Here is a 282,877-nt window from a genome sequence, read left to right as displayed (position 1 = left end):
TAACTTAACTAACCTAACTTACTAACTCAATTAACTTAACTAACTTAACTGTATAACTTAGTTAACTAACTAAACTTATATAACTTAACTAACCTAACTAACTTACTAACTCAATTAACTTAACTTAACTGTCTAACTTAGTTAACTCAACTAACTAAACTAACTTATATAACTTAACTAACCTAACTAACTTACTAACTCAACTAACTTAACTATCTAACTTAACCAACGTAACTGAACTAACTTAACTATCTAACTTCACTAACTAGCTCTGCCGAGACAGTGCAGGCGACACACTCACCTGCTCTCTCTGTCCGCATACATCTCTATGCACAGGGGGTTGATGGTGGTGTCAAGAACAACCCAGGAACCCCCACGGAGCTCAGCATAAGGAGGGATGTAGATGAGAATCGGCTGCTTGAACAGCCGGAGACCATCGACGATGTAGGCGCCAAACTTCAGCATCTGCTCATACATGTCTACAAAGCGAGGCCTGCTTAGGAGACTCAGGTCCCCATGGAACACCCACAAAGCCTGCTACTGCCCTGGGCTCCTGGGGGACGCAAGGAGATCTGGGGGCTGGTTCAGGTCTGGCTCCCTCCCTCAGTGCCCATGTGACCTTGGGCAGGTTGCTCTGCAGGGGTGTGTCCTCCTCTGTGACCTCAAGCACAGGGACTGCCATCGTCTGAGATGCACAAACTCATCCACCCATAGGTCCCTCTGCTCTGCCTTACCAGGAGATCCCTCCAAGTCCTGCCTCCCCCACACCCTGTGCTGATGCTGCTTTGCTGTGACAACGGCTTAGATGTGGGACCAGTGCATGGGACCCTCACTGGGGTCCTCTCCACTCACAAAGGAGGGGTTCGGGGACGCAGAGAGGACACTCAGATACCAAAGACACAATATGCCTCTCTCCCGCCTCAGCAGCTGGGAAGCAAATCTCTCTGGACACTCTGGGTGAGTTAGAGAGACTGAAACTGTAAGGTCAGGTCTGAGGAAGGTGGATGGACCTTCCTCATCCACACATAAGAGACCACCCAGCTTACCCAGGAGCCTGCAGAACAGACCTCCCTGCCCCGCCCTTCACAGGGCCCCAGAAGTCACTGTCTCCCAGCTCGGCTCCTCAACTATAAACTGGGTGGTTACTTTTGGGTGTCTTCCCTGGGCTATTGAGAGATGTCGCTGAGGTGACAGGGGGGTGACACACACGGAAGGGCTGACTCACCCTTCATACCACCGGAGAAGCCTCTCCAGTTGGCGAAGATCATGAGGGGCAGGCGCTCCTGGTTGAAGTCCCTGATGACCTGCGCTGTCTTGTAGGCCGAGTCCGGGAACCACACCTGGCCTGCCTGCTGGATGATCTGTGCACAGAGTCATTTAGGTCAGACACTGACCCTGGGACATAGGGACCACAGGGCCAGTGGCCACAGCTTTGTCCTGTACTGTTTTATGTCAACTTCACACAAGCTGGAGCCGTAAGAGGCGGGAACGTCAACTGAGAAAATGCCTCCATGAGATGGGGCTGTAGGCAAGCCGTGGAGCATTTTCTTAGTGATTGATGGGGGAGGGTCCCCATCACGCCCATTATGGGTGGAACCAGATCATTGTGGGTGGAGCCATCCCTGGGCTGGTGGCCCTGGGTTCTATAAGAAAGCAGGCTGAGCAAGCCATGGGGAGCAAGCCAGTAAGCAGCATCCCTCCATGGCCTCTGCATCAGTTCCTGCCTCCAGTTCCTGTCCTGTGGGACCTCCTGCCCTGACTTTCTTCCTGATGGACAGTGATGTGGAAGTGTCAGCTGAATTAACCCTTTCTTCCCCAAGTTGCTTTGGTCCTGGTGTTTTATCACAACTTTAACTCTTATTAGGACATGTACCAGAGCCAGGGCTCCCTAGAAGCCCAAAGCCCATGCCCTTAGGACCTCAACGGGCCCCTTATTTTTATGCTCAGCCTGACAACACAGGAGCTGAGGCCTCACTGCAGCTCCCAGGAGCAGAGGTGGAGTGGAGGTGGGACTGGAGACCTTTACCATCCCGGAAGAGGCCTGGAATATTGGAAGTGTATGTGCCCCATGGACATATGGTAGGGAGATAGGCAGAGCCCCTAGGCCAACCCCTACTTGCGGCCTCTGCTTTCTGAAGCTTCTCCGAGTGGGGCAAAAGGATCTACTCCTGTCCTCAGTGGTCACAGCTCCGGGCCCCTCACCTTGGCCTCAGAATCCAAGTTGGCCGGGTCAGCAGGGACAGCGACCTCCACAGAGCGGGTCTCCACGGCAATCACTCCCACTGGGATGCCCCCCAACCTGCAAGACGCGCACACGGGCTCAGCACTGGGCTGCCTGCAGGGCCTATCACCACCCACCTTTGTGCCAGCCTTGGGGACTGAACTGCGGGACAAACCGACTGTGCTGTTTACTTCCCGTGAGATAAACAAGACCCGGTACCACGTAGGGAGCATGTGACAAACGCGAATGCCTAGCGTGGCGCCGCTCCTGTGGCTGCATTAATCCTTTGGACGGCATTATTATCTCCGTTAAACAGAGGTACCTTTTTGGGGGGAGACCTGTGGCTGTGGGACTGATCTAGGGGCAAAGGTCACGGGCCCCATAGGAGTGGCAGAGGCTCTAAGGCCCATGCGGGCCCACACGGCACAGGGGACTTTGTGGTCCATGAGGCATTTCCCCAAACTGGCTTTTTCCCCTTTATGGTTGAGATCGAAATTTAATTACAATGTTTCTCTCTTCCCTTTCCTCCCTCCCTCCTACCCCTCCATGAGCCCCTCCCTCCTCTCCTTCAAATTCATGGCTTTTTTATGGCTAATGCACGCATACATGCCTTCGTATGTGGGATATATATTCCTAAATATAACCTGCTCGGGCTGTGTGAGGTTACGTGTGTTTTCAGGGATGATCGTTTGGCACTGGACGGGGAGGACCGACCGCCTCGCCCGCTCCCAGCTTTCCCCAGTTGCCTGGAGTTCTCTGTGTAGAGCTGAGGTGGCGGTCGTGGGCTTTTCCAGGTCTAGGTGGACATACGTGTTGGTGTCATCCTTGGTTAGTTCCCACTTTTATTTTTACTTTTTAATTTTTGGAGTCTGTGTGTGGTGTATAGGCACACATTGTGTGTGTGTGCGTGCATGTGCATGCATGTGTGCATACATATGTGTATGTGTGTATTCATGTATGTGCATGTGTTCATGTGTTCGTTTGTGTACATGTGTAGTCTGTAGGTATGTGTGGGCAGGTGTGAGCACATGTATGTGCATATGTACACACATGTGAGTGTGTGCACATATTGCATGGACATGCATGTGTGTGTATGTGTGTGTATTCCTGTGCACACATGTGCATGTGTGTGGCATATAGGTGTGTGAGCAAGTGTGCACACCTGTGAGTGTGCGTGTATGTGTGCACATGTATGTACCTGCACATAGGGTTGACTGACAGCTGTCTTCCTCATCATTTTCTCCCTCATATTATGGTGCAGGGTCAGTCAGGACCTGGAGCTCTGCACCTCAGGGTGGCTGACCAGGGTGGCGCTGATACACCGCAGTGCCCGGCTTTTCACTTGGGTGCCAGGGATCTGAACTCGGGTCCTCCTGCTGACCCAGCAGAGCACTGCGCCTTCTTAGCCATCTCCCCATTCCCGGATTTTACCCTTCTCATTCAGAAAAACGTAAGGACCAAGAAGAGTGGGCCCTGGCAGCCTGGCCTAGTGCCTGAGAGCCCCAGCGCCTGGTGGGAAGATGTGTGCAGCCCAGCCCTGCCTCGACTTACCTCGCTCGTCCGGTCACCACGGTCTGGGCCCAGGGTGCCATAATTTCCTTGAAACTGCCGTGGTCAAAGAATCCGCTCTGCCAGGTCCCCTTCAGAGCTGTGGGCAGCAGGAGGGAAGCCCTGAGGTCTCCGGGCAGGGACACTGCCGTGGCCTTTACCTTCCAGGCCTGAAGACCACACAGTCTAAACCTTTACACCGAAAACCAAAACAAAACTAACCCCCCAACAAAACCATGGTTGCAAAAGCTCCGTCAAGACGGAAACTCATTTCTGAGGGTGCCAGACACGCTGACATCCCAAACACAGCCCCAGACTGCCCCTCCCCAGAAGTGGCAGGGTTAGACGATGCCTTCTTCCCAGAAGGTGAGATTCCAGGAAGGGACACCAACCCTGGAACCTTATTCTGACGGCTCAGTATCCATGAGAGGAAGCAGGCCACGATATGTCCCAGAGAGACACACGGGTGACATCGGTACTGCAGCCACTGGGTGGAGGGGTGGGGGGAGGGGGTAAGGCAAACGCCTGTCACTCCAACAGCTGTGCAGCTGTGGCTGGGGTTGGGGATCAGGGTTGGGGAAAATGGCTGCCATCCGGGCAAGAGCTGAAAGGCCTGGAAGCAGGTGACCCAAAGGACACAGCAGAGGCTGAATGCCTGGGGATAAAACCCACAGGATAGAGCACAGGAGCACACAGCGGGAGATACTGCCGAGGGGGAGCTTTGCAAAACAGAGAGGCCACAGGGACCCTTCTGCTGCCCAGAGGTCCTGTCTACACAGCTGCAGGCAACCACACATGAACTTCCAGACATGGGTTGGGGTGACAAGATAACCCAGCCTTCCCGTCTGGGCAGTTCTCAAAACATAACATGCCTCCAAGAGACAAAGGCATTCCTCAGAGAGGGAGGAAACATGCGTGCGTGCGTGCGTGTGTGTGTGTGTGTGTGTGTGTGTGTGTGTGCACACCCATGAGTATGTGTGAAAGAAACCATTCATGAAGTCTAGCCAGAGGGAAAAGGGGGCAGGAGGGAGGTAAAGTCACACTTTAGGGAGGGAAGACCTGGCCGCTGAACTCTAAGCCTTGGCTCCAGAGACTGAGCTGTTTCCAACCCACATTGGTCCACGGCCCAGGAAAAGCACAGTCCAGTCTCCATCCCTGCCTTGGAGCTCACACGCACCACCCCGTGATGGAAAATGGGAAATACATAAACACGTCCACCAAAATGGCCCTTTCCAGTAGACCCAGGAAAGAACCCAGGTCTGGGGTCCCCCCTCCCCCGCCCCGCCCCGGAAAACACTTTGGGACTTACTTGGGTGAGGCCTCCCCGCAAGCAGCCACCTGGGGTCGTAGGGAGCTTTGGTTGGGGTGAATTCAATTTCCCTGTCGATGGGGTCGGAGGGAGTGATGATGGGAACTGGGCTGCGATTGTCCTAGAAAAGAAGGCCAGAGCCATCCGGGTGGGTCCCCGTGGCACCCGAGTGCTTCCCCCTCTGTGCACATCCCTAGCTGGGCAGCAGCACCCCCTACTGGGGCTCCTAAGCAGCTGCTCCGGTTAGAGCAACTATGAGAGGTGTCCTGTCCACATGCCTCTGACACTTCAGAGACCCGCGTTCCAGTTCACACACTTGAGTGTTAGCGTCTGGGAGCCACTCATTCTTCCAGCAGGGCAACTGAGGAAACCGAGGCCCAAACACCTACCTAGTGAAGAGCAGTTAGAGCAGCCCTGTGGGACGACTGATAACCAATCAGCACAGGCCCTGTGGAGACTAGTAATAACTAACCGGAATAGTCCTGGGTAGCCTTTGGGGAGGCCCTCTCATCACCATGGAAACACACTTCACAGATGAGGAAAAGACTGAGAGGCTGCCCCAGGATTGCTGCTCCCAAAGAGGAAGCCGGGAGAGGGTGGGGACTGACTGTGAGGTCTGAGGTTCGCTGTGGTCCAGCATCACCTTTTTCAAAGGACCAGCAGGCAGCATCCCTGTGTCCTTACAACACTTCAGAGCCTCCCCAATAGCAAAGGACAAAGCAGGGTATCAGAGAGGGAGGGTGGGAGGAGCCGGGTGCCCCCTACCACCATGAGCCTACCCCCACCAGCACCCAGGCTTCAGGCAGCCGGGGGGGGGGGCGTACCGCACCTTCGGTATATACGACAGCCACTCCAGAATGGTGCAGACCCCCTCGAAGTCGTCTGGCACAGTGACGTGGGAGACCCCATTGGTGTACATGATCTGCACACCACCCAGCTGGTTGTTGGACGTGTAGACCTCTCTTCCCAGGACCTGCTTTGACACAGCACAGTTAGCAAGACCACCCCATCTTGCCGGGTCCTCTGCTCTGGCAGCCTGTCCGAGCGGTCTGAAGCTTCTGAAACACCTGCCATGCATTGGCGGTCTCTGTCTTTAAGAACTCTAGGCAATCCTAAAATGCAATCTAATATGGGAGCCACCAATGTCCCTGAGATCGGGGCAGCTAAAGGGTTCTGGCTTCAGCAGCAGGTCTGCAGCGGGTCTACCCAGGTGCCGCTTCAAGAACCACTGCTGAGTGGACATTAACATGAAGAGTCCACAGCCACACCAAAACCTCCTGCAGGCAAACGCTGCAGGAAACAAAACAAGCAGGTGATGAAATGTATTCTCAAGGGGAACTGACTTCAGGGAGCCAGAGCACAGGCGTTCTACCCCAAAGCAGGGAAGACACAGTCGCTTGTGGGGCCTTTCCTGGTTTCCTGCAAAATGCAATGGCACTTTAATAATATTTTTAATGTAAGCTGGATAGTTAGTTCCAGGAGGGTGGGTCACCAGGGGACTGGAAAATTGCAAACTGAAAAAATAGGGCTCTGGAAGGAAACTGGTACCGGGAATCCAAAATGGTGGCAACTGTGGTAGCTTGAATGAAAGCAGCTAAATAGGGAGTGGCCTTGTTGGAGGAGTGGCCTTATTGGAGGTGTGGCCTTGTTGGAGGCTGTGGCCTTGGAGGAGTGGCCTTATTGGAGGTGTGGCCTTACTGGAGGTGTGGCCTTGTTGGAGGCTGTGGCCTTGTTGGAGGAACTTTGTTACTAAGGGTAGGCTTTGAAGTTTCAGACACTCAAGCCAGGCCTACTGTCTCTTCCTGTTGCCTGCCAATCCCAATGTAGAACTCTCAGCTACCTCCTCCAATATCAGGCCTGTCTGTGTGCCACCATGTTTCCCGCCATGACAGTAAAGAACTGAACCTCTAAACCTGTAAGCCAGCCCCAATTACATGGGGGTTTTTTGGTTTTGTTTTTTTTTTTTTTTGGGGGGGGGGTTGTAAGACTTTCCGTGGTCATGGTGTCTCTTCATGGCAGTGGAACTCTGGCTAAGACAGCTGCCAAGTGAGATGTGACCGGGTCCCCACGCCACCCCTCCCCCGGCCTCGCCTGCAGGACCTTGTTGAGTGCACTGGCTCCTGTGAGGATGATGTGGGAGTTCTCCACCTGGATCACCCTCTGGCCGAGCCTCACCAGGTAAGCCCCGATTCCGAGGGCGCGGCAGGTCACCTACGGAGACACGCAAACACACGGAGGTGCGTCTCACTGGACAGCCACAGCTGGCAGAACTCTCTAAACGACCCTCCTGCCTCTGCCTCCCAGGTGCTGGGTTACAGGTGTGCACCACAGCTGGCTGGAGTCTTGTTTTCTTCTGGCACCTGCTCCACCTTGGCTTCGCTATTATCTGCGCACCAAATGCTCCTCAGAGGCCCAGTTAGAGGTCATAAAAACATGGGTGGGCCCAGTGAGGGTCCCAGGAGACCCATGAGAGCCCAGCACCCTCTCCACCCCGGCTGCCTGACCCGAGCTGAGCAACCACACTGTACCTTACATCCACGTACATACACACATGGGGTCTTGGCTGTCCTAGGACTGGTCATAGACCAGGCTGACTCAAAGGGATTCTCTTGCCTCTTCCTTGACAAGCCAGAGAAACAGACTTGAGACAGCTGTTAGAGCTGAGTCCTAACTGGGCTCTGTAAAGCCACGGTTCCAGGTACTGCTGTATTGACAAACTAGTTACACCCAAAAGCGGAACAGGTGTGGCTGGTCCCAGCGCTCAAGAAGCTTCCGGAAGCATGGATGGAAAAGTCTGAGGCCAGGATAGCAAGACTGGGCCTCAAAGGAGAAAGGGGCGGGCTTGTGGGGGTGGCTCGGAAAGTGCTGCCGGACAACCATAAAGATTGACTTCATCTTCTCAATGGGGAGGCAGAGGATCCTGGGGTTCACTGGCCAGTTGCAGCTGCGTGGGCTCAGTGAGACTCTGTCCCCCCCAAAATCAGGTGAAAGGCAACTGAAGAGGATACCTGATGTTGACCTCTGACCTCTACATGGTCGTGCATTCACGTGTACACCTGTGTGCGCCCGCTCACACAAAAGGGAAGCAAAGGAAGGAGGCCGGGAAGGCACTCACCATGCTGATGGTGACAGTTTTTTCATAAGCCAGGGAAGCCTCCCCTGCGATCATGCCTGAGCCTCTCAGGTTCTCCACACCCAGGCTGCTGTCCTTCCCGATGACATCCACGATGACATACCTGCAGGGTTCCCACACGACTGGTCAAGGCTCCTCTCAAAACACAAACAACAGGAGGTGCACATTTCCCACAGGCAGAAGGGGTGAGCAAAGACAGACGCTGGGACCCAAGACAGTCAGAGGCAAAGTGAGGTGGGCTCAGGGCCCTGGGGATTGTGCTTCCGAAAGATCCGGGTGGACACACATATGTAGACAATGGCCGTTCCCTGCTCAGACAGAGGCTCTGAGTGAGACACACCCCACCCCACAGGAAACTAGCTTAGCCTTTGGTCTGCAGAGAGAATGACCTTAGCTCATGACCCCAAGGGATGAGACACACTGGCCGGCTCTCCTTAGAAATTGGAGAATGTTCGTGTGTTGGGGGCTCGGCAGGTCTGTAGAAAGATGTTTTGTTGGCTGCATTTAACTGAGTTTCCCAAACTATGGATTTAAAAATGTTTCACTGTCATTTACATTCCAGAAAGAAAGTCGCCTAGAGAGTCCTGGCTTTGTCTGAGTCCCCTTGTTTAACTGCATCAGGGAAGACAGTGGGGAGTCTCTGACATTCTCAAAGAACAGACCCCCTGTGACCTCTGTATCCTTTTGGATGACTGGGTCATAAGATGTGAATCTTTTGCTGGGGGCGGTGGTGCACACCTTTAGTCCCAGCACTCGGGAGGCAGAGGCAGGCGTAGCTCTGAGTTAGAGGCCAGCCTGGTCTATGAGTTTTAAGACAGCCAGGGCTACACAGAAAAACCGAATCTCAAGAAAGACAGAAAGTGCAAGCAAAGCAGAGACGCAGAGACAGATGGGGGGGGAGGTGCAAGAAGGAAGGGAAGGGAAAAGAAGGGAAGAAGGAAGGAGGAGAGGGAAAAGGGGAATGAAGAGGGAGGGGAGACGAGGAGGGAGGAGGGGAGCGAGAGAAGGAAGAAGGGAGAAAGAGAGGGAGGGATGGAAACGAGGGAGAGAAGAAGTGAACCTTTAAAACCAAATCTTTCTGGCTGGAGAGATTGCTCAGTGGTTAGAGCACTGACTGCTCTTCCAGAGGTCCTGAGTTCAAATCCCAGCAACCACATGGTTGCTTACAACCACCTGTAATGGGATCTGATGCCCTCTTCTGGTGTGTCTGAAGACAGCTACAGTGTACTTACATATAATAAATAAATCTTTAAAAAAAGAAAAAAAAAAGAATCTTTTCCCGCATGAGCTGCTATTCCGAGTTCAGGACGCACACTGACGTGTAGCACAGTGGTAGAGCCCCTGCCCAGTGTGTGTGAGGCTCAACAGAGAAACGGGGAGGGAGGGAAGGAGAGAGGGAGGAGCGAATCATTTGGCAGTAACCAGAAAATTGTCCCAAGTGGTTATTAGTACTGCACACGGAGGCACCCCTGCGGGCAGCTTAGATGACCTATGACTATGCCAGGGCTTGCACCTCGGTGCCTCAGTTACCTGGACTCGGTGCCTCAGTTACCTGGACTCGGTGCCTCAGTTACCTGGACTCGCCTTCATCCTCGATGTGTTTGCAGTGCACAGAGTTCTGGGAGCTGATCTGGGTATAGTCTTGGGGCGTCAGGTACAGGTATCTAAATCCCTTAAAAACACACTTCAGTGAGCTGTGGATCTGTCCCGTGGACTCCACACATCACACACCGTCCAGGGCGGCTGTGGACAGCATCAGTTGCGGACACACACCTCAGGCTCACACCACCTGCCAATCACGGGGCTGCTCTGAGCTTCTCTCTTCCTCACACACGGCCTCACGCTCTGTCTGGTTATGCACTGTGTAGGGAATGTGTGTGCTCACATGTGCACACGCATGTCTGTGTGTGCAGGTTGGACAGCCCAAATGCTAGAGACCGGAAGTGCTTTAGATGTAGTATGTCTGAGTTTTGGAACGCCTGCTTCTGTTTACTGAGCTATCTTGGGGATGGGTCTCATTCATGTCTCGTAGGCACTTACAGGGTACAGCAGCCGTTCCCAACCTGTGCGACATGACCGTCAGGAAACGTGTCTGACGTTAGGGACTGAGCAGTGGTTCCGTAGCAAAAATTACAGGTATGAAGTAGCAAACCTTCATACCTGTGGTTGAGGGTTCCTGAGACCATCGGAAGTGTGTGCTTTCCAGTGGCTGTGACCCACAGGTTGAGAACTGCTGGGCTAGAGGCATAACCTATGTATACCCTATAGATAGCCTATAGATAATTCTATAGCACACTGTCAAGATTCTGTGTGTTTTCACTGTGACCCATCCATGAGATCGGGTGTGGGTAAACTTTGCTACTTTGGGGATGAGATTAGTGACCAAAAGTTTTCCGATTATAGAACACTTTGGATTTCAGATACTGTTTAGACTAAGAATGGACTAAAGATACTGTTTTTTTTTTTTAAAAAAAAGAATAGAAAATTAATTTTCCACTCCCAAGGTGGTTTTTGTGTGTGTGTGTGTGTGTGTGTCCTTTAGGGAAACAGTGTCACTGTCTGGAGAACATGGTCTGTGTGAGAGACCGCCCTGCTGTCTCACGTCAGGGCTGCATGCCTGCAGCTACAGGAGAGGGGGAAGAGGACGCGCCTGGAAGCTCACTTGCCAGCTAGCCCAGAAGCCTCGACAGATCCCAAGCCAAGGAGGACCAACAAAAGGTGAAGGGAACCTGAGGAACCACACCTGAGGTTGTCCTATGACCTGTACTTACATGTACACACACGCACACAGAGTGTGAGGACACACATGTACGTACACAAACATGCACACAGTGTGCCCTCACACGTGTACACATGTGCACCCTCATACACACACACATGATCTAAGGCCTGGGTGTGTGACATTACTCACTTTGCATTCTGGGTACATGGGATTTAGAAGCCAGCAAATGTCACCTGCATATCTATATGTTTCTCACTGTCATGCCCCTAAGGGGTGTTTCTTAGTTACGCTTGTTTTGAGACAGGTCTTACTACACAGACCAGGCTGACCTTGAACTCTATCCTCCTGCCTCAGCCTCCCGAGTGCTTGGCCATGCGTGTGGCACTGTGCCTGGCTCAGTAAATCTGAGTTGTGCATATGAACCCTTTCCCACTGTCTCGCAGGAACTCTGACACCGTGTTGATTCGATGTGGGGCCTGTGTCTCTTACCCGAGAGGGGTCAGAAGCAGTTTAGAGTTTGAATTTTTTTTCAGACTGGGATATTTGCATACAATGAGATATCCTGGGAGTGAGGTACCGAGTCTAAACACAACATCCATCCACGTTGCTCAGACACCTCACACCTTCGGGTACCTATGTTCTGACTGAAACTCAGCGGATAAGGAGGGTGGGACTTCCTGTTTCCGACATCACACTGACACTTAAGCTTTGGATCTGAAGGCATTTCCGATGAGGGGCTTTTGGGTTAGGGGTGCTCCATCCAGGTAAGCATTGTGCCGCCACCCGCACATCTGACGTACTTTGTGGGGATCCTCTGGGTCCACCCAAGCCACTTGGAATATCTGTTTGATCTCCTCGGCCAGGCCCATGCGGGCCCCGCTGTTGGCTGCCAGGTAGATTTGGGGGATGCCCTCTCCCCGGGCCATCTCAGATGCCCGCAGATACAGGAAGTCCTCCCCTATGCCGAAAGAGCCAATTTGGAAGGTGATGTCGTTGCCAATGACAATGGCGTCCCGGCCTTCTGGATACTCCGGGGTCTTGAACCTCATTTTGAAAGCCACCATGCCCACCTGGGAATGAGACGAAGGCTAAATGAAATGACTTTGGTTCTTCCAGGTGACATCTGAAAGCAAGCTGGCCCCAGTTGGGTTCTGCCAGGTCCCGCCTCACGCCACCTCCTACCTCATTACAACCAGGAAGCCGGTTCATCTCCACCAGCTGGCCCTGGGAGTCCAACACCAGCTCTGTGTACGTCAGGATATCTTTGGGGTACTTCTCTGGGGAGCCCCACAGTTTAAAGAGAGCCTTGGGGAGAGGAAAAGCTTGGAGTCATGGGTAGGAAAGCACTGCCCTACCCGAATGGAGGTGGTATGTCAAAGCACTGGGGTCTTCCATCACATTCCCTGCACCCCCTTTTTGAGACAGAGAGACAGGGAGTCTCTCCCCCACACCCGACCTTTCACTGAATACAGAGCTCACTTATTATCTATACCGACTGCCAGCAAGTCAGCAAGAGCTCAGGATTACATATGCACACTACCATGCCTGGCTTTTTTAAAGGTGGGTGTGTGGATGACTGAACTCTGGGTGTCACACCCATGTGACAAGCTTGTTACCCACTGGGCCACTTCTCCAGCCAGGACACATTTTTTTGAAGTTTTAACTCAGCTTGGTACCAGACTAGCTCAGTGGTTAAGGGAGATGTACGGTTCTTCCAGAGGTCCCAGGACCCACATTAGGCAGCTCACGATTACCCATAACTCCAGTTTCAGGGGATCCAATACCTTCTGGGCCTGAATGTCCCTAACATGATGTGAACAAACTTGGCATGCACACATGCACATGAAGAAGAACAGGGATATCCTGTGTGTTCCCATTTATGTGCCTGTGTGCACCAGAGGAATCAGATGCTGGGTCAGACGGGTAATACTGTATCTCCCTTATCCCTGCCTCTCTGCATGATATAAATCAGTGGTTCCCAATCTCTCTAATGCTGTGACCCTTTAACACAGTTCCTCATGTTGTTGTGACTCTCAACCATAAAATTATTTTTGTTGCTACTGCTTAATTCTGCTACGGTTGTAAGTCATAATGTGAATACCCGAATCCTGACATTTGAAACCCGTGAAAGGGTTAACCAAAAGGAGTCTTAAACCACAGACTGAGACCCACTGGTCTAAATGAATAATCAGAAAAACCTAATATTATTTTCTCCCAAGACGGAGTCTCAATATACTGCACAGGCAGGCCGCCAACTCCTGTCAAGCTATGCCCCTGTCTCAGCCTTCAGAACAGCAGAGACTGCAGGCATGACTCCCAGACATTGTTTAAGGGTAGGGCTAAGATTCCTCAAAGCCATTGTCAACTGCACCAGTACCGATTTCCTGTGTCGGAACACACTGTGACTAGCCAGAATGTGTCCCTGGGGAAATGGCTCCTTTTTTCCCTGTACTGTTTTTGAGACTTCTTGATTGTCAAGAGACTAGTTACTTTACAGCAAAATGTACGTTGCAAACACACACACACACACACACACACACACACTGCTTTCTATCCAGGCCTGGCCTGGCCTCAGAAGGGGGTCTGTCAAACAGCAGTTAACATGTAAACAAGCAAACAGATCAGAAGTAGAGGCCAGAGGTTATGGCAGAGGCAGCAAAGTGGGGTCCTCACAAGCATGAGGGCCAGGGTTCAGTCCCACAGAGCTGAGGAGATGGAGACCAGAGGAACCTGGGGCTTGCAGGCTGGCCGCTCTGGCCACATAGACAGTCCCCAGGTTAACTGAGAGACTGTCTCAACAAATAGGATGAAGAATAAAGAAAATACCTGCTGGTGACCTCTGGCCCCTACACACACACACACACACACACACACACACACACACACACACGACAAATACATAAACAAGCAAGAAGCAAAGATCGAAATGATCAACCATCCATTTGTCATTGGTCATTGGTCATGAGATGCTTTCCTTCTCCCCTACCCAATTCCCTTTGTTTCCTAAGCTTCTGTAACAAGATGAAGTTACATCTGGGGAGAAAGTACCATGCAGTCAGCCATCACTGCATGAATTAACTCTTCCTAGAAAAAAACAAGCTCATCTAGAATGGGTCTCAGAAGCATGACTTAGGACAAAGAATGGGTTCCTATGGGAGGGCGGCTGTCCACACCTGAGCCGGCAGGACTTACCTGCCTGAACATCTCTGGGAAGTCGTACACATAGGTGGTCCCCAGGGACTGAGCCTGGAACCGCTTGGCCTGGAGCAGATCCTTGGTGACATAGGGTGTGTTGATCAGCATCCCGTGTAGCCTCCCTTGCTTGTTGCCGAAAGAGTGAAACATGATCTGGGTGGGAGACAGAAATGGGGAGGGCGCTGGAGAGGTGACTCCGAAGTCGAGAGCCCTGGCTTCTCCTCTCCAAGTCCCACCCCAACCTGGGTCCTCATGACAAAAGTTCTCCAGAGGCAGATCCACACTGCAGAGTTTGGGCCCTTTGCCCATGTAGCAACCAGAGCAGGCTGGGCCTGTGGGAGACAGAGCCCCATCCCTGAGGTATGCAGACAAGAACCATGGGGATCCACGTGGGGTCTGCCCGAGTGATCAGCACGACACCCGTCACTTTACAGTTTAGGTAGCACGCTACGGTCAACTGAGTCATGTCTTTAGGAGAAGCTGGGTCAGGGGTAGACCTCGCCCAATATTTTGTCCTGTGCTATCTTTGCAACTTAAGGCTTTTGATTCTCACAATTTCAAGCATTAAGAAGTACATGTGTGCACTTATATGCGGGGACACACGTGTATGTATACATTCGCGCGTGTGAAATAGTCTGGGGTTCATTTACAAAAGTTGTCTCTCTGGCAGACCAGCGGCAGTGAGCTCTGCATAGTGACTGCCACACACTCCGCCTCCCACTGGCAACACGGCCACAGGATGGGCTCTGCCGTGGGGGCTGCATGGAGGATGAACAGACGGAAAAAATACCACATCCACCACACCCTGAAGCTATCTACTGGAGGCCAACGTGAGCAGGCAACTGTAGCTTTCATCCTCAGCCTGGAGCCCAGAATGTTTGGGCTCAAGACCCTGGCTAGCACACCCTAGCTAGCACACCCAGGCTAGCACGCCCTGGCTAGCACGCCCTGGCTAGCACGCCCTTACATTTCCGGATCTGGAGTCCGTCACTTCTTTGTAGAGGCTGATGTCCAGGTAGTAGCCGGACTCATTGGTGATGAAGAGGCGGATGGGGGTGGCACTGTCCGAGGTTGTCTGACGGATGTTGATCTTAACTTCTGCCTGCAGCACGCGGAGCTTCCACAGCCGGCTGCCGTAACGCATGACCATGGCACGCACCGACTCCTCGATCTGTGGAGAAGCGCAGCCCCGTCACAGCCACACACACACAGGCAAGGGGACAGTGAAGTATGCAGGAGGCAAGGAGCCTGGAGCTAGAGAGGGCATGAGCTCTGCCAGGCATTCTAGGTACAGATGTTGTCTGAGCCCAAACATCTGGACTGAAGGTCTGTTCTCCTAATTCTCAATTAACAACATGTATTCATCCTTGTGATGGTTTGTATATGCTCGGCCCAGGGCGTGGCACTATTAGAGGGTGTGGCCTTGTTGGATGGGTGTGGTCTTGCTGGAGTGGGTGTGGCCTTGTTGGAGTGGGTGTGGCCTTGCTGGAGGAGGTGTGGCCGTAGGCTTTAAGACCCTCACCTTAGCTGCCTGGAAGCCAGTACTCTGCTAGCAGCCTTCTGATAAAGATGTAGAACTCTGGATACTGCCATGTTCCCACCTTGATGATAATGGACTGAACCTCTGACCCTGTGAGTCATTCCCAATTACATGTCATCCTTATGAGTTGCCTTGGTCATGGTGTCTGTTCACAGCAGTACAACCCTAACTAAGACAATCCTAGAAACCCGACCTGGGGGTTGGGGGGATGACACCCTGGAGCGATGTGTCATGAAGAACCACGGGAAACCACACCACAGTGGTACAACCTTGAGTGGGTCCATGATAACCGTGGGCACGAAGTTGAGGAAGATGTGGTTGCAGTCGGTGCGCACGCTGGTGTTGTTGAACGCCACCTCCAGCTCGTCCATGGCTTCCAGCAGCAGCCGCTCCCCTTCATTCTGCAGGTACTCGAAGGAGGCTTCCTACCAAAGGGTAAGGAGTCTGCCTCAGCCAGAGGCCTTGCACCTAGCTCATGCGCCCCTCTTCCCGGTGTGTCTGGTGAGACGGCAGAACCTTGCTGAGGGCAGGAAGCTGCTGAGGCTGTGCGCCATGTTCTACACCCTGATGCTCGGACATCTACACTGTGGCATCAGGGCATTCTTGGGAGTAGGAGGCTTGCTGCCAAGCCTGATGACCTGAGATCCCACACAGTGGGAGTGAGAGAACGGACCACAGAGTCTCCTGAGTTCACACACATGCTGTGGTGTGCCATCTCGCCCCACATACATACATACATACATACATACATACATACATGTAATTTTATTTATTTATTTTTAAATTCATCAGTGGCCGATTTGATCTTTTGAAAATCAATGCTCCTCCCCCAACATACCCAGTATGTCTACAGGCATGTAAATAAACGGGATGCCTCGTGAATGGGTCTTTGTTCATGTAGCACATGGTCCACAAGTGAAAACACGACTGGTCTGAGTGTCTTGTCCACACTGGTTCTGACCTTCCATTCCACACCGGGATGAATTCACTGTTAGGCCTGGCTCCTCCACAAGAATTCTCAGTCTCCTTGTTTGTTTTCAAGACAGGGTTTCTCTGTGTATCCCTGGTTATCCTGAGACTCACTCTGTAGACCCGGGCTGGCCTTGAACTTGGAGCTCTGCCTGCCTCCTGAGTGCTGGGATTAAAGGCACCACCACTTCTGGCATACATGTGTGTGGTATATTTATATGATGTATATATGTGCTATATTTTCATGTGTGCGCAATGGTGCTCAGGAACATGTGAACACGTGTGCGTTAAGGCCTGAGGCTGATGATATCCTCTACAAATTTCTCTCTGCTTTCTTTTTCAAATCTTTACATTGTGCATGTGGGGGGGTGCTTTATGGTGTGTTGAGTGCAGGAGCCCGTGGGGTCCATGGGTGACAGATCCCCTGTAGCTGGAGTTACAAACAGCTATGGGCCGTGGCTCCAGCCTTCCACTCTATTTCTAGGCACAGGGTGTCTCACTGGACCTACAGTTTGCTCACTCCTACGAGCCTGTCTCTGCTGGGATCATTCAGAGCCACACCTGGTGGTCTTCAGTGAGCTCTGGGCCCAACCCCTCTGGCTCGCAGCCTGCAGCGGGTGCTTCCTCTCCTGAGCCACGTCCTACCCTCAACTTGACTTTAAAATACTTTACAATAATATTTAAATTTTCACAATGTGATTAGCGGTCAGTCAGCAAACACAAGAAATTTCCTGAACAAGCCAGCATCTTTCCATCCCTTCGGCTCTCTTCTACCCAGAAAAATGTCACAAAATATAAGCCTCTGACGGGGAAACCTGCAAGGGCGGCGCACTCCCAGAATGCACCCAGATGGGAACATGGGGAAGAGAAGGTCAGCGCAGAGGGACAAGCTGCGGGGGGGTGAGGGGAAGCCACCCTGTGACACCTTACCTTGGTGATCAGGTCTGAGTGCCGGATGATGGCTCGGATGAAGAACCTGTGATCAGTAACCTCCAGCCCTTCCTTCACCTTGGCGGCTCCCAGGTAAAGATGCATCTTGTGGTTGGCACAGGGCACAGCGGTCAGGTCAAAGTTGCGCATCCGGCTCAGCTCCAGCTGGAAGGCCAGGGCAGGCTCCAAGTGGCGATAGATCCGGTCTTCTGCGAACTGTGGGCCAGCCAGAGAGAGGACAGTCCGTTTGTCACTGTGACAGGCCCCCTGCTGCTGAGCCTGGTGCTCAGAAACAAGCCCCTTACTGCGGCACCTCATCGTGACAATCTCCGAGGCTCGAGAGGTTTGCAGGTCACAGGCATTGCGAGAGCAGCTCCTGAGTGTGCCCTGCACGCCTCGGGACATGCCAGAGCCACAAGGCTGCTGTCCGTCTCTTATTCCTCAGCTCTGAACCTGGTTTCTTAAAGGGAATAAGTCCCTCAAAGGAATCAACTGACAGTTTTGGAAACTGAACTAGAGAGAAAATAACAAGTCCCCATGTCCCCTCCCCATAAATAAGGACAGCGTTTACCGGGGTAAACCAGGCGTGAGAACCATGGAAATACAGAGCACTGAGCTCTGGCAGGCTCTTGAGGTGACCTGCTCTAGAACAGGAGCCAGCAAAGGGCTGGGTATTAAATGTTTTGGGGCGATGAGCCATTCAGGTTCAGTGACTGAAAATCACAGCTAATCAAACAGCTGTAACTGTGCTCCAGTGACGATCTGTATGTAAGCCAGGCAGACGGCTTACTGGGCACAGCAGCAAATTCACACTGCATCAGGTGGGCGGGAGCCCTGTGTGTCTGTGCTCGCTGCAGGATACGTGGGGGTGTGGTTCTGGGGAAAAGTGAGGGCCCACACCTCAGGCTCTGAGCATGCCCGTAGGGGAGCGTGAAGGGTACTCGGAAATAATAATGTCAACACCTTCACCCTTACCTCGTCTCTTGCTCTGAACGTGAAGAACTTGGGAAATTCTCTCTGCCAAAAGAAATCCATGCAAGAGGCAGGTCAGTGAGGTGAGACTCAGCCCTTCCCCGTGTGCGTTTTCTGATCTCTGCTTCCAGAATGAGTCATCTGGGAAGATTGTCCTAGTAACTGCCTGCTTCTATCTCACCCCAGGGAATAATTATCAACTACCCGGCCCGAGGTTCGGAATAGAAAAGATGAATGAGTAAGTAAGGATTGGGACTAACCTCCTGGGCAATAAGGAATGTGATTCTTCGGAGTCCGTAATCCACAAGGATGTGTTTCTGCATTTAAAAGCACAGACGCGGTGAGGTTACTTGGTTAGTAGAGGCCTGGCGTGATGCCGCATGTTGCTGCGTGGATGACCTACACGAGCACACTAAATGCCCGAAGCCAGGCGAAGACCCCAGCAGACAACATTCCGAATGAGCCGTCCACGGAGCCGGGGAGTAGGCTGGTGGCTGCCTCTGCTGTGCTGGGGAGAAGGCTTGAGAGAACTCGGGGTTTTCTCATGTTCTCAAGCTGACAGCAGTGTAAAGACCATGTGACGGTGCACGTACTTAAAAAGCATCAAATTGTGCATTTTGTTGGGTTGGTGTTTTTTTTTTTTTTTTTTGGTAGTAATGGGATTTGAACCTAGGACCCATAGCATGCCAGGCAAGAGCTCTACCAGTGAGCTATATCCTTGGTCTAAACTCAATGATGACCGTGTAATACACTGATGCTGTGTACACTGAAAACTATGAGACACTCATCTACAGGTTCAGACTCTGATGCTATGTACAGAAAGTGCAAGAGCAGATGGAACTGAGTCAGGACACAGTCACACTCTCTTGTGGGGGGACTAGGGGTGTCCACTTCTGACCTGAACGTTGATCAGCATGGTACAAGCCTGTCATGGTTTGGATATGCTTGGCCCAGGAAATGGCACTACTAGGATGTATGGCCTTGTTGAAGTAGGTGTGGCCTTGTTGGGTGGGTGCGGCCTTGTTGGGGTAGGTGTGGTCTTTTGGAGTGGGTGTGGCCTTGTTGGAGTACTATACTGTGGGCGTGGCTTTAAGACCCTCCTCCTAGCTGCCTGGAAGTCAGTCTTCTGCTAGCAGCCTTCAGATGAAGATGTAGAACTCTCAGCTCCTCCTGCACCATGCCTGTGTGGATGATGCTGCCATGCTCCCGCCTTGGTGATAATGGACTGAACCTCTGACACTGTAAGCCAGCCCCAGTTAAATGTTGTCCTTATAAGAGATGCCTTGGTCATGGTGTCTGCTCACAGCAGTACAACCCTGACTGAGACAACATCCATCAAGCTATATCTACGCTTGATTTCTTTTATGGGTGCTGGGAACTGAACCTGAGTCCTCTGCAAGGGCAGTAAGAGCTCTTAACCACTGAGCCATCTCTCCTGCCCTCCCCGTAGGCTTTTTACTTTATTCCCACCCTTGGGATATTTTGTGTCAGCAATGCAAAGGTCAAGACAGCCCATCCTCTGACCCCAGAGGCATGACGGGAATACCTTGGACTGTACGAAGGCCCGGAAAACTGGCACCAGCGCCTCATCCTCCATATGGTCGGCACACTGGATGGCCACGTTCAGGATGTGGATGGGCTCCTCTCGAAGGCTCTGAAAGAGAAAAATAAGGGCTGGGGGAAGAGGGCAGGGCCATAGCCCGCCCCTCCCCCAACACTGCAGACTGTCCATCGGGCTGACCTTGCTGTTCTCCTCCTCTGAGTACAGGGAGGTGCAGGCCTTACTGAAGAGAGGAATGTCTGTAGGCACGTTGGCAAAGCAGGAGATGACTTCATCAAAGTTCCTGTGGGATGGGACAGAGAAAAGCTGAGGGCCCTCTGCCTCTAAAGGACGTGGCCAGTCCCTGTGGCATGCCAGAACTTTGGCCTCCTGTCTAGCGGAGTCCCTTAGGACTATGGGCCAGCCTTTCCCATCACTCCCAGAGGAATCTGTAAGTTTTAACTGCAGTGCCTGTGTCGGGGTCTCCTGAAGCCCAAGTGTTAATGAATGGCTAGCGGTTAGAGAAGTCCATACAGCTCCTACCTGGTGAATTCCTCAAATCTCCTGAAGGCCACCATGGCCCCCATTCGCTGGCACAGTGGGGAGAAGCCGCTGTCCATGAAGAGTTCCGTACTGTGCCTCAGCAGGTCCGGGTTAGAGACGCTGATGGGCATGGCCATCCTATGGCGAGGAGAAAGGGAGGGTGCTCTGGAAAGCTGCATCAGGATAAGATCCCTAGGTGGGGTCTGAAATGGGGACAAGGAGAGACTTGCAGTTGGGGGCAGTTGCTGAGGGGGGTCTCATCAGACTCCTCAGGATGAGCTGTAGAAGAGGAGCCAGGAAGTGAGTGGATGAATGAATGATGAAGGAGTGAATGAATGATGCATACATAAACAAGTTCAGTCCCATCATAGTCCTGAGAAATCCAAAGAGGCGGACATAGACACATAGAGGAGGTGTGCTCCCAGCCTCAGTTTACCCTGGAGAGCTCACAGCTCTAAGTAGTTGGTATGGAGGCAAATTCGGTCAAGGATTGCTCTAGGCCCCCAATCCCTTCATCCTTTTCCCTGTCTTGGGATGAAATCAGTGGGTTTAGAGGGCCACTGTTCCCAGGAACCAAGCCAGTCATGTGAAGACTCTGATATCAGGTATGGGAGGGGTGATTCCATGACGTGTCAAACAAAATGTTCACAGAAGCCGGAATGGTCCTGCCCTTCCTCGGAAGCAGGGCTGCTGCAAGGGTGGCCCTTGGCTGGTGTGTGGGAACTTGGACTTGGGAAAGGTTCCCTTTTTCTACATAAGTGTGGCTTGCTGAGCCTGTGTTGCTGTAACCATGGTATAGTTGGCGCCAAGCTTCTTCATCGATTGACCTGGGAGTCTGGGAATATTCCTTTGCAAAATGAACAAGCCAACCAACCCAGGGTCTTATGTGTTGGCCTAGCTGGTCTTGAACTTGAGGTCATCCTCTGCTTGTCTCCTGAAAACTGCTGTTTCTGCCTTACCAGGCCCGGATTAGAGCCTGTGTGAGCAGTAGCCAATAGGAAGCCTGGGTGCTAACCACAAACTCATGGTGATGATTAATCTTCCCTCCCAACTTCACTGGGGTTAGAATCACCCTGTAGAATGGTGAAGTGCATTTCCAGGTGTCTCTGGGAAGGCTTTTACAGAGAAGACTAACTGGAGTGGTTAATTTCCCAGGACATGGGCGGCATCATCCCCTAGGCTGGAAGCTTCAGAGGAGTAAGATGGGGAAAGGAGAGAGCCAACCAGTGAGCCTCTCTTTCCACCTTCTCCACCGGGATGCACTCCAGAGCCTCTGACATCAAGAGCCCTTGCGAAGCCTTCCTCAATATGCTCTGCTGGGTAACTTGGTCAGAACAATGGGACAGCTAACGCAGATCACAACCCGTGGCTGGAGGAGTCCACAGTGAAGGACTCTGAACACAGCTTTGTCTGTGCTGGGCCCTGGCTGTGTTGCCTTACCTCGTTTACCGTGGGGCAGCACTGTCCTCTGCAGTGACAGAACGTTCTAGAACCCTGTGTAATATGCAGCCAAGACCCACACATGATGACTGAGCACTTTAAAACTTTGTTTGCATCATGGGGGATGGTGGGGAGAGGGAGGAAGAGAGAGAGAGAGTAAGAGAGAAAGACAGGGAGAAAGAACGGATGTGTGAGAGAGAGGGAGGGAGGGAAGGAGGGAGGGAGAGGGAGAGAAATAGTGCACATGTGGAGATCAGAGGACAACTTTTCCAAGAGTCCATTTTCTTCTATCATGTGACTCTCAAGGACCGAAAGCTCAGGTCTTTGGACTTGCAGGCAAGGGCTGACCATCTCACTGGCCTACATTTGAATGCTACCATGTGACTGACTGGTTACATTGTTACTTCCGGTCCCTTGATGGGCTTGGGTGGTTATCCTCGCTCCACAAGGCTGCAGGAGACCTACAGCGTGGAAGCCAGCCAGACATACTGGCTGGATCCTTCCAGAGACAAGACAGTGAGGAGAGAAACAAGGAGAAACCAAGTCCCTACCGGTTGGGGTGGGAAGACGGCAGCATGAACTGGAACTCCACCACGCAGGTGCCGTCTGGGAGTTCCCTGTGCTGCAGGCTGTTTAACTCGTAGGCGATGTAGCCTCTCCGCACGTAAACCTGACAGGCAGAGGGAGGACCGTGAATGCTCACAGAGATCGCTGGATTTCAAAGGGGGAAAGCGCTGTGCACAGGAACAGGCTCTCTAAGCTGCAAGAAAGGGATTTCCCAAGAGACTAGGAGTAAACATTTCAAACTTTGGGAGACCTTGGTCCTGATGAAGCACCTAGATTCTGCCATTGTAGCATGGTGCCTTTGGGGGGAAAAATGAGTCTATGTATCTGTGTTCTAATAAAACTTTATTTAAAAAAACAAAAGCTATGACATCGTTGGCCAGGGGGCTGTAGTCTGTCAGCTCCACTCTGACCAGTTGGAATGTAACACCACAAACCACATAAATTAAATTCTTAGTAGCTACTTGGGGGGGGGGGATTATATTTTCTGTGAAGACCTAGGCAAAGCTGGCGTGGCATGGGTGACCCACAAGGTCTAAAAGATGCAGGAAAAGGTAGCGGCTCACAAGGAGCAGAGACACTGAGCTTGAATGTCCAGGCTGATACAAGACTGTCAGCGACCCAGCTCAGGCCAGGGTAAGGAAAGTCCTGAGACCGGGAGACACTGCCTCCTATTTCCAGGACCTGAAGCGATCTGCAGTGCCTGGCAGACACCCCACCAGGAAAGCTATCCCCTGCTCAAGGGAGGTGGCCTGTGACCTCTGCTCCAGACAGAAAGTCTTTGAGATACTCAATACTCATGAAGTTTGGACAAGGTGTGTGTTGGGATTCGGTAAACCCCACCCCACAGTTACCTGGCAACCGCCAAGTATGCTCCGCCCCAGCTACCTGGCACTATAAAGGATGCTGCATGTCTCTCTGTCTGTCTTGCTCTCTTATCCTCTTGTTCTCTTGGTCTATACCCCCCTTGCCCCTCCTCTTCCCATTCCCTCCCCCGCTCCACGTGCTCATGGCCGGCCTCTGTTTCTCAACTCCTCCTCTCTCTCTGCCTCTACTACCCCCTTAACTCCCCTCCCCATACCCTGAATAAACTCTATTCTATACGAAACCTGGGATATCATCTTTTCTTTTTTATATACACATCAGTGTCTGGCTTGGCACCAGGGTGTGACCCGGCTGAGCCCCATGTTCCCAAGATGTCACAGGCCCTGGTGGTGCTGCTGGCATGGACTTTGTAAGAAAACCAAAGTGTGAATCCTGGCTCTGCCCTGTCCCTGTGGCCCTGAGAAGGTCGCCCCACGTCTCTGAGCTCGGCTTATCCTCTGTGAGAGGGAAATGGAAACCCCTTCCTTAGAGAAAAGAGGTCACGTTTGCAAGGCACACAACTTAGGGTCTGGGCACGCAGGCGGGTGGGTAGCAAAGGCTCGGTGTTTCTCTACTCACCTCCAGGGACGCCATACAGACAACCTTGTTAGCGTGGTAGAAGAAAGTAGGCAGGACGTCGAATATGGTCGTTTCCGAAAGTATTAATTTCTATGGGAAACAGGAGGGGCCAAAAGGCAAAGGGAACATGAGCAGGTGCCACCCAGAAGCTAGAGAGGGAGGCGAGGGGGCACAGACACAGACAACTTCACAGTCACTGTTGAAGTTGGTGTCCCTGATTCAGGGACTCCTTTGCACAGAGCCTTGGGAGATCAGACAAGAAAGGAGTGTGGGGTCACTGTGCCTAGGGCAGCGTCCCAGTTTCAGATGCTGGTGTGTGTGTGCCTAGAAATTTATGATAAGCTAGGGTCCTGGCAGAAGCCTGGAAAGAGAGTCAGAGCCAGTCCACAGCCCTATCCCAGTCCCCCTATTCCAAATCCCCCACCCCATTACAAAGGGCTCCTGGCATGTTCCAGAAACATACACACATACACACACACACACCACACACACACACATACACACCACACACACACACACACACACACACACACACACACACACACACACACACACACACGTCAACATTAACCCTGTACTGGCCAGGAAAGCCTCAATCCTGCTGCCCTGTGCACCCTGCAAACATTTCTGTGCTGCAACTCTCAGATGCTCCCTGGGACCGTCCTAGCCGCTCTGAACTGGATTCAACTGGAGGCTCCTTGAGGGTAAGAAAACCCACCACCCCCAAGGCTCACCTTAAGGTTTTCTGGGCAGAACTGGTGGCCGTACATGTCAATGGCGGACAGGAAGATGGACTCCACCTGGTTGTGCCGCAGCTCGTAGGAGGGGAGGTGAGAGGCGATCAGGACCTGCAAACAGGAGGGAGGGCAGAGGTGACAGGAGCTGGTGAGAGGGGCAGCCACAGACATGGGGGGCTCTGCGCTCGAGACCAACCTGCCTGGCTCTGAGGGCCACTTTGCAGTGTTCGCTCCTGTTCAGCTGCGTGAGCTCGGTGAGGATGGAGGTCAGCTCCTCTGACAGGGTGGGGTCTGGGCCACACAGTTCATCCTTCGGGGACAGCGACACAACCCAAGTTGACTTTGCTCTGCCCAAGGAGCCAGCACTTGGCTGGGCAGGGAGGTGAGGGGAAGGGTATCAGATGGAGAGGGGAGGGGAGGGAAGGGGTGAAGGGGGAGGTGTAGCCTCAACTCTCCAAACACACCCAGACAGTTTTTAAAAGGCCCTTAGCTGGGCAGTGGTGGCACACGCCTTTAGTCCCGGTACTCAGAAGGTTGAGGCAGGTTGATCTCTGTGAGTTCGAGGCTAGCCTGGTCTACAGAGTACCAGGACAGCCAGGGCTACACAGAAAAGCCCTCTCTTAAAGAAAATTTTTTAAAAAGCCCTTGCCTCTTTTTACCGTACTGACTTATGCACCCCAAACATGCCCTCACACCCAATGGGCTGTGCCGGGGAGTACACGCGTGTGGATGAGCATGCACACGTGCACACGTGCGTATCTCACCACTTGAGACAGATCTGCGATGGGAAGAAGGGGCGGCTGCTGAGATGAGCTCGCACCGTCCTCTCAGACACCCTGCCACCCACAGAGTGGAGGCTGGGTCACCCCCCACCTACACACATGCACTGCCCCAATCATTAAAGCCCTCGATGTCCTCAATCCCGAGAACGGCCACCACTCTGTCCCTCTCAAGTCCCAACAGGACCAGACAGCTGCAGCACAGTTCTTTCTCATCGACCCATCCCTGTGTCTGGCCATCGCACAGAGCCCAGGCGCTGTCCAGCAACTAGGCTAAGAGGATCACATTCAGAGTACTCAGTACGGGGCTGGAGAGACGGCTCAGGAGTAAAGAATGTTTAATGTCCTTGCAGAGTTAGGTCCCTAGCATCCGTGTCAGTGAGCTCACAGCCACCTGTGGCTCCAACCCCGGGCGTCCGATGCTCTCCTTCTGGACTCTGTGGATATGTGCATTCAAGTGTGTGTGCACACACATGTGCACAAGCATACCAGGTTAGCACCCTCGCATACACAAGCTCACACTGTTTTTTCCCCGTGTCCTGTTCACGTCTAGGAAGCAGCTGGTCTCACACAGCCCTGCTAACAGCGTCGTGTTCTGTTTCCACCGTCACTGACGCACCGCGACAGCTAAAGAACCCCAAGAAATGAGAGCAGGAAAGAAGTTCCCAGGACCACTGCTCCATTGGAAAGTCAACCACTGCAAGCATCGGTGATGCCTAAGGGAATCCTGATCGTCATCTTGACAGGATCTAGAATCAACCAGGAGACAGAGCCTTGCGCATGTCTGATATCATCTTCAGATTAGGGTAACTGCGGTGGGGAGCACCACACTGAGTGTGGGCGGCACCATTCCCTATGCTGCGGCCCTGTACTGAGTAGAAAGGAGAAAGAAGGCTGAGCGGCAGCATTCATCTGTGTCTGCTTCCTGACTGTGGATGCCACGTGATCAGCCGCCACATGCGCCTGCAGCTACGGCCTCTCACTATGATGAACTGTACCGTCAAACCAAGAGCCAAAGTAAACCCTTTCCTTCTCAGGTGGCCATGGGAATCACTGATCTAGCCTCCTGGGTACCAAACTGCACAAGGTATGAAGTAGTTTGTATTTCTAATAGGATCAAAAGCTGTGAGAAACCATGAGTCTCATCTGTGTTACCCCTGTGACCATGGCTGGGGAAACACTCAGCCTTCTAGGTAATGGTCCCAGGTGCCTGGGCTAGGCCAGTGCCAGTATTACTGTCTCCAGCCTGGGTTATAGGGCATAGAGAAAATTCATGCCCAGGAGAGTTCATACATACATACATACACACACACACACACACACACAGACACACACACACACACACACACAGAGAGAGAGAGAGAGAGAAAGAGAGAGAGAAAGGAGGGAATAGCATCAGGATAACCCACAGACTAGGTCTATCATCTATCTCACCCAGTAGACCAGGCTGGCCAGAAGCTCACTATTTAGACCAGGCTGGCTTCACAGACTGCAATTCCAAGTGCTGGAGCTAAAGGCGTGCCCACCACACCCAGCTCTAGTCCTGTGCCCAGCTAAACAGAAAGACTACCTTTCTGCCAAATGAGATCTCCACCCTTGGGTAGGTTTTCTTAGGGGAGGGGCCCCCCAAAGACAGGAATCTCTTTGGGCTTAAACTTCTCATCCCAGCTGCACACCACAGTCATTGGGAAAACCCCTTGCCTCAAAATAAATTCTGAAAAACTTCAAACCCACGTAATAAGGACCCCAGTAGGGGAGACCCCTGGCAGACCACCGAGGAGTTGGAACAATGGAAGGGTACACCTTAGTGCTGACTTCTCTCCACTCCGAGATGCCGACTGTTGTCACTGTCCTTTGGCAGAAAGCAGAGAGGTGAGGCCACCTGCCTTGGGGTGCTCAGCAGCTAGCGTGGAGTCAGGGTTTGTCAACACAGCATGCTTCCATGTCCCCATGGAGCTCAGGCTGGTCATGAACTCCTGGTCTAAAGAGCCCTAACATCAAAACTAATAATGATGATAACAATAAACAAATCCAGTATATAACCTTTAAAACTAATTCATATATTTTAAAAGTAACTAAGGAAGTCTGGTGCAGGGCAGGTGCTTTGTTTCCGCTGCCTATTGTAACGAATAAAGTTTTATTGTACAGTCACATCATAAACAATGACAGAGTCAAGCCTTAGGTCAGAGACCTAAACACCTGGGAGGTCTTTACTTTCTGGCCCTTCCTAGAAAACAGTTGGGGACTCTGGGCTGGGGGTGTGGCTTAGTGACAGAGAACCTGCCTGACATGCATAGGACCTGGGTTCCATGACAGAACCAAAAGGGGCGTGGGGAGAGGAGAGATAATGAGGAGGAAAGAGAGAGGAGGAGGAGGGAGACATGACCCTGCCCCTCCCCCACCTAGGGGCCCCCATCTTACTATCAACATGGTCACCAGCTGGTTCTTCTTGGCCACCTGTGAGTGTGAGAAGATGCAGTCCAGCACCTGGGTCATGTCCGGCTTGAACTGCTCCCTCAGGTTGATCACACACTTGTCATAGTGGGCTGTGGGGGAGACAGGACACCCAGAAGGGTGAAGCCAAAACACCTCCCCCCTCGCCCCGCCCAGAGTTTGTGGCACCTCCCCCAGCCTCGCCCAGAGCTTGTGGCACCTCCCCAGCCCCGCCCAGAGCTTGTGGCACCTCCCCCAGCCCCGCCCAGAGCTTGTGGCACCTCCCCCAGCCCCGCCCAGAGTTTGTGGCTGACACCAGTCTTGCCTTGCTGGAAATGATGCTCCACGTTCAAATATCTCCTCAGGAGGTCCAGCACCACAGCCTTCATGTAGCCACGGGTCCCGCTGCGGTATCTGAGGAACCAAAAGCCGCTCTGTCACCATGCCTACTGTCACCTGAACAACTCAGGGAAAGGAACCACAGGCACGGAGGTCCCCGCTTGCAGGAGCACTCTTCCTATAAGGGCTATGAGTTGGAGTGTGATCTGAACTGTACAGGGAGACCCTTCCTCAGAGGCCTGGGATGTAGCTCAGAGGTGGAGCACTACCCTAGCGTGTACAAAACCCTGGTTGCAAGCAACATTGCAGGGGGAGGGGGGAGGAGGAAGGGGAAGATAGAGGGTAGAAAAGAGAGAAACAAAGAAAAGCAAAGGAGGAGGGGAAGAGGGGCAGAAAGGAGGAAGGGAGCAGGAGGGGGAGGGGGGAGAAAGGAAGGAAGACGCAGGAAGGGGAGGAGGGGAGGGGAGGAGGAATTGTAAAGCAACTGGAGTACAATCCAGATCCACCCGTCAAAGGAGCTACGACTTGTTCATCAAACCATGGTCCAGCCTGGGCTGGCACCCAGAACAGCACCTGCTCATCCCAGAGAGAAGGAAAAACCTTAAGAGTTGAGCTACTTAAAGAAGGAGGTTGATTTTTAACAGATTTTTAGCCACAAAACAAAACCTTCCAATAAGCTATGCAACACACAAAGCTGTCTTCAAAAGTCAAACCTGAGAACATTTGCCAGGACACTTTTTGGAGATTTCCCTTCCTTCTGAAACAAGTGCCGCGTGTTAGCCTTCCACAGTTTTCCTTCTGTAATATTTCTAAACGCGGGGGTTGCATTCCCTTTCTGCCTCCCGTTCCTTGGGCTTCCTCCCTGCTGCCCAGGCTCCCTGGGGTCTCGGATGCACTTGCCTCTGGACCAGCTGCACGATGCTCTGTGTGTTCATAAAGAACACTTCTCGGTCCGCCTTACGCTGCAGTGTGGCCGCGTGACAGTCCAAGATAGTGGCTATCTGCATGAGAACACGAAACAGGTCGGGCCACCGCCAGCCTCATGATCCGGCCGCTACCGGGCAGTATCCTGAGGGGACCCACCATGGGGAGGTCCCAGACTGGTTGCACTCGAAGACCCAAGTCACCTGGCCTCTGCGTAACAGCCCTGTTCAGCCTTTCAATGTCTCCCTGGGGACCCACAGTCTCACAAAGATGTGATCAAACTGTGTGACTGCCAGGCCTCATACAGGACCCAGAAGAGGAAGGAGTATCCAGTGCAGGAGGGGAAGGGTCAGAGTTCATGTGATCTGCATGCCTGCTTGTTTAAATTACTGTGGTGTGTGCGTGTATATGTGTGTGTGTGTGGTACATATGAGGACATATACACCACGGTACGTGTGTAGGTCAGAGAATAACTTCCTGGAATCTGTTCTCTCCTACCCTTATGCAGGTTCTGAGGATCCAACTCAGGCCACTGCACTTACTTGGCAAGCATCTCTACCTGCTGAGCCATCTCACGGCCTCCCCCCAAAGAAGGATTGTTTTTTTTCTTTTTAAAGAAAACTAAAACTAAAATCTGAGTTAATGAGAAATTCCAGAAAAGTTCCAAGCGCACCCTTCTCTCGGTGGGGCCTCGGCACCTCTGGTTGGGATACAACTGCCTTCGGGCTCCAGCCGTGACGCATCTGCTGAGCCAGGAGCCTGTCACACAGCTGTGCCAGCCTCCTTCAAGCAGCTGGGCCTCACCTCCCCCCACCCCTCCCCTGGCAGCCACTGATAGACTTCCTTTCTACACTGATTGCATCGTGTGGTCTTTCGACCGGCTCCTTGCCCTTAGCATAAGGCTCATCCTTGTGGGAGCATGAATCAGAACTTCATTCCTCTACATGGCTGAACAATATTCCAACCTTCAGGAGCTCAGGATGTAACTCAGTGGTAGAGTGCTTGCCTAGCGTGTCTGAGGCCCAGCACTGCAAAAAACAGAACAGACAGTTTCAGCCTTTAGAATTGTGAACCTCCGGGAACCGGCCTGACTCAGTTTCTCCAGTGGCGGAGATGTGTGGGATGTGATGGGTGAGGAGAAGGCAACAGTGGAGGCAGAGGGGACCTGACTATGGGAGATATATAATGAGTTAAGTTATCTGCACCCTTCGGTGTGAGGCCTGGGGGCTGGGGTGTACATCGAATATCTGACCCTTGGGAGGAAATGCTGAAGTTCTGCAGGAAAGGTTAAAAAGAAACCACGGGTCCACAGCACTTGGTGCTAGCCCAGCTTCCGAGAGGCCTGACATAGGAACGGGCGTAGGTGTGGCTGGTGGGGCTGGCCGGGGCAGGCACCTGCTGGCTGGGGAACTGGCAGAGCACGGAAGTGATGTTGCTGGCATACTGGGCCATCACCCTGCGGACCGCTTTCTCCACGGGGGCTGGGATGCGGCCCGCCACGCTGGTCATGATCTCCTGCAGCTCCAGCAGAGGTAGGGAGGGATGCCGGAGCGTCATCATGAGCTTCTGGACCCAGCCCTTCAGCTGCGGAGAGACAACCACATCAGCCACCTCTCATAGGCATGCGCACCACCGTTCCGTGCGCACCACCGTTCCGTGCGCACCCAACTCCACCTACTCATGCTACACCCTCGCGTGGTGAAAGGCTACGCAGACAGTCGCTGCTTAAGCCCAGCAGCCTCTGAGGTAACCTAGAGTAGGGTTGCCCCAGTCTCCCCCATAGGGAGGGGTCGGACCCTCGCTGGGTAACTAGAAAGCCAGTATGGTGTGGAGGGACAGATAAGATCACTCGACAAGCTTATGCTGTGGGCCACTTGCTAAGCGCCAGGTAAAATCCAAAGATCTGTCTTGACCCGTTTCCCCTTTTTAGTTTATTCTTATTATTTTTAAATTCTATGCATGTGTCTGTGTCTGCGTGTAGGCTGTGAACATGAATGCTGGTGCCCTCCCGGGACAGAAAAGGGTATTGGATCCCTGGAGCTGGAGTTACAGACACTCGTGAGCTGCACACCGCGGTTGCTGGGCGTGGCTCTCAAGCCGCTGAGCAAGCTCCGAACTCTGTAGCTGTTTTCCGTTTGTTTTTTAGAGACAGCCACAGCAAACAGGTAGAATGATCACTCTCAGCGTTCGAGATTGAAATGAAAACAGAGAGTCAAACAGAGAGGCCGTTTGAGTCACCCAAAGCTCCTCAGCTGGTAAGAAGCCTTCCAGGGACAACGGTGCTCCACCCAGGGCCCCGTGCACACCTGGGTCACGCAGGCCCTTACCTTCATGCTGAAGAAGGGCTCGGGCAGGCAGTAGCCACTCATGACATTGGTCAGATTTTCCAAGACGCCGTGGAACACCTGATGCAGCTTCTCCCCGAGGATGGGCAGAGTCTGCTGGGCAGGGAGCTCCCCTGTGAACAGCTGTGCCTGTGGGACAGGGGGACCTGTCAGGGACAGAAGAGGGAGCCTGGAAGACATAAGGAAGGATCACAGACAGACCAGACAGCCTGAGAGACACAAGGATGCTCACACACAGACTAGGGAGCCTCTATGTGAGCCACTAGCACAGGTCACAGATGAGCAAGCCCCTGAGACAGGACAGGTCAGAGATAGTCCAGGACCTGGAATGCTCAATGGAGAAGGCAGGGCTGGCTGGTGCAGAGACGCTCAATGGATGACACCTAACATGCATGACACCCTGGGTTCTGTCCTTAGCATGTGGACTCAGATGGACACACACACACATATCATGCATGCACACACAGAAACACAGTGCATGTAACACACACTCACAATGCACACACGCAGTACACATCACATACATACACAGTACACATAGCACACACAATGCACACACAGTACATATCACACACAGAGTGGGGAGAGAAGAAGGTTGTAAGTTATGTATATTTAATCACAAGATCACGGAAATCTGAGTCAAGCATTTTGTTAAGACACATTCAGTGGACGACTGTGACCAATATGATCACGACAGTTTCATTAGTAGTAATTAGAAATAAATATTGTTAAATTAGCAATAGGGAAACCCGGTGCATGTAACATAAGAACCTTTTATATGATCTCTAATTCTGCGAATCTAAAGCTGGTACAGTATAGTACAGTAATACAGCACATGCTAATTGAACAAAATATATTCAAAGGTGGTCTCAGATCACTCACAGAAGCTGGCATGAGTACACCTACAAATACACACACACACACACACACACACACACACATACATGGGGGTAGTGAGATAGCTCAGCAGAACCCATAGTAGGAGAAACTCCCCAAAGTTGCCCTTCAATCTCTACTCACAGAGGATGGCACACACACACACACACACACACACACACACACACACAAATACCACCAACAACAATAACAACACTAACAGTAAAATAAAATTTTAAATCCCATGTGAAGTGCTTGCCAAGCATGATCAAGACCTTGGATTTCTCCCCGGCACTGAAAGACAGCAAAAGGCAGCTTCGCAGGCAAGCTGAGGGCAGGCTGACCACGCCTGGGGCAGGTCCTTCCAGCCAGAGAGAACAGGCTCCAGGCAGGAGGTTTGCGTGGACTCCCGAAGCCGGGGAGAGGGACAGAGGGAAAACCACAGTTATCACGGGGGAGGGGCTCTGCTCCCATCTAGAGTCAGAGCTGGGAAGGGAATGGAGAAGATGGGCTTGGCTGCCATGTTACATCAGCACCTGAGCGGATGGCACAGACCAGTACAGGAACAGAAAGACTCTGGATTGCTCTCTCCGAACAGAACGACCCGGCGGGACCTTCTGGGCCAGCCAAGGCAGCTAGGACTACGTGCCACATACCGCGTGCACTTTTGAAGGGTCATCAAGTTCTAGCCTCGCCACCACGCAGCCAGCCTCCAGTATAACCCCCGGCCGCTTGACGTACTTCAGCCGGCCACTCTCCTGCACGGTCAGGGTCATGATCATCTTCATCACCTGTTTGGCAGAGAGGCTAGGTCAGAGTTCCCCGGGCCGGCACCCAGAGTGACTGACAAGGAACCTGTCATTTCTTCCAGCCTGCTGTGCACCAGGAATGGGCTCCAACTATTAGACCAAGGGGCCAGGTGTGTGTGCCGCCCCTTTCATGGACACAGAAGCCACTTTTCCCTTTTCAATTTGTAGGGCCGGGGGTGGATCCTGGGGTGTCACACATGCTAGACAAACACTCTACTGCTGAGCTGCCAACCATTTTCAAAGGAAGCTTGTCTCAGAGCACAGTTAAATCCTATCACACACGGTGGTTAGTATAAAGTCAGCTGCAGCGTAACAGATAGTGCAGATGGTGGCTGTGCCATGTGACTATAAGGATGCTGACCCGGTGCCCGAAGCTGTGTGTGTGTGTGTGTGTGTGTGTGCTGCCATGAACAAGCTGTCACACCACCTGTCTGGAAAATTGCAGCACACACTTAACACTGAGACATTGTAGGTCATGTCAACAACCCAAGTGACTGACACCTTCCAGGTCTGTGCAAATATGTTATGCAAGGTCCACATGACCAAGAAATTGTCCAGGACATATTTCTGTGATGGTTTGTATATACTTGTATATGTACACCCAGGGAGTGGCACTGTAGCTGTAGCCTTGTTGGAGTGGGTGTGGGCCTGGTGGAGTAGGCGTGTCACTGTGGGTGTGGCTTTAAGATTCTCCTCCTAGCTGCCTGGAAGCCAGTATTCTGGTAGCATCCTTCAGAGGAAGATGTAGAACTCTCAGCTCCTCCTGCACCACGCCTGCCTGGATGCTGCCATGTTCCTGCCTTGATGATAACGGACTGAACCTCTGAACCTGTAAGCCAGCAATTAAATGTTGTTCTTTATAAGACTTGCCTTGGTCACGGTATCTGTTCACAGCAGTAAAACCTTAACTAAGACAGTGTCCCACTGCCAAACAACACACTGCCCTAGAGCTACCCTACCCACCCCCAACTATAAAAAGCAGACATTCAGCCCCATGCACACGGTTGAGGGCATGCGCCAGCAAGTGCTTTGGAAAATGAAGCACCTGCCTGAAGTCTGTCCTGCAACTCATTAGCCTGACCCGGTGTCTGAAGATGCCTAAGACATGAGACTGTGATCACGGTGCCAACTGTGGAGCCACAGGACCATGCTGCTCCCTGCTCAGCTGTCCCCATGAGCCTTGGTGTCCCCTCCCTCACAGAGAATAGCAGGTGAGGAACCTGGCCTGCGCAGACGCTTGACTCTGGGTGCTCTCAAGCATGATCCTCAGCTCACCCTCCTGGGTCTGATTTCTTCATGCATACAGCAGATATCACAACCTTAGGAACTTGCGGACGTATATATACACATATCTATAAACACACATATACATATACACATATGTGTGTGGACATAAATACACACACATATACATATACACACATACACATATATATGTGTGTATACATATATACACATATACACATAATACATACACATATATACACATATACATATACATACCTATGTGTATATGCTTACGTACACACACACACACACACACACACACACACACACACACAGTGAGGGCACTTAGATCAGCAGCTGTTGGGTCCATGATGACCTGTGGTTTTAATCATTGCCGTCACCATTACTAAGCAATTTTTGTTTTCTTTTGTTTTTTTTGGTTTTTTTTTTTTTTTTTTTTTTTTTTTTTTTGAGACAAGCTTTCTCTGTGTAGTCCTGGCTGTCCCAAAACTCACTCCACAGAACTCAGAGATCCTCCTGCCTCTGCCTCATGAGTGCCCAGACTAAAGGCGTGTGCCACTGCTACCTGGCACCAAGCAGTTCTTGCTCCTTCCCGGATGTGTGCTACCTGAGCTCTTTTAAATGTATCCTTGGATAGCACACGGAGTTTGGCGTTTCTGGGCCTTGGCTGAGGGACGGGGTTTCAGAGCCGCAGTTCCGGGGCAGGCCCGCACTTACCTCCATCTCAGCGTAGCTGCTCCCGGCTTCCACGTGGTCTCCATCCTCCACCGTGTACTGCATCAGCTTCCCAGCCGAGGGAGATCTCAGGACGGTGGGGTCGTTTTCCTTTTCAAACACGCACGTCTTATTGCCGATAGTGATTCGGTAACTACGGGAAGGGGGGGAAGTGTGGGGGATGGAGGAGGCCCAGCAAGGGCGCCAGACTTTAGGGGAATCTCCCCTTCCCGGGACAGGCATTTCTGTCAACCTCTGTGGCTGAAAATCAGCTTCTACTACTGATGTAATCCCCCAGGCTCTGTCACAGGGAACTGATCCCTCAATAAATCAACCAATACTATTCAACAACTCTTAACTGATTTCCAAATTCTTCCTTTAACTAAACTGAGGAAGGCAGGCTTTGGGCACAGCCTAGAAGAATCTTGAATATTTTAAGCAGCTGGATTGTGGTTAGAAGACGGTGTAGGTGTACTAAGGTAAAACTCTAACCTGTCTTCCTCTAAAATACTGAGGGTTAAAATACTTAGCTCTCTTCGATGAAGGATGGGTGGTCTTCTCTGCCTGGCTCATCGCTGTACCACTGTGACTTCAGCATGGTCAGGCAGATGGGAGCTGGAGGTACCTGTTCCCATCATGCAATGCTCCATGCCTAGAGCTTGCAGCATCCAGCATCCTCCCACCTCATTTGCCATAGGCTGGAAGCCCAGGAGTGGTGACATCAGTGTCTTCATCCCTAGCTGAGCATGGTAGCTCACTGACCAACTGTGGATCCTGCATCTGTTCTACGCCCACCCTCCAGGGCTGTGAGCCCCCCGGGGCTGTGAGCCCTCCGGGGCTGTGAGCCCCCCCCCCCCCGGGGCTGTGAGCCCTCCGGGGCTGTGAGCCCCCCCCCCCCGGGGGCTGTGAGCCCTCCGGGGCTGTGAGCCCCCCAGGGGCTGTGAGCCCTCCGGGGCTGTGAGCCCTGCAGCTCAGACTCAAGCCAGCAGGCACCTCCTCACTCAACCCACAGATTATGGAGCTGGTTGTTATCCCGTTTGGCTCTAAATCCTCTGGTAACCATAAACGCGTTGCCTGGGGTCCCTTACCCTCTCATTCTTGCCAGGTGCATGGAGTTCCAGTCATGCACCCTCTCCAGATGCCCCACAATGAACCAGAGAACCCCAGGCCTTCACGGAAGCCTGCTTTACATTTCACCTCCCACCGAGAGAGCTGCGCATCCGTCACGGTGCCTGGGCCGCAGCCATGACCCTCACACACCTGTCCACCTCCTCCTTCATGTACGTGGTGTAACTGCTGCCATTGTAGGACAGGAGCAGCCCCCCATCGTTCAACCGGTGGGCATCGATCTCGATGTGGCAGCCGTTCATGATGAGGACAAACATAGTCAGGGACTGCCGGGCCACCTGTGGGGATGGGTTCACATCAGGATCCCCATGATGGTGTCCCGCGGGCTAGCAGTCTAGTCCTAGGTGTGGACAAAGGCTTCGGGATGCAGACACAGGGCCCATGCATCACTACGGCGGGGGCTACAGCTTGCACTCTGGGTGGAGCATTTTTGCGGAGGCTTCATCCTAGTCTGCTAAACTCTGTGTGCCTCCGGCATTCCTATGCCAAAAGCAAGCAACTCGTGTGAGCGCTTGTTCGGGCGCATGCGTTGTGAGGACGGGCCCTTCTTAGTAGTCTTATCAATGGGACCCCGGGAGATGGACTCCGTGCAAAGGTGATTGACAAGCTGAGTTTGATCCCTGGGACCCACATGGTGGGAAGAGAATCAACTCCTGAAGGCTGCTTTTGACTTACACACACACACACACACACACACACAAACACACACACACACACGCACACAGAGGAATAAATAAGTTCAATTTAAAACTTTTTTTTCATTTTTTTTTCAAGACAGGGTTTTTTTGTGTCTCCCTCTGTAGATCAGGCTGTCCTTTTGAACTCACAGTGATCCGCCTGCCTCTGCCTCCCAAGTGTTGTGATTAAAGGCGTGCGCTATCACTGCCTGGCTTCAATTTAAAATTAATAAAGGGACTCCAAAGAGCTCCCGTGCCCTCTTCTAACATATGGAGACTACAGCAAAGGAAGACACTGAGCTGACCCACTGCCGTGACCGTGGTTGCTCCAGCCTCTGGAACTGTGAGCAATGCCTCACGTTGTTTACAAGACCCTGCTCTATGGCATTTTGCTATAAAAACCTGAATAAAGACACCTGAACGTGGACTATGGCTTACTAGAGATCTGGGCATTGGAGAGAGGCATGCGCAGTGAGTGCTGCCCGGGAGGGAGGCGAGTCCAGTGAGCTCCGGCCCAGGCTCCACAATTCCATCCCAATAAAATGCCAGCCTGAGGCATACCCTCATGCATGAATCTTAATAACATACACATGTATTACATCACACATACACAAATAGTTTTTCTATACTCAGACTGTTCAGGATTCAAGGTCATAGACCACACGGCGAGTCCTGAGGGACACACTGCTCAGACCCCACTCCAACTCCAGGTTCACAGAAGAAACGAAACAAGCTCCCATCAGGCTCAGTATGTTGGGGAGACGCACGGGCCTTTACCTTGAGAACATATTTGACGCCTCCGTAAATCAACTCAACGTCCACAATGTTCAGCAGAGAATCAGCTGGGAGGACCTGACCCCTGAAGGAAAAGCCGTGCCGGCCGTCAGTCCAGGAAGGAGCAGAGAGTCCTATAGCACCCCCTTGGGCTCAGTGCCATCTTCCATGGCCCTCAGGAGGCGGGGTGGAACTCCGTGACACAGCAGGTGCCCCTGGGTGGGAAGCCCTGGGCTCCACCCCCAGCATCAATCAAGCTGTCCATCATCTCGCTCTGGCCCTTCCTGGGCATCAGCAAACCAGACGGAGCCGAGTCTTATTAAAAGTGTGGGACACAGGTTCCAGAGAGGGACAGGTACCCACTGCCATGACCCCACAGATGTCCCGCCTCCAGAACTGTGAGCAATGCCTTCTGTTGTTTACAAGCCCCTGCTCTGTGGCATTGTGCTATAAAAACCTGAATAGACAGAGAGGCCTGAACGTGGATTATGGCTTACTGAAGAATGGGTCAGGGGCTGGAGAGATGGCCCAGTGGTTAGAGTACCGGCTGCTCTTCCAGAAATCCTGAGTTCAATTCCCAGCACCCACATGGTGGCTCAGAACTAGTTCCAGGGGACCCAACACCCTCACACAGACATACATGCAGGTAAAACACCAATCAATGCATATAAAGTAAAAATAAGTACATCGTTGATATATGTATGTGTATCTATAAATGAGGTAGAAATGTCCAGTCTGTGGCCTCCAGTCTCCAGCATGCGAGTTGTCACTCAAAGGTGATTAAGTGACCACTGCTGTTTTATCTTCTGTGCTTTTTATGGAGACACTTTTATCTTTCCTCTGTCATGGCGCTTCTCAAGAGAGGGTGATTTGTTCCTATTGCTGGGACACTCAAGGAATGGCCTCCCTTGGCCTCTAGTAGTCACACTACAATGTCTAAGACAGTGCTACCAAAGAATGATCCAAACAGAAGCCACCTCACCAGCTTCACCCTCTCTCACGGGCCCTCCAGACCCACAAACCTCCCCACGCCCACCTGCAGTCCCTCCCAAGCAGTGCAGGTTTATCCTCTGAAAACTGAACACAGGCCACGGGAGAGGCATCCCAGCTGGGTGGTGACTGGCCCACCCTCAAAGCCCAGCACCTAGCCTGGTGACTCGTGCTGCCTCTGAAGCTGCTCACGCATCACGGGAGGGGAAGGAGAGAACGGTCTGCCCTACCTTTCCAGGGAGTGCAAGAATTCCGTCATGCAGGTTCTGAACATTGCATCTGCCACGTTCAAGGCTCCACACACCACCCCGAGCATGATGTCCGGCTTCTCAGCCTAGGAAAGACTCCGGGTGTCGGTACCTGCAGGAAGCGCGGATCTCCACCACGCACCCCCCCGGGAGTGGGAGGGAGGCAAAGCAGCCTCTTACCTGCACCCGCTGAGCAATGAGGTGGTCCAGCCACCCCGTGTCAATGTCATTGTTCTGGAAGCTCTCGGTCTCCAGAAGGTTAACGAGATATTCCACAGTGGTCCGGAAGTCACCCCGGATGGACAGTTCCTTCAAAGCCACCACCATGTTCCTGGAGAGACATGTGCCTGGTCTCCACATTTACCCACGGGTCCTGGGACGTTCGTGATGTGTCTCTCAGAGCATCGGAGAGCACGGGAGGCACATGGACTGGCTGAGTGACCTCACTAGAGTAACTTAACCACTCTGGCCCTCAGTTACCCTGTCTGAAAAATGGGGTGATAATCCTGCCACCTGCAGTTCTCAAAGGCTCCATCTAAAGCAGTTGCAGTCAACCGTAGACAGACTTTAGATCATTCCTAATATATAATGATCCCTAGAGAGGGGCGGGGCCTCTCTGACTGACAGCAAGTTCTGTCTCCCCTTGGTCTATCCAAACTCCTGCCTCATAAAAGCCACTCTGTCCCCTGGCTGCTCTGTCCAAGCGTGTCTGTTGCCCCTGGCTCAGTGGCCATGCAGGACAGGCATCAGGAGGAGGCACACTCCTGGAGAGGAAGCTCTGACCCCTGACAGCGTCCTCGTGAGCCATGAGCAGCTATGGGCAAAGGCAGTAACAGTTAAGTCTAAACAATGAGGACATTAAAACACACGGGGAGGTCATAGGGGAGGTCAAACGAAGGTGTCGACCGGCCACAGGTCAGTCCTGGGACCTAAATCTGTATGTGACTGGGAAGACTGTCGCAGATGGTTGTCGAAGATCAGGAAGCCAGTCACGAAGCAGAGCAAGTTCCCTCTGCTAGACGCTGTCGCTGCTGAGTCTGTAGCAGCTGCAGACAGCACCACAGTCTGAGCCTCCTCGGCTGGAGCACGCTGGGCCTACTCTCTCCCGTTCACTGGGTCTCATTTGCTGCGAGTCTCCCTCCACTGTCTCTGTGGACCTCAGTTTACCACAGAGCCAACCGAGGGCCACCACCATCAAAACTGTTTAACTCAGCTAAATTAGTTCACGGTTAGACAGCCAGACCAGAGTCTAAAGCTTTTTAAATGAAATTCCCCCGATGCCTTTGGACTCCTTAAGCCCTAGAGTGGGGTTACCTGCCTGCTGGGGACGTTTAATTACAACTCGAAGCATATCTCGCCCTCCTGGGCCTGTGTCAGGGCAGGGAGATGTTAAGAGGAGAGACACGGGAGTATGTGGGAAACAGAAATGTCTCAGTCTGCAGTACCGGTGACAGGAGTTGGCTAAGCAGGGATCACAGGCCACGACACAAGCCTGGGGTGGAGAGCAGGGAGCAGCAGGACCCCCAGCGGACACTGAGTCTTGGGGTGAAGATGGTCTAAAAACTACTTATGAGGTGTCAAAGGTGCCCCCACACTCTCCTGAGCCTCATACTTGGCACTCTTTAGACATCTTGGAATGGTTTGGGGTCTCTCTGAAGTTAGAACTCTTGCACACTTAAGACCCCATGGCCTTGGTGAACTCCCTATTCTACACAGCAGGTCCCCAACAGAGGAAGAGATTTGTTCTTGAACTTCAGTAATTAAAACAGTAAGTGATACACAGGGAAGGATTTGGTGTGTGAGTGTGTGTGTGTGTGTGTGTGTGTGTGTGTGTGTGCAGGATACGTGCACCTCCAGCTGCCTTGTGGAATCTGGGGTCAAACTCAGGTGATCAGGCCTGTTCACAGGTACTTGTGAATGTTTCTTTAAATTGGGAGACAGGGTTGGAGGGAAGGGAAGGGAAGGGAAGGGAACGGAGATACTGACGAAATGGCCTCTTCACGGTTCTCGCCCCAGGAGAAGCAGTGCCCAAATTGGGAATCGGCAAACTCGTGCAAGCCACCGGCAGCGGCGACGCTGAAGTAGCCCCACACGTTCTTGTTGCTGCGGAAGTTCAGCTCCTGCACTGTCCCTGAGCTTGGCTTAAAGCCCTGGAGCCCAGACAGAGGGGGAAAGTAACAGAAGTGATTTCTGTGAGCACTTCATTAGGGAAATAACCCAGACCGAGCACAGCACCAACTTCACAAGCACAAGGACCTGGGTGTGACCCCCCGTCACACCCACAGACTGGACATTTCCACTGAGAAAAACCTAAGTGAAGAGTAGAAAGGATGCTCAGTGGTTAGAGACACTGCCCACTCCTGCAGGGAACCTAGATTTGGTTCCCAGTGCCAACACGGTGGCTCATAAACATATGTGACTCTAGTTTAGGGGATCACACACCTCTTTTGGCCTCCTTGGGTACCAGACCCACATATGGTGCACACGTATGCAGGCACACAGTACACTCATACACATAAAATTAAACATATATATATATATATATATATATGTTTTTGAGGCTCCAGTAAGAAAGCCTCAAGGGGACCTCCCAGAGGCTCTCTAAAAGACAGGACTATAGCAAAAAGCACAGAAACCCCAGAACCCGGCCTTCTAATGCAAAAGATGGGAATGGTGTGGAGTCAGGAATGGCTTACCTGACCCCAAAGGCTGTAATATGAACAGCGCCCAGTGAGGTCATTGGAGAGAGGGCGGTGTAAAGGGTCTTACTGAAGCCCAAACCATGACAGAGAGCTTCCACCCCGAGCTCCTTGGGTATAGGCTGAGAACTCTGGGTGCTGGCATACCCACACCAAAGACCAGGGCCCGCCCTTCGTTGTGAGTCTGCAGTTGGTGGAAACATGGGGACCCACACTTGCCTCGTCTGGGTTTTCGCTGGTGATCCTGGCTGCGATGACGTGGCCTCGGGCAATGGGAGGGCTCAAAGGGGTCTCAAAAGGAATGGGGGTCACTCCCCAGGGGGACTCTCCATACAGAAGCCGTATGTCCTTCAGCCGGTGCAGGGGTACACCCATGGCGATCTGAGGGAGAAGCCATCCTACAGGTCAGTGAGCAACCGTGGCTGTGACGAGGCTCAGCACTTTCAGATCTCCTGAGCCGGTAACAGCTAAGCGGAGCTGTGCAGGGGAACAGGAGAGAGGCAGCTGGTCCTGCTGTCACGAAGTCCAGTACTGAGGCAGGAGGATCACAAGTTCCAGAACACACTGGGATAGCCTTGGGGCTGGGCACAAGGGAAGACGTGGCTCGTGCAGAGCAAACACTCGGGCTGTGTGTGGAGCATCCGCCATTAAGTCTGAGGCTAGCCTCTCGGAGCTAAGGAGAGAAGCCACAGAGCTGGCTGGCTGGTCACAGCGGCTTCGTGAAAGCAACTAGAAAAGCCCAGGCATGCCACGGCCTCCACTTAAGCACGTGGTGGAATTCAGCATCTCAAAAGGACACTGGAATGTTCTGCAAAAATACTTAGTGTGAATCAAACCAGAAGAGATAATTGAGCAAATCCAAACTGATGGGCATTCAGCCTGGCTTCGGGCCAGTGAGGGGGCTCAGCAGATATGGGTGACTGCTGCCAAGTCTGACAACCTGAGTTCAATTCTCAGGACCCATGTGAGGGAAGGAGAGAAGCTGACATGACAGGGCGTAGCATGGCATGCTCACAGTCACATATGACACATGCTCACATTCACACATGACATGCGCTCACATTCATACACAAGACGTGTGTTCACAGACACGTGATGCTTGCTCAGTCACACATGGCACGTGTTCAGTCGTACATGACACACATGCTCACACACATGACATGTGCTCAGTCACACAAGACATGCTCACATGCACATGACTCACATGCTTACAGTCACATGACGCACACGACATGGCATAACATACATTCACACATGACTCACATGCTTACAGTTATATGACACACATGACATGGCATGACATACATTCACACATGACTCACATGCTTACAGTCATATGACACACATGACATGGCATGACATACATTCACACATGCAAACATAAGTCAATGTCTTTTTAGAAAAGCATCACTAATGTCACATGTAGCCCTGGGCTCCATAACAAGAACCCCCCCAAAACACCAGTATTAAGACTAAAAAGACTGGGGAATGTTCCAGAAATGAGACTGCACGAGACAGTGTAGGGGAGTGGACACTGGGTTGGATCGGAATCCTTTAAGCTCCCATGGGCCACAATCCTGACATCAGGGTACACCTTGTTCCTCTACACAGCGCCACCCGCACTGGGGGAGGGGCGGTCACGAGGTTCAGCCCCATGTGTTGGTTCATAGCCCTCTCTGCCTCTCCCCCAGAGGAGGAACTGTGCTGAGCTAGGGCTTGCAGCCCCTCCCCATCAAAGCCTGTGATAAGTTCATGTTCCTACCCACACGTGGAGCCTTGGGTTGGCTAACCCGGCCGCACTGTGCTTCTGAGGTGAGAACATGCGTTCGAGGCAGTGTGGCCACAGACAAGCCATCTTTTCAAGGGAAAGTCCTTTCTCTCCCCTTTCCCCTCTTTCCCCCTTCTCCTTGCTCCCCCCCCCACCTCCCTCTCCCCTCCCCCACCTCCCCCTCCCCTCCCCCATCCCTCTCTCCCATCCCACATGGTCCCCTTGTGCTGCCCTCTCATCTCAAGGTTCAAACATGAGACTCAAGGTTCAAACCTGCTCCCCCCACCTCTCCCCCCACCATGGTCCTATGGTGTCTCTTAACAAAGCCAGTCTCCAAGGGTAATTTTACATCAGCTCCTTCCCCAAACCAGCCTCATCTGGCCAGACCCCTCTGTTGTCCCAGCACCCATCATCTCTCTGGAGGTGACCCCTGGAATAAAAATCTCACAAGCAAGCAGAGAAAGCAAATGTGACGGGTGGCAGGTGGAGTTGGGGCTCTGTGGGTGCTAATTAGAACATTCTGGCAGTTCTCCTGCGGCCCTTTAACTAAAAACATATCCCTGAGGAAGGGGCTGGAGAGATGGCTCGGTGGTGAGAATCGGGTACTCTTGAGGTGGTCTGAATGGGAGAAGTCTCTGCTTCAAGCCCCGCTTCAGGCTTAGGATATTTGAACCCTTGGTACCCGGAAGGTGGTGTGTTTGTGAAAGGGCATCCCTGGAGTGTGCTTAGAGTTTAATGGTCCACCAGACTCCCGGTCCACTCTGTGTCCTGTGTGTGACTGAGGACATGATCCCTGGTCTTCCTGACCCTGCTGTCCTGTCTCCCCCAAGGACAGACTAAATCCATCGGAAGCCATCAGGCCAAACGACCTCTTCGTCCCATAAGTTTTTGCTCATGGTACTTTATCACAGCAAGAGAAACGTAACACACAGGGCTGGAGCGATGGCTCAGTGGTTAGAGCACTGACTGCCCTTCCAGAGGACCTGAGTTCAATTCCCAACAACCACACGGTGGCTCACAACCATCTGTAATGGAATCCGATGCCCTCTTCTGCTGTGTCTGAAGACAGCTACGGTGTACTCAAAAAAGGAGGAAGAGGAGGAAGAAAGAGAGAGAGAACTGGTAACACACCGCTCTCCCAGAGGACCCAGGGTCCGTGCCCAGCATCCACATCAAATGGCTCATAATGTGTATAACTCCTACCCTACTCCGGGGGTGGGGGGAGGGAGGGTTCAATGCCCTCTGGCCTCCAAGGGCACCTGCACTCATGTAGTGTACAAAAACTCATGCACACAAAATAAATAACCCTTTGAAAAAATCTTTTAAAAAGAACATAGAAATCAGGAAGGAGGAAAGACCAGAGGGAAAGGAGCACTAATTTTTTAAATGTTAGAATTCTCATTAACAAAGGAATCCTTAGCGATGGGTCACGTGTCCTCCAAGTTTATGTGACGTGCATGACATTCATGAACTGTCCCACACCGAGCAGCCAGCCTCTGGAGGCTCGGTTGCCACTCCTGAAGTTCAAGCACCCCTGTCTTGACACTGTCCTCCCAAAACTTGTCCAGGAAAAGCTGACCCTATAAAAAGGGAACGGAAGACAGTGAAATAGCCCAAGAATGAGGTCTCGGCTTCCTTGAGAACAGGAGGAGGGTAAACAGTGGGCGCAAAACCAGTGTCTGTGAACCCGGTTGGGAGGTCAGTCATTCCCAGACACCTTCCCAAAGCAAGAGCCTACTGTTCACCCTGTAATATGGAAACGCACGGGTTGGGAATGGCTGCCTCGGGTCCCTCGCCAAGAACATGCTCTGCTCTGCCGGGGGACCCTCTTAGTAGTCAAACGCTCCCACAGACCGTCTGGTTCCTGGGATTCCCCACTAGGTCCTGCCTGACGGTGCATGCGTCTGATCTGACGTTCTCCCATCATTCCGCTCCTTGCTGCTCTAGCCTTTACCCCTGATTGCCACAGACTCAATAAAAACAAATTTTTGTAAAAAACTGAGTTGGGAAATCAATTCCTCCCCAGGGCTTAGAGTTGGGAAAGCCCCCCCCCCCCCCGGACTTAGAACTGGGGAAGCAGCGACCCAGGTCCTCACCTGCAACTGAGCAGCAGGTAGGTTGACATCTGCGATCATTTCAGTGCACGGATGCTCCACCTGCAGGCGTGGGTTCAGCTCCAAGAAGTGGAAGCTGCCGTCCTGGCTGTATAAGTACTCCACAGTCCCGGCGCTCACATAACCCACGGTCTTGGCCAGGAGGACAGCACACTGCAGGGACAGGGGCCAGTAGCTCTCTCAGGTCATTTTGAGTGTCAGCACCTGTTCCCTCCCCCGGGCACACCGAGGACCTGCCACGTGGCACCAGGCACATCTGTGGGATGCCAAGATCACCACCATGGGCTCTGTCCCGCCCACACCTTCCAGCCACCATGGCCGGGCTCTGCTGAGCTGCCCCAAGCCTGCTCTGCCAAAGGCACCTGTTCCATGAACTCAAACACAGCAGGAGCGGCGATGGTGGCCGGGGCCTCCTCAATGATCTTCTGGTGCCGCCTCTGGATGGAGCAGTCTCGTCCGAACAGTGACACAGCATTGCCATACTGATCCGCCAAGACCTGGACCTCTAGGTGCCTTGCATTCTGGGCCAGCTTCATGAGGAAGATGGGCGAGCCCGGGATCTCACTCTGCACCTGTGGGGGAGGCACAGGGGGTGATGGATCCGGGAGGATCCAGCTCTGGAAGCTTCTGGAAGTTAAACAATAGCTGTGATGTGGGCAGGAGGCGCCCCCCCCATGCTCCACTCCCCCCTCGCTTTCATTTTAATTCCAACAGACACGTGGCACACTTTCTCATCATTTTGAAGTCAAACGCTGTGGAAAGGGACACCGTGGCATGCATGTTTGTAGCATGTTTAGTCCCAGAAATCTCAGCACCCAAGAGGCTGAAGCAGGAAGACTGTTCTGAGTTTAGGGCCAGCCTGGGCTAAATGCAGAATACAAGACTATAAACCCAGCTTCTGCATATGTGGTCCTGGCTTTAGGGGATGTTGCCAATCAAAACCATCAGCCAAGAAGCAAGCTCAAAGACAGGGAAGGCAGGGCAGGAAGCACACACCTGCCGGAAAAGCATCGGGAAGTCCTCTGCGCTCTCAGCCTTGCGGATTCCTTTCCCTCCTCCACCTTCAGAGGCTTTGATCATCAAAGGAAATCCTACTTTTTCTGCTGCCTGAGGAAAAAGGGTGGACAGACCCCTTTAAAGGTGGAGGGAAGCTTGTGTTCCACTGGCCTGCGGTCACCACACAGCCTGCCCATCAGCTGCTACCTGCAGGGCTTCGTCCACATCTTTCACACAGCCCTGCTCGTAAACGTCTTCCGGGACGCTGATGCATTTGCCCTGTTGCCGGCTGTCCTCTGACCACTCCACTGTAAGACCTGAAGGGGACAAAGAGAATTGTGTCCTCCTCAGGACAGCAGGAACACAGCCTAGTGGCCACATGCAAGTGTCTTAGGACCCTGAACGGGAGTCAGTGCTTAAGAAACAAACAGGGTTATGAACATTTGCTGCTCCTCCAGGAGACCTGGGTTCCCATCTCAGCACCTAAGCCAGGCAGCTCCCAGCAGCCTCTAACTCCAGCTCCAAAGGGTCTGACAGCCTCTTGTGGCCTCTGCAGGCACTACACACATCACACAGACACACACAGACACACGCACACACACTCACATTCACACACATAGAAAACACTCACACACATAGGAAACACACACATAGACACATATACACACTCATACACGTGCACATTCTCATACATTTACTCACACAGATGTGTGCATATACACGTTCACACACAGATACACTAATAGCTTTAAAAATCCTTAAAATGAAACACACACAGCAAGATGAGCCTGGATCCAGTGTCCCCATCTACCCTAGGGGTCATGGTCAGGTCCCTGTTTCCCAAAACCATGGGAAAATCTAACTTTCTATTCTGGGAAATTTCTGCCTTTTAGAGGAAACATATCACACACTAAATAGCAAAACCTTGACCCTTTTTGCTTTCGTTTTTTTAATTCCTCCTTGGGGGTTCATCCAAAGGTGATTAAAATCACACGTATTTAGCCTGTACTTTAAATTACAGAACAAATTATGAAATATGGCCTAAGTCATAAAACCGCGGAGGGTAAATCACAGGATGTCCACGTGACAAACTCCAGCCCAGGCTCCAGGTGTGAGCCTTTGACCCAGCTATTCAGGAGGCTGAGGCAGGAGGATGCTGAGTTCTAAGCTAGCCTGAAAAACTAGAGCCCACCTCCAAACCAAATACAAAAGGAGGAAGCTGAGGGGTAGAGTGTGCCACACATGTGCAAGGGGCCGGGCTCCATGCCGAGGCCCACAAACACTCCAGGAGCGTATTTACCGTAACAGAACGAAAGCCCTTAGCACAGAGAAGTCATAAAGTACTTGGCTACATCTAGGGCTGGCCCTTGAGCTTCGGCACAACTCTCCTGTCTCCGTCCCGTCTCTCTACACAGGAGCGTGCACACTGCAGGCTGCTCTTTGTGGGTTCTGGAGACCTGACTCCTACTAGATAGCAAGTGCTTTACTGCTGAGCCAGCTCACCAGTTGGAGCGGGTTTTTAAAAGGATATGCCTAAAAACAATGGCTGAGAAAGACACATCCACAGTGCCAGGAAGTGTTCAACAGGGAGAATGTGGAACCCTTCTGTCTTCTTCTTCTATGTGTGTGTGTGTGTGTGCAGGTAGTGTGTGTTAGTGCAAGAGTTAGTGTGTGTGCGTGTGTGTGTGTGTGTGTGTGTGTATGAGGTGTTTGATCCAGGTTCTCACACTGTAGCCTTAGCTGACCTGAGTGAGCCCCACTGTGCCGCCCAAGCCTCCTGAATTCTGGGACTCCAGACATGAGCCACCACGACCAGGTGGTGCTCTAAGTCTGACACTAGGTAGTCACAGTCTGATTCGTCTAAAGTCTTTAAGCCACAGAATTTTTAAGAACACGTTCCCATCATCCCGAAGGTCTGGATGGATCCCTTACCGCTTCCGCTCCAAGGTAGGGTTGGGATCTGCAACGTCTGGGCTACGATGGTGGAGGCGATCTTGTCTCCCAGGGCCCACATGGCCTCACTCGGGGGACCTGGGGTGGCGGGAGGGGAGAATGGCATGGCGTCAGCCACTGAAGGGCAGAGTTTCAACCCAGGAGCAAGGAAATGGAGGGATGCTCTCCGGCCTGCTCTCCCTCGTTCAGGGGCCTTCTGCCTGCTACCCTGTAGGCCGGCTTCCAGCACCTAGACGTGGACTTTATACAAGTGAAAACCAAGCACCTGCAGGAAGGAAGTCCACCAGAGGTTCAAAGAGCCAGCCTGCCGCACCGTGAGCACTCCCTATGTGACAGGGCGGCCTGGGCAACCAGCTTCCCTCACAAGGTTCTCCATCTTTGACACCCAGCTCTGCTCCACCCTGATCCAGCATGGTGTATTCAGTGAGCACAGAGCAGGATTGTTAGTGCGTCTGTACGGGACTTATTCAGACTACTTCCCCTAGCGCTGACCTCCCGGCTGCTGTTATATAACCCAGCATGACCGCTGAACCGTGTTACAAGTGACTAGAAATGATTTAGGTACAAAAAACACTTGGGAAGACCGTGCTGTTTTGTAGCGGAGGGCCTCGATGTCTGTGGGTGCTCCCGGAACCCAAATCCTGAGGGCAATAACTCACAGGGACCGCCTGTGTACATGCAGAATTGTCTAACGTATCCACAAATGAAAATCCTGAGGCTGGAGAGACGGCTCAGTGGTTAGAGCACTGACTGCTCTTCCAGAGGTCCTGAGTTCAATTCCCAGCAACCACATGGTGGCTCACAACCATCTGTAATGGGACCCCATGCTTTAGCACAGGGAATGTCACTCTGAAATAACTTCAGCAGGGGTTCCCGTTGCACACTTGCACGGCCTCCCACCCCTGCTCACTAGCCTCTCCCACGAGCCAAACTGATCTCACTGTGAAGAACAGTCCGAGAATGACCCGCCCCAAGGGCACACGTCACCTAGGAACGCGATCTCGTGCTTGCAAAGCAGCTCTGGAAGTTTGGGGTTTTCCGAAGCGTGGCCCCAGCCAGCCCACACGGCCTGCAAACACAGAGAGGAGCGTGAACAAGGATCTTCCCACACCCACCTGCCATCGCGTTGCGCCCAATACTCTGCTGTGTCCCCCTCACCAGGCCACCCCTTATTGGAGGATGGGGCAGCCCGCCCCGCCCCCGCCCCGTCCCCGCCCCGCCCGCCCCGCGGTCATCCTTGGGAGCTGTGAACCATCACCTGCACAGGGATTCTCTTGGCAATGTCTATGATCAGCTCGACGTTGGCGTAGTTGTTGTTGTTGGGCCCTCCTGGGACAGGAACGTATTGATCGGCCATCTTGATGTACTCTGCGGTTAAAGCGGAAAAAGTGGGAAGAACTAGAGAGGGGCAAGAGCCCGTGAGGTGCAAAACATTCTGCCCTTGAGGACAGTCTTGAGGACTGTGCGGTGACAATGGGTATCGCCCACCACAAAATCGGAGGAAAATCAAGAGTTTTTAGTTACATGACGGTGGCTGTGCTTTAGGATAAAAGGTTAAGGTTGGGATGGGTATTTTCCTACTTAAGGTCTGTCTTAACGTTTTATCATTAAATAATACAGTGTCTGTTTGCTTGCTACTTTGGAAACTGCGTCTCTTGCAGCCCAGGCTAGCCTCTACGAAGCTGAGGATGAACCTTGAACGTCCCTGAGCTTCCCGCCTCTGCCTCCCAAGCACTAATACGCCACCTTCCTGTCTTTTTGTGATATGAGAATTCGAACCCAGGGCTTTATACATGTCAGGGTACCCCACCGACTGAGCTACATCCCCAGCCCCACAGTATTTTTTGTTGTATGTAAAAAGTGCATAAAAAGCATTTAGAAACAAGACCACTTTAGTATGTTGGCAGTGTCGAATCTGTCCAGTTCCTGGGGACATGGGGGGGTCCATCACACAAACAACTCCCCCATGGTTCTTCCTGTGGGCTCTGGAAGTTCAGGAAGCTCATTCTGATCCCCGTGAATCTCACCCCCTAATGAGCCCTCCTGCATGAAATTGTTCCCTGGTTATCTTGTTTGGTTGCTTTGCTTCAGGTGTGGAAATGGCACTTTGTATCCAGACTAGCCAGGAACGTGGGGTCCCCCTGCCTTGGCCTGATCATAAAGGTGGACAGATTAAAAACCCATCCACCATAAAGAGCAAAGAGTGACGAGGAGGGATAGTCCCCAAGCAGTGTTTGCACCAAAGATTCACACCCAATCCAAGGGCAAAGGTTGGTACATCAGACTGGGATTCCCCAAGATCCAGAAAAGCCGGCCCTGGGACCCCCAGACAGGAAGAAAGCCAGGCAAGGTGACGCCTTCCTGAGGCGCTTCCTTCCCGAGTCAGTCAAGTCCTGAGCATCAGGCACTGGGGAGGCTCTAGGAAACAGTCGACAGCCACCTGTCTTCTCTGCTCTTTTATGGCAGAGAAGAAGCTAAGCCAGGTTCTCCCTGAGAAACCCTGCAGGCTGCAGAGAGGAAGGAGGGGGAGGGGAGGCTCAGAGAACGCTTTGCGCAGCAGTACAGTGGTAACTGGGAGACAAAGTAAGGGTGGTCCAGAACCCAAGAGAGCAAAGTGTACGAATCGGAACCGGAAGCCAACAGGACCAAACCTTGTGGGGAATGTCATTGTGGTTTGACTGGAGACCCCGCGGTAGAGCGCCCCCTGCTGGCTATGGGCTGCTATGCCAGCGATGAACCTACATTTCTGTGCCTCTACTGCTGTATCCGTTAAATGGGACCAAGTAACAAGCTGGCAGTGTCTGCAGAGCTGAGCCTGTGTTCCTGAGGGATGGGGACAGAGCGGAGGCTGCTGGCACCAGGAAGAGCATCGTGGGCTCTGGGGATCCCACGCCCTGCTTTACAGGTCACTTTGGACACTGAGCAGAGGAGGGTCCACAAAAGCATTAAAAAGCAAATTGCTGACCGTGACGCTTACAGCATGTTCCATTTCAACCGGAGTGAGGGGAAGTAAACAATAGAGATTAACAAATGAAACAGCACTGTGACTGCAGGAAAGACAGCTAAAGAAACAGTTGTGGGGACGGAGGGGGCATCGTGGGGATGAGAGAGAAGTGGGTAAGGAGAACGAACAGAAATTAATTCTCTCTGAAGACGGCATAATGACACCTGCTATGCTGTGTGGTGATTAAATTAAAAACTGGGTGATACGCACACACAAACACACACAGGCACGCACGTATGTACACACGCAAAGGAGCACGTAAACGAGAGCCAGTGAGAGAGGGCCTACAGCTCGGGGGGGCCGTTGGACCTGCCTGGGCAGGGTGGAGGAGGTGAGGGCCGAGAGGGGACAGCGGTAGTTCAGGTACCTGCGTTGGCCTTAAGGTCCTCGGGCGTCACCATGACCACGAACCGGATGGCGCGCTCATTGCGGAACATCTCGTAGGCCCAGCGGCGGATGGAGCGCATGCACTTGACCGCGGCGATGCCGTTGTTGGCAATGAGCACCTGGGGGACACCGGGAAAGTCAAGTCACACAGCCATCGAGTGTCAGAGCCGGGGTTCAAATGCTGATTTCTCCAAACCCCGTACTTCCAAGTGCCCTTCGGCGTCTTCTGCATTGCCAACGCTCTGATTTGGTTTTTGTAAAAAGGATCATCAGGCACTTGGGAGGCAGAGGCAGAGGGATCTCTGTGAGTTCGAGGCCAGCCTGGTCTACTGAGCAAATTCCAGCATATATATATATACACATATGTATGTATGTGTATATATATGTATATATACACACAACACGCATGCACACACATACATATATGTATATATGTGTGTTGCCAATGGCTGCTGCGAGGACAGGTAAGAAGACTGTCCTTCCTGCATAATGTTCAGTCCCAAGTGGTCACTCTGGGGAGCCTGCACTTAGGAACAACAGTAAATGGACTCAGTAGTGTCTGTGTGTGTGTCTGTGTGTTTGTGTATGTGTTTATGTGTGTGTTTGTGTATGTGTGTATGTGTGTGTGTATATGTGTGTATGTGTATGTGTGTGTATGTGTGTTTGTGTGTGTGTTTGTGTATGTGTTTATGTGTGTGTTTGTGTATGTGTGTATGTGTGTGTGTATATGTGTGTATGTGTGTATATGTGTGTGTATGTGTGTTTGTGTGTGTGTTTGTGTATGTGTGTGTTTGTGTATGTGTGTGTTTGTGTATGTGTGTATGTGTGTGTATGTGTGTGTGTATGTGTATGTGTGTGTGATAATAATTAGGGAAGAGGTCATGAATTTGGAGAAGGACACAGATGAATTGGAGGCAGAGAGGAAGACAGATATAGCTCTGTGTAGAATGCTCTCACACAAAATACCTTTATCAATAACTATACATTTTTGTTTGTTTGGGTTTCTTAGAGACAGGTTTTCTCTGTGTAGCCTGTCCTGGAATTCTATCTCTCAGGTCTGGAGAGATGGCTCAGTGGTTAGGAGTCCTGGCTGCTCTTTCAGTTCCCAGGTTCAGTTCTCCGCACCTACACAGCAGATCTTTTATAAGCACTGTAACCCCAGGTCCAGAGGAGCTAACACCGTCTTCTGGCCTCTGAGCAAACTGCACATATACAAACACGCTGGCAAGACACTAATATTATAAAATACATAAATCTTTTGATCTGGGTATAATCCTAGCACTGGGAAGGCAGAGGCAGGCAGACCTCTGAGTTTGAGGCCAGCCTGGTCTACACAGAGAGTTCCGAGACAGCCAGGGCTACACGGGAACCAGGCTACCCAGTCTCGAAAAAAGAAAAAAGAAAGAGAATCCAGGCACAGTCTAGAAACTGAAGAAAAATTTCAAGATCAAGGGTAACCTTGGTACATAATGAAACCTTGTCTCAATTTAAATAATAGCAACCCTCCAAAGGTAATTAGGCCTCTGGTCTCAAGCTCTGACTCACAGAGCCGAGCTGGTCCTATGTTCGCTCGGCCACGCTGCTGAGGGCCAGCCTCCTTGGAAGTGTGGAATGCAACTGCCTTCGTTTAACAGATGCGGAAACTCAGGCCTGTGACCGCAGGTCTTAGCCAAGACTCCTGGCTCAGGTACATGTCCCTGCTAAGCCTTTAGGGAGCACCACGGGGGGAGCACCACTGGGGGAGCACCACTGGGGAGGAATGAAAACAGCCTAGTTGGCTTTCTCAGCACTAAAGCAAGGCTTGGTCTAGAGGAACGGGCTGAAGGTAGCAAGGGAGGACACACTCTTGGAGCTCCATTGGGGAGGAGCCAGCTCTGCACTCTCATCCCCAGGAGCTTTCTCATGAGACTCCAGCACTGAGGGCAAGCCTGTGAGAGCCCTGAGCAGAGGCTAGCCATGACATTCTGACGATGAAACACCAGCCACAGTGGAGCTAGCTACAAAACAGTCTCCTAATGAGCCCAAAATACAGGGTGTAGAAGTAAGGGGTGGAGAGGGTGCTCAGCGTGTAGCGTGCCCACTGCCCAGCACACACAGACCCTGGGTTCAGTGGCTGTCATGGCACACGCTTGGTGGGTGGAGGTGGGATTATCAGAAGGGCAAGTTCATCCTTGGGGTTTGAGGCCAACCTGGAATACACAAAACTCTGTCTCGGGGGGGGGGGGGAAGCAGGGGCTAGGGGGGATGGCTCAGTGGTTAGAGCACTGGCTGCTCTTCCAGAGGTCCTGAGTTCAATTCCCAGCAACCACATGATGGCTCACAACCATCTGTAATGGGATCTGATGCCCTCTTCTGGTGTGTCTGAAGATAGCAACAGTGTACTTACATAAAATAAATAAATAAATCTTTAAAAAAAATAAAAGCAACGTCTAGTTTTTACCCAGGAGACTCTAAATCTGAGTGTTTGGTGTAAGATGGAGGAGCCATCAGCCAGGTTCAAATCCCTCGAGGAATCTCTCCTCCCTGTAAAGTGATGAACTTTGGCCCCAGTTATTAAGCTCTGTCTGGGTCACCGCTTGTCACGAACACCGCAGGAATGGCCGTATGCTGGGGCCTTGCTCACTGCAGCTGTCCCCACGGACACTGGTCTCACGGGTCTCCTCTCCTCTGGCCACCCTAACCTCTGAGGGTGGTGTTGGCAGCTTCACTGCTCTCCGACCATCAGCCCAGGAAGCGGTTCCACTCCCCACAGCACCAGCAGCCTCTTGTCACCCAGAGGCTCAGTCTTCCTTTCTGAGGAATGGGCTAACGCTCCCATGCCGGGGGGGGGGGGGGGGGAGTGCTGCTCCCAAAGGCAAGCACTCATTCCCCAAACAGGTGTCCCAAAATGACACCTCCTTCTGAACGGCAAAGAAAAAGCCTGAAGCTGGGCCTCCAGCAAGAAAAGGACCCGTCCGTACCTTCTCTATCACCCTGTTGCCTCCAAAGCGGGTGACAAACTCGGCTGGGGAAGCTACAGTGAAATCTCTGTGCAGGTCCAGTTTCTTGTGTTCACGGCCTCTCTTCACCAGATGGAGTCCAGACATGCTGGGCCTGCGGAGGAAAGATGGCAGCCGTGAGGGAAGAAGCCTGGGGCCTCCAGGACAGAGCTGGAGCCTGGCGCTGTAAGGGTAAGTGCAGTGGCCAGAGTGTACACACCCTGAACATTTACACACACCCTACACATACCCTGAACACACACACATACCCTGTGAGCACACACATACTCACACACATACCCTTTGAACACACACATACTCACACACATACACATATTCACACACACCCTACACATACCCTGAACACACACACATACCCTGTGAGCACACACATACTCACACACATACATGTATTCACAATACCCTACACATATCCTGCACACACATATATACACACTCACACACACCCTGTGAGCACACACGTACATACACACACACCCTGTGTGCACACACATACATACACACACACACACACCCACACACCCTGTGTGCACACACATACATACACACACATACACACACACACATACACATACTCACACACTCACACACACACAAGAAATCTGGATGCACAAGGAGACTGGAGCCCAGACTGCGCTCCCCCAGGAGGCCTGTGCTGCCGTCCCTGCCCTGAGGTAACTCAGCCCTGACTTGGGAACTTAAGCAGGGACAGGCATTCTGTGGTCATGAAGGGGACTCACACACTTTGTTTTATTAAAAGCTGAAAACGACTTTTAAAGAACGCACGTGGTACAGAAGTTGTCCTTGTGACTTGGCTTTTCCTCCTGTATACCCCAACACCCCTCCTTCCCAACGGGGCCTGGAAGTGTGGCTCCCTCTTTCCGGGGCATTCACTTGTTTTGCTGGAGCACACCACCAGCAGCTGCTCGTAAGACATTGGGTATAAGGGCAGCGTGCAGTGATGCTGTCCTCGACCCCCTGCCCCGAGCCCTGACCGTCTGCTGGCCTCTTGGCTGTGTGTATGCTGTTCCTCTTCTTTGGTGTCCCTATGGAAATCTATGGGCATGGATAAGTGGAGGGTAAAGTTTTGGCCGCCCTGTATGTTTGGCAACTTTTTTTGTTGTTAAGTGGCTTTTTTTCCCTGCCCTGGGGCTCAGCCCAATTGTTTGATCCGTGCTGAGTTTCGGAAGCCTGTGTTGTTGTCCTGGCAGAGCCCGTAAGGGTTTTTATCTGGTTAGTTAGTTTTAATCTTTGATCCTTGTTGGCGGCCTCATTTTCCTCTATCTGGAAGCTTGCAGGTTTATACACACACACACACACACACACACACACACACACACACACTGTTGCTGTCTTCAGACACACCAGAAGAGGGCATCAGATCCCATTACAGATGGTTGTGAGCCACCATGTGGTTGCTGGGAATTGAACTCAGGACCTCCGGAAGAGCAGTCGGTGTTCTTAACCACTGAGCCATCTCTCCAGCCCAAAGCTTGCGTTTTCTTCTGCCCGCTGTATCTGTTGGTGTCACGGTGCACACGGACATGTCCGTTTCTGTCAGTGGGGCTATGCGCCTGTCAGGCCCTCTCTGACTGTCGTCCTGCTTCTTTATGGTGCTGGGAATGAAACCCAAGCTGCAACCCCAAACTCACACTCCAACTCACCCCTCTTTCTCCCTACCATATGCTGGATGTTGAAGTTCAGAGGCTAACCCACTATATTGTATGTTTTGTTGCGGTTCTGAGGCTAGCCCACTTAGGCCACTCATTTTCTTCTTCCCCTTTTCTGCCTTCTGGGCAGGTCCCTCGGCTCCTCTCTCCTAACCACCCACGCAGCGCAGCTCTTCCCCCGGCCCTGACACTGCCAGTGTCCGGGTATGTGGACGCTCCCTTTTCGTTTTCATACAGCAAACCTGTTTACGTGTGTCCTTGTATGTGCAGGGGCGTGTCTGCACATGTATGAACATGCATGTGAAGACCAGAAGACAACCTGGGGTGCCATCCACCTCTCAGAGAGAGACAGGCTCTCACTGGCCTGGGGCTCTCCGATTAGGCTGCACTGCCTAGTGGCGACTTACGGACATCCTCCCGCCTCCACCTCGAAGCCCCGACATTTATCTTTTCTATGGGTTTGGGAGACTCAGATCCCCGACTTGAAATACTGACTGAGCCGTGTTCCCAACCCAACTGCTCCCTCACACGAGCATCCTGTCTTTGGACACACAGTGTCCTGCCGGCCCCGTGAGGAGAGTTCTAACCCCGCCTCACATGTCCCCTCCTGAAGGATGCCTGTGGTTTCCAAAGCCACAGCCACACTCCACTGTCCCTAGAAGCACTCAACTCCCCCCCCCCCCCCGAATAAGGGGAGAACAGCACACACCTCATTCAACACACACTTCCTTGAGATTAAGTGAGGCCGGATCAGCAACAGACGGGAAGTAGAAGGGCTCAGTGTGGCACGTGTCACACCCTCAGTGAGCAGCTACGCCGGGAGGGCCAGGGGCCAAGGGAATCAACAAGCCACTTGCTGAGCCTACTCCACAAAACCCTGATCGGAACAGGCTCTCCTGTCTGTCATCTTTCCTGACCCCTCCCACTCTCAGACACACAAACCCTTCACATCGTGAGATCTGAAGGGGAAAAAATCCATCTGGAGGCCCAGAACCTCTGTGGTATCCGCCCTGGTGTTAGGTTGGTAACAGAACCCCTGCACTGGTTAGGCCATGAGTCTAGCCGACCAGGCAGAACACATCCGTGACTGTAGGGAAGGTCTGGCTTCAGGCCACATCTCCAGGCCGTGAGCTATTTTGATTCTTTTGGACAATGCTTGAGGCCAACCCACGTTGGCTCCAAACTGGCAACCTTCCCCCAGCACTAGAGCTAACAGAAGGCGAACCTTTCTGGAGTGTTGTGTCTTTGGCCCAAAGCTAAGCCCTGACCTTACACAGGAGGACAGGGTGAGGGCCAAAATGTTCCACAGTGGCTTTGGAAATGGCTTCGAATAGCAATCAACAGCAGAGGTGCCAAACACCAGACTCAGTCAGCTGCTGGGCACAAGACTAGGCATGGCTGTTCTGGGAGGGGAAAAAATCAATGTTTTCAAGGGCACACAACAGCACGGCCCTTCTACTGCTACAGATCTGAGTAAAAGGCTGTCATCGCCTGCTCAGTAACGAGACAGAGGTGCAGAGAGGCCGCCGACCTCAAGTCGTGCAGCTGACAACTGTCTCACAATTATCTAACTATCTCACCTCAGATTTCAATACTGAGGTAGAAAAGATTGATTAGGATACTGCAACATCGTCTCTGGAAATGAGCGTGGGTGTGGGAGTGCTGGAACAGGGGGCTTCTGCTCCCCAGAAGGATGTCCCAGAGATGTTGCTCAACCCTGTCCAAATGCACAGGGTGGCCCCCGGCACCAGCAGAGCTGCAGCTGGGAAAGCCGAGAGACCTGGAGCTCCCTCCAAGCTTCGGGTCTAGAATCGGCTGCCGGTGTGTGACCTTGGGATGGCCCTCCAGCCGCTGTGCCTTCGCTCCATGAACTATTCAGAGAATCTAAAGGGAAAATGGTAGTGCACACCTGAAATCCTAGTGCCAGGGAGGCAGAGGAGGGAGGATCATGAGTTCAAGGCCAGTCTGAGCAGCACAGACTCAACAAAACAAATCCAGGATGAGTCAGCCGAGCCAACCACATGAGTCCGAGCCCTTCAACCCTCAGGGTAGGAGAGAAGTGACTCATGAGAGTTGTCAGAACCTCCACAGGTGTGCACGCACATGCACACACACACACACACACACACACACACACACACACGCACCAATAAATGTTTTAAATTAAGTAAACTTAAAATTAAGTCTCTAGGGAAGTGGGTGTGTCACTCAGCGATATGACCCTTGCCTATGGTGCAGCTGACCTCGGGTATCATTGTCCTAGGATCAAAGAAATAAGAATCTGAGAAATGGGGCTGGAGAGATGGCTCAGTGGTTAGAGCACTGGCTGCTCTTCCAGAGGTCCTGAGTTCAATTCCCAGCAACCACATGATGGCTCACAACCATCTGTAATGAGATCTGATGTCCTCTTCTGGTATGTCTGACGTCAGCAACCGTGTACTTATATATAATAAATTAATAAATCTTTATTAAGACCTGAAAGATGATGAACAGGGTGGACACAGAAGGACACTTGCCCCTTGAGAATGTCCCAGCTGCGCTCGCTGTCCAGGGCCCCAGACTTCTCCAACACTCAAACCCCTTACCCTCTCTTGTCTTCATCAGAGGAGAATGGGAACCACCACCCTGCCCACCAGAGGATCTGGCGCCCTCTGCTGGCCTACAATGATATACGCACATGCACACGGACGCCCAGCATATATACACACACACACATACACACCAGCCCAACCCTTGGGACTTTCTCAGGCTCTCCAACCTCAGGATGCCTTCTGGAATGATACCAGATCAAGGGTGAGCACAAACGGGGTCCCCTGAGACAAACTAAATCTGCTGTGCATGGCTTAAACAGATTTAAGTGTTTCAGGGAGGGGGATCCAAAGAATTCTATATTACGATACACAACAGATTACACAAACATCCCATTTCAGGGTCCCTTAATGGAACATGCCAGACCCCATTTTAATGCATAGCTACTGCCACAGGAAACAGCAGGAAGCACTGTGTTGTCACTGAAAGTATTTACTATTTGTCCTTTTGGGAAAACAGCACACTGACTCTGAGCTAGGCTGACATGGGGGCTTGGTCAACAGGAGGGGTGTTTGTGTGTGTGTGTGTGTGTCACAGGAATATACACCCATAATCCCAGGCTCAGCACTCAGAAAACAGAGGCAGGAGGAGCAGGAATTGAATGTACCCTTGGTGTAAGGGAGAGTTCAAGGCCAGCCTGGGCTACGTGACATCATGGCAGTGCACCTTTATTGCCAGCACTCAGGAGGCAGAGAAGCTGGTGGTTGCAGTATGTGACGTTGCCATTGACACCTACAAAGCACCCATCCATGCACCACAAGAGCACCCCACAGGTGGCAGCAGGCATGATGACAGTGGACAGCCGTCTAGCCAGCCTCCTTGTAAAGCACATTGGTGCCATCAGCCCTGACCACCCAGAGAGCCGGGACCTTGAGTTAGAGCCATGGGAGCTTCCCAGGGAACCCGGTCATAGATGTGAGCTGCAAACCTGTAACTATGAGCAGTCTTGAGCCCCTTAGACACGGGTTCGCTTGTTTGCCTATATATGCATTCCTCTGATAAAGTGTAGCTTACCAGTGAGTCATGGGAAGAGACCCACAATAACATTAATAGATATATGAAGAAATACATCTGTCTTATTATTGATGTATAGATAAATATAAATATTAAACATTGATTATGTATCATTCGATAAATTAATAAATATAATAATAAGGTATTCTCGTATGATTTCTGGTATCTCCACACTCCTGCTTTGGGGGTCACTGTTAAGAAAAATAAGGGTTACCTGGGCAGAAGTAGCAAGGTAACATAATGGCAACATGGTAGCCAGGAGCAGCAGTGGGTAACTAAGGAGCAGGCAGCATATACAGAGTGGATACACTGCACAAGAGGATGCTTTGTGTCCCAGGTGGGACCCTAACACAAGATTCCATCACCTCTCTTGGGGTGTTCCACAACCTAAAGTAAGAATCCTGTCTAGGTTTGTCACTGTTGTTCCTGTTTTGTTTTTTGTTTTTTTGTGTTTTTTTTTTTTTTTTTAACTCGGGGTTTCTCTGTGTAGCCCTGGCTATCCTGGAACTCACTATGTAGACCAGGCTCTCTTCAACATCTCAAAGATCTGCCTGCCTCTGCCTCCCAAGTGCTGGGATTAAAGGCGTGCTCCACCGTCACCTGGCAATGTCTAGAATTTTTAACTCAGTATTTTCAGATTGTGACCGATAAGAAGAAAAGCCACAGGAAAGGGAGGTTGCTGAACTGACCAGACATTTGCTACCCACCGGACTGGGAGTTCCTGGAAGATACAAGTCGTTCTTCCCAAACACAACTACGGCCCGTCTTGTTCTCAGAGGTGAGCGTTATCCACGGCACGTGTGTGTGATCGTTAAGGACCAGGTAAATCTACCGGGAGGAAGTAACACAGAAGGAGGCAGTGACTCGGCGGCAGGATGCTGCACGTTTATGACAAACAGGAGACACAGCTTGGATGCCGGCTACAGTGACTGCTTGCACATTTTAAGGTGCATCCATTAACATGAACAATTGGACCCAGAAAAAGCATGGTGCCTAGAGCAAGGCTTGGCAAGTCACAGCTAGTTGACGCTTCAGGTGTTACAGTCTGACCTCTGTCCCACTACTCAGGATTCCTTTTATCGAGAGATGCCAGAAACCAGTGAGCAAAGCTGTGTGCTAATAAAACTTTATGTGTGCACTCTGACCTTTGAACTTTTAGCATTCACACAGTTTTTCTCTTGATTGTTTTCAATTAGTTAAAAACATAAAAACCACTGCTCTCAGGCAAGATAAACGCAGATAAACTCATAATTTGCTGAACCAGCTTGGGTCGGGGGATGGGCTGGAGAGATGGTTTAGCAGTTAAGAGCACTGGCTCAGAACCTGATCCTGAGTTCAAGTCCCAGCAAGCACATAGTGACTCACAACCATCCGTGATGAGATCTGATGCCCTCTTCTGGCGTGCAGGTGTAGGTGCAGACAGAGCACTCATACATAAAATAAATCATCTTTTAAAAAGACTAGAAGTAGGTTATGATACAGGGATTATATCTTTACTCCTCTTCGTGTTTATCTTTAATTTCCAGAATTTGTTCATTTGTGGGTTTTTGGGGGGAGGGGAGGCTTTATGTGTATGGGTTTTCCTATAAGCCCAAGCTGGCCTCAAACTCAATCCTCCTGCCTGAGCACTGTGCACTGCACCCTAGGATAAAGGGCTGAATTCTCAGCAACAAATACAGCATCCCTTCGGTGAGTGTTTTAAAGTATAACAAAATGAAGTGGGGGAAGAAAAGAAACAGTGGGGTACATGAAACTAGAAGCTCTGCCCAATCAGTACGCTCAGAAAGTGAAGTTAAATACAAAGCCTGCTCAGGGTGCCTGGGTTTTCCCAACTTCAGACTCAAAAAGTGTTGCCTCCCACAGACGTTATTTTCTCAAGGCCAAAGGGACAAAGACGGAGGGGAGGGCGGTGCGATCCAGGGATCAATCTTGAGGCACTTGTGTGCTGGGTAGCGTTCTCCAAACACTGTCACTGGGTGCCCACCTAGGCCTCAAGTTTGAGAAGTGGGCTCCTTCCTAGAGCGGCCAAGCTAAGTTCGCGTTTCTTTGAGCGGAAGAAGGGGAAAGGCGGGGTACCAATGGGCAGACAATAGACCTGGACGGGGAGGGGTGCGTAAGTTTGCAAAAGCAGTTATTAAAATCACGGGCTTACTTACTTTCCTGTGAGCTCAGGGAAACAGACCTTGCATTTGGCAGGGCTCATGTTGCCCAGCCCACCGGCCAATCCCAGCTGAGCGAGGGATGCGCAGTTTGCACCCCCTAACCACGGGAAACGAGCAAGCCCGGTTCCTAAGGCACAGCGGGGTCGCCAGCTCGCCACCAGGGGCGGAGGCGTCCTCGGGGAAGGGCTCTGGCCGCAGCTTGTGACAGCTGTGAGTCGCGGGACAGCGAGCCTCTCCAGCCATCCCGAACTGTTCCCTACTCTTGGAAACCCAAGCCAAGACCCTCCTGGCCACGCCCTGCCAGAGCCACAGCCCCGCCCAGGCCACGCCTCCAGTTTGGCTTCCGGTCACGCCTCTCACCCGGCACCCCGACTCCTCCCATGCACTGAAAATCTGGCCACGCCCTACATGTCCCGCTGACGTCACGCTCCATGAATATCAGGCCACGCCCCTTGGGACTTGCCCCGCCCGGGAACCGCCTCCTCCGGGGCCGTCCCTGTGCCATTCTTCTGCCCCTGACCTTGAGTTTAAGGCTCAAGGAGGTCTCTCATCTCCCTCCCCAGCGCCCCCGAGAGGTGGCGGCTGCGGGTACCACAGCCCTCTGCAATGCAGTCCAAATGTTGGACACTCATGGTAGGGATCCGATGAAAATACTGAAAACTTTCCAGAAGAGGGCAGTCGCTCTCTTAAGGCCCTTTCAACAAGCACTTGAAAGATTTTTTTAAGTTACATCTAATTATTTATTTATGGGCCTTCCTCAACAATTTGTGGCGATCGGTTGTCGCCTTCCACTACATGGGTCCTGGGGACTGAACTCTGGTTATCAGGATTGGCGGCGAGCCCTTTAACCCTCGGAGCCATCTCGTTGCCCACCAGGACCCCCACTAAGCAGCAACAGAACGTGGAAAAGCCCGGGAGCCCCCTGTCTCATCCCCACAGCTCCCTAGCAGCACTGGTGAGGAAGGCGCGGGCCAGTGATGGACATTACTCGTAGGGACAGCAATAAGTGGGATCTGGAGAACTTCGTTCGAGCCAGGCAACGAGCCATTGGGGGTGTGGCTACGGCGGGGCTTAGTGGTAGGGTACCTGTGCCCTTAGTTCTACGCCCTCTAGGGGGCACTAAGCACCCTGCCTCCACGACTGGGACCCTTACCCTGGGTATACAAGAGTCCGAGGTTAGATGTGTTAGACACTTGAAGAAAAGTAAGAAAGGGTGAGCAAAATTCTCAATTTAGATTTTCTAGAAAGTTTTCCCATGGTTTTAACCTCACCTCCTCAAAAGAGGAGGAGGAAAAGGATGGAAGGAGGGAAGACAGAGGGAGGGGAAGGAAGAGAGAGAGAAGAGAGGAGAGAGACACAGAGAGACCCTCTTTGGGTTTGATATGTCTTTCTTTTTGGAAGTTTCAAGCCAGTACCCAGAAGTATCCACCCTCCCCCTGACCAATTTAAAGTAACCACATCAAACAGGAAATGAAGATACCCTAAACAGCCCTCCCTGACCAGCTCAGGATCCTGCAGAAGGGCCCTTCTCTGCAGCTTCCTGGCAGCGAGGGAGGTTCTTATCTCCAGACTCCCAGCACTCCCTCAACGTTCTTCGGATAAAACGTCCCTGCTAACAGCGTGAAAGGCACCTCCAAACTTTCACGCGGGAGTCTAGGATAGTAGTTCACACTGCCAGACCACGAGAGTAGCAGCAGCAAGTTTGGTATGGGTTTGCCTGAATTCTTTTTGGCAGGAGAAAGCAGGTCACCGTACACAGATTTGATCACAGATTGGTATGGTATATTGACAGCCCAGGCTGTCGGAATAGGTGGTAGAGGTGCTTTACCAGTGCCATCTTCTTCCTGAGCCCCGTAACTCTAGCCTAGAGTGAGGAGGCAAGCAGCGCATCCCAGCGGTCCCCAGACTGCACTCCTCCACGCCACGAAGGTCATCAGAAACACACGGGTTTGAGAAGTCACTGGGGACAAATTGTTTTGTTTGTTTTGTTTTCTGCAGCTGCCCAGGCAAAGCCTTGGATCTGGGCTATCCTCTTGCCTCAACCATCCTATAGGTTGGACTTCAGGTGGGCGCCACCACACCCTGGTAGATTTTCCTCTATCCATATTTAATGTCCATATTTAATATTAAGGAATAAAAGATGGGAAGGAAGGAGTACGACACATTGTCCCGACCTGCCTCATGCAAACAACATGAACCCCCACCTCTATGCCCCCCTTAGCTTTTTCTTTTTTTTTTCTGAGACAGAATCTTCTGTAGCTGAGGCTGGCCACGACCTCCTGACCTTCCTGCCTCAGCCTCCCCAAGTGCTGAGATTACAGACATGAGTTCCCAAACTTTTGAATGAAGTCGCTCAAATGGAGCTGTGGTCCTGACTAATTCTTAAGCCTTCCTCTTGGCCTATGAGCCTCGAAATTTATCTTTTGGGTGTTACAGAGGGAAGATCTTGGTCAGTGACTCGACAGGACAGCAAGACCTCTCAGCGAGTGGCTAGCGGTGGATGGGAAGCTGTGCATTGACAAGCATGGCCGCTCCTTACTCTCCAATGTGACCTGGACCGAATCTCCTCTCCGCACTTCTGATCCATAAAACCATTGTATGATTTGCTCTCACCAAAAGAAAGCGAAGGGGCATCGCTGCAGCTCACGAGAGTGTTTGCCGGCCACAGGCCCCAGCGCTGTGTACACTGCTCACCAAGACAAGTGCCTGTGATTCCCAGCTCTTGGGAGACGGAAGCAGGATGGTCAGGAGTTCAAGGTCAGCCTTGGCCAGCCTGAGTTCAGTCCTCAGGACTCTCAAGGTAGAAAGAAGCAGAACTGACTCCAAAATGTACCTCTGACCTCTGCACACACTCTGACACACATGTACACACACAAACTCAACACATACATAAACTGCACATACCATATGCACACACATGACCAGACATACACATGACCACACACACATGACCACACATACACACATGACCACACATACACATGACCACACACACACATGACCACACACACACATGACCACACACACATGACCACACACACACACATGACCACACACACACACATGACCACACACACACATGACCACACACACATGACCACACACACATGTGTGTGGTTACAGTAACACATACTAGCACACATACCACCCATGCTGCACACAGAACCACACACGCCACCAAACACACACACACACACTCACACACACAGTACAACTGTGAAATCCCAGCATTTTCTGTGCCCATGTGTGCTGAGGACTGTTTCAGCACATGACACACAACACCTGATCCTTCGTGGGTTTGTGCAGCAGGATGGGCAGGCCTGCAGGAAGGGGGTCCACACTAGTGAAGAAAGCTCCGTGTCATAACGTCCCGCACAGCTCTGCGGTGTTGTGACCCTGAGCTTTTCCTGTCCACCCCACAGCATGCAGTCAATACCATGGTGTGCCCGTTAGGAGAACAGGGAGGCAGCAGCTTTGAGATGAGCATCTTACACCAGACCCACTACATGAGGCCCAAGGACGGGTCTTCCTGCATCCAGAGACTGTTTTACCACATCCTGTCATTTGCTTGTTGACTCATTTCTATGAGAATCTCAGTCCTCAAGGGACAACCAAGTCCAGGGAGGGGCCAAAGAGAATCAATATTCATCAACCTATTTATCTATTTCTCTACCCATTCATTCATCCATCCTTCCATCCATGCATCCATCCATCCACCTACTCTTGTATCTACCCTATTCACTGATCCACCAACCATCCATCCACCGATTTCTTGTCTAAAAATTGGCCATGGCCCCAGAATGCAGATTTTGTCTGTAGAGGGTACACATTGCTTGTTTCATCCATGCATTGGCAAATGCTCAAAGCCTACCCACCTTCACCCAGTGCAGAGCAAGCCCTGGGATAGCCAGGGCTACACAGAGAAACCCTATCTCAGAAAGGGAGAGGAGGAGGAAGAGGAAGAAGAGAAAGAGAACACACAAGTCACAAGTCTCATGGCAGGACAGCCAGCCCTGGTGAGAACAAAGAAACCTTTGGTGTGGAAGGAGCAAAGAGCCAGAAAGAGGAGGGTTCTGGGAAGGTCAGGACGGCAGGAGGGGAAGTCCACTGCCACTGAGCCAGCATCAGGAAGTGGAGCAGAGCTGTATCCAGGGACCTTGATCAGAAGCCACAAGGGGCAGCAGAGCCACAGGCAGAGTCATTTCTGCCACAGTTCTGTCATAAGGTCAGAGTCCTGGACAGACACCCAGGCCTTCTCCCCGGCCTTCACCATCTGCCTTTGAAATGGGAAAAGGCCCGAGTATTCAGCTAAACCTGATTTCTTTCTGGAGTTTAGGGGACTGGCTAACAGCTACTGTGGTGTGAGTACACCCCACCCACCACACCACACTGCGTGAAGTGCTGGAGATTTAGTCCCCAAATTCATATCTGGAGACCAGGCCTTGGGGAATTAGGATCAGATGAGGTCATGAGGATCTGACCCTCACCCCATAGTGGCCTTAAGAAGAGGAAGGGAGGCCTGAGTTGTCACTCTGGCTCAGCTCCCTGCGTGACGCCTCTGCCATATTAGGATTCTATGCCAGGCCCTCGTCAGATGGATGACAGGGTCTGCTCTGCTCTTGGACTGCCCAGAACCGAGGAAACCTGATGCTTTGCCCACACCATGGTTATATAAAATATCTAGAGGTGGCCAGTTTTGCCTGGTCTCCAGGCACCCCCAGACCAAACCCAAACGGAATCTCTCAGGCTGAGTGCCACACAATCATGTCAGAGATGAGACAATCTTCAAGAAATTTACAGTAACCAACCAGCTGGGACAGTGGGCTAAGGGTGCACTCTCTGGTTTTGTGGTTGTTTTAATACAGGACCTCACTCACTCACCCACTGTGTAGCCCAGGCTAGCCTCAAAACACACAGAGAAAGGCCTCCCTCCGCCTCAGAAATTACAAACGGCAAGAGAAGCACAGGGACAATAATTTCTGCCACAGTTCTGTCATAAACGACTAAACAGGTGCCAACATGCCCAGCTAGAAGACATCAGACGCTGGGAACCAAGCTCGGGTCTTCTATAAGAGCAGTACACAGACAGCTGCTGAACCCTCTCTACAGCCCAGCCAGTATTTTAAACAAAGCCTAACTCTGCAACCTTAGGTCTTCAAAACCACACCTGTCCCTTTCTTTTGTTCTCTTCCTTCCTCTCCTTCTTGCCCCCACTCTTCCCTTTGTCACTATCTCCCTCCCTGGAGCTCAGTAGATGGCTTTGAACTCCAAAATCCTTCAGCATCCAAGTGCTGGGATCACAGATGACCACCACACCCAGCTCCCTTTATTTTTAACTATTTAGTAAGTACTTCTTTTTTTCTTACTAAATACTTGGGAAATACTAAACGTTGAATATGAATTCTCACAACCTTTGAGAATCTAGGGCTCAGGAAATGACAGCAATGTTCCAGTTCGGTCAAGCCTGATGACTTGGTAACTAGTTCCCACAGTCAGATTCTCCTTGACCAGTAGGCTCAGACTCACACTGAAAGGATAACCACTGACTACTTGGGGCTGGTTACACTTTATAAACCTAGAATTTCTAACTGGTCAGGTGTGATGGCCCGTGCCTGAAATCCCAGCACTCAGAAGGCAGAGGTAAGAAGATCAGAAAATCAAAGACACCCTCTGTTACACAGGAGAAGAAAGGAAGGAGGGAAGGAAGGAAGGAAGGAAGGCTGGACAGTGGTTCTGTGGGAAATTGCATGCCGCAAAAGCAGAAGGACCTCAGTTTCCTCAAAGCCAGATGTGTCAATAAGCATCTATAACTCAGCTCAGCTCTGGGGACGCGGAGCAAGCAGGATCCCAGGGCTTCGCCGACCAGCCGTGTGCTGAGCAGGGAATAGGCTCCGTGACAACCAAACGGCTCAGCAAAGCACAGCGTCCTGAGTTCCACCCCCAGACTCAGAACGGACCGTAGAGTTGTTCTCTGACCTCCACAGTTGCTCTGTTCCAGGGCATACTTCCATGTGTGCAGGCAAACACCACACACACACACACACACACACACACACACACACGCACAGTGACTCTACAGGTTTTGGTTTTAACAACAATACAGCTGATAGTAGGTGACAGAAATTAAGATTCTGTTTGGGCACTAGAAGGGATAGTTTACTGCTAAATAAAAGAAAGGAAGAAGGAAGGAAGGAAGGAAGGAAGGAAGGAGGGAGGGAAGGAAGGAAGGAAGGAAGGAAGGAAGGAAGGAAGGAGGGAAGGAAGGAGGGAACTGCTGCCTCATTAGTTGGTGGGGAGAGCAGTCTCTCCCTCTAGACTCCAGTGATCACCTGGGTTTTTTAACTGGTAACTTGTCACCCACAAGATCATCATTCCCAGCTTGGCTGAGAGCTCTAGAAAGCCACTTTCCTGGCATGGGGCCCTGTGCACTCAGCAGATGCAAACAACAGGTGCACACAGCAGGTGCAAACAGCAGGTGCATGTAGCAGGTGCACAATCAGTAATTCTGAAAGGGGGAAACAGAAAGCAGTCAGGCTTTGCCTTCTGCTCTTCAACATAGCTTCTAACACAGGTGTTAGAAGATCGAAGGGAGGAGCCTAGGAAAGAAGCAAATCCCACTGCAAATCAGAGATACAAATCTCACTCTAACTCTCAGTATGAAGGTCCATTACCTCATAGTAGGTGCGTGAGACTCAGGATCACTTGTGTTCAATGCAGCCTCCTGGGACAGGGTTCCCAGGCTAGCCCTGCTGCCCTTCCGGGAGGAGTTCTGGAAAAAGCCAACACTGGGGTCCTCATCAGAAGAGTTGTCATCCAGGGAGCCCAGGATAAAGCTGGTCATCAGCTGCCTCTTGATGTGTGCCTGCTTCTTGTCCTCTCTGGTGGGGGATACAGTTCTCTGGCTCGGAGGCCTGGCTGGGATGGACGACCCACTGGCATCTGGAGCCTCTGAGCCAGGGGCTGCTGTCCGGTTGGTTTGGAGTTCTGGGGAGGGCCAGGTGTCACTGGAACATGGTGGGCTCTTCGGAGGCTTCTGGTGTGAGCATCGCAGGGAGTTCTTCCGCTGCCTGGCATCTCTGGGACCTCTGTGGGAGGCCAGCTCCTCCCGGTCGGGAGTGGGCGATGGACTGCTGCTGTCACCATGTTTCTGTAGCTGCTCCTCTGACTGCTCCGTGGCTGAGAAGGACCCGTCGCTGACCAGCTTCGAGTCTGTCATCTTTCCCCAGGCTTTTAGCCAGGAGAGGGTCAGGCAGGAGAAAACCAGGCAAGTCAGAAAGAGAAGCAAGAGCATTCAGACAACCTGTCAAGGAAAGAGGGTTCATAGTTATGATCAACAGAATTTTCTCCTAGCACAGCCTGTGGAGCAAGGGCATGGGGTCCCTGCACTGGAGGGAGTTCACTGCAGAGATGGGTTTCTCCTCCGACCTCAGCTCTTACCGTGCGCTGTGGCCCAGGGCATGTTGCTAACCTACATGTGGGTATGCGCTGTGGACTGAATGTGTGCTCCCAGAGTTCAACTGTGATCCTCAGGAAATGGTGCCAGGAAGCAAGCGGAAAAAACATGGCGGAGGGGGAGGGTCTGTTGTCACAAGGGTGGGTCTCTTGCTCTCCTGCCCGTCTGCCTCCACCACAGGACGAGGCAGAGAAGATTCTCATAAAACACATGCCTTTCGGCCTCGGCCTTCCCAGATGCAAACCAGGAACGAGGGATATACTCGTGGGACTGGAGAAACGGCTCAGCAGCTAAGAGCAATGGCTGTTCTCACAGAGGACCTGGCTCCAGTCCCCACATGGCAGCTCACAATCATCTCTAATCCGAGTTTCAGGGGATCCTGTGCCCCCCTCTGACCTCAGAAGGCATCGGGCATACACGTGGTACACATGTACACGTGCAGGCAAGACATGCATACAAGTAAAACAAAAATCAGCAGATCGGGGAGAGACACCAGGCCTCAACCCGACACAAGGAATTACAGGCAACTAAGGGATGCTGGGAGCTGAGGAAAGAGCAGACCCACTGGTCATCCAATCCAAACGGTTGGTCCTGAAACACGTGCAAGTAACAGAGACGGAGTAGGTTGTACTTATGTATTTAGGGATACACACACACACACACACACACACACACATACACACGTATGTATGTTTTAAACATACATATATATGTGCATGTGTGTATAAATACATTATATATACACACATACATGTGTATAAATACATTATATATACACACATACATGTGTATAAATACATTATATATACACACATGTGTATAAATACATTATATACACACACATGTGTGTATATATATATATATATATGTATGTATGTATATCCATGTACGTAACAACAACTAATGTAAAAAAGGCCATGAATTGGAAAGAGCAAGAAGGGGCTTAAGGGAGGTTTGGGGGAGGAAATGATATAATTATAATACAGTCTCAAGGAAAAAAAAAGGAATACAAAATAAAAACAAATCTTATTTAAAATAAAATTAAAATAAATAAATCTCTCTAAAAGGCATATCTGTTCTTTTTTTGAAATTTGTTTTCATTTTATGTATATCAGGTGTCCTGCATATATGTCTGTGTGAAGGTTTTGAACCCCTGGAACAGGAGCTACAGATGGTTGTGAGCTGTTATGTGGTTGTTGGGATTTGAACTCAGGACCTCTGGAAGAACAGCCTGTGCTCTTAACCGCTGAGCCATCTCTGCAGACCCCAAAATATCTGTTTTTTATAAATTGTAATCTCATGTTTTAAGATCACACACCAACGCATGCTCACTGTAAGCCACACATGAGATAGAACTAAAGGAGGTACCGAAAGAATTTTGTTCTAGACGTATGATTTAGGATATCAAAACCATGGAAGCAATTCAAGGATTCATTAAGGCCCAGCAATACTCAGGAGGCAGAAGAAGAAGATGGGTCCCAGTGAGTTCCAGGCCAGCCAGGAATACTTATTGAGACCCTGTTTAAAAAAGAAAGAGAGAGTGAGAGAGAGGGAGGGAGGGAGGAAGAAACAAAAGAAAAGAAAAAGCCTAGTATCTTTTAACTGATAAATAGACAAAATGTGGTACATCCACAAAATGGAACATTATTCAGCCATTAAAAGGAATGAAGTGTGATCCACACTACAGCATGGGATAAATTGGAAAACCTTGGCCAATCGTGAAAAAAAAAATCACAGATTGTAATTGTTTCTTCAAACTGTCCACACTAGGCCAGTCCATACAGACAGAAAGGTTAGTCATGGACTGGAGAGATGGTTCAGTGGTTAGAGCACTGACAGCTCTTCCACAGGTCCTGAGTTCAAATCCCAGCAACCACATGATAGCTCACAACCATCTGTAATGGGATCTGATGCCCTCTTCTGGTGTGTCTGAAGACAGCTATTGTATACTTATATAAATATAATAAATAAATCTTTAGAAAAGGAAAGATTAATCATTACTGAGGGACAGTGGGGTGGAGGTCACAGCTAACGTGTGCCATCTCTATCTGTGAGGATGAAAACGTCCTGCTCCTGACTCTGGTGGCCCCTGGTCTGAACATGTGAGCATCGGCACTGGGTTATTCTATTTTTTAAGGACTTATTGATTTTAGGTATATGAGTATTTTGCCTACTTGTATGCACGTGTACCTGTGTCCCTGGTACCCTCAGAGGTCAAAACTGAGCATCAGATCTCCTGGAGTAAGGGATGGTTCTGAGCCAGCATGTGGACGCTGGGAACTGAGACTCCATCCTCTGTAAGAGCAGCACATGCTCCTAACCTCTGAGCATCTCTCCAGCCCCTGCCAGCTGCTCGTTACAGGAGTGGATTACATTTATGTAAATGACCTGTATGCAGTGCGAATGACTTGCATTATGTAACTTGCATGCTATGTCAATGAGTTGTGCATTATGTAACTGACTTGTGGACTATGCAAATGACTCCCATAGTCTGAAAACGATCCATATGCTATGTAAAATTCGTGTGTGCTATTTAAATGAATTTAGTTACTTTGTTAGCTTCTCTGCTGAAAACATCTGGAAGAAACTGAATCTGCACTGCACACTGACTTTATACACACTGGCTTTTCTACCATTGTTCTATTGTTCTCTAAACAATGGAGCCAAATGGCTCTCTACATAGTGTCTACTTCCTCCAGGGACTATAAATCACCCAGAGATTAGAGTGTGTGTGTGTGTGTGTCTGTGTGTCTGTGTGTGTGTCTGTGTGTCTGTGTGTGTGTGTGTCTGTGTGTGTGTGTGTGTGTCTGTGTGTGTGTGTCTGTGTGTGTGTGTCTGTGTGTGTGTGTCTGTGTCTGTGTGTGTCTGTGTGTGTGTGTCTGTGTCTGTGTGTCTGTGTGTGTGTGTCTGTGTGTGTCTGTGTGTGTGTGTCTGTGTGTGTGTCTGTGTGTGTCTGTGTGTGTCTGTGTGTGTGTGTCTGTGTGTGTCTCTGTGTGTGTGTCTGTGTCTGTGTGTGTCTGTGTGTGTGTCTGTGTGTGTCTGTGTGTGTCTGTGTGTGTGTGTGTGTGTGTGTCTGTGTGTGTGTATATAGTGGACTCGGGTGTTCCTTCCACACTTCCTCTCACAGCTCTGCCCTCGGTGAGCAGATAATTGCTGTCTGAAGGAAGGTCCTAAGAAACTTGGCTCAGCAATTCAATACGATAAGTGAGCGGCAGACTGGTGCTCAATCCCTAGAATCCAAATGAAACGCTGGGTGCGGTGGCTCCGTCTAACCCCAGCCCTCCCACGGTGAGACGAGAGAGAGACAGGAGGGTCCTTCAGAAATGGGTGAGTGCAGCAGCCCAGCGGAAGGAAAAAGAGAGACCCCGCCTCAAAGAGCCACAGGTGATGGAAAGAGTCACCTGGAGAGCCAGCACCCGAGAGACCTGATCTCGTGGGTTCAGACTCCATCTTAGAGAACCTGACCTAAGGTTGAACTCCAGTTAACAGGCTGATGCCTAGAACCACCACCAATCAAGAGGAGAACTCATAGTGGCCCCCAATCAGACGAGTACCAGCCTAGAGACCCCCTCCCGTTCTCCTGCTTCGGAGAAGGCAAAGGCGGTGTGGCCCAAGCTCCAGCTGGAATAAAGAGACCTTAGCGTGATTGCATCAAATCGGCTCCTTGGTGGTCTTCTGGGGCTCACGAACGTTTCCTGGCACAATACTCGCAGGAAAGTTGTCCTCTGACCTCCACATACTATGCACATGTGTGAGTACGCACACATACCCCAGACGATTAAATCTTTATAAAACCATGACCTGAATGTGTTTCAACATCCTTAAACCAAATCTGCCTGCTAGGGCATTAACTGAGCGGCAGGGGCTTGCCTGGCACCCATGAGGCCCCGGGCTGTCCCAAGCTCTTGCAAAGAAGAAATAAATAAATGAACAAATGCCATCGGGTCAGGACGCAGGATCGGCCCCAGCAGATCCCGGAGGTGTGATCTCCCTTTGTGATTTCTACAGAAAAGGTCCTTAGGGAAACAGGAAGAGTTCTCAAGTGTTCCTGGAAATGTTGGGGCCATGTGCGGACCTCATGACCACTTGGCACTTAGATCCCTGAGCTGTTGGCAGGGGCCTAGTTCTGGGCATGGCGTAGACCCGTGTTTTGTTTTCTTCTTGAAGAAGAGCACATCAAGGGCAACTCAAGGTCAAGTGACAGGTCACCTTAATGGCACAAAAGAGAAATCATTAAAACACACACACACACACACACACACACACACACACACACGATAAAATACCGAACCTTTTCATGACTTAAAAAAAAAAAATGGACATTTAGGGAACCAAACACAGATGGGAACCTCAAAACCAATGATATGTCTCCTAAGCCAGAGACAAGACTGGAAGTCACCTGTACAAGAGCTCTACCCAGAGCGCGCATGGACGGGAGAAAGGAAAGACAGGCGGAATGCAGAAGAGTTGGCCCCATGAAGACTGTCCCACAGATCCAGTGCGACACAGAGAGAGACAGAGAGAAATGGAGATGCTACTATAGGCAATAAGTTTACATTTGTAGGATCAAAAAAATCAATAGGGTTCCTACACACACGTAACTAGCAAGTTGAAATTCAATTCACACACACACACACACACACACACACACACACACACAAAATGTACCCAAGAGTTGAAAACTTGTTCCTGCTGAGCTAGCCGCACCACCCAACGTGGTACAAAGATTGATTACAAGGAGTTTTCCAACAGACAAAACAATGTTAAAAAAGAAAAAAAGGCTGAGGCCAGGGCTCAGCGGACACTGTGTCTGGCCACCATGCACAGGGTCCTGGGTTCAGTCCCCAGGACTGCAGAAGACTCCGAAAGTCAGCACCGGTCTGGAACCGCAGTGTGTGGAGAGACGGCTGAGGAGAGAGAGTCAGAAGTTCCGGGTAACCGTTGCCCAGAGGATGGAGATTTTGGATGCCAACTTGGGCTGTATGAAACCCTGTCTCAATTTTTTCTCCAAATCAAAAACAATTCCGGGTCTCCTACAGGGCCAGGAGACAGTGTGTGGCATGCACGAGGCCCCGGGTGTGATCCCCAAATAAAACATGTGACCGTGGACTTACAGGGAACAGTGGTGCTGATGGGGGGACAGAGGGCAGAAGTCACGCCTATGACAAGGTCACAAAGAAGAGTCACCCGCACTGAACAACGTGTGTGTCACATGCAGATGGATGAGGCTGGACCCCTGCTCCATGTGACTTCATAATCTACTCAAAATGGGCCCAAGGCCTTAGTGTAGGAAATCTAGAAAACTCAAAAACCTTCGAGACATCAGTTTCATGATGAATTCTTAGATGTGGCTCGAAGCGTGAGCATCGCTTTAAAAATAAATCAATGTGGCTGACTTTGGGCTAGCGAGGCAGCTCAGAGGGATTTGATCACTATCCAGTTCCCACGGCCCGTCTGTCGGAGGGCGAGAACGTGAGAACGGACGTCACACATAATGCACGTACTGGGGAGGCTGAGAGTCAAGGACTGGTTTTTTGGTATATGTCTGTGCATGTGGTGTGTGCTGGGTGTATGCGCATTCATGTGCACACGTATGTGGAAGCCTGAGGTTGACGTGGCACATCCTCTCCAATGGCTCTCTACCTTATATACTGAGGCACAGATACCGTCCGTGCTCCCACCTGCTGGCTGCCATGGCAACCAGGCTTGCTTACGTGGGTACTGAGGTGCCAGTCATCACACTTGCGTGACAAATACTTTGCCCACCGTGCCATCTCCCCTGCCTCAAGGAATGGGAATTCAAGGCCAGTCTAAGCTACAGTGAAATGCTGTCCCCCAAAACCTTACAGATCAAACAAAATAAACCGCTAAACCTTGTTTTAAAAAAAAAAATCACAGTACACCATTGTATTGGTAACTTGGAAAGATAATCCTCAAAATGGGAAAAACATTTAACCATATTCTGATGAGGGTGATCCAGAATATATAAAGAGCTTCTACAACTCAATAAAAAAGATACTGCGTCTGAAAGTAGAACTTGAGAAATTTTCCAAAGGAGACATCGGATGGCCTATGAGCACATCAAAGACACCGGAGCTGGCCCAACAGTTAAGCTCCTTTTGTCTTAGTTAAGGTTCTATTGCCATGAGCAACAAGGCAGGTGGATCTCTGTGAGTTCGAGGCCAGCTTGGTCTACAAAGTGATTCCAGGGCTCTGCAACACAGTGAAACCCTATCTCAAAAAAAAAAAAAAAAAAAAAAAACAAACAAACAATTAACAAGCAAAAATAAAAGTACCGAATTGGGGGCCTGCTTACACTTTCAAAGAGGCTAGGCCACCACGGTGGGAAGTATGGGGGCAGGGAGGCAGGCATGGTGCTTCGGTGGTTTCGGAGAGCTTTTGGGGGCCAAGTGAGAACTAGACTGAGGCTGGATGGGCTTTTGAAACCCCTAAATCCATCTGCAGTGATGCAGGTCCTCCAAAAAGGACTCTTCCTAATCCTTCTTAAACCAGTCAAAACTGGGAACAGAATATTTGAATGAATCTATGCCCCCCCCCCCCGCACTTTCAAACCAACGTACTGTTCATAGAGGGAATCCAAGTTCAGGTCCTAGGACCCGTATCAGGCAAATCGGAACAGCCTGTAACTCCTGCCCCAAAGGACCCAATGCCTCCTTCTCTTATCCCTCTGGTCACCATAGCGTGGCACTTAGGCACAGGCATACGCGTGGCACACACACACACACAATTACATGCACACACATTCACATACTTAAACACTCACATACACACTCATACACATACTCACATACACTCACATACACACACACTCACACACACACTCACATACACTCACACACACACACACTCACATACACTCACACACACACTCACACACACACACTCACATACACACTCACATACTCACATACACACACACTCACACACACGCTCACATATACACATTTCAAATCTAATTCCTGGATGCTATCGTGATGGCTCTGAGGTTGGGGCCCAGACACAGGCACCTGCGCCCCCAGCAGCGCTCCAGGCTCTTCCTGATGCTGAGCCCATTCCCTACCCACTCCCTGGGCGTCTCAATCCCGGTGCCACTGGCATTTGAGCCCAGGGGACTCTGTGCCGGGCATTTTGCACAGGACCTTCCTGTGCTTTACAGTGTTCACCTCTGCTCTGCCCAACAGATGACATTATGACAACCAAAAATGTCCCCAGGGTCAACTAGATGGTTGCACAGCTAAGAGCGATTGCTGCCAAGCCTAAGCCCAGATGAGTTCGGTCCTCGGGCCCAGATGATCGAAGGAGAGAACTGGTTCCCACCACCTCCACACAAGCGCTGACATGCACAAGCTTTGCACATGTGAACGCATAAATCCATAGATGTCTCCAGAAATTACAACAAATGTCACAAGGGTTAAAAAACTGCCCTGGAGCGAGTTCTAGTCTAATGCCTACGCCACACCCTGTCCAGCTCCCTCTTGCCTCTGGAAACCGAATTAATTAAAAACTTCTGAGGCCAAACTCTGTGTGTGCATGTGTGTGTGTGCTTGAGACAGGCTCTCTTTATATTGCTCTGGCTGTTCTGGAACGCACTGTGTAGACCAGGCTGGCCTTGGACTCACAGAGATCCGCCTGCCTCCATCTCCCCGGTGCTGGGATTATAGGCGTGTGTCACCCGCCTGGCTGGAGTTCACTTGGAACATTACCTCTCTGGCCTTTGGTAAATTGTAAAATATCAGCAAGCAAGATCACCATCTTGAGAACGCTCTCTCACACAAGTCCTCAGGAAAAAAGACCCCTGAGCTCACCGACAGACGGCTCGGCCAGATTACATCATCAGAAGGTTGCAGAAGTGACCCTGGCATCCTCAGATGTCCCAGGTTCCTCAGGCAGGAGAATGTGACAGGGACCAGGGACCTTCCATCCCTGGCTTCTGCTGAGAGACCAGTCCCATCACACATACCCTACAGGCTGCACACTCAAGCACCTTCACAACCACATAGCCATGGTGTCCCCTTTTCTCTCAGGGCTCAGTCTGCCTTAACTGTGGACAGCAGGCACAGATTCCATCATGGTAACTTGGGGGTCCTCAGAGAGATGTAGGATGAAAGATGTCTCCATCTTCCCTGACAACGAGGTGACCCATGGGGACATTTGCTTATGAATCCTTGTGCCTGGCATGGTACTAAATATATAATAACATGTTTAATGATTTAATGATGCGACTGAATGAATGAATGAGCAAACAAATGAACCCATGCACAATGGCATGAACCAAGCCGGACTTTTGCATTTTAGATGTCTGGGTTCTGCAAATGCACTTGGAATCCATGGGTGACAACCTGATGTCACCCCACAGTTTTACAGGAAGGAGCCAGAGAGACAGAGACCCTGGCCCAGGGAAGGCCACTGTCTGGCAAGTTCCACATGTGTACATATGAAATAGTGCCAAGTTGGAAATAACCAGCATGTAAAACGTATTTAAATTGTTTCCCAGGAAGGAGCAGGGCGGCAGCGAAGACAGTGATCTGGAACAGACCTTCACTGATCTGATGCCCTTGTGCCCACTCTGGCTGGGAAGCCCAGGAGATGGCACAAGCTTTGCATTATGCAAGCTCCGTGGAACCTGCGTGGGAAATGCTGGCTGTCTAGAAGAATAGCTGTTGGCCTAGGACTGTGGCTATGCTGTGCCCCAGAGGTCACGACCTGGGAGCTTGTCCCCAGCTGGGATGATGCTGAGGAGACACAGCCTGCTCTGGAATGGATGGTGCTGGTCTCCGGGCGACTGAGGTCTTTGTGGGAATGAGTTGCCAGAGGAACGAGCCTGGCTCCTAAATCCTGCTGGCCTCAGTCTTACCGTCTTCATGTGTTCCCGTGAGGACGGCGTCTACCATCTTATGACGACACTAGAAGGCCCTTACTGGAGTCAAACAGAAACTAGGACCATGCTCTTAGATCTCCAAAACTTGGAGTTAAATAAATGTTTTTCTCACAAAGTATCTAGCATTGGGTACTTAGCTACAGCAGAAGGAAAACTAACCCAGATGAACTGGTGGTGAGGGAGGGTGGGGCTAAATAGACAGGCACATAGAAAAGGTGGCCGGCTTCTCAGTGAGGCTAAGTTGTCATGACCAACCTGGAGACTTTAAAGAATAGAGCAACCAGCCCTTCCCTGGGACTGCTCTAACACACTCCATACTATAAATCCTATCCCGACAGGAAGCAATGATTCTAATACCGAGTTTTACCAGGGTTACCCTGGTAGAAACCCTTATGGTCTTTTCCCTATTTCCTTACTTAAATAAGTATTTGTTTAGAGACAAGGTCTCACACTGGTGACCAGGTTGGGCTTTGAGCTCACTGAGATCTACCTGCCTCCCAAATGCTGGGATTGATGGTGTGGGGCTGGTTTCTTTCTTTGATTGTAGCATAGGACCCAGAGATTGCCAGGAAAGAAGTTTACCAAGTGTATGTATTTGGGGAACTGTTGGAAGAAGGCTGCCTACCTCCTCCTCTGGGCCTGCTTCCCCCTCTAAAGCACACAGAATCCCCTCCTTGCTCTTGAGTTGCTCTTAGAATGGAGTCTGTGCACCCTCAGTTTCTACACTCCTGTGCCTGTGGAGGGCCTTTGAGCCTCCTCGCCCATCCCTCCCATCCCGGAACATCACTGTGGAATTAGCCTGTCCTTACCTGATTCTTCCGGGTCATGGTTTGGGCACCTGTGGCTCAGAGACGCTCAGTCAGCTCAGATACTGGCCCAACCCCCTCTCCTCCCCGTCAATAGACACAGATCATCCCAGTCCAACCCAAGGCACCACAAGCTGTGCTGAAATAGCACATCCGGTTGTGTGCCTTTAGTGTCTTCTCTTTCTTTTTCCTCCTGGGCTATACTCAAACCCAGGACCTCGAACACGTGAGGCTAAGCTCAGCTAAGCCACACCCCCCAGGCTTATTTTTACTTCTTGCAATTCAAACCCAAGCAACAACTGTCTGCTGCTGGGTCCATCAAGCCTCCCATGAACGGTGCAGGAAGCTGCCGGGCTCCAGCCAGTGCTGGCCAGTAGCCAACACCACAGTGCAGCGCGTGGAGGGCTTGTCCCCCCGCCAAGATAACATTCACCCCGAATAGGAGAGGTCTTGGAGGGACAGAAGCAGCACGACAGCATCCTGCAGTCCCTGTCTCTACCTGGACTTTTCTCTCCCACCCAGTGTTTGGGGTCACTTACCGACACTGGGGACGTGGCCACCAGTTCCATTCTCAGCAGAGTCTCACAAGTGCCCACAGGGTGACTAAGGGAACCCAGCCTACTGAGTGTCACCTTTCAGCAGGAGGCTGTGGTGTGCTGTATCAGGCCACAGGGGAGGGGCTTGGCCAGTACTCCAGAGGCACAGGGGAGTTGGAATTCCCTGCAGCACACCCTTATCTGCCACCACAGTTCTGGCCCTGATTCAGCCTTCACCTGGCTCTCTCCGTGATCTGGCGCTTGCCAGCACAGAGGGCCACCTCCCCCTGGCTTGCTACATGTCCGTACTTAAGCCTACTTCACGCAACCATTCTCCTTGCCTAAGTCTGCTTCCCCGGAATGTATTTGAACCGTTCCCACCAACCGGTACAGGTGGCCTCTGGTGAGCAACAGTAAAAATTGTCCCCTGCCCTAGGGCACCTGTCTGGAGGAGAGAGTACAGCTTTTCTTGTGATGGGCCACACTGGACACAATGTAAAAAGAGGCGATAGTATCAGGATAGAGAGTATCAGAATAGTATCAGGATAGAGAGCAATGGCTCCCCAGATACCAGGGGAGCAACACATAGCCAACTTTAACCACTAGGGTAAACACTGCCCCTGGGGGTGGCTGAACCACACCCCTAGGGGAACAAGGGTATCGCAGGCCTTAGTATTTCTGCAAAGCCTTTCCCGTTTTACCACCTGATGCCGGGCGACCAGGTGTCCAATATGCTTCCTGTCCCAGTAAACAGAAGCCAGTGCCACACGCAGCCCGCATGCCGGCTCACTGAGAGCCTGGGGCGGATGTTCGATGTCCTGGGCAGATTTTGACCTCATTCTGAACCAGGTGTCCCTCACCTAGAAAAGAGACAATCCTCACCCTCACCGCCCCCCCCCCATGACTGTGAGAATCAGCAGGGCGTGTGGAGTCACTTTCAGTGACGATCTTAGTGGCTCTCCTAATCAGAAGTGGTTAGACAGCTAGCTCTAGCCGTGGGCACGGAAGGAGGAGGGAGAGAAATATCATCACAGGCTGCTGTTGTCTGACGATCCCATGCATGCAAGGGCGATCACACCACACATATGCACACAAACTAGATAAACCAACATAACATTAAAAATGAAACCTCCTGTCTCCAGAGGAGGCCATATTGGGTGTACTGTTGGTCTCCTACAACTGTGGCTCGCCTCTAAATCTATACTAAGGGATTGAACTCAAAGGGACAGGAGCAGACCCCACACTCTGGATTTTCCTGGAAAGGGCCCAGGGAGACAGGGGTGTTCTGTCCAAATAAAGAAAAGGCTTTTTTTCTTCATAGGGTTTCATCATATTGCCCCTGGCTAGCCTGGAACTTGCTATGTAGACCAGGTTAGTTTTGACCTCACAGAATCCGCCTGTCTCTGCCTCTGGGATTAAAAGCATGACTACTACATGTGGTCTTTTCTTTTTCTCCTCCCCCACCCACTTCTTTTTGAGACAGTGTCTGACAGTGTAGCCAGGCTGACTTTGAAATAACATTCAGCCTCTCAAGGTCTGAGATTAAAGGTGTATGCCATCACCCCTCGCTCAAAAAGTATTCTTTTAAAAAAAAATTTATCTTAATTATGTATATATGAGTAAATTTAAGCATGAGTGCATTTGCCTGCAGAGACCAGAAGAGGGCACCAGATCCTCCAGAAACGGGTTACAGCTGCCAGAAGTGGGCACTGAGAATTGAACTCCTCTGCAAGAGCAACGCGTGCGGAGCCCAGTCTCCAGCGCCCTGGAAAGTATTATCCTTAGTTATCTTAAAGATGAGCCCTGGTGGTCAGGGAGGAGAGAGGCTTGCCTGCAGTCACACGGCTGACACATGTAATAGGCAGAGGCAGCAGGCGCGCATCTCAGTTATTCAAGAGGCTGGAAGGAGCTTACTGTGGCAGGTCAAGCCTGTTCTCCCAGCACCCCAGAGGCCGAGGCAGGAGGATTGCAGCATGCTTGAAGACAGCCTTGAGCTTCAGGGTGGGGTCTTGTCCAGGCCTGGGAGATGAGGGCCCATGAGAGTCAGCGGGTCCCAGAGTTACTGCATGCTAGAGCACGGGACTCCAGAGAAGTTCAGCTCACAAGCCATGAGCAAGCCGAAAATGAGCCACCGTGTGGCTGGTGCCAAGTCCCCGGGGCACCGGAGCACCGTGCGTGGGTAGTGTTGGAGGTGTTGGGACATCAGAGATGAGAAAAGCCGATGCAGCTCAGATAGAGAAGGCGCAGGTATAGGGAGAATCGCTTTTAAGACCCGCCTGTCAATAAAAAAGCTGATGGCCAATGAGTTGAGGCAGGAAATAGGAGGTGGGACATTGGTAGGAATATAGAGGATTCTGGGAAATAGCGAAAGGCTAAAAGGACAGATTCGAATGGGACACAGAGATGTGAATGAAGAAGCGGCTGGGGCAGGAGAGTGGTAGAGGCGGATGTGGAACAGTTTAATCGGGTTGAATAAGTTATGAGCTAGCCGGGGAATGAGCCAAAGCTTATAGCCTAAGCGTTTATTAATAGATAATTAGTCTCAGAGTTGTCATTCTGGGAGCAGGGCTGGGAAAGGAAAAACGGTTCATTATTATTATTATTATTATTATTATTATTATCATTATCATTATTATTATCATTATTATTATTATTATCATTATCATTATTATTATCATTATTATTATTATTAAACACTCAGGTGACTTCACACCTCAGGGAACTCTGGGAATGTTGCCTCAGAAAGACACAACCACAATGTCCAGCACACATCAGACTCCCAATTAATGCCAGGAGGGCCCATCTCAATTTCAAGCTTAGACTACCGTTTGAGAGTGAACGTGAGCCTCAACTGCCCCGTGTGCAGAACCGGGACGGTGACAGCAGCAACCCCAGCAGGCTGTTGGCTGATGGAGCTCAGACTGCTAAGGCTGGCACTCGTGACCTCTCTCCCTGGCAGCCCCTGGGAAACCTCACCCTTTGCTTTACCTGGTATCTGTCAGCTGATGGGTGTGAACATCTCTTTTGTCAAGTGTGTAGAAGAGATGGCTTTTCTCCCATCTGGCTGAGGCCTCCCCCAGGCTGGTCCTGGGGCAGGACGATTGCAACATTTAGCCTGTGTACAGTGAAGTAACCCCAGAGGTCAGACCACGAAGAGCTAGGGCTTTCCGTCAGCCCCAGAAACCGAGGTGACAGTGTCGGGAGCTGGTGGGAACTGAGCTCTCAGGTGAAGGGCCTCTCAGATGAGGAAGAGCCTGTTCCCCCGTGTTCCCTTTCCAGACACAAATCTACAAGCAGCTCTAGATACAACCCCCCAGCCCCGGCCCCCAACCCTGTCAGATCCCTGGCACTAATTCTGTTTACACTTTTGTGTTGCGGCTTCCAGCTGCTGCCCTGGTTGCTGTGAGGTGTCAGCGAGGCTCGGAAGAGCCGGAAGGCTGTCGGTCAAGGACAATGAGAACGGCTCGAAGGCCACGTAAGCTTCCCAAGGTCAGGGGTGTGGACATCCGGGGTACAGACATGAGCTGTGACCCAAGACCGAGGACTCTAGCTGGACTCCGTCTTCCACCTCATCGAGTGGGAGCAGGGTGGCCTCGGGGAGCAGGGTTTGTGTCAAAGCCCGAAATCTGGGGCTGATGAAATGGGTTCAGAAGACAAAGGCGCACACTGCCAAGCCTGCTGACCTGAGGTCCGTCCCTGGGACCCACGTGGCATAAGGAGAGAACTGGCTCCCCAGGTTGTCTTCTGACTTCCACACACACTGTGGCACACACGCCTCCCCAGTATCATTTCATGGAAACGTTAAACAAGAGTCCAGATGGGCATGGTGGCGCACGCCTGTAGTCCCAGCATAGGCTGTGAAGGGAGGAAGAGGAGACAGCCTTTTCTACATCCGAGCCGGAGTCCAGCCTAGGTCACACCAGACTATCTCAAACAACCAACCAACCAACAACCCAAATACCCCCAAGAACCCTACACACAACACGTCGATTGGTGTGGATGTTTGGAGGGGTGGGTTCAAGTTCCCCTCACTGCTATGGAAACGGGAACTCTCGCCATGCTGCCGCTTGCCATGAATCCTGGCTTTCTCAAACACGGGAAGGCAGAGCTGGCTGACTGGGCTGGTGTTCCAGGGACTGTGCTGAGCATATTACCTAAGATCAAGTTCAAGCTGCTCAGAGCCCTTGGGCCTTTACACAAGTCTCCAGCCCATCTCCCTGGCCCCAGGTTGGTCCATTACCACACAGAGCCAAAAATATCTCCTAAGAAAGCCAGGGACACCTGGGTGTGGTGGTGATCCAAGCACTCCAGGGCCTGCGGCAGGAAGGTGACAAGTGAGGCCCTGCCTGAGAGCCACACTGTGATTCTAAGTACTTTCCCCACTGACATGAACCAGGACCCTTGAAGAAATGGCCAGGACAGGAACGTACTTGGTGAACAAATCCATCTTGTCCTGAGTAAAACCGGGGAGCGTCCTAGGGCTTGCCAAGGCGAAGAGAGGAAGGAGAGGCTGAGGACGGCGGTGGGTAGAAACACATGATGCGTCCTCTCGGAGGTCAGGATGCCTTACTGACTGTGTGTGTGTGTGTGTGTGTGTGTGAGAGAGAGAGAGAGAGAGAGAGAGAACCAAGCACGTGTGTGTTTGATGTGGTTATGTGTGTGAGGAGGTCAGAAATCAGGAGTCCTATCTCTCCTCCCACTTCAGGGAATTGATTTTTGTGGCTCATCCCATGTGGCAGCGGTGTGGTCCCCTGTCTTGTACACGGATCTCCCAGGCAGCTCCATGAGACCAGACAAAGCTTAAACCTGGGCCCCGGGCCTGCTTCTTCACTACAGAACTCCCAGCCGACTGAACTGCACAGCCCCTTCCCACAAAGATGCTTGAAACACAGCTTTGGAAACAGCTCCTTTTGCCATTGAAAATCCAGTTTGGACTCAGAAACCCCAGAGCAGGCACTTGAGATGCACAGAGGCCCACTGATGGCTCTGGGTGCTAACTGGGGGCATCCCTGACGTCCACAGAAACTCTGACCTCCGTGCTTTTGACCCCTGTTGCTCATGGACATGGGGTGAGGCACAGGAGGGGACAGGGGACAGCATCAGAGCAAAACCCTTCAAGCTCCTGTCAGCTTCGAGGCTGGCACCGGTCTGTGGGAAACCAGCTGCGTTCTTTCCCTAGTCTGGCCAAACTGTAAATATATCTACTTTCCTTTATCGGTTTCTACTTTCTCATTTCTTTTGGAACACAGAGAATCTAAGGTATCAGATCATTGACCTGCGTGTTGGTAGCAGTGTCCCCAGGAAATAGGAGAGGTGGGACCGAGCTGGGCTGAGTGCAGTAGCCTGCAGTCAACCTAATTCTAGTCTGTCCCCCACCCCACCCCCACCCTGATTCAACTGGAAGACTGGGGTACACCGAACTTTGAGCTCCGGCCCATACCACACCCGTCTGCCAGGACCCGGCGCAGAAAGGAGGAAAGCGTCCAGCACAGCCGTTCAGAGGTTCTCAGCCCCGTGAGGTGGTCCTCACCTCTGCCAAGCAGCATCACAGACAACCCCTCCCTCAGGGTGCTCCACAGTGAGAAGATTCTGAGAGGTCCTCCCACAAAGTCCCCGTGCTCTCCAGAGACACTGTGGGTCCCAGACTGGTCCACAGCCCAGCTCCACCTTGCTCGCTCACTGAGCCTACCCCGTGGTAGGGTAAAGCTGCAGCCATCTTCAGGGTAAGAATGGCCTCCCGTCAGGTGACGCAGTTCCCCAGACCTGACAATCCTAAGTACTGAAGTTGACTGTGCGGAGCTCAGGACTGTCCTTCAATACTGCTTTATTCACACATCACACTCACACCATAAGACTGAGTGAGCGCTTAGCTCTCATGAGACAGTGTGGCTCAGCAGGTAAACACAAGTGCTTCAAGCCTATGGTCCAGGTTGGATCTCTCTGACCTCCTCCTGTTGCTCTAGTAATTTATCCACCTGTTCATTTTCTCTGATGATTACTGCCTCCATCTTCGAACCTAGGCCTAGAGCAGAAGCCTCCAGCCTCTGTACAATCTAATCTCAGCCTAGTATGTTTTCAGCCTCTGAGACTTACTGTTGAATAAATTCACCGTTTCTAGCTCTTTCTGAACTCTAGCTGGCTGGTTCAACTCAGCTGTTCTGGCTCAAAGCTCCTCTCCAAGCTGACTGATTCAATCTGGCTCCTCTCTCTCTCGGCCTCTCCTGAATTGCTCTGCTTGGACTCAAACTAAAACTGGAAATCTGATCTGGCTCCTTCGAGTTCTCTGGCTCCTTCTGTCTTCACCTGAGTCTGGCTTGTGGCTTGTTCTCTCTTCAACCCGTCTCTGTATAACTGTCCCAGGAAAGTTGTCCCTTTTGCTTTCTCTCTTTTCTGAGCTTCTCTCTCTCTCTCTTAGATTTACTTATTTGTTATATATATGAGTACACTGTCACTGTCTTCAGACACACCAGAAGAGGCCATCAGATCCCATTACAGATGGTTGTGAGCCACCATGTGGTTGCTGGGATTTGAACTCAGGACCTCTAGAAGAGCAGTCAGTGCTCTTAACCACTGAGCCATCTCTCCAGCCCCTGAGCGTCTCTCTTACGTAGCCTCTTTTCCTGTCTGTTCTCTCGAAAGTTGGGGGTCCCCTGTGTCTGAGTTATTCCGTCAGATCTTTCTCTGATTCATAACTTTGTTCTACAAACTAACTTTACCATCACTGTTTGGGACTAAAGGTAAGGACCAGTCTGTATTCCAGCCAGAGGGATGACAGGTGTGTGTAAGGCTGAACCACACACAACCAGAAACAGGTATATTCAGTATATCACACAATCTTGGGAGTCACAGTGTGATCAAACACCCTGCAACATGTTCCACACCTGCACACATAATAAATGTAAAAAAGAAATGTTCAAGAAAGAAAAGGTGGTCTGACACTGAGCTGGGGCAAACTGAAGGGTCTTTCCTAGAGAGCAGCTGCTCCTGTGGGGTTGGCACAGGCATAGGGTGGCTAAGAGGCCTTACAGAAGGGCAGGAGTGGGCCGTACGGGGTGGGGCCTGCACCATCCACCCGTTGACTAGCCTGGGCGATCGGGAAATTCTCTGCAGCTTGGTGTTCTGACCCGGGGACGGAATATTCGCACCTGCTGCTTCTCTGCCCTCGGAATCTCAAGGTCATCTCAGTGAGCACCTGCCCAGACACACATCAGTCTCTTAGCACCGACTCTGTGACAGGAGCCCTGGATTCCTAGAATGAAGGTGCACAGCCTGCTGGGAGCACCCCACCCCCACAACACACACACACACACACGTGCACACACACACACACACACACACACACACACACACACACACACACACGTACACACAGAGGAAGTTTGCTGCAGCCAATGCAAAGACTGAATATGTGACTTTCTCAGGTTGCTGCGATTTTGGATTGCTCCCACACTCCATTAGGGACACACAAACCCACCCTGAAAGTGAAATTCCGGACTCAAGATTCAGAGGCCCCGATGGAACAGGGGATAGTCAAGTTCTATTGGAGGAATATCCAGAGGCCCCACGCCACCCCCACGCCACCCCATTTTAAAATACAAGCATGCCCACATCCTGCACAACTTAAGAACCAGGTTTGATGCCTCGATCATTTCTGTGTTAGACCAAAACATTATAAAACTCGCACGCGCACGTGTGCACACACACACACAAGCACATGTGGTTTGCACAGTTCTAATGCAGGCACAAGAACAACCTACAACACTCCCAGAGCTTTTGGAGGAAGTCATGGTCAAAGGAAGTCCCAGACCTGACCTCCAATCACGACTTGGGCCTCCACTGAAGAATGGAGCAGCCAATGCTGTTTTGTTTTAAGACAGGAGGGCAGCTGTGAGTTCAAGGCCAGCCTAGACTCTGCTCAAGTTCCAGGACATCCTGGGTAAATAAACACCAACCAAAGCCATAATAAAAGATAATTCTGTGTCCCCAGGAATCACCCTGTCCTGGGAAAGTTGAGATGGCCACCCACCCACCTGTGTGGAAGTCACGGCAGTCATAGGGAAAGTGGCAGATGCCACCTGAAACACAGAACCAGAGACTGGCTTTATAACAAACCCCTCAGCAGCTCCTTCACTGTCCCCTAAAACTCTCAAGTGGCTGCTTTCGTTTGGGCTGACACTGTGCTTACACACACTCTCTGTCTCTCTCTGTCTCTCACAAGCACACATACTCTCACATATACTCTCACACACACTCTCTCTCACACATACACACTCTCACACACACATTATTGCACACACACACACACACTCTCACACACACATTCATGCACGCACACACACACACACACACACACACACACACACATGCACACACCATTCCCCGGGACCTGGCTTTGAGGCTCATGACCCCGGGGAGGGGTGGGCTCACTTACCTCGCTCACACTTTGGCCTTGCTTTCCCCATGGCTTCCCAGCTGTGTGTCCAAGGGTTGACATTTTTCAAGCTCCTTGTTGGCTGAGGCCGGGATCTACGCGGCTGGCAGCTCGCTGCTGTGACTGTAAATGTCACTTTTAGATTAACCAGCCCCTGCTGTTTAAAAATATCCCCCAGAGCATTTAACCTTCAAGGCCCTGAGTGGCCAGTGACCCAGGCGAGAGGAAATGATCTTACAGTGGCCCAGTGGGGTTGCGCGGGGCCCTGGGAGCCCCTCCACCTTGATCCCACAGCTCCTTTATTTCAAAATTCCTAGAGACTTAAGTAAGAGCTATCCAAGGCCCAAGGTGTCATAAGCAATAGGGGGAAGGTCACTCTGGCCTCTGAGTCCACAGTGAGGGAGGAAGTCCCCCCAGAGATGGCCTGGCTCTTCTCCCCAGCAAGGTTTTAGGAGACCCTCTGGAATCACGCCCTCTAATGCCTTGGGACTTGGGGATTAAAAAACAAGGCTGTCTCGTCCAGGATTGGCTGCTCTGGACAGCTGAGAAGAGCAGAGGAAACTGGCCCTTGTTGCTGTCACAGGGTGTTCTGAAGCATGTGGGACAAAGGTCATCTCCAGGTCTCAACCCTGACTGGCAGCGCGCAGGGAAACGGAAAGCACACACCAGCACCCTTTTCTGTGACGACGGCTGGGTGAGGGGGCAACGCTGCAACGCCAGCACATGCCACCCTGTGTGGGGCACTTCACTTGGGGGCTTCTTTTCCAGGAAGGGAAAAAGAATCAGCAAACATTAGGTTTCTTTCCGGTGGACTTGAGAGCAGGAAGCGAACTTTGAGCCCGTAAGTGTCCGTTCGAGCTGCGGCATCACTGGCTACACACCTGATGTAGTGTCCAGGGCTAACTAAAGACGCCCGACACCGGACAAGAAGTAGTCTAGCATCCCTCTTAGACCGTTAGAGCTCGTGAACCCTGAGAGAGGTTCCCTGGAGAGTGCATCTCCTAGAAAGTCAGGTGCCACTGAAGGCATCTCCAATAACTCATCACACACACATTCCTTCCCAGAATGAGGGTGCAGCAGGCAAGAGAGCACTAGCTTAGTGTTTAAGGACCCTGATACCCCCCCCCAGTGACCTGTGCAAGGTGTTCAGTCAAAATATTACTGTACTGGCCTGTTTTGTGTCAACTTGACACAAGCTGGAGTTATCACAGAGAAAGGAGCCTCAGTTGAGGAAATGCCTCCATGAGATCCAGCTGTAAGGCATTTTCTCAACTAGTGATCAAGGGGGGAGGGCCCAGCCCATTGTGGGTGGAGCCATCCCTGGCCCCGCCCATTGTGGGTGGAGCAATCCCTGGGCTGGTGGTCCTGGGTTCTATAAGAAAGCAGGCTGAGCAAGCCAGGGGAGGCAAGCCAGTAAGTAACATCTCTCCATGTCCTCTGCATCAGCTCCTGCTTCCTGACCTGCTTGGGTTCCAGTTCTGACTTCCTTTGGTGATGAACAGCAATGTGGAAGTGTAAGCTGAATAAACCCTTTCCTCCCCAACTTGCTTCTTGATCATGATGTTTGTGAAGGAATAGACACCCTGACTAAGACAATTACTAAGCTCTGTCATCAGGCTGACGGGAGCCCTCCTTGCTCACATGGCCTTGAGGTTCCCGTTTCTCACCTGCCATTCACTACACTGTTGAGAAGTCGGGAACAGTAGGCTCTGAGCACTGCCTTGCTTCTAACCCCTCTTCTTACTGTGTTTTATACAGTTGCAAGTCCAAGCTTATGGTAACTCATACAGCTCCGGCTGTTCTAGAACCTGTGGAACACAGAACTCTGAGGTGCTGGATGACAGTCATGAACCACCAACCACCGCTCTTGGCTGATCCTTCTAATGACCCTCATTACCTCTTATCAGGTAATGGCAACCACACACCCATGATCCCACCAGGAGCCAGGCAGAGGCAGGACTGCTGAAGTCGCAGGCAGACCTGGTCCATACATTGAGTTCCAGGCTAGCCAGAGCTATCTCGTAAGACCTTATCTCAAAAAACAACAAACAAAAATCACCAAAAGAGATCCATGCTGTCACACAGACAAGAAGAGCTGCGAGGCTGTCAATCGTCTTTAGGGTGTAGACGGTTCTAGAGTATACTGTGCACATCCATGAAAGTTCCATGATGCTCTGGGTGAACTGCCTGCTATGAGGGTCATGTAGTAGGTTGGCCTAATGCTGCTTGTTTTCTGATGTTAATTTGCCCCCCACCATCCTGAGACTGGTTACCCTAAAGAAAAGAGAGTCCACACTAAAGACACTGAGTGACCCCGCCCCCAGTTTATTCTGATTGGTGAGTAAAGATGCCAACAGCCAATAGCTCGGCAAAAAAGACATAGGTGAGGTTGAGGTTTCACAGGCTTGGGTTTGAGAGGACCAGGAGGAGGGAGGAGAAAAAGAAGCCACCATGGATTAGAAGAACTTGCAGGAGAGGAGAGCCGCCTTGGGTTAGCTGAGACATAAAAAATGTGGTCTTCAGGGCTGCCCAACTGGAGCTAAGAGCAGCCAAGATGAAGCACAGTGAGTAAGAACTCGGGGGCCATGGAGAGGAAAGAGGACTCTAACAGCATGGAGGGAAGGCAGCTGCCCAGCTCTTATGCTGCTTATGGCTTTATTAAAAATATAAAGGCTGTGTGTGTGTGTGTGTGTGTGTGTGTTTTATCTTCGATCTCAGTAACCAATAGTGGGGTAGTAGCCAAGGCTAGGATTTAAATTTTTTTACTACAGGGCCCGAATCCAGATTCTCAGTACCCATGTAATGCTGGGTGCGATGGTGCATGTCTTTGTAGGATGATGTCATTATACCACAAAGCAGGTTGAGACTATCGTTGGTTAAGAGGGAAAGGTAAGCAGAGAAAAGTCCAGGAAAGTAGAAGAGGAAAAGGGAGGAAGGAAGTATTTCTAAGGGTTTCTGTGGATCTGTTTATCTTATCTAGGTGGGCAGTTTATATCTTTGTCAACTGGTTGTAAACTTATTGAGTAGAGGGACTGTGGGTTGAGAATTTAACATATAAACCTGTTTGATAAGTTAAAGATTGTAGAGTCAAGTTTTTGTGGAGGATAGTGTGTGAAAGCAACATGCTGGGGAGGTTGTGGACCACCCAGGACAGAAGCAGCTAGAGGGCAGAGTGAGCCACCTAAGAAGGGAGCCCATCAGAGGGGGGTCTGCGAAGTGAGGCCTTGGTGCCGATAACAACAGAACCATTTAATATTTACCAAAACATGTCTGTAATCCCTAGTGCAGGGCAGGGGTAGGGACTGAGAGAGACTATGTGGACACAGTGGCTTTCCAGAGCCCAGTTGGCTGGCTGGTGTAGCAATAATTTATGTTCAATGGCAGAGCCCAACTCAAAAGTCAAGATAAGGTGAAGGGCTAGAGCTAGCCCAGTGGAAGACACTTGACACACAAGCATGAAGACAAGAAATTCTGACTTAAACTGGGTGGCTCTGGTGGCTGCTAACTGTCTCACTGGCTGGGCTGTATTCAGCTGACACCTCATGACTCCTAATGGCCACCTCGGGCTTCCAAACACACATGTACATAGAAACACCCTTACACATGTAACCATGCACGCCTATGTACCACACACGCCCAAAGGAAAACAAAGGCAAAATCAAGCAATAAACTGCCCCCAGCATTTTGTGATTGGTGAATGAAGACACCAACAGATATTCCACACATCCAACAACGACCCCTGCCCCCCCCCACGTGCACACACAATACACACTGAAAAGGTCACACAAAGTTCATTATTTGTACAACTAATATGCTGTCTCAAAAGATGTATTTTCCGGAATAGGACCACAAAAGCTAGCACTACGAATGAATTCAAATTCTTTACACCAAACACAAAGATCTTAATAGGAACGTTTTCTCTTCAAACCTTACATTCAGAGCCACACATTCCAAACGGTCCAAGGACCAAGTGGTGCAGGGGGACGTGGCAGCTGCAGCCAGGCAGTGTGGCAGAGAACTCTAAGGATGCTGCAAGTCCTGAAGCCTGAATTAAAGTACCAGGTTCCGAGGAGACATGCACTGAAGTTACCAATCCCTCCTCAGCCTGAGCTGGGAGGTGGTACCTCAAGTCCACTTGGCCAACTTAACTGTCTCCCCGTTGGCCTCCCTGTCCAGCATAAAGGTTCAGAAAATCTGAAAAGCCACATCACATATGTCCCCCTAAATTTTGCTTCTCCACTCGAAACCCAAGACCTTATCCCAGGAGAGAACTGGAGAGAGCAAGGAATTGGGAGAATCAAGGACTCACCAACATAACCGCATCCGACTTGGCCCTGCTGGGCTCGGTAAAAATCAGGGAGTGAACTTTCACACAATTAGTTTACAACCTGAGGTTCCCAGGATGATATTTGCATAACTGACTTCCTTACTCCAGAGGGAGGTGTTAGGAACCATTTCTTTCAAGTCAGTCTCCACAGACTTCTGTATAATCAGGGTTCTCTAGAGTCACACAACTTATTTAAGGTCTCTTTGTATTGAGGGAATTTATTATGATGACTTACAGTCTATTGTCTAATTAACCTAAACAATGGTCAGGTGTGAATGGGAAGTCCAAGAACCTAGTAGTTGCTCAGTCCGTAGAGACTGGTTGTTTCGGCTGCTCTTCTGTAGTAGATTCCACAGATGTGCTGGCTTGTAAGAGCATGCAGGTGAAGAAGAGAGAGCCTTCTCTCAATGTCCTTATGGAGATCTCCAGTAGAAGGAAGGTGTGGCCCAGATTTAAAGGTGTGTGCCACCATGCCTGGATCTGGGACTTGCTTTGTTCCAGGCTGACTTTGAACTAGGAGACCTGTATGCCTCAGTCTCCTGGGATTAAAGGCGTATAATACCTTGCCTGGCCCAAGCTTTTCATGGCCACTATGCCTCAAGGTCTCCATGCCAAGATCCAGGTCTTCCAGCGTCAAGATCAAGATCACCGGTGAGCCTTCCAATTCTGGATTGTAGTTCATCCCAGATATGGTCAAACTGACAACCAGGAACAGCCATTGTAGCTACACACGGGGAGGTGGCCTCTGCTACCTGGCCGTGTAGACCATGCCTTGTTTTCCTGGTCTGGACAGGAAACCTTTTTACCTTTAGCTTGACCAGAATCAGGGACCATTTCCTGGGCATTTTACCCCCACCCACCGGCAGAGCAAATGAGGTCTTGTACTGTCCCAGGCAGGTGAGATCTGCACTTATTATGGGATGGGGTGGTGGAGGGAAGGCAACACATACAGATCAGATTAAATTTACACCACCAACCAAATGCCCTCAAGCTACAAGAACTCCCTTGCACACCGCTCTTGACCATTTCTCAGCTCCAAAGCTAGATGGCTACGGACCTAAGGTTTAAATCTACCAGGCCCACCCGGTTTGTTCATTTTGGGACAGTGATGAGCTACAAAACTGCAAAGTGGACCTACCCCCCTCCCCCAAACCTACTGCCACATACACCCAGGACATTTGCTGTATATAGTGGTTCATTTGTGTCTTTTCAGGGGGCAGAGTGGGGTTGGGACACACATCCTTTAAGATGCTCAATCAAATATGGCGGCCCACACCTGTAATTCCTGAACTCGGGAAGCGAGACCCGATTGTCAGTAAGTTCGAAGTCAGTGTGGTCTCCTAAAGCTTTATTTTCACATCTATCCTCCATCACGCTGATTTTTTCTTTTTCTTTTCAGTCCTGCTATGGAGCCCGGTCTCAGCTAAAAAGGTGAGTGACAGGTACGTGCCACACCAGCTTCAATGTGCTTGGTTTTGCTTTGCAAATGAGACAGGGTCTCCCTGTGCAGCCCCGACTGTCCTAGAACTCTGTACACCAGGCTAGGTGAACTGCCACACCGGGGTTCACCTTGCTTTTACTGAGACAGGGGCTATGTAGCCCTGGCTGTCCCAGAACTTGGTGTGTAGACCAGGCTGGCCATGGACACACAGCTGTCTGCATGCATCACTGCACCCTTATAAACTTAATGCGTTTTGTTCTGGTGTAGTTGTGTACATATGACACAGCATTACCAGATCTGAGGACAGTCTTGCTGGGCTGTTGCCTTCCTACTTTATGGGTCCACAGTCCAAAACTTGGGTGAGGGCAGGCAGAAGTGCTCTGCCAGTCTCCAGCCCTCAAAAGATGTCAATCTTCTCTTGGCACCTGCACTTGTGGCCTTGCCCCCCAACAAACCCATTTAACTTCAATTATGTTGTATGTAGGTACTTGTGGCCAGACGAGACAGGCGCTGCACAAGCTGGGGTGACAGCTGTGGGCTGCATGCTGAGTGCTGGGATCCACCTCAGGTCCTCTTCTGCCGAGCCCTCCAGCCACTTCGACGAGAACCTCTATTTTATGTGTACATTTGTTAAGGCAACATACTGGCTTTGCTTCCACTATGCAGACCCCTGGACCAGTTCAGGTCCTCAGCACTCCCACCCCCACTCTCCCATGAGCTATCCGTCCACCAGCCTTTCAGTAAAACTTATGCACTTGAGCGCAGGTGTGCAGATGTCATCTCCTGGAGCTCAAGTGTTAAGAGCTACCTGACTACTGGGATCTGAGTCCCCTGCAAAATCAGCAGGTGCTTTTAAACCACTGAGCCATCTGTGTGCTGACAAAGCTTTTATTTCGTATCAACTTGAAACCTTCGAGAACCTCAAGTGATAAAATGCTTCACTAAGACCAGGCTGCAGTAGTGTGTAGTACTATACTGGGCTGGTGGTCCCGGGTGCTGTAAGCAAGCAGGCTGAGCAAGTCATAAGCAGCAAGTTCCTGAGTATCAGACGGCAGCCCTTTCTCCCAAGTTGCTTTTGGCATGTATCACAGCACAGAAAGGCTGGGTGTTTTGCCTGCATAGGCACCTGTGCACATGTGCAGCTGATACCCAAGGAGGCCAGAAGCAGGCATTGGACCCCCTGCAACTGGAGCTGTAGATGATCAGTTCCTAAAAGCAAGTTGTAAGTTTGTTCCTTGCCTCTAGCGTAGCTCTCAAAGCCCTGCACAGGGAGCTTGTCTATCCCTAGCAGGCAGAGCCATGGCCCCTCACGTTGTCTCTGGGCAAGGGAGTTCATGGCATGGCTTCTGGGAGGACCTCTGAAGGGATCAGCAGGTAAACTCAGACTCCAAGAGTGGAATCTTAAAGCTCTTTCTGTAGAAGACAGGAAAGTTTCCTGGCTGAGCTGCAGTCCCTTGGTGCACCTTGCTTTCTCCCTCACCAAACACCAGGGGCTGCACAATGTTGAGGTTCCACCTTTTACTATTATGTTAAGTGCAGACCCCAAGACCCGGAGTCTGCTTGTGGCTCGTGACCCTGACAAGTTAATTTTCACTGGCGAATAAAGATGCTGCCAGCCAGTAGCTGGACAGAAGAAACTTTGGGGGAGAGGAGGGAGGAGAAGCCGCCAAGAGTCAAGAGAGCATTCCTAGATCTCAGGGCTGGCCAACTAGAGAGCAGCCCTGAAACATAGTAATAACTTGGTGTTATCACTAGAAAAGTGGATTCTAATAGCCCAACCCTTGTGTTGCTTAAGGCTTATTAAGAATATAAAGGCTGTGTGTTCTCTATCCGGGAACTTAGCAGTAGAGGTAGGAAAGAAACCGGGGCCTGGGTTAATTTCTCTAACACCCACTGTCAGCAAACCAATGGGTCACAGGTAAGGGCAGAAGCTGGTGTGGATGGATGGGCAAGCCAAGACCCCATTCTGTCCCACCTGCCCTTGGCAAGCGGCTCCTGGCTGTGTAGCAAGCAGGGCACAAGGACAGAGCCGCCCTTCCGGCAGTCTGTGGTAGCCATGGTGACAGCAGAAGCCTGGGCGCCTGAAATAAACACTGAAGAACAGTCGGCCCCACGCCAAGCTTCAACTGTCCTTTATTATCCTGCTCAGGCAGGGCGGTTCACCAGCTGAACACACGGAGTCCAGGATGGAAGTGTAAACGCAGTAAAGGTTCTCTCAAAATAGGACAAAAAAGTTAAAAAAGTACCTGTCTATCTTGTAAAAGAAACATTATCCAGTGTTGCAGAAAACAATCTGTGAAATTCAGTCCCCGTCAAAACAGCACCTTGGATCCCCAGCTCCACAGACCACATGTGGCAGTCTGCTGTGAGGAAAGTTAACTCCACAGGCACTAGAAAAACCAACCACCCTCCAGAGAAAAACAAACCAAACGCAGTCCCTGCTTTGCTCAAGGCAGAACCAGACAGGCAGCAGGATGGAGACGCCCACACGCGGTGATCAGGAAGCAGATGCTCAGTCACAAGCCAGACTTCCCGGGACTCAACACCCAAGGGTTCCTTTCCCTCTCAAGACAAAAGGGCCTTCTGAAGCACACACCTGGACACTGCCATCTAACTAAAGGACAGAGAGCCGCAGGCACTGACTGGTCAGACTTGCAGGTCTCTTCTCCAACCCCAGCGCAGCCCACAGGACTGAGGATGTGGCCGCCGGTCGGTCTCTGAGAAGTAGGTGTGTTGACAGCCGCCTTGCTGGGCCTGGAGTTCAAACCTAGTGCCAGTCAAGAGGTTCTGCTAAAGCTGCAGTTTCTGTGTCCTGGCGGCTCACGATGGTTCTAGAGATCTACCTATTTCTCTGCTCACACAGGACCTTAAGAACAGGGACATTTTCAGTGACTTCCTAATTGGCAAACACTTCATAGCAGACAAACACTGCCCACAGGGTCACAGCTCCTTCCAGTTGATGGGTTTCTTGCCAGACTTCTGGAGCAGTTCATTGGCTTTAGAAAAATGTCGACATCCAAAGAACCCTCTGTACACTGACAGCGGTGAGGGATGAGCTGTCTGCAGGACATGGTGACGCTTCTGAAAAAGGAGAGTGGGAAGTGACCCCTGCATGTCCATCCATGTCCACCCCTGCCCACCTCCTACAGTGTATTCGCCCCCAGCATTCACAAAACCCAGCACTAGATTATACTGGGGGACTGTTCTCAACTTCAAAGCCAGAGATGACACTTGCCAGGTTCAGTCTGGCTGCATGGTTCTCATAAGCCCGGTCCCCGGAGCCCTTCGCCTGGAGTCCTCAACGACCTTCCCACGCCCACTCTTCCCACCTCTGCCCTACCATCTACGCCTTCCCACAGCCATCACTACAGACGAATACTGGCGGCCAGCCCAGGAGCGAGGGCAGGACATCTGTACCAGCATTGGGACATCTTCAGCTACACAGGGAAGACAGGGTTTAAGGGGAGAAGGGGAGAAAGGCTCCCACTGGCCCGGGCCTTCGTCTCAGTGACGGCTGACACCATATGGCAGTGAGTGCCCCATCCTGAAGCAGACAGGGCGGAGAATGAAAGTTCTCTGCCTTCAGGGCTTGGGGGTAAATAAAATCTGATTCAGTGGAACTGGCTTCCCATAAACGTCCCAAGTTTCTCTGAAGCAGGAACACTTGACTCATTCATGAAACAGAAAAACATGCAAAAAAGGGGTGCCAGGGACTGCGGTGTCCTCATTGAGGGCCTCTCTTAACTGCCAACCTCACTGAGCACTCCCACGGTGTCTGAACTTGCTCATGTCAGTGGAAGCCCGACTGTAATTATAATGGATGGCACACACCGCTTCATTCCTCCCACCCTGACCTCCTAGGTTTCGGGGTCACAGGGACGCCTGGCCCTCTGTGAAGGACACACACCCTGTCGATAGCGCTGCCTTTCTTCTGAGCATAAGAGCCCCAGAGGAGGAAGACAAGGCCACTCAAGTTCTGATTTAGCCAGGACACGACTGCGTCTGTGAACTGCTCCCAGCCCCGCTCCTTGTGGGAATTGGCTTGGTGTGCGCGGACGGTGAGGACGGCGTTGAGGAGGAGGACACCTGTGAGCACGGTGGGGAGGAAGGTTAAAGACTGCTGGTTACATGTGAGCACACTACTCACAACACACACAGCAGGGAGAGACCTGTGAGCCACAAGTGTTGTTTCCTGTCTGTCCTTTTGGCATCTTCCAGTTTGAGGTAGTAAGCAAAAAACCCAAGTGTTCAAAAGTACAAACTCGACACTGAAGAAAGAAAACCAAGAACAAACTACCAAGAGCAAGCAAGCTGAAACAGGAGAGCTAAAGACAGGCCTCAAGGATCTCATCGGAATGTCCCACAGTGAGGCTGTGCAGCTGAGTGCACCAGCTCTCAGACGAACCAAGTTCAACCCCCACACCCATCCCTGTTGGATACAAACTGCCTGTAACTCCAGCTCCCAGGGATTTACTGTCTCTGCCTTCCACCAGCACTCTTGCGTGCACGCACACACGCACACGCACACACACACACAACGGCAGGGGGAGCGAGCAGGTACCATCTCTGCTCTCCAGTTAGCCTAGGCAGGCCTGGTTACCTTGTCGGGCCCACCCTGACAAATCCCCATGGCCAGGGTGAACAAAACCATCGATGTCTGTCGACAGCTCTTTAAAGATGTTTTCCAAACTAAAAACAAGACAGAGAAAAGCACAATCAACCAGTTTGTAATTTCCAGTTTCCAAGGTGGGCTTGAAAGGGTCAGAGACATACAGCCAGCCCGGGAGGGACCAGCAACAGTAGCACTGGCAGAAACCAACACTGAGTCCTGTCAGCTCACCCGTCACAGACCTCCACCTACGCTCAGACTGAAATCAGGGCAGCAGTGTGTAAGACTTGAGTGAGCACAGCAATCACACACACCCACTGTCCAAGTCTATGGACAAACCCAGAGCAGTACCAGTGCTCAGTGACCCAGACAACAGCTACAACGCCATCTAAACCTGCCAGTAGCAGCCTCTGACCGGAGCCATCTGCAGCGGGGGCGTACCTGGGCGGGGGCGGAACCGGTCTTTGTACGCTGAAGCAGAGCCCGTGAGCTTGATTAGGTCCGTGATAGGGATCCTGTCCCAGAATGACAACCTTCACCTGTGAATACGACCAGACAAAGCCACGTTCAGTCAAAGGAGCCATAGTGTCTGCTCAGCTCAGGATAGAACAGAGCAGGGTGTACACCAGCACCCCCAGTGACAACCCACCCCTCACCCAGCCTTGATGTACTGTGGTGTTTCTCTTCACCTCTCACAGGACAAAACCCGGAACAACTGTAACCACTAGGAAACACAAAAGGGACCATCCTAGCCCATGTCACCACACGGGAGTACAGCATGGAGGCTGTAAGCAACCGTTTCTCATTACCTATAATGGTGTCTGGAGCCTGTGGGCCACAACACAGCCCACCACCCTCACAGGTGACACCATCAAAGGCTGTACTCCTGCATCTACATTCTGTCTGCCCACCGCCACTTCTCATGCTTGTCACAGTAAGCCTGTCTAGGCAGCCCGCTTATGGGAAAACACTCCTGGGCACAGAAAGAATGTCACCCAAGCCTTCCGAGACCTGCACCTGGATCCCAGTACTCAATGAGGCCAGGTCATAGGCGTGGGAGCAGCTGAAAGTCCTGCAGGCAGGTGCCTTCCTCTGGTGTTGAAAGGTTCACTCTGGACATGGTCCCTGTTCTTTCTAGAATTTTCTGTGGCTGACACCCTGTTTCCTTCAACCTCAGCTGCAGGGCTTTTCCTCTCCTGTTCTAGAACTTGGGTGGCCTGGCTTCCCTGAGCCTGCGTGCTCCCCAACAGAGATGCCCATCACTCAGGAGGCATAGGTGTCTAAGGACTAAGAATGAGGTGGTCCACTTTCTGAGGTGTGAGCTGTGGGGTTTGCTGAGGGTCAGGTGTGGCTGGAGCATGCTGGCCTGCTCACCTGCGTCCCAGCTCCTACAGATAGATACTTGCTAACTCGGAGATCTCGGGACCATTAACAGTGACGTTAGGAAAAAGAAAACAACAAAAACAAAAGCAAGAGCCTCAAATGCTCTGGGCAAGCAGGATCACCTGTCCACAGTGTAAGAGGAGACGACGCCCGTGAGAGGCAGTAGACTCCCCTGGCCCCAGCAGCCAGTGAGGACACACAGGCAATCCTGCAGGACAGTGACAGGCAGGGCAAGGCTGGGGTGCAAGACAGCATCCTGCTAAAAAAAAAAAAAACACCGGACATGCTGCACTGTCATGGTTCACGTGGCCAAGACACATGCTGAAGCCACCAGTGGGTGACACACAGGGGAGCTGGCAGAGGCAGACAGGAGGTGAGAGCCTACAGGTGCCACGCAGGCCTCCTGAGCAGTGAAACGGCGGCAGGTCAGCCAGCACTGGCAGCACCTGGGAAGGACGGGCAGGGCCAGCGGGCAGGAGGAACAACCTGTAATGTTCCACACTCCCCTCAGTAGCCACAACTCAATACTCCAAAAGTAGTCAGGAGCCAGGAATGGAACCGTCCCAGTACGGGGTAAAGATAAGAAAGGATGCAGAGAAGGTGTGGCAGCTAGGAGCACAAGACCTGCGTTCATTTCCCAATACACACACACACACACACACACACACACACACACACACACACACACACACACACACCGCCCTCTTCTGGCCTTGGCGGGCACTGCATACATGTGCAGCAAAGACACATGCAGGCCAAAAAGCCCAATCATTATTAAAACATAACGAAGAACAAGGACAGGAACTGGAGAGATGGCTCAGCACTTAGGTGTCCTGGAAGTTCTTCCAGGGAACCTGGGTTCAATTCCCAGCATCCACGTGGGAACTCACAACTGTCTGTGACTCCTGTTGTAGGGATCTGACACCTTCACATACACACACACAATCAAACCAGCAATGCACATTAAAAATAAAAACCTAGGGCCTGGAGAGATGGCTCAGCGGTTAAGAGCACTGGCTGCTCTTCCCGAGGTCCTGAGTTCAATTCCCAGCAACCACATGGTGGCTCACAACCATCTGTAATGGGATCTGATGCCCTCTTCTGGTGTGACTGAAGACAGCTATAGTGCACTTATAAAATAAATAAATCTTAAAAAAAAAAAAAAAAAAAAATCTAGGACAGAGCAAAGATAAATGCCTGAGGTAACAGTGTGCCAAAGGCACCGAAATGTCACCACACCCTGTAAAACATGCACAACCAGTACGTGTTATTTACAAATATAAGTTCTGGAGTTGAGATGGTTCAGTGGGTAAAACTGCTTGACTCTCAGCCCCATGACCTGAGTTCAATCCCAATGGCAGATGGGAACTCCTTTAAGGTGTCCTCTGACTGCAAGTGTTCTGTGCACTGCTACACACAGAAAAAATAAATGTAAAGAAAGGAAAGGTAACCATCCAGTTGGACCAGGGTGACCACACACACACACACACACACACACACACACACACACACACACACACACACACCATTCACTCTGTACAGCGGAGCTCTAGGGCAGCCTAGGGAATAACTCCACCTGCACCATCTAAGATGAGCCGGGACTGAATGAACGTGGTACAATCCCAGCTACTAGTGGGCTGGGTGTGGGTCGTCAAAACCTCAAGACTACGGGCGTGGCTCAATGGTGAAGCACAGCAACCAAGACCATGAGTCTGAGACACATACACACACACACACACACACGCCCCTAAGTGCTAACCCCATATATATATCTATCTAGATATCTATATATCTATCTATATATATATATAGATATCTACATCTATCTAGATATATATATAAAGAACAACTAAACCAGAGGGTTTTGGTGGTGGTGGTTTTTTTTTTTTTTTTTTAAGATTGTATTTTAATGAGACAGGGTTTCTCTATATAGTTCTGATTATCCCGGAACTCACTCTGTAGACAAGGCTATCCTCAGACTCAGAGATCTCTTTGCCTCTGCCTCTCAAATGATGGGATTAAAGGTGTGTGTGCCACCACTGCCCAAGCAAGACCAGAAATTTAAGGTCAGCCTGAGTGTGTTCTGCACTGGCTTGGGTGACTTCGAGTTTTCTCCAAATAAAAAGGGCACAGCTCAGTGGTCCTGGCTCAGTCCTGAGAGCAAAGGTTGTGATAGATAACAGGGGAGGGCTACTGAGTAGGAAGGCTCTCTAAGCCTCCGGCGGCAGTCTCTGCCAGATCTACACGCCTAGGTGAAGGCTGTTGGAAGCCGACTTCAGCTTGTGAGAGATTTAGTCATCTGCTCTGACAGTTCTGAGAAAGACTGGAAGAGGAAGACAAAGAAGCCACGACAGGGAACAGTTAACCAAGGGACTCAGAATGGTCATTTGGTTAGATGGTCATTCCTGGATAGCTTGTCATACAAGCCTGGCAGGCAACCTGAACCTAGTACCACCAGGCCACCTGTCCTAGTCGGTGGAAGATACAACTATCCTTGTTTTTGCCCTGTTTTGTTGAATCAGGGTCTCAAGTAGCCCAGGCTGGCCTCCAACCCTCAAGTGCTGAGATTCTGGGTATATGCAACACAAGGCTTCTCTTTGCCTTTTCCCAACAATGTCCATCTTGTGAGCAGAATAACTTCACTTCTCCAGTTCCCTGGCTTAAGCTGAATAGACTGAAACAAACCATCCATAACATAGCAAAAGGAACACTTTTTCTTAAAGTGAGCACACAAGTAAATGTGCATTTTCCAAAACCTCACAGCCTCCATGGTGACCATCAAATATTCACCATCGAATAACCGGCGGCGTAACGCTATCGATTCCCCCCTAACCAGACCCCAGCTCTACTTACATCCCGGATGTCACACATCTGGGTCCATGTGAACACCTGCTCTGGGGGCGGGTAGACCTTGTGGTGCTTCCTTTCTTCAGCCACGAATCCCATTAGCTGGTTTAGAAGATAAAGGAGACTTAAAAGCACATTTGCACTGGAAACTGTTAAGAATTAGGTTTAAATCTTTTGTGAAAGGTGTTTGAAGCCTCATCTTTTTTTAAAAAACAGAAGCCAGCACCAGTTCCCCTCCAGTAGCTTTCTCTCTTTAGGCTGATGGGCTGGGCTATTTTCAATTCAAGGTAACCTAACCCAGGCCTTCTTTTTAAAAAGACAGGGTCTCTTATCTTACAGTACAGAGCCAGAGGCTGGCCCTCTCCAAATCCTCCTGCCCCCAGCTCTCAAGGGTTGGGATTACAGCCTGCAGCCTCAATGTCTTCTCTGACTTTTAAAAGGTCATTCCACTCCCTCTGGTTAATGGCTCACTACCCCAGGGTTTCCCGGCGGGGGAAAAACCAGGCGACTTACAAAAAGCCACGAAGGCACCAGGCGCCCAGCCCGCCAACCTGACGTCACCGCCCCCACCCCGACCCACGTGATAGTGAGATTCCTGTCGTACTGTGATCCCCCCCACAGCCCCGTCCTCCCGGTAAAACGAAGGCATGACGCCACCTTCCAGCCCTTACTGTAACCCAGACACCGCGGCGCCCTTAAGTGTTGCACCGAAAGGGAAGGGAACAGGAGGCTGGACCCGCGTCCACCGACCTTGATGAAGTACGGCTTCGCGAACTCCCCGCACAGCTGCTGCTTCCAGCTCTCGCCGAGGCCGGCGGGCACGTTGCGGGCGGCGAGCCTGAGCAGCGCCGCGGCCTTGTTCCTCTGGATGCGGTCGAGCTGCTCGGCGCTGAGCGGCGAAGAGGGCGGCGTGGCCTGCTCGTCCGGCTCCACCCGGGCCTTCTTGGCGGGGTTGGCCTGCCAGGAGTCGGGGTCGGGAGTAAGGCTCCGCAGCCTTGTTCCCCGCGGCGCGCGCAGGCTCCGAGCCACCCTCAAAGGTCGCGGCCCGAAGATGCCCATGGTCGAGCAGAGCCGAGGACGCGCCGCCCGCCTACGCGCTCACGGCCCTCCACGCGGGCTTTTCGCGGCAAAACAGCTCCCGCCCCCTTCCGCTTCTGATTGGCCCACACGAGGGGCGGGACGGGTACACTGCACACTAATTGGCTCTGCGGCGGCCGAGTTCCGTGCCCATTGGTAGATGTCTCGGCATGGCGGACGCCGACGCGCACCGTTGTTTTGAACCCCTGGTCTGGCTAATAAGCCGCGTGTACGGTTCTCTTGTCCCGGACCCCGCCGCCCCTCAGCCCCGCGCTGCCGGGTACTGCCCCGTGGGCCGGACCCAAGGCCCTCCATGCGGGTTTTTCGCGGCAAAACAGGTCCCGCCCCCTGCGATTGGACCACGCGAGAGGCACGCTGCACACCGATTGGCTCTGCGGAGACCGAGCCCTGTCCCTATTGGCGAGTAGCTCGGCATGGCGGCGGCCGACAGCGCGCGGCTGTTTTGAACCTCTAAGGTGTCCCAGTGTGAGCAGGGGCGTGCGCGGCGCTCCTGCCCGGGACCCCGCCGTGCCCCCAACCCCCAGTCCCGCTAGTCTCACCGCCGCATCGCCGCTGTCCTCGGCCGTCACTCTGCTCCCCGGGGCCGGCTCCGGGCTGCACGTGGTCCGCTTCCCGGTGGGGGTCGGGGAGAAGAAAGAGTAGAGGGTCTTCTGGCCGATCATGCCTGCACCGAGCTCGGAGCTCCGGGACTCTTGCAGCCGTGCTCACAGCTGGCGCGCAGCCACCAGTGCGGGCTGCCGCTGGGGGCGGAGAGAGCCTGGCAGGGTACGGGGTGGCGGGGCCCAGCGCGCATGTGTGGGAGGGGCCGCGGCACCGCCCCCAGGTGGGTGGGGCCTCGGAGGTAAGGCGAGGTGCTGCTTGTCCCCATCCTGGCTGGAAAGCAGGTCTTTCTCCAGGTCTTACTGATGTAAACATTGGAGGCCTTAAGAGTTTGAGCCCCCGAAATGTCCACCTCCCCAGATACACCTCCCGTCCTCCTCCTCCTTTTCAGTCCCCTTTGGGGATTGAACTCAGGACCTTTGTGCGTGCTGAGTAACTACTTGACCACTGATCTACACACCCCCTTGTACTTTACCTCTGGTACTTACCTCAGACGTGCATTCATTCAATTGTGCAGTTTTCAGTTATCTGCCCCCCCGCGCACAGCAATCCCAGCTATTCTTTTCTCCTGAGCGATCTTTTACCCCTGTCGATTAAACCTCGACTACTGCCCAGAAAAAAGCCTCCTATGCTGCCGAGTAGCAGCACACCCTGGAACCCCAGCATCTGGGAGGTGGAAGCAGGAGGAGCAGGAACACAAGGCCCACCTTGGCTACACAGGTTGTTATAGGCTAGCCTGGGCTACATCTTCCAAATCTTAATTGACTAGAATGGCAACTTCTTAGCAGTTCTCCGGGCTGCTTGCCTCTCCCCAGCTGTTCCTCTAAGATCGTCACATGTTTTTTATCCCTTACGTGGTGAGCTTCAATGCTGGCTTAGGACGCTTCCCTGTAAGGACCTCCGCCCCACCCTCCATCTCCCCAGACTGTTAACGTGCTCACAACTCCCATAGTGTACAAAGTAATCTCGTTTATTACGTCGCCTTTTTTTGTTTCCAGCACCAAAATACAATGTGGGCGAGGGAGGACCCGTGCCCTGCTGGCGTGTGACAGTGTGCAGTGCTCGTAGGTGAGAGGTGCTCACCATTGAGCAGTGTGCTCCAACAGGCAGCAGTTAGAGTCAACACTTCCCCGCTTGTCGAGACCCAAGGCATTTTCTCAAGTAAAGTAAAATTAGCATTCACAGAAACGTTTGAGCATGAAGATTCATATCGAGTTTTCTGTGCCACCGGGATCAAGAAGTGACTGTCACGGGTCTCTATGTCTAATACATACTGGACTGTCAAATGTCCTCTGTGTTTATACGTACTATATACGCCTAATGGCTGTACTTGAAACTAGAGATTAAAAAGCGCGGTTATAGCTAAACGCATTGTACTTACCAAAAGGAGTCAAACGCAAGACTATCCAGCATACGATTAGTCACATTTATTTGGAACTGTGGAGAAGAGCCAACAGGATTCGCTGACAGCAGGCAGGGCCATTAAGTCGGTACCTCAGGAAGGATTCTGTGGGATGGTGTAATTGTCCTCCATATCGACTGTAGTGGTCAGACAATGCTGTGGCTTTGTCAGAAGTGCAGGTTTTTACACTGCCTGGGACCCGGAGAGTATCCTAGGCCCGTGGACCTAGGACAGGTCTGCGGTGCGCAGGGAGGCCGGCAGGGGGCGCAGCTCCCGGAAGTCACGCGCAGGCCGGAGTGGCGGAGCGGGGGAGCCGGGGGCTGCGGGGCTGCCGAGCTGCGTGTCTGTGCAGAACCCTGACTCTCCCGTGGAGCGCGGCTGCGTCTCCGTGCCAGCCTCTACCCCGCGGGGCGCAGGACAGAGGCACCCGGCTTTTCTGGGTAACTGGGCGAGCTCCATGCCTCTCTGCGCCTGCGTCGTACCTTGTGTAACCTGAGGGTTTGGGTTTCTGATGGCAGCCAAAGCTCTCCAGTTCCGATGGGAGCGGGTCTTTAAAAGTACTGCATTCCAGGCGGGACCTGGGGATGCGCGCCCCGGATCTCTGCGGACGGTTGCCTGGGGCATGAGGGCGGCGTGGTTCGGGTCAGCTTGGAAGCCATAAGCTAAATAAAGAGCACTCCTGTGGGGTTCGCAAGCTCCCCGCCTGGCTGATGCCCGCCAGGAGTTTTAGTGCACCCTGTTTCCTTTGTAGGACGCGTCTGAGCTGTGCGGGGGACGACGGGATGGACAGGTTCCTGGCGAGACCCGACCAGGGCGACCTCCAAGAGGGAGGGGAGGAGCCCGCCCCGACGGGAGGAGCCTCGGGCAACCTGCAGAGCCCAGGCTGGCGACACCTTCGCGCGGAAGGTCTGAGCTGTGATTACACCATCCTGTTCCGCAAGGCCGAGGCAGACAAGATTTTCCAAGAATTGGAGCAAGAAGTGGAGTATTTTACCGGTAGGCGGACGTCTTACGTGTGGGGGGCTGGTGCAGTGGCCTAATGCGCCCCCATTGGGAGAAGCGTGAACTCAGGCTGTGACGGATTAGGTTGCAGTCTGGGCAACTGGTCAGGTTATGGTTTGGGACACGAACTGTCCACGAGGTCTAGAACGAAATTACCTACTGATTGGGATTACCTGGGAAGTTAAAAAAGACAAACAACAAAAAAGCAAAACAGACCCCAAACCAAACCATTCTGGGTTCTCCGTGATACTGAGTCAAAGTGTTTTTTACCAGTCTTTTGGGCCAGTAGTCTCCGTTACTTATACCATGCACACAACCCCAGGTTAGACCACCCCCCCAGCACCGTTAAAACAAAATGAGCAGCCACGTTGTGCTTGGCCTATAGAAGAAACTGCAGATAACCAGGTGGTTTCTCCCTTGAAGACTCTTTAGTTAACCTGACGACTGCTGCTGCTCAGGACTCTGGTGGCCAGGTCTGCAGAGTTGCAGGTGGTGCTGATGCTGTTGCCTGGAGACCTCATGTTGGGAAACTGTGATGAGCAGTCAGGGTCAGTACCAGCCTGAGCTGCAATAAGCTCATCTTTCAGGAATCCACACAGCTGACAAAACCATCCAGCCCCGAGGACGTCACTATGACGGGGCTGTCTCTGTACATCCTGACTTAAGCTATGAACAGACAGCTTTAAAACCTGAACCCCGGTGTGGTAGTGTGTACTTGTAATTTCAGAACTTGGGAAGTGGAGGCAGGAGGATTAGGGGTTCAGAGTCATCCTCAGCTAAACGGACGGTTCAAGATCAGCCTGGGCTACGAGACATCTTTTAAAGGCCGTAATTGAATAAATGTATGAGATGGCTCAGTAGTTAAGACAGCTGCTGGCCCAGAGGACACACATCACTGCCCACAACCCTCTAACTCCAGTTCCAGGTATCCTGGTGCCCTCTTCCAGCCTTCAAGGGCACCAGACACACTGAGTGCACAGACATTACAAGTAGGAAGGGGAGAAAGATGACCTCAGGTGGCTTCTCATGGATCAGGTTGTTTGGTTTTGGACCAGGGACAAAGGGACTGAGGTGCATATTGTATACACCAAAGCAGACCTGGCCTCCAGGTTCTCCCAGCATCCCTCAGTCCCTACCTGGCACACCCTGCCCAACTGTGAACTTTCCAGCCCAGGAGCTGGGCTGCCCTTCCCCCAGAGGCTCCTCTATATAACCCAGACATTTTGGTCTCTCTCTCTCTCTCCTCTCTGTGCACTGAAGCGCCCTTTTCTGTTTCTCTTCCTCTTCCCCATGGCGACTTCCCTGGCTCTGTCCAGTGGACTCACCCCAATAAACCTGCATGTATCTAATCTGGCTTGAGCTGGCTCATTTCACTGGTGGCAGAGACATGACCCATCATAAGTCACCCATGGTTTTGTTTTGTTTTAAACACTTTCATGCATGTATATGATGTATTTTAGTTGTTTTCACACACACCTGATTCTGTCACCCCCCTCCCCGACTCTCAAAGAACCCCTTTGTCCCAAGCCCCTGTGGTGCTCCCATTTTGTTTCTATGGCCTGCTGGTTTTAATGCTAGTGTGTCCACATGCTTCATGTTGTCAACACATAGTGTGTCCACATGTCTCATGTGTCTGCACATAGTATGTCCACAAGTCTCATGTGTCTACATATCTCATATCTGCACACAGCATGTCTACATGTATCTACACATAGTGTGTCCACGTCTCGTGTGTCTGCACATAGTATGTCCACAAGTCTCATGTGTCTACATATCTCATGTCTGCACACAGCATGTCTACATGTATCTACACATAGTGTGTCCACGTCTCGTGTGTCTGCACGAGGAAGCCACAGAGCCATGCCCAGTGGATTCTCAGTATACTCACACATGCATTCCTTCTGCCCTTACGATACAAAGGCCAGCTGGAGGCCTCTTCCTCACTCTCCTGAGTCTGGCACTTGCAGATCCAGCTAGGCCAGCTGGCAGTGAGCCCTCTCAGCAACCCCTGTGGCAGACACTTTACCAGCTGAGCCATCTCTCCGACTCGTTCATTTTCTGAGACATGCTGGCATGGAACTTGCATTCTGTCTACTTGAGAACCAGATCGATGAGGTCACAGAGGTGTGTCATCTTGCCCTTTCCTGAATACCTGGAACAAGCCACCATGATTTAGGGTAGGCGGTCCCCGACAGGGTCAGGGATGGAACTCCCATTTCATCTACGCAGGTGCACTGGCCAAGGTCCAGGTGTTCGGAAGGTGGCACTGTGTTCCCAGGAAGCAGGCCACCTATGGAGACACTGGCCTCACATACACGTTCTCTGGTCTTACCCTGACACCAAAGCCGTGGATTCCAGTTCTGGAGCGTGTTCGCGATCGAGTCTGCAGGGTGACAGGACAGACCTTCAACTTTGTGCTGGTGAACAGGTAAGCCTTCCTCCAGGGAAGAGTTCGGAGCCCTGCTCATTCCTGACCCTTCTATGGTGGGCCGGGCTGGAGGGGTGGGAGTGCCGCTCTTGCAGAGAACCCAGATTCAGTTCCCAGTTCTGACTCCAGCAGATCCAACATCTCTGTCCTCACGTGTGAACTCCCAGGAGTGCCTTTGCTGGCACGTGTGAACCTCTGCACACAGACTTCTGTTTTTTTTTTTTTTTTTCTTAAAGAGAGGAGTCTCCAAAGAGCTCGAATGTACAAGTGAGACAGTTGGACACATTTATGGGAAAGTTAAAGGGACTGAGTGGATTGAGGATGGGGCTGGATTTGGGGTCCAGAGAACCAGAATGGCCAGCACACCCCTAACTTCCATCCTGTAGGTGCCAGTGGCCCCGAGGCCTGCACTAAAGGGAAAGCCATTTCCAGTCCGGTGATGAGGCCCCTGGAGGCTGGGACAGTTGGCCTGGTAACTAGAGAGCAGGTCGTCAATAACCAGTGTTCAGAGTAGAACACGGGCTCATGGTATCCGTGGAGCACGAGTCCCTTTGTCACTGGAGATCAGAGAAGGGAGAGAGAGGGAAGGGTGTGGAGGGAAGGGGTGAATGGTGCAGGGGGATGGTTACTGTGGTGACTGGAAGGCGTGGCTGCTTGATGTGTGAAGTCTGCTGGTTTTAAAAGAAGCAACTTAAGTGTTCTGTGCCTGGGAGGGATGCCGTGACCAAAGCTACTCTTATAAAAAAGCGTTTCGCTGAGGTTTGTTTACTGTTTTAGAGGGTGAGCCTGTGATATCATGGCAGGGGACAGACAGGCATGGGATTGGCACTGTAGCCGAGAGCTTTACATCCTAATCTGCAGGAGACAGACAGACAGGGCATGTTGAGAGCTCTTCAAATCTCAAAGCTCAACCACGATGACACCTACTCCGACAAGGCCATATCCCCGATCAAGTGTGTAAACGTGAGCCTGTGGGGGCTGTTCTCATTCTGAGCAGCACACTCAGCAAAGACACTTGAGGCTGGGCTCGCTGGCTGGTCTCCCAGGCTAGGAGGCTGCCGAGCCCACACGTGGCTTCTGACTGCAGGATGAGGCAGCTGCAGCACCAGCAGGCGAGGGAGTCCCTCCTGAACTGCCATTGTTTCCCCACTGCAGGTACAAAGATGGTTGTGACCACATTGGGGAGCACAGAGACGATGAGAGAGAGCTGGCTCCGGGGAGCCCCATTGCATCTGTGTCCTTTGGCGCTTGCAGAGACTTCCTCTTCCGGCACAGAGACTCTCGAGGGAAGAGGCCCCGGAGGCCAGTGGAGGTGGTCAGGCTGCAGCTGGCCCACGGAAGCCTGCTGCTGATGAACCACCCCACCAACATCCACTGGTACCACAGTCTCCCCGTCCGCAAGAGAGTCCTGGCTCCTCGCATCAACTTGACTTTTCGGAAAATTTTACCTACTAAGAAATAAAACACGTCTTTATTATTTTTATTTGTGTGAGTATGTGCAGAGAAGCCCACTGTGCGTGTGCCCTGTATAAGGACTAATCAGCACACTCGGTGTTTCCTAACAAAACCATTTTTATTGCAATGGCACACAGCAGATACAAATGCTTCAGCTAATCCGCACGCGGCAGCCTACGGCGTAAGTACTAGCTATAGTTTCTCCAGGAAGAGGATACCTACTGTGAATAACTTAAAACACGGAACCATCATTGGTCAGTATCTAATGTAATAATTTACAAAATGAGGACGGACATGAGCACTCAGTCAGGTTGACACACCTACAGCCCTGGCTCACACGGGGCCTGTGAGCAGCATTGCACACCTGTCCCCTTGGCCACCTCTCTTCCTGCTGACCTCAGAAGGAGCAGCAAGGCTGGTGCTTGGGGCCCACCACCCTGCACAGTGACTGACCCCCCGAGAGCTGTGGGCTGCTGCGGCGTGGAGGTTCAGCACGGCAGTCTCAGAGTCTTGAGTCCTCAGGGCGCAGTGAGACCTGATGTCATAGCTGATGTCCAGGCACATCTGGAATGTCTGCCAGCTTACCTCACCAGAGAAAACAGGCTTGGCCTTACCTCTGACCTTTGGATACGCCTGGGTCAGTTTGAATTTGGTATCATTTTTTAAAAACTACACACTTAGCTAACACATAGGTACTACTGTGCCATCAGGATTCCTGTCTGGCTGTTCATGAGGCTTGTCTGGAGAGGGAAGAGGCCCAGTGTACCTTTTGCTTAACAAGGTCTCAAGAGGCACACACACTCAGAGTGGGGCCTAAAGCCCAAGTGCAGGATGCCTCTGCCTCACTTGTGTTCAAACACGCTTTCTCCCTCACGGTGGCAGAGAAAGCAAGGTCCAGAGACACAGCCTGGCTTTGTGCCGGTTCTTCTTAGCCCAGCTTTCAGGTCACCCTGCCCGGGCTCTGGCCTGTAAACCCTGTCCTGGGCAACTCTGTAACGGATCAGCAGTGAAGATGACGCAGCTCAGGAAGAGGCCTTGACGACTGGGGATTTCCACAGGCATACCCAAAGGTGGGAGGTGTTCTTGAGGCTTAGGGGAGGAGACAAGGTTTTAATTATATAGCCCAGGCTGGCCTGGAACTTGCAGTGATCCTCCTGCCTCAGTCTCTACATGCTGGAATTCCAGGTATGAGCCACCATGCTGTTTCATCTTTGAACTGCTCCTTTGACCTCTGGGAAGCCTGGAAGGACAAGGGCTTCCCCCAGCATGCCTGTGACTCAAGTCATCCTTGGTCTCAGAACAGTGGGAAACAAAGGCACTTTTTCTTCTGAATTGTTGCCTTTAATAATTTTACTAATTCTTGTCAATAATATGGGCCTCCTTATTAAAAATAAAGATCTATGGTGAAATGTCAGGGGGTTAGCCAAAGGTGGCCTTCTGAGAACACCTAGCAAATTACAGTATAGAAAAGGTAGCTTCTGGGATCTGGTTCTTTTAATTGCCTGTGTCAGGTAAGACGCTCTACACACAAGGACATCTTCCAGTTCACCCTGGCAGCGCCCTGTGGGACGGGCTCCCTTGTGGAGCCTGCTCTCAGAATACACAGAAGGCTGAGGGCTCTGGGGGGTGGGCTGGCTTGCACGTGTACGCGTGACATGCCCTGGCCTTGATCCTAGACAGTGTGGGCCTCACCGTGGGCCCCAGCTCTAGGCCGGCCTGTCACTCCTCAGACCTATACTCCCGCCCCTGCTGCTGCCCCCTGGGCAGAACTCGCTCGTAGAACAGCAGGTAGGCACTGGAGGACAGGACCTCCTGCAGGCTGGCCTTGCGGACAGTGTCGTCGGAAATCCACAGCCACTGGTTGCTGGTTGAGAGAGGGTTCTTGGCAGAAGGTGGTGACCGCCTGTAGGTGACAAAGTGTCCAGAGTGCATGTCTCCATGGTGGACGACAACGGCCATCAAGCGGAAGAGGTACGTGGAGGAGCTAGTGGAGGGAAACGCCAACTGTTTACGGCAGACCCAGGGTTTATAGGCAAAGCCAAAGCTTAAAGGGCTCTGTGTGTTACACTACAGCTGAGTGTGAGTGTGCACCGGCACACCTAACTTAACTGCAGCTCTACACGTGCAGGACGTGTGCACAGTGCATCATGCTTCCAACAAGGGTGGATACGGTGCACTGCCTGCCTCTCTGGAGTCCCAGGAAAGTTCTCTGCACACTTCACATGTGCATGCACACACATGCACACTTCACATGTGCACACACATGCAGATTCCATAGACTCCCACCAATTTTACTTTAGCAATTATTTCTGTCTTAGACATAACTAGGTACCAATGGTCTTCCACCTCCCACACCTGTTGGTGGAACACACACGGACACCGAGGACCGCAGAGCCACGGCGAGAGGCAGTGGCTCTTCAGCGGCTCCTCACCTGTAGTCAGGAACCACTGGCAGAGGGAAGGCCATCGGGGAAGGCAGAGCTGGTAACAAAGACGGGGAGCAGGCGCCATTCATAAAAATCTGTGTCTTGGGGGCCCCCGGCTGACTCAGGCCTGTAAGAGAAAAGGGCTTGAGCTACAGAGACGGGCAAGGGATCTGTGCAAGCAGCTCGGTTTTGTTCTAGTTGCGGACAGCGTCAGATCACGCAGTCCAACCTGGCTCTGAGACGCTGCAAGATGGCAGCCCCACAGCATCTCCCCGCGCCTTTCCATCTGTGAGCTTTTATCTTATGTTCTCGCGTGTTTAAAATGCACTCACTGCATTTTTTACTGCAGTTTTATTACTGTATGCATACTCCAAGCACCTGTGTTTAGGTCAGGGGACAACTCTGTGCAGACTGTCCTCTCCTTCCACCTTTACACGGGCTCCAAGGGACCAACTGAGGTTGCTTTTATGTATAAGCCAACTTGATGGCCCCACGGGACTTTTTTTTTTTTAAAGATTTATTTATTGTGGGGAGCTGAATGCGGACACCATTACAAGATGGCGCTGGCTCCCTCACGGTTTGAGGTAAACAACTCCATATATAGTAATGCTCTTGTCAGCTAAGGCGCTGCACCCTGCTCATGCACAGTACATAACCTATCTCCGGCCAATCCCAAGGCCTCTGGTGTCAGCAGACTGGTGACAACCAATCATGGCAAACCCCGTATGCGCTTCTCCCTATATAAGTGGACAGCTAGGGTAGTTCGGGGCCCCTCGCTTCCTGCTCTCCCCTTCAATCAAGAGGCTCCCACAATAAAGCGTGATCTGAGAAGAATCCTCTGGTGGTGGTAGTCTTTCCTCGCTGGTCGAGGAGCGCACCGCAATTTATTATATATGAGTACGCTGTAGCTGTCCTCAGACACACCAGAAGAGGGCATCATCTCATTACAGATGGTTGTGAGCCACCATGTGGTTGCTGGGAATTGAACTCAGGACCTCTGGAAGAGCAGTCAGTGCTCTAACCACTGAGCCATCTCTCCAGGCCCAGCCTTGCGGACTTAACACTACACATCTCATTACTATGCAGTTAGTTCTCTAGGATGTGCTGGCTGGGGCACAACTCAGGAGATCACTTTCCTAGTAGAAGTGAGGTGCTTAGTGCCGGTGAGAATAAAACGAAGCCCTTTCTCTCCACCCCCAGACTTGCTATACTATTAGGAACTTAACCAGCCACGGCACGGCACAGCACAGCACGGCACGGCATGGCACGGCACAGCATGGCACAGCACGGCACGGCATGGCATGGCATGGCATGGCACGGCACGGCACGGCACGGGGCACCATAGACCAGCACAGGGCCACCAACTGCTCTATGCAGTCACAAGCACACACCTGGCTTTGGGGCTGCCTGTGTGTCCTGTATTTCCAGGGCAGACCCGGGGTTCTCAGTGGCTTTGGGGCCATGCTGACTGGGCCTGTGTCCCAGGAGGCGGTACTTGTAGAAGTCCATCATCAGGAACTCGTTAAACTGCACATGTTCGTGGCGCTTCAAGGGCGCGCCGTGGCTGGACCAGCTGAGCCGCTGCAGGTGGATGCAGAGGCACTGTGGCAGCTGTGGGCAGAGGGGGCAGAGCTCAGGCGCTGCAGGGGCAGACAGAGGCCCGTCCCCCAAGTGCAGTGGCCCACAGCGCAGGGGGACCCACCTTTCCTAGTTTCAGTTGTTTAACAAAGGTGGTCCTCTGGTGCTCCACTTTCTCCCCATTCAGGGTCCCTTTTGCTTCAATCTGCAATAAAGCAACAATGTGTCCGCAGGAGCCCAGGAGCAGACAGCCGCAGAGCTGCCAGTGCCTGGGCCTGAAGAGAGCTCCGGGAGCTCCAACCTCAGCTGAAGTCAGGAAGGAACAAGAACCATGGAGGGAAGACAACAGACGCACAACACTGAAATGTGAACTTTTACATACTCCAAAGTCCTATGGAGAGAGGGCTGCAGATCTGTGTCTCAGCAGTTTAGAGCACTGCGTCTTTACAGAGGACCCAGGTTTAGTTCCAAACAACTAGCAATAACTCCAGGTGCAGGAGATCCCACTCTTCTGACCTCCACGACACCAGGCACTCACACGGAACACACACACACACACACACTCAGCACTCACACGGAACACACACACACACACACACACACTCAGCACTCACACGGAACACACACACACACACACTCAGCACTCACACGGAACACACACACACACACACACTCAGCACTCACACGGAACACACACACACACACACACACACTCAGCACTCACACGGAACACACACACACACTCAGCACTCACACGGAACACACACACACACACACTCAGCACTCACACGGAACACACACACACATGCATACTCAGCACTCACACAGAGCACACACAAACACACACACACACACACATGCATACTCAGCACTCACACAGAGCACACACACATACACACACACACACACACACACAGCACTCACACAGTTCTCTGTCCATTCCCCAGGCCTCTTCCTCCCCAACCCCGTGTGCTTTACTCTGGAGTCTCGCTTGAATAGCTTCTGGAGACAATTCTGGACATCTTGGCCCTCTCCGCTCAAGAGAGCCTCAGTATCCCCAGAAATCTTTGGAATTCACCAGGCAGTTGCTGCGGATAGTGGGACTGGGGCAGAAGGTAAATTTCAGCACCGATGGCCCTGTCTGAAGACCCTGGAGGTGGAGCAAGCACTGAGGTCTGTAGTGGACAGCAGAGGGCGCCTGTGAGCAGCCTCTCCCACCCAACTCAGTGACCCAAGGCCCACTTCCTCCAAACCACAGCTTCCTCTTCAGGAGTGTGTGAGCTCAGGCAGGTCCCTGGAACTCCCACCACTCACCAGTATCTGCACCTCACAAGGTCGGGGAAGGGAGACTGGGATGGAGCTGCTGCCGGCTGACGGGGCTCACGGCAGCAGCCCTCAAAGGCGGGCTCACTGATGGGAGTGGGAGCTCCACGCACACACAGTTTAGGGTGTTCCTGTAAATACTGTGGGCCAATCAATCTCGGGTGGGGACAAAATCGTGGGCAGTCACTCTGCAACCATGGAGTGCGTACCTTTGTACAGTTGTCACACACGACGTCGCGCACAGACTCGGATGAGATGAAGTGGTGAAGGCAGTGGTCCAGTGTCAGTGGGTGTCCCTAGAGCAGGACAGGCAGTTGGAGCAGCTCAGGGGAGCTGGACTGGGGTGCAGTAGGCTCCAGACACCCCCGGGTGCACTCAGCCCTGGCCACGCTACTGCTGACAGGCAGTGGAAACCGGGTACCCACACAGGCTCAGGAGAGGTGGGGAGATCTGTACTTGCACACAGAGCTACAACCTTAGAGTTTGAAATGTGTGCACAACACACAAGTGTCCAAATGCCATTGTGTCCTCAGTGAGATAAACTGCTAACTTCTCTCTCCCACAACTGGGCCCATAGATCAGAGTTGAAGTGGCTGAGCCAGCCACACATCAAAATGACAATTAATACCTGGGCCATACAGAAACTACCCAAAGCCTCTTCAGACTGAAAGGTGTCTGGAATAGGTTCAAATAAGCCACAAGGTCAGTACGTACCCAAGTAGCAGCTGGAATACTGAGGGAAAGGCTGTCGAAGGTGTCAAACCGAACAGGACTCTGAAAGAAATATTGCAGGCAATCAAAGGAGAGCTCGGCATGGACAGACAGCACGGTTCAGTGTCTGTAGTCAGACCCTGGGTCACACAGTGGACACAGTGCAGGACACTAAGCAGCATGCGGTCACCTAGAGTGTGCACCTGGCCCAGAAGCTTGAGAATTTTTTAAAAATATCCTAAGGAACAGGATTTCCATCAGTTCCACTGACGGCACCAAACCCAGAGCAACTGAAACCTGAGTCGAGAGATGACTGGACGTCTATGGAGTGAACTGTATTAACAGCAGCGGCGCAGGGGAGTGGGAGCGTCGGCACAGTCGGCCGTGTGTGCTAGGAAGCAGCCCTCTGTAAGGTGACAGGGAAGCTCAGATCTGCAGCCCCTGGAAAAGCTCTAAAAGCAGGACCGCTGGATGGCTAGACATGGGCAGGCTCCTGAGTGAGCGCTGACCGCCTACTCCACAAGGCACTAGAGAAAAGCAGCCACAGTTCAAGGCCGAGAAGACAGATCAGGCGGACAGACAGATGGGGTTATCAAAGTGAGGGTAACTCTGAACTGTGCACCCGCCTATCCCACAGCCGAACACGGAGCCACACGGGCGCAGGAGGACCTTGATGGCCCTGGCAGACACAACAGCAGGAGAGAGAACAGGACAGGGCATTGGCTGCCTAAGAAAAGCAAGAGTTTGGGACTGGGCCAAATTAGCTGCCTGTCAGAACAAAATTCATTTTCTTCTCTTCTTCCTCCTTCCCCCTTCCTCCTCATCTTCCTCCTTTGTCTCCTCCTCTTCTTTTGTGGGTCTGTGGGTCACATGTAGCCCAGACTAGCCTTGAACTCAATATGTAGCTGAAGTTGGCCCAGACTTATGACTCCCAGGTCCGTCTCCTTACAGATGGGACAGGTGTGGCCTGCCTGAGAGCTCATTTTCTCAGGGACAATGGGATCCAGAGTCTACCATATTGAATATGCAGTAAAAACACCTAGTGCCACAGGGAAAGAAGAAACTAGCCAATGAGAGTCAGCCTGGTGTGAAACTGGCACCCATGTCCCTCGCACACGTGCTGTAAGTGTGATCCAGGGCAGAGGAAGCCTGAGAAGGCAACAGAGAATCCCAGCAGAGAAGTTAACAGGAAAAGGAAAACTACACTGTGAGTGTGTGTGTGTGTGTGTGTGTGTGTGTGTGTGCACATGAACACCTATGTACCAAGTATGCACACGCTGGTGAGAGTGTCAGTGGGAGTCACACTGTCTTCTTCCACCATGGAAGTTCTGGAGATCAAACTCAGGCTGTCAGGCTTGGTGACAAGTGCTTTCCCCTCGGTGTGGCAGGCATGCCTGGGGTCCTAGCAGGGGAGCTGGAGAGACTATCCCTGTACTTTGCTGATGGCCAAGTCACGCCAAAGCACAAGCTCCTGGTTCTGAGAAAAACCCTGTCTCCAAACCCAGGTGTCAGAGCCACTGAGGATAACAACCAACTCCAGCCTCTGCCACACACACACACCCACACACACACACACACACACACACACACCCACACACCCACCCACACACACACACCCACCCACACACACACACATACACACACTCTCTTTCTCTCTCTCTCTAAAGGAACACTGTGTAGCACAGGGGTCACAGCTCTAAGCTGTGTCACCTTGGGAACACCCATCACGGGTTTCCTAGAAGATATGGTGGCCATCACCACCTTCCTTGGCCTCAAGCTGGTGGCCTTGCCAGAGACAGGCGCAGAGAAGACGTAAGAGGCGGGGAGCTGTGGGGACCAAGAGAATCCCATCTATACAGCGGCTACTGCAGACTCCACACGAGTTCAGAACCGTGTGGCTCAGGGACAGTGTTCTGTGCACTTGCTAGGGCACACCCTGGGTTCTGTCCCCACACTGTGGAAAACAAAGTAAGTAAAACACGTCAGATCTCAGATATAAAATGGATCAACAAACAACCGCAGTTCCATGTACTGGTGACAAGCAGAAAATCAACATTCCTGATTCTACTTGCAACAGCTTCAAAATATAAATGCAAGGGAAAATCAGAGATGAGTGGCCAAGACATATCAAGGACTATACCATATGAATCTTCTCAAAAAGAGTAACACGTTAGTCACAGATGATGTCAATCAACACAGGACAGCAAAGAGCATACATAAAGTGTCTACAGAGCAAGAGAAAGCCTCTGCAAACCATGCACCTGATCAGTGTGAGATCCAAATAGACAAGGAACCCAAACATCAGCAGCCCCATCCCCCGCAAAAAAACCCTAAGGCAAGTAACATCTGAAAAACAAGCAGCCAGGTGAGGTGGTGACACCGGTGACATTCACACTGAAAGGGCTCCTGAGGCAGGAGGGGCAGTTCAGAGGTCAGCCTGGGCTACATGATACCCTGCTCCAAAAACAACCAAAAAGGAAAAGAGGGGAGGGGAGGGAGAAAGGAATAAAATGAGGGATGAACTGAAGGCAGACAAGCAGATCAACAAAGGACCCAAAAATCCATTTTTCCGAGAAGACCAGCCATGGCCGACAGTCATTACAAAGGACAAGGTGCCTGCAGGACGGCTCAGTGGTTAGAGCACTGGCTGCTCCTCCTGAGGTCCCGAGTTCAATTCCCAGCAACCACATGGTGGCTCACGACCATCTGTAATGGGATCTGATGCCCTCCTTCTGCTGTGTATGAAGACAGCTGCAGTGTACTCACATACATAAAATAAATAAATCCAAAAGAAAAAGAAAAGAAAAAAAGAAAAAAGCCAGGAATGGTAGTGTACACACACTTATAATGCTAGAAGCTGGAAGGTGGAGACGCTGCCGGCCAGCTTAACCAACTTAGTAAATTCCAGATCAGTGAGAGACCATGTCTCAAGACCTCTGTGTGGCCTCCACACACATGGTTACTGCCACTTGAAACTCACTGAAGAGACAGGATGTGCTGACAAAGGCTGGAGAAAAGCAACTCTGTTACGCTGTGGTAGGAAGTGGACAGCCACTGTGGAAAAAATTACCAACAACTAGACAACTAGGTTGTCTCAGGACAACCTGGGCTGTAACAGTGACAGCTTGTTTCAAGTTAACCAACCAATCAACCAACCAACAGAGTTAGCAGCGGATCAGTTCAGTCCTTTCCAGGTGTGAAGGAAGACTGGCTGAGCTCCGCCCCACATAAACACCACACTATGTGCTCCACACAGCAGCACTGGCACAACGCCCAGGCTCAGAAGCTCAGCATCCAGCAGAGGAGAGGGAAGGACACTCTACACAGCCCTGCACATGATGAATACTATCCTCCCAAGAAAAAGAAAGCGACACTGTGCTTTTGACTACACAGATGGACCTGGGGGCATCCCCTAAACAGTGACTCCGACATGACCTCACTTAATGACAGACTTACAGAGACGCAGACTGGTGACTGTCCGGGTGGAAGGATGAGGAAACACCTTCAGGGATCTGGTGCCCAGCACGGTGACTGCCGTGACTGCCGTTAACAAGGCTCGCTTGAAACTCACTAAAAGGGGCCTAACAAGTTGTCACCTCTCACACAGCAAGGCCACGACTCCGGAAGGCGGCAGTTTGACTGTGGCGGACACTAGAGAATGCCTCAAGCCACCACGTGGCACTCCGCACTTGTGTACATTTTGCTTGTGAGTTATTCCCTGTGACGGGTGCAGACACAACCCTGCAGTGAGAGTGAGCTGTACAACGGCAGGAAGGTATCAGGAGTCAGACAGGACAGTGCTCGTGAGGCCCTGGGACCCACATGGGACGGAGCTACTGCTCTGGAGAATTATCTAGAAGCTCAAGGCTGAATCAGGGCCACATGTGGTGGCTGCCAGTCCAAGGCATAGTCATTCATTTACAAACACATCCACACAAAACCCAGCGTGGAAACAAGGTGAGCACCCTCAACAGATGGACAAGGACACTTGTCAGGGCCATGTGACACAGCAGCAAATGCACCCCAAAAGAGAAGGCCACTGTCCAGACCATGTAACCCAGCAGGTCAGAAACTAGGTGTGTGTCTGTGACGTTCAGGAGAGTGCTCATGTGTGTCAGTGTGCTGGTGTGCCAGTGTCCTAAAACTGCCTAACAGCAGTTAAAATTCTCTCTGCACTTTTGAGATTTTTCCATAAGAAAGGTTAGAACCCTCAATGCAAAGCAAAGCCATATCTACTCCTCAAACTGCTGTGCCCACCAAGAGCAGACCTGGAACACAGCCCTGGATCCTGAAATCTGGAACTGACACCAGCTCTGCTGCTCCTGGGGCAGATGCTGTCTTAGTTAGTGTGTGATGTCCCCAGCACTGATGTCCCCAGCACCCTCCCTCCCCACCCCACAGCCAGCCTGGGCTCCGGTTCCTTTCCCGTGTCCTGAGTGTCAGGACTGGCGGCCACTTACCTGGTGCTCACAGTGTTTGCACACCATGTTACTGGTGAGTCTTCCATGGAAAGGATGCTGAGACTTCCAGTGATTGGCCGCAGGGTGAGGGGACCCTGGAACACAAAGCACCTGTGACACCTGTCACCAGGCCACCCTGACTCCACCCTCCTGCACAGAGCAGTCGCTCCTCCTCCAGGAAAATGTTCCTATAATGTGCAGCGAGGTCTTCCTTGCCTTCCTCCTGCGCTTCACGGAGGAGCCTTAAGGCCTCTGCATTTAGACCTGAGGATGCTACGTAAGGTCTACAGACGAGAGCCCACTGTTAGGGAGGCAGGAAGAGGACAGGCATTCCATAAAGCAGGGAAGCTCTGGAAGCAACCTGAACAAATGTGTTCTAGAGAACGGGCAGCCCCTTGGTCAGGATGGGGCTAGTGGGCAAAGCGTTAGCGCATGGGAAACACTGTCTCTACAATCAGGCAGCCCTGAGTGATGTCCTGACCCTGCTTATTAGTCATGTGACCAGGAAAGTCACTTCCTCTCCCAATCTCTGACACACAGAATGTCATCTTATGCTATAGTCCAGGCTGACCTCGAACTATGTAGCCTAGGCTAGCCTTAAAGGCACAGTAAATCCTCTTGCCTCAGCCTCTCAATTGTTGGGTTATAGGTATGAGCTCACACACTGGTCTGTAAACTTAACTGGTGGAAACGGGTAAGTGCTCCCAGTATCCTCTGAGGCTCAGATGAGAGGCTGTACTTGCTGCCTGAGACCAACTATCAGCAGGGCTATAGCTGATGCCCAGGGGCTGCGTGACTTCAAGTCTTGAGAAAATACAGATTTTTCAAGAAAGTTATGGCATTCTGAAGCAAAAGCAAGGAGGTTCAGCACAGCTCCAGTTGGACACAGCCAGCAGGTGACAGGTGCACCAGGCCCTGAGCAGGTGCATGAGGTCCAGCTGGCAGGACACAGGTGCGGTGCTGTCCTACTATAAGGCACACATTTATCAATGGGAAACGACTACCTCTCGTGTGGCAGGTGACTTGTCTGGGAGCCATTTCTGACTGCTGCTGAAGGGAAAAGAGAACGAGAGACTCAAAATGAAGGCAGCCCTTCTAACCACCCTCACCGCCCGGCAATATTACAAGTCCCTGGGCCAGCAGCACTGTCGAAACCAACCTTCCCCACACACTGCCCTGCCTTCTGGTTTCTGCATGAGTTCCTTTATAGTTCCACAAAACCATGTTTCTCCTCCCTGGGATATTTTCTACCTTATTGCCAGTCTGTCTTATCTCTGCCCTGAGTCTTAACTGTCACAGGAGATGAGCCCTCACTCAGAGAGTGCAGCGGCCCTTCCCTACTATCAAGGACAGGCAAGCACTTCTCGCCTCAAACACAACCCAGGCTGCAGCAATTCATCCCTAAAGAGCCCGCTGCCTCCAGCAAACAGCAGCAGTGGGCAGCTTAGGCCCTGCCAGCCACAGCCTCCTGGTTACTGGGTCTTACTCTTTCATCTAGGCCTTACACAGACTGTGTGCTTTCCTTACTGAGTGTGCACACACTGACAGACTGTGTGTCCCACACTTACTGAGTGTACACAGACCAACACTGAGAAGTTACCTCCAGGGAATGCACATCAAACAAGTGGGTGACTCGAGGCTGGCGGTCCCGCTCGTCCTCCAGGGAAGAGGTGATGACATGGAACAGCTCGTGAGCATCCTAGTGAAGGACAAAGCTTTCTGATGACAGGTTCATGAGGCAAGGCCAGGTCAGAACCCTAGCCACGTGCAGCAGACAGACCCAACCCTTACTGGGGCAGACTGCTTTCTGTTCTCTGAGTCTCAGTAACTGAAGGAGACTGGCCCCCAACTCCAGTGTGGGTTGCTTTAAAAAAAAGATGCACGTAACATAAATTAAACGCCTCAGCCTTCTTAGGTGTGCAGCGGTAGCACCGAGAGTGTTCAGACCCTGTGTGACCGGCACCACCATCAATCCCTGACTGAGCCTCCAGACCCACTAGACAGTAGCCTCCCACCCTGCTCTTAACCCCCCCATCCCACCTCTGCCCTTGGTAACCCGACAGCTCACACGGAGGAGAGAGAGCAGAGTCACCGCTGTTTGCTTCTGAGGCGCTGAACACAGCAGAACAAGCATTCCCCTGAGCACACTGTTCCCTAGGCTCACCCACCAGGCAGCATGGTGAGGAGCCCCTTCCTTACGGGCTGGCTGAACTGCACTATCTAAAAATGTTGCTTACGGGGCTGGAGAGATGGACCTGTGGGTAAGAGCACCGGTTGCTCTTGCAGAGGACTTGGGTTTGGTTCCCAGCACCCACATGGTAGCTCACAACTACTGTAAACCCAGCTTTGTAGGATCCAAGGCCCTCTTGTGGTCCCTGCAGACACCAGGCCCACCAATTTGGTGGCCATCAGGCAAAACACCAAACACATAAAATAAAAATAAATCTTAAAAATAAAATGTTCAGGCTGAAGATGCAGCTTGATGGTTGGGCAGGGGAAGCCTGGCTCGTGGCCATGGGAAGGGTCTGCCCTGATCTCTTCATGCACTGGTGGTTACCATGCTCTGCCCCTAGGCCTCTGTGGTGTTCTGAATATGCTTAACCCTTGGGAAGTGCAGAGGTGTGGCCCAGTTGGAGGAGGAGTGGTCTTACTAGAGGAAGTGTGTCACAGCCTCCTGGTGGCAGTCATGTGCTGTGAGCACAGCTTCTCTCCCACAGAAGTCTCTCAGCAGTATCTCCTCTTGTGCACAGGCTCGGTGATATGCCTGGCAGTCATAAGCCTCTGAACCCACTATCTGATGAGACAGAGGGATTGCTTCAAGACTCTAGTGCTCAGCAGCTTCCTTTTCGGGATGGCCAGGAGCACCTCTGGGCTGGGGATGAGGTCAAGGTGTGTGACTGGAGGCAGAGATGGGGAATGCAGGCTAACTGTATCACCTTCACAGCAGAGACAGATTTGCTCCCTCTGCATGATGTGGCTGGTGCTGGTTTGGCCTTGAGCAGGTCTCAGATCCTCCATGTTGGAATCCTCATCCAGTTGGTGTTGTACCAGTTTCCCAGGTACTGTTCCTGTCCCTGTTGTAGTAGCAGGTATAAGATGACTCTTTGGGGTTGGCCATAGCAGTAGAGAAGCACTGACATCACTGGGCAGGTGGTTCATCACGGAGGCAGGCCATGCTTCAACATAGAACACCATCTTCCGGTCCATTCTGTGTTCATGCATGTAGCAAACAGTCTTGTTCAGGTCCTTGACATGAAGATCATCTCTAGGAAACACCAGGGTTTCCGTGGCCAGTGAAGTCCAAGAACACAAGATACTGAGGACCATGACTCAGGACTTTTCCAGACCCTCTACCCTTCAGAGCTTCTGCGTTGTCTCTCAGCATGGTGAGGAAATTCTCTGGGTTGCATCTTCTCCAGTGTGGCCCCTTCAGGACACCTTTTGTCCACATCTGTGCTGCTGGGCTGGTAGATCACAATCCTGCAGGAGCTGGTAGTGTCGTACGTCAGCACTGTGGTCCGTCTGTCAGGAATCCTTCTGGTGGATGATCTAGTAGCCATGGTATCTGCCTGGTGCTGGCAATTATACCAGACGTTGGAAAAGCTGTAAGTTGAAGTTGCCTTGGATACTCCACTCCTGATACCAAATTCTATCTTAGGGATTCACTGCTGTGAAGAGACACCATGACCAAGATAACTCATAAAACAAACATTCAATTTGAGCTGTCTTACAGCTTCAGGTTTTGGTCCATTACCATCACCATGAGAAGAAGCATGGTGGTGTACAGGCAGACATGGTGCTGGAGAGCCAAGAGTTCTACATCTTGATCCAAAGGCTGCAGCAGGACTCTCCCTTCTGCACTGGGTGGAGCTTGAGCACTTGAAAACCCATCCCACAGTGCCACACCTCCTCTAACAAGGCCACACCTCCTAACAGTGCCACTTCCCATAGGGCAAGCATATTCAAACCACCAGCTTCTGTGAATTCTAAGCATGTGAACATACAAGCACCGAGTCTCTGCTCGCAAGTCTTGGATGTATTCAACAAGTGTCACTACTGAGTTCCATGGCAGGAAGTGCCTCTCAGGATCAGCCTGAAAGGCCTCCTCCCCAAAGTAGCAGTCTGCTCAACTGCTCTATGGGTCTTTCTCCCTCTCTGAGACTGGGCCTTACGGCCTTTGATCCCACCCTGGGTGTCATCTAAGTAATTTTTAAACTGGTAAGAGCAGGTCCCATATTTGAGCTTAGCTTCAGACCACAGTAATCAGATCTGTCAGTCTATTTATTTGTGGCCACCCAGTGCTGGTGAGAAAAGCCAGGCAAGCACTGGACACATAGCTGACCCAGCTTCCGAGTGAGCTTCTGCAAGGTCCACATCCAGCCTCTGATGGCTCTGCCAGAGAAAGGAACCCCACCCCACCCGGCACAAGGCCCCACCTTCTAGAGCAGAATGACAAAGCCCAGGCTGGCCCTCCTCCTCTCCAAAGCTCCAGCTCCTAAACACATCCCAAACTTCAAACCTCTCCAGCCCCTGCCTAGGCCAGACTTGAGCTATGCCATTCTGGGCTGGGTCCCTGCAGCAGCCCCTCCCCCTTTCCTTAGCTGCCAATCATGATGATAATGCTTCCCTTCTGTGCTAGCGTGTTTTGTGTCAGCTTGACTCAAGCTAGAGTCATCTGAGAGGAGGAAACCTCAATTGAGAAAATGTCTCCAGAAGATCCATCTGTAGGGCATTTTCTTAATTAGTGACTGATTGTGGGTGGGGCTGTCCCTGTGCCGGTAGCCCTGGGTTCTATAAGAAAGCAGGCTGAGCAAGCCATGGGGAGTAAGCCAGTAAGCAGCACCCCTCCACGGCCTCTGCATCAGCTCCTGCCTCCAGGTTCCTTCCCTGCTTTAATTCCTGTCCTGACTTCCTCAATGATGGACTATGATGTGGAAGTGTGAGCCAAATAAAATAAACCTTTTTCTCCCCGCTTGCCTTTGGCCATGGTGTTTGTCAAAGCAATAGAAACCCTGACTAGGACAACTTCCAAGCAAAGCAGGGCACTATGCCATACTTTTTCCTTAGTTTTAATTTAGTGTAATCTGCAGTAGTGGGGAGGGACACGGGCATGTGAGCATCTGACTGAGGTGCATCCCAGTTGTCTTTGTACTGTTCCTGTGGAGACTGCGCCTCACTAGGATGTGCATCTCACGGTCACTGGTGTACTCTTCACAGCCCCATAGCTCCCACGGGCACCCTGTTGGGCTGCAGATGCTTGCCCAGAGGCAGGTGTGGAAGACCACCATTAGCCAACAGCACACACACAGCTCAGTCCTGTCAGGAAGAAGAAACAGCCTAGCTGGCTCCTCCTGTAGGGACAGGCAGCCTCTGTGTAAGCCCTCTAGGAACCCCTTGGGCCGTGAGGAAGGGCAATCCTCCAGGAGGGTGGAGGCTGGGTGTGTGGAGGCTGGGTGTGTGGGTTGCCCTGGTGCTGTTTGTATTTTGATGTTAATTCTGCTTCCTTGTGAGGAGCTGCCTCCAAGAGGAAAAGATCTGACTCAGGTGACCTCACTGAACCTTCTCCCCAGTCTGACTGGTCAAATAAAGGCTAGAGTCAATGATTGGGCAGTGGCAGGGAAAGGTGGAGCTGAAGCTCTCAGAGAGAAAGGAGGAGGGAGAGAGACGGAAGAGGCGAAAGATGGAGAACCACATAGCTGGAGAAGCTGCACGTAAGCAGGTCTCATAGCTCAGAAGTAAATTAGCGTAATGTTAGATCTGCCCAAGCTAGACACACAGCGCATACCTATGACTGGCCGTGTGGCTTTACCCGGGCTGACTGGGGTAAGAAATTACCGCAAGAGCGGAGTGCACTTCACTGCTGTCAACACAGCAGGTGACAGGGAAGTCACTCGGCTTCTCTGAGCCTGGGTCCCCTCTGTACCCTGACTCCTTACAGCCTGCCGTGGGGGTGCAACCAGGTAACAGTCATGAGTAGCTGAGCCAGTGTATCTCCTACAGCCAGCTCTGGACTAGCTAGATGTGAGCTGGTGGGCCAAGAGCAGATGTTCTGCCTGCTGAAGAGAACACGACGCTCCCTCCGCCCTCCTCCCTGTGGCTGCACCACTGCTGGCCACACCCGGCTGTGCACTGACCACCTGGGGAACGGTCCCAAGGGTCCCAAGGCTTCAGTTGTCATTGACAGAGGGTGGGACTTAGAAAGAGTAACAGTGACCTTGGAGCCAGCCTCTCTGCTGAGACACAGGAGAGAGACAAGTCCGAGCAGTAGCTGGGGTCCTTTCCAGAAAGACCAGAAGCACATCCTAGCTCACAAGTGCAGCCAGTGAGGTAAACCTTCAGATACACGCATCACCTACTTTGTATTGGAAACATGGCACAGGGCTTGAGGTCAGCAAGGAACGAGGAAGAATCCCTCCTGCTCCAGCCTACCCTACCTCATGGTGTTCAGTGTATGAATGGGGACAGCGTACACAGACCACTTGGAAGAGCAGCTGGGAAAGGTGTGTGGGAGCTGGAGCTGGAGCATCTCAGCCCTGGGAGCATCCCACCCCAGGGAGCATCCCACCCCAGGGAGCATCCCACCCCAGGGAGCATCTCACCCCAGGGAGCATCCCACCCCAGGGAGCATCCCACCCCTGGGAGCATCCAACTCCAGGGAGCATCCACTCCAGGGAGCATCCCACCCCAAGGAGCATCTCACCCCAGGGAGCATCTCAGCCCTGGGAGCATCCCACCCCAGGGAGCATCCCACCCCAGGGAGCATCTCACCCCAGGGAGCATCCCACCCCAGGGAGCATCTCACCCCAGGGAGCATCTCAGCCCTGGGAGCATCCCACCCCAGGGAGCATCTCACCCCAGGGAGCATCTCAGTCCTGGGAGCATCTCACCCCAGGGAGCATCTCACCCCTGGGAGCATCTCAGTCCTTGGGAGCATCTCAGCCCTGGGAGCATCCCACCCCAGGGAGCATCTCACCCCAGGGAGCATCCCACCCCAGGGAGCATCTCACCCCAGGGAGCATCCCACTCCAGGGAGCATCCCACTCCAGGGAGCATCCCACTCCAGGTAGCATCCCACCCCAGGGAGCATCCCACCCCAGGGAGCATCCCACCCCAGGGAGCATCTCACCCCAGGGAGCATCCCACCCCAGGCCCTAGATCTGCTGCCCTGGGTCTCAAACTGGCTTTGGGCAACAGTGGTCAGGAGGGCAGCACATCAAACTCCAAGACCACAGTGAGGTGCAAAAGGGAGGGTAGAGGGTCCTAAATGAAGGGACGCCTGCTGGAGGTCTGTGGACAGTTTAAGCTACCTCTGAAGATGAATCTTTGAAAGCAAGAGTGGGGGCTGAAAGAGGGTCACACACAAACCTGAGCACAGTCAGTGGAAAGAGAAGTGTTTCCCTTTGGCCACAGTTTTATGCCCCAGGGTCAGCATCGACCCACTGAGTGATGTGGAGTGTTGTGTCCTCTAATCAGGACAGCAGTGGGACACTGGCTCCTGCTCACACAGGAGATCTAACAGAGACTCGCCTCGCATGTGCCCTGCATGCGTCCCTAGGTTAAAGGCGGTCAGTGCTCACCTGCTCCTCAAAGGACGAGATCTGCCATCGGTACATTCGCAAGACATCCAACAGGCAGCTGGCGTCCAAAACCTCGTCCTCAGTGACTTCTTGGCAGGACAGGGCTGGGTACAAGAGAGGAAGACAACAGAGTCAGAGCATAAGAAAGTGTTGCACATGTGGAGGTGACAGCTTGTGGTGACAATGCAGCTCCCTCGTGCTTTTTGGAGCTTGACAGACACACTGCAGAGTCAGCATGCCATGTTTGTTGGATTTCAGAGAGCTACAGATTCCCATCTAATAAAGAGGGGTGTTGTAAATCCGTTGAGTATGGTCTGATTAGAATTCTAATTCTCAGGGTTGAAAGGCACTCACTGCCAGACCCCTATTTGTGCACAGGCCATGGCCCCACATACTGAGGATGCTCAAATTCAAAGCTTTCCTGACCCCAGGAAGGTGGGACCAATCCTTGCAAAAGCACAAGATGACTTCCCAAATAATAATGACAACAGATAACATAAATTATAAAAAGATAAAGTTGGGTCCACTAAGGTTTCACGGTTCTATGTACACTAATGGTTAGCTCCTTTTCTCTAAGGACAGTGTGCTGTCCCAACCACTCTGCTCGGTGGAGGAAGCAGAGAAGCAGCCACAGGCTAAGTGCACACGGCCTGGGTCTGAGGAACGTCACTAGTGACACGGGCAGCCCCAGGGCCGGAGGGATCAGCAGTGCCTGTCATGAGGCCTGCAGTTCAGAGCCCAGCACCAGCATCAGGTGGCTCACTAGCCCTAACTCCAGCTAAGGACCTGGTGCCCTCTCAATGGCCTCCAAGGACACTCAGAGATGCACACAAACACATAATCAACAAAAACACATCGGAGCTGTGTATGGTGCTGCGTAGCTTTTATCCCACTGTTGTGGAGACAGAGGCAGGAGGATCACTTGGAGTCTGCAGCCAGCCTGGTCTACAGAATGAACTCTAGGACAGCCAGGGCTACATAAGGAGACATGACTCAAAAAACAAACAAGCCAACAAAACAAAGCGTGACTCATTCCGACCACAGCGCAGGGGTCCAGTGCTGCTCGAGTGGGCGATTAAGGAAGGGTCGTCCTCTCAGGTTCTGCTTCAGCGACCCACACAGAACACAAGCCAGCCCCTTCCTGCCTCTCTGTCTGCATCAAAGCAAAGACCTCACATTTAAGGCTCTGGTCCAGAGGACAGGACTGCCCACCCCCACCCCTGCTGCAGCTCCACCTGAGCTGTTTGACATGACACATTTGACACATGGCAAGGGGGAGGGGGAGCTACCTCAGCAGCCTGCGGGGGGCATGTTGGCCCACCCCTTACCCTCCAGGACAAAGGCTGCAGATCTGAGAAAGAAACCACATTCCTGGGAAAATGTCAATGTCTCCTTTGAGGTGACAGCCTGAAACACTACCAGGCAGTCTGGCAGGGTCACTGGTGGCTTCCTAGCCTGTCACCAACAGGATGGCTCTGCCATTCCTCCGACAGAGCCATACTTCTGTGCATAGATGGCCCAGTGCTGTGACACTTGCTACAGCCTGGATTACAGGTACCACTGAGTTACAGAGTGAGGTCCCCAACCACATGGTAAGATGGGCTGCAGAGGCCGTGCAGACACTCAGAGTGGCTGCTGCTCTTTCCACACTCAAGTTCAGTTCCCAGCACCCACGTCAGGCAGCTCACAAACACTCTAAGTCCAGCTCCAGGGACCCCATGCCCTCTTCCAGTTTCCATGACATACATGCGGCACCCCTCCCCCATATATCCACATCCATTTTCAAAAGAAAAAATTCTAATAAAAAAAGCACTCCTATACACTAACAACGAAAAACCCCAACAACCCAACTCGAACACAGAGCCCTGAGTGGCCAGCGCTCCTAATACAACGGCTAATAGGAAGATTATGAGGTGCAGCAGTCACTCGTGAGCAGGAAAATACAACAGCAGAAAAAAATACATGTATGTGTGCAGGCGTGTGTCCGTGGAGGACCAGCTCACACACATGTGCAGGCGTGTGTCCGTGGAGGACCAGCTCACACACATGTGCAGGCGTGTGTCCGTGGAGGACCAGCTCACACACATGTGCAGGCGTGTGTCCGTGGAGGACCAGTTCACACACATGTGCAGTCGTGTGTCTGTGGAGGACCAGCTCACACACATGTGCAGGTGTGTGTTCGTGGAGGACCAGCTCACACACATGTGCAGGCGTGTGTTCGTGGAGGACCAGCTCACACTCGGGAAGGGACAGCACTGACTGCCTCAGTCTAAGCCTTTCTCCGGCAATGCAGCCATTGCCCTGAGGCTCACACATCACCAGAGGACATCACAGCGCACTGTCCACCCTGCTCCTTTTATTATACCATCAGCAGCTCTCCCAAATGGCAAGATAACAAGCTGTGGTAAAAGTGCCCGTGCTGGGACTGGAGAGATGGTCCAGTGGTTAGAGCACTGACTGCTCTTCCAGAGGTCCTGAGTTCAAATCCCAGCAACCACATGGTGGCTCACAACCATCTGTAGTGGGATCTGATGCCCTCTTCTGGCATGTGGGCATTCATATACATAAACTGAAGACATACATCTTCTAAGAAAGAGTGGACCTACATGGCGGTGTGCCACTGGCTCCTCGGCCTGCTGCCAGGCGTCTACATCTGCTGCTGGAGACCTGCGCAGGCACCGGTGTATCCAGACGCCATCAAGGATAGTTCAATAGTAAAACAAAATGCAGTTTTGCTCAAAACTGAGTTTAGGACTGGCACAAGTTTAGATGTGCTTGCCGCAAAGCCTAACCACCTGAATTTCATCAGGGGCCCAAGGGTGGAAGGCGGTAATGGACTCTCACAGGCTGACCTCCGACCTCCACATATGTGCCATGGTCTGTGCACCCCACTCAAACTTACACAAGTAAGTGTGAACATTTTGCATGGAGATTTATACTAAGCAAGTTGAATAGGTGACTTCCAATGCCCAGGGGCCAGAGGGACGGCTCAGCGGTTAACAGAGTCTCAGAGGACTCAAGTTCTCCCAGCACCTATGTGGCGGGCACAAGCTCCAGGGGATCTGATGCTGTCTCCTGACTTTTACGGGCGCTGCTCACCCACATGTGGGATAAACTCACACAGACATTCACATACACAAAATAAAAAGTCAATTCCAGCACTAGCGAGATAGTTCAGTGGTTAGAGCACTGACTGCTCTTCCAGAGGTCCTGTGTTCAATTCCCAGCAACCACATGGTGGCTCACAACAATCTGTAATGGGATCTGATGCCCTCTTCTGGTGTGTCTGAAGACAGTTACAGTGTGCTCACACACATGAAATAAATACATCTTAAAAAAACAGAACAAAACATAAAATAAATCCCCACATCCTCTCCCAAACACTAACTGTGGCAGTGAGAGAGATTTTGGCAGTGAGGCTGGCAGGCCTGGCGGTACTGGCCATATTGCACGGGCTCACTGGGTGCTTCTAAAAGCGTGGCACACTCAGGAAAGGTCACACACTGCCACCTCCATCACGGCATGGGCTCACCCTGGCTCACAGCTGCCTGGCCCTTTTCTGACAGGCAAAAAGAAACAAAACCCCAAGAACCTTTATTTGCATTTCTTGTGAATGATCTTAGTTCTTGGGCCAAAACACTCACTTCTTTTAAAACTTATAGTCGAAGTGCTTGTACGGCAGTGGTTTTATTAAACTGAGAATGTTTTTGTTTTTTAAATAGATGGCTCCATTTTGAACTTAAAAGGATGTGGAGCTGGTGAGAGGGCTCTGTAGGTAAAGACACCTGCCCCAAACCTCACCCTGAGTTCAGTCCCCAGGACCAGACGGCAGAGGAGAACAGAGTTGTCCTGCCCTCTCTGTGTGCTGCTCACACACTAAGCCTTTCTTCCGTCAGCTAGACGGCGAAGACGCGCGACCCTCGGGTCCCCAGTACCTTTCAGGAGGTTCAGCAGCGTCAGGGACAGGCGCTGGTGTGTGTGGGGGCCTTGCTGGTCCCTGGAGTACTGGGTGGTGAACTCTTCCAACCACTTGACAAACGCAGGGCAGGCAGACAAGCCCTGCAGCAGCGAGTTCATGAAGCAGGTGTTCCCCAAGTTGACAAGGCCAGGCACAAGCCCTAGGGAGAAGGGGGAGGTAGGAAGACAACAAGGCTTCGCTCGGGGACCCCTTCTTTCCTCTCCCTGCTGGGACTCCTGAGTGAGCCTGGGCGCTGGGCATGCTACGCTGCGGACTGAGCCACAGTGTGGGCCTCTGTCCTGTGTCCTCTCTCAAACCCTCCCAGGTGCCTGGCACAGATAAGAAACAGACAAAAGCGGCAGCCACGCCTTCCTCCTCGCCCTCACAGTCTCCTGGACTCTCTCCTTTGGTTAGAGAATAGTGCCCCACAACCGTTGGCAACTGTGCCGCCTCCCGGGACAATGCTTTCGTTCTTCCCACGGTGACTGAGGAAGACACTGGTCAGTCTGCCTGCAGAGACAGCAGCACCGACTCACAGGGTGCCTGCCCTCTTTTCCTCTTCTGACAAAACCCATGAACTCAGGAGCCCCGGCTGCATCGATGTGTTTACAAACTCTTCAACATGAGAACAGCCACGAAAACACACAGCCAACTTCTCCACAGCCATCCTCCCCTCTCCCCTCCCCTCCTGTCTCTTAGAGAAACCACTGCTGTGACGTCATCAGTCAGCTGCAGGACCGAAAACACAATCACACATTAATAACAACAATTGAGCCACTTGAAGCATAATTACAAGGCCCGCCTTTTCTCACCCCGTCCTTGAGAAGAGGTCTGGTCTGCGTCACCCTATCTGGCCTGGTACTTGCTATATAAAGTGCAGGCTGGATTTAAATTCAGCCTCTGGCCCCAGCATCCCAAGTGCTGCAATTACAGGCTGGAGCCACTGGGCAAGCACAAAGCACGTCTCAAAGTGTAAAACACAGACTTCCCACCACGGGCTGGGAAGTTCCACTCCATAGACCTTGCTTTAACGAAGAGACGACCAACCACTCAATCAGACAAAAGAGGCTCCAGTCAAATCCAAGACCTCACTGAAGTGCCCCGTCCCTACCTTTTCTCCGCTTCTTCCTCTCTGTAATGGGACCCCAGATAACATAAATTCCTGCTGCAAGGGCTGCCGCAATCCCACCGAGCACTCCCCAGTTCTTCATGACTTTGTATCTGAAAAAGAAAAGATGTAGACTGTCATTCTGTCTCCCAACAGCAGGTGGGTACAGACACTGGGGGGGGGGTGATCTTTCAAAAAGAACCCACCAACCAGAAAGCTTGAAATCTAAGGTAATATACACCAGTAAGAATGTGTCCTGGAAATCAGGAGTTAAGCACTTAGTTTGGAAACAGGGTCCTGGGGGTGGGGGGAGACAGCTCCGGAGTCCTCCTGACCACTCTCTACCTTGTTCATTCAGGCAGGGAACCCAGAGCCCACAGGCACTTCCTGCTTCTTCCTGCCCAGTGCAGGACGCAGGCCTGGCCACCTGGTGTTCGAGAGGCTTCTGATGGCCTCCATTTGTTGCTTATGCAGTAGGCAATTGAACACCTGAACCACCCATCTCCCCAGGCTGTCCCTATCTATTTACTTTTTTTTTTTTAAGATGGGGTCTCCCACAGTTATTCAGACTAGCCTTGAATCGATTCCTCCTGGCTCCTGAGCACTTAGTGACAGAGCAGAGGCAACAGGCCTGGCTTTAGAAATGGACTTCTCTTTGAGAAGATTAAAGAATACAACAGGAGATCGTCTATAGGTTCATACAGTTAAACATTTCTTCAGTTCAAGCTTGACTTGAACACGGGCACTATTCTTTTTCCCACAAATAAAACTGCAGCAGTAATTCAAAACACAATTTTATACAAAGTTCTGTATCTCCAAGTAAGGAAAGCCACACATACGTGTTTGTGTGACATGTACCCACATATATGTTGCATGTGGACATGTGTGTAACACATTCTTACCTAATGTTCAGACTATAGGAAGCTGAACTTTAGTACCAGGGACTGAACCTAGGGTCTTATGCAGGACAGATAAATGCTCTACCACTGAGACCTATTCCCCCAACTCCAACTGCATGGGTATGAGTCTCAATTAAAACTCACGGAATAGTGTCACTAGAGACAACAGTAATCGTCAGACAACGGCCAGCATTCTCTGATGTCACAGCTAATCACAAATTTCAAATCACTTTTGTTCTTCCAGGCTGAGTCCATAGAATGTCCACAGACCTTGGCTTTAAGTTTAGTCAGCTGAAGATGGGGGCCAGGTACAGCACACCTGCCCGGCATACTCTCAATGAGGGAAATTGAGGCACGGTGTTGATTGACTAGTTCTTCAGCAGAATGGTATCTCGAAGAGAGTACGAAAGCCTGGGAGTGAAACTAGCCCCGCTCTCCGATTAGCTGTTAGGCCGCAAGGCCAATTCAAGCCTTATTTCCCACCTAGTAAAACAGGGGTGCCAGACAGGATAAACCCTGGGGGTAGGAGTGGGGGGCTTCCAAGCTGGATAAGACGCTGTTGGACCTGCCCCGTATCCAAGGAAGCCAACCCAAGCAACAGGTCCCAGCAGTCAGGGTGAGCAATGGGGGTGTGGCTCCAGGCCTTGAAAAGATAAATGGTCTGGGGTGCAGGCGGGGGTCCTAGCAGGAACGGAGAGGCTGAACTTGTCACAGACTGGGCAGCTTAGCAGCTGAGGGGCTTCGAGAGCTTGTCAACCAGCCCAGTTTGCGATGCAAGTGAGGATTTCCAGCAGGGCAGGGGTGGGAGACTGGCTTATGACAAACTGGGGGCGGTGTGCAGGTCTGGGGAGATTGTGGGTTTGGAGCCCAGGCCTGGGATCAGCGAGAAGGGCTGTGGGGCCTCGTAGGCCGCGGCCACTGCAGGGACAAGGAGGCAACGCAGAGCCGCGGCCTACGCCTCCGCCCGGCCGGCGCAGGCCTGGAGGCCCCCGCGGCCGCCACCCCCCACCCGCTCACCTGACGGCCGCCCCGGTGCGCAGGAAGCGCTGGAGGGCCTTGTCGGCCGCCGTCCTCGCCGCCTGCGCCCGAGAACTCAACATCGCGGCCACTACCGCCGCCGCCAGTCTCCGCCAGCCGCCGCCCCCCGTCAGCCGCCCGCTTCTGGCAGAATGAGGAGCCTAGTGTGCGAGGTTCCCAAAGTGGAGGAACCCGCGGTGGCGACCCCGCTTTCGCGGGGGAAGCTAGGAAAACGGACCGGACGCTGGTCACACCGGACTGCAATAGTGCACGGACGCCCTCTCCCGGGTTCCTTTTCCCTTAGCAACTGCAGCCTGATTCGTTGCTAAGGGAGGCTTCCGGGGCCGGGGAACGCTTCGGAAGCTTTGAGCCTTCGCCTTTGCTCAGGCTTCAATCACAAACACAGAGGCTCCGCCTTCAGGACGAAGCTCGGTTCATGTTTTCGTGTGGAAAGGCTGTTATTAAACTGGAAAAAAAAATTAAAATAGATGGTTCTATCTTTGACTTTTAAAATAATGGGGCTGGCGAGGTCGCTCTGTAGTTTTGTAACAGCACCTGTCCCCAGATCTCAATCAAACCCTGAGTTCAGTCCCCAGGACCATATGGTAGAAGAGTTGTTGGGACCTTCCTGTGTGTGCTGTTGGGACCTTCCTATGTGTGCTGTGGTGCGCAATACACACACACACAACACACACGCACAAACATACACGCACACACACATGCATATGCCCGCACATACTTACACATATGCACATATGTACACATGTACGTGCATATATACATACATGCACACTACACATACACACATACACGTGTACACATATGCGTGACTCACATGCATATGTGTATATGACACACATACATGTGAACACAGATACACAAGATGTAAACACACAGATACACAAGATGCAAACACATATGCACATGGACACGCATGGCAATAAATTCAAATGCAGTGTCTTAGAAATCTTTCATACGAAGTCCTACACAGTCCCACACAAATGGTCGTGGAATCACTCTTTAAAACAGCAAAACATGGAAACAAACTCTGTCATCCATATAATAACCAAAAGTGTTAGAAGTTTTGGATTCCTGTCTTGTGTGGGCACTTTGCTGTGCGACATCTTTATACTGTTTCTCTTGTCAAACAGTTCAGGTCCCCTGGGGTACAGAATGAGGACACCAGAGTGGGCTTGATTCCCCCATATGAAGAAGTTAATTAGGAAACAGGGGGGTAGTGGCGCCCGCCTTTAGTCTCTGCACTTGGGAGGCAGAACCAGGTGGATCTCCAAGTTGAAATCAGAGGGAGTCCCAGGAGAGCCAGGACTGCTCAAAGAAACAGTGTTTCAAACAGCCAAAAAAATAAAGACACACCTGGCAGGCGGATGTAGACAGATCCTTTTGAGACTCTTCTAGGCTGTTTCCAGATGGACAAGATAATTATCACAGGGTTACACCATAACTCTGTAGCATTTGAATCCATGATAGAGAAGATGTAACTAACGTGTTTGCATGTTGTGTCATATGTATGACATCATATATGCATATCTATTCATATATATGATTTTTTTGAGATAGGACCTTAAACTCAAGGACAACATGGATTCCAACTTCTGGGATCATAGGCACACACCACCATAACCAGTATTATTTGGTGCTGGGGGTGGAATCCAGAACTTCATGCATGCCAGGCAAGCCTCTACCGGCAGAGCCCCAGCTCCAGCCCAGCACTGGATTGCCCGAGGACAAAGCGTAGCTCCCAAACCATGCCGCTGTAGCACAGGGGTGAGGGGATCTGGTGGAGCGCTGAGGTGAGGTAGACTTTGCAGCTGAGTATGGGTGGGCCAAGCTGTGAGTAACAAGCATGAGGTAAGGAGAAGCCATGACAGGGTAGGGAGATGGCTCAGTGGGTAAATCACAGCTGTATAAACATAAAGGCCCCAGTTCGAATCCCCAGAGCCCAGCTATAATGCCAGGTGGGGTTGGAGACCTCCCTGAAGTCCTGGTGTGCAGGAGGTGGATGCAAGGATCTGAGTTCGGTTTCCATTGTTGTGAACAGACGCCATGACTAAAGCAACTCTTATAAGGACAACATTTGATTGGGACTGGTTTATACATTCAGAGGTTCAGTCCATTATCATCGAGGCAGGAACATGGCAGCATCCAGGCAGACATGGTGAAGGAGGAGCTGAGAGCTCTACATCTTGTTTGGAAGGCAAACAGAAGAAGACTGGCTTCCAGGCAGCTAGGATTACAGTCTTAAAGCCCACCCCTACCGTGACATACTTCCTCCAACCCAGCCACACCTCCTAAGTAGTGCCACTCCCTGGGCCAAGCATACTCAAACCCGCACAACAAGGGATCCCAAAACAAAGTGGCTGGAACAGCTCTTGATTCAAGTCAAGGGTTAGTAAACGGTTAGGTAAGGGTTAGTTAGTGGGTCAGGAATAGGTTAATTACTTTAAAGGGAACCCATCCAGAAAGACAGTGAGTGTCACCCTTGTGCCTCCACATCCATGCACACACACAAGTGCGTGCCCCTGCACACGCATTTGAAACACCACACATGTGAACACAGAGCACACACACACATACACACACCATAAATTCGCACGTGAAAAGAGAACTAGTCACAAGTGAGAAAGGGCTGCAGGCTGTCAGGCATGACACATCGGTACAAGTCACTGGGCTAACATATGTGATGACCTCCAAAGGCCTGTGTGCTCACAGCATGGCCCAGGTGCTCCCCACTTTGGAAGGCAGGGGTTAATGTTAGGAATTGGGGGCTTGTGAGAGGAACTAACTTCTGGGAATATGCTTTTAAAATGTTCATCCTTATTGTTTGAAAGTGTGTGTGTGTGTACGTGTGTGTGTGTGTGTGCACGTACACACACACACACACACGTACACACACACACACACCGGAGGATGCCAGAAGAGGGTGTCAGATTCCATGGTGCTCTAGCTACAGGTAGTTGTGAGCTACTTAATTTGGGTGCTGGGAACTGAACTGAGGTCCTGGTCTCCCAGGCCCTGGTATTTTGTTTTTGATGGTTCATATGGACTTCAGCCCCTTCCTCCCCACCTCCTGGCTGCCTTGGGCAACAAGCTGCTTTTCTTTGTAGCTGCCTTCTGCAACAATGTTGTCGTCTCATCTTGTTTGGTTAGCACCAACTGGCATCTCTGAACATTTGAGAGAAAAAGAGAAAAAAAACCTTTCTACCTTTTGAGTGTTGGTTCATCTGGGCATTTTGCTACCACAGTGAAAGCGAACTGCCACACTATACTTATTTCTACTCTCCGATTTATGTTAGTTGTCCAGTGTTTCAGTCACTTGGGATCTTCTACTAACCCCACAAAGGATGATTTTGCTTGAGAATCTCAAAGAAAGCCTGGAACCTGAGGGTGCAGTCCCCAGAAACAGACAGACCTTTAGCTTCATTCTGATCTACTCCACCTGGCTGAGTGCCTCTGTGTGAGTTAGTTACCGCTCGGGGACCTGTTTCCTCATCTGACACACGAGGATGGAGCAGGACCTGTCCCACAGGAATGTTTGCGAAGGATCTTGGAAACAAGGGCGGGGAAGAACACCCTGGGTGTTTGGGACACCCTGCTCTAGACTGTCTAGGTTTTTGTTTGAATGTTTTTAGTTTTTGTTGTTTCCACTTAATCTAACTTAATTTCTTCATTGTGTGTGTGTGTGTGTGTGTGTGTGTGTGTGTGTTTGCACATCTGTGTGCAGATGCCTGTAAAGGAGCATCAGATACCTTGAACTTATAGGCAGTTGCAAGCCACCTAACGTGGTACCAGGAACTGAACATAGGGCCTCAGGAAGAGCAGCAAGTGCTCTTAACCAAGATCTACCTCTCTAGCCCCCTTGGCTTATGTTTTTGAGACGAGGTTTCACTCTGTAGCCCGAGATGGCTCCAAAATTTTGGCTAACCTCCTGCCTCAGTCTGTCAAGAGTGAGGACCACAGGACTGGCTCATGGTTCTTGAGTGTGTGCTGTCAGTCTGTCTGTATGTATGTATGTATGTATGTATGTCTGGGGCTCTCGGTTCTTGTTCTACATACCAGCTCCCCACAACTTTGTTAATACTAAAAGAATAAAATGGTTGTGGGGAGGGGACTGGTGTGGGCTGCTTGATGACACTGTGAACCCTGGGCTTGTGTTGTTTACTGACAAAACCTTTCTCTAGTTGTGTGGTTCAGCCTTATACACACCTTTAATCCCTCTGGCTGGAATACACACATGTCCCTAGTGCACACCTTTAAAACCAAACAGTGGAGGTAAAGTTAGTTTGTAGAAGGAAGAAGATGTATTTGAAGTGATGTCTAATTGAGGGGCAGGCAAAGTGATGAATCAGAGACAGATTTGACAGAAGAGGGTCTACCCAACTCTCACGAGAAGAAAAAGGAAAGAGAGGTTGCTTACGAGAGAGCAGCTCAGAGGAAAAAGAGAGGAGGCCATTTTACAGAAGCAGGTTGCAGAGAGAGAATAAGCTTAGACACCGGTGAAGACAGAATAAGCCAGAGAGTAAGAAGGAGCCAGAAGACTAGAAAAAAAAAATCTCTTCCAAAGTTAGTGTGAGGCCAAGCAGAGTATCAGGAGAAACCAAGAGAAACCAGATTGAATCATTCAGCTTGGAGAGGAGTTGTGAGCCAGAACAGCTGAGTTGACTCACCCAGCCAGAGTTCAGAAAGAGCTAGAAAAGGCGAGCTTATTCAGCAGCAAGTCTGAGAGGCCGAAAACATTCTAGGCCTAGATTCAATTGTACAGAGGACTAGGCCTAGGTTAGCAGACAGAGGCAGTAAGCCTCTGGGACAACAATTATTTCAGGGGAATAATAGTTACTTTTACAGGGGGCTGGAAAGATGGTTGAGAACACCAGCTGCTCTTCCAGAGGACCTGAGTTTGGTTCCCAGCACCCACCTGGTTGCTCACAACCACCTGTGTCTTCGGCTCTAGGGGATCTGATGCCCTCTTCTGGCCTCTGTAAGCATATGCATGTGCAAACAGCCATACAACATGAAATGTGTGTGTGTGTGTGTGTGTGTGTGTGTGTAAAGGTAGTGGGGGCTGGAGAGATGGCTCTGCAACTAAACACTTGCTGCTTTTCCAGAAGGCCTGCATGAAGGGCTGGAAGCTTAAGATCTAGAGAATCAAACACCCTCTCCTGGCTTCTAGAGGTACCCTCCCAACACATAAGAACACATGTGCACACACATACACGGAAGTTATAAAAAAATTAGAAAAGAATGTTCCTGTCTTCCCTCTGTCCCTGTGATCTTCCATCTAATCATGGCTCTTGTACATGGAAGCTGCCATCTTGGCATGAATATTTTCTTGACTATTTTTCTCTTTTCTCCATTTAGCAGGCCCACACCCAGGAGGCTCCATGGTCTTGGATGGATGGAGTTAACTGATTTTGGGCAACTTGAATTGAGATCACAAACTCCTATTCTCTCTCTCTCTCTCTCTCTCTCTCCCTCCCTCCCTCCCTCCCTCTCTCCCTCTCTCTCAATAGCATCTCACTCTGTAACCCACAGAGATTCACCTGCCTCTGCCACCAAGTGCCGGGATCACAGCTGTGTACCACCATGCCTGGCTTTGTCTAACTTTTGAGATGTTGTTTGATGTGTACCCCATCTGTCTCTAAGCTTTCTGGAAACCCAGGCTGGCTCTGAACTCATGATCCTCCTGCTTCACCTTTCTTTGTGCCACCACACTGGGCCATGATGGATGCTCTATGTTCCAGGCACACTCCTCTGGGCACTTGGGATGCATCCAAGAAAATTCAAGGAGCTCAAGTTCTAAAGCAGGTGGGAATGGGAAGGGTGGAGAACCAGAAATCAAAGGGAAGGCCTCAAGACAGAGACTTTGCTGGTCACCTCTGATTCTCCAGTCAGGCCTCAAAGATCACAATGCAGCTGAGTAACTGAGTTACCCTTCTGCCTTCTGGCCTTCAGTACCCAACAGGATCCTTTCCTAGGTCCATTTCCTAAGCCCTCAGCTCTACATTAACAATCTTTTCAAACTGTTCTGCCATCGGCGTGCTACTGTGCCTGGCACCCAGTAGGTGCTCAGCACGTAGCAATTAATACAGGGAGCACATTTCCTAAAATCCATACTCCGATCTAGAGCTTAAGCTTCCGGAACATCATACCGACATTAATCAATTCCTACAAATATTCAGCGAGGGGAGGCTTCTCCTGGCTGGTCCGGGTGCCCCGCAGACACACCAGTCACAGGACCGTGGGCTCCTGGGAGCAGCAGGGCTCGCCCCGCCCCCTCCACCGCACAGCCCTCCCCTCGTCCTCCGCCTACTCCTGTCGGTCTCCCGGCGGCAGCGGCTGGCTTTGTCTCCCGGGCAGGGCTCCGTCTCCCTCCCCCCGCAGCCGCCCGGCGAGGAAGCGGCGGAGCTGTCCAGCATCCCGGTGCTGAAAGCCGGAGCGCCCGCCCTGCTCCACCATGTAAGGGTCATGCCCAGGCTCGCCCTGGCGCAGCGCGGACATGGAGGAGGACCTGTTCCAGCTCAGGCAGTTGCCGTGAGTACCGCGGGGGCGAAGGGAGGCCGGCAGGGCGCCCTTTAGAAGAGCAAAGCCTGCAGGGGTGCATCCCCGCACGGTCTCTTGAATTAGAAAATGCTGTTACAGACGGAAGAATTGGGCCTGGAGGAGACAAGCCATTTTCCCAGCCCAGCTTCTGCTTCTGATTCATCTGATTCATTCCTTCCCCCGGCCTCCCCCCAAGATGTGTCAGGACCTTGTGGGAATCCTTAGTTTCTGTGTTTTCTCTTGGAAATCGCTCTCAACCCAGAAGGGGTTTTGAGGTCTATCCTGTGAGGACGGGTTGGATGCTGTTTGGAAATGTAAGCTGAATTGAGGAGGGCTGACATCTGTCCCTTTCCAGCCTCTCCGTACTGTGCAAATTCCGGATTTTTTTTCCCCCTTACAATGTCTTTCGGAAAGGAACGTTGTGATGTTGCAAGCTGCTTTCTAAACAGCACGGGTGCCTTCCTAGAGGAGAGGCTATTTGTAAAGCATGTGAATGGGAAGGCTGAGTCCTGGCTGGAGACTCTTGTCTTCTGAATGAAAGGTTTTTTGGGGGGAGCTACCTGGAGTAAGCTTGGACACACCAGGAATGCATTCCTTTGAGGTCCGGAATTTTTCCTGGGGATACTCAGTTCACTCTGAGAACTGTGTGGGGAATCAGAGAGGCAGTGGGAAAGCAGAGGCCTTCAGAGGGATTTACTGATAGTGTTCCTGCCACAGCAATGGTGTTTTGTTAAAGCCAATTCAAAGAGTCTGAACGGGGTCAGTATAAAGAATATTTCCGGGATTCACATATTAATTTTTAACTGTCAGGTGGAAGTCAGCGGCACTTGAGTCTCTTGGGGATGACCGGGTATTGTTAACATGTGTGACTTTAAAAATGGTGTGGGCCCCCCACTCACCAAACCTCAAGCTACAGAGGAATTCTCCCAAGTGACTTTTAGTGTGACTGGTTTGGCTCTCTGAGGCTCTGAGTGTTTGTAGGGTTGTCACATTTACTTCTAAATTCGGGAAAGATTATTTTTCATTACACGATCTTCAGTGATTAAAACTGTACTTTTAAGCTTTTGTTTATAGATCCAAAAATACTCCCAACTAACAACAGCTTCATTTCACAATGCTAAATGGTACCTGCTTCTAACACCCCAAAGCAAAAATATCAATGTCAGAACAGAGACCCCCCACAAGGAAATCATGCCATTCTCCCTGAGCTCAAACATGGTGTTCACAGAGCCAAATGATTACCCAGAATAAAAGCACAACCCAGGAATTGAAACAAAGTTGCTCAGAATAAGATGCCCAGATTAAGAACATGTATTGGAATGTCAGCTTCTAGTGGAATGAATTTTCATACACCATCAGACCACATGAACTGGCAAAGGACATATGTACCTTTAGCTTTCTAGAATATAGGTATGACATTACATACTAATTTTTTCCCCATAACTAAAAGAGAACTGGGGTCTGTCTCATTCATACTCTGAATAAGTACTTGCCTACCGTACACAGAGTTTTGGGTCCCGTCATTGGCACTAAATATACAGAAAGGGATAGTGAGAGAGACTAGGGAAACTTACGTAATTAACTGAAGCTAGGTCTAGAGATGCAGGCCTGTCCTGTAATCCCAGCACGTGGGGGACTGAGTCTGGGTAAGTATAGGTTCTAGGTCAGGCTGAGCCACGTCCCGTTTCAAAAAATTCATCATCATCACCATCATCATCACCATCATCATCACCATCATCATCTGGGGTGGTGCACACCGTTAGTTCTGGTGCTCGGGAGGCAGAGGCAGGCAGATCTCTGTGAGTTCAAAGCCAGCTCTACAGAGCATGTTCCAGGATAGCCACGGGTATACAAAGAGAAACCTTGTCTGAATCCCTCCGCCCCCGCCAATTCCCTCGAAGGTTTATAGATAGAAGAACATCTACTATCTATTAGAGAGGTTAAATGGTTTACTTCAGAGAATACTGGCTCTGAGCCAGGCAGACTGGGGTTCAAATCTTGACCTTGAGTCTATCAACCTTTCTAAGACTCAGTTTCCCTGGCTCTGAAGGGATGGGGCAGAAGCAGTGAGGCGAACAGCAGCAGAGTGTGTGTCAGAACACTCGAGTACTCGGGCTCAATTCCTGAAAAAATAGCTATTGTGATACTTGGTGCACGTTTATCACGGAGGCTAAAGGAGATGTGTTCCCAGTGCTCGACATCACAAAGCCATAGGCCGTATCTGTTTCCTATTGTCTTTACAACTGAGACATTTATAAAAGGTAATTATGTAGATTACTGTTGCTCAACTCCCAGAAATTGCTGCTTGAAAGTCCCAGGGGCTGGAGAGAAGGTTAGGCTGTCAAGAAGGCGTGCTGCTCTTCCAGGGGACCCCGTTTGGTCCCCAGCATCCACACTGGACAGCTTACAAACACCATTAACTCCAGCTCCAGGACATCTGACACCCCCTTCAGTCCTCTGAGGGGACCTGCACAAGCAAAATCAGAAACAGAAATCCTTTCAAAAAGCTCCCAGATACCTTTGACTGAATTCAGAATTAGCCCGTCAATGCCCTGACCTCCGTTTATATATATATATATACAGAGGAAGCTAAAAGAAAACAGTCAACCGTGTGAATCTGAGTGGGGTACACATCACGACTTAGATGTTTCTCAGACCATACCCTGCATATATTATATGCAGATTTCAAGCAACAGATTTCCTGAGAGCAATATGGCTTTAAAAAATATCCAGAGTGCTGGCTGGAGTGGACTCCGGAACAGACATGGTCCTGCGGGGTGCTAAGGGACCATTAGCCTGTAAGCATGGCTAAGAAAGAAGTCCTCTGGTGAACCTGGAGGCCTTGTCACACAGCTGTGGGACAGCCCAGTTGAGACCACGGACAGCTCTTGTCCACCTGCTGTCTGCAGGCAACACACACGTGGGGTAGGGGCAGCCGCACGTCTATGTATGGCTCTTTATTGTGTGAGGCAGGCTTGTGAAATTTCTCTTTTGCAGGTTAGTGATTTTTCCCTTTCAGGGATGATGGAGCCCAGGGCCTCCTGCATGCCAAGCAAGAGCTCTACCACCAATCCACATCCCCAGCCCTCAGATGAGTCTGTCTTGTCCTGGAACTCTCTGTGTAGACGTTGTCCCAAAGCTCAGAGCTCTGACTGTCTCTGCCTCCAGAGTGCTGGGATGAGAAATGTGTGCCACCAGGCCTGGGCACTCTAATTTAACTTCGATGCTATCCTTGGTATAAAGGATTGGACGGGTGGTTAAGATAATGTACTCTATGCCTTGAAGGGGCTGCAGTTGACAGTCACCTCTGGCCACATGTGCTGAATATAAATGATATAGTTTACATGTGAAATAATTTGTGTGGCATGCTATTGTTCGACCTACATCTCTGCAGCTGTAATAAGACGCTGTGCATCACAGAGGAGAAAGGGGGGTTTTGTGGCCTCAGGTGCACATCATAGTCCATCCCCAAAGGAAGTCAGGACAGGAACTTGAGTAGCCCATTTGTTGTCCAGTCAGGAAAGTCACCACACTACCAAAGTATAGCAGGAAGTACACAGATTGCTGCTGCGGGCTTGCAGACCACCTAGACCTAGCTGACACAGTTCAGAACCTCCTGCCTAGGGAATGGTGTCACCACTCACAGTGGGCCAGACCTTCGTACATCAATTTACAATCGAGACACAGTTGACAGTTGAAGGGACTTGGAACAAATACAGAATATAAATAAATACACAAAAACCTGCTCCTTTGTTTCCAAATGCACACATCTCGATAGCTACCTGTAGCTACAGGCTGCCACTACGTGGGGCTCATGTGGGGACATTTCCCACAGCTCCAATGGTCTGCCAAGTTCCGCTGTGCAGCGCTGGCCTGAGAGAAGAGGTGGGCACTGAGTATGTCGCATTCACAACTATGATGGATGCTTGTACGGCCCAGGGCCGCTCACGGATCCTCCTGATTCCTGACAGCAGTGAGATCAAGGAGGGCTTCCAGGTGTGGGTAGGACATTCAGAAACAATACGTGTGTGGGGCGTTCCAGAAAGAAAGAAAAGCTTAGGTAGGAAAAGCCCTGAGTGGGAAGAGCATGGTGTGTCTCGTCAAAGACCCCAGGGCCAGGGCACTCAGGGCGTTAAAGGATGCTCCACGGACCACCTCTCTCTTCTTACGTTTCCTGTCTTCATGATGGAGCATGATTCTGATACCTCACTAACCAAGATGAAATGGAGGAATCTGAGTCGGGCAGTGCTGGGCTCAAATCTTGCTTCTGACACATACCACGGGGGTGGTGTTTGGCCTTTGTCTTGTCTTCTTCTTCTTCACCTCCTTCTCCTCTTCTTCCTCCTCCTCTTTAAGGATTTATTTATTATATATAAGTACACCGTTGTTCAAACACACCAGAAGAGGGCATAAGATCCCATTACAGATGGTTGTGAGCCACCATGTGGGTGCTGGGAATTGAACTCAGGACCTCTGGAGGAGTAGTCAGTGCTCTTAACCTTTGAACCATCTCTCCAGCCCCATCTTCCTCTTCTTAAAGCTACGCTCATCTGTGAAGCAGGGAGCCTGTTTGCCCCTGCATGGCCGACCTGTTGTAGAAACAGGGAAAGACACTGGGCAGTGGACAAGTCTGACAGTGGCTTCTGGCATTTCTTGTCCCCCTCTGCTTCAGTTTGGGTCACTGGACCTCACAAAGCAAGCAGCAGCTATTGTCTTTGCAGGAATGCCTGCGGTGCTGTGGCGGCACGTGTCCGAACTTGAACTCTTTATTTAAAAATATTTATGTTTTAAAATACATGTGCGTGTGCGTGCCTGTGTGAATTTTGTGTGCTCTACATGACCAGAAAAGGGTTTGGAGGTCCCAAAGGTTGTGGCCCTCTTGACAACACAATGCTGGAAAGGGATCCCTAGTTCTTTGCAAGATCAGCAAGTTAGAGATCTCGGGATCCCCCCTCCTCCGGTGGCTCCAATGATGGCCGCACCTCCCTCACATGTGGGCCAAACTGTTGAGGTCAGTTTTGACTCTCCTCTCTCGAACACTTCTTTCTAATCTTCAGGAAATCTTGCTGCTTGCCTGCCTCAGTGTCAGCCCCGCTCCAACCCACGTCTCCACAGTCACCAGATCCCACAGGCGCTGCGTGCCATCTGTTCTCAGCAGGATTCATCTCCTTGCTGGTCTCTCTCTCCTGCCCTTGCCTCCTGACAGCCTGTTCTCATCACAGCAGCTGACAGGGCTTTTGTTTTAGATTCCATTTTCAAAAGAGTTTCTATGTGTGAGAGTGTCTATGTGTGAGTATTTGCGCAAGTGCGCGGGGACCCACAGAGGACATGGGGGCGTTGGGAATGGCTTTGCCGTCGCTTCATCCCCAGAGGGACTTAGATGTCGGATTATGCTGTCAACTGCTCAAAAGCTTCCTGTGGCTTCTGTGCACACTCCCTTGAATGTCTGCAGCCCTCTCTCACGTGCACCAGTTGGCGACCGGAAGCCCTAAACAGACAAAACCCAAACCAGAAGACGCAGGTAGTCAGACCTGGACAGGTCACAATTCCACCCCCGTCTCTTGGAACCAGAAGTGGCTGGGCTACCTTGAAAGTGTGGTGGGGCCTCAGAACTTCAAGAGTAAGGGTGTACCCTCTATGGAAGTCACATAGGCACAGGGCCTGCATCCACAGGGCCAACCAACGGTGGGGTCAAAACAGAGACACGATTGCCTCCTCTCTCAGCATTCACATGCTGGTTCTGTTGTCTTAGCAACAGAGTCTGTGATGCTGACCCAGGGACAGGGACTGTAAGCAATTTACAGATGCACTCGAGCACACAGGAGGATGTCAGAAACCACATACAAACCCCATACCATTTCATATCGAGTAGCCACAGACTATGGTTTCCATGGAAGGTTCTGGAAACAGTTCCTGTGGATACCGAGATGACCGCATAGCCCCAAAGAAATGGATACATGGTCTGGAGGAGGCATTCACATACCCAAGTGCACCATGGTGTCATCCATACTATGGGGATGGTCCATATCCATCAACACATCGCAAGAGCATGGTATATCTATGTAACTGGAATACTATTCAGCCTTCAAAAAGAAAAGCATTCCGGTCCAGGTTGCGGCATGAAGGAGGGATGTAAAGGGAACCAGGCCGGTCTTCATGGGTCACAAGTGCTTTGTGAAGCTACTTGGATGACGAGCCCAGAGTAGATATGCTTTTGGAGACACAGATCAGAAAGGTGGTCGCCAAGGAGTCGGTGGGAAACTGTTAGGAAATGGGATCAGGAAGCAGCACTGAATGGACACAGTCTTGGGGATTTTAAAAGATCAGTGCAGCCGGGTGCTGGCGGCAGCTGCGTCACGTGACTGCGCCGCAGACCTCGGCACTGCTAATGACTAAAACAGGAATTGTCCGCTTTGCTTTTTTGGATGCCGAGCGTCCTACAGTCCAAGCTGGTCTTGAACTCACTATAGAGCCAAGGCTGGCTCCTGACTCCCCTCCTCCTATATGATGGGTTCAGGGACTACAGGTGCGCCCTAACACGGGCAGCAAGCAGAGAAAATTCAATACATCTGCTTTGCCATGAATGAAGAAGAAGAGCAGTTTCCGTTCACTCCCCAGGCTAAGTCAAGCTACCCTTTCTCGTTTTGTAGTATTTATTACCTTTAAAATTTTATTACTGTGTGTGTTAGGTGCGCACGCCACAGCACACATGCAGAGGCCAGAGGACAACTTAATGCAAACTGTTCTCTCCTTCCACCTTCCTTGGGGCTCCAGGGATTGAATCTGCATCTACAGGCTTAGGCAGCAAGCCCCCTTAACCAGTGAGCCATCTTGCCAGCCCTTACCTTCCAATATATGGACTCATTCATTTTGCTGCTGGAATTGAACCCAGGAGCTTGACCTTGCTAGGCCTGTGCTGCTTCCTGAGCCCACCCAGTCCTATCCTGGGCTTCCAGAGAAAGGTTCACAGGGAGGGGAGCCCACAAGCTTCCCAAGTGTGGGGACAGGGCTGGGTGACTGGGCTTCACTGGAGAGCAGTGTATGCAGGCCAAAGGATTAAGAATGCTTTGCTTTGGGGGTCAGGGGAGAGCTGGAGAGATGGCTCAGCGGTTAAGAGCACTGGCTGCTCTTCCAAAGGTCCTGAGTTCAAATCCCAGCAACCACATGGTGGCTCACAACCATCTGTAATGGGATCTGATGCCCTCTTCTGGTGTGTCTGACAGCTACAGTGTACTCATATATAATAAATAAATAAATCTTAAAAAAAAAAAACACTTTCTGGTGAGAATAAAAACAAAGAAAACCAGAAAAAAAAACATCCATTGGCTGAACTATTTTTCCTGCCAGTTAGGATGACATGTTACACAGGACTGCCTGGGCTCCAGCCACTGGAGAAAACCAGACACAGGTTTCTTATTTATCTCTCATGTATTGCTTTTTTAAATGACTTATTTTAATAAAATTATTGTTTAATTATTTGATAAATATTTTAATAAATTATTTATTAAAATTATTATTTACTTTATATGTGGTGTACATGCATGCACATATGTGTACCCATGCATGTGGAGGCCACAGAACTACTTTTGGGAGCTAGCTCTCTCCTTCCCTGCGAGGCAGAGGGGATGGGACTCACCAGGCTTGGCTGCAAGCTCCTTTTATCCACTAAGCCATCCCACTGGCCCAGATTCCTTTCCTCGCCCTGGCTCTTCTGTTTGCCTGTCTCCTTTGACTGAGGAAATTTATTTACTGGCAGAGTAACTTTAAGGATGTTGACCTCTGACCTCTGTGTGCATTTATAACATGCAGAACACACTGACCCGAAGCGGATACATTGCCACACAAAGACTGAATTGAATGTGTTCACAATACTTCATTTGCTTTCTTTTTCCTTCTATATTCTTGTGGTGATAACACTCAAAACCTATGTTTAGTCATCTTCAAGCTCCCATGGATTTATTTTCCGTCTAAGAGATTCCTCTCAACCCTTCCCTTCTTCTCCCAGCCCTGGGTAACCAACCGTATGTTCTTTTCCCTAAGTTCACCTTCAGATTCCACATGCTGCTGTCTCTTGGCCTTTTAGTACCTGGCTTATTTCACTTAAAACAGTGCCTACTGGTTCCGTCAGCAAGCTTGGCAGCAAACACCTTTACCCACCGTGCTGGGCCCTGGGTGTAACCTCTCTAGCTGGGTGGACCTGGGCCTTCTGCATTATGTGAGCCTCGAGTTATTGTTACTGTTTCTCTTTCGCTTCTGTTTGTTTTTGGTTGGTTTTGGTTTCTTGAGACAGGGTTTCTCTGTGTAGCCCTGGCTGCCCTGGAACTTGCTTTGTAGACCTTGAACTCACAGAGATGCACCTGCCTCTGTTTCCTGAGTACTGGGATTAAAGACATGAGTCACCACCATCTTTCACTCATTAATCCAGACAGGTTAAAAAGATTTCTGTATTTGTAACAAAATTATCTAAGAAAAAAACCTAAAATTAGGACAGATGGTTGGCTTATGGTTGAAGAGGTCTTAACCCGTGGCTAACTGGTTCCATTGCCTTAGGATAGCACCTGACCAATTAGCTTCATTGCCTTGGGATAGCCCCTGACCAATTAGCTTCATTGCCTTGGGATGGTCCATGGCCAATTAGCTTCATGGCCTTGGGATAGCCCGTGCCTAAGTTGTCCCCGTTGTCTTGGGAATGTGGTACAGTGACAAACACATCCTGGCAGCAGGGCTGTGTAGCAGAGAAGGCCTCTCACCTCAGTGGATCAAAAAGCTGAGAGAGAGAAGACAGGAAGATGGCCGGGACCCTGGAACCCCTTGAGGGGTCTACCAACAATGAATGGCCTTACTTCCTCCCACTGGCCTAACTGCCTCTCAGAGGCCAGTGGGTCTTTACAACAGGCCTTACTGTGACTTTAACTGGAGAATTTCTTTTCTTTTTTATAAAGATTTATTTATTTCATGTATATGAGTCACTGTAGCTGTCTTCAGACACACCAGAAGAGAGCATCAGATCCCATTACAGATGGTTGTGAGCCACCATGTGGTTTCCTGGGAATTGAACTCAGGACCTCTGGAAGAGCAGTCAGTGCTCTTAACCACTGAGCTATTGCTCCAGCCCAGCAGGAGCATTTCTTGATGTGACTGACATTTTAGACCTGATCTCTCGATTGGGTATTTAACCATGTCCCCACCAGCTAAATGCCACAACCTCCCTCCCTCCCCCAGCTTCAATTACGATACGTGAAACTGTCTCCCAACATTGTTCATGTCCCCAGGACGGCGCCCCTTAGACAACAAGTTACGTAGTCATGGCCTCCAGAACACCTTCTGATCTCACCCGGATCTCCACTCCCGACTTCCATCCCTGATCCCCAAGCAGGGCATCGTCCCATCATAGGGCAAGAACTCCGTCTTACACGGAGAATGTCCTTGCTGCATGACCAGTGTGTAGAAAAACTGTAGGAATTGGGAGGCAGAGGCAGGGGGATCTCTGTGAGTTCCAGGTGGGAGCTTGTGTCAAGTAAACAAAAACTTGCCACAGTGGACCACCCTGAAAGCTGTACCTTCAGCTGTTCATCCTGCCCTGCCTCCCCCTAGTCTCTCCACTGATGCCCCTGCTGGGAGCCATTGTTGGGCATCTTGTTCAAGCAGCGCTGGGTCCAAACCTAACTTTCCTGCTGACTTTGTAGGACCGTTGGGCAGGTGTAGTCCCCCCCCCCCACAGGCCCCAGCTTCAGGGCCCGTGCTTCCCTGAGCTCTCCTACAGAGAACATGGCACGGGTCAGCGATGCCCACTCTTTGTGATCACCTGGTTTGGATGTGAGGCGTCCCGACAACCGGCTCATCCGTTTGAACATAGGATGGTTTGGGCTTTGGAATCTGTGACACCTTCAGGATGTGGGGCTTAGCTGGAGGATGTGGGTCACTGGGGGGTTGGCCTTGGCGTTCATAGTCTGGCTCTGCCTCTGGTCTTCTCTGTCCTTCCTGATCCCTCCAGATGTGAGTGACCTCTCCTAGGCGCAGGGATAGGCAGTTTCCCTTCAGACCACGAACTAAAGGAAATCCTTCCTCCCCTAAGCGGCTTCCCCTGCGTGTTTCATCACGGCCCCGAGAAACATCACTGATGCAGGAAACTAGCTCCCGGAAGTGGCTTACTGCTGTACTCAGCCTGAAGGGAGGGTCCCCAGGCTTCAGAACTGGTTTGCGGTAGGAATGTGGAAGACTTTGGAGTTCTGGGCTAGGCCAGCCATCGAATACACAAGCAGTGCTTGGTAGAACGTTCTCCTGGGAGCCCTGGGAAGACCAGAACACAAGGGGAGCTCACACTGCAGGGCTAGGCTCATGCTGAGGCCTCTGGTCCCCGAGTCCTGGTGTGCTTTAAGGAGGTGAGGCCTGACTGGAGAAACTGAGTTACCCCGGGTGGGCCTTGAGGTTAGAGCTTGACCCTGCCTCTGACCTGTTTCCTACTCTGCCCTGTTGGGGCAAGCTCCTGCAGATGCGCCTCTCCCCAGCTAACACAGAGTGTGTCCCCTCAAACCATGAGCCAGAATAAATGGTCCCTCTGTGAGCTGTTTTTCTCAGCTGTGTGGCAGTAAGAAAGATAATGAAAACTATAAGTCAGTCGTCTGGTCTTTTTTTTTTTTTTTTTTTTTTTTTTTTGGATATAAGATCAGTGTTCATCAGGTGACCCCAGGGTGACAAGAATCCACAAGTCAAACCCACAGAAAACTAAAAGTTCCATAAGTGACAAGCTTAGAATCCAGGCATGGAAGGGACCTTTGAGGGTGGAGTGTCCAACATCAACAGTGAGTTTCTGTCCTCTGTGGATGTTCTCTGAATCTTCCTGAACACGGAGTCCTCCAGCTGCCCTGCTGGGGGGGTGGGAGGTTGGGGGGCTGAGCATCTACTGGAGAGAGATGCAGACGGACAGTGACTTTCCCAGTGCTCTTGGCCTCAGAAGGGAGACCCTTGCCTATGGGCTAAGAACAGGCTGGGATCTAGCATGACAGAGCATAACTGTGAGTCCAGCATTTGGGAAGCTGAGGCAGGAGGATTGTGAGTTTTCAGCCAGCCTGTCTGTTTTTTAAGAAAGTCGTAGGGCTGGATGGGCTAAGGGGTTAATCTCAGGAGTGCTTGCTGACCTCATTTTGGAACAGTTCAGTTCCCAGTGCCCAGGTTGTGAGGCTGTAACTTCAGCTCTAGGAGAGCATTCTCTTAAGGCCTCTTCATGCACACACACACAAATACATACACACAAACACATACACACAAAAGTAAAATAAATGTTTTGTTTTGGTTTAGTTTTGGTTTGTAAAGTCAGGGTGTCTCTATGTAGCCCTTGCTGTCCTATAGCTCACTCTGTAGACCAGGATGGACTGTGTGCTGAGAAATGCCTAAGGTCCTGGTGCACACAGTGTGTAAGGTCCTGGTGCACACAGGGTGTAAGGTCCTGGTGCACACAGTGTGTAAGGTCCTGGTGCACACAGGGTGTAAGGTCCCAGGTGCCTAAAGTCCTGGTACACACAGTGGCTAAGGTCCTGGTGCACACACTGTGTAAGGTCCTGGTGCACACAGTGTGTAAGGTTCTGGTACACAGGGTGTAAGATCCTTAAGGTCCTGGTGCATGCAGGGTGTAAGGTCCTGGTGCACACAGTGTGTAAGGTCCTGGTGCACACAGTGGCTAAGGTCCTGGTGCACACTGTGTAAGGTTCTGGTGCACACAGGGTGTAAGGTCCTGGTGCACACAGTAAGGTCCTGGTGCACACAGTGTGTAAGGTCCTGGTGTACACAGTGTGTAAGGTCCTGGTGCACACAGTGGCTAAGATCTTGGTACAGTCACTGTTGTCCCTGTAAACCTCACTTCGCCTGTCATTCAACCCCTCAGGAATGAGTCCACAGCACTGTCTCTGACCCACTATGGCCCAGTATACATACTTAAGTGTGACCCTTGATCCAGTCATGTGACCCGTCTGTCTGGAAAGTTTCTGCTGCATCCACCACCTCCTCATTTCTGGCTGTTAAAGAGCCTCCTCACACGGGCTTGTAGCCTGTCTCCCTCCTCACACACCTGAGTCCTCTGTTCGCCGGGTCCAGATCCATCAAGTGTTTCCTCTCTCCTGTTAGAACCTCAGTTTTTGAAAAGATAGGCCCCTTCCCAACCATCCCTCTAGGGGTCTGCACAGATGGTTCAACAGTTAAGAACACTGGCTACTCTTTCAGAGGACCCCGGTTCTAGTCCCAGCACCCACATGGCAACTCACAACTGTCTGTAAGTCCAGCTCCGGGAGATCTGAAACCCTCACACAGACACACATGTGGGCAAAACACCAATACACATGAAATAAAAATAAACTAAGTCATAAAAATAAAGAGGGCCTCGGGCTGGCTCTGAAGGAGCAGGCAAAGCCATTGTCAGCAAACCTGGCAGTTCTGTGGCTTGAATTGCGGTGTCAAGCCCTACTTACCACTGTCAAACTCCAGGGGCCCCAGTGCCAATGGACACAGCGCCCCAGGACAAGCTTGAGGGGGCTGTTTGTGTGACTGGGATTCCAGTCAGGTGTCTCCCAGAGGTAGACGCAGCGGTCTGAAGGAAAGCACCCCCTCTACCTGACAGCCCTGTCTGACCACAGTCAGCCGCCAGATGCCTGTATCCCAGCATCTTTGACATCCGAGAACCCCATCACAGCTCTGATCAGATGTCCAACACGACATCTTTATACATCTTGGATTTACTCTCTGGGCTGAGGGAGACCAGGCTACTGTGCCGAGGGAGGGATGAGGACACGGCTCAGCTCCTGGTGACGCATGTCAGCATCACAGAGTTCGGGAAATAGACTGTGATAAGAGTGCGCCACACAGACCCGAGTGGGGGCTGGGCACCCGTGCTGAAGGTCCCTCAGTCTCTAGGGAAAAGCAGTTGGAGCAAACCCCACTCCAAATAGGAGCTGTGTTGGGGGAAAGCCACCATGCTGTCCCTTCCTGAGAATACTTGTGCTCAGACAGCAAAAGCTCAGCTGGCACGGGTCCTGAGCCCTCCTGTCTCTGGTTATCAGTTGGTGGATCACATTCACCTGCTCCTCCATGATCTCCACTGCTGTAAGCGGAATGCATCCTCTCCACGGGCCTCCTACCCTACCCACACCTAAATGATAACACACTCGTGGTGCTTGCGTGTTGGTACATGCATGCGTGAGCCAGAGACGATGTGGCTGTTGTGATTCAAGTATCTTTTTCTTCTCTTTGAGACAGAGTCTCTGGTTGACCTAGAACTTGCCCAGTAGGTTAGGGTGGCTGCTGAACCCCTGGGATTTGCCTGTCTCTGACTCTCCCCAGTCGGGAATACAAGCGTGTGCCCCCTGGCTTTTTTTAAAAAGTGGATTTAGGATCTAAAACCCTTCCTAGCTGCCAGACACGCACTTCACCGAAGACCACCCTGAGGCATCCACGTGTCTTGCAGTGCTGTGAGCTCATAGTCCCCTTGTGGGAGAAGCGATTCATTCCAGTGGCCTCATTACTACGGGGGTGAGAGCCATGCGAACTTTGTCCCACTCTGTGGCTGGCATTGAGCACCAGCCCTGGCTCAACACTCCCTGAAACTGCCAGTCTTTTCAAGACACTGTTTTCCACGGTGGCACCTTCGGTCCCCATGGCAACCCCTGGAGGCAGCAACTGCCATCTCTGCTTAAAAGCCGTGAAACTGACTCAGGGTGGTGAAACAACCTACCCAGGGTCACACAGCTCTTGGATGGCACGGTTAGGGAGAGGGAAGCCAAGACAGTCCGTGGTGGTACTGAGGACTCTCTCCTGAGGTGGACCCCTCTTTCTGCAGGACCCTAAAGGCTACCCTATAATAATCACAGATGGATTCTAGCCTCATTACTTCAGCCCCTGTTCACAGAACGAGGGTCAGAGGCTCAGATGAAGAGACAGACGGAATTCCTAATCAAGCCCCCCCCTTCCCGAATTTCAGGCCCTCACCTGAGGTTCCTCAAAAAGCGGATTACACTGGATAGCCGATTCCCCAACTCTTCCCTTCCCTAAATAGCAAACTTAGACCAAAAAAAGTCTCTGGCTATTTTGGTAAATATTTTTTATATGTTTAAATGCCGAGAAATCGGAGCGGCGGAGCCAGGCTGTCATGAGCCCTGTAGCTCAGCATATGTTGCTTCTCTTGAATTTTTCTTTCACATCCCGCTCCTCAGGAAACCTTGGCTCACACAGTTGATAAACACTTTTTTTGGGAGCCCAACAGATTTGAACCACAGCCTGGCTGGCTGTGTCTAACTTAACGTCCAATGCCTCTTTTTCATATCTGTCCAAAGTAAGTCCCTAATGAGCAAAGTCCCTTCTCGCAGGGACAGACTGTGAATAAAGTCTGCAGGGCAGTGTTGTTCCCACCCATTGGGGCCTGTGCACCCCATGTTGATCCCGCCAGCCCACCAGCACCCCCATTTCCCAGACAAAATCATCCACAGACACACACGCCATAAAGCTAGCCTGACTTGGCATTCAGGAAGTACAGGGAACAGAAGCAATCGGATGTCCCAGTTAAGAAGGCCAAAAACTGATCTGTCCAAAAGAAAAAGAGAAGAGTTTACTCTGCTCAGGAGCTGCCGTCCCCCTCCATCTCAGGGCAATCCTTGTTCAACTGCAAATGTTGATTCTGTAGAGTGGGGGCCAGGACCCGACATTCTCTTTTTAGAGCGTGCTGGGGAACCTGTGACCCAGCTACCCCTAGGCAGGAAAGAGACCACGGAAGTGCAGCTTAACCTAGGTTCTGCAAGCACCTAAGGAGGCAGGAAGCCTGGTTCAAGACCACAGTGAAGTCTCTGAGTCTCCGGGGTCAGGTCTCATGTCCAACAGGGAAGCTCCCCTGGCCAGCGCAGACCGGACTGTGAGAAGGTGTGGGATGGGTGTCTACTGTGAGGAACTGTGACAACAGGAGGCATGTTCACAGAACCAGAGCCTGCATAAGACTCTTGGCATCTTGGAGGGCCCAGTGGCTGTGTGAGTGCTCTGGATGGCACCACCATATCCCCTCCCCAAAGCTTTGTGTCTCTCCTGACACTCTTCACTGGTCCTTGAGCTACAAGTGACACACACCTGCAGTGCCAGGCAACAGGTGGATCGCTGAGTTCGAGGCCAGCCTGGGCTACAGAGAGAGTTGCAGGACAGCCAGGGCTACACTGAGAAATCTTGTCACCAAAAACCAAAACGAACAAAACAAAGAACAAAATCTAATACCCCATTCTATGGGGTTATCTGTCCACCCGCCAGTGCGCGCTTGGGTTGTTCCACCTGTGACCAGTCTATTTACCACACGCATGCCTGGTGCCCAAGGAAGGACATTCTTGTCAGGAACAAGTGCTCTTAACCACTGAAGCAGCTCTCCAGCCCATGACGCATATTCTAAAGTGGATATCCCATACACACATAAACCTCCCCTCCTGAGGAACGTTTCTAATTTTAGACAGACACAAGGTAAACAGCCAATAGCATGCTAGCCTGGAAGAGACATGTCTGGGAACGGAAACTCGGAAGATAGCTGAACCCAAGAAACCTAGGCCAGCCACTTGCTAGGTGACATGGGGCGAGCTGCCAGATCCGTGTGTAGGTGTCTCCCTCTGTGAAAAAAGAAGGTTAAATAACTCACACAACCCTGGGCCTGACATGTGACAGGCTTGTCAGCCTACGCCACAGGCCACAGTCGTCATAACAACAATTGTTTGCACATGTATGGATCCCTGTGACGAACTGTCAGCAGGATGACTCCATGGGGCTACAGTCCCCAAAAGTTTCACCCACCAGTGTTAGTCATACGGGTCGGGAGCAAGTGACTGATGGACCTTAAGGAGAGGATGTGTACATATGTAAATTTATTTTAAAGGTTTCTTTTCCTCCCTGCAGGGGCGGCTGTGATTGTGAACTTAAGAGTCACTGGGTTGGCATGTTTGCGGAGGCGTTTCATGTCAGTTTAGTGTGGGAAGACCCTGCCCACTGTGGGTGGCACCATTCCCTAGGCAGGGAAATCTGAGCTGTGTATGAGAGGAGCAATGGAGCATGCGTGCATTCGTTTCTGTCTGCTCCTGACTGCAGATACTGTATGCATTATCTGTCTGGAGTTCCTGCTTAGATTCCCCCAAATCCTGGTCCTGTGAGCGGGGGTGGAGGGGGAGCCTTTCTCTCCACAGTTGCTCTCACCCGGGTTTTATTTTAATCACGGCAACAGAAATTAAACCGGACCTGCCTCCAACAAATTACATTTTCATTTTCTGTGACTACTATAGCACACAGCACACATATGTACACAAACACGTATGTACACGGATGGACACACAGGGTGGAGGTGAATTGGTTTTGCTTTTGAGATGGGGTCTCACTGTTCTGTCAGGGCTGCCCTGTTTCTCCTAAATGGCTGGAACTTCGGGGGGCACTCCTGCACCGGGCCAGCCATCTGGCTTTGTGACGTGAACCCTCCTAGGGCAGGGTGACTATGATTGGACAGGTCTCCCATTTCTCCTTCACTTTTATAAAGCCAGAGGCGCATTTTAGGCTGGTGCAGTCAGTAAATACTTATTGAATAGATGAACAGACTTTCTCCAGCCTGAGCTGAAAGCTTAGGTGGACTGTGTTTATTTTGGGATGATAAATATAACACAAAATTTATTGTTTCAAATTATAAGACTCAGTGGCATTCAAGGTATCACAAAGCTTTGTCACTCTCTCCCCACTTAGAAGTCACTCCCTGTTGCTTGGCAACTGCCTGGCTCTTAGCAACCATCCACCTGCCTTCTGTTTCTCTGGACAGTCCCAGCTCTGGACATATACATGTGCCAGATTCACAAGTCCTCTTTCATCGGCTTCTCCACCTGGGTGAGGAGATACTGTGTGCTCTGTGGCCTGCGTTAATAACCAGAGAGCCTTCTTAGTCCAGACATGGCACTGGCGTTCAGATGGGTTTGGGCAATGACTGGCAAACACCCGCAGAAACAGGAACCCGTCAGAATGTTAGGTGGTATGTGAGTCGCTCTGGCGGTTCCTCAAGATTTTAAACACTTATCAGTTCTTACCCCAAAGAGGTAAAATCAAGGTCTTAGACATCTGTAAGGCTGTGTTTGTCCAGCTTTCTTCATGATGAACAAAGGATGGGAGCAGCTTTAATCTCTGTCAGCTAGTGAATGGACAAACTGTGGTATGTCCATACAATGGAATACTATTCAGCCTTTACAAAGGAGTGGGGAGCAGGGCTTGGGAGTAGTTCAGGCCAGTAACCTTAGCCATACTGCCGTAAGCTAAGGCAGGAGGATCACAAACTCAAGGCTAGCCTTGGCTACTGAGTGAGTTTAAGGCTAACCTGGGTATCTAAGTGAAAGTGCCTATTTCAAAGGTTAAAAAAACAAAAGCAATAGGCATATCTCAATGATCCAGTATTTGCTTCTTATGCACAAGATTCAATCCCAAGGACTGAGAAAGAGCAGGAATAACATCTTATGGATTCACTTCCTCTCTGGGGCACTCAGATTTGCAGAGATAGAGAATGACCATTCCTGGGCGCAGAAGCAATGGGGAGTCGGGGCTCAAGGGGACAGAGTCTGAGATGTAAAGATGAACCCAGTTCAGAGATGGGGCGCTGGCTGTGACTACTCTCTATATGCTGCTGAGTGGGACACTTAAATCTGCTGTGGTGGCCAGGGTCATGTTATAGGTGCCTTACATCATCGAAAACTGAGTGGGGAGGAGGAAGAAGAAATGAATTCTGGTTGTTCTGGGAAACTCAACACAGTCATTGAAGCCCGTATGTTATGACATAAAGAGTCCCGAGAGGCGGGGAGTTGTTTTCAGTGTCTTTCAGGGGTGTTAAGTTGAAAACTGAGGTACGTATGACAGAGGTAGAGCTGTCTGTGAATGCACGTGCAGACAAGTCCGCAGGATTAGCTGAATGACCCCCTGGGCTGGCGGTACTCCTGGGCTCCGCCCCAGGACGTGTTGAATGAAAGGGAGAAAAGAAAAAAAGGTTTTCTGTACATTTTATATCTTGAAGTCATTTTGTGCAAAGAATTTTCCAGAAAGCTTTGGAGTCCACAGAGCTTTGGCAGACCTGGATTGGGGTGTGAGGACAGCCAGGTTTCTAGTTTGCCTGGAACAGGAGACCGTAGACAGACAGATCCGGGACAGAACCCTGGTTCTGTGTCTCTTGAGTTCTGTTTCTGTGATGTCACATGACACCAGGGCCTCATTGTTCTTGTCTGTAAAATGGTGATGACAGCAACAGTCACTCAAACTGGCCCTGCAGAAAACGACAGCCAGGCTGCTCAAAGCACACGCTATCCACGGAATGCCGGAGCCAGAACTGTGAACCGCAGGCTTCAAACTCAGCCGCCCCACCCTGCCCTTGGCTCCCTTCCAAGCGCAGTGTAGCTAAGGATGCAGATTCTGTCTGTCCTCACGTCCCTGTGATCCAGCACGGGTGATATTCTAGAAGCTTCCCAGGCGGGGCAACTTTCCTCTGCTTCTAAAGGAAAACACATTCCATGCCTGAGCACGGTGTGCGAGAGCCCCGGGTTCGAGTCTCAGCATAGACAGAACATGTTGTAACATGTAGAGCATCCTAGAGTCTCGGGGGTCAAGGCGTAGAGGCTGGGAAATCTGAAATGCAGAGTTATCCTAAGCTGTATGATGATGAAGTCGGGGCCAGCCTGGGCTACATGAGACTGTATCAGTAGCAAAGATAATAATAATAACAATAACAGTCATCATCATCATCCTCGGTTTGTGTGGAGCTTGCCCACCCCCTCTGCCTCTTTAAACCATGGGTTTGTTTTGATCTTCATTTGTTCACTGGGTCCTTCTGCTGTTTGTGATTTCTCGGTCACAGGCACGAGCCCCTCTCTCCCCCCTCTCACCGCATCCTCTCTCCCTGGAGCTGGGAGGTAGAGCTCACTCGAGTGTTGGTGCTGTGACCTCAGACCTGGCGGACAGACAGCAGAGGCCTTATGCTTGGGAGGGAAGAGGTTGTAAGGAGACAGCTCACTCCGTTCCGAGCCTCAGATGGAGAAACAGCTCCTCAGAAAAGCCACATCTCCCCCAGAGAGACTAGAGAGAGCTCAGTCTGGACCAGGGGTGGTGAGGCTCAGCTGTGACTCAGGTAGAGGCTGAGGTAGGGGATGGAATCTGAAGTTCAAGTCCAGCCTGGGCTACATAGTGAGACCCTGTCTTTAGAAAAAACAGAGGGAGGGAGGGGAGAGTCTGAGGAGTGTGTGGCAGTGTGGAGTCGTGTGGAGTCTCAAATGTCTTCATGGCCAGAGGAATGAGAAAAGTGGGGAGTGAGGAGAAGCTGAGGACAGAGGTTAAAGACCCAAACAAGCAGCCCCACGCTGCACCAAGATGTACCCCGCGGCGATGCTCTGGGACACTCAGGGCAGCAGACCCTTGAGGCAAGGTCACCTCCCACCATCTGTCTGTGTCAATACCCACTCTGACATCCCCACAGATAGGAAACAGCCCACCAGTGCATTCTGGGAAGTGTAAGGCAATGCGTGACCCTGTGTCACAACAGAGCCCAGGCCTAGAACAAAGGCACAGCTGTGCACCTGAGAATCCCAGCCGCCAGTTCTGTGCAGAGCCCGACTGTCAACTGATCAGAACTCCCAATACCCCACCCACCCCCAGCCCGACCAAGTTCAACATAAATGCCAGGTCTACCTGCCCAGAGCTCCGGACAGTGAGAAAAGCCCGTTACCTGCCTCGGGTGGGAAAGCCTCCCAGCAAGGCCATGCGGAGGGTGCCCTGGCCATCCCGGTCACATCTGCTTCCGTCTCCAGGGTGGTAAAATTCCGCCGCACGGGAGAGAGCGCACGGTCAGAGGACGACGCAGCTTCCGGAGAGCATGATGTCCAGATTGAGGGAGTCCGAGTGGGCCTAGAAGCTGTGGAGCTGGACAACGGGACAGCCGTCCCCAAGGAGTTTGCCAACCCCACCGATGGTGAGAAAGCTCGGCGGCTCAGGCATCGGCCTGGCACCTGGGGGCTGCTGGTCATAGAAAGTTCTAGAGAAGGGGTGGTTGGAAAGGCTCAGAGCTCCCGAAGGGTGACACCGGAGTGTAGGAACTTCAGGAGGTCCGGTGACATCACAATCCGTGATAGCTGCATCCGTGGACACTGGGCTGAGAAGGGCAACAGTGATGCTGGTGGTGACAAGGGTCATAGTTATGATGCTGGTTCTTAAAGCAGCGCATTCTGCCATTCATTAGCCTGTCTGGGGACCACCCCAGATGCCACACTATGACAAATACAAGATGTGTTGATCCCTCCTCTTCTCCCCCTTTTCCTTCCCAGACACTTTCATGGTGGAAGATGCGGTGGAAGCCATTGGGTTTGGAAGATTTCAGTGGAAACTCTCTGTTCTCACCGGCTTGGCTTGGGTAAATATCTGGGCACAGTACCTGGTATACCCCAAGACCCTCTGCTGGGGACCCGTGGCCACACAAATAACAGTTATTCCTCCACATATAACTTCTGCCTGAATGCCAATCAACAAAGCTGATGTGTGGTGATAGCCCAGGTGCATGCTGGGAGCAAAGTAGACATGGCTGGTCCATCACCCAGACAGCATCCGGCTATGGGTGTAGATCTCCCTGGGGACACACGGTTCCTGTGATGTGATGGCTTCAGGTGCATATCCCTGCCTAGGGAAACAGACACAGAAAACATTTGATACCTGAGCTCCAGGTATAATTAAGCATCTTTGTCTAGCTGTGGGCAAGGCCCTGGGCTCCACCCCCAGCTCTGCAAAAGGTAAAATAAAGAGTATATCCTGATTCAAGGTGTTCGCACCCCTTGCTAAGGACCCTTTAGCCACGCCCCAAAGCACACGGACCTTTAATCTGGCTACAGCTGCTTCTCTGAGTGGGACGTGAGACATGTTTTTCTAAACGGACCACAGTTTCTCCACCATTTCTCACTGAGGTGGAAGCAGAGCTTTACTGGGCCCCCAGCTCCATGGCCTGCGTGGAACCGTTTTTAACAGTATTCTGTCTACTCACAAAGGCATTCAGTATATGCTAATGAGGCTCCTTAATATATGCTAATATATTCAAACACTGTGTTCATTAAGTATCATTAAATATGCAGACAATTCTCCATGAACACATGACCAAGCACATCCAAAGACAAAGGACCACGCCATCCTGCCTCTGGAAAAACATGTACTGAGCTTTTAGACTTGTGAAGCTCTCTCATTTCATCTGGGGGAACACATCTACATTGTTTGTGTGCACTTGTGTGTGCATGTGTATATGAGTGTATGTATGTGTGAGTGTGTGCATGTTTTGTGTATATGTATGTGTGTGTGTGTGCATGCACACGTGCATGTATGTGTTGTTCATCATGGTGAACATGTATGTGATAGTCAGGGGACAACTTGCAGGGACAGGAGATGGTTTGTTCCTTCTCACATATGGATCCCAGGGTCAAACTCATGATGCCTTAGCACTGAGCTATCTCACTGCCCCAAGGACCTGTATTTTTAAGAACACGAGCAGATAATGCCTTACATGGTAGCGCATGTCTGCAATCCCAGTGCTCGGGATGTGGAAATAAGATTACAGTTTGGGCCAGTCTGGGATACAATACCCGAGACCCTGTCTCACAAAACAAGCAAGCAAACACTTAAAGGGGCCAATGAGAAAGCACACATGTGCACACACACACACACACACACACACACACACACACAGGCGCGCGCAACTAGATAAACATAATCTTTAAAAACCGAACAGAGAAATGGCTCAGTGGTTAAGAGTACCGGTTGCTCATCCAGAGGACCCAGGTTCAAATCCCACAATTCCCACCACCCCCGTGTGCCTCACAACTGCCTATGACTCCAGTCCTAGGACGTCCAACGTGCTCCCCCTCTTCACAGGCACTGCACGAAACATGGTGCTCAGACATACATGCGGGTTAAAAATCACCCATACCCATAAGAGAAATAAATACAAAACGTAAAAATAAAAGTTTGAAAGCAAGCGGACATGCACCGCAGAGAAACACACCCAGTCCGCCGGCTCTCGAGGGTCCCGGTGCCCTCCCTCCCCACCCCTCCCCCGGCCTGGCCGGGTGGGCGCCGGAAGCCGCAGGGTTGGCCGCACTCTGAGGTCAGGGCGCTGGCGCCTCACCGGCTCCCTCCTCCCGCAGATGGCCGACGCTATGGAGATGATGATCCTGAGCATCCTGGCGCCTCAGCTGCACTGTGAGTGGAGACTCCCCAGCTGGCAGGTGGCGCTGCTGACTTCGGTAGGTGGCCTGGCAGCTCACGGACCCTCCCTGTCCCCCTCAGGGTGTCTGGAGGGATGACGCCCATCTCCTGCCTCCAGGGCTCAGCAGAAAAGAACCACCCAAAGAGCCACCCGTCCTTTTCTACTGGGTCCCACGAACGCCGTGGCCTAAAGCACCTGGGGAGGGCGGGGCTTTACTTCCGCTCACATCCAATCAGGATGGAAGTCAGGGCGGAACTCCAGAGCAGGGCCCGCAGGAAGGAGCTGAAGCAGAGGAGGAGTGCAGCTCCTGGGCTGGTTGTCAGTTCACCTGCTGCACCGCGGTCACCTGGCAGTGGTCACATCAATCATCAGTCAGCGGTGGCGCAAGCCTTCAATCCCAGCACTTGGGAGGCAGGAACAGACTGAAGGGCCAGCTCCAGTGAGGAAGGGTTTGACCCTCCCTGTCCTGTGGGGACAGTTCTGCCTTTCTGCGATTCCTCTCAATTTGGGGGGAAGGAAGCCAAGGGTGAGAGAAGTCAGGAAGAAGTCTCGAACAGAAAGGAGGAGGAAGAGGGTGAGGAGGAAGAGGAGGAGGGATGGTTAAAGAGGAGCAGAAAAGAGGGAGAGGAGGAGGAGGAGGACTATAACAGAGAAGCTACGCACAGCACTGCACATGCAAAAAAAAAAAAAAAAAAAAAGTGACCATCGAATTGCAAGTTCAAGACCAGCTAGCTGGGCCGGAACAGTCCAAGCCCTTAACAAAAAACAAAACCACAAACAAACCTCTACTCCCCACACTCAGGGAGCAAAGGCAGGTGGATCTCTGAGTTCAAGGCCAGCCTGGTGAGTTCCAAGACAGCCAGAGCTATAAAGAGAGGCCCTGTTTTTAAAAACAAAACCAAACTTCCTGGACGCTGTAACTACCACCCCTGTAATTGTGCTGTAAGGAAGCTGTAGAACCCAGTAGAGCCCAGGTCCTGAGACATCAAGTCTGTGACAGTCACCAGCAGCAGTGGAAGCCCAGCTGTGTCAGCTTCCTTTACTGAGCCTCAGCATCCTCATCTGAGATATGGGTGTAAGAGTGGCATACCCCTTCCTCATGTGATTGTGCGGGACCTGTCCACAGGTGGCTGTAGTGGTACCCACCTGCAATCTAAGCTCTTGGGAGGCTGAGGCAGGAGGATTGAGAGTTTGAAGCCAGGGACAGGTTTATCTGCTTTGCAGTGCTCTGGTGTGTGTGTGTGTGTGTGTGTGTGTGTGTGTGTGTGTGTGTGTGTGTCCTCCCTACTGTCTGTGCTGCTCACAGAAACCGTGTCTGCCCACAGGTGGTCTTCATCGGAATGATGTCCAGTTCCACGCTCTGGGGAAACATCTCGGATCAGTACGGCAGGAAAACGGTAAGGGCTCCTCTTGTCAATGCACACACCAAGGTGCAGCCACCATAGGGCAGCCCGGGCGGCTTTAGCAGGGGAGGGACGTGGCTGTGCAGTGTCATGGGCTGAGGAAGGAGCACGCAAGGCAGGGGACGTTCTCGACGCCAATTTGTGTTCCTTATGTGAGGCCAGAGCAGGGCAAGGTTGGTAGGTGACATCAGCGTTACTGTCTTGGGCAGGGGTTCTCAACCTCCCTAACGCTTCAACCCTTTCATACTGTTCCTTGTGTTGTGGTTATTTTGATGGCTGTTCCATGGCTGTAATCTTGCTACAGTTATCAACCGTAATGTAAATGTAAAGGGTTGCGACCCACAGGTGAACCACTGTCCCGATTTGTGGCTTCTCTTGAAACCTGGGTTAGCTAGTGACTGCGACCCATGATCTGTCACGGTAACTTTTGGACAGACGAGTTCTCTGACTCTGTCACCTCCTGTCCCAGCTGCAGCACACCTGCTGAGGTCACAGTCTGTTGGAGGTAATGGGGAGCTACTGAGGGCCCTAGAGGAAGGGACTTGCTCATCTGAAGCACAAGTCTCTGTGAAAGGAAGCCCTGAATTGTTATTTATTATATACGAGTACACTGTAGCTGTCTTCAGACACACCAGAAGAGGGCGTCAGATCCCGTTACAGATGGTTGTGAGCCACCATGTGGTTGCTGGGATTTGAACTCAGGACCTCTAGAAGAGCAGCCAGTGCTCTAACCGCTGAGCCATCCCTCCAGCCCCATAAGTCTTTTATTCAAATGGCACCAGGAGATGATGGTACACGCCTTTGACCCCAGAACTCTGGAGGCAGAGGCTAGCCTGGTCTACAGAAGAGTTCCAGAGCAGCCAGGGCTATACAAACCCTGTCTGCAATACAAACATGGCAGGTAGACTAGAAGCCAAAGCAGGTTCCCCAGCCTGGGCCGCGCCATCCTTCACTGTAGCCCTAGCTACCAGTAGACACGCGCCACCTGAGGTGTTCAAGGCTCTGGCGATTCTGTGTCTCCTCCTCCACAGGGGCTGAAGATCAGCGTGCTCTGGACCCTGTACTACGGCATCCTCAGCGCTTTCGCGCCCGTGTATAGCTGGATCCTGGTGCTCCGAGGCCTGGTGGGCTTTGGGATTGGAGGGGTGCCCCAGTCGTAAGTAAATACCCAGCTCCGGCACAGCCACCTTCTTACATGCAGGTTCAGCAACGTTGGACTTTAAAAACACTCAGGGGAGAAGGGGCCATGTAGACCCGCCCCAGACCCGCCCCCAGCCCCGCCCCCTCCCCACCCGTCATTAGTCCTTAAAGAACGCAGAACAGCATCTTACCTTGCTCTGCACTATCGGCACCCAGAGGTGTGAGTATGTGCCTATCAAATACTGCATCATTTGGTAGGAGGGAGTTGAACAGCCACAGGTTTAGGTACCAGCGCCCTGGAGGTAAGGGAAATGGCTCTGTCTCTTTGTGGAACGTGGGGATGGCCGCGCAGGGCTTCTGGAACCCGAGAGCACCATCAGCATCCTTCAGATAACAGCAGCACCAGCGGCGTCTAATGGCCCCAAAAGAGAGGAAGCCATAATAAACTAGACTCCACTTTGATGGCACATTTAGCATCCACACATCATGGCCACCAGCAGGTGCGTGCATGACACGCGAGTGTGCACCGGGTCACATACGCGCCATCGCTCGGGGAGGACACTGAGACTCTGTGATAGTCTTTGTTCCAATAAACCCACTACTACCCTTGGGCCAAGGCAAAGCCTGTACGGGGTCCGGCCAGGCTCTTGCAGGGGTGACCCAGCCCTGGCTCAGTCGCTGGTTTTGAACTGGTCCAGGGGCACAGTGTAACCACCCTGGTGTGGCTGCACCTGTTAGAGAGAGTCCCCCCAAGGACTTGCCCAAGGATAGCTGGATGGACCACAGGCCCTGCTACTGCGGCTGATCTCTCTCCCTCTCTGCCACCCTGTCTAAAACCCCCTCACCTTCTGCTGTGCAACCGCTGATATGGCTGGTGGGTGACCAGACCTCACAGCACAGGGGTCCCATCCTTGGTCACCATGCCCCTCCTGGGCCACAGCCGCTCGTGCCTGTGTTTCACTGGGGAACACTGAGTGACATCCATGGGGCCACCCGGGTGCCACAACTACATTACTCTGGTCCCACCCACCCCCAGGTTCTCTCCCTGGCAAGTAGCAGCTCCTGTGTCTGCCTCGCCCTCTTGAAATGAAGAGCCCGAAGTTACTAAGTGGCAGGGGTTGCTTGTGGGACCTTCGGTCAGATGTGGTAGCACATGCCTTTCATGGCCAGCGCTCGGAAGCAGAGGCAGATGGAGCTCTAAGAGTTCGAGGATAGCCTGATCTACATAGAAGTTCTAGGCTAGCCAGAGCTACAGATTGAGATCCCGCCTCAAAAACAAAAATCATCTTACCGGATTCTCACACAGTTCCGGGTTGAAAGCTTTCTCTCTAGGAGCCAAGACCCCTGGAAGATACTAACATCACGTGCGCACAAACCCACCCCCAGAGACTTTATGATGCCAACAAAGACCACTCGAGCTTCAATGCTTCCATTTCGAGAACCACCCGTCCTTTGTGGTGGAAATGCTGGTTTTAAAAGCATGTTTAGCACGCTCCATTCCTTCCTACAGAGCATCGTGTCCATATGACATATGCTGACCATGAACCCTCTAATCACAACTCCCTGCTGGAGCTCCTTTGGGACAGTCTGGAGGGATGATCTAGGAAGGGCAGGCTCGCCCTGAATCAGCGAGTTCTGCAGACCAGAAGGCCTGGGTTTGGATCCTGGTTCTGTGCTGTGATCTCAGACGAGACCCTGATCCGTTCTCCACATCAGCTTTGTTGGCTTCCATACCTCCTGGGTCCCTCAGAGCATTAGGACCCCACAATGGGGTGCCCAGGACAATGCCTGGGAGAACACTCCCTTCCTACCAAATATTCTCCTGGGCTATTCACACGCTCTGCCGAAGGCTGCATCGCTTCAGATGAGACACTTGGTCATCTTCAGGTTTGCCCAGCAGGCCCTCAGTGTGGTCCCCCATACCCGTGATCCCAGCACCGAGGAGCTGGAGGCAGGAGGATCGCAAGCTCAAAGTCGTCCTTAACTAAGACATTCCGAGGTCAGCGTGGAATACCAGGCTCCAGGCTTCCAAACCAACCAACGAACATTTTTCTAAGAAGTCAGAGCGTGTGGGGACGGATGATAGACCGAGGGTACTGTGAAGGGGGAGACTGACCACGTGGTTCTAACACCCAGGCATGGCTTCCTGGCTTTGGAAGTCATCGAACTTGTTCCACTCCTTCCCTTGGTCTTCCCAGATGGTGTCTTCCAGAGATATCCAGGAATTAAAAACCACTGGAGCCTTAAGCAGAGGCCATTAACGGAGACACAACCATAAATCTGGGCTGGCAGTAACTAGCGACCTGTGGCACAACCATAGCTCAGCTACCAGGATTCCCTCACATGAACACTGGCCATGGAGCAGCGCCCCCTGGTGTCTGGAGGAACTGTAGCGGCTCAGGTCAAATTTCCTCCTCCAGGGGTCCTCCGGAATACTGTCTCAGAAGAGATGTACCACACCCTAAACGGCTCACAAACCTCCTGGAAGTGACTTAAGGTGGTAGAAATCCTTTAACAGAACTCATACGCAAAGAAACGATACTGTCAAACAAGCAGAAATCTTGGGTACATCAAAGAAAGGTTACACCCAAACTGGCTGCAGTGCGCCTCATGATGAAAGTCCCCGGTACGGGGAGGGAGGGAAACACACCAGGAGTTGTGTGATAGAACTTGTCCTGGAGACCCAACGCATATGTCCACACACCCCAAACTGGGATCCCGCTACAGACCAAAGTCCAGGCACCACCTGAAAGAGACCTCTGTACAGCTGGGGTTCCCTTATGGGACCCCCTGCTTAGAAACAAACGACACTGGAAACTTGTTTTCAGAAGAAAGGTTAAAGTGTCTGCCTTCTGGGGGGGAAAACAACAAACAAACAAACAAACAAAACAAACAAAAAACAGCAGCAAACGACCTTGCAGGTGTAACTTTTAAGAAACAGAAAAGGGATGCCCAGAGTTAAATTGGGCTAAGGTGGGGTGTTTTTGGTTGGGCATGTTAATTAGGTGAGTCAAAAGGGGCTTTTGGTTGCTGAACCTCAATACTTTGGTAGCTGGACCTTGGTGGTCAGCCTGTGTTAGTGAAGCCTCGCTCTTCTCTGACAGACCCAGTGAGCCTGACGTAGTTTAGTCAGAATTCAGGCCCTATGGGGACAAGGCTCTGCCCTCTGCGTCTGCAGCCGCTGGCTCTCGGGGTTGGCACGGTGGGTGTGGCTGTGGAGCCTCCATCCACCTTACCCGGGAGTTTCTGGCTGGGCAAACCCTCTCCACCGCCAGCATAACCTTTTATGGAGGTAAATGTACCCTCTTTAGTCTAGGGAGATAGTTGTTCCGCCATCTTCACCTGCATTGCCCAATCACAGACATCTGCGAACCGCTCCTCGGGCTGCAGAGTCTTCCAGAAGTCTTAGCACAGGATCTAACTTTTTATCAGTTCTCACCTTAGGAACTCCAAGTCAGTACAAACCGAGTCACATTTGTCTTTGAGCAACCCGGACAGACCTCTTTTCTCTGTCTTACCATTTAAACAGGATCTCCTCACGGGCTGGTCTCTCACCTTACGGACAGTCTTTGCATCCTGGTTCTAAATCACGGAAATCTGCCAGACGCCCTCCTCCCCCATCCCTCTGCTAGCTAAAGGCTAAATGGGATTTAGAACATCGCCCCACTCCCTCCACACTTGCTTTCTCACAGAAGTAACCAGATAGCTGTTTTGTCTGTGAGGAGGGCAAATAAAGCCACCGGCAAATCACAGGAGAACTAAGAAGCCCCAAGAGAGCTCCTCGGCGCCTCTGATGAAGTCATTTGCATAAGCCCAGCTATGTCATAATTAGATGTAATTAGACGGCGCTCTTATCTAGTTAGAAAGATGGCTCCCCTAAGTGCTTTATTGAGAAACATTTAGGTGCCAATATTTTTAGGTCATTAGGTAATATTAAAAGTCTCTGTTCCTTTAGAGTAACCTTACCCAGCCAGAGTTCCTCAGAAAATCAGAACAATGGCATCTGGGGGTGTTATTTTAAAAGAAGTCAACAGCCAGGGTGTAAAGACAGCAGCTGTTGGGAGGACACAGTGCCACAGGCGGGTCATAAAGAAAGGTTTACCTCAGCTCGCAGTCCAGGCTCAATGCCAGGGGATGCATCTGAAGGGGCAGCCAGAGCTGGCTCAGACATAACCTTACAAACCAAGATTCAAGGAGGATGTGTTCACTCTTACCCCTAAACCAGCATTGAGGGGTGGGGCCAAGAACGGTCACTGTGGGTGTGAGGCCAGTCTGATCTACACCTACATGGTGAGTTCCAGGTTATCGAGACTCTTCCCCCACCCCTCACCCCCAGATTCCATCTTGGAACTGACCCTAACGGTATTGTCTAACCCTGATCATCCCCGGCCCCCAACCCTGAGCTCCCACCGCTAGACACCAAAACTGGATCAATTTTAATGCTCTCGGGTGGAGATAAAGTGTCGCCACATAAAACCCTGGGCATGTGCGGCAATGATGGGAAGACAAAACAAACAAACAAAAAATCCCTCCTTCCCTCCCCCCAAACACACACTGATGCTTTCGAGAAGAGCTGCGGTATGACAATGACCGCACCTGGGTGCTTGCTCGCCCTCGGGACAATCCTCACTTGGCTGATTAGAAAACCCAGCTCCTGGGAGGCTTGATCAAAGTCGGCACCCGTTAAGTGAAGGAGAGAGTTACGAACCACCCAGCTCTCAGGGTCCAGGACAGTGATTTACATAATTCAGCCTGGCTCTCCTGTGTTAGCGGCTGGCGCGAGTTTTCCGTCACCGGGTGCGTTAGATGACTTGCTGAACCTAAAAGCTCCATCTGGCGTCACCCGGGCACAGCCACCTGAGAATCCAAGACAGACAGCCAAAGCCACAAAGTCTCCTGTAGCATAAGCTTGCAGCCAGCGGTACTGGGGATCAAATCCAGGGCTGACGAAACCCCTCAAATCGGGGTTGCTTCCCCACGCCAGCTGCAACTGAGTTCAGACCAAACCTGACTAATTCGGGACAGCGCGACTGAGAAGTCACAGTGAGACACTGAGTGAGACACTTTACGCCTGGAGAAGCATACAATAGGGTTTGGTTTGGGGTTAGAGGGTTGGCTTTGTCGTTAAGCGTGCTTATGGCTCTTAGAGAGAAACCAGTTTAATTCTCAGCCCCTCTGTTGAATAGCTAATAATGGATGGAGCTCTAGCGCCCTCTTCTGGCGTATGTGGACACTGCACATAACAGACAAAAACAGTTACTTAAAAAATAATTTAAAACATAATTAGATCAGGTAGCTTAGAATATAGCCCAGTGCAAAGCACTTGCCTGGTTTTGAGTTCAATCTCTAGTCAAAGGGAAAAACTGGACTAAAGGAAAAAGATTTGTTTTATGCGTTTTGCCTGAACATGTGTCCGCACGCACCTTGTGCATGTGATACTTGCAGAGGTCAGAAGGGGACGTCCGGTCCCCTAGAACTGGTGTTGCATGCAGGTGGTTGCTTTGTTGGGTGCTGGGAATCTAACTCCGGTCCTCCAAGCTCCTTACTGAGAAATCGCCAGCCCCAAAATTTGGATTCTAATTTGTAAAATGGTGTTAAGGCGTTCTTCTAACTCTGTCGTTACAAGTGACACTTTGGTTATAAAATGCAAAGAAAAGAAACAAAACTCTCACTGAGCTGCATTTATCTTCACGAGAATAAGCCAGGACAGTGGAGGCCACTAGCTTTGTGTGTGCAGTAGGGGGCACTGTGGCCACCTGCAGAGACAGCTGGAGAAAAACAAACAAACCGCAGCTCCAGGGCACCTTCCAGGTGACTTCCTACACAACCGTGTGGAGTCAAACTCAGCTCCCTGGGCTTGGCAGCAGGGACCTTCATCCGCTGCACCTACTCACCAGCCCCAGAAGAGCTCTTCCTTATAATTAAGATGTGATTGCAAAATGCAAAAGGAAAGACAAATTAAAAATGCCATTTGTCATAAGTTCAGGGGTGGTCCATTTAGGGAGAAATAACCAGAAGCTATAGCTGGTGGATAGAGGTTCTGTGGAGAACAAGATATTGGCAAATCCGATTATGCCCTGGCAAACTATCGGTGTCAGACACCAACCCCACCCATCAATGATTAATAACATACCAGCAAGAGAGGCTGGCTTCGCACACCCTGGGTGCAGCTGCTGGGAGCAACTGGACCTACCCTGTGGCCGTCCCCAGGGATGCACAGACAGATGTGGGGAAACCAGGATGAGGGTGTTTGTCTCTCAGGACAAAAGGCCACATACAACACAGCAACATCAACTTGTTAACACAGCTGCCCACAAACCCACAGCCAGACTTTCTCTAGACTGTGGTTACGGCCGACCTCCACAGAAGTATCCCTGAACCTGAGGGTCATTTGGGGAGTTGGTTAAAAATGCAGGAGCCATCTGCAAAAATCTGCTTCCCAGGGTCAAGGGCTTCTTCATACACTGGCAGAGCAAGATGGTGAATGCTGGCTCCTGGGAGGCAGGGGCAGAAAGATAGTTTGAAGTCAGCCACAGGCTACAGTAAGAACCTGTTTGCTGAAATTCTGACTTTAGCCGTGAGGAATCCACAGATCGTTATTGGAGGATGTTATCCATTGTTGGAGGAAACTCAGAACTTGCCATCTTCCCGTTCTCTTACCCCCTGTCTCTTTGCTCACCTAGGGTGACGCTGTATGCCGAGTTCCTTCCCATGAAGGCCAGAGCCAAGTGTATTTTGCTGATTGAGGTAAGGAGGGGGTAACGGGTCTCCGGGGACTGCAAGCAGTTCTCAGATGAATGTAGCCACAGGACTGCAAAGGGGAGTTTAAGATCTAACAGACTCAATAGGCAAATACGCACCTGAATACACGGTATAAATACCTTTCCCTCCTTCCCTTTCTCCCTCCCTTTCCTTCTTTAATTGGAAGTGAATCTAGGACAGTGGTTCTCAATCTTCCAAACTCTGTGACCCTTTAATACAGCTCCTCATCTGTGGTGACCTCCAACCATAAAATCATTTCATTGTTACTTCATAACTGTCATTTTGTTACTGTTATGAATCCAAGTGTAAATATCAGATATGCAAGATATCTAACAGGTGACCCCTGGGAAAGGGTCTTTTGACCTCCACCCACCCCACCCCCCACCCCACCCCGCACAGGAGGGGTCATGACCCAGAGGTTGAGAACCACCGATCCTACCATACGCTGGGCAAGTGCTCCTCTACTGAGCTGTAGCCCTGGCCTTCTCCGTCCCTTTTATGTTCTTGTTAAATTGCCCAGGCTGGCCTTGAACTCTCTCTGTAGCTCTTAGGCCCAGCCATACAGGATAACCGTTTCTGCTGCATACCGGTACCCACTCTGTCATGTGATCACACTGAGCGGTGCTCTGCTGCTGACTTACACAGTCTAACAACGGTAGCCGTCTGACATAGGCATGGAAAGTGGATGATTATCCATCTGAATGGGTTTGTTTGTTGAGATAAGCTTTTACTTTGTAGCCCTGGGTGGCCTGGAGCTGTGGCTCAGGCTGTCCCTGAGTTTGTGGCAACCCTCCTTCCTCTGCCTCCCTAATATTAAGATCACGGGCATTCACCACTCTCTCTGCTGTTGTCATGATAACGTGATGTGCCCAGGACAGCTGATCTTGATATCTGGCTAACTCAGTTCTCTCTTAGGACCCTTAAACTTCCCAAGATCCAGCAACTAAAAGTGATGGTATGCACCTGTGATCTCCAAACTCAGGAGACAGAGGCAGGAGGATCTCTGCAAGTTCCAGGCCAGCCTAGTCTACATAGCAAGTTCCAGGCCAGTCTGGAGCACATAGCAAGTGGTCGGTCTACCTGTCTCAAAATTTTTTTTGTTTTAAGTTCATACCTGGTTGAGTTGTATGACTAATGTTTGTCCTAACTGACCTTATTAACATAGCCGTCGTTAGACATTTTAGTGGTCACCCATGGTGGTCAACAACAGAAATGGATTGGGGCTCCTTTAAGTGAAGGGTGGGGGGTTGGCTTAGGAAGGCTCTGGGGACTGAAGTGTGGCCCAACTGCAGCTTTAGCATTGCAGATGGAGCCCAGCCAGGAATGACAGGTCCAGTCTGAGGAGGACTTAACGAAGTCACTACTGTAAGGTCCCTGCTGAGGAGAGTGGTCGTAGCTTCCAGGCCTGCCTAGGCAACTGTCTTAGTGTTTAACTGCTGTGAAGAGACACCATGACCAAGGCAATTCTTATAAGGACAGCATTTAACTGGGTCTAGCTTACACGTTCAGAGGTTCATGATCGTTATGACAGGAAGCTTGGCAGCGTCCAGGCAGACACGGTGCTAGAAAAGAAGCTGGGACTCTACAGCTTGATCAGAAGGCAGTTGAGGACTGTCCCAATACTAGGCAGAGCTTGAGTGTAATATTTGAGACCTCAAAGCCCGCCCCCACAGTGATGCACTTCCTCCAACAAGACCACACCTCCACCAACAGGGCCACACCTCCTCCAACAAGACCACACCTCTTCCAATAAGACCACACCTCCTCCAACAAGACCACACCTCCACCAACAGGGCCACACCTCCTCCAACAAGGCCACACCTCCTCCAACAAGACCACACCTATTCCAACAGGGCCACAACCGCTTCAAAAAGGCCACACCTCCACCAAGGCCACACCTTCTCCACCAAGGCCACACCTTCTCCAACAAGGCCACACCTCTTCCAGCAGGGCCGCACCTCCTTCAACAAGGCCACACCTCCTTCAACAAGGCCACACCTCCTAATAGTGCCGCCAGTCCCCATGGGCCAAGCATTCAAACACATGAGTCGATGAAGGCCATATCTATTCAAAGCGCCACAGTGACTTAGTGAGACCTACCTCAGAATGAAAAGTGAGAAGAGGGGTGAGGGCTGCAGCCCCGTTTGTAGAATGGACTGTCTATTAGCAGCGCACAGTAGGAAGCCACAGTCAGGGGGCCTGGTGTGTGTTTGGGGTCCTTTCAAAAGCAGAAAAAGAAGAATGGTTTGGGGGGATAAGGAAGAGATGACCCCCAAGGACGGACCCTGAGCCTGTAGAGCCAGGAAAGCAGATGTCAGAGCACAAAGCAGACAATATGGAGTCACGTGCAGAGAGGACAGAAGTGTACTGTGAGGACAGAAGACATACATTCGTGAGCCACCAGGAAGGACACCGTGCTCGGTGAAGTAATCCAGACATTAAAGACGAGCGCCATGCGATTCTGCTACACAGGTCCCGAGAATAAAGCAGGATCAAGATGACAGGACAGGCGACTTTGAACATGTCTGAACTTGGGAGGCTGAGGCAGGAGACTCTCAAGTCCAAATCTGGGCGGGGCTATGTAGCCAGTTTGAGGCAGAGCCTGGGCCACATACCTAGACCCTGTCTCAAAAGCTTAAAAAAAAAAATGACAACGAGGAAGACAAGTACGGAGATGTCCAGGGGGTGGTGGCCGGGCAGAGTGGGCGCCGACTGTCACGGGGACGGTTTCGTTCCACAGAACGCTGTCCCGCGACCTGGCATTGACGGCTGCGGGACAGACGGGACGCTCTCCATACCAGCGCACACTTAGAATGGTTAGGGGAAAAAAAAACGGAAATAATTCAAAGTCCCTCGAGTGCCCCCTGCCGAATCTGTGTGGCACACTGCTGATCCTTCCCTCCTGCTTCGCGGTGGCGTCCGGCTGTGCGGGTGTGGAAGGGGCCACAGCAGGATGCGCCGGTCTGACTCACTCCTGCCCACTGCATCCCACGGCCGGCGCTGTCCGGACCACACTGCCCTGCGCTGACTCCCACTCTCTCACGCCAGGTCTTCTGGGCCGTCGGGACCGTGTTCGAGGTGCTCCTGGCTGTGTTTGTGATGCCCAGCCTGGGCTGGCGCTGGCTGCTGCTGCTCTCGGCCGCCCCGTTGCTCCTCTTTGCTGTTCTGTGCTTCGTACGTATGCTTGTTTGTTTAAAGTATGTGAGTGCACTGCAGCTGTCCTCAGACACACCAGAAGAGGGCATCGGATCGCATTACAGATGGTTGTGAGCCACCATGTGGTTGCTGGGACTTGAACTCAGGACCTCTGGAAGAGCAGTCAGTGCTCTAACCGTTGAGCCATCTCTCCAGCCCCAGTTGGGGGATGTTTTAATGGTGGCCTTCATTTATTCTACCTGACCCCAGAACTCTAAAAGCAACCATGGTGGTGATGTCTGTGTGTGTAAGCTTATGTTACCCCGTTTAACCTTGTAAACACCGGAACGAGAAACCAGAGGCTCGGGGAAGTGATGTCACTGCACTGGGTCCTATGACTGTGTAACCACACAGATGAGAGAGGGTGGCCGGGAGGAGTGCTCTGTCCTGTACTGACCAGCCACACCCGGGTCTCCTGTCCCCTACCCCCAGTGGCTGCCGGAGAGCGCTAGGTACGACGTGCTGTCCGGGAACCAGGAAAAGGCAATTGCTACCTTGAAGCGGATCGCAACAGAAAATGGAGCCCCCATGCCTCTGGGAAAGCTCATCCTCTCCAGACAGGTCAGTGTGTGAGTGTGAGTGTGTAAGTGTGTGTGTGTGTGAGTGTGTGTGTGTGTGTGAGAATGTATGAGTGTGTGTGAGTGTGTGTGTGTGAGAATGTATGAGTGTGTGTGAGTGTGTGAGAATGTATGAGTGTGTGTGTGAGAGTGTGTGTGTGTGTGTGAGAATGTATGAGTGTGTGTGTGTGTGTGTATGAGGGAGTATGTGTGTGTGTATGTGTGGGGTGGGTAAGTGTCTGTGTGTGAGAGAATATGTGTGTGTGAGTGTGTCATTGTGTGTTTGTGTGGGTATGTGTGTATATGAGTATTCATGGGTATGTCTCTGTGTAAGTGTGTGTGTGTGTGTCTGTATCTGTGTATACCTGTGCATATGTATGTATGCCTTTGTGTGTCTCTGTGTGTATGTGTGTGTACACCAGGCTCTAGCTGAGGCCTCTGTGCATTGGAAACTAGCCAATAATCCATATGTCCTTGTATTGAAACAGGAAGACCGAGGCAAAATGAGGGACCTTTTCACACCCCACTTTCGCTGGACAACGCTGCTGCTGTGGTTTATATGGTGAGCAGTTGGCTGCCCACTGCGAGCCCCTCCCACCGCAAGCCCCTCCCACTTCGAGCCCCTCCCACTTCGAGCCCCTCCCACTTCGAGCCCCTCCCACTGTGAGTCCCGCCCACTGCGAGCCCCTCCCACTGCGAGTCCCGCCCACTGCAAGTCCCTCCCACTGCGAGTCCCGCCCACCAAGAGTTCCTTCCTCATGGTCAGGATTTGAGATTTACTTATTTATCTTGTGTGTGTTTACACATGTGTGAATGCATATGTGTAGATGGGAGGACCAAAGATGACATCAGGCATCCCAATCTTACAAATCAAGGCAGGGTCTCTCACTTGAAGCCAGCTTGCTATGGAGATCTGGCCTCGGCCTTTGGAATGTTGGGATTATAGGCCGGCTATCCATGTGCGCTGTCAGTACCACCCAGCTGATCTGTTCACTTGACCTGGAGCCACTCAGATAAAGTACCTGTTAACGCAGACATTTCTGTCTCTGGTTTTCGAGAAAACACTTGCGTTGCTAGCCATCCCTACCGATGCTCTGTAAGGTAGATACAGTAAAGAAGCACAAAACCTGTGTACCAGAGAGAAGGGCGGGGCAGCTGGGGTGCCAAGGCAGTGAGTACCACAGACAGCCCAGCTGTGGGGAGGAGCCTGGAGCACGAAAGACAACCTCTGAGGAACCTTTTTACAGGAGGTCACTGTTGACTCCAGCCAGGGCCTTAGCCTCTGGGCCTGTTGCCTTGGCTGCCACTGGTGGTACACAGCCATTCTTGGGATCCCCCGTTTGCTACGACGTTTAATTTTTCTTAAGTGACAGCCAAGGGAGGAGACTGGAAGGGAGGCAGATGCAAAGAGTCCAAAGTCCAATTTCAGCCATCTGCCTTTCTCTCCCTCCCTCTCCCCCTCCCTCCCCCTCCCCCCACCAGATCTAGCTTGCAGCATTGTTCTGGGTGGCCAGGGATTTGAGTTCTATTTTTAACTGCTTTCCTTTCACCTTTGAGCAGAGGCACTGATTAACCAGAATGTTCCCAGCGTGGTCAATTACAGGGAGGAGGGCAGAAAGGCTTTGGTAGCTCAGAGGCTCGAGTTCTGCCTCCGCACAAGGTCCTAAGAGCACTTATTAGACACCTGCTGGGTGCCCGGTACAAAGAGGCATCTGTGGCTTTTAGAAAGGGGGCATTGGACAGAACTAAACCACCGACCTTTTAAGAATCTATAGTTCAAAAGAAATTAAATCATTTTTAATCACTGTAATTCGCTTGGACAGATTCCGAATCCCAAAAGCTGTTTGTGAAAGGCTGATTTTAATCCCTTCCCTGTCAAACCTCGTTCTTACCTCAAAGAGAATACGGTTTATTCAGAAGCAAATATAACGTGTCCCCATGAGGAAGTGGTTAATAAGGAAGTGCGGTCACAAAGGTAGGAAAGCCATAAATCAGGGTCTTTGGCAAATCTCTACTCCCAGTATCAGTTACTGTAACCTGATAGCATTCTTAGCTTTTCCCTTCCTATTTATCATCTGTCTGTCTGTCTGTCTGCTATCTATATATCTATCTATCTATCATCTGTCTATCTATCCATCATCTTTCAATCTATCTATCTATATATCATCTATCTATTATCTATCATCTATCCATCATCTATCTATTTATATATATATAATCTATCTATCTATCATCTATCTATCCATCCATCATCTATCTATCTGTATATATCATCTATCTATCTATCATCTATCTATCTATCTATCTATCTATCATCTGTCTATCATCTATCTATCCATCCATCATCTATCTATCTGTATATATCATCTATCTATCTATCTATCTATCTATCTATCTATCATCTGTCTATCTATCATCTATCCATCCATCATCTATCTATCTGTATATATCATCTATCTATCATCTATCTATCTATTCATCTATCTAATCTATCTTCCTATCTATCTACTCGCTGGTAGAAGCGAGTGGTCCACGTGAGTACACTCCAAAGGTTTACTCGGAAGTCTAGGATGTTAGGTCATACACAGACGGTGGGCAAACACTGGGCTATTCAGATAGCGCAGGGCACATTTAGTTTTTCATGCCAGTCTGTCAGCCTTGCAGATCTTCAGCACAGTAGTTTGTTTGTTTGCTCCTGACAGCTCTCCTTTCTATTTCCCCATGTCGAGCGAGCATCTGTCAGGAGACTGTGCCACAGTTAGAAAGGCCACGGTGGAAGAACGTATATGTCACCACCATGAGCCAAGCGAGGGTTTCTCCCACCTCCCGTGTCTGGCATTCACGTGTGACACATTGCAGCAATGTTGTGCTTGAAGTTACAGTGGCCAAGAAGTAGATTTGGGCTAAAGGGATAGATGTAGGTGATAAAGGCAATGTTTTTAGCCAATCAAAACGGTTCTGCTTTAGTCAGACTGAACCCGAGAAGCTGCTACACCGTTACTGTAACTGCAAACAACTCACCTTCGGCCTCTGGTTGTTTCTGAGTCCTTGAATTGCTGTCTCGTGAGTGTTCTGGATCTATACACCCTGAATTAGGATTCCATGCAGGAATGAAGGAATGTGACCTCATACTCTGAAACTCACATTCAATCCCCTGTGCCAGCCCAGAAGGCCCCGTGTGTGCCACTGGGAATGTCACCCTGTCCGTCTTGATTCTTCAGTCCGTCGGAATGCTTCATGGCTTGAGGAGAGGCACAGCTCCAAGATCCTGCAGAGACGGGGAAGGGGTAGCCCTTCCTGGGGCGGGGAATGGCCTTGGCCTCTCTGAGATCTCCGTGTTTCCTGTTCTCTGCAGGTTCTCCAATGCTTTCTCTTATTACGGCTTGGTTCTGCTCACCACGGAACTCTTCCAGGCCGGGGATGTCTGCAGCAGTGAGTACCAATTCCCTCCGCCTTCACCCCTCCCCACCCCCATCCCAGGAACAGCCCCACCCCATTTGCTCCCCTGCCTCCATCATTGCTGAGGCCTGAATTCCATGTTCCCAAGACTCTGGGCGGCTTTGTGATGGTGGAGTTGGGCATGTGCCCAGTCCTTCTCACCCCGTCACAGATAAACAGAGGCATCTCCAAGAAAGCTCTCTTGAGGAGAGAGCAATCAGCTTGCTCTCTGCTGAAGGGAAGTGAAGGGAACATTCATTTCTGCCTAAAGATCTGAGGAGAACCCACTCTAAGAGCAAAGGGTTGAGGCACCCCCAATTAGCATGTGTGAGGCCCTGGGTTCATTCCCCCACCAGAAAAATAACTAAATAAAATACCAAATTGGGGGTGGTAGTTTTTAAGGCAGAGGCTGGCCCCGAGCTTATCCCGCCTGAGCCTCTTAGTGCCGGGATTTTAGGCATGTGCACCATGTTTGGGTAAACACTGCCCTGACAGGAACAACATCCGTGTCTAGCTCCCTAGTAGGCTTTTTATGTTTTTATATTAGAACTTACTATGTAGCCCTTGGATCGCTCAGAACTTGTTATGTAGACCAGGCTGGCTTCAAACACACAGAAGCTACTGAGCCCAGCTTTCTTTTTTATTTTATTTTTTTTAAAACAACTTTATTTTACAAAACAAAGATAAATGTACAGATTTTAAACATTTTTTGCTTAAAATTATACATTTTTGTCAGTACTTTTTTCCCCCGATTTTAACATAGTTTTTACATAAAACTATATGAATATATTTTTTAGTCAGTACTTGATTTTTTTCAAGGTTTGATAGTATGCCTTGAAAACTTAATAGTTACAATGAGCATAAAGTACATGTAAAACAAAATGTAACATGGAAATAGTTAAAGTTTTCTTGTTTTGTAAATTTTTTTTGTTTTGTTTTGTTTTCTTTATTTCTTGGACTTCATACAGTCTGTGAGTTGTTTCTGGGGGAGTGCAAGCCTCTGGGGTTAGCATCCCACTATCAGTGACTGCATATTATGTCTGTTCTTTTGTGACTGGGTTATCTCACTCAGGATGATATTCTCCAGATGCAGCCATTTTCTTAAGAATTTGATTAAGTCATTGTTTCTGGTGGCTGAGTAGTATTCCATTGTGTATATGTACCACAATTTTTGTATCCATTCATCTTCTGAAGGACATCTGGGTTCCTTCCAGCTTCTGGCTATTATAAATAGAGCCGCTATGAACATTGTGGTGCATATATCTTTGTTGTGTATTAAAGTGTCTCTGGGGTATATGCCCAGAAGTGGAATAGCTGGGTCTTCAGGTAGTACTATATCCAATTTTCTGAGGTATCGCCAGACAGATTTCCAGAGTGGTTGCTGAGCCCAGCTTCCTATAGGGCTTTTTAAGAGCACTTGTCGAGTCAGGCGGTGGTGCACACCTGTAATCCCAGCTCTGGGGATGCAGAGGCAGGAGGATCTCTCTCTGTGAGTTTGAGGCCAGCCTGGCCTATAGAGTGTCAAGACAGCCAGGGCTGCACAGAAAAACTGTCTCAAAACCAAAAAGCAAAACCAGAAACAGACAGACAGACAGAAAGAACAGCTGTAGAATTGGAGAAATCTCATTCCACAAAACTGAATGCATTATGTTTCTATAAATACCCCAGGTTAGATTCTGTTGCTCGGCCCAGGGGCCCAACATGGAGCAGGAGCCAGGCTGGAGCTCAGACAGGAGCCACAGTTCCAGCTCCTAGGAACACAAGCACCAATGTCACACACGTGTGTGACAAGGAAAGGCTCATAGCTTAGACAGGTTCACAGGGTGTCCTGGAGCCCCTCCTGGGAGCTACAGCTTCTGGTTGGTCAGAAACTCAGCAATTTGGAGCTTGTCTACAGAGGATCCCCCAAACACTGGCCTATCTCACCCTTGGGGTCTCCTGATTCATTTTCCACTAACAACTTTGAGGGGAAGTTACGACACACAGTTAAAATAATCTTCCCAAGCTCCCTCCCCCCAAAAGGACACAAAGTATGGTTCTGGGATTCATGCATGTGATTCTGGGATTCATGCATGTGATTCTGAGGTTCATGCATGTGATTCTGGGATTCATGCATGTGATTCTGGGGTTCATGCATGTGATTCCAGGGTTTATGCATGTGATTCTGGGGTTCATGCATGTGATTCTAGGGTTTATGCATGTGATTCTGGACGGTGGCTGATGTGCCTTTTGCTTGTGGGAATGAGTCAGCTGGAGCAGAGCTCCACCCCTGCCCCACAGGGTGGAACCCAGAGCCTCCCCCATGCTAGACAAACACTCTACCGCTCTCCACACCCCCCACCTAGGAACTTTGACACAGAGCCAGAGCCATTTAAACCTTCTCTGGACCAGTTTAATCAGCATGGGTGAGGCCCACGCACTTAGTCAGGTTTCAAAGCTCCTCAGAGGGCTGCAGTATGAAACAGAAGTCACCAGACAAACTGAGGAAATCAAAAGATGTGCAGTGTGCCCGTGTCCAGCCTTCTGGTCGCTTCTGTCTTAAAGGCGACACTGGAATTCGGTTACGGAAGTCAAAGCAGAGGATAAAGGAACCAAGTTTCTCCAGGGTTTGCCCAGTAATAAAGCAGGCACTTAGCAGACATGAAGCCCTGAGTTCAATATCCCCGCACAATTTATTCAACCATTTACTCATGGAAGGTCTTACTGGTATAAAATCTGAAGGGACAGTATTGTCCATGCTAACTGCGGATGCTCATAAGTGGCCAGGCTAAGCCCTGCAGAAGCACCCAGCTGCAGATCTGGTTGGGGGTGGGTGTGTGGGGTAAGTGAGCAGAGGTGACAGCCCTCAGGCAGTGGACATTTGAGCCAATCAGAGGACCCACTACACTGTCAGAAGGCAGAGGTTGGCGGGCTTTTTCTGTCAAGAGCCACACAGTAAATGTTTCCAGCTTCGAGAGCTATGCAATTCTGGTGAAACCTAGCAGGAAAACAACCCCATACACACATATGCAAGTGTGTGTGTGTGTGTGTGTGTGTGTGTGTACACATGTAAATCCTTTTGTATGCATTAGTTGCTGGAGATTTCCTGGAGTAAACGGTGGGGTGCTGTGGAGAGGCAGCAGCCTTGGAGCCCTTTTCAAAAGCCTGGTGAAGTCTGAGTCTTGTCAGTGCTATGCAGTATTTCAGGATAATTCTGTCAGACGTAAGAGCTGAAATTAGGGACACAGGCACATCCCCTAGGTGGGTGTGGCTTCTCAAGAGACAGAACACCACCACACCACCACTCACTCGGGTTGATTTCTGGATTCTCACTTTATGGGGAAACTTTAGTGGAGAGGATTATTCGGGAGCTGAGGTCCGGGAGGGAAATGATAAGAATCCCAGGACCCCATCAAGACTCTCCTGGAAGAGGCTTTAATATTTTTGCTCTTTCTGTGGGGTTTCACAGACGCTTTATAGTGTGGTGGGAGCAGGCGATTTGAGGATGCTAATTACTCAGAGGGCTCATTACCATGTGGCAGAAATCAGTGGTCCCCTTAGTGCGTCTTAGCGGGGTCTGATGTAACACAGTTCTGGGATTGCATTAGCCACTAGGCAGTCTAACTGTTCTCTGTGCTGACACAGCCTATCTCAAAATAGGAGAAAGTGCATCAGAGTCCACTAGTGGGCACAAGCAGGCTTCAGAGAGGTCAAACTAGTGCTCTGTCTTCTGCTTGGGGTTCATCCCTGAGCCCGTCTGTCTCCCCAGCTCTTTCTGTGGTGTCTCAGAGTCAAAGCACAGCACCACAACTCCCAAGCCCTGGAGACTGTGACTTTTACAGTTGGCTACCCAGCCCGCTGTTCACAGGCAAGAAGAGATAGGATACGGGGAACTTCAGTGCAGAACTGTGTGACCGACCATCCCTACCCCTCTCTCCCCACCCTAGTTTCCAGCCGGAAGAAAGCGGTAGAAGCCAAATGCAGCTTGGCCTGTGAGTACCTGAGCGAAGAGGATTACATGGACCTGCTGTGGACCACCCTGTCTGAGTTCCCAGGTGAGGGCGGAGAAACCTGCCGTCTGTCCAGGAGTCAAAATAAATCAGTCCCTTTCTACACATTACAAAAAAACAGTGGAGTCCTCTGGGTAGGACTCTGTGTGCGGCCTAACCAGTGGGGCTGGCTAGGGTCAAACATTCTGTTTAAAGAGCAGGACTCCTGGGCTGTGTGTGACAGCAAGCAGCAACACAGTTGCAAGACTAAGGTGTGTACAGAACCTTACTGCAACTGGACACACTGTAGCAAGGGTCATAATGCTGTCCGGTCCCACTGCCCCAGTTGGTACCCAGGATAAGGAAGACCCAGCTGGACTCTCTCTCTCTCTCTCTCTCTCTCTTTCTCTCTCTCTCTCTCTCTCTCTGTGTGTGTGTGTGTGTGTGTGTGTGTGTTTGAGGACTCTACCCCGTTACTGTAATGAAATGCCTTAGGTTAGATACTTTATGAAGACATGGATTTAGTGCACAGTTCTGAAGCTAGCATCAGCTCAGCTCTGGCCAGTACTTCCTAGTGGTAGCACTGTAGAGGGGCCCCTGGAAGGACAGACAAGAAGCCAGAGAGACAGGGGCCGTAGCCACGTCCATCTTGACATCACTACACTGAGGGCCGAGCTCCCAGCACATGATTACTAGGGGAAGACCCTCAAACCACGTCCCAACCACAGCACTGAGGAACCTCAAGCTTAAAAAGCCCAGAACTTTATAACTGGACACCAAGTTCTCTGTCATTGCTCCTGAGAGGACAATGTCCTTGCTCTCAAAAGCTCCTGTATAAATAACTCTGGAATGGTAGTCTAGAACAAAAGAACAGAGATGGAGCCACGGAGGACCTTCCTCCAGATGGAAAATGTCACGTATGTGGGAAGGGCGCATCAAACTTCCAAACTTGGACACCCTCCCTCCCTCCCCTCTCTCTCCCTCCCTCCCTCCCATGCTGAACCAATGCTATTTGAAGGAACTAAAGGTAGCCCAATGTCATTTTGGCTTCTCCCACTTTCCATTTTTCCACAATCACTCTATTCTGCTCAGCCAAAGCCGAGCAGTCTGCAGAGACCTCAATACACTATCGTACCTGAGTCACCCCCACAAACAGCACCTTGAACTTATACCCTTGTCCCAGAGCCATGTAAGAGTTTGCCTAAGACACTGAATGTCCCATGGCTGGCAGAGCTTAGCCCTGTGCCCCACACGTCCCTCCCATTAACATTAGGAAAGGAGAGCCCTGGCTCTGAGGTTATAGCTTACCATGAATGCTCTGAAATGTTGACTCTTTGTTTCCTGTTACGTTTGCTTTTGTTTGGTTTTGTTTAGAACACATGCCACCCTCCTAGAATAGATCGTGACACACGATAAGCAATAATTAAATAAATTTGGAAAATAGGGCTCTGCTAGCATTTACTTTATTTATTTATTTTTGAGACAGGGTTTCTCTGTGTAGCCTTGGCTATCCTGAAACTCACTATGTAGACCAGGCTAGCCTCAAAGTCACAGAGCTCTTCCTGCCTCTACATCCTGAATGCTGGAATCAAAGGCAGCCAGTGGTATTTAGTTTAGAAGACCTTTGATGAAGAATAATAAGTTAGTTCTCCAAATATAATAATGATTATATAGTGATAATGTGCTATATTATATACTAATCTAAAGCTGCCTCTATGGACACAGGGTTCACCATTTTGCTAGTCCCATACGTAGATAAAGAAATCAAGGCTCAGAGTAGACAAGCTCCAGGTTACAACTCAGTATTAATAAGAGGAGTTAGATCCAACTAGTCATGATTCCCAGCCAGGGCATTCTGCTGGCTGGTTGCAGCAGATGCCATCCTTCAGGCTCCTGTAAATGCCTGTATCAGTTGACCCTTAACACATGGCCCTTTCCTTTAGAGACCTGAGACAGTACATCTCCTAGGTGCTGGGAATAGATCAGAGATGGGGGGGGGGCTTCTTCCCTGGTCCCCTTTCTCACAGAATTCCACACAGTTGTAGCAGGCATTGGTCCAAAGTTGGCCGTAACGTCCGAAAGCTAAGTTGGGCCAAAACCTGGAGCTCATGGATTCTCTGGGCTGGTGTACTATCAGGGGCAGAGGGTGACTTGGGGTGGGTCATCAGGAACCAGCTGAGAAGCTGCCTACCTTGTCCTGCTCTCCTGGCAGGTGTCCTCGTGACTCTGTGGGTCATCGACCGCCTGGGCCGTAAGAAGACCATGGCTCTGTGTTTCTTCATCTTCTCCCTCTGCAGCCTCCTGCTGTTCATCTGCATTGGAAGGTGGGTGTCGGGAGGACCCCCAGACCCTCACGAGGACTAAGTAAGGTGGCTCATGGCACCTCATGATGGGCCAGAAGCCTCTGCCAGGGCAACAAGGGACCATGTGTCTTTGTTTTCTATAAGAACCTCAAGGTTAGACTTAATGTTTAATTGGGGCTAGCTTACAGTTTCAGAGGTTTAGTCCATTCATCATGGCAGGAAACATGGCAGCAGGCAGGTAGGCACGGCCCCAGAGAAGGAGCTGAGAGTTCTATATCCTGTCTGCTGGCAGCAGGAAGAGAAAGCAAGACTGGGCCTTGGTTGCACGTTGGAGAAACTTCAAAGCTCACCCCCAGTGACACACTTCCTCCATCAAGGCCACACCTCCTAATCCTTCTCAAGGAGTGCCACTCCCGGATGACTAAACTTTCAAATAGATGAGCCCATGGGGGCCATTCTTATTTAAACCACCACACAGTGACTTCCTACAAGCATGCTCATCCAAGCTTTAAGCTCAGTATAAGAATTCCAGAATACAATGTGGCCACAGATGTGTTACATAGAGAATGCAATCTTTACCTGCAGCACTTGAGGGTGCTGCAGGGTCTATGCGGGTGTGCTGGGCGCTTGGGCGGGGGATCTCTGCAGACTGGGAAGTCAGTTCTTCCTGGGAAGGTGGGCTGGCAGAGAGAATCAGACACAACCCCCCCTCCTGCTCTTTTGTCCTCTCCAGAAATGTGCTAACCCTCTTACTGTTCATTGCAAGAGCGTTTATCTCTGGAGGCTTCCAAGCAGCCTATGTTTACACACCTGAGGTAGGAGAGGTGCCCGAGAATGGGGTGGGGATAGGGAATGAGGGGCTCGAGGCAGGGCGTGGGGTGTGGGGGGCAGGGGTGGGGATGGGGATGCTGTCTGCCCAGAATCTCAGTGGTTCTTGGATCCGGGCACCTGTGTCCCTCATTTATTCATTCATTCCCACTTCTTTTATAATCTTTTTTTTCTCTCTCATAGAGGCACTAAGCTCAGTGTAGGAATTCCAGAGGTTGCCTAAGATTGTAGAGCTAAAGTGAATGGGGTGCAGGGCAGCTCACATCCTACCTTCATGGAAACAACCACCCCCACCCCCGCAGCTCGAGAGCTGAGCGTGCAGCTCAGTGTTGAAGCGGCTGCTTTCTTGCTCAATGCCCCCATTTGACGTCCAGTACTGAAAAAAATTTTTTTTCTGAGCCTGTCTAAACCTCAGCCAGAAGGCAATCGGTGACCATGAAGAACTAATTAAATAGGTAACCGGTACCCAGCCGAGTAGTAGGTTTCTGTGTAGACTCTGAGAACCCAGAGCAGGAGCTGGAGAGATGACTCAGTGGTTACACACACACACAGAATTGAGTTTGGTTCCCAGCACCCACTTTGGGCAACTCACGATTGCCTAGAACTCTAGGTCCAGGGGCTCTGATGCCCTCTGCTGGCCACTAAGGGCAGGCAGGCAGGCAGGCAGGCAGGCAGGCGATATACATGCATGCACACATGCACACACTCAGGGGGCATACACGACTGCTCGAAGCCACCCTTACAGAAGTGCAGTGTGCCCCTCTGTGCCCAGCTTCCTCTCTGGAGGAGCTGAAGGTACGTGTGGTGTGGCGAAGTCAGCACAGGTCACAGCACCTGCCAGAAAGAGATCACTGCCAAGTTCAGTTCCTTAAGTTCTCCAGGAGAAAAAAAATTAGTACTGTAGTACTAATCCTTTCATTCATTCTGTATTGAGTACCAACCATATGCTCGGCAGCTACACACATCAGTAATTATGTGTGTTGTGTATGATACATTGTATCCATCCACCCTTACTGAACTGTTCTCATAGTTGGTCTGTTTTGCTTTGTTTTTGTTATACTGAGGTAGAGCCCAGGGTCTGACCATGCCAGGCAAGCCCTCTGTACTCACCGCTCCTCCATCACTGTTAACCAGAAAAACCCACAGCCCACCTCATGCTCTCCGCCTTCTTGGGGGAACCTCCTAGCTCCTTTGCCCGCTTCCCTTCCTGCAGTACTGGGTGGGAAAAGGGGTGAGGAGTTTCTGCGTTTCCCGTGACGTCTGGCTAACACCTTGACATTCCAGGTGTATCCCACGGCGACGAGGGCACTGGGCCTGGGCACCTGCAGCGGCATGGCGAGAGTGGGCGCTCTCATCACTCCGTTTATAGCTCAGGCAAGTGCTGCCCCAAACACAGATCTAGGTAGCAGCCGGCTGTGACTACAGACTGGACTACATTTCCCAGCAACCCACTCGAGGGGGGAAGAGTCACAGAAGAATAAAAAGCCCAAGTCCAACAGGCAGGGACTCAGTCAAGCCTGGAATGAAATTCAGGTCTTCCCTGTACAGAAAACCCTTAAAGCCCAGAGGATTCAATCCAGAGTAATTTGCATACACTGGGTGGAGCAGGATGGCCAGGTGGTCCCAGCCAGTTTGGGAATGAGAGGAAGGCTTGAGAGCAGAGTTTGGGGCTAAGATAACTGTGAGACAGCAACCCCCAACACAAACAACAGACACCCACTTGCAGTAGAACAGGTATCCGGCTCCCGTTCTGAATCGGCTGATCTGAGTGAGTTACCAAAGTTGGTAACTCTATGGGCACAAAGCATTCCCGTTCCTGTTTAGGGTCTAAATATTCAGCTTTCTTGCTTTCATCGTTTTATAAAGGAGTAGGTCCCATAATTAAATTTAGTTGCCTTAAAGATTTGGGCCAACAAAATGGCTCGGCAGGGGGAGACACTGCCAGGTCTGATGACTTGTGTTTGGTACCTGGGAACCCACAAGGCAGAAGGAGCTCCTGTAAGTTGTCCTCCACACACACACACACACACACACACACACACACAGACAGACAGAGTGGGGAGAGGGAAGAGGGAGTGAGAGAGACACACACACACAGAGAGAGAGAGAGAGAGAGAGAGACAGACAGACAGACAGAGTGGGGAGAGGGAAGAGGGAGTGAGAGACACACACACACACACACACACACACAGAGTGGGCGAGCATGCATAAGGGATTAGAACAACAATGTCAGGTTTCCGGGGTGGGAGAAGAGAAACGTGTAATCCTTCAGGGTTTATTGATTCTGCAGGCAGACAGGCTATACAGCTCAGAGAGGGTCTGCGGCAAGGGGCTTCAGTTTTGCCAGAGAAAGCTGGGTCTCTAAGGGTCCTGGGCTGTAAGGAATCAGGCCTAGTTAAGATGAGCTTAGGTTTCCAGGGGGAGAGGCGAAGCCTAGAAGAGCTCTGTCAGCAATTTGCGCCCACAGGGGTGGGGTTGGGGTGGGGGCGGGGGAAGAAACTGCTGATGTGGAACTGCATCCCCGAGGGGCTTTCCAATGATACCCAAAGGGGCTGTGTTCCAACAAATCATTTGGTGGCATTCACGCACATATGACGCTGTGCACCCCACTTTGTCTACTTCCAATGCGTTCTCATCACCGTTCCCCAAGTCACTATCCATTAGGGGCCGTCCCCACCCCTAGTAAACACCGACCTGCTTCTTGTCTGCACGGATTTACCTGTTCTGGGTGGTGCAGCAGATTGGGGTGCTGACATCTATCACTATGTTGTTGTCCCTTCCACATCATTTCTAATGCCCCCCGAGTTGTCTGGGCCAAAGCCTGGATCCTGCAGATCCTAACAAGCTGACCTCACTGGCTAAAAACATGAAGAGAGAAGAAAAGCAGAGGCTCATTCACCACGGCCATGCTCGGGAGAGAAGCCAAAAAGGGGTCCAGTGCTCCCCCCAAGTCCATCATCAAGGTCCTGATGTGAGATTTAGGTTTAAGCAAGAGGTTTACACAGCTCCGTGGTCCGGCAGGCTCTCCGGTCATTGAGGTCCAGGTCCTTCCCGGGACACGGAGAGGTGGGAAGCCCTGCTGCGCCCAGGTTTCTGGGGAGTCTGTCTGGGTTGGGGACATGCAGATCTCTGGGTCACACTGTGGCCCTCCCCATCAGCTCAGGCTGATAGATGGTCTGTAAGTTCTCAGAACTCTGACACCTCTTCCTCTGACCCACTCCAGGCTTCTGCCTCCTCCTCCTTCTGCCGCAAGACCCCTGGAACAACCCCAGTTTTGGGGTACCATTGCCTCAAAATAGTTTGATAGCCAAAGGGAGATCAGCATGTGTCTCTTTAGAATGTCTTCATTCGATGCCAGTCCCTTGGGGACAGAGCACCGAGCTTTGTCCTGTCTGTGGTCCAATATTTGTTATCAGAGAGGAAGTTTGGCACAGGCTAGACCATAGCAATGACTTGGAATTCTTGTTTGGTCAGTTTCGGTTTTTCGGCACAGGCCCTTACTATATGTTTGGTGAGAACTTGGACTCAGGAGCCTCTTGTCCCCGAGTGCTGGGATTGATGGACACCTACTATGCCTGGCGGTATGCAGAATCTTCAGTCTGATGGGCCTTACTCTGTCCTTGAACTCAAGCAGTCCCTCCTACTTCAGCCTCTTAGAGCAAGGATTACAAATGCACAGCCCTGAGAAGGTGTCCTTATCTCCCCGCATCTCCTTCCACAGGTGATGCTGGAGTCGTCCGTGTACCTGACCCTGGCCGTCTACAGTGGCTGCTGCCTCCTGGCTGCCGTGGCCTCCTGCTTTCTGCCCATCGAGACCAAAGGCCGAGCATTGCAGGAGTCCAGCCACCGGGAGTGGGGCCAGGAGATGGTTGGCCGAGGGACAAACAGCGCCGGTGTCCCAAGGTCAAACTCTGGCTCTCAGGAGTAGTGACCCCTGGGAGTTGAGCTGGTCTTTGAGGCTGGGAGCCTAGATAGCTGGCAGAGCCCAGCTGGGCCACTTACACGGTCACTGCCGACATCAAGAACTTTCCTGAGAGGGCGATGTGGACCGACAGGGTTTTGTGTCTTCACTGTGTTTGGCCATGTTCATCGAGGGTCACCCGCCCCAGGAAGATGGGGCAGCATTCACTCCAGGGGGCTCTCTGTGGTGGGGGAAGGTTTGCACATCACCGTGGATCTGCATGGGGACGCTGCTAGTGTGGGAGGGTCCCAGGGTGCTCAGGGCCAGCTGAGCAGATGTCACAAGGTTACCCAGTCATACCCTTGGAGAGCCACTGCCCAAAGATCTCCATAGATACAGTCTCAGCCCAGACCCCCCGTGACACCTGCCATTTTGTCCAGTATGTTTCTCCTACACCCTGGCCCCAGAAATTCTTTGGAATTAAGGTGAGCTTGAGTCTGGCTGGAGCCTGAGACACCCCACTGCTTCCTTGGCTGAGCCCCTCTAGATGCCTCTCCAGGGCCCGCGAGGTAGGAACCGGCTGATGAATGTGTTCTTGAATTTGAACCGAGTAGCCCCCATTGACCCCTTCTGGAGTCTCTGTCTCTGGCTGCAGGGGGTTCTGTTATATTTCTGGGGAGAGCTAGGTACCCACCAGGCACCAGACTCAGAAAGTTGTTAACCCATTCCCTGACTTGGAGAGTAAGGCCTAACCGAGGGAAGACTTACTGCCCAAAACCAGAGCCAGAGCCACTCCTGAAACAGTGAAGGCCTTTCTGGGCGCTCTCTCCTGGCCCACTCAGCCCTACTACACGGTGAGTCCCGGTTTACACGGGCTTCCAGACTTGGCTGTGTGTAGGTGGCGGTATGGACTGAGAGATCTCTAGGGCAAAGCACCAAGTGCAGGTCCACTACATCTTGGGACGGGGAACCCGTTGTCCCTTCTCAGTCCTCCTCTGCTTTCTCTTCATGCTCCTCTGTCAAGGGTAGCGCTGGTCCCACAGAGGCAGGTCCCGGGAGGATGTCCTGGCATGAGGATCAGGAAAGCCCATGTCAGAGGGAGAGAAGAGGCCATTGGTCTCAGGAGGAAGGACAGGAGGTAGGTGGGTCTGGGAGGCAGCCCACGTGTGTACTCCCGGACGCCAGAACACACCAGCCGCCTTCCGAGATTCAGGAAGGAAACACGCAGGGGGAGGAAGGAGACAGCCAGGCTCACTGAAGGCCGGAGGAAAGCGGCCGCTGCTCAGACACACCGCAAGGGAGCCAAATGTGCGTTGTGCGTTCATCTCTTATTAAAACGTTGGTGACGGACATTACGGGGTGTGAATCTGGTCACTGGTCATGGTGTACTAGTGACAGGTCACTTGAATGTCGGCTAACTTGTCCCACCCGAGGAAGCGCTCTGATACAATGTCCTCTCCACAAAGTTCGGTGGCCCAGCTGGCAGGGCAGCATCCGGGACCCTGAGTTTGGTGGGGACAACTCTGTTAATGGGACCAAGATACAGCGGCCTCTTCTTCGTGAGGAAAATTTGGTGTCCACCCCTGTACCCCGTTCTGTCAGCCACATTATCATTATTTATTGATATTTCAATCCAACTTTCACAGTATAGCCCAGGCTAGCCCCGTTCTCTTGATCTTCCTCCCCTGCGCACTGCCACACTCAGCCACATTTTCTTGAATCTCAAGTTATTTCTGGGCAGTTCATCTCTCCTAGGAAACAGTCTTTCCTTTGTCGTGTCTGCTTCTCCTCTCCTGCTCCTCCTCCCCCCTCCTCCTCTCCCCTCTTCTCCTCCCCATAGCAGGTCCTTTTCACTTCTTATCTTCAAACAACTGAGCTCCAGTAGAAAGGAAGCTGGGGGTGGGGGTGGGGTGGTAGGCGTGTTCTCCAGGGGCTACAATGAAGAGGGTTGTAATTTCTACCCCAGAGAGAAACATTAACTTTTGAAGCATTTTTTAAAGTTCAAAGTTAAGTACACACCTGTAATCCTAGTACTTGGGAGTCGGAAGTAGGAAGGCCTGAAGCTCAAGGTTACAGAAACAGTGAGTTTGAAGACAGTCTCGTGAGACACCCTCAAAAACAACACACACACATACTCGGACACTCACAGACAGAGACAGGAGAAGGGGGAAGGAGAGAGAGAGGGAGAGATGTACTGGCATGTGCAGAGACAGACATAAAGAGGGAGTGAGATTTAGGCATGATTCCACATACTAATTCCTGAGAAGCAGAAGCAAAGGCAGAAAGTTTATGAGTTCAAGGCCAACCTCAGCTACATAGAAACCCTGACTTAAAACCCCTACACACACACACACACACACACATACACACACACACACCTTAAATAAATGGAAGAGGTTTTTGGCTTTTGTGTTTTTAAATCAGTATTTTCAAGTGGTGCAAAGCTGCCTCAGCTCAGAAACCCAGCATTAGGGCTGAGACCTAATTTTAAGCAGCCTTGTTACGGAACCTTTCCATCTACCGGTGGGAACGCTGTCTGTTTCTCTCCGCACGAGAAAGGATTCAGAAAATGTCGGTGGAACGTTAAGCTGATTCTGTGGGTGAGGTGCTCGCTGCCAAGCCTGATGACCTGGATTCGAACCCCAGATCCCACATGGTGGAAGGAGAATCTGGGTTGTCCTCTGACCTCACCACATCATTGTGGATGCTCACACTCACAGACACAACACACTAACAAAGGCTAAAAAGAAGATATTCACTGTGCCCAAGGTGGCATGCTCCTCCGATTTCAGGCCTCAAGAGGACAGGGTTCCGCTCCGTGGTAGAACACTTACATAGCCCGCTCCAGACCCCGAGCCATGATCTCCTCCCCCTTTCCCTTTCCCTCATGGTCTTGAGGTAGTGAGAATGAGAGGAAGGTATGCCTTAGGGTCAATCCTAAAGAGTTTGGATATCCAGTGTTTTAATAATGTTGACCAAGGAGTGCCGAGGAGGGAGTCCTCACAGTCATCCCTCCTCCCCTTCCCCCTCCTCCTCCTATCCTCTTCTCCCATTACGGCTGATAAACAGAGATCGTGTTGTGAGCCACTCATCAGAGTTCTAAGCAGAAGACTCCAGACCACTCCTTATCGGACTGAATGCGGACCCTGCCACCCACTATAACAGTTCTAGCTTGAGAAGAATTACATCATGGCGGTGGATCTTCCCTGCCTCGCCCAGCCTTGGTTAGGACCAGCCAGCATCAGTGCCCTGGAAGGATCAGGCAGGGAAGGATGAGAGGAAGAAGCAGCAGAATTTCCTCCCTTCAAGCCTTTGCCATTGGAAGCCAGGGGTGGGGCTGTGGCTGGGGGTGGGGCTGGGGTGGGGCTGTGGTTGGGTGAGGCTAGGAGTGAGGGTGGGGCTGTGGTTGGGTGGGGCTAGGAGTGAGGGTGGGGTTAGGAGTGAGGGTGAGGCTAGGAGTGAGGGTGGGGCTAGGAGTGAGGGTGGGGCTGTGGTTGGGTGGGGCTAGGAGTGAGGGTGGGGCTAGGAGTGGGCTGGGGTGGGGCTAGGAGTGAGGGTGGGGCTAGGAGTAAGGGTGGGGCTAGGAGTGAGGGTGGGGTTGTGGTTGGGTGGGGCTGTGGTTGGGTGGGGCTAGGAGTAAGGGTGGGGCTAGGAGTGAGGGTGGGGCTGTGGTTGGGTGGGGCTGGGAGTGAGGGTGGGGCTAGGAGTGGGCTGGGGTGGGGCTAGGAGTGGGCTGGGGTGGGGCTAGGAGTGGGCTGGGGTGGGGCTGGGGCTGGGAAGAGAGAATCATCAAGGAGCTGTCAGTTGGCTGAAGAGGTTGGGGTTTCCTCTTGGTGCAAGTGGCATTCACTAGAGTCCTCAGAGGTGGGAGGGAGGCATCCTGGACAGCTTCTTTTCTTCTAGAATTTTCCCGAAGAGGTTGGCCACCTCCATTGCACAACCCCAGTGAATTGTGAGCCCGTAACCTCCGTGACCGTAGTTATGGATGACCTGGGAGAAGCAAGAGAGATGGTGGCCAGGTGTGGGAGGGACCTGAGGGAGGGGCTGGGAAAGCTTAGACCAGAAACCTAAAGTAAAGTGGAAACCCTGAGCTCCGTCAATGCCTTCTGGGGCGGTGAGCAAGGCCTGGGGCTAGCGTAAAGGGAAGTAACTGTCTGGACACAATCATCTGTACACACTCACCTGTCTAAACGTTCACACGCGTGCCCTCTGTGCACCCCTATCTGAGATGAGAGGAAAAAGCTAACCTTGGTACAGGAGTCGGTTCCAGCCCACCCTGCTCACACCTTTGGGGGGACCCAGAGGAGCCCCACCTGGATAATGTCTTTGAGGTAACTCAAGTCACATTGACACAGTCCCTGACCAGTGGTCTGGCTTACGCAGGTAAGAGCTCCAATGGACTCAGGACACAGAAAGCTGTTTCTATCCAAAGGGCTTCAGAGTAGACTCCGAAAGTTTGCCTTTTCATCTGGCGTAAAATACCAACATCTCTCTACTCGGTCCTTTCCCATCTCAAGTCTCCATGTCCCCTTTTATGGGGGAAGGGGGAAGGGAAGGGGGAAGGGAAAGGGAGGGGAAGGGAAGATCATCTGGCCCTGATCTTGGCAGTGTAACTTTCCTGGGGAAATGGTTGGGTTGTTGCTGGAGCTGGGGTGCACACCACCACCCTTGACACACCTCCGCACTTGAAGATCCAAAACGAAGGCGTTCTCTTTCTAGCCGGACCTGAGGCCGGACTGGCCGGAGTCCAGTGAGTTCACCCACAATTCTTGCATTCTGGGGGGGAAAAGTGGTGGCGACTTATCTAGACTGTTTCCTGGCTGACATCTAGGCAGCTGTGAGTTAGATCTCAGAATCTCATTGCCGTCTGTCTGCTAGTCACCATACTGTTCAATGACAAGTTAGCAGTCACATCCCACAGTGTGAACATCTGAGTGTGTGTGTGAGTGTGTGTGAATGAGTATGTGAATGTGTGTGTGTAAATGTGTGTGTGAATGTGTGAGTGTGTGTGTGAATGTGTGAGTGTGTGTGTGACTGTGTGAGTGTGTGTGTGAATGTGTGAGTGTGTGTGACTGTGTGTGTGACTGTGTGTGAATGTGTGTGTGTGAATGTGAATGTGTATGAGTCTGTATGTGTGTGAATGTGTATGTAAGTATAAATTTGTGTTTGTGTAAGTGTGTGTTAGTGTGTGTGTATGTGTGGGTTTGTGTAAGTGTGTATTAGTGTACATGTGTGTATAGTATGTATATATGAGGGTGGGTGTGAGTGTATATGTAAGTGTATATATATGTATGTGTAGTGTGTGTGTGTGTGTACATGATTTGTGTAAGTGTGTCTAAGTGTATGTGTGTGTGCCACGTGCAGGTGCATACATGCTACAGCATGCTTATGGAGGTCAGAGAACAGCCTTAGGCATCAGTCCCCACCTTCTGCCTTGTTTGAAACAAGGTCTGTTCACTACTGTGTGTGCTGGGCTGGCTGGCGTGCAAGCCTGAGGAACTCTGGTCTCCACTTTCCACGGCACCATAGGTGTGCTGGGATTACAGACGTGTGCTGCTGGATCTGTCTCTATATGAGTTCTGGGATCCGAACCCAGGTCTAACTGCTGTGCCGAAAATCTTTACTCCCTGGGCCATGTCCTTAGTGACTTGCCACCACATGCCAGTTCATCTATGACAATGACGGCTGTCAGCGCCAGCCACTGTCCTGCTGTTACCAACCACGCACCATCACCACCAACCGCAACACCATTTTTCACCAATCTCACACCATGGCCGCAGTCAGGCAGATGTGAAAATGGAGACATTTTCTGTGTGCGTGCTGAGGCCACCGTATGAGGGACAATCTCAGAGGGGACAGGGAGGTGTCGTTGATGCACAGTAGGACTTCCCAAGAAGTCACAGGCTGCAGTGTACCGTGTACCGTGCCTGTGTACCCCCGTCAGTGTCCTGTGTGCTGGGCACCCCAGTCTCTCTGGTTAACCGGCCCACGTAGCCCATGGAGGCACCCTCCCATCGGGACTAAGCTACCCTGGCTGAGGGCACCACCCTCTCACCTTCAGGGTGGGCTCCAGTTTACAGCAGCTCTTCCAGATGGTATCGTGGTCACGGACGCTGTTTGTCTCAGTCCAGTTGCCCAGCTGAAACACACCCCCGAGCGTGACAGTCTTGGAGCTGCACAGAAGTAAAGAGAGCTGAGGAGAACAAAGTCTGGCAGGCCGAGACGTCTCCCCCTCTCCTCCTCCCTCACTAGCGCGTCCTCGAACCAGCCACTCCTGTCAGCATTGCTGCCCTGCTGAACACACCCCACTGCCACCGCGGCCTCCACCATGTCTCTCAGCCCCGCACATCGACACCAACCCTGCCATGTCTCCACCACCAAAGCATCGTCACCATGGCACTGTCACCAAGCCAACGTTAACACCTATAGCCTGCCATCCCCCAACACGGCTTTCCACCACCAACATCATGAGCACCGCAAACCCAGAGCTACCGGAAGAAATGTTCAAGGTAAAGTCTAATCAGGACTAAACCCCGCCAGCCCAGGGATCTCACTGCCCAAGGTTATTTATAAAACCCAGGAGGAAAAACACTGGATGGGGTGTCAGGACGCCACGAAGGCGCCCCTTCTATGACCTTAGATTAGTCAGAGTTTTACCCTGGGATGATGTACGGGGAGTTATAGATGCCAAGGCTGGGCTCGTGGGTGAGGATAAAGTGTTTCATCCAAGGGGCCTCCACCTGTTAGTCAAGACAGATGCGTCCTGTCAGGGAGTGAGGTCGTTAGCGGTTTACCCTTCGCCTTGTTCTCTCAGTGCTTAGCCGTCTCGTAACCCCTCTGACCCAGGACTGTAGGAGGGTCAGTCACCTGACAGCTCCCCTCGATCCCTGGTTTCCCACACCCTCACTACATGTCCACAGGAAAACCTGAGCTCAGAGAGCAAACGAGCACACACCCCTGCACACCTACAAACACACACATGCACATTCATATATGCATTCGGCCACACCCATCGGTGTGCCCGGAAATGGCAAGTATGCGCACGTACCTCCGCAAACAGCGCACAGAGAGGCGTGGGACAACGGCGATACCCGCAGGCTGGCTCACCTGGGTTCTAACCCTCGGCTCACTGTTTTGTGCTGTGCATCCTTGCGTGTGTTATTTGACCTCTCTGTGCTTCAGGTAAGATGGCGGGGCCGTATGATAGGACCGCCTCAGAGGGCAGTGCTACAGACTAAAGAAAGTGCTTGGGCAGGCACCGGGCCCTAGATAAGCCCTCATAAAGCTCGGCTGCTTTTTGTAACTCGGGGCCGTGCTACGGCTCCTACATGGGGAAAACCTGCACTTTGCACAAAATTTCAGAACACGGCAGTGAGTCAGTAAGTCACTTCCTCAAAATCTTTAGTCACTCCATCAGTGTGGACGCCGTGCTGGCTTCGGAGAGGTGGGAGCAGACAGGGCAAGCTCTCCACAGACCACAGCATCTCCTCACCTGGATGATCTGGCCCCGGCCTGGCTGCAGGGAGGCGTCCGCTTGCAGAGCCCCTGCCCACACCCCGGTGCAGTTGATAATCACATCAGCGCCTCCTCTTGCCACCTGGCAGCAGGAACAAGTCAGGGACAGGAAGAGTGATGACTGCACTGTGTCCCCATCACCACTGTCTGCTCCCTGTGGAGCTGGGGTGAGCTGTGTGCCGGTGTGGATCCAATGACCCTGACTCCCAATCTCCCCACTGTCTTTCACCCCATTTTTGACCAACAGAATGTCCTTTTAGCTCCTGAGGCTCAGCTGCTCTCATTTGACAATAAATTTCTTTCTTCTCTTCCTCATCCCCCTCCTCCTCTTCCTCATCCCCCTCCTCCTCATCCCCCTCCTCCTCTTCCTCATCCCCCTCCTCCTCATCCCCCTCCTCCTCTTCCTCATTCCCCTCCTCCTCATTCCCCTCCTCCTCATCCCCCTCCCCCTCCTCCTCTTCCTCACCCCCCTCCCCCTCCTCCTCTTCCTCATCCCCCTCTTCCTCTTCTTCATCCCCTCTTCCTCTTCCTCATCCCCCTCCTCCTCCTCTTTCTCCCCCTCCTCTTCTTTCTCTTCCTTCCCCTCCTCCTCATTTCCCTCCTCCTCTTACTCCTCCTCTCCCCCTTCCTCCTGTTTTTCCTCTTCCTCCCCTTCCTTTTCCTTCTTCCCTTCCTCCTCTTCTTCCTCTTCTCCTCCTCCTCTTCTTCCTCTTCCCCTCCTCCTTCTTCTCTTCTTCCTCTTCCTCCCCTTCCTCCACCTCCTCCTCTTCTTCTATTTTGTTTTTTTTGAGACAGAGTTTCTCTGTGCAGCCCAGTCTGTCCTAGAACTCACTCTGTAGACCAGGCTGGCTTCAAACTCAGAGATCCTCCTGCCTCTGCCTCCTAAGCACTAGGACTAAAGGCATCTGTCACCACCACCTGGCTGACAATGATTTTCTAGCAAAGCCAATAATGTTCACAGGCTACTGTAAGGACTTTGTATGACCCTGAGGAGAGGTTGCTGGATAGAAAGTATCATAGAGGCAAACTTTCCTTAAACCTTAAAGAAAAGTTCACATCAAGCCAAGATGGCAGCACCCTCCACGAGCCCTTGTAGCCTATTCTCTTGTCTTCTCTCTGCCTGGACACTTGCCTCAAGTCTGCCTGTGGCCAGAGTACTTGCCAAGTCAGACAAGGAAGCACCCCCATGCTTCCAGCCCATTCCTGGTGACTCCCCCAAAGCACATGCATCACTAAGTGCGTGCTGTCTTAGAGCCACAGAGGAGAACTGTCTCAGAACCAACCACAGACCCCAGGTGTCCGTCAGGGCCAGACCTGAACCGAAGGAGCTCAGTAGTAGCTGGAGATGCTGCCCTTTCCCTGTGCCAAGCATTGGTTTTCATACTGGGACTAATTGAAACTACAGAGCTAAGCTTTTAGGATTTAGTGGCCCTGACCTCATCCCTGTGTGGTGACGGTTTGCCTCTGGTCTGAGCTAAGTGCCTGGATGTTGCAGAAATATCAGCCCAGACGTCATGGGAAGCATGGAAGGGTCTGGACTGTGGAGTGGGGTGGAGCTGACTCTGGCATAAAGCGTCCCTGACTCTGAAACATGTCTGGGGGCAGATATAACCAGTCCCTCTGGCCCCTGCGGTTCCCTTGTTCCCTTCTTACCACCAATATCAAAGTAGACACCTCCTTCAGAATGCCCAAGTCCTCCTGGGACAGGCCTATGGTGGCCCAGGGGGTCTAAGAAGAGGGCCTCCCCCCCAGCAGCAGGGAGTATCTTTCTCCCTCTCTTCTCTATTCCCTCACACCCCGCCACTCACCTCTTCGAGCGACTCCACCTTCCGACGAATGAGCTTCACTCCCCTCTCGGTTAACCTGGGATGGGGGGGGACACATCAAAACCGCCCTGAATTCACTTCTCTGCCACATCCCTCCTAGAGGCCAGTGCAGGGGACATTCCTGTGAACATTAGCCCCACTCAATGCCCCTGTGCGGTCTTGTAGTTCGTGAGCACTGGCTGGGCCACTGGTCTGAAAAACAGCTCTTTGAAAACAAGGCCCTAGCCCATCATGGAGAGGGTCTTCCTTAAGGTCTTGGCACGAGCTATGCACTGAGAGTGTGGGACACAAGGCCAGACTCTGTCTCTCATTACAGTCGGCTGTCACCATGTTGGTTTATATTGAAAGGGACAATGTTTAGAGGGGGGGGGCAGAGCTGCCAATGCCCTATGCACCTTTGTCAGAGCATGGCGTCCTGGGACACCCATTCCTGTCTTTCAGTGTCCCAGAGAAAGGCTCTGGGATGTGGATGTGGCTCAGTGGTGGCGGCGTGTCTTCCCAGAGGATGTGAGGCACTGGGTTTGATCCTGGCCCTGAAAACCCATCCAAAGAACTAGAAACTGGAGCAATCAGTAGGGCTCCTGTGGGAGGGAGTCCTAACTATGTAATTTCATCATGATAGCACACCTGGAAAGAGGCTGGTTAGGGGGTCACAATGTCCCAAGAGCAAGAGTAGTAAATGTCAGAGCAATGGTTTGTTGTGTTACAATTCCCTCAAACTTGTAACATTCTCTCCTGGAAGGAGCAAGACTCTCCTGAGACACACAAAGTAACAAACTTCACATGTCTGAGAAGACTCTAGATTCTCGGGTCTTCCTCCCCAAGGTTATAGAAGCGATGGCGGGCTGAAGGAGGAGACTTACAGCAGCTGAGCAGCCCAGGGGAGATGCTCTGTGTTGTGCAGCTGCTTAGAGATGAGCAAGGAGCTCCGGGGTTGCAGCTCACACCTGCTCTGGGCTGGGCTTTTGATGAAACAGCCACTGAGTCATCTCGACTCCTGTAACTGACCCCTTACCCATACTCCTGTTACTAATTCAATAGTCACTGGCTCACCAAATTGGACTTCGATCCCTTTAGTCCTCTGTGGGTTCCCTATGTGGAGTGAGTAGTCATGTATGTGTCTCCCCAGGAGAGGTCTCACACGACATGGTTCCCAAGTTTGGCTGATAACTACACTCGCCCGGAGAATGTGTTGACATATAAAATAGACCAACTAGACATGAGACTCTCCATTAATCCTTGCACCTTGGAAAGCAAGAATAGTGGTTCTCTGTAAGTTCCAGGCCAACCAGGGCTACATAGTCTCAAAAAGACAAAGACTAAATAGATAGATAGATAGATAGATAGATAGATAGATAAAATATGGACCCCTGTCCTGGGTGTTCTGATTTAGTAAATGCCATATTTTTTAAAAAGTCTTCCCAGAGCACAAGAATCTGTTCATTTCAGCATTTTAAAACAATCTTTATAAAATATAGGGAACATATAAAGTCTCCTTTAATATAAATGCATGTGACCTCCAAGCTAATACTTGCTAACGTGGAACACTACAATATCCATATTAAAACACCAAAGGTGGGCTGGAGAGATGGCTCAGTGGTTAAGAGCACTGACCACTCTTCTGGAGGTCCTGAGTTCAATTCCCAGCAACACATGGTGGCTCACAACCATCTGTAACGAGATCTGATGCTCTCTTTTCATTTGTCTGATGATAGCTGTAGTGTATTCATATACCTAAAATAAATCTTTAAAACACCAGTGGTAAGACGGGGATATCCATTCTTTCTTGCCTCGAGTAACATTGTTCTAGGTGAAAGGGAGAGACACGTTTTTGAAGATAACATAGGCAAACTATGTAAGTAAGTAGATGTAGGAGAGCATCTCAATCCATCTTAAACTATCGTGGGAACATGAGGCCTTGAGGCAAAGGTGCTAAGAACAACTGTACTCTGCCAAGTGGATGCTCTTCGGGATGTGAAACCATGGCTTCAGCCCACAGTGGTGGTCAGGACCACGGACAGCGCCCACGCAGCACCCCAAGATCTTCAGCATGGAGTTTGCCCACTACTTTTTCGGCAGCTTGGTCCCTGGGACGATTCCTTCAAGGGAAGGTTAAGGTCTTACCTCTCCGTCAGCCATGGTAGGTAGCTCTTCCCTTCTAGAAGGAAGCTTGTGTTGAACCAGCCATAGCTAGAGTCAGATCGGGCAAAAACAAACAAACAAAATGGTCAGAATCTGCTGTGTGGAAGATTGGCTTAGCTAAATTATTCTGAGTCCCCAAAATGGATAGAACTGAGCTGCTAGGTAGCATTTGTGGGGTAACAGTGAGGGTTCCGTTCAATGCAAGGAGAAATGTTCTAGCCATGGCGTCCTGGGCTATGTAAATAGAAATGTGGTTTGGGGAAGGGATCAGGTGAGGAGCACACAGGCTGTGTGGCCCTGGGAAGTCGCTCAGCCTCTCTGAAGTTCCATTTCCTCATCTGAGAGAGTGGCTTGGCAACCTGGAGGGTTATGGTTTAAGTGTCAACGTGCCTCAGGGGCCATATGCGGCAGGCTTGGTCTCTGAGATGTCAGTGTAGAGAGCTGATGGGATTAGAAGGCGAGTCCTAAGGAACAATCCTGAAACCATCACATGTTCAAAGGTCACAGTGGGACCCCGTTGCCTCTTCTCATTGCTGGGTTGTGATACAAGTAACCATGACCAACATGAACTAAAGCAAGCCTTTCTTCATAGGTAGCCCGTACCTAGTGTGCAAAGCCAATTAGCATTTCATCCCAAAGCCCAGTGCACTTGGAACAGGGTACCACAGGCTCCAGGACAGAGATGAGATGGGAAATTGGAACTCTCACTCCTGCTGTCTTCTACACAGTTCTGTCTGAACTGTCATGCCCAGTGTCTTTGCCCATGACAGGTGTTAAGTCTCAGACCCTGGTGCAAATGGCCGAGGCCAGGTCATAGCAAAGCAGACCTAGCCTCCAGGTTCTCCCAGCATGCTTTGGTCCCTACCTGTGACAGAGTATGTCTGGGTATGCCATACCAGCATACCCCGCTCCATACCCAGAACTGTCAGCCCAGGGGTCTAGCCTGCTCTTCTCTGTATAATCCAACTATGTTGGTTACTTGCCACTCCCATACCTTTGGTCTTCTGGCTGCTACACCTGGTCTCTCTGTTTTCACTTCCCCTCCCCCAACCCCCTCACAGGGCTCTTTCTGGCTATGTCTGCTCTGGACTCTCCTGAATGTCTCTGTCTGTGCTGTTCTCTCCTTGGTCCGGCCGATAAACTTTCTCCTCCACCACACCTAGGCACAGCCATGGCTTTCCTTTCCCTCTCTTTCTTTCATTCAACAGGGACCTTACCCATAGTCAGGGAACATGTCCATCTCTCTGGGGGTCAGCTTCCGGAACCCCAGAACTGTGTTCCTCCAGAAAGGGTCCTGAGGAGGAAGCAGAGATGAGCTCACAGGGCAGGTGGGCTGGCTCATCAGAATGACAGCAACCAGAGGATGCTGGCTTGTGCAGACGCTGCCTGAAGCCTTTGCTTCTCCGGCTCGCCACGGCCCGCCACTGGGGTAGATGCTGTGCGTCCTTAGGCCAAATGACCTGAGAGAGGTCAAGTCGTTTGTCTGACTCTCACAGCTAGGAGGGAGAGCTGGGGTATGAACTCACACCATCAGGCTGCAGTCTGTTCCTCTCAGTTAACGGAAGAATAAGATCAGGAGTAGAGACGGCGTTCTCAGCAGACCTGAGGCTGGGGCATAGCTCCACGGCAAGACACTTGCCTAGGACATGCAAAAAACCCTGGGCCTCACCTCCACCAAAATAGATAGATTGATAGATAGATTGATTGATAGATGATAGATCAATAATAAAATGGTAATAGATGGTAGATACCTAGATAGGTGATATATAGATAAATGATTGATACGTGACAGGTAGATAGACAGACAGACAGAACTAATCTGGACCATAAGCCTGTGACCTCTGAGTACTCCTCCAGTTCAGGGCCCCAGCTCTGTCTACGCACCATTAGGTCCAAATCTCCCATCCAAATGGCAGTGCAAGTAACACTGTCCTTAACAGAAGGATTTAGGCAGGGTAAACAGAAGGTGCTTTGGGGTACCCTAGCCTAAAGGTGTTCCTCAGAAAAACAGAACACACTTGGTCCTCCCAGAGTCTGTCTCTGAACCTAGCCTGGGCAAGGACACCTAGTTCCGGTCAGTCCAGACAATCTCTGCTCTTCTCCCTGTCTGCCATTACCCCTCCCAGCCCCACCCCCACACCCAGCAAAGATGGCCTTGCTAACTTGGTCACCCATAAGCCTTCCTACCCACAGATGCCTGATGGTCAAGGAGTCTTAGCTCACCGGAACTTCGTCTCGGAAGAGATTGTAGCCTGAGATTAGAGCCAAGCCCATTTTCTCAGCGTCTGGAGAATGGAGACAGCTCAGAAGGTAGTCGAAAGTTTGCTGGTTCCACTCCCTGCAAGTGTAAGAGGCAGCACACTTGAGTCTCTTCTACCAATTACTATAAAACCTGAGCTGACATCAAGGAATCAGCTCCCCGCCTTGTAAGACTTTATGTAAATGTATTAATACCCACCCCAAACACACCCACACATGCCACACACCCGGTAAAATCTTTCTTACACAAAGACTTCTGTTTCTAAGATGCTGATGATCTGGAGGTGAGACAGCCCTCACCTTCCTCTTTTTGTTCCTTTTTAGACTCTACAGACACAGGCAGATCTCTGTGAGTTCGAGGCCAGCCTACTCTACAGAGTGGGTTCCAGGACAGCTAAGGCTACTCAGAGAAACCCTATCATGAGAAAATATAAAAGACTTAGCAATCAGAGCCCATTCGATGGGAAAAGATACAGTCACCATCTAAGGACAAAACCCGAACGCACTTCCTGTCTCTGTGTGTTGCTCTTCTGAGTACAGCTTCTTAATCAAGATAAAGTTAGCTTGGGACTGGAGAGACGGCTCAGTGGTTAGAGCACTGACTGCTCTTCCAGAGGTCCTGAGTTCAATTCCCAGCAACCACATGGTGGCTCACAACCATTTGTAATGGGATCTGATGCCCTCTTCTGGTGTGTCTGAAGACAGCTACAGTGTACTTTAAAAAAAAAAAAAAAAAACACAAGAAAGGTGGAGTGGAGTCCATGACATGTGTAATGCTCTGACATACTCGAGTCCACTCTTACTTACACTGCTCCAAACAGCTCTCCCACACCTGGCTTCTCAGATGGGAAACCAGGAGGAAAAGCATCTCCACTGTGCACCCCTGAGATGGTGCCTGGGGCCCAGGCTCACACTGCAAAGGCTTTGACCTGGCTTTGAGCAGGTCACATGGTGTGGCCCCGAACTGAGCTTGCGGTGTGGCCAGGACCTGAGCACCTCCCCAGGAACACAGTTCATAGGCTTCACCCCAGTCAGGCAGAGTGATCCCATATGTGCTGACCAAATCCTCTGGGACTGGTCCCTAATTCTTTCTCTGTAGTTACTGGTCCTCAAGGGCTAACATCAAGTTCATGCACAGAGGCAGACACCTCTAAAATCCTAGGAGGCAGAGGCAGACAGATCTTCGTGAGTTTGCCAGCCTAATCTACATAGCAAGTTCCAGGGCTATGTGCTGAGACTCTATCTCAAAAGTAAACTCAAACAGGGGAACATTGGCGGCAAGCTCGTCTTTGTTCATGTCAACAGGATATGCTCAGTGTCACCAAACACACATTGTCACCTTCTGTGCCTTCCTCAGTCAACTTCATCAACCCTCTCTCTGGCTTTGAGCCTCTCTGGATTCATCAGTGCTGTGGGATTGAGAGCCACCACCTTACGGAAGAATGGCAGCCCCTGTGCTCGAACTTCATCTCAAAACGGGCCATCCGGGCTGGAGGGATGGCTCAGTGGTTAGAGCACTGGCTGCTCTTCCAGCGGTCCTGAGTTCAATTTCCAGCAACCACATGGTGGCTCACAACCATCTGCAATGAGATCTGATGCCCTCTTCTGGTGTGTCTGAAGACAGCCACAGTATACTTATATACAATAAATAAATCTTAAAAAAAAAAAAAAAAAAAAAAAAAAAAAAAAACAACGGGCCACCCACAGTCATCAGCAGCATTTGTAGAATTAGTCATTTCCTGTGAGAGTGCACACTCACACGTGCACACCTGATTGTGGTCCTCGTGGGAAGGTCAGAGTCCAACCTTGGACACCAGCTCTCACTGTCTACCTTGTCTGCTGTTTGCTGCTGTGTGCAGGCTGTGAACTTTGGGCATTTCTCTTGCATCCCTCAACAAGACTGCTGGGTGGGACTCCTGATGTGAGTTACTACATCTGGCTCTTCACGTCGGTTCTGGATATCTGCACTCTGATAGTCAGACCTGAGTGGGAAGAGCTTTATTTTTACCACCTGAGCCATTTCTCCAGCCACCGCTTACTCAGATTCTAGAGATAAGCTTTGGGTGAAGCCCGTGAGAGCTAACGCTCTGTTTTAACTGTGTTTAAGAGATCTATAAAACAAAAATGCCTCTAACCCCTAACCTGTAAGCGCCACTTGTCCAAAGATAGATAACTTCCTGGAACGCTGAGTTCGTGTAAGATGACAGGCCACGTGTTTCACATCTGTAAACAAGGTTGGTTGTCCCAACTACACAGGACGGGGTTAATCACACACAGGTGGGAGGTGTGCGGGCAGGAAGTACGTCGGGAGGTGTATGCTCATCCTAGGTATGGACCCGGCCAGTGTCCACCGTCTTTGCCAGTATTTCACAAAGCTTGCTTCAGATTTGGCCTAACAGTTGGGGTAGTGGGATCGACAGTGACCAGGACGGCTTTGGTAGGCTCTGGAACCAAAGTCGTGTCTGCTTAGTGCCCAGTTTGTTATTTCCTTCACTAGTCTATACATTAATCCTTATATATTTTCTTTAAAAAAGTACAGGGGGCTGAAGAGATGGCTCAGTGGTTAGAGCACTGACTGCTCTCCCAGAGGTCCTGAGTTCAAATCCCAGCAACCACATGGTGGCTCACAACTATCTGTAATGGGATCTGACGCCCTCTTCTGGTGTGTCTGAAGACAGCTGCAGTGTACTCACATAAAAAAGTAAATAAATCTTTTTTTACAAAATACAGTCTCTCCGTGTAGTCTTGGCTAGCCCAAAACTTGCCAGGTAGACCAGGTTAGTCTCTAACTTGCAGTGAATCTCCGTACCTCTGCTTCCCAAGTGTTGGAATTGCAGGCAGGTAGACTGTCCTGACTGTTTTTTTTTTTTTTTTTTAAGATTTATTTATTTATTTATTATATATGAGTACACTGCAGCTGTCTTCAGACACACCAGAAGAGGGCGTCAGATCCCATTACAGATGGTTGTGAGCCATCATGTGGTTGCTGGGAATTGAACTCAGGACCTCTGGAGGAGCAGTCAGTGCTCTAACCACTGAGCCATCTCTCCAGCCTGACTGGTTATTTTGTAACTGTAGTCCTGTTATGTGGCCCTAGATGACCTCAAGTTTATACCCCTTCCCCTCTACCGGAAAGCTGTAGAACACATGATGACTGGCCAGGCAAGATTTCCACCAGGGACTTGTCCTTGGTGATGAAGACTGTGTTAAAAGGTTTCCTCTGTGGACAGTTCTGTGAGCCCCAAGACAACCACATGAAACCCTCACTTACGCCTCCTGCGGGTTGCTGGGGTCAGAGAGATAAGGCTGCCAGAAGCCAGCGGCCACATCGCTTGTGGTGAACGGCGTGAAGCGATCTGCATAAATCTTCACGTTCAGGGGCTGTGTTGGGTGGTAACGCTCGTGAATGCAGAGGGCGGTGGAGAGTCCGATGACCCCCGCTCCAATCACGGCCACGTTCATCATACCAGCCTGCGAGAGAGAAGATGGAGGGCCCCAGTCATCGCCGCCATCCCTGTGGGCTCCTTAGGAAGCGCCACACACTGTCAAGTCCCTTCCATCGGTGACGATCAAGAGCCCATGGTTCTAGAATGTAAGGCTTTTTTTTCAAGGTCCGTTTCATTTTTTATATGTGTCTACATATGTGTATGCACACTCACACACACACACACACACACACACACCTCAGTGCAAGGTGCAGAAGAGCTGGGTTACAGATGGCTAGGAGCCCCCTGAAAGAGCAAAACATTCTCATAACGGCTGAGCCATCTCTCCATCCTCACTGTTCTCGGCTCACAGGGAGCAGCAGTGAGATATGCAGCCGTGAATCACGTGCCTGAGGTCACTCAGATGATAATCGTCACAGCTCCCTGGGTGCTCCACCACCGAGGTTGGCCTTGGCCACCAGTTTTCATCTGGCTTCAAATCGCAGGGCTCAACCCTGCTAACTGTCAGCTCTGGGTAACATGGTCATTGAGCTGCAGCTTAGACATACCTCAGGGGTAGACAGCTGTGACCCCAGTGGTCAAACAGCCAGTTCTGCAGAGAGCCAACCTCAGGGAACACCCTCTGTGCTTCTGCGCCAGAACTACAGCTCCTGTGTCCTTCTGAGGTCAGGGTTGCTGTTTTTAGTCCCATTTTACAGATAAGAAAACTGAGGCTCAGAATGGAAAAGTGCCTCACACACATCTCCAGTAAGTGTTGGAATGTAACTTCACGTGAATTTTGCCCGCATTTACTGCACCCCTGCTAAGTGCCCTACTGCCAGCTAGCCAGTGGTGGCCTTGGGCATGTCTGCTGTAGGATTTGCCCTCAGAACGTCCTTTTCTGGCAGAGGAATAACCCTACCTCAGACCACAAGGCTGGCTACACCTTCAGATGTCTAGGCCCAGCCGCTTTTGACTTTGTCTATTCACACAGCTCTGGCGAGGCAGGACAAGGAGACTGTGTGTCCGGAAGAGCCAGACTCTTGCCCCCTCTACACTCAGCCGGCCTCCCTCAGACCCCAGCTCCTGGCCTGGGGCCCTGAACAGCAGGTCCTTCTCAGTATGGCCTAGTTCTGCAAAGAAGGGGCGGGGGTGGCAGCAGGCCACAAAAGCTGAACTCTGCTGGGGTGTCAGATGCCAATTGGTACTGAGTCCACAAACAGAAGGGGCAGCTTGAAGTCTGGGCTTGGGTGCTGGGGTTTAGGGAACAGCCCCTCCCCTCCCCTTCCTCTCCCCTCCCCTCCCCTCCTTCTCCCCTCCCTTCCCCTCCCTTCTCCTTCTCCTTCCCCTCCCCTCCCCCTTTCCTGTCCCATCCACCTTCCCCACCCATCCCCTTACCCCCTCCCATCCCCCTTCCCCACCCCACCCCCACAAGAGACCACTTCATTAGTAAAACAGGAGCAGCTCCTGTCTCATCAGCTTGCACTGCCAAGCCCTGAAGTGGTTCCTGTTATGGTGCCTGGGAGACCTTCAGGACATGGTAACTAGTGTCCAGTACAAGTACTCAGTACTCAGTACACAGTATATAATAGTACAAGTACTCAGTATACAGCACACAGTACTACCCAGTCAGACATGCTCAGCTTAGCCTACCTCTGACACACTGAGTGAGTGACCCCAGCCAAGTCATTGGACTGGGCTGGATAAGAGAGTAGCTCCCAGCCGGCCCAGGGTTAGGTGCACCTTTTCAGTGTTTGAGCCCAGAGAGTTCTGGGAAGGCAGGGGAGCTTCTCTGTGTGAACTGAGCCTGTCTGCTGTCTGCACACTTGCAGGCTGACAAAGCTCGTAGGCTCCCTACCCCAGCACGCGCCATGGGAGGACAGCCCCAGCCTGGAACAGACTGTGTGTGCACACACCAATGAGGGGACATCTTAGGAAACTCTTGGGTGCTTGGGAGCTCATACAAAACAGTAGTTTCCAGATGAAGGGCTGAGTCGCCCGGAGAGCCGCTTCAGCTCGAGGTCATGACAGGAGCTGGAGAGAGAGCCTATGTCTGCTCTCTCCGATTCATTCTCAGTTCCCACCATGCTCACATCACTGAGAGGCCCAGGAAAGGGGAGGGGAGCTGATGGGCTGTCGGGGGTCTAGATAGGGAAAGGCATCTGTAATCTGAGAGGTCAGGACGCTGAGGCAGGAGGAAGCATCAAGTTCCAGGTCAGTCTGGGTTTCAGTGCAATTCCAAGTCTCAAAAAGATAAGGGTTGAGAAGTGTGTGTGGGCGGGGGCAAAGAAAAAGAGGGGGAGGGGGACCCACGAGGCAGGCCTGGGCTCACTTGTGATTCTAACACTCAAAAGGCTGAGGCAGGAGGAGGTTACAGACCCAGAGCTATTGGAAGTCTGGCTCTGATGCTGGCTTCCCAGCGGCTGGAAGGGGCTGAGAGAGGGCCATGCGGGTCCCAGCTTTCCCCAGGGTGTGGGACTTCAAGGAGCTAGACGTCCCTGTGCAGGTAGGAAACCAGGGAAAGGGGAGAGAGACTGTACCCGAGCCATGGGTGTGAGGGAAGGATCATTTCCCAGGAGTGGCCGGAAAGAATTGTCTTTTCGAGAAAAGGGCTGCAGCTGTGTGGGTTCCAGACTGTGTGTGTGTGTGTGTGTCATGACATGTGTGCATATGTGTGTATCTATGTATCTGCACATATGCTTGTGTGTCCCTCTGTGTGTGAGTCTGTGCATGTGTGTCTGTTTGAACTGTCAACACATAACCTACAGAGATCTTCATAACAACCCTCAACCCTAGAGGAAATGTACCCATTTTCAGTGGAGGCAACTGAGGCTGTGACCCACGACAACCTGTTGGAGAAAAGCAGAGCTCAGACTAGCAGGACCATGATGCCCTGTGTCACATTAGTCACATGATTTGAAAAACCCAAGGATGAGGCTACGTTTGAGAGTCCTGCAGTTTCAAAGCCCAAATGCACTATTGGTGGGACCACCAGAGGGACCGGATTGGAGAGGAAAGACTCCACGCCCTGCATTTGGCTGTTGGTGAAGTTCGGTACAGAGGCATGCAGTCCTCATCAGAAGCAGGAGCCAGGCCACAGAAGCCATGGTCTAACCTCAGGTAAGATCATTCACGCATACACTAATGAACTCCTGGGCTAGTCCGTGCATAGCTCTGTTATTAAGGCAACCATTTCCTTGTGGTTGCTGAGTTTCATGTTAGTGGTGCAATCCAGCTTGATGGCCAGTTATTACAATCAAGAATGCTTGGAGTGAGTATCCTGGGAGATGAACCAGGGAAGTTACTGCATTCATCAGAGAGGGAGACAGATGGACAGACAGACAGACAGACAATAAAGTCAGGATGAGCATGGAACAGGAGAGCCCATTTGAACCCTATCATCACTGGGACACAATGGAGGCAACATAACCCCTTCGCCCTCACAGGTCCCCTAAGAGATGACCTTCCCTTTCATCCCACACCAGGGACAAGGGACGAAACACAGCTGGAGGTCACATTGTCCTGTGGGACGCCAGATCTCACCCAAATCAGCCTGAATGTGCTCACAGCAGCCATGAGCCGGCACTGACTTTCCTTTGTCTCTCTGCTCACAACCTTTGTCCTCTAGGAAGCCATCAGAGCTTGTGCCTCCTCACGTACGTGGTTAATGGAGAACACAAAGGTCTAGTGAATCCAAAAAGCCCCAATGAGGGGGACAGAGAGGAACTCGAGCCGGTCTGCCGGGGGGAGGGGAGGCTCTGCACACCATGAGACTGTACCTTGTGCAGTTGATATCTCCCAGTTTATCTTTTAATTGGGACAACAGTCTATGTCACACTGATAATCAAGCCCCTTCCCCAGTGTTTATTAGGTACAGCTGAGCGCCAGCCATTTTCTATCAGTCTGTCTTCTGATCCTCAAATTCACCCTGTGAGTCAAGGTCCCACATCCAGAGACTTCAAGATGGCTCAGCTGCCACCAAGCCAGAGTTCCAATCCCGAGATCCCCACGGCGGAAAGAGGAAACTCAGTACCAAAAGTTGCCCTTTGACCTCCACTTACAGAGCATAATACAAATGAATTCCTGTCCCACGAATACCGAATCAACCAATCAATAGCATAATAAAAGACTTAGTTCAAAGATTCCGTGTTCCAGAGGGGGAAACTGAGTCTTGGAGAGGTGGAGTTCTGAACCTGCTCTTCCCCTCTGACATGTACGCCAGTGGGGTACATATAGTGTCATCTCTCAGGAGGACATTTTCCCCAAGTCGCTAATCTCGGGCGCTGATGTTGAGGCCGAATTGTTGTCACGAAGAGGACATTGGGGAAGATATTATGTTGTTTCTGTCCCCTGTGCCAACTCAAGAGTTTGTCTTCACTTACCATCGGTGCCAAGTATCTGGAGAACAATGGCCTGGGGGGCGCAGGTTCCTGTTTCCAGCAGGGCTTCTCCTGACACTGGGCTGTGTTGACTTCAGCCCTCTGCCCACCAGCTAGGACTGGATGGCAAGGTCAAAGTCTTCATCAGAGGAGGGGGCACGGGGCAAGGGGTGGGGCTGGGCACCGTGCTCCTCCAGGAGCGGGAGTCAGTCTGGCCACAGGACCTTATGTTTCCTCCCCCCAGTGAGCTGCCTGACTTTTCTGGCTGATCCCAAGCCCCTGTGGACAGGCCTCCGGGGAGGGAGGGGTTCATAGGCACAAGCCAGCTGGAGATGAGCCTCTCCCCCCCCTTAGTGCACCCCAGCAGAGGGGAGGTCCGTTCCCTGGGCCACCACGGGCCAAAGGCACAGGACAGGGCCTTCCCGGCCAGCTAGCTAGCTCACTGCTGTTCTGGAACGCTGAACAGATGAGGCTGAGCAGGGACGCCTGCCTGGGCTGTGAGGACGTGTGGCTCTCTGCTTCAGTGTCCCAGAGACGGAAGCAGCAGGACTCCAGGTCCGCCTTCTGCCAAGGCTAGACCTCCCCTGCTTCTTCTGCCAAGGCTAGACCTCGGACTGGGAGATGATGAGACCAGAACACATCCACCTGAACAGATAAAACTAGGGAGCTGTGACGGTCCAGTCTTCTACTTCAGCTTCCACGAAGGAAGATGGTGAAGGGAGCATGTGGGACAGGGGTGAGAGCCCGGGGCACCAAACCTCTGAGGTGTAGCCATAGCCCGTTTATACATAACAATAACAAGCACCCCAGGGCACAGCCCACTTTTCACTTCTTACTTCTCCCTCGTTCGACAGTCACGTCTCTCACACCTAGCAAGGGTTTCTCCTGACGCTGATGCACTTGGGGTTCATAAAAGTGAGCTGCGTTTGAGTCTGTTTCTTTTTCCCATCCTACAGAGCTCTCTGTGTCTGGGTGATCAGAGGAGAGCAGTTCTGAACACTTCAGCTGAACCAGCCCTTTAAGGTTCTCCAGGACTGTCACAGCAGAGCTGGGGTCCAGGACCCTGAGAGCCAAGTGTGTGCCGGCCGAAGTCCCCGAGCTGGCTCTTCTGCATACGCTCACTGGAAACTATGACATGCCCAGTCAGAAAGCTTTTATGAGAATGTGTTAGCCCCAAACTAGATACAAACTACAGTTCCATATCCCTCTCTCTCTGTCTGTCTCTTTGTCTCTCTGTGTGTTTCTTTATCTCTCTGCCTCTTGGTGTGTCTCTTTGTCTCTATCTCTCTGGATCTCTGCTCCTGTCTCTCTTCCTCTCCCTCCATTCTTTCAGTGAGAAATGATCTCCCCAGGTCACTCAGAAGAGGCTCGAAGTGATAATCCTTGAAATCAGAGGCCCCAGAGCAGTGGAAGCCAGAGTAAAGGTCGTTCCATCCACTGCCTGGTTGATGAACAACACAGCTCCCCTAGTCACCCTCAAATACACTCAGGCCAGGACAGAACCCGAGAGAATTCTCCAGTCAGAAGCCAGGGTCGGATGGAGACGTGGCCAGTAAACAAGCCCTCTGCCTGGAGTCCAGTTAGAGTCTCACGGCGGCCATTGGTCTCTAACTTGCTGCCAAGCTGAGGATGGCCCTGAATGTCTGGTCCTACTGCCTCGGTGTCCTTCCTGCCAGGATTACAGGTGTGCTGGACCTGCTGCCCGCTGGGTGCTGGGGCTGAGATCCAGGGCTTCCTGCATGCTGGGCAAACACTCTGCTTCCTGGCTTGCTCTCTTGCTCTCTCCATTTTATTTGTTTGTTTAGTTTTGAGGCCTGATCACACTAGATAGTCCAACTATAGGCATCCATCCTCCTGCCTCAGCCTCCCAAGGGCTGAGACTGCATTTAATTGCTGCTCCAGGAGCAACTTTAAAAAAAAAAAAAATTATTTATTATATATGAGTACACTGTGGCTGTCTTCAGACACACCAGAAGAGGGCGTCAGATCCCATTACAGATGGTTGTGAGCCACCATGTGGTTGCTGGGATTTTAACTCAGGACCTCTGGAAGAGCAGTCGGTAATTTTAACCTCTGAGACATCTCTCCAGACATCTCAAAAATTTATTTTTAATTTGCCTTTTTTTTCTTTAGAGTTTCTACCATTAATTGAATATATAAAAGCCCCCCCCCAATGTCCTTCTGCATGCCCTGTTGAAGATTACATAGATTTTTCTTAAGACTCATTGTTTTCTAATAGGAGGGCTTTGAACACAGGGAGCCCACATGGTTGGGCTACTCTATGAAAATCCCAGTGTTGTGGGTGCCCCTTTATGAGTTGTTGGTCAAGGAGTCTACCACTATTCTTGGCTATCTTCCAGAACTAAGTGGTAAAACCAATGGCTAAGACAACACATGTTGGAGACCGGACACAGAGCAGTGAGGTTGAAATTTACCTGGAAACTTGCTCCCTGGTGGGTAGTTCCCAGTGCTGAAAGGCTCCATGCAGGCTCCGGGCCAAGAAAAGACAACAATGGCCCCGCACCCTACAACGCTGACCTGCCAGGTGAGATGTGCTCACCTGGCAATAATGGCACAGACGTTTTGGGGGCAGCCAATAGCTTTTAATCTTGGGAAGATTTCAGGCCTGATGGCCAAAGCCCAGGGCTCAAGAGGTCACAGGTCATAGGTCACAGGTCTTAGGGAGGAACCTACTACTTTTGTTTTGCTAAATGTTATGCTACCTACATGTACATCAGTGCTGCCTTCACCTATGGCCAGAGAAGCTTCTTCATGTGATGGCAACATTAAACTGCAGAGTCTCCTAACTGGTTAATGAGCTGAGACAGCTGAGTGCTGGTCCCTAAAGAGGACTTCTATACAAACTTCCCTTCCCACCCCTAACTTATCCACCCCTACCTTACCCCCCCACTCCCATCCCCCATAACCCCATTCCTATCCTGCCACACCACTCCCATCCTCCACCCCAACCCCACTTCCACCCTACCGTATGCCCACCCCAGCCCCACTCCCAGCCCACCCCATCCGGCTGTAGGAGCATCCAGCAGGAACTGCTGAGCCACCTGCTCAACCCCCAGTCAAACATCCATAAACTCAGCACTCCTCCGTGAGATGGCGCGTGTACACTCACTCAGCACTGAACATACCTCCTGCTGTCTCCACAGGGTGACATGCTCAGAGGACAGGGATATACACACTTTATTCACCATTCCAGGGCTCTAGGAACTAGTAGTTAAAGGAGAAGCCACAAGTCCTTTGCTCCTAACAAGAAAACCCCATCAGAGTTGTCATACCCCCTCTTCCTAGGCTGTCCTGAAGGCACGGCCATTGTTTGAATTCTGAAGCAGAGCCACGGGGCTTCATCCGTTCCTGGTACTGTGACCTTCCGTGAGCAGCTTAACTGCCCTATGTAACTACTTCCTCATTCATGAGATTCACTCTGTGTGACAAGAACCAATATCCCCTACCAGACATGACTGATGGTTCAGGCCTTCAGTCCCAATACCAACCCCGAGGCAGAGGCAGCAAAGCTCTGTGAGACTAAGGCTAGCCTGGTCTACATAGTGAGTTCCAGCACAGGCTGGGCTACACAGTGAGATCCAGTCTTGAAAAACCCAAACTGAACCAAAAACATAAAAAGCAAAAAAAAAAAAAAAAAAAAAAAAAAAAAAAAAAAAACAAAAAAACAAAAAAACCCCAAAAAACCCACAAAGAACCAGAGTGTACATGAAACAGGCCCCAAACATTATTGCCACCAGACCCAGCCAGAGGCCAGGGAAGTCTTTCAGGAGGAAGTGACGGGGTGGAGTGACCTGGGGTTTGTGGTGATGGTGAAATTTGGTGACATTACCTGCTATCAAACTTCATCTTCAACACATGTACCAAACAATGCCTTACATAATGCCTAGGCAAGAAGTGATATCTCAGTAACACATGAAGTATGCACACATGCAGGCATGTTTGCATGCATGAGCAGGCATGTTTGCACGTATCTGGAGACCAGAAGTCATAAGGTCTCCTCAACCATTTGTCACCTTGCTTTATGAGCTGGGACTCCTCACCGAATTCTGCCAAGCTGACGGTCAATTAACTCCGAGGAATCTCTTTGCTCCCCAACTCTGAGTCTGGGTTTTCGGGCACATGTTCCTATGCACTGTTTTTGAGCAGGTACTAAGGATCTGAACCCAGATGCTTGCACGGCAGACACTTCACAGACTGAGCCATCTCTCAAAATCCAACACTTTTAGGAGTCATTAAGCCTGGGAGGAGGTGTGAGGGCACACGCCTGTAATCACAGCACTTTGGCAAAAGAGGCAGGAAGATCGTGAGTTTGAGGCTAGGCTGGGACACTCAGTGACTTGAAAACAATCTTGCTTTTTAAACTTTGCTCAGGTCTAACATGATTTTTACACACACACACACACACACACACACACACACAAAGAAATTCTATGGTTTGCATGGAGCCTCCAGAGTTCTTCCAACTGGCACCCCTCTGAGTTCCTTAAAAGTTGCATTGGCAGAGTAGGGGCGGGTGCTGGGGAAGAATTCCTTCCCACTGTTTTACAGGTCTCCAGATCAAAGTCACCTGCTGTGCCCAGTGAAGGGTTTAGGAGGAAGCTTTTAAAGTATTTCTCCATAGCCTCTGCCTCTCCTGAAAGGTCTTGATTTTCTTTAGTAAATCTATGTTCCTTCTTTTTATATAAAAAAAAGAAGATTCAATCTTTTAAAAATATTTTTTATCTCATCTTATGTGTACAGGAGCTGTGTTTGTATGCACGAGGAGGCCAAGATGAAGGCATCTGATCCAGGAACTGGAGTTTCAGATGGTTACAAGCTGCCATGGTGGGTGCTGGGAATTGAACCCAGCTCTCTGGAAGAACAGCCAGTGCTCTTAACCACTGAGCCATCTCTCCAGCCCTAAGATTCAAGCCTTGGAATCAAAACAGAATCAAATCAATAACACACCTTGCTTAGCCTGGGGTGAGAGAGAGAAAAAAGTCACAAACGTGGTGTCTGTCTGTCTGTCAAGTCTTGATGTTCGGGTCCATAGAGATCTCTGTACTAGTGTTTCTTTCCTGAAGTGCTAGCTCAGGGCCAGAGAGGTGGACCTGCCATCAGAAGTGCCTGCTGTTCCAGCAGAGGAGCAGAACTCAGCAGCTGGTACCTCCACGTTGGTGTGTCACCCTCTTCTGGCCTCCACGGGCGTCTACATGCACACACCACCACACACACACACACACACACACACACAAATGAAAACAGTAACAAATCATAATAGTGTCCGTCACTAATTTGTGAGAATATGTCTTTAAATATTTGGCAGTCCCCCCATCCCCACCCCCGCCTCAGTCCAATCCCAGCCTGCTCCCTGAGCCCTTTCTTAGGGATGTTCCTGGCTGAATGCCTGAGGTACAGGGTGATTAATACAGAGGTAATGGCATGAATGCAGTCTGACACACGTGTGTGTGTGTGTGTGTGTGTGTGTGTGTGTGTGTGTAAGGGGACAGGGCTCTATTGTCCTGGAAAGGACACCTCCTGGTGGTAGAGAAGGCCCTGGGGAGGTGATGTCTAACTATAGAACAGGAATCTTTCAGCTGAAGGAGGAAGTGAGAAGGGTGGGGCTGGTTTGGGGAGGGCTTCTGTGTGGGAGGAGGCAGCAAGGCCAGGGCAGCAGGACAAGGATGTTAGCCCCATAGACAGCATGTTGTGTACAGCCCAGTGGCAGGGGTGTAGGTAGAGGTTAGACCAAGAGCATTAGAACCAGCCCTTGCCATGGACTGGATAGGAGACAATTCCAGATCCACCTGTCAGTCAGGGTCACTATTGATGTACTAGAATACTGTGACCAGAAGCAACTTGGGGAGGAAAGGGTTAATTCAGCTCACACTTCCACATCATAGTCCATCACTGAAGGAGGTCAGGACAGGAACTCAAGCAGGGCAGGAACCTGGAGGCCACGAAGGGGTGGGTGCTGCTGACTGGCTTGCTCCTCATGACTTGTTCACCCTGCTTCCTTAAACAACACAGGACCTCCAGCCCAGGGGTAACCTCAACCACAATGAGCTGGACCCTCCCCCATCAATCACTAATTAAGAAAATGCCCTATAGGCTTGCTAATAGCCCAGATTTCATGGAGGCATTTTCTCAGTAGAGATTCCCTTCTCTCCTCTGACTTCCGCTTGTGTCAAGTTGACATAAAACCAGCCAGCACACCACCTCTAAGCAATCCTAGGAACTGTCTTCTCTGGGGATCCCCAAACATTCAAATGTGAATCATAAGAAGGCCGTATGCACAGCAGGAACACAGATGTGGACACCAGGAAGTTTCAGAATCCTGAGCCTGATGCTAACAGAGGGCTTCGAAGGTCCTCTCTGCTCTAACTGATCACACCCACAACCTTACAACTTTAGAACTGACTCCACAGAGCTGTCCTGACCTCTGCAGCAAGCTATGGCATGCATGTGACCCTCCCACATACATATTACACACATACACTCACACATATACACACACACTCATATATATACATATACACCCACAAACATATACACGTGCACACACACTCATACACACACATGCACTCATACACTCACATATATACACACACACTCATGCACATGCACACAAACACACACGTACACGAATGTGCACACATGATACACACACCTGCGCGCGTGCGCGCGTGCGCGCGCGCGCACACACACACACACACTCTCTCTCTCTCTCTCTCTCTCTCTCTCTCTCTCTCTCTCTCTCGAGCTCATCTATCAGCCAAAGAATATCTCCAAACAGAGGCGAGCCCTGATGGGTGGGTGTTGCCAATTTGAAAACTGAGTTACTTAATGCTGAAAAACTGTGGACCAAGTTCACAGACAAAAATACCCAGTCCTCTGTTTTGACATAGTTGCATTCTGAAAACGCAGAGGATACTTTGTGTCGACAGAGCAGGCAGATACCGGCGTCACCCTCAGATCTTTATAAACTGGGACTGTTGGCATCAGGTGGCCGTTAGATATGAGCAACTGGAAACGTCCTCCCACTCCGGCGTAATTCAGCTGAAAGTCCCCTTTGAAGGCTGGCTCCACGGTTCCGGGGGTAAATAAAGAAGCCTGTCCACTAAGGCTGGCGACCTGAATTTGATTCGTGCATGTATTCTTACACATGTCACACACACACACACACACACACACACACACACACACACACACACACAGAGTAATAAATAAAAATTTAAAAAGACAATGCTCTTTGAGGACGGAGACTGTTAATACCCTCAAGACCTGGAAGAGGCAGGGAGGAGCCAGGTCTCCTGGGTTTCTCCTTGGCCTTTGAGGATGGTGGAGTGGGACTGGAGACCTGTAATCAGCAAGGCTTGGGCACTAGGAGAGGTCCAGGGTAAGGGGTTGGGGGCTCTGTGAAATTGAAGTTGCTACCAAGTTGCCCAGTACCGCCTTGCTGGGGCCCATCCACTCCTTACAGGCGCCGGGCGCCTCACCCTGCACTCCCTCCACCCCAGGGCTCCGTAGGTCCACTGACAACCTTTCCAAAGCCAATGCAACGCGCCCACTCCTCCCCACTACCGTCCCTGGGCAGGCCTCTGGCGGGCGCACAGTTCTCCCTCTCCCTCCCTCGGTTAATCCTGCTCGCAGAGATCCTGCTTCAGATCGAAGGAGTAGTCCTTCGAGAAAGCCTTTCCTCGCCCCACCGGCTAGTCTGCCTTTCTAGACACCAGAAGGAATTCGCAGATTAGATCAGCCCTTGGCGGTGCCGGCGTTGGAATCCAGGACCTTGAGTCGGCGGGGCACCCCGCTACTGGGTTACACCCCAACCCCACTCAAAGTAACTCTGCAAGCGGATTTAACAGTCCGGGGGTGGGGGAGGAACCGGATTGGCTTCTGGATACGAGAGGCCCCGCACTTCTATGGGCAGAGTAACTTTCCCGAAAGAGTAAGAGTGCGCCTTTTGTACAAAGTCTGCGAGCTTTGCTCTGCTGGCCTCGCCTCCCGGGCCTCGGTTTCCCTACGTTGCCCGCGAGTCTGGCCGCGGAGGAGGGGGCCCAGGCCGGGCGGCTGCAGCCACCGCGGGGGCGCGCGCTAGTGGCCATGAGCGCGCGGCGGGGCCCGCCCCAGGCCGGCCACCGGCGCATGCGCATCACTGCCTGAGCGCTGCGGGCCGGGCGGACGCGGTTGGGGGGGAGGGGGGAGGTGGACGCGGGAGGGAGGAGGGAGGGAGCGAGGGGCGGGCCCGGCGCGGCTGCCCGGCCGGCTGCTGGAGGCCCGGGGCCGGGCCCGCGCCGCGATGGCCCTGGTGACCCTGCAGCGCTCTCCCACGCCCAGCGCCGCGTCGTCCTCCGCAAGCAACAGCGAGGTGAGCCCGGCCGCGCCCTCCCGCAAGGTGTGAGGCGGAGGTGCGTCCGCCCTTAGGGTGCGGGCGTCCGCGCGTCCCGGTGACTGAGCATGCGCCGGACCGGGGTCGTGGGGGATGCTGCCAGCGCGCAGGGCACCGGGAAAGGCTCTGGTCCGCTCTGGGCTGCGCGGTCCCCCGGGTGCGCTACGGGCCTGGGCTCGTGCTGCTGAATCGGGGTAGATGGGGACCGGAGTGTCCTGGTCCCCAGGACGGCCTGCTCCAGGCTGTGCTACCCCAGCCGGTCTCATTACCCCGCGCCTTATGAGCCTAAGGCCTCCGAGTAAACCCCGGATGACCCAGTCGGCTGCAGGGGACGCCCCGCTGTGCTCGACCAGCCCCGCAGGCCCAGGAAGTTGCCAGCTGGAGTCTGGGCCCTCTCCCCGGGTTGTGTGCCTGCGTGAGACTCGGCTCAGCACCCCTGCGTGCCCGTGTTTTGGGGCTCGTCTTGCGGGGACTGGCAGGCACATTTGCAGAGTGGTTGTGAGGTTAAGCCTCCAGGGCCTTCTCTGTCTGAGACTCTTTCATGAGTTTTATCTGCAGGCAGAAGGTTCTGGTTGCCTCCTCTTTGCACACAATTAGGCAGGGCAACTGAGAAGTTAGATTGTAGTAAGGACTCTCTTCTCACACGGCTCAGTTCTCCTACATCAGTTTACAAAGTGCTTTTTATCCCCTGATCTGTGTTCTTGCTACAAAACTGCGGGAGTTTATTAGGGAAGCAGGGAGGGGCAGTACAGGCCTTTGCAACTGAAATTCTCTCCCTTCCTTCCTTCCTTCCTTCCTTCCTCCCTTCCTTCCTCCCTTCCTTCCTCCCTTCCTTCCTCCCTTCCTTCCTCCCTTCCTTTCTCATGTAGCTCTGTCTGACCTAGTACTATGCAGACAAAGCTGGTCTCAGACTTGGGACTGGCCCCCTGCCTCTGCAGCCCAGATGTTGTCATTTCAGAACCACCTACCCTCCATACCTGCCTCTCAGCCTGAACGTCTAGCAAACTTCCATGCTGTTTTGGTAATTTAACACCTGGTGGCTTCCTGTTCCTGCATTAGACACATTTTTAGGCTCTTAATCTTTTTAAGTTGGGATGTAACTCACAGCCTGCGGCTTTACCTTTGGGAAGTATGTAAGTTGGTGTTAGCAGACACAAGTCGGTGCTGTGCGGGGCACCTCGCAGTCCAGCAGTTTTTCAGTCCCTCGCCTTCATCCCCACCCCAGACGGTCCCTAATTTCCGTCTCTATATTTGCCTACTCTGTACTTCGTGTGACAGGAAACATGCAATATTGTCTGTCTGGCATCTCCCTCTTAGCTTGACAGTCTCAAGGTTTACCCATGCTGTGTCTTATCCATGCGTCCGTTTCATTCCTTTTTACAAGTGAATAATCCATTGCATGGGGTAAAATTTTTTCTGGACATTGATTAGGACTTTAAAAAATCTTATTATTATTATTATTATTATTATTATGTAGTGCTAAGTGTTAAACTGAACCTTGTGTGTACATACTATTGCACACACTGTCCACATTTAAAAAATTCCATCAAGGTGTGCATGTGTCTGTCTGTTTATGGGCTGTGCAGGTGCCCACAGAGAGCAGAAGAGGATGTTGGACCCTGTGGAACTAGGGTTCCGGGGGCTCGTGTGTACTATCATCTGCGTTTAGTTCCTCCGGAAGTGCTTTTAGCTGCTGAGTCGTCTGCAGTCCTCTCCCAGCCCACATTCTAAATCATCATGTGACAATTTGCCAAAAGAATTTTTTTATTCATTTATATGAATACACCAGACACACCAGAAGAAGGCATCAGACCCCATTACAGATGGGTGTGAGCCACCATGTGGTTGCTGGAATTGAACTCAGGGCCTCTGGAAGAGCAGTCAGTGCTCTAACCACTGAGCCATCTCTCCAGCCCCTATATGACAATTTTTAAAACTAAGTTCCAGTGACCAGATAAGGTAAGGGAGCTCAGAATAAAGCCAGTGCTGAAAGGGCGAGGAGGCCCGGAGCCCACTTGACTTTTTATATCCCAGGGATGTGGAAGGTGGAGGCAGGAAATCCCCAGAACAGGATGCATGGTCGGACTAGTGAAATTAACAATGGCCGGGGTGAGAGGCCCTACTCAACATGGAGGACACTGACATCTCCAACGTCCACATACACATACATGTATGCATGGGAACACATGCCACACACCTACACATACACAAACCCTGAATTCCCAGATGGCTTTTCTTTAACTTGAGCACAAGTGGCATTTGTCACCAGTGATGGAGCAGGCTGGGATGTTCCTGGGAAGGCAGAGCCGCCTTCCGAACGTGCCTAGGCCAGAAGCAAGGCAGAGAGGAGACAGCAGGTGCTCCTAGGGTCCAGCTCACCACTTGGTTTCCTCTCTCCCAGTGAGTCAGCTCTTGGGAGGAGCCTGGATTATTTCTTTGGGGTGATGGTTGGCCTTTGCCATCTCCCGCTTTCCTGGCATCCCTGACCTTCTGTCACGTTTCAGTGGAAAATCTCAGGTGGTGACTAAGAAGAAAATGGTTGTGGAGCCTGTGCCCAGTCACTTACTCACATGCCATCTCTCTTATGAGTCAGCGATACAGTGGCTTCCTCACAGAGCTGGGCTACGTGTGAAGCCTGGGAAAGGAAATCACAGCCCATGTTTGTCCTTTTCCAGTTATCCTTATATGAATTCCTTTGTGAGAATGTGGGAGCCGAGAAATAGACACATAATAAACCTTTCCCGGAGTGTGTAGTGACATTGTTTTTGACAGATGTGCAAGGTCTCTCTTCTTCACGGGCATAGGCCAATCTGCACACATGTTGGACCAGAGCTTCTGACTGCTAACCCCTGACACTCAGAGGCAGACACTTCTCCTTTAGCAGCAACTTGGGCTCCTCCCGCTAGATGCCAGTAGAACCTTCCAAAAAATGCCCCAGCAGCCCTTGTCAAAGGAATTCTTACATGTGGTGATCACTGCTAGTTTGCTTCTGTCTGGTGCTGTGTTGTGTGGGGCCTGCCCTGGTTTCCTTTTCTCCTTTACAGCCCAGGAGCAAACATGGTCCATTGTGTGAGCATCTATAAAGTCGTACATAGAATCTTCATATAAGGGGGACCCCTTATGGAACACTCATTCTTGGTGAAAATGGTCTCCTCTTGGTGTATAACCCATACTGCCCAGTTCCCTTCCTACCTTGGCTCTGGATCCAGTTCCTGCTGCCCTTGACCTCTGGCTGGATGGTCCCCAGTCAGTCTTGTGTCTGTCCTGGCCATCACATTGTTCCAGCATTCTCTTCCACACAGTGGATGCTTAAAAACAAAACAAACCAACCAAACAAACAAACAAACAAAAACAGGTCAACTCTCCCTGGGCCGCCTTGCGTTTTCTTCTCGTTTTGTGTTTTCTCCTAGAAGGGGCAAAAGTAGTCGTGGGGTCAAGATGTATACATTTAGAATTCAGTGTCTGGCTACCTTCCATGGCCAAAGTCTGGTCTAGAATGGCTTTTCTTTTAGGTTTGATTTTGGACATGCCTGCTTGCTGAGTTGTCTGGGCTGCTCTCAGATTCCCAAGAAGTGTTTCCCCTGCCTTAGCCTGTTTGGTAGCCATGGTGACAGGTGTGCGGTCCTTCTTTGGGATGGAGTTTTTAGATGGTGTTCCTTGGGCTCACTGGTGTGCCTGTCTCAACAAAGAAATAGATTTTCTTAAAACATAACGCCATTTCCTTTAAAAGCAAAACCAAAATAAGGCTCAGAGTCATTGTGTCTTAGTCAAGGTCTGAAAGGGCGTGTTGGGAAACCGTGCCGTAGGGGCTCGACTTTTCCCGAGGCTGTCTCTAGGCTGTGGCGGGAAGGGGAAAACATTAGGAAACCTGAAAACTTGTGGAGAGACTGACTCAGAGGAACTACACACATGGGCTTGGCAAGGAGAGGGCAGGGCTGTGTCTCAGTCAGCAGCTTCCTTCCTGGAGGACTTTTATCTTTGCTGGGCACCAGGAAAGCCTGCTGTGACGGTCAGTAGTGGCACCTGTGGGATCACATTCTCTCTCTCCTCTCTCTGTAGTTGGAGGCTGGCAGCGATGAAGAACGGAAGTTGAACCTCAGGTAAGCCCACTTGGCATTTGTTCGTAGGTCTGGGAAGCAGGTAAAGAACGCTGTTGCTGTGGTTGAGAAAACACTCGGTTTTACCTGTGTCTTAATGGAAGCCCAGGATGGCCCTCCAAGCTCGTAAATCTCACCAGAGGGGATCTCTATGAGTTCGAGCTAGCCTGCTCTACCTAGCACGTTCCAGGCCAGCCAAAGCTACATGGTGAAGTGCTACTGTCTACATTTCTAGTTGTAGCACATACCTGAAATTCTAGGAGTTGATCAGGCAGGATGGCAGTTTTAGCTTAAAAACAACAAACAGGAAAACTTGGGATGGGGTGTTTACCCATTGTGCACAAGGCTCTGAGAGCATCTACAGCACCCAATTAGTCACCGGGTTAGGGGAGGAAGGGCTACTAATCATGAAAAGAGAGGCCCTCAGGCAGGCCAAGCAAATGCTCTACTACTAAACACCAGCAGCCCGTATCTGCCTTATTATGGGATGTCATTTGGAAAGTGAGGCAAATAACTGTCTTTTTCCTCTATACTACTTATTCCCTTTTTCTTGTTCCGTGTGTGTGTGTGTGTGTGTGTGTGTGTGTGTGTGTGTATCAGAGAACAGTTTGAAGCAATCAGTTTTCTCCCATGTGGGTCCATCCCATGGATTGAACTCAGGTCCCCAGGCTTGGCAGCAAGGACTGTGCCCGCTCAGCCCTCTGACCCCTGCCATATTTATTTTCTTGCAAAAGTTCTTGTCTGTGTTTAATAATCATTGTACTATGCCCTGTGTTTTTCACTCTGCTTTTGACAAAGCTGTTGCTTCTGAACTCAGAACATCATTTCCTTTTGCTTGTTTTTCTTTTTTTTTTTCATTCGTTTTGTTTTGTTTTGTTTTTCAAGATGAGGTCTCTCTGTGTAGCCCTGGCTGTCCTGGTACACTCACTCTGTAGACCTGGCTGGTCTCAAACTCAGAGATCCTTCTGCCTCTGCCTCCCAAGTGCTGGAACTAAAGGCGTGTGCCACCACTGCCCGGCTGCCCAACGGAAGTATGAACTGGTTGCTGAATGTAAATATTCAAGTGCAGTAAACAAATGTTTAGGGCCCCCACCCCCAAACAAAATGTTATTTTATGTGTATGAATGTTCTGTCTGCATGTGGATATACTACATTCATGCCTATGGATGGTTATGTGCTACTCTGTGGGTGCTGGGAATTGAACCTGGGTCCTCTACAGGGGCAACAAGTGTTCTTAACTGCTGAGCCAGCTCCTCAGGGCTATTCTTTACAAAGAAAACTGTTTTACTGTGGGAGGATCAAGACCAATGCTTGCAAAAGGAAGGAGGGCCCTGAAACGGGTCAGCCTTCCAGTGCTGTGTCCAGCGCTGTGCTCTCTTGTGTTCTGCTTCAACTCTTGCAGAAACTCTAGAAACATGTCTGGCTTATCTTTGGACTTTGTGCATTGGAGTGAAGGAAGGGAAACCTTCCACTTTGATCAGGGCACATGCTATTTGTGAAGCTGATGCGGGCTGGGGATCCCTGACCTGCAGAAAGCAAAGTGACCGCAATTGCAGTTACCAGGTCCTTGTCAATCATGCTAGACGGTGTAAAGGGCAGATTGGCTCTTCCCACCTCCATTTGGGGCAGCTTGTGGCCCAGGTTAAAGTTTAAAGTTCCGGGGCCGGAAGTACTGCCTCCTGGGGCAGTAATGGGCTGCCTTTTGCTGCACAGCCTTTGTGTGTAGGAGGAGAGCCAGTGGAATCTGGGTGTTGGGTGCAGGCCCAGAACTGGGAGGAGAGTTTGATGAGGGTGGTGGGGCCCCCAGAGCCTCTGCAGCTTCCTGTGCCCTGCTCCTGCGACCCTTCCCTGGGGTCAAAATTCCTTCTACCCTCCACCCGTCCCTTCCTCTCTGGGCACTGGGCCAGGGAGAGCATTGAGCTAGCTTTGTCTTTAATTGCCCTTAATTAGCAGAATGCTTGAAGATGTTTGTAGCCAGGGACTTAGAGCCCTGATAAGAAACTGTGTCTGTCTGTGGTCCCTTCTCACAAATATAGAAGGGAATGTTGCCTGGCTTGGCACTTTGGGGGTGGGGGGTTTCTGACATGGATGGGGGTTGGTGTTAGTACATTGACACCTCTGTGTTCTTTGCATGGTGGTGCAGGTCTGTCACCCCAACTCTCTGGAGGCTGAAGTAAGATCTCTGAGGCCTGCAGAGTTCAAGAGCAACCAGGGTTACATCGCGAGAACCTGCTTAAAAGCAAAGACAGACACATGCGAACGTGTGTGGGGGGGGGAGAGAGCAGGAGAGAAAGAGGGGGGGAGATGAAAGAGGGAGAGGAAGAGAGGGGGAGGGCTAGAGTTGTATCTCCAGGCTGGTAGCCCAGGGGGTCTTCTAGAGTCCAGTTGGTCTGCTCAGATGAGTCAGTTCTTTTGGACCCACAGACAGGGAACCTGACTGAGGAGCTTAAGGCAGTCCCAGGACCAGAACCAGAACTTCCCTTTGAGTTCGCTGCCAGGAGCTCCTGTGATATCAGGTCCATTCTGGCAGAGCTAAGCCCATTTCACAGCAGTGTGGCCTCAGGGAAAAGGAGCAGGGTCCTGGGTTCTCTCCGGCCGGGAGTGCAGCTGGGAGGTCTGGCTCCGGCTCTTCCTCCTAGGCTGCCTTTCAGGCTTCTTGGCTCACCTTGACAGTTCACCTCCCTTTTCAGGCAGAAGACTTCTTCCTGCTTTCTAACTAGGAAGTTCTGTGTCTAGGTCTGGCCTCAGGCTGCCTTTCTCCTCGGACACTGTTCATTTGAATTCTCAGATCTTCCCTCCCTAAGCCTCTCCTAGAAAAACAAAACAAACCCTGGCCAGGTGGTTTTGTTTGAGGCAGAAGAGTAAGGGAGAGATCTGCTTTGGATTGGCCCGGAATGGTAAACAGCCTTTGTTCAGTTTCTAAGGTAGAAGGAAGGACTGGGAAGTTGGTGGGGTGGGGTGGGGTGGGAGTAGATGCTTCCTTTGGGGCTCTTTTCTGGCTGGATTACCGCTGCCCTGCTGTAACCTTGGGCTCTGCTTACAGTGTCAGCAGCTGTGGATTGAAGATGGTAATGCTACATTGTTGCTGGCGTGTGTTCAGGGCTAAGGCCTGGTTTTTTGTTTGCTGTGTGTCTTTCACTAGGCAATACAGTGTAGCAACTTTTAACTAGCCTTTCTTTAGTTAGTACTGCCTATATGGCCGACCGCTGTTGGCTGGTGTGGGAGGGGTATCCCGCCCCCTTTCCCTATGATCCTGACGGACAGCTGTGCTGGTTTGCTCTCCAGGGTGGTCTTAAGATTAGACTGGTTCGTGTGCTTTAGTCCTCTGGGCCTCACCTGCCTTTTTATTCAGACTGTTGTTCTTGGGTTGCCAACAACCCACACTGCTCCTGGACCCTTCCCAGGGCCACGTTTCAATGTTCTCCTCCTGGTCCTCTCTGCTTCTCTCTCCCAGTCCCCACATCTCTGTCTGCCCTTCCCCCTGCCCCCAACCTGTCCCATACTGCTCACGTACTGTCCCTCAGGACAGCTCCTGCTCCCCTAAACCTTGTCTTTTTCAGTAGGCGGACTCCAAAGTGTGTTGCTTGGGACCAGATAGAGCAGGCAGTCCCCTCCTCCTGTCTCTCCGTGATGAAGGCGGGTCACCTGCACCTCCTGTAGCAGCTCTGTGTGCTTTTTCAAACCCCTTGCCTCCAGTGGCTTCTCTTACTAATATGACCTGGTTCTTTCCCCACACACGGCTTTTACACAATTGAAGGGGCTGAGAAAAGCCCCTGGGGCTGGTTAGTAGCCGGTGGAAATCTTGTGTGGGACCCATTGTGTTTGTTAGTTACGTGTGAGCTTGACATCTTCCTCAGGTGTGATTTCTAGGAAGTGTTATCCTGTGGCACAGGAGAATGAGGGAGCCTATATGTGTTTTAGCCTGAGAAGCTCACCAAGCGTGCCCAGCCTGCAGCCTGCATCTGGCTACATTCCTGGGAGATGCTGGGGCCTCGGGGGCCTAACTCTTAACAGTTTCTCTAAGGACCTTCTGGAAAATGCTGGGCATTATCATGTTCAGATGCAGGAGATGGACGAGGAGGGGAGGCCCTCCAAGCCCGTAGTGACCCCTGGCATTGTTTATACGGACCTAGTGGCTGGTCTCTTCTGGAAGCAGTGGGATTAAGACCGTGGGACTTGGTGACCAGCTGGCACTGCCTTCTGGATCCTGATCCTGGGAGCCACTTAGGCTGGCACAAGGCATGGTTGGTTGTGTACCAGGTGGGACACAGGGGAGTGACACAGCTGTGTCATCCCCCGAGTGTGGCTCAGGAGTGGGGTTTTCTTCTTCAATCTTGTGTTTCTGAATTAGGTCCTTAAACACTTTCATTAAACCTTTCATTCTTTTTTTTTTTTTTTTAAGACTTACTTATTTCATGTATGTGGATATACTGTCACTGTCTTCAGACACACCAGAAGAGGGCGTCAGATCCCATTACAGATGGTTGTGAGCCACCATGTGGTTGCTGGGAATTGAACTCACGACCTCTGGAAGAGCAGTCAGTGCTCTTAACCGCTGAGCTGTCTCTCTAACCCTAAACCTTTCATTCTTGTCCCCTGCCCAATGGATTTTTGGGTCAGGGCAGCAGGCTTGGCCGTCTGGGTTCTTTGTGGTTTCAGGGTTAAGCCATAACCCCTCCCTCCCCTCTATCTGCATTTCTCCCACACTCCTTCCCCTGCGGGTCTTGCCTTGGGGTTCCCTAGGGGATTCTACTCTTTGTAGCTGCCGGAAGTGTGGCTGCCCTCTGTCCCTGCTCCACAGTGTCTCTTTGGACCATCCTGTCCTGCTCTGCAGACCGCCAGCTGCTCGCCCTTTGCAAACCCTGCCCGTGGCCTGTCCAGGCACAGGTCTCCCTCCGCCTGTTCAAGGGCTGATGTCAGAGCTTAGGAGCCTCTGTTGACAGTCTGCCAAAGTCCTCTGAGGTGTTAAACAGCCACTGAGTCTGTGTCGAGATAGCAGGGGCACTGTGGCAGTGCGTCCTCACCTGTCACCCGAGTGACAACTGGAGCTATATCCATTTGTCACTCTGTGGTACCAGTTTGTGGTGGTGAGAAATCAGGCTTGCCCAGCAGGGCCAGAGGGACTTGAAGAACTCTTCTTCCTGACCCTAGCCTCAGTGCCTGGCATGCCCTGGATGTCCTCTGGAGTCTTACAGCCCGACTTGTGAACTGGAATCCAAAGGTGACTCCATGCCTGGAAGGCCTGCATTTCCTGTCTGCACGGTGCCCTCACTGTAGACATACTGGGTGTACTGAGCTTGTGTCTTCCCGTGCTCTGCATGGTAACCCCTCTGGGAACCTTTTCTCTCCTCTCCTCTCTGGGGATCCAACTTGGGAGGTTCGATAGCCATTACCCACTGAGCCATCTCGACAGTCCAGAAGATTTTATTTTAAATTCAGGATTTGCCTTCAACATATATTAAACTTTCAAAATTAAGGGCAATGTCCTGTCGTGGAGACGGATGAGGGCCAGGGTGAAGAGTTAAATTGATTCTGCCACAGCTTAATTAAATTCATTGCTACAGTTAACGAGAATTACACTTAAGTGCGGTTCATTAAATGTTGGAAATACCAATCCTTAGACTTTCAAAGAGTACCAAGGGGCTGTTCTCATCCCCACAACCCACTCTGACCCAAGAGCTCACAGCAGCGTTCCTATAGGCTGTTTTCACTGTATGCATCCTCCAATGAGAGAGTGAAGCCAGGAATAGTGACATTACTTCCATCTTGGGGTTTGGGTTGTAAAGGCAGGAAGATGGAAAGCTCTGAGTCAGTCTGGGCTACACAGATGCTGTCTCACAAACTAGAGAAATCTAGGAAGATGAGTCAGCAGGTACTGACACCCCGAGTTTAATCCCTGGAACCCACATGGTGGAAGGAGAGAGCCAACTCCACGGGTTGTCACAGGTTGTCTTCAGAGCTCTAAGTGCATGCTTTGATAGATACTTACACATGGACAGCACACACACACACACACACACTAAATAAAATTAAATGCTTAAAAAGAAAGAGAGTTGTGAGAAAGTACCAAGAGGCCCAAGTTTTTGTGAAGGAGCTGTCTGCCTTGCGGCCTCCTTCATGTAACCTCCAAGACAAGATTAGGTCCTAGCTCCTAAAGTCACCAGTTACCAGCCTCATTCTGTGATGTGACTAGGATAATTGTTCCCATGAAGGAACTGCATGCCAGTCTATGTGCATGTCTTTGTTGAGCTTCTAATCATCCTCTAGGTTTGTGACACGCTTGGGAGTTTGATTACCACAGTGAACAAGGTCAGACATTTTTGGTGTCTGGCTGGGTCAAGGTCATGGCTCAATCTAGAGGGAACTGGTCTGGTCCCTGGGGAATTGCACCCTGGGCTTCAGCTGGACGTCCTTGGCTGCCACTCAGATGGGGGGAGAGTTCGGCACCACATCAGCGGTTAGAGTAGAAAGACATGAATCTTAGAGCTCATCTTTGGTGTGTGTGGTCCTGTGAACGGCACTGGGTGCTGGCAGCTCTGTGATGATGGAGCTGCCCACTTGATGCTCTCAAGCTTGAGGGAGAGGCAGCCAGGACTAGTGAAGGTAAGAAAGGAGCCATTTTATAGGAGCCAGCCACGCATCTCGTTGTGAGACGCCTTCCTCGACAGGCAGATGTAGCGGCCCCCTCAGAATGGTTCCGCAGAATACTGGTTGCCACAGAAGCACTTATAGTTGGCAGCAGTAGGGCCTCACAGTTGAGGTCTGCCCCACTCCCCTAACTTACCTGGGTGGCCGTGACCTTGGCCGCCCACCAGCCTTCCCCACACCAAGAAAAGGCCCTTATAATCCCTGGCTCTTGTGAGACTTAGAGGGGAACCTGGTGTTTTCCTGCCTCGGTGCAAAAGAACAATTATTATTGTCATCTGTACTGTCACCAACACACACTCAGGCCGCTGGCTAGCCAAGCTCCCAGTGATCTCACCAGGGAAGACGTTCACAGCCAGGTGGAGCCTGAGAGGGGAACTTCTGGGCCAGGACCATTTCCTCCTAAGTTCTGTGGACTCGTGCGCCACAGTTTTGAACTTGGAAGCATCACTCTGGCTCACCATATGTTTTACAGGTTTTCTTCCTCTCTTTTCTGGTCTAGCTACTTAAAATTGTTTTACTGTGGTTACATTGTTTATTGCCTGTATGTGTCTGTGCAGCTGTGAGCACATGGTACATCTTGCACAAAGCAGTCAGAAGACAATTTAAAGGAGCTCTTGTCTTCTACCGTGTGGATCCCAGGGATTGGACTCGGGTCATTGGGCTTAGCAACAGGTGTCTTTAACCCTTGAGCCATCTTTGAGCGAGATGGATCAATAGAGAAAGATGCTTGTCAAACCTGATGTCTAGGGTGAATGTGTGTGTGTGTGTGTGTGTGTGTGTGTGTGTAGGTCAAAGGACAAATTGAAGGAGTCAGTTCTCTCCTTCCCCATTGGGCCATTGGGTTCCGGAGATCTAACTCATGTCCTTCGACCTACACACATACACACACACACACACACACACACACACACACACACATCCATGGTGCCAGAATAAAACATTGAGAAGGTTAGGAGTTGGGAAAAGGAGGAAATAAAGTTGGGACCTTACCAGAGAAACTTGGGACACAGATAGTTACCAGAGTTTAGCCTTGAATCTGACTTCAAGTTTTCTGGTCGTCAAAGTAAAAGAAAAATGTCTGTTGCCTGACTGGTGTTATCTGCAAAACCAGCAACCAGAGCACTGGGTGTGAACCTCTGCTCCCAGTTATTCAGGGGTCTGAGACAGGAGTGTCACTTGACCTCACTGGTCCAAGACCCCCTTGGGTAGCATAGCAAGACCTGTGTCAAGACAAAGGCTCAGGCCAGTCGGTTTCTCGGAAGAGCTTTTCCTATCAAACACACCTGCAGGGAGGGTGAGCAAGCAGGTTGCCTTAGATGTGGGTCTTTAGTACCAATATGGCCTGCCCATCCTGCCAGTTAACCAGGGGGATTGAGGTCCTGGGATGTGAGTGTAGCAGTCGTGGGTGCCATAGCTGCGGCTGCAGATGTCATGTGTGGGGTGATGAGACGCTTCCTGACAGGCTCCAGAACTCCTCACAATGGGAGGCCCTGCTTGGGCAGGTCAGGCTCCCATTGGCCCAAAACTGTGGTCTCAGAGCAAGAAAGTGATAAAATTCTTAGGTCGACCAGGAAAAGCCCTCTTAGACTGAGAAGCACAGGTGAGCTAAGCACCCCGGTCCAGCTTGTGTTCTGGAAAACATCAAGTGGAAAAGGGGAGCCCCAGGCAGGAAGCCACTAAGGTTGGAAAGCAAAGCCGTGAAATATGCCAATTAAAACCTGACTGTCTGTATGGTGTGCTTGCCTGTAATCCCAGCCCATGGAGGCAGGAAAGTCAAGAGTTCAAGGCCAGCCTGTGCTGTATAGCGAGATGATGTTTCAGAAAACAAAACAACAAAAAGATGATCTGGTAGATGGGCCAGGGTGTAGTGCTAGGTTGCTTCCAGCTGGTGCAACACCAGTATGGGTGGGACATGAATTTTAAGGTTTTTTGTTTTGTTTTGTTTTGTTTTTGAAATCATTTCATGCTTACAAAAAAGTTATTTCAGTGATGTCCTGTGTAGAAAAGAATCTAGCTCAGAAATGCTCACTGCACCTAACACATGCCTTCCATCTAGAACATTCCATATTTCTGACTCTGATGACCTGTATCCATTCCTCAGCCTTTGGTTCTGGTGACCTGGATACTTTGTATCCATTCCTCAGCCTTTGGTTCTGGTGACCTGGACACTTTGTATCCATTCCACACTCTTTGACCCACATGACCTGGAGACTATCCATCATTAGTTTTTGTTGTTGCTTTGTTTATTTGTGGGAGAAAGGGCCTCGCTATGTAACCCTGGCTAGCCTGGGACTCCCAGACATCCTCCTGCCTCTGCATCATGAATGCTGGAATTAATGATGTGCTTGGCTAAGACCTAGTAATATGTCCTTTAAGTGGGTGTGTTAATAATTGCTTCTGACTAGATTTCTGCTGCAGCATGTGAGAGTGACCCAGCCCTTGATCCATGGGTTGCTGGACACCCGTGCAAACCCTTGGCTTCTTTACCACTAAGCATATCCCAGGGAAGATACTTGGATATCCTGCCCTATCTAGGTGCTTTCCAATCTAGTTAATTAGTTTATTTGTTTCATTTATGATGATAGTTGATTTTGCTGGCTCCAGACTTGCTGTGCACTTCAGTAGAACCTTGAACCCTGATCATCTTGGTTCCCTCACCCAAGTGCCAGAATTACAGTTGAGGTGTGCATTACCACACTTGGCTTGTACAGGGTGGAGAACTTCATGATTGTTGAGCCAGCATTCTTCCAACTGAGCTACATCCCCAGCCTCTGATGGATTGATGGATCAACTGTGTGGGCCTGTGTTTTTCTGCTCCATGTTCACATCTGTTACTTATGTTTCGAACTGGGATCGTTGGGTGTATCTTGAACACTGTATCCAATTATCAGTTAAAATATAAGGGCGAGGCAACAATTCGCCACCAGTGAGCCAGAAAACAAAGCTTGGAGCTTTGACCTTGGGCAGGGGACTGATACAGAAAACTGTGGGTCTCTGTTAGAACAGCCACACGGAAAGGACCATGCTGGGAGGTGGGCGAGGGGGCTGTGAATAGAGACCTGGAGCAGACGGAGTAGACAGGCTTCTAAGGACCACAGCGGAGGATGCCCTGTGGGATGCGGGAGATCATAAATCAGAGCCTGACTCCAAAGTCAGATGAGAGGATGGCATGGTGCATGGGAAGACGAATTGTGGTAGGTGGATGAAGTTTTAGTTGTGGGTGGTGACGCGTGGTGGAAAGCTCCGGGGCTGAGGAAGAACATGGTCCGCAGTGATTATGAGCCCTGCAGCCTGGGTGTGGGGCGGCAGGCAGAGCACTCCCATGCCATTGTGCTCTGTGCTGTAGCGGGTTGAGTGGAGGGTTGAACTCCCTTGTGACTCTGTAGCTGGTGTGTTTCCATCAGGGAATGAGGAAGGCCAGAGCCAGGTGGTCTTAGAGACAAAGGAATGGATTTCTGGAAAGGCTGGACATCAGTGATCCCTGAGCGCAGCCGGGGCTTTGTACCACAGGAAGCCACGACTACCTGAGGCAGCTGAGGTGACCCATCTTTTGAGGATTTTTGAGTTGTTTCAAAAATGCTGCTTTCACGTTCCTGTTGATTCTGGCCGGCCGGGTCACTGCTGCCGTAGATTTCCCACACAATGCAGCCTTTATACCTCTATCCTCTGTCCGGAGGCTTAGAGCCTGCTGTGCCCGGTGAGGGAGGAGGTGTCGGCTGCCTAACAGCTCTTCAGGGTCGTGGATAGACTGCATAAGGTCCACAGATCGGTGCCCCCGCTCACTGGCGATCTTACCTAAGCAGAAACAAAGGTCTTGCTCTTGTGAGCTTGCCGACAGTCTTAGCTGCCGGCTCCTACCAGCTGGGTGTGCAGGAAGGCTGTGTGGCTGGCTCGGAAAATGTCTCTGACCGTCCACAGTGCCTCTGGACATTCTTTCTCTCTGAGGGAAGCCCACGCCTCCAGCCAAACAATACAAGGCTCTGCTGCAAAGACATTAGCAACTGGGCCATGCCAGCATTTTCCTGCCCATAACCCCTTTCCAGAGCACCAGTGCCCTGCCGAGAACCCGTGTTCCTTCTCTCAGGGAATGTTCTGGAACATGAGTTGAAGATGTGTTTCCTTACATCCCTAAGAAGGCGTTTGGAACCAGACCCTGCCATGTTTTGCTTGGAGGCAGAAGATATGAGAGGTGTCTAGAGAAGCTAGGGTTCTCTGGGACATGGAACATCAGGAGGCTGCTGTGGAGAAACGGGGAAGAATTTTCCTCCCATTCGCAGCCTTTCCCTCATCTGTCTCCAAATAGTCTCTGTCCTCCACTGCGTCCTAGACTTCACTTTGCCAGGACTGGGGCTGTAGTCTCTGTAAACCGGGCTAAACCAGCTGCAGGTCAGGCAGCCCTGCCGTCCGGGGATGGAGCAGGAAGGATGTTGAGCCGGGAGTGTCTCCAGCTCCTTCTGTTCCTGTTTGCTTCACTCCAACAGTTCACTCTAGCCCCATCATGGATCTCTTGTCAGAAGAATGGAATTGTAAGAATTAGGTGTAGCTGTGGAGAGGCGAGCTCTCTAGACTGTAAAGCGCTCTTCATAGTCGCTCTGAGTGCCTGTAGGGACCGTGCATTCGGGCGCCGAGACCTTCTTGTGCTGACAGACCGATGGCCGCACCACAGGCCAAGCAAGGTTCTCAGCCTTTCACATTCTACTGCTTGAGTTCCTGCGCTAACGTGGGTGATCGAGGTTTGAGAGCCGGTTTCCGCTAACCAGGCTCTCATGCATAAGCTGTAGGTGTGCCGGTGAGGAGCAGTCAGTCACCGCTAAACTGCGGGGACCTAAAAGGCCCGTGTGCTGGTTTGTTGTTGTTTTAAATCACATTAGTTCGATTTACCAAGTGAAGACTCGGGAGCCGGAGGCTGTGGTGAAAGTCCGCTAGCTCAGCATCAGAAAAAAAGCACCCAACTGACCTTCCTTCTACACCAACCTCTCAGAAGGAAAAAGTCCCTTCTTCCCCAAGCTGTCTTAAATCCCCTTCAACTCAAAGCCCCTCCTTTGTCTTCCTTAGGTTTTCTTTTAAGATTTATTTTAAAGATTTATTTATTTATTATATATAAGTACACTGTAGCTGTCTTCAGACACACCAGAAGAGGGCATCAGGTCTCATCACAGATGGTCGTGAGCCACCATGTGGTCGCTGGGATCCGAACTCAGGACCTTGGGAAAAGCAGTCAGTGTTCCTAACCGCTGAGCCATCTCCCCCATTCTTTTAAGATTTATGTATATGAGTACACTGTCAGTCTTCAGACACACCAGACAAGGGCATCAGATTCCATTACAGATGGTTGTGAGGCACCATGTGGTTGCTGGGATTTGAACTCAGGATCTCTGGAAGAGAGGAGTCAGTGCTCTTAACCACTGAGCCAGCTCTCCAGCCCATCCCTGGGTTTTCTTTTGTTCACTTCCTGTCAGCTGGTTGCTTCTACCTCTTGGCCTATGGCTGACTTTATTCAGTCTTGTTTACAAGAAACAGGTGTGTGTTGGAGGCTGAGCCACACCACAACAAGAAATGGGTTTTTATTCCAGTTCACAATCTCCGGGCTCACGGTGGGATCAGAGACCCCGCCCCAGAGTTCTCTGTACTGCTGACTTGACAGTTCCGTCACTTCTTCTTAGGATTGCCTTTGGCTCCTGTTATCTTGCCTCAGTCATCACTGTGTCCAGAGCTGAACACAATCAAAGGTGAAGTCAGACTGGGCCGTGGTAGCATACCTTTAACCCCAGCACTCGGGAGGCAGAGGTGGGCAGACCCCTGAGGTTGAGGTTAGCCCGGTCTACAGAATGAGCTCCAGGATAGCCAAGGCCCCGTGTGGTGGCCAATCCTGGAGTCTCAGTGCTTAGGAGGCAGAGGGACAGCAAAAGCCTGTAGACTGGGAGTGGAAGACCCTGTCTCAGAAACTTAGAGTAGAGCCGGTGACCTCGATCCCTCCGCAAAGGCATTTGCCACCCACAGGGTGGGAGGGGAGAGCTCACTTCAGCCAGCTGTCCTCACCTCCACCGGTGAGCTGTGATGGCACACGCATGTGCATGCATACACATACAAAGTACATGCATGCAATTAGTTTGTCCAGGCCATTGGTCCCTGTACTTTAAGTTTGTACAGTGCACCTTTTCTGTGAGGTGACTTGTTAAAAAAACAATTCCTAAAATCATTTATTTAAGTAGCTTCCCGTTTGCTGAGCTCTGAGTTTGTATGATGTGCTGGTGCCTGCTTGGTCTGCCTCACAGTTCTGGGGTGGATAAGATGAACCTCAGAAGGGTCCAGTCTGCTGTCACCGTGGTCAGTCCCATGCCATGTACCGTCTGAGCTCCTTTAGCAGTCAAGAATGCTTGGGACTCTGAAGGTATTTGGCCGTGGATACCTGCGTGTAGTTACCAGCTAAGCTCTCTGTTCTGCTTCCGGAGAAGATGATGTTCCGGGCGGGGGTTGGGTGCGCAGTGTGACCGCGGTCAGCACACCTAATGGAGCACTTGGAAGTATTCTGCAGCCAAGCCTTCCCGGCCTGGAGTCTTGCTGTATGTTCGGCATTTGGATGCTTGGCAGAGGGACTGGGACATGGTCTGCATCCTGGGTTCTTGGTGACACTGGGGCAGGTCACCAGAGCTGCCGTGCAGAGGGGACAGCTGTGCCTTAGTGTTGATTCTCCTGGAGAAGGGGTTGAGGCCGGTGTGGGGCAGTGGACCGGAGTCAGTCCCAGCTGTGAGGCGTGTGTTCCTGGGTGAGCAATGGTTCACACACCAGCTGAGTAAGAACTCTGTGACTCACTCACTGCTCTAGTGAGGACTGCCCGATTACTTGGATCTGGGAGAGCTTCAGGACAGAACCCCCAGGGTTCATGCTCCTTCCCTAGCGACTGACCCAGGTCCCCACTTCTTCCTGTCTCACACCCTCCCAGGCTCCTGTAAATTAAGGCTCTCAGCATCTCCAGCCCTTCGGGGGGTCGCAGACTTGGTTTGGCTTTGCAGCTTGGCCTGCTGCGATACCTCACACCACTCGAAGATCCTCACAGAAACATTCATGGTTCTTCCCACGTGCAGTGTCTCCCGCTGAGGGTCACCAGGTACCTTGGGTGGCTATAAATGTGACTGAAGCATTTTTCTTAGGCTGTAAAGTTGCTTTTGAAAATGCCTGGCTCATTCATTGTAAGCTGCCCACAACCCTGCTCCGTGGCTTGGGAGGGGATTTGAAAGAAAGCGATGCCCAGGACGCAGGATGGGGTCTTTACACTGAAGTGTGCTGCGTGGTGGCCAGCTGCTTTCCCTCCTGTGCACGCCCACCCATTGCTCGGTCCCAAGCCTGCAGTGAAGCCTGTGGGAGTGCCGTGACTGGAGAACCTTCGGCTGCTTTGCTTTCTCTGAATGGACCCCTTTCATCAGGAAACGCCTGAACAAGGGCCTTTTTAAGCCATAATATCAGAGCAAGACAAGTACCACAAGAGCCACTTGCTCTCTGGGTGGGACCATCGTCTGAGGAGGGACTCCACTGCCGTCCTGGAAAGCCCCAGTGCCTCTGGCCGGGCTGGCCTGTGCCGTGCGGATGTCTGGGCCTCTCCAGGGACCCCCTGTTTGAGCAGGGTTTCCACGGATGTGCCAGCAGCTGCCATGGATCTTCTCTATCTTTCTGACTTCTGTGTCTTCCTTCGGCCAACCCGTTACCTCTGCCGTTCAGAAGTTTCCGGCCCACATTAGTACGTAAGCCACACCGGACTTGTGTTCTCCCGGGGCACTCTTGTCTGTGTGAGTGCCGGGGCCATGGGGATTGAGGGTTGTTGCATTTTTGTTGCCTACTTCTGGAAGCTTTGATCTTGCTAGGTTTTCCAGAGGGCGGCAGGCTGTGTCTGAGAACGCACTTGCGCTTTGGAGATAAAAGCTTTGAGCAGGGCTGTGGGGAGGGGTTGCGATTCTTCCTAGAACGCTGGAGGAGGATGCTTCCTCTGGGTCAAGCTTTCTGTAACTCTTGGGACTCTAAAGTCTCTCATGGAAAGATGATTTCTCACTATTTGGGATAGATAGTCGATGGGTTGGTACGCGTCCTTGGCCTGGGTACTCAGAATAGGTATGGGCCATTACTGACTTGAATGTCATGGATGGGTGGAGGGCGGGGCACAGCTGAGGCTAAGTGCCAACTGAGGCCCAGGCCGTGCACAGCCAGGAAGTCAGGCCTTGAAGTAAGTGCTCATCCATCTTGTTTGTATCGATTGTACACCTGACCATGCTCCAAAGTCCCCTGTCTGTCACACAGCATCTCCATTTCAGGCTGAGGGTCATTTGGCCCTCACCGGTGTTCTGTGAGGACACGGGGACCTTGCAGACCTCAGAGCAGGGGGGTTCCCTGCAGCTTACATGCTGGCAGTTGACAGGGACTGAGGTGGTTCTAGCGCATTAATTGTCATAGTCAGGGTTTCTGTTGCTGCAGCGAAACATCTTGACCAAGAAGCAAGTTGGGGAGGAAAGGGTTTATTTAGCTCACACTTCCACATTGCTGTTCATCACCAAAGGAAGTCAGGACTGGAACTCAAGCAGGTCAGAAAGCAGGAGCTGATGCAGAGGCTATGGAGGGATGTCGCTTACTGGCTTGCTTCCCCTGGCTTGCTCAACTTGCTTCCTTATAGAAGAACCCAGGACCACCAGCCTAGGGATGGCTCCACCCACAATGGACTGGGCCCTCCCCCCTTGATCACTAGTTGAGAAAATGCCTTACAGCTGGAACTCATGGAGGCATTTCCCCAACTGAGGCTCCTTTCTCTGTGATAACTCCAGCTTGTGTCAAGTTGACACACAAAACCAGCCAGTTACACTGATGAACCAAATGGGTGTGTGTGTGGGGGGCTTCTCCTCTTCTTATCAGACTGAGGAACCACCAGCCTCAGAGCGGGTCACAGGGTGAGCCCCGCCCACTCATTACCAAAGTTCTTTTTTTTTTCCCCCCTAAGGAAATGCAAGGGAAACCAAGGGGAATTTTTTGCTCTTGGTTTCCAAGGCAAAGGTCACTGTTAATGTCTGGCAGTTTCCAGAATGCTCTGGTTTCTGGTCGGTCAGAGTTCTTTTTTTATTATTATTTTTAAACTGTGAACAAAAGGAGTTGGTGCTGCCTTGAAAATCACCCTGGGCTTCTTTGATCGACTGATGGCTGCTTTCTGCTCTGTGGGTCTCAGCCCTGAGAGATTGGGCTGGGCATAGTGAACATCAGAAGTCAGAATCGTTTGAAAGCTTTGTCCTTAAAATTTTGAGTTTAAGGGTTGGGCCGGCTCTCCGGGCGCCAGTGAGAGCTGAGAGCCTCTTCCCTGGAGACGCTGGAGAGGGATTCCTGTGGGTCTGTAATCCTGGCTTCCTCAGTGCAGGTGTGTGACCGAGTGGGGTGGCAAAGGGAGGGAGGGGTCTGTGACTGCCAGGTGTCACATGACCTGCTGTCAGGTTCTCCAAGTTCAAAGGCCCTTGCCTGAAAGTCCAGCTGAGATCTTTGTATGCTCAGTTGAACAGTCTGTTTTTACCATGAGTTCTTTCCCCCTTTCTTCTTTCTTTGTTTTGTTTTTATTTCACGAGCTTTGGTGTTTTGTCTGCAGGTGTGTTTGTGTGAGGGTGTCGGATCCCCTGAAACTGGCATTACAGACAGTTGTGTACCAGTTAGTCAGTGCTCCTAACTGCTGAGCCATCTCTCCATCCCCTCACCATGAGAACTTAGCCAGGAAAAGTTCAGATTTTACTGTGGATCCACTACCATCGAAGCCAAGTTGTCTGAGAAGTGACCTCAGGGTCCTTTAATTTTAAATTTGTTGCATTTAGCCACCGACACTGGGTATCAAAGATGAGTTTGCCTTTTCAAACTGTAGACAATATTATCTATCTTCAGGAATCAGTCTTAATTCCAGGGTGCTTAAAAAGCACTGTTTCCTAAGATGTTTTTCCCTTTGGGGCCTCCGTGTTAGCTGCTTACCCAGGACAGCAGTGGTAGCTCAGTGATTTAAACAGGTTCTGAGAGAGAAAGATAAAATGTGTGTTAGGGTTTGAGTTTTACTGTTTCTCTGAACATCAAAAAAAAGCAGCTATTTTAAAAAGTTGGTGTGTGTTGGAAAATCTGGCAACCGCCGAGAAGCTGAGAGAAAATAGTTACGGGTGGTTTTCGCCGCCCAGTGCAGTGTCCTGTGGATCAGTCCCCGGGTCGCTTGGTAACAGTGAAAAGGTGAGGCTTCTTCTCTTGCGAAAGTCCAAGTGTCTGAACAGGATGCAGACTTTTTTAAGATGTTAATTTCTTATTTTTATGTGTGTGGATGTTTCGATGAGTCAAGGATTGAATGCCGTGCCGTCAGGGGCCAGACCTGAAATTGGAGTTAACAGGTGTTTGTGAACCTCCATGTGGGAACCGGAAACTGAACCTCTGGAAGAGCAGCCAAGGCTCTAACTAAAAGGAAAAGTCACGGGGCACCAATGTTGTGAAAAGATGATGTCCCGGGTTTCGGCACCAATGTTAGGGGAAGGATGAAGAGAGTGGGGGCATATGGCTCATGGAGGTGCGGCGAGACCTGGGGGCAAGGGAGATGCCTCTGGGGGGCCCATGTTGGGAATCCCTTCCCCCTGAGGGACCAGCTGCACAACGGTATAGTACAGAATAGAGTTTATTCAGGTCATGGGGGAGTTAAGAGGATGGTAGCGGCAGAGAGAGAGAGAGAGAGAGAGAGAGAGGAATAGAGGAGTAGAGACCGGCCATGAGCATGTGGAGGGAGAGGAGGGAAGGGAAGAGGAAGGGTAGGGGTGGGAGGGCAAGAGAGAGAGAGGAGAGGGCAAGCAGCCCCTTTTATAGTGCCAGGTCATTGGGGCGGAGCATACCTGGTTACTGCCAGGTAATTGAAAGGTGGGGTTTACAAAATTCCAACACTAACCACTGAGCCATCTCTCTCTCCAGCCCTGAAAGATAAAAAACAAAAAACAACTGTAACCAACTTATAAGTGAAGAGTTTTGTTGTTTCATTTTTGTGGTTGGTAGTTGTTTTGATCCTTCTCTTCCTCTCTCTCTGTGTGTGTGTGTCTGTCTGTCTGTTTGTGACCTTAGGGATTAATCCTAGAGTCTTTTGTTGTATGTTAGGTTCATGCTCTACCGCTGAGCTAGCCCCAGATCTCCTGTTTTACTTTCTGTTTGTTCAGGCTAGCCTTGAGAGCCATGGGAATCGTAGGCCTGCCCCTCATCCTGACTTCTTAAGTCAGAATATGAATATGAATATTTTTGTTAGTTAAAATAACAGAGCCCAGAAATCCTGTAAGGGGGAGCTTGAGCTTGCTCACAGGAGCAGTGGACAGGGCATCCCAACCCAGGACTTTTGGCTCTGTCCCCAGCCCCCAGGCAGTGTTCCTAAGGATGCAGACACCCTGGGAGGCCGTCTGTGTATGCCTTGGAGGGTCTGCACCAGGAAGCAATGACGGGACTGCTAGTGTCCGGGAGGCAGCCAGTGGGAGTGGGAAGGTCAGAAACAAAGACCAGAGAGGACAAGTTCAGAGTGACTCACACTACTTTCTACTGGGATGGAGTCTCCCTGTTACACCAAGAGCCTTGTCTCCCTTGTGCAGGGAGCTATCAGCCTGGGGCAGCGCACCTGAAATGGGAGCGGCGTGGAGGTTGTAGCATCTCCAGCTCCTGATTACTGTAGCAGCCGCTGTACCATTTAATCCCGCAGTGTGTCCACTCATCCCATGGCCTGTGGCCCGGACGTTTGCCCGCCCTAAGTGTTCCCTCCGCGTCTCGGTGCCCTCGCTGGTGTCTCTCAGAGTCGCTCTAATGGTGGCGCTATGGTTTTGTTCTTCCCAGCTTGAGCGAGAGTTTTTTCATGGTGAAAGGAGCTGCCCTCTTCCTACAGCAGGGAAACAGCCCCCAGGGCCAGCGGAGTCTTCAGCACCCTCACAAGCATGCAGGTGAGGATGGGACGGACCTTTCTGCGTGGTGGGAAATCATTTGCTGGGTCTTCGGGCCAGGGAAACAGTGTATCGTGGGTTTGTGATGAATAGCACAGCTGTTGGGGCGCAAAGACCCCCTGTGTGTTCTCTGTTGGTTAGCTGGACACCTCAGCTTACAGGGAGGTTTGGACAGAGGGATCAATGTGCAGCACAGCTACCAGCTGTCCTTTCAAGACAGCCTCCTGTTTCTCTGTACCTCACCTGAGCATCAGTGGAGTGATGTAACAGTAGAGCACCCGTCTGACAGGCTGCCTGTTGGAAAGGACAGGAAAGAGCAGAATAATTGATACAAATGTAGGTCTGAAACAAACCGGTGGAAAATGCCTGCCAAGTACCAAGGCTGGTCTTCCTAGGCCACTTGGCTCCAGAAATGAAGGTAGATTGGAACTCAGGAAGCACCTGGCACAAGGGGCCCTCTGTAACGTGTCCTCGCCCCTAGGGTCCTTCTGAGGAAAGCTGTTGGGGTCTGAATGTCCACGTGTTAGGGAGGCCCCTCTACCTTTCAAAAGAGCTGGGGGTGAGGTTCAGGAAGCAAGTAGACATTTCCTCACCCTGTGATAATTGTTCCCCCCTTGGCCTCTCTGCTCTCCCAGCTTCATCTTGGGTGTAAGTGCCGAGGTGTAACTTCATACCTTGTAGTTTATGGTGGCCACCAGAGCCCTGGTTGTTGTCATATACTGATCCTGACGACCAGGATTTAGGCCTGCTGTCATCTAAGAAAGTCCTGGTCCTGCACAAGGAGGCATCCGGTGTGTGGAAGGAATGTTAGATCTGGAGCAGGCTGGTAGTCAGTCTGTGAGGTTTGGGGTGAAAAGCAGGAACATAGTATTTATTTCAGGATACCCATGTTACTTAGTGAAACCATTCTGTTAAAAAAAGAAACAATACAAAATAAATGAACAAAAACCACCTCCTCGCTGTAGAGCCCGCCAGACCTGGCTTCTGTAAACCTGATTCTGTGACTTCTGAACCCTAGTTTCCTAATATTATCATGCGTAGGCATCTAGTGCCTGAGATAATGTGGAAATTAGTAGTTACGCATGTCCAGGCTGTGTTCTGTGGCTCTTGTGTCCGTGTTCTTCCGATCTTACTGTGGGAAGAACACTTAACATGAGCTGTCCCCTCCTGACTAGAGGGTGGCATCACACCTCCGTAACTTAAAAAGACCACCTGCTTTTGCAACAGGCAAGGTAGTTGTGGTTTTCTGGGACATTTTCTTCTGTACCCAGCGCTGTTCTTCTAGGGTTCCCAGCCTGTGTGTAGAGGGTGTTTCAGGGTCCGGTTGTTACTTTGTCTCCAGTTTTTGCTGCTGGGCATGGAACCCAGGGCCTTCTATAAACCAGAGAAGTGCCACATTGAGGAGCCACACCTTCAGCTGCCTGTAGGGGAATCAGAAAGGGTAATTGAGTTCCTCTGAGCACTGCACACTGTTGAAAAGGATAGTCTTCCTGAGTTACTAGTCACACCTTCATCCCGGTGAGCGTCTTCTCAGTGAGCCTTTGCTCAGAGGACATGAGGGCTTCGGGGTGTAGAGAAACAGGACTGGGGTCCTACATCCTGCTTTATGGCTACACTGTACCCCAGCAGCCAGATACGCTGAAATACCCTACCATCTTCCAGTGAGCTCATTCCCTGGTCCCACATATTCTCAGACCCCATCCCAGGGGTGCCTCCCAGAGAAACTCAAACTGCACCCTAAGAAGGTTGTGAGTTTTAAGGCAGACTGGGCTGTATAAACTATCCAAAAAAGGGGAGCGGAGCAGGTTTGGAGGGAGAACTAACATTGCTTTTGCAGAGGACCCAAGTTCAGTTTTCAGTGTCTTTGTTGGGCAACTCCAGTTCCAGGGGATACAACGCCCTCTTCTGGATGCTGCAAGCAACTGCATGTCAAAGTAATACCCTCACCACACGCACGTACACACTTTTTAAGTGTTAAATGACTTTCTGACCAGGAATGGTGGTATGCACCCACACTCCTAGATCCCGAGAGACTGAGGCAGGAGGATTGCTGCTTTAGATAACTATCTTTTTGCTTCTTTTAGCAATGAAAGGAAAAGAACACAACAATAATTTCCTTCTTGTGAAGAGAGAATAATAGATTGTGTTTTCCTCAAATAGTTTCTCTGGATGTCCAGCACTTGGCTGTTGTCTGTGATCAGGTAGATGTCCCCCACCCCCGACATACACTCCCCAGGTGCAGAAGTCACATCTGGTTTGTGTGGAAAACGCCCAACCAAGAGTGTGAAGAGGACAAGCGTACTCAGTCCTTTTCCTCACAGTTCAGCCCATGGCACGTGCCTCCCTGCAGCCACAACTGTAGTTTCTGCCTCCCCACCTCGCCAAGGAATGTCTGCCCTGGGATGACAGATAACACGTTCTGGGGCCCGTGTTTCCCAAAGTCTCTGTTGAAAGGACAGCTGTATAGTACAGGCTTTTGGAATCGACCTCTCATGGTTTGCTTTGGCTTTTCTAAGGAAGTAGGTGAGTAGCCACTTAAACCTCTCCTTGTCGGTCCCACAGGTGACCTGCCTCAGCACCTGCAAGTGATGATCAACCTCCTTCGCTGTGAAGACAGAATCAAGCTGGTGAGAGCTGAGGGCGGGGCAGGAGTGGAGCAGGAGCCTTCTCTGTTGGGATGCTTTCTCTCACACTGTTGACCAAAGCCAGGGCACTGGAGGGCTGCTTGGTGGTAGAGACATTGCTGGGATGTGGGAAACCCCAAGGGCGCCAGAAGAGATGTGTGTCAGGTCTCCATGGCATCTGTGCTAAACGTGAATGTAGCCTGAACATTGGGCCCCTGCACGACTGCATCAGGCACACACTCCCTCTGCTCCTCCTCACAAGCACTTGGCCTTTATTTCTTCCCTGATTTCGGGGTGGGGTCCAAGAACTAAAGCCGTTGGTCTTGTTTTGGGGGATGGAGGAAGGGAACAAACTAGTCAAGTGACCTCCGTCCGCAGGCCGTGCGCCTAGAGAGCGTCTGGACCGACCGTGTCCGCTACATGGTTGTGGTGTACACCAGCGGGCGCCAGGACACCGAGGAGAACATCTTGCTAGGAGTTGACTTTTCCAGTAAGGAGAGGTGAGTCTCGGGGATGGCAGTTCCCATCAGAGCGGATGGGTCACTGTTGGTCAAAGGTTTTCCTTGTGCCCCACGGTAAGTCCCTACAGAAGAGGGGGAGGGTATTGCGGAAGCCCAGGGCTCTGGGGACAGGGCATGCCTTCCCAGCCCTTAGTTTCCTGCCTCTGTGAGACAGCTGGAGAAATGCACAGTGCTCAGAGCTTCAGAAGAGGAAGCATGTGACTGCTTTCTGGTTGCATACCAAAATACTTGGGTAGTTTATAAAGGAAAGGTGTTTATTTGGCCTGCTGTTTCAGAGCCCACAAATCTAACGTGACGCCTCCAGCCACGTGGATGGCATCACAGTGCTGGGGGCACGTGAAAAAGAGATGACGTGGAAGAACAGGGTGCCAGCTGCAGTGGGAGCTAGGCTTTGCCAGCATTCACCCTTTCTGAGGGTGGGAGCTGGCACCGTCGTTTCTCATAACTACACCACCTTCTCAAACGGGGCAGATTTCGGGACCCAGCTTCTAGACAGGAACAGATTTGAGGGATTCCCCCACAGTTGTGAAAGCATCCTGTACAGGAATGTTTCCTGAAGGGTGTGTCCCAACAGCGAGCACAGAGGGACATGCTGAAGTCAGCCAGGGGGACCCCCCACCCCCAGGCAAACAGCCCATGTAGGAGGATGTGTCTAGTGTGCCGTAGGGAGCTTCTGTAGAGTGCCTATTTGCAGGGTGTGTGTGTGTGTATGTGTGTGTGTGTGTCTTTTTTAAGATAGGGTTTCTCTTTGTATCCCTTGTGCTGGAACCCACTCTGTAGAGCAGCCTGCACAGAGATGTAGCTGCCTCTGCCTCCCGAGCATGAGGCCACCACCATCGCTACCACTGGGCCCCACTGTTTGCTTTTGACAGGTCCTCGAGTGAAAAGGTTTAAGTCTGGAAGTCAAGACTTAGGGTCACACATTCCACTGTGACCCTAAGGTGGCTTGAAGCAAATGTGGAAGGTTGTTGCAAACCCCCGATTGATGCAAACTCTCCATTCTCCACCCTTACCTGACTCATCAATAACCGATGGGATTTTGGAGTCATTCCACCACCCACCCCCGTGTAGGAGGCCCCAGGTTGGCAAAGATGCTAACGTTCAACTTAGCACAAAGGATTGTGTCACTGCCAGAGCGGCAAGAGGCTTAGCAGGGACGCATGCCACACTTCTGTGATAGTACAGAAGTGGGTGGTGCCAAGGTGGGTTTTAAGGTTCAGTAGTCATCATGGGGTGTGCAGGGTGGCAGGTGTTTCAGGAAGTCAATAGCAAGAAAGTCCCGGAGATCACATGACCACAGCTAGGTCTCCTTGTGACTAAGCTTCTGTGTCATAGGCTGGTGACCAAGACTTGGATGATAAACATGAATGAAAACCAGTGGGGGATGGATTCAATTGGTGACTCCTCTTCCCCTGCCCCCTGGCATCGTGAGAAACTCCACTGTGGCACAAGGAGGGGAGGAGCTACGTCAGTGGCTTTGTGTGCTGGGGAATAATCTGAAAGAACGGCTGGACTCAGAAGGACTGCTGTCCTGCGGGGGGTGGGGGGGAGGTATGTGCTGTTGAGGCTCGAAAAAGTGGGAGGGGTCGTCTCTTTGGAGCACATACGTGAATATGTACTCGCCTGCTATGCGCTCGTATCTCATGGTTCCCTCCCTTCAGGCCCCGCCCCCACCTAGAGGCCTGTGCCTCGGTGCCCAGGCTAAGGCGTTAATGTTTTACAAGTCAATTACAGTTTTTCAGATGATAGCCCAACTCTAGGAATCTTCCATGGACAGGAATTTTTCTCACCACATGGAGATGGTTTGGGTAAACTATTCTAGTCCTGAATAGCCTGTATCCTGTGCCCTCTTTTTAATCCTCACTGTAGAAGCTTCATAGGAGTCAGGTCTCCTCTGGTCCCCGCCGCTGGGTTGCAGAGCAGAGCACGGTTCTGTCACTCGGTGCGTCCTGGGCTGTGTCACGGAGTCCCCTTGCAGTCAGCATTGGCTTGTGTAGATAGGCTCCCAAGATGGTGTGCGCCAGGGAAGGGCAGAACGGTTAGAATCTCCGGTACCAGTGTCCTCCCCGGGGAGTTCTCACTGCTGAAACCTGGCTGCCACTGTGATGCTCTGTTCTGTGACACGGGGGCGGAGTCCAAGATGGTTTCCTGTGAGTGGAATCGACAGTGCCGGGAACACCCGTGTCTCCTCTGGTGTCAGTGTGCTCTTGTTAACCGGCTCCTGTGACTGGGTGTGAGATGTGACCTCTGCTGCTTCCGTCCAAGGTCATGGAAGGTCATGACTCTTGTTCATTTGCACAGGGATCCATGCTACCAGCTGAGTTCTATGCGTTCCCACCCTCGTTCCCTTTCGCTTTTTGTCTTGCTTTTCCTTGCCACCCCTCAGCACTCTAGCTTTGGGTCTCGTGGGTCTCTCCTTCCCTGTGGTCGTCCCGCCTCTGCTGTGAGTTCTGCACTTAATCGAGTGACTCCCTATTGAGACCCTGAGCCACAGCCTGGCTGCAGGGCCAACCCTGGGATAGTTGTAGGTTAGAGCAATGACTGCTTGTCCAGAGGCCCCTTCAATTCCCAGCACACAGTTGCTCACGGTGATCTGTATCTGTAGTCCTGTGGGATCCGATGCCCTCTTCTGGTGTGCAAACATCTATACGTACAGTAAATAAGCAATTAAAGCACATTTTAAGAAAAATAGGTAGATCTAGAGATGGGCGAGTGGCTGACTGACGTCTCTGCCATGGTCGAGTAGGCAACTTGGATGTGTGTTCTCCGCGTGGGCACGTCATCAGGGAGGTGGGGGTTGAGACACAACTGTCCCCTTCACACGCCTTGAGCACCAGCTCCTATTCTCTCTGGGACTCCCCAGCAACATAAGGGTTCTTCTAGGTTTTCCTAAATTTTGGCCATGAGATTTTTGGGTTTTTTGGGGGGGGGGTTAGTTGACCCCTCACCCCCCGAAAAACATTCTCATGGAGAGAATATTCAAGGACCATGTTGAAAGACGATGTTGAAGCTGTGGTGGCTGCAGGCATCTCCTTAGGGGGCTGATCTGAGGTAAATGCTTGCCTTTGGTTCAGGAGCGCTTTGAGCACCGGGAGCGTGCGTACCACCCTCTGCCCGTCAGTCTTTTTCAAATGTGTAAAAAACCAAAGTGGGTTTTGCTCACGAGCCTGTGTCTGCTTGTACCTGCTGGCTCGGGTTCTAGCTCTTTTTTTTCCTGACCGCACGGATGCAGACCCTGCTCCCTTCGCCTGCACTTGCTCCCTCCTGCCCCTTCACTTCAGTTCATTTGCCACCTGTGAAGATGCAGTTCCCCAACCCCACTTCCTGTGTGTGTCACCCCAGGGCCCGCCTCCTTCACTGTCCATCTTCCTTCTGAGTTCTTTGGGAATGTCATGATGTGGTGATGACAGCCATGACATAGACGGTCATGGGTTCATGAAATTGATTATTTCTTTGTCACGGTCACAGAGTGTATGGGGCCCTATTCCTTCAGAGACATCAGTGTGGCAGCTTGCCAATCATCAGCTTCTTCCACATGGCTTCGTCTAAAGGGGGCCAGCTCTGTGAGGCTTGGCACACAGCTTGTAAAGGACGTAGAGCAAGACCTTTGCAATGCCTAGAACAGCAAGAGGTGTAGTCCAGTTTAACCCAGAAGCCAGAAACCAGTGGTTCTCAACCCTCCTAATACTACGACAACCCTTTAATGTGTATAGACAGCTCCTCCTGTTGTGGTGATTCCCCCAACCATAAAATGATTTTCATTGCTACTTAATAACTGTAATTTTGCTACTCTTATGAACTGTAGCATAAGTATCTGTTTTCCAATGGTCTTTTGGGGTCATGCGCGACCACTCAGTGTTTGGGAACCACTGCCTTGAAACTTCCTTCCCAGGCCCAGAGAGATGGCTCAGCGGTTAAGAGCACAGAGTTTGAACCCCAGCAACCACATGGTGGTTTACAACCATCTATAATAGGATCCAGTGCCCTCCTCTAGTGTGTCTGAAGACAGCTACAGTATACTTATATATAATAAATAAATCTTTAAAAAAGAAACAAACTTCCTTTCCCATGCATACTAAAAGGCAGGATAGCACAAGGTAGGCAGTATCTGAACAGGGAGTCACTGGGCACTGGAGGGAGTCACAGTACCCCCTTCCATTCTCCTACCCTCCCCCATAACTACCCCTGCGCCTAGAGCCTGTGACCCACATGGCAGAGATAGAAGCTCGGAATTCCTGAGGGCTGTGGTGTTGCTCGGGCACAATCACTGCAGTTTCTCAAGAGTCAGTTCTTAAATGCCTGAAGAGTTTCATCACGGTCTGAGAGACCCTCTGATAAGGCTCTGGAACTGCGGCGCCACTATATCAGGTCTCAGCCAGAATGGGCAGAACAGAACCGGATTGAACTAGATTGTGAAGTGGCAGCAGCACAAAAGATAGACCAGACAGACAGACAGACGGACAAACAAGTCTGAGTGAACAGTGGAGCTATGGGGATTCCCCCATCTCCTATTACCCAGGACAGAAGCGTGTTATGGGCTGTCACTGACTGCTTGACTGCTCTCTGCAGTTGGCTGTGGTTCTCTACCAGGTCACGACGTTGGGGGGGGCACTGGGATTCCCAGTACCCCAAGAACTTCTGTGGTTGTGGAGTTACTGCCACCTGGGGTCTGTGTCCTCTAGAATCCAGCTGTGAGTGAACAGTGCCCAGACAGGCTGGGAGCCCCTTCCCCACCACAGACCCTGAGGCTGGTGCTGGGCCAGCAGGTTGTAGCCCGGACCTGCTAGACAAGGAGACAGAGGGAAGATCGCATACACGGGGCAGGCACTGACTCGGATATTTTCTCTTCCCCACTCAGCAAAAGCTGCACAATCGGAATGGTCCTTCGACTCTGGAGCGACACCAAGATCCACCTCGATGGGGACGGGTATGGGCGCATTTTGAAAGATTCTTTCCTGGGGGCTGGAGAGATGGCTCCGGAGCTCAGACAACTGGCTGCTCTTGCAGAAGATGTGGGTTTGATTCCCAGCACCTACATGGCAGCTCACAATCTCCTGTCTGCACTTCTAGAGGATCCCCCTCTGTTGGCCTCTGTATGCCACAGGCACACACTTGGTGCACAGCCATGCACATACAACAAACGTTTTATATACTTACCATTTCCCTGAACCCCGAAGCCCCAACAGGGCCTAAGAATCTTGTGTGTCAGACCCCCCCATAGGAAAGCCATTCCGGGTATTCTTCGGGGATTTAGCTCCGAAGGGGTGTTGTGCCAGTCTGTTGCTAGGGAAGGTACTTGCTGTGTGGACTACTCACTCAGCGCCCTCCTGGGGCTGTGACCCAGAGTGCACAGATGAGGGACACACCACAGGGTAACTGCTCTTGGGGCGCCAAGGATGCAGCTGGCCGACAGAGGCTCCAGGTGCTGGTCTGCCTTTGCACCTGCTGCACAGCAGGAGGCATCCTGGGTCTGGGGAGGGGCTGCACCCAGAGTCTGAATGGAAGCTTGAGTTCTCCCTTCTGTTCCATCCTCAGCGGGTTCAGTGTGAGCACAGCAGGCAGGATGCACATATTCAAGCCGGTGTCTGTCCAGGCCATGTGGTAAGTGTGTCTGGGGGCTTTGAACTCATTAGAGGCATTTTCCGTTTGACAGAATGGATAGAAAAGCCGGCTGTAGCTGGCCGGAGGTGGCACACATCTTTAATGCCAGAGCTTGCAAGGCAGAGGCAGGTGGGTCTCTGTAAGTTCGAGTCCAGCCTGGTCTACACAGTGGCTTACATAGGACAACCAGGGCTGCACAGAGAAACCCTGTCTCAGAAAACAAAAAACAAAATAAATAATTTGTATTTGGAGGTGTTTGATTCACCATGCAGCTGACTTTCTCCTGTCCACTGATAGGACATCCTCATCATCCCAACAGGAAGCCCTCCTTCACTCCACTGGCCCCAGCAGATTCTGTACTTTCTGTTGTTATAAACTCCTGTTCTTTGTCTTTCCGAGTCTCTCTCATGATGCTCAGACTTGCTCATGTTGCAAGCCAGATTCTTCCATGGCGCTGAAGAGCATTCTACCCTCTTGGGTTTTGTTGTTAAAGATTTATTTATTTCATATGAGCACACTGTAGCTGTCTTCAGGGCGTCAAATCCCATTACAGATGGTTGTGAGCCACCATGTGGTTGCTGGGATTTGAACTCAGGACCTCTGGAAGAGCAGTCAGTGCTCTAACCACTGAGCCATCTCTCCAGCCCTACCCTACTGTTTATCCCTGCGGTGTTTGTTTCTTACTGTAGCTGCAGGTCACCAGCGGAGCTCCAGTTTCTCCAGATCTCTGTCCACATTATTCTTTGTCGATCAGCCTCTCAGTCACTGTGGAGTTGTATCTCGAGCTGCAGTTTTTATTCTCAGTTGCATATGTCTGCGCTCCTGTGTGTGGTGTGTGCTCAGAGTGCAGGATCCGTGGATGCCAGAGGAAGGTGTAGGAGCTGCTAGTGTGTGTGCAGAAGACATGGGTGCAGAAGATTCAGGTTCTTTGCGTGAACAGTACCTGCTCTTGCCCACTGAGCCCCCCCCAGCCCTTGGTGTTACATTCTCCCAGTGATGTATACATTTTATATATGAGTGGCTTTGTTGGGAAATGTTCCATCTAAGTTTCTTACCCATTTAAAGAAGGTATTACTGTTGAAGATGATGCTTTACCTGTTGACCTACTGAATGTCATGCTGGCGTAAGTTCACTTATTCCTGGTACCTGGCATACAGTCGGTGCTAGATTTTTGCAGTTGAGGTCCAAGCACTCTGCTCAGATAGAGCGGAGAGAGGCAGGGGGTCGTGAGATAGACCCTCGTTACCTCTTGGCCTTTAAGGCATCTTAAAGGAGGCAGTTACACACATATGAACAAACTAGCATGTCATGCCAAGAAAGCTGGGTGGGCGTTCTCTTGGTGGTCAGACCACAGAACACCAGCTGAAGGGCCAGGAGCCCAGGGAAGGCGAGCCCTCTCCAGTGGCTGAACTTGGCCCTCTCTCTCTTGGGCGTGTCCAGCCTGGGGCCACATGGTCACCGTAGGTGTAGCTCAACAGGTTTGTAGGTCTAATGTCACGCGGTGTCGAAAGGCTGTTCACTCCCGTGGGCTAAGAACATAAGAGTTAAAATAAACCGAGAAAAGCTTCAAGCCCCTAAGATGAGCGTTTCCAGACAACTCCTCCTGTCCAGGGAGGGGAGAGTCCTAAAGGGCTCTCTCACAGGCCACCTGGCTAGTGCTGTGTCCCTTTTCTCTGTTACTCTGGGCTATACTTTGTGATCATTTGAGGTGGGTGGGGCTAAGGAAGCCCCCAGTGTTTCTGCTTTCTCTTTAGTCACCTTGTTACTTTGTAGTTAATTTGGGGCAGTGGTGGTTGGTTTTACCCACCTTTTTTTTTTTTTTTTTTAAATTCTTAAGACTCAGAACTGAATAATAAACATTTGGCTCAAGTTTATTTCCTCATCCTGCCTAGATGGTGGGACAGATGGAACTGTGGACAGTTGGGCTGTTGCTGTGCCTGTGTACCTTAGTTGTCCTAGGAGTGCTCACCTTCCTTCGGGGCCTCTTCTGCCTCTGCCATACCTCCCTCAGCAGCTCCCGGAGACCTCCTCAGGCTTCAGTTCTTGTCAAAAGAAATTAAAAGAGGCTGAATAAATAAAACATACACATTTTGAACTCCCCTCCCCCAAGATGTTACACACTGAGAGGCAGGTCCACATGGCATAGAAGCCCCTTCCGGAAAGACCTTTCCTGCCATTAGATGCCTGCAGGATAGCCCTGCCTGCAGATCTAAAGTCTTTGGAGTTGCTTCCCGCAATGTGACCCAACCAGCCCGGAAGAGTTAGGGGCAGTGGGGCGGGGTCTCCTGCTGGTATCTGCCCTATTCCTTTGGAAATGGTGAGGGATTTCAAGCTTGATTGATACAGCCTCTGGGAGGGAGTTGATAGTTGGGTCTAGCTGCTGTGTGTCAGAGCCTCCAAGAGGGAGACCTTTCTGAATTGCCTGTTCCACTGCTGGTGAAGTGTGCACCCTTTGTGAACTGTAGAACCCGAGCCCCCTTGCTCCCCGCCCCCTTGCGCCCCGCCCCTTCCCATCCTGAGTTCCTCTCTCCCCGCTCCTCCCAGGTCTGCCCTGCAAGTGCTTCACAAGGCCTGCGAAGTGGCTCGGAGACATAACTACTTCCCGGGAGGAGTGGCGCTCATCTGGGCCACCTACTATGAGAGCTGCATCAGCTCCGAGCAGAGCTGCATCAATGAATGGAATGCCATGCAGGACTTGGAGTCCACGAGGCCCGACTCCCCCGCGCTGTTTGTGGACAAGTATGTATGTGCAGAGACTGCCTCCTACGCGGATCGATAGGGGCCTCTGGGGCCCTGCTTCCCTGCAGCCTCTTGACTGAGAACCCCTTCCCAGAACAGGTTTAACCTGACTGGACCTGTGTCCGTAGGCCAGAGGTTCTCACCCTTCCTAAGGCTGTGACCCTTAACACAGTTCTGCCTGCTGTGCTGACCCCCAACCATAGAATTAGCTTTGTTTCTACTTCATAACTGCAATTTCGCTACTGTTGTGAATCATAATGTAAATATCTGTGTTTCCTGATGGTCTTAGGTGACCTCTGTGACACTACCCTCCTAAAGGGGTCATGACCCACAGGTTGAGAACCATTGCTCTAAAAGGTTTGTGTGGGGGGTGTGTGTGTGTGTGTGTGACACTGTAGAGAAAGCCTCACGGGGACCTCAGACCCTCATGGACACATCCTCTTTCCCTTTAGAAACAACACATTTGATGAGTGTTTGTGGGGAGCTGTCATGATGCCCCACTTCATCAGATCACCACAGGAACATGCCACCCTGCTCCGTGCCTAAACCCTGTCCCCTTAGGTTGCTAATCCGTGCTTCACTTAGAATTGTAGATGGAGAATTTTTGGTCTTGGGTACCTTGATCCAGAGCCTTCACAGCACCCTCAGCAAAGAGAGTGACCCGAGGCCACACTCTTCCATTCCCTCGGAGTGGGGTGTCTGCTGAGATACTGGTTTTGGGAGAAGAGTTGCTTAATGACCAGACACAACCAGGAAGTCATGAGAAGAGACGGAAGGATGGTGGTTGATTAAGACATTTGAAGTCAGCTGGGGGAGTGGACTGTCCCGGTCTCCACTCCATGGCCCTGGGAGCCAGTTAGCAGGGCTGGCACATAGAGCTGCCCGGAGTGCACAGACGTTCACTGCGTGAGAACACTTACCAGGATGCAGCAGTGGCCCCTGCTAGAAGGGTCAGGTGGAGGCTGACAGCCCAGGATGTTGGCAGTTACCATAAGTGACCTGTATGGGGAGCTAGCGAGTAGCTCCTCTGCTTTCTCCGTGGGCGGGCGGCTCTGGTGGGACTATAGATGGAACTTCTCTACTCTGCTCACACTGAACACACACCCACAATACCCTGTGCGAACCACCATTAGACCCATGAGGGTTTGAGGTCTGAGGCTTCTCCCTCATAATACAGGTATGTAAATGTATACATTTTCCTCCTAGGCCAACAGAAGGAGAAAGAACTGAGCGTCTCATTAAAGCCAAACTCCGGAGCATCATGATGAGCCAGGACCTCGAAAATGTGACTTCTAAGGAAGTAAGGCGCCCTCCCCCTCTTATAAAACAAAAATCTTTTTTAAAACTTGTTTTTAAGTTTTATATATATATAATTGGGGCTAAGAGAGTGGAAGGTGACATGTGTGAAGAGCCCGTTTATTTGTTGTTTGTTAGTTTTTGGTATTTTTGAGTCGGGGTCTTAGCTCACACTGGCCTGAAATTCACTTTGCAGACCCTAGGCTGTCCTCAAACTCAAACTCCTACCTCAGCCTTAAATCCTCATCTTTAACCGGTTAGTACTTTTTAAAAATCATGCTGTGATCCCTTCTCCTAAGAGAAAGTGACCTTCTCACCGAAGTATATTTGGTACTTAATTGTAAATGTGTGTTTTAAACTTGATAGGAAAAAACCGAGTTTCTTTGTTGAGGACGACAGGCTTCCTCCAGTTGAGTTACGATTGGAGGTGGAGTGAGTGAATGTCCGCTGCCCACACTAATGTGCTAACCTGTGTCTAAACGCATTACCCTGGCAAAAGAATGAAAAAACTCACATTTTTTAATACAGATACAATTCCCACTGTGGCTTCACAACTGTGCGGAGGTGGGTTCCTGTTTGAACAGATCACTTCTGATAGGTTCCGCCTCCATCACTCCTGTTTGTCCCTCCCACAGATCACTTCTGATAGGCTCGGCCCCACATCACTCCTGTTTGTCCCTCCCACAGATCACTTCTGATAGGTTCCGCCCCACATCACTCCTGTTTGTCCCTCCCACAGATCCGAAATGAGCTGGAGAAGCAAATGAACTGCAACCTGAAAGAGTTCAAAGAATTCATCGATAACGAGATGCTGCTCATCTTGGGCCAGATGGACAAGCCCTCCCTTATCTTCGACCATCTTTATCTTGTAAGAAGCCCAGCGCTGGTGGAACCTGGTTTGGGGACCATACTCACAGACACATACAACCCAGAAAAGGTTGTGCTTTAGTACCTACCAGAAACACAGGTAGCTGAGCCGTTCCCCTCTGAGCCCACTGAAGGGTGTACCCCACCCCATCAGTGTCTCCTGCGCTCAGTGTCTTCAGGCCGTAAATCGCCATAGAAGGCAACTGGCCAGTTTTCAAAAGCAAACAGGTGGTTAAAATTACTCAGGAGATCATGAAGTCGAAGTCAGACCCAGCAAAGCCAAGTTCCCGCTCCAGCACCTCACCTGCCCTGTGACCCTCACCCCCACCCCACTGAGTCAGCTTTTCTCTCCCCCTCATAGGGTGATTAGGAGCCAGCAAGTGCTAGTCTCTGTAGACCTGGTTCTGGATGGTAACTGGTTAGAAGAAAAGTGTTTCTTTATGGGAGTTGAAGGAAGATGGTATTAGCCACCAAGGAGACACTTCAGTCTTCATAAATAGATGTCTCTGTGTGTATACATATATACATGTGTGTACATATGTGTGTGTGTGTTTATGTATACATGTACACATGCGCATATTGTGTAGGCTTTAAGTGGATTTTGAGACAGAAGCTCACTCTGTAGTTCAGGTTAGCCCAGAGTTTGTGATTTTCTGCCTCTGCCTCCTGAGCATTGAATTATATATTTTTATGTTCTTGTTTATATGTGCATGTACAGGTCTCATGCTTTATCCGGCTGTGAGCGTCCGGGTTTAAATAACTTGAAAGGGAGGGTGTGCTGGCTGGGCTCCGGGAACAATGAGAAGGCGCATGCCTCCACTCTCCACTAGGTGGTGGTCATGGCCAAAGGTCTCAGCCTGTGGGGAGCTAGTGGCACCTGGGGAAGCTTGGTGCCTATGCCATTCTTCCCATGAGTGATGTCAAAGGAATTTGATGCTTGAGACTGTCCCTAAGATGTGAAAATTCAGCTCACATTGCATAATAGTCAAATCCTGAGCCCTAGAGGACCTGGGAAGCCCAGGAGAGGAAGTTGGCAAGGAGACTGAGATGGGGTCAGGGATGGCCTCATAAGGACTGAGGTGGCTGTATTTTTAAGAGTCAGTGGTTTCTGTTTGTGTTTGTCCTGGGTGCTTCTTGACTAGGAATAGAGGGGTTTTTAATGATACAGTGTATCCAGTCACAGGAGCTATAGGCAGTTGGAAACCAATCATTTTAAGGGAGAAAAAATATTCTCAACTCCCACAGGCAGATTGTCACTCACAGCATTTTGCTGTGGGGCTAGGATTGGAACCCAGGAGCCAGCACTGGGTCTTTTTTGATGCCCGTGTAGGGAAAACAGGCTGTGCCTATGCTGCTCCAGAGTGGCTTTGTCACCCCCTCTGGTTCTGTTTTTGTGTTGATTTTTTCATTTCTAGTTTGTTTTGTATTAAGTCTCATTGTGCACTCCTGGCTGGCTCTAGATCTCAAGCTCGTGGCAATCTCCTGCCTCTGCCTCACATGTCGTGGGATGGTTTATCCCGAAGTGCCCTTCATCAGGATTCATTGTCATTTTTGTCTCTGGTCCCCATTGTTTTTTCCCATGAACAGCCCTAAGCGCCTGTCCTGTGTCCCTAAGGCTCTGTGTGATCTCTGGTTATCTCCCTGGGAGAGCTGTTTGTAACTCAGAATTACTGGGTCAGAGGGTGGGAACCTGTGAAAATAATAGCAAAATAACTACCAGGAAAGGGAGCCAGGGTCCCCTCTGAAACTAATGGTAAGGAGATCACAGGTCACTGCCTGTGGAGGCTCTGCCCATGGCGGACTAAGAAGACCGGGAGACATGAGGCAGGCTTCCATGAGAAGGTGAACCAGCAAGGCTCTGTTCCCTCTCTGTCAGCCTCAGTGATGCCCAGGGACCTCAGAAGCCTGCTTAGACTCCTTCCTCTCCCTTTTCTAGTTCTTTTCCATCCTTCTTTCTGCTCTGAGGCTGAGGACCCACTGTCAGCTTCCCTGACTGTGCCAAAAGTCGTTCTGAGACTGGAGTGTTAAGACTCACAGGGCTTTGTATGATCTGTCCCCAGGGCTCCGAGTGGAATGCGTCCAATCTGGAGGAGCTGCAGGGCTCAGGGTGAGTCTGCTCCCTTCTTTCCCATCTCTCCAGGCAGTGGAGGTAGCCTCTGCCTTGGCCTGCCCTGCTTCATTGCCTCAGCCTGGTCTCTGCAGTAGCTGGAGGGGCTCATGTGCTTCAGAGCACAACACACAGTAATCTGTGGTTTCTAGATTCTTCCCGGAGTCTTAGGTGATTGTGGGGGTCCAGGAGCATCTTAGTCACACTGGAGGATGGAGGTCAGCGTGGCCCCAGGCAGGCTCTGAGGTTTCTCCCACAGCCCTGCTCCCCAGAATAACTGGTGAGAACCATAGCATGGACACGCATCTCTGCTGGCCTTCTATTGAGTCAGCAACCCGAGACCTGGGCCCCTCCTGGTAAACCTTTAGAGCCCGGTAGGAATCTCTCAACTGAACAGTCATTGCTGGGCAGGAGGGAATCTTTAAACCAAGCCCTTCAAGAAAGCAGTCGCAAAATCACTGTTTTGTGGCCTGAGAAGCTGGCCTTCTTGAACCTACTACAGTTGGAAACTGAGACAAAACAGAGCTTAGAGTACATCCTTAAAACTTCCGGTCAGAGGTATTCCTCCATCAGAGTGTGGTGTGAGGTCAGACCTCACGTTTTTGTCTTACTGGGAATAAATGTGTGATTCAAGGAGCTCTCTGGAGGCATTGTTACTTACAGTGAAACCTATTTGAGACCCTTTCCAGATACCAAAATTGTTTTGGTTTTCAGGAAATGGATGTGCTGGTTAAGGGGTGGAGGGCTGTGGAGTCTGAGTTTGCAGATGCTCTCAAATGGGACAAGAGTTATAGAAGACACATTCTACTTTTTTAAAAAAAGATTTATTTATTTATTTTATATAAGTACACTGTCACTGTCTTCAGACACACCAGCAGAGGGCATCAGATTCCATTACAGATGGTTGTGAGCCACCATGTGATTGCTGGGAATTGAACTCAGGACCTCTGGAGGAGCTGTCAGTGCTCTAACCACTGAGCCATCTCTCCAGCTCCACATTCTACTTTTTAACCATTTTAAGAGTGGAGGTTTTGTTTTGTCTTGCTCTATAACCCAAGCTGGTCTTGAATGTACATTAAGTAAAGGGGTTTTGATAAGAGATGGGTTATTTTTGAGTAATACATTCTGGTCCCATGAAGAAAACTCACACAAAAATGACTGTTATGCAAAAATAAATAAATAAGTAGATAGATAGATAGATAAATAAATAAACATGCCTCACCACAAAGGCATGCCCTTTGCTGTGTATATTCTTTGACTTTTCTCTGCTGGATTTTTGTTACTTTGTATTTCCTGTTCCTCATTTTGACTGTCTGGGCTCTCTGCTTCTTTCCAGCGTTGACTACATTTTAAATGTCACAAGAGAAATTGACAACTTTTTCCCTGGCTTGTTTGCATACCATAACATCCGAGTGTATGATGAAGAGACCACAGACCTTCTTGCCCACTGGAACGAAGCTTATCACTTCATAAACAAAGCGAAGTAAGTGTGTGGGAAGGGTGTCCTTGTGGGGGTCGGTGGGGCAGGAATGAGTGGCCAGCCAGATAAGGAAGCTAACCCGTTGTGGAAGTAGGCAGACAGGATCTTAGGGGAGGTTGTCCTGGATTCCCGAAGAGGTGGGACTGTCAGGTGGACCTTTGTTTTAGGTACAGAACACCAGGCACTAAAGTGGGCAAGTGCTGGCCTTCTTCACAGGGTACCCTCATTTTCTCTTCCACCTGCCCTCAGGTGTGACATTGAATCCAGTGTTCAGTATCAGTACAGATGCCAGCCCGGGGTCAGTACCCAAATGCTACTGAGGAGCTCTGTCCTGGAAAAGGCCAGTATATGCTGGTCTTAGAGCTCTTGGACAGTTCCTCAAGGAATGCAGGCTGTATCCTCTCCTGGGGTAGTTCCATGTTCCTGTGTGCCTAGTACAGGGCAGTCCCAAGATGGGACCATCTCCACCGTCCCTGAGCCCTGGGGTCCCTCCTTGCCCTCTTTTGGAGCAGCTGTTGTATTGAAGTTCAAAGCAAAGACCCCCCCACCCCCGTCCCCAACTCCTACCCCTGTGCTCTAGAGAAAAACCCTCTTAGGAGCCTCCCAGTCAAAGCTACTTTTCTTGATTTCCCAGAATACAGATGAGTTTAGAAGTCAGGAAAGACTGGGGCTGTGGAGCCGGGGATGAGGGGGGTATTGTAAACCTTGTATAGGAAGCTGCAGCCTCCTGGGCCCCACCCTAGCTTCCCAGCTGCAGTCTCTGCCAGCCTGGCATGCCTTCACCTTCTCCAGATAGGAGAGAGTCACTGTTCCTTGTGTATCTGGTAAATCAGCTGTGCCTGGGCCAGCACAGCCTTCTTACAAGCAGATCAGCTCCATTCTCCCCTGGCTCTGTCCTCTCTTGGCCAGATTGCTGCCATCCCTACGCTCCCTCCAGGTACTCGCTCTCTCCCCAGGGCGCAGCATCTTCACCTCGCTGGCCCCGTTTTCCACAGTAGCTCATTCAGGGCTTCCATCTGCTCTCAGCGCTCACTGGCTCTTGCAGAACTCCCATTGGCTGCCCAGGAAAGGACTGTAGGTAGTAGCCTCTCGTATCCCGTGACAGAGGAGATCCCATTCTGAAGAAGGCATTGGAAAGCTGGGCCAGGTCGTGCTGATTCCTCTGTTCTCCCATTGTGTGCTAACTGACCTCACAGCAAAGACATTTCCTTTAGAAGGTGTGTTAGATCTGTTCCATAAACATTAGGAAGGAGACCGGTTGGAGCTATGAGATAAGGGAGGGGGCTGTTAATCCTCACGCTCAGTCCCCACCCCTGAATCCCTGCAGAAGGAACCACTCCAAGTGCCTGGTCCACTGCAAGATGGGCGTCAGCCGCTCGGCATCCACGGTCATAGCATATGCCATGAAGGAGTTTGGCTGGCCCCTGGAGAAAGCATATAACTACGTGAAGCAGAAACGTAGCGTCACGAGGCCCAATGCAGGCTTCATGCGGCAGCTGTCGGAGTACGAAGGCATCCTGGATGCCAGGTGAGCGAGCGTCCAGACACAGGCTGGCAGACGAAGCTGGCCGGGCCTGGCAGGAGCTTCCACACCTGGCAGCCAGCCTCCCGGGAGCTGGCTTGTAAAAAAACAGCTATTGTTTGGGCTCTGATGAGTGGTTTCCAGGAGGGATCTGTTTTGATTTTGTTGGCACATGTAGAAAGCTTGTCTTGCTGGGTGAGGGAAGGGACTTGACTGCTCATCCAGTGCATGGCCTGATATTTGGTGTGGGCTTGAGTGTTATCCATTTCCTGGGTACCTGCCTTTTGCCAAACTCCAGGCTGAAGAGGCCCTGCAATCTCCCTGAAGCCCAGTTCCTCCTTCTCCTCCTCTTCCTCTTCCTCCTTCTCTTTAAAGATTTATTTGTATATTTATTATATGAGTACACTGCAGCTGTCTTCAGACACACCAGAAGAGGGCATCAGATCCCATTACAGATGGTTGTGAGCCACCATGTGGTTGCTGGGAATTGAACTCAGGACCTCTGGAAGAACATTCAGTGCTCTTAACCACTGAGCCATCTCTCCAGCCCCCAATTCCATCTTGTAAGTTAAGTTTTTGATACCACGGCCTCAGATGCTGGTGGTCTCACATGTACACCCGGAAGACTAGAAATGATGGGTGACAGGCTGTTTGTATTGATGGCGGTGTTGTTCACAGTAGCACAATGGGGAGAGCATCTGGGAGTCTTTGTCTGCCCGCTGGAGGAGGCAGTTGGATGAAGGAGCCCCTGATTGTGGGCAAGGCTGCTTAGGGAACTAGAGCTAGAAGCCTGCCTGACCCGGAAGTTCAAGGCTGACCTTGGCCACATGTCAAGATCCCAGCTCCTCACCCCATAAAAAGGCAATGCTGAGGTGTAGTAATACAGTACAGGCCAGCTTTGAGGCTCTCAGGAAACACTGTGTGGCTTCATGCTTGCAGGAGGCCCCTAGAGGTGGAGAATGTGATCTTGGTGGCCAGAGGCTAGGGACGGTGCAGAGACAAGTGGGTGCTGTGCATTCTGCACTATGAACAGTGACAGACAATGGTGTTGTGGTGTCACTGTGTCTTGGTGTCGGGAATGGTCCTGCCAGGCTGTGTAGACAGAGGTGGTCAAGATGGTCGTCCATTTGACTGCAGTTTAATAGCTAGCATGGCTGTGAGGGTGCACGAGCAATCACTACAGGTCCTTTGCAGGCCGACTTCATAGACGTGGCGGCTAAATCCGCTTCCCCACCTCAACGTAAAATCCAGCTTCTTGTTTCACCAGTGAGCAGAGGGAGGCAACGCTGACAAGTTAGCTTGTCTTATGTCACACAGTGACTTTTCAGGTGTGCTGAGAGAGAGGTTTACACCCACATGTGTTGACTGTCTCGAGGGAAAGCACTTGTTGGGGAGTGCAGAGGGGGAGGGGCGCTGTCAAGGAGGTAAGGGTTCTCCCAGAGGTCCCATGCTGCTGGGGCAGATGCCAGTATCTGAGGACTCACTTCTCCCAGCTCTGTGTGCCCCAGCAGCCACCTGGATTATTTCTGAGTAGAGTCCTCTCGCTCCTAGGGCAAGTTTGGGGAAGCAGAGATTGCACAGGCTGTTACATTGTTTCAGAGAATGTCTGCCAGGTCCCTAGGCAGGAACCACTGTAGCCATCTCTGGGCTGTTACATTGTCAGGGCGTGTCTCCCCAGGCAGCTGGAGGAGGAGGTAAAGTAGGCATTGCTCTCCCTTCTCCTAAAGAGCTAAAGGGAAGGTTGCCTGCTGCCTTCCGCATTGCGGCCTAGCCAAGGGTCTCCCGCAGGCCCACTCAGTGGGAACCTGGATTGCAGTCAGTGGAGAGAGTGCCTGCGGCAAGCCACTGGGATGTGGACGAGCCCCCAGGCTGAGGAGCAGTGGAGCTTTTCAGCGGGCATTGCGGTAGTTGCTCCTCGTCTGACCCCACACACCCCACAGCTCCACAGTGCTGATTTTATTCTGAAGCCCTTGGGAGGTAGAGGTGATCTTAGTGATTACCTCTGTCGCTGAAAAGTCTTTTTTATTCATGGCTTATACTTTCAAGGGTGTTATAAAAGCAGTGTCAGCCCTGCCCCTGACGTAACAGCTACTGACAACAGATGCTTCTGGGGGAGGTCCCTACGGCTCACCCAGTGCCCTGGCATGGCCAGCACCCGTGAATAATGGCAGCGTGAACCTGACTCAGTACGTTAGAGTGTTTTTTTTGGTTTTATTTTTTGTTTGTTTGTTTTTTAAAGATATATTTATTTCATGTATGTGAGTGCATTGTAGCTGTCTTCAGACACACCAGAAGAGGGCGTCAGATCCCATTACAGATGGTTGTGAGCCACCATGTGGTTGCTGGGAATTGAACTCAGGACCTCTGGAAGAGTAGCCAGTGCACTTAACCACTGAGCCATCTCTAGCCCCAAACCTTGATTCTTAAAAAAGAAGAAAGAAAAAGAGGAAATCATTTAGAACAGACCTGTAGTCTCTGCCTGAAACATATGCTTGGGAGTTTTCTGGAATCTTCGAGGGGATGGCCATGTTTGCCTCATTACCCAGGTGTGCAGAGAGCTTGACACACACCTTCTGCCTTGACCCCTGAATTTTCTCACACTGAGGGTGTGAAAAGGTTGATACTCTCACGGTTCATATAAACTGAGTCAGAGCCCTCAGTGGTGTGACCATATTCACACAATGAACACAAACAGGAAGGTGGGGGAGGGGCGGGATAACCTACAGTCAAAACTGGGTCTACATCTGCCACGTTGTTGCTGGATGGTAAACTGTCCTGAGAGGGTTGGGCAAGTGAACAGAGAGGGACATCAGCTTCCTGGCCCTATCTGACTGCACAGGCGCAGGCCGTCTCATACCCACCCCGCTGGTGCTGCTTTTGGCTCACCTCCTGCCCTTTCTTCCCACAGCAAACAGCGGCATAACAAACTGTGGCGCCAGCAGCCAGCAGATGACATTGTAGTGGAGCCCAGTGAGTTCTTGCCAGAGACCTTAGATGGCGCCGTGGACACTCGGCTGCCCTGTTTAGATGACAGCACTCACCCTGGTCTCCCAAGAAGCCTGGCCCCGGCAGGACCCTCTCTCCCCTGTTGTTTCCGAAGACTCTCAGACCCCCTCCTCCTTCCCCACCATGATGAAGCTGGTGGCCTGGTCCACTTAGAGGATCTTGAGAGGGACGCTCTGTTAGAGGAGGAGGCTCAGCCAGTGGATGTGCACAAGCTAGTTCAGCATTCCCAGGAAGGTGCCCGGCTGTGTGAAAAGGAGGTAAAGAGGAAGCTGGAGTTCGGGAGCCCCAAAGCCCGCAGCGACTCCTTGCCTCAGGTGGAGGAGCTGGAGAAGGACGGTGGCCCAAGAACAGGGAGGTGGAGGCAGGCCTCCACCCAGCTCGATAAAAGTTTGCTTGACCAGGAAAACCTAAATAACAACAACAGCAAGAGGAGCTGTCCCGATGACTTTGAGGTAGGCTGGGGACCGCTGTGGGGAGCAGCTTGCCGGACCACCTCTACCCCACCCCTAGCCCTCACTGAACAGTTCCTACTCCCGCCCTTGGGGTTTACTTCGGAGGGTGGGGGACTGCTGTACCTGCCTATGTAGCATGTGCCTAGCTAGTGGATACACCCTGTATAGGGGACACCCAAGCCTTGCAGAACCCCCCAGCTCACAGTGTTGATACAGGGTGTTCCAGAGTCACCTCACCTCACCCTCTACAGCCCCCCACCCCACTATTTCATCTCAGATGGCATTGAAACAAATTCCAGGAGTGTCATCTCCTTCCTAAGTGGTCCGCTGTGACAGAGTGACAGTGTGTGCAGGCTAGCCTCACCAGGCATCACATCCTCTGCCTGGTGTTAAAGCGAGCTCTCTGCACCCCTCGTAGCTGCCATCTTTGAGGGGTGACGTGCAGTGTGCCTTAGCTAACTATAACCTTGGGCTGCTCAGGAAGTCGCTGGTCCTGGGTCCTGTCTTCCATGTTCCAGCATCTGGCCACGACCTAGAAACGAGGCTGTTCTTGCAGAGGCCAAGGGGGCTGCTGCTTGTGGGCTCTGCCTCTCGGGTACTCACCAAAGGCTTGTGGCCAGGAACTCCATGTTCCCTGGCCATCCCTGCCACTCCGCAGGCTGTGACGACTCTCAGTGGGGACACTGGGGTAGAAAGTTGGTTTGTATTTAACATTGTGCTACAGTGCTAAGCAAAAGGAAGGGAGGGGGACAGACAAAGACCTCACCACCCCAGGCGGTTCACTGGTGGCCTCTAAGTAATGAAATATGTTCCAGACCAAAGAGGAACTACATGCCTCCCCAAATGCCCACCACTTCCTCAGCGAGGACAGATGCTGTAAAACGCCTTTGTCTGGGACAGTTGTCCTGTGGTTAGACCCAGCGGCCTGACCATGAGTCACTGCATGGTGACCAGGAGAGCAGCTTAGGCAGGGAGGGGCTCAGGGGACTTGGCACCGGAACCTAACAGGACCATATTTAGAGATGGGCAACCATTTGTGAGACCAGCTCCCTTTATTAACCGTGGTGTGTCAGGCTGGTGTGGGGTCCTGCTCTGTGTCTCTGAGCCCCACATGTATGGGGCAAAAGGAAGACAGATTTACTAGGAAGGGTACAAAAGAGGACAGAGCTTGACCCAGAGGGGTAGCACATTATCCATGGTCTAATGGAGAGCAACTTCAGGCCCGGGCTGAGGAGCTGAACAGGGCTATGATCCTCTATGTGAGGGACAGTAGCTGTATGGTGTACTGTATGTAGTGCGGGAGCCCTGAGGGTGGGAGGTGGCCGAGCCTCTCTGGCATGTTGGTGTGGCTGTGTGCCGTGTCCTGAACACCCAGGGAAGCACAGGGGACTCTTAAGCAGAGGGAGAGGTGACAAACAGGCTGGGCTGGTGGGTAAGAACATAGCCTGTGAGCCTGATTCTGGAGTTGGCTACACAGAGTGACAGACATTAACCTCTTGGGATCGTGGAAAGAGGTCACCAAGGCCGTGCCTGTAGCAAACTTATGAGAAACCTTCCCCCACAACTGGCATCTGCAAGGCTGCTTATCCCACGAGCTGGGGGGTCTCATGGTTGGGCTGGCTCCCTCAGGTTCCCTTACCCTTCTTACCTCCTTCATGATTCCAGGGAGGACAAAGAGAAGTCCTTATCCTATTCACTGAGGCCCCAGTGACCAAAGGCAAGTCCCCTGGGAGACAGCATAGCAAGTAGTTGAGTGCGGTTGAGTTTGTGGGAGGGGCCAAATACTACTCGGCCCCTTCCTCTGTCAGAGCGGAGCTTCTGACGTGTTCAGACTGCAGTTGCCCCAAAGGCAAACTCCCTCTGCCCAGGAGAACCTCTTTCTAAGGTGTGCTATCAGTTATGTTAAGTGCTTGTTTTTAATTCTAGCCGTTTAAAAAATTTTTAATAAAGGTTTATTTATTTTATGTGAGTATATGGTAGCTGTCTTCAGACGCACCAGAAGAGGGCATCAGATCCCATTCCAGATGGCTGTGGTTGCTGGGATTTGAACTCAGGACCTCTGGAAGAGCAGTCAGTGCTCATAACCGCTGGGCCGTATCTCCAGCTCCTTTAAACTTTATTTGTAATGGCAGCTATGTGTGTGGAGATATATGCACATGAATTCCAGTGGCCACAGAAGGCAGAGGTGTTGGATCCCCTGGAGCTGGCGTGACAGGTGGTTGTGAGCCGTCTGCCATGGGTGCCGGGACCTGAACTCTGATCCTCTGAAAGAGCAGGAAGTGCTCTTAACCAGTGAGCTCTCCCGGTGCCTGTACCCTGCTTTCCAGACCATGAGCAGGGAAGGGCCAGCCTGGTGGGGGGTGGGGAGTAGGGGAGGTGTCCTGGGAGTCTATCCCAGCCCTGTGGTTTGCACAGGTCGCCACCGTCTTGGCTTGTGGAAAGTCAAGACATCTCTTACACTGTGCTTAACGACCCAGCGTGCCCCTAGAGGTCTGTAATCCTGAACAAATGAGATGAAAGCACTGCCCCTCCTCTGCCACGGTGCCAGCCCGCCAGCCACCCTCCCCTGCCATGGCCACGGCCACCCTCTTTATGCTTTTGGTCTTCAGCAAGGGGTCACGCTGCCTCACTGTGCTCTGTCTCTTTCAGCGTGACGCTGTGTTTGGAATCCTCAGTAAAGTGAAGCCTCCCTACACATCCTGTGCCGACTGCATGTACCCCGCGGCTGGCGGGGCTCCTGAGGCCTTCACCGAGCGGCATGAAGACCCCAGCTCCTCTGCCATCTGCACCCAGCCAACCTTCCTTCCCCACGTCACATCTTCCCCAGTGGCCCACACGAGCAGCAGGTCCCGAGCTCCAGAGAGGCCGGCCTTGGGTCCAGCCAACACCTCTCCATTCCTACTACCAGCAGGCTCCAGGAAGCCAGATGTCAGTGGCTCTGGAGCCGGGGCTGCCCTGGAAGCGCCAGCAGGCCTTCTAGAGCCTTCCAAAGAGACTTCGAAAGCCCTTCCAAAATCTCTCCTGTTGAAGAATTCTCACTGTGATAAGAGCGCGGCCAGTACGGAGGCGGTGAAGGAAGAATTGTCGGCTAAGAAAGAGCTGAAGCCCGCCAAGGACCTGAGGCTTCTGTTCAGTAATGAGGGGGAGAAGCCGACCACCAACAGCTACCTGATGCAACATCAGGAGTCCATCATCCAGCTGCAGAAGGCAGGCCTGGTCCGAAAGCACACCAAAGAGCTGGAGAGGTTAAAGAGCCTGCCTTCAGACTCACCATCTACCTGCAGGGACAGCGCCACCAGCAGGCTGGAGGCCAGCATCCCCGAGGAGGGTCAGGAGCCTGCACACCCAGCCCTGTGCAGCCAATCAGGGACTGACGAGAAGCCTGTGGGAGGAGTCTTGCAGAAGAGCCCTCCGTGTACCCTCCTCCGCCTCGATCACACCAGTAACTTCTCAAAGGACTTCCTGAAGACCGTGTGCTACACCCCCACCTCCTCCTCCATCAGCTCCAATCTGACCCGGAGCTCCAGCAGCGACAGCATCCACAGTGTCCGAGGGAAGCCAGGGCTGGTGAAGCAGCGGGCGCAGGAGATCGAGACGCGGCTCCGCCTGGCGGGCCTCACCGTGTCATCCCCGCTGAAACGTTCCCATTCCCTCGCCAAGTTGGGAAGTCTCAACTTCTCCACGGAGGACCTATCCAGTGAGGCTGACACGTCCACCATCGCCGACTCACAGGATGCCAAGTCCGGTCTCTCTTCCTTCTTGCCCGAACCCCAAGCTGCGCCAAGGGACCCCGCTGCAACCTCCAAACCATCAGGGAAATCTGCCCCAGAAAACTTGAAAAGCCCCTTGAGGGTAAACAAAAGCTGACTAGCTTTCGGCTCTGTGAGAGTTTCATGATGTCTTGATCCACACTCACGTCTTGATTTGTGTTAACAACTTCAGCCTTCTGAGCTTTCCCCGCTATGAGCCTATGAAGGAGGACACCCAGGGGTGGGGCCTGGGCAGCCTGGAAACTGTCGGCCAGGAGGCACATTCAGATAGTGCACACTGGCTAGGGCTGTGTCTCGGTTGTTAAGAGTGTGTATGACATGCAGCAGCCCATAAAACCAGGCAAGGTTGTGCACACCGAAATCCCGACACTGGAGGCGGAGACAGACGTCATCCTCAGCCACATGGTGGGGGTTAGGCCAACCTGGTGGGAAGAAAAGGAAAAAAAAAAACAAAAACAAAAACAATGTGTGTACATACAAAATACTCGGTTTGTAACTTGTGAAAGAGCCACAGCGGTGAGGTCACTGCAGCCCACGTTCCCGGCTCATCCCCGTCCTCCAGGGAGAATCCTGGGAGGACAACACAAGGCCTACCTCTCAGCTCACTGTGTGCTTTGTTTATAAAATAGTGATGACCACGGCTAGTTCTGAGAAACAATGCTGTGTCCAAAAGAGGTTTTCCAAGAGAATTGTGGGGTTTGGTTTTTCATTTGGGTTGGTTGGTTAGTTGGTTTATTAGGTTGGGGGAGTGTTTTGTTTTGAGGGTGGTGACCCAAAGAAGTATCAAGGCTTTGAACCTGACCACCAAGAACAGCGAGGTGATATCATCAGAGGAAGGCACTTAGTGGCAGCAGCCCATGCAGCTATCCTGGTGCCCGCGGTTGGGGGTGTGGGTCCCCAGCTGCTGGCTTCAGGCTTACGTCATAGAGAAGGGCACTGCTGAACCTCAGCTGCTGCTAACAAGGCATCTTTGTGTTTGGGATTCGGACAACCTCGTGTCCAGAGGTTGTGAGTCTGGGATGTAGAACATCCTGCTGAGACACTGTGACCTACCCCCCAGGCTCATTAGGTGCCATATCCACGTTTGTTGAGAGGAAAGGCAGGTCAACAATGGGTACTTTCTTACAGGCCCCTCCCCAGGAGCTGCTCTGAGAGGAGAGAGTCTGTTGAAAAGCTTCATGGATGTTTACAAGTGTCCCTTCCCGTGGGGAGGGAAGGGAATAGAATACTCCTTGTCTCCAGCTACCCCACGCTGTAATGATGGGGCAAAGGAGGCTTGGCCACAGCACAGGAGTGCAGGTTAGCTCAGTGAAGCAGGAGGCCCGGCTCTGGGTTCAAACCATAGGTCTCACCTGGTACCCGTCATGAAAAGAGTGCTTAAGGATCTTGAAGAGAGACAAGCATCGGGCAGATGGCGGCACAGCCCCTGTGAGATCCCTGGGCTCTGTTAATGCTTTTTGGGTTTCGGTTTGGTGTTTTGAAACAGGGTTTCACCGTAGATCAGGCTGGTCTTAAACTCAGAGATCTACCTGCCTCTGCCTCCTTAGTACTGGGATTAACAGCATGTGTGACCACCATTGGCTTCTTTCTTTCTCTTCCTTCCTTCCTTTTTTAAGTTTGAGACAAGGTCTCACCATGTAGCCTCTGCTGTCTTGGAACTTTCTCTGTAGAGCAGGTAGGCCTCAAACTCAGCACAGATCCCTCTGCCTCCGCCTCTGCCCCCGCCTCCGCAGGGTTTACTTTTTGTTTTATTTTTGAGGTAGACTCTTATCCTGTACTGCAGGCTGGCTTCAAACTCACAGCAGCCCTCCTGCCTCAGCCTCTCAGAAGCTGAGATTACAGGTGTAATCCCATCATGCCCCAGGCTTGGTTGTTACACTTTTAAGGGTAAATGGCCTAGGCTTGTGATCCTACACTCAGGAGGTTGAAGCAGGTCCATCATGAGTTAAAGGCCAGTCTGGGCCACAAAGTGAGATTCTACCTCAGTAGTAAGTAACCTTGCCAGAGATGGTATTACCTGTTTCAGACATCTGCTGTGGGCCCAGGGCTGCTTGCAACACTGAAGGAAGATGGCGGGGAGTGGGGGCATATTTAAGGCTGCCTTTGCTCCTTGGCACAGACAAAAAGCCTTCCCTCGTAAGCTCCAGCCTTGCCCCTTTACCTCTTGAGCAGATGGAGTCCTTGTGGAGATGATCACAGCTCTGCCTGCAGCGCTGTGAGACCACAAGGCCTTAAGGATTTCTGGAAGTACTAGGATGAGGTTCTCCCCTCCCCCTCCAGCCCCGTTCCCCACCCCCGCACTGGTTAGAACGGATGGAATCTCAAACTGGCCATCCTGGTGAATGCCCAGAGCAGCTCCAGGATCTAGGCCAGTTCTCTTTTCATTCCTGCCGGGTCTTTGTGACCTCTCTCTCAGAACTTTTCTCCCTGGCATAATTTTTTTTTTTTTTTTTTTTGAATACACGCATGTTATTTTAAAGGGATTTATTTTCCCTGCTGCTGTCAATGGCGGTCATCTTAAAAAATGATCATCCACTTAATTCATGAAACCCTGTGGGTTTCTTCTACTCTTCCCACAGCCAACAAAAGCAAAAAAAAAAAAAAAAAAGGCTAATTTACATCGCCAAGTTCAATTTCACATGGTGGGTCAATTTTTGTGTCAAAATAATTTCCTTAGATTTGGTAATGATAGGTTTCTGCTGTATTTTTTTAATCCCATCTGCAAGAGCGATGGGATTTTGAAAACGTTCACTTTGAAAACCATAATTTGGCCTATTCTGTTCAGAGTCAGGACAGGAGGAGGATGAACTCAAGCTGGTCTCTGGCTGCTGGCGGACTACCTACACCTGTTTTAGGAGCACTGGCCATCTGCCAACCGTGCAAACAGCGGGGAGCAGCTCCCCGTCAAAACTGAATCCCTGGAGGGTTGGCTCCATCTGTGAACATAGTGAATTGGCTTTTAACTGAAAGGTTTCTGTGAAACTATCCCAATAAGCTAAGGTGTGCCTCAGCAGTGACAACTTCCATTTTGTCTCAGAAGTTTATTCCAGCCAGGCCTGGAAGCACTCACTTGTGATGCGGGGGTGGGTGGATCATTGAGTCCAGAGCTACATAGACCCTGAACTCCCCCCCCCCAAAAAAAGGTTAGCTTTGTGAGCTCCTGGCTAATTTAGCTTTGTGATCTTAGCAAACAGAGGTATAAGGACTTATGCAGCGTAAGCCGCCAGTGTTGATGACTGCTAATTTCACTGACTGTCCTTGTTGAAAGAAGAGCCTTCTGCTCAGCTTGATGGTCCCGGAACTCAGCTGCTCTTCTCACTCCCCCTGCACTTCCATAGCTTCCCAAAAGCCTGAACCATATGGCAGCTTTGCTGTACATCAACTCAGAAGGCTTCTTGAGGTGTGTGGGGGGATGGGTACTAGGCAGAGGGTGTGGGAGGAGAGTCTGGATGCCTGATCCTATGAACTAAGAGCAAGGTATCTTTCTCAGATCCCCCACCCCTAATTTTAAGTGTGGGAGCCCTGCCAACCACACACAGCTCACCCCTGTGGCTCAGCCATGCTGGTCTCTCACAAGTACCCAGATAGCTGCACCGCCGTGCTCCCCTTGCTCGGCAGCTTGCCCTAGCTGAAGATCCAACCCACCATCCTCTGCCCTAGAAAAGCCTGACGGGCGCCTCAGGATGGAACCAAAAGATTAGATGTTGGCGGCCACCCTGTACTTTTGTGCACCCATCTCAGGGACCACCCCGGAAAGCTTGCAGATCACCTGCTCTTCAGGAACCATTTCTCAGCAAGAATGAGATCACAAGAGACATCACTCGCTAAAAGAGTTACTTTCTACTGGCTAGCAGTTACTAGTGTGAGAATTTATTTCCAACCCCAATGGGTTGGCTGACACTTAGCTGGGCTCTCCCCTTCAAGGTAACTAGAGTACCGAGGGCCACTTGCCTTGACCCTAGTTGTGCAATCCAGAAGAGCCAGGGAGACTCCCACTCTTCCCCCATGTTGGCTGCAGTGTCACTGCTGGTGAGGGAGGCTCTCAGTCCCACCTTCCCATCTTAAAGGCTAGGTTCCTGCTGAATCAGACCAGATGAAGGTCATTGGTGTCCCCTATCCAAAGCTCCTTGTTTTTGTTACTGGGTAGGTGTGAGAGTCCATTGTACATGAACATATATGTTCATAAGTATATGTGCATATGTTATACATATATACATATAAGTATAATCTTACTCCATCAAACCTGGTGTGTGCTGTTTCTCCTCACACACAGTGTCGGTGTCCTCCAGCTTTACAGGGAAGTCACCTCGGACCCATCTGCAGTGACACAGCCATCTGGAGAAGGGTGACCACGTCATTCCCTTTTGCAGTAGACACCACAGCCCCTCCTTCAGTCTGTCTCAGACACAGCCTGTGCTGCCCTGGCCATTGGCCGTGCTGCACCAGAAGATGGCTGCTTCCTCCTCTCCCCTGTAATCATTCTTTTACAGTTCAGTGCCTTAATAGTCGTTTACAAATACTGTGTATTTCTGCGCAGCCGTTCAGCTATCGTCTTTGTGGCTGGGCGCTTTGGTCCTCTGATCGTGGTTAAGATCAGCGCGTGAGTCCGTCCCCACCCCCATCCACTTGTGTTACTTGGCTATGCAGCTGACATCATGGGTCCTGACTACACAGAGCCTACTAGAAACGCCGCTGCTTGAGTCCCCAAAGGCCATGTGGGCATCAGACACCCCGAAGGCCAAGGGAGGCAGTGAAGGACGTGATTTGGTCTGCCAGGCAGCTGAGGGGTGTTGCGGACCCAGCGCTCCCTGAACCACAGCCCAAGACCTCCCCTGAACCCCTCAAGGTCACCCTCTAGTTTATAGAGGATTGCCATCACCTACTGCCCCCTTCACACTCCCTCCTCTGATGCCTGTGCCCTGAGCTCCCTGCTGCAAGTCAAGGGTACAGCTCACCCCAAAGGAGCCGCACCAGACCGCATCCTTCACCTTTCAAACAACGCCTCGCCGCCACCACCACTGGGTTCCTCCATCAAGTTACAACTTTGATTTTTTTTTTAATATTATTTTTCTTCTTGTTTTTTATATTATATATTTAAAAGACAGTATCCTTTTGTACTGTGAGTTTTCAGTAGAAGAGGCATAGCGCACTTTTTTTTTTTTACTTCTGTTGGTGTGTACTGTGTATATATACAGTCTGCGTGCTTCTCGTGATGAGAATAAACACTTCGTTTATAAATGTCCCGTGATTGCCTGTGTCCTGCGCTTTGCCTCTAGCCCTTGCCGAGACACCCAGTGTGCCCTTCCCCTGTCATGACTGTGGGTGCCTTTGGTTTGTTAGATTTATTGTGCCTACTAAGTTCCAGGCTCTTCTCACCAGTGGCAGGAGTTAGACCCAGAGGAACAGCGCTGGCACCACCCGGAGCTTTCCTTTCCGACACTGTTACCAGTGGCTGGGATTGGGCAAAGTAGAAAACAAACTTGGCCTGGTGGTCCTCACCGTTAATCCCAGCACTTGAAAGGCAGTGGCAGGCAGATGCCTCAGCCCAAGGCCTGCCTGTTTCCACACAGCAACTTCCAGCCTAGCCAAGGCTACAGGATATATCCTGTATCAAAACACCCCCCCCCAAAAGAAAACCCTAAAAAGGCAAAGTATGTCGAGTCATTAGGTCATAATTGCAGCGGTTTCTGCATGGGCTCTGTTGTTGCTTTGAGGGGGTCTATGGCAACGGGAAACCACTGGAAATCAGAGGAGCTGCAGGGAAGGACCAGAATGGTCCCCAGTATCCACCTGAAGGATGTAACCCCAGTGATCCAGCGCTCTTCCACTAGACCTCACCTCTTAACGTTAACATCAGCTGTGACACTCCTCACCGTGTGGCCCTCGATTCACATTTAAGGTCTCAAATGCAGCACCTGGTCACTGAGGAAGTCAGACTGCCATGTCTTAGAATTGCCTGGTCCTAGCTGTGCAGTCTAGAAGAGTCAGGGAGACTGCCAGTCTCTTCCACTCACTGGCTGCAACTTCACTGCTGGTGAGGGAGACTCTAGGTCCCGCCCTCCCAACCAGGGATGCCAGACACTCTGGACCTGCTGTGTGCACAGGGAGAACCCAAACAAAGACTGGTATCCAGGAAGTCATCTCAACTTGTCACTCAACTGGCCTCACCACAGGGAAGCTACCGCATGAACAGCTCTGGACAAACTTGTGTGTAAGCCTAAACTAACCAGGAATAATTTAACGTGAAATCTAAGCGAAAGGTTAACCAGGCACAGTGACACTTGCCCACAACCCCAGGACCTGGAGTTGGATGTTATCCTTGGCTACTTAGCAAGTTTGAAGCCAGCCTGGGATACACGAGCCCTCGTTTCCAAAAGAAAAACCCTGGCTGGGGCTGGGGCTGGGGCTGGGGCTGGGGCTGGGGCTGGAGCCTCCCATCTGCAACCCCAGCACTTGGGAGACTGAGGCAGGAGTGTCTCAAGATTCACGTGTCTAAGTCAGGGTTTCTGTTCCTGCACAAAACATCACAAGCAAGGAGCAAGATGGGGAGGAAAGGGTTTATTCAGCTCACACTTCCACATCGCTGTTCATCACCAAAGGAAGTCAGGACAGGACAGGAACCTGGAGGCAGGAGCTGATGCAGAGGCCATGGAGGGATGCTGCTTACTGGCTTGCTCCCCTGGCTTGCTCAGCCTGCTTTCTTATAGAACCCAGGTCTACCAGCCCAGGGATGGCACCACCCACAATGGGCTGGGCCCTCCCCCCTTGATCACAGGTTGAGAAAATGCCTTACAATTGGATCTCATGGAGGCATTTCCTCAGCTGAGGCTCCTTTCTCTGTGATAACTCCAGCTTGTGTCAAGTTGACACACAACCAGCCAGTGCACCTGGCTACAAAGTGAGACTCTAGCTATGGCCAGGCATAGAACCTGGTGGGCAGGGCTCTCACTTAGCATGCAGAAAATGAAGGAACATAGAAAGGAGGGTGGGGTCGGTGGCACAAATCTAACATGGGTCAAACTCTTAACACTGACCTCTAAAATGTGGCTTTTTTTTTCTTCTTAAGATTTTAGGATTTTATCTTTTACGTGTATGTGTTTTGCTCACATGTGTGTCTGTGCACCACATGCGTGCCTGTTGTCCTCAGAGATCATTAGTGAGCGAGCTTGTGTGTGCTGGGAGCCTAACCCCAATCCTCTGTTCAGAATAAAAGGTGCTCTGAACTGTCCAGCCGTCTCCCCTGCTTCCTCTCAGAGGCCAAGAGATATCAACCTGGGGCTCACACTTCTCTGGGCTCCAGCCTCAAATCAATCTAAGACAGTGGTGGTTAATCTGTGGGTAGAGACCCCTTTGGGGACTGAACCCTTTCACAGGGATTACATATCAGCTATTCTGCATATCTGATATTCACATTGTGATTCATAACAGGAGAAAAATCACAGCTACGAATGAAGTGACTGGCCCATGGGGCAGGTCCCAATATTGTGTTTTGTTTGTTTGTTTTTTCATAATACCCTGGGGATTCTGATAGCTGTATTGAGAAACCACTGAAATAAGAAAGTGCTGGAGGCTTGCACGCTGCTAGTTACTGCCACATTCTATACACACTTTGAGACAACACTCACAGCATGTAGGTGTCCTCAAGACCAGATCACCCATGTGGTCCAGGCAGTGCAAGAAGTCCTTCTGTTGGCTGCCTTTGCCTCAGTTTATCTGCAGAGTATTGGGCTGGCTGGGTCCAATCCCAAAGCACACCTGTGGTGCAAGTGGGTTTTTTCCAGGTAGGAGCCCGGTGTTTATTGTTGAGGATGCCGTTCACGGCAAGAGCTTTTTTCTTTTCTTTCTTTTTCTTTTCTATTTTTTTTTCCTTTTTGCATATGAGTGTTTTGCCCATATATCTGAGTGCGTGTGTGTCTTTGTGCTTCATGCCCAAGGAAGCCAGAAGAGGGCATCAGACCCCATTACAGATGGTTGTGAGCCACCATGTGGTTGCTGGGAATTGAACTCAGGACCTCTGGAAGAGCAGTCAGTGCTCTAACCACTGAGCCATTTCACTGTTCTTCACTGTGTTTTAAGGGGAAACTACCTATGTATCCTAAAGTAGACATGTAAAGAAATTGTTTCAGCCTGAAATTCTTTTTGGTAAACTGTTCCAGAAAATAAAAATGTTTGTTAGAATCTTCTCTATTAGCTCCCAAGCCAGAGGAGGAGGCACCCGCATCTAATAATGAAAGCCCCGTTCTCAGGCTGGGGTGTGACTCCGGGGTCAAGTACTTTTCTACAGTGTACAAGGCTGAACTTCAACCTTTAGCACAGGGGTGGGGACGGAGACAGGGACTTGTATGTGATGTCATGTGCCTGCGATCCTAGCACTGGGGAGGTGGAGGCAGGAGATTCAGGCTAGCCTGGGCTACAAGAGATTCTATTGCAAGAATTTTTAAAAAGGTATATTCTGGCAGAATTGACGGGAGGGTTGTAACTTGGGAGTGGATGCCTTTCATTCCAGTGCTTGGAGGCAGAGGTGGATCTTTACCTGTTTGAAGCCAGCCAGGGCTATACAGTGAGTTCCAGGTCAGCTAAGACAACGTAGTGAGACCCTTTCTCAAACAAAACAAAACAAAACAAAACAAAAACGACAGAAAAGAGAGAAAAGGTTGTGGAGCGTCTTCTTCCCAAAGTGCTGAATCAGAGCCAAGTGTCCTTTGGTTTTGAACTTGGATATACAAGTAGGGCCCTGACTGTTGCTGACTCGGGAGTCTTGGGATTAAAGGCACCACCACCATCACCATCATCACCACCACCATCACCACCACCACCACCACCACCACCACCACCATCATCACCACCATCATCACCACCATCACCACCACCACCATCATCACCACCACCACCACCATCATCACCACCACCACCACCACCATCACCACCACCACCATCATCACCACCACCATCACCACCATCACCACCACCACCACCACCATCACCACCACCACCATCATCACCACCACCATCACCACCACCACCACCACCATCACCACCACCACCATCATCACCACCACCATCACCACCACCACCACCACCACCACCACCGCTTGGCTTTACCGAGTAACTTTTGTAACTCCACAATGTGGATGTGGTCGATTTGAACTTAGGATCCCCCTGCCTCAGTCTCCCTAGTGCCAGGATGCATGTGTGTGTGCCTAGCCTGGTCTATGTACTAAGACCCTGTCTTAACAAAACCGCTGCACACACGAATGCGGCGAAGACAGGGCCACCGACAGGGCCTGGGGTGTCTGCTGCACGGATCGTTAATAATACATGCAGAACCCGGCATGTCACATGGTCCGTTCTGCAGAAAGACTGTTGGAGAAGTGAGATCGGGGAGGAAGGATATTCCCAGACACTCAACTCTGCAAAAGCTTAAGGGAGATCAAGGCCAGCCTGGGCTACATGATACCCTGGCTCAAAAACAAACACAAGAGGGAAAACAAATCAACCACATCCACATTGTGGAGTTACAAAAGTTACTCAGTAAAGCCAAGCGGTGGTGGTGGTGGTGGTACTTTTAATCCCAACACTCCCGAGGTCAGTCTCTGAGCAACAAGTCGGTCTTTGAGTTTGAGGCCAGCATGGTTCAGAGTGAGTTCCAGGATAGCCAGGGTTACACAGAGAAATCCTGTCTCAAGCCCCATCTCACCTTCCCCTCCCCCATAATTTACTAAGTAAGCCAAGTATGGTAGTAAACAGCTGTAATCCAGCAACTGGGAGGACTGAGGCAGGAGGATTATAAGTTTGAAACCAGCCTGGGCTATATAGGGAAATCCCCCCCCCCCTTTTTTTAATACACAGGACAGCCAAAACTATATGTAGAAAAACCCGTCTCATTCCCCCAAAATACAAACACACATGCACACATATACAGAGACAGACAGAGACAGAGAGGGAGAATACCACTGGATAACGAGCACTTAGTAAACCCCTCTGAACTGTGGTCTTGTGTACAGTGTGAAGTAGTTGGTCCAGGTTGGGACATAAGTTATTCTTCAAGGACAAGCTGTAATGGCGTGAGGACAACGGGAGGCCCATTCACTGACCAGACCCTCTGCTTCCTGACTCCTCGGCACCTTTAAGGACCAAGAGGCACAAACACAGGGTCACTGGAGAAGCAGCCTTCAGCAGGGATGTGCACACCTCCTCCCCGACAGACTCCGTCCAAAGTACAGGATCTGCCACTCTCGAGAACCAGAACGGGGTCCTGGGCGGTTCTCCTCAGAGGAATCCTGAGGAGAACAGGGCAGCCTGGGAGCGTGGGCTTGGCCCTGCTGCCGTCTAGGGTCCAGCGCAGAGGCACATCCTGTTCTGCGGTTGCCATGGTATATCCAAAAACATCTGCCACAACACAAGGCTGGGGTGGCGCTTGCCAGCAGAGCTCTGGCCCAAGAAGGGCCTGGGCGGGCTGGGCACCAGACTGAGCACGGCCTGCAGCGGGTCAGGGATTATAGGGAAACTTCCCGGATCTCCCACGCACATGTGCACAGTTCGTGTGTACACACACACACACACACACACACACACACACACACACACACACACACACGTTTATCTGGAAGGCAAAGCTAGCTGCCTGCCTATCTAGCCCGTGCAGATTTCCTGAAGAATTCTCAATTCTCTATTTTTGGTTTTGTTTTGGGATTTTTTTTTTTTTTTTTTTTTTTTTTTTAATGTTTCATTTGGATTTGGTTCGCTGTTTGGAGAGAAGGTCTCCTTTAGGTTGGCCTAAAACCTGCTCCGTTGCTGAGGATGACCTTGGACTCCCGATCTTCCTCCCTTCTCTTACCCAGTGCTGGAGTTGCCGGCCGTACCACCATGCCTGGGTGCCGTTGTGTGTTCTAGTTAGAATTTTGTGTGTATGGCTAGCTTGCCAGTGTGCCGGCATCAGATCCCTTGGAACTGAGTCACTTACAGACATGATCCTCTGTGTGGATGGAGGCATTGCTCCTGCTTTCTGATTTTGTTTTTTTATTATTGTTGTTTGGGACAAAGTCTCACCCCACTGTAACTCAGGCTGGCTTCAAGCCTACAGTAATTCTCCTGCCTCAGCCTTCCTAGGGTTGCTTTTATGGATGCTACCACACCCTGTCCTAATTCTCCGTTTTCTTTTCTTTGAAACCCTGAGAGTATGTCCTGAGTCAGGCCAGAGGCTTGCTGACTTCCTGCCTGGACCAGCTTCCGGCCACGCCCACAGAACCTACCCCATCATCTCCCCCAGATGGAACTCACTGCCCCTGTTGTCATCGGAGCTGCTGTTTCTCACGAATGGCTCATAAAATAGTCTTGGTGACAGTCAGTTGTGGGGTATAGAGGAGGAGTGAGCCTGCATCAGGAGGACCGCGTGCCCGGTGCATTTTACACATCCACAGAGTAAACGGGAGCCCCTGGCGCGGAGGGGCCCTGCGCAGATCTGTCAAACCAGATGGCGGGCTAAGTGAGCTGATTCCATGGGATCATAGTCTTAGAAGAGGTGTCCGGGCTAGCTTCGAAACAGCAATCATGCAGCCTTAGCCTCCCATTGGGTTGGAATCTAATGCCTTACCAGCCTGTGCCACTAAAGTACAGTCCATAATCCCTCGGTCCCATCCCTTTGCTGTTTTTCTAGGTACCGGAAGTCCTGTATGGCTCACTGAAGCCACAGGTAATGCTCACTCTGAGAAGCCATAGGTAAGCTGGGGCTATGCTCTGC

The 282,877-nt window shown here is 51.2% G+C and overlaps 7 protein-coding genes across 17 annotated transcripts in view; 3 read left to right on the top strand and 4 right to left on the bottom strand.

Annotated features, from left to right (window-relative positions):
- ACACB (acetyl-CoA carboxylase beta) overlaps window positions 1-89,028 on the bottom strand; it is a 94,269-nt gene extending 5,241 nt beyond the window's left edge. The window contains exons 1-49 of one of the 5 annotated variants that reach the window (XM_080940511.1): window positions 88,571-89,028; window positions 69,117-69,745; window positions 54,972-55,104; window positions 51,992-52,130; window positions 49,879-49,988; window positions 49,608-49,689; window positions 48,600-48,698; window positions 46,875-46,984; window positions 46,668-46,778; window positions 46,034-46,243; window positions 45,654-45,824; window positions 42,009-42,170; window positions 41,077-41,240; window positions 39,271-39,421; window positions 39,073-39,176; window positions 37,856-37,937; window positions 36,534-36,679; window positions 35,277-35,427; window positions 33,159-33,293; window positions 31,609-31,755; window positions 30,677-30,865; window positions 30,247-30,309; window positions 29,258-29,358; window positions 28,344-28,432; window positions 28,007-28,131; window positions 25,003-25,116; window positions 24,804-24,917; window positions 24,070-24,159; window positions 22,614-22,732; window positions 20,623-20,760; window positions 20,281-20,383; window positions 20,086-20,193; window positions 18,800-18,856; window positions 18,543-18,584; window positions 17,568-17,783; window positions 15,938-16,093; window positions 15,096-15,299; window positions 14,126-14,281; window positions 12,116-12,238; window positions 11,734-12,003; window positions 9,786-9,883; window positions 8,194-8,314; window positions 7,179-7,289; window positions 5,908-6,051; window positions 5,079-5,199; window positions 3,773-3,869; window positions 2,203-2,299; window positions 1,226-1,361; window positions 302-479 (exon numbers count right to left, since the gene is read on the bottom strand). In XM_080940511.1, coding sequence (XP_080796637.1) covers window positions 302-479; window positions 1,226-1,361; window positions 2,203-2,299; window positions 3,773-3,869; window positions 5,079-5,199; window positions 5,908-6,051; window positions 7,179-7,289; window positions 8,194-8,314; window positions 9,786-9,883; window positions 11,734-12,003; window positions 12,116-12,238; window positions 14,126-14,281; window positions 15,096-15,299; window positions 15,938-16,093; window positions 17,568-17,783; window positions 18,543-18,584; window positions 18,800-18,856; window positions 20,086-20,193; window positions 20,281-20,383; window positions 20,623-20,760; window positions 22,614-22,732; window positions 24,070-24,159; window positions 24,804-24,917; window positions 25,003-25,116; window positions 28,007-28,131; window positions 28,344-28,432; window positions 29,258-29,358; window positions 30,247-30,309; window positions 30,677-30,865; window positions 31,609-31,755; window positions 33,159-33,293; window positions 35,277-35,427; window positions 36,534-36,679; window positions 37,856-37,937; window positions 39,073-39,176; window positions 39,271-39,421; window positions 41,077-41,240; window positions 42,009-42,170; window positions 45,654-45,824; window positions 46,034-46,243; window positions 46,668-46,778; window positions 46,875-46,984; window positions 48,600-48,698; window positions 49,608-49,689; window positions 49,879-49,988; window positions 51,992-52,130; window positions 54,972-55,104; window positions 69,117-69,736 — 6,707 coding nt within the window. In that variant the 5' untranslated portion in view covers window positions 69,737-69,745; window positions 88,571-89,028. Of the gene's footprint in view, window positions 1-301; window positions 480-1,225; window positions 1,362-2,202; window positions 2,300-3,772; window positions 3,870-5,078; window positions 5,200-5,907; window positions 6,052-7,178; window positions 7,290-8,193; window positions 8,315-9,785; window positions 9,884-11,733; window positions 12,004-12,115; window positions 12,239-14,125; window positions 14,282-15,095; window positions 15,300-15,937; window positions 16,094-17,567; window positions 17,784-18,542; window positions 18,585-18,799; window positions 18,857-20,085; window positions 20,194-20,280; window positions 20,384-20,622; window positions 20,761-22,613; window positions 22,733-24,069; window positions 24,160-24,803; window positions 24,918-25,002; window positions 25,117-28,006; window positions 28,132-28,343; window positions 28,433-29,257; window positions 29,359-30,246; window positions 30,310-30,676; window positions 30,866-31,608; window positions 31,756-33,158; window positions 33,294-35,276; window positions 35,428-36,533; window positions 36,680-37,855; window positions 37,938-39,072; window positions 39,177-39,270; window positions 39,422-41,076; window positions 41,241-42,008; window positions 42,171-45,653; window positions 45,825-46,033; window positions 46,244-46,667; window positions 46,779-46,874; window positions 46,985-48,599; window positions 48,699-49,607; window positions 49,690-49,878; window positions 49,989-51,991; window positions 52,131-54,971; window positions 55,105-69,116; window positions 69,746-71,266; window positions 71,284-79,606; window positions 79,725-80,142; window positions 80,179-88,570 lie in introns of those variants that run through there. The other 4 variants (XM_080940512.1, XM_080940513.1, XM_080940514.1 and 1 more) reach the window with 4 other exon arrangements.
- Window positions 89,029-96,454: 7,426 nt separating this feature from the next.
- On the bottom strand, window positions 96,455-106,385 carry UNG (uracil DNA glycosylase). The gene is made up of 8 exons (XM_080940527.1): window positions 106,257-106,385; window positions 104,815-105,461; window positions 103,928-104,134; window positions 103,184-103,279; window positions 99,389-99,486; window positions 98,939-99,027; window positions 98,246-98,424; window positions 96,455-97,419 (listed from the first exon to the last, which is right to left on the bottom strand). The coding sequence occupies exons 2-8, from the start codon at window positions 104,935-104,937 to the stop codon at window positions 97,279-97,281; spliced, it is 933 nt and encodes a 310-aa protein (XP_080796653.1). The 5' UTR covers window positions 104,938-105,461; window positions 106,257-106,385; the 3' UTR covers window positions 96,455-97,278.
- Window positions 106,386-106,575: 190 nt separating this feature from the next.
- On the top strand, window positions 106,576-111,176 carry ALKBH2 (alkB homolog 2, alpha-ketoglutarate dependent dioxygenase). Of its 2 annotated transcripts, none has more exons than XM_080940529.1 (4): window positions 106,576-106,717; window positions 107,029-107,273; window positions 109,509-109,707; window positions 110,863-111,176. In XM_080940529.1, the coding sequence occupies exons 2-4, from the start codon at window positions 107,060-107,062 to the stop codon at window positions 111,167-111,169; spliced, it is 720 nt and encodes a 239-aa protein (XP_080796655.1). In that variant the 5' UTR covers window positions 106,576-106,717; window positions 107,029-107,059; the 3' UTR covers window positions 111,170-111,176. The 2 variants fall into 2 exon arrangements, with proteins under 2 accessions (XP_080796655.1, XP_080796654.1); XM_080940528.1 differs by lacking the exon at window positions 106,576-106,717 and adding an exon at window positions 106,784-106,919.
- A 206-nt stretch (window positions 111,177-111,382) lies between these two features.
- USP30 (ubiquitin specific peptidase 30) lies at window positions 111,383-136,374 on the bottom strand. Of its 3 annotated transcripts, none has more exons than XM_080940670.1 (13): window positions 136,220-136,374; window positions 134,307-134,416; window positions 133,173-133,355; window positions 129,238-129,341; window positions 123,261-123,359; window positions 122,665-122,710; window positions 121,661-121,755; window positions 117,204-117,263; window positions 116,699-116,785; window positions 115,291-115,371; window positions 114,980-115,199; window positions 113,595-113,715; window positions 111,383-113,146 (listed from the first exon to the last, which is right to left on the bottom strand). In XM_080940670.1, exons 1-13 carry the CDS (start codon window positions 136,300-136,302, stop codon window positions 112,882-112,884), a joined length of 1,554 nt encoding a protein of 517 aa, XP_080796796.1. In that variant the 5' UTR covers window positions 136,303-136,374; the 3' UTR covers window positions 111,383-112,881. The 3 variants fall into 3 exon arrangements, with proteins under 3 accessions (XP_080796796.1, XP_080796797.1, XP_080796798.1); XM_080940671.1 differs by having other exon boundaries at window positions 122,665-122,707; XM_080940672.1 differs by lacking the exon at window positions 133,173-133,355.
- Window positions 136,375-142,733: 6,359 nt separating this feature from the next.
- On the top strand, window positions 142,734-192,548 carry SVOP (SV2 related protein; the record flags this gene model as incomplete). Of its 2 annotated transcripts, none has more annotated exons than XM_080940744.1 (16): window positions 142,734-142,768; window positions 162,595-162,755; window positions 163,108-163,193; window positions 164,965-165,063; window positions 166,352-166,423; window positions 167,461-167,585; window positions 174,253-174,316; window positions 177,380-177,505; window positions 177,959-178,087; window positions 178,572-178,645; window positions 181,439-181,515; window positions 185,448-185,555; window positions 187,702-187,813; window positions 188,526-188,607; window positions 189,905-189,994; window positions 192,342-192,548. In XM_080940744.1, the coding sequence occupies 16 exons, from the start codon at window positions 142,734-142,736 to the stop codon at window positions 192,546-192,548; spliced, it is 1,647 nt and encodes a 548-aa protein (XP_080796870.1). The 2 variants fall into 2 exon arrangements, with proteins under 2 accessions (XP_080796870.1, XP_080796871.1); XM_080940745.1 differs by lacking the exon at window positions 142,734-142,768 and adding an exon at window positions 162,463-162,494.
- Window positions 192,549-196,379: 3,831 nt separating this feature from the next.
- On the bottom strand, window positions 196,380-209,728 carry DAO (D-amino acid oxidase; the record flags this gene model as incomplete). Of its 2 annotated transcripts, XM_080940886.1 has the most annotated exons (10): window positions 196,380-196,511; window positions 197,199-197,297; window positions 198,577-198,694; window positions 199,179-199,261; window positions 200,014-200,118; window positions 201,845-201,899; window positions 203,987-204,052; window positions 205,222-205,298; window positions 206,228-206,342; window positions 209,535-209,728. In XM_080940886.1, the coding sequence occupies 10 exons, from the start codon at window positions 209,726-209,728 to the stop codon at window positions 196,380-196,382; spliced, it is 1,044 nt and encodes a 347-aa protein (XP_080797012.1). The 2 variants fall into 2 exon arrangements, with proteins under 2 accessions (XP_080797012.1, XP_080797013.1); XM_080940887.1 differs by lacking the exons at window positions 196,380-196,511; window positions 198,577-198,694 and having other exon boundaries at window positions 197,237-197,297; window positions 209,535-209,725.
- A 12,580-nt stretch (window positions 209,729-222,308) lies between these two features.
- Window positions 222,309-276,369, top strand: SSH1 (slingshot protein phosphatase 1). 2 transcript variants are annotated; one of them, XM_080940980.1, is made up of 15 exons: window positions 222,309-222,438; window positions 226,519-226,559; window positions 245,049-245,152; window positions 247,715-247,779; window positions 248,155-248,276; window positions 253,156-253,224; window positions 253,833-253,898; window positions 256,443-256,637; window positions 257,844-257,937; window positions 258,673-258,801; window positions 260,861-260,907; window positions 262,244-262,390; window positions 263,715-263,915; window positions 266,818-267,367; window positions 270,017-276,369. In XM_080940980.1, the coding sequence occupies exons 1-15, from the start codon at window positions 222,370-222,372 to the stop codon at window positions 271,232-271,234; spliced, it is 3,117 nt and encodes a 1,038-aa protein (XP_080797106.1). In that variant the 5' UTR covers window positions 222,309-222,369; the 3' UTR covers window positions 271,235-276,369. The 2 variants fall into 2 exon arrangements, with proteins under 2 accessions (XP_080797106.1, XP_080797107.1); XM_080940981.1 differs by lacking the exons at window positions 222,309-222,438; window positions 226,519-226,559 and adding an exon at window positions 229,340-229,453.
- The last annotated feature ends 6,508 nt before the right edge of the window (window positions 276,370-282,877 follow it).

This window comes from Micromys minutus (genome assembly GCF_963924665.1).
Source record: "Micromys minutus genome assembly, chromosome: 29".
NCBI lineage: Eukaryota > Metazoa > Chordata > Mammalia > Rodentia > Muridae > Micromys > Micromys minutus.
The sequence above is the reverse complement of the archived record's forward strand: the minus strand, read 5'-3'. Positions and strand labels throughout refer to the sequence as shown.

Coding starts and splice junctions, on each gene's coding strand:
- UNG (XM_080940527.1), bottom strand. CDS start 104,937: ATGATCGGCCAGAAGACCCTCTACTCTTTCTTCTCCCCGACCCCCACC. Junction 104,135..104,814: donor AGGACAGCGGCGATGCGGCG/GTGAGACTAGCG, acceptor GACTCCTGGCAG/GCCAACCCCGCCAAGAAGGC. Junction 99,028..99,388: donor CCGGTTCCGCCCCCGCCCAG/GTACGCCCCCGC, acceptor TCTTGTTTTTAG/TTTGGAAAACATCTTTAAAG.
- ALKBH2 (XM_080940528.1), top strand. CDS start 106,789: ATGGCAGCCAAAGCTCTCCAGTTCCGATGGGAGCGGGTCTTTAAAAGT. Junction 106,920..107,028: donor ATGAGGGCGGCGTGGTTCGG/GTCAGCTTGGAA, acceptor TTTCCTTTGTAG/GACGCGTCTGAGCTGTGCGG. Junction 107,274..109,508: donor AGAAGTGGAGTATTTTACCG/GTAGGCGGACGT, acceptor TCATCTACGCAG/GTGCACTGGCCAAGGTCCAG.
- USP30 (XM_080940670.1), bottom strand. CDS start 136,302: ATGTTGAGTTCTCGGGCGCAGGCGGCGAGGACGGCGGCCGACAAGGCC. Junction 115,372..116,698: donor TGTGTGACAACTGTACAAAG/GTACGCACTCCA, acceptor GCTTTATTGCAG/ATTGAAGCAAAAGGGACCCT. Junction 113,716..114,979: donor ACAGGCAGCCCCAAAGCCAG/GTGTGTGCTTGT, acceptor TTTCTCTTACAG/GCCTGAGTCAGCCGGGGGCC.
- SSH1 (XM_080940980.1), top strand. CDS start 222,370: ATGGCCCTGGTGACCCTGCAGCGCTCTCCCACGCCCAGCGCCGCGTCG. Junction 222,439..226,518: donor CCTCCGCAAGCAACAGCGAG/GTGAGCCCGGCC, acceptor CTCTCTCTGTAG/TTGGAGGCTGGCAGCGATGA. Junction 262,391..263,714: donor CACTTCATAAACAAAGCGAA/GTAAGTGTGTGG, acceptor GAATCCCTGCAG/AAGGAACCACTCCAAGTGCC.